Source organism: Nomascus leucogenys, chromosome 3 (assembly GCF_006542625.1).
Source record: "Nomascus leucogenys isolate Asia chromosome 3, Asia_NLE_v1, whole genome shotgun sequence".
Taxonomy (NCBI): domain Eukaryota; kingdom Metazoa; phylum Chordata; class Mammalia; order Primates; family Hylobatidae; genus Nomascus; species Nomascus leucogenys.
Genome location: NC_044383.1, coordinates 97,015,633 through 97,303,990, shown reverse-complemented (window position 1 = coordinate 97,303,990; position 288,358 = coordinate 97,015,633). Strand labels below are relative to the sequence as shown.

General features: G+C 41.1%; 2 protein-coding genes, 2 non-coding genes and 5 pseudogenes across 8 annotated transcripts in view; 2 read left to right on the top strand and 7 right to left on the bottom strand.

Moving 5' to 3' along the window:
* AMD1 (adenosylmethionine decarboxylase 1) overlaps positions 1–9,882 on the bottom strand; it is a 21,183-nt gene extending 11,301 nt beyond the window's left edge. The window contains exon 1 of the mRNA XM_003255565.3: positions 9,445–9,882. Within this exon, the coding sequence (XP_003255613.2) occupies positions 9,445–9,554 (110 nt within the window). The 5' untranslated portion in view covers positions 9,555–9,882. The remainder of the gene's footprint in view (positions 1–9,444) is intronic.
* Positions 9,883–19,888: 10,006 nt separating this feature from the next.
* LOC105739556 lies at positions 19,889–25,542 on the bottom strand (annotated as a pseudogene).
* Positions 25,543–25,769: 227 nt separating this feature from the next.
* Positions 25,770–26,669, bottom strand: LOC100581978 (annotated as a pseudogene).
* A 1,462-nt stretch (positions 26,670–28,131) lies between these two features.
* Positions 28,132–28,238, bottom strand: LOC115834517. Its single transcript, XR_004029464.1, has one exon. It is a non-coding gene; the product is annotated as a U6 spliceosomal RNA (small nuclear RNA).
* Positions 28,239–38,799: 10,561 nt separating this feature from the next.
* Positions 38,800–40,292, top strand: LOC100602000 (annotated as a pseudogene).
* Positions 40,293–45,763: 5,471 nt separating this feature from the next.
* On the bottom strand, positions 45,764–45,889 carry LOC115834571. Its single transcript, XR_004029511.1, has one exon. It is a non-coding gene; the product is annotated as a small nucleolar RNA SNORA40 (small nucleolar RNA).
* Positions 45,890–79,052: 33,163 nt separating this feature from the next.
* CDK19 (cyclin dependent kinase 19) lies at positions 79,053–281,646 on the top strand. Of its 5 annotated transcripts, XM_030809562.1 has the most exons (15): positions 101,245–101,542; positions 109,623–109,714; positions 121,314–121,375; positions 148,755–148,830; positions 217,367–217,477; positions 220,664–220,804; positions 251,874–251,931; positions 258,428–258,559; positions 264,640–264,783; positions 264,940–265,009; positions 268,218–268,290; positions 268,671–268,768; positions 269,413–269,491; positions 270,204–270,470; positions 276,934–281,646. In XM_030809562.1, the coding sequence occupies exons 4-15, from the start codon at positions 148,807–148,809 to the stop codon at positions 277,063–277,065; spliced, it is 1,329 nt and encodes a 442-aa protein (XP_030665422.1). In that variant the 5' UTR covers positions 101,245–101,542; positions 109,623–109,714; positions 121,314–121,375; positions 148,755–148,806; the 3' UTR covers positions 277,066–281,646. The 5 variants fall into 5 exon arrangements, with proteins under 5 accessions (XP_030665418.1, XP_030665421.1, XP_030665423.1 ...); XM_030809563.1 differs by lacking the exons at positions 101,245–101,542; positions 109,623–109,714 and adding an exon at positions 79,466–79,543; XM_030809560.1 differs by lacking the exons at positions 101,245–101,542; positions 109,623–109,714 and adding an exon at positions 115,759–115,827.
* On the bottom strand, positions 188,880–189,722 carry LOC115834444 (annotated as a pseudogene).
* Positions 243,543–244,340, bottom strand: LOC100581645 (annotated as a pseudogene).
* Positions 281,647–288,358: the final 6,712 nt, after the last annotated feature.

Below are 288,358 nucleotides of genomic sequence, written 5' to 3'. Positions count from 1 at the left end.
TCAGAGAGGCCAAGAAGGAAGGATCACGAGGCCAGAAGTTCAAGACCAGCCTGGGCAACATAGCAATAGCCAGTCTCTTAAAAAGAAAAAAGGCAGCTGGGAGTGGTGGTGCATGCCTGCAGTCCCAGCTACTCAGTAGGCTGATGTGGTAAGTTTGCTTGAGCCCAGGAGGTGGAGGGTGCAGTGAACCATGATCACACCACTACACTCCAGCCAGGGTAACAGAGCAAGACCCTCTCTTAAAACAAAAAGTATTCACCCTTACAACTTGTAGCACAGATACTTTAAAGTCTTGGTCCATGTCACCTTGAGGTTGGTGTCTGCTGTCTTTTCCTTTGAGATGTTAAGATTTTCCTGGTTTTGGGTATGTTGACTAATTTAGGATGGCATCCTGGATATTTTGACATGTTACATCATTCTAGGTCTTGATTTTTAAAAACTTTCAGCAGACAATCTCGTTTGGTTCAGGCTTCAAGGTTTTACTCAACGTTTGTAGGTTGTGTTATGGTTCCAATGTCAGGTTCGTTATGAACTCCTTTGCTATGCTATTTGCATCTGCCCCACTTATTTGCCACCCAATGGCCAGGCTGGCCCTGGAGAGGCAGTCTATTGTGTATTCTAGTTTTCAAAGCCTCTGATGTGCTGTTTAGGGTCAGATCCATGCAAAATGGCTAAGGAATGTTCATATAAAACTTTATAGGTTTACTTTCTTCAACTCTCCATAATCTCTCTGACAATGCCTGACTCACATACGGGATAGGGGACGGACTCTTCTTCATACACTATCTATAACAACAGGGCTTTGGCCGGGCACGGTGACTAATGCCTGTAATCCCAGCACTCTCGGAGGCGGGAGGATCACGAGGTCAGGAGATCAAGACCATCCTGGCTAACAAGGTGAAACCCCATCTCTACTAAAAATACATAAAAAAATTAGCCAGGCGTGGTGGCGGGCACCTGTAGTCCCAGCTACTCAGGAGGCTGAGGTGGGAGAATGGCATGAACCCAGGAGGCGGAGCTTGCAGTGAGCTGAGATCGTGCCACTGCACTCCAGCCCCGGCTACAGAGCAAGACTCCCTCTCAAAAACAAACAACAAACAAAAAACAATTCCCTTCTCTGGTTTTAGACATCTGCCTAACTACCACAGCTGCTAAAGGCCTACGAGGGGATTGGGGCAGAATAGAACAAAACAAAAGCAAAAAAGAGATTTCCTCCACTCTGATTCAAAGGGGCCTCTCTTTCTTTCTTTGCAGACCAGAACTAGACAGCCTTTCTTGGAACTATTTTTGCCTGCCCCTACTGTTCAGTTCTGGGTTTCTGGCAAGCCCAGGAGAAATCGGCGAGGAGATACCAGAGGGGAAAAAAAACAGGAAATTCACTGCTGGTTCAGTGGAATTTAAAGTTCTGGCTTTCTTCTCCATTTCACCTGCTAAAATTTACTTCTCAGAGTCCTTGGATAGCTGCTCAACAATGCATTCTGTCCAGAGTTTATTAATTGCATTTTAATAAGAGAAGACAGTGTAGCATGCTTCTTCTGTAACGGCAGAAAGAAATAACCTTTTGTTTTTTCAGCCAGTCTCACTGTCACCCAGGCTGGAGAACAATGGTACAATCACAGCTCACTGCAGCCTTGGCCTCCCATGCTCAAAGAGATCCTCCCACACCTCAGCCTCCCAAGTAGCTGGGACCACAGACATGTATCACTACACCTTACTAATATATTTTTAAATTTTTTGTAGAGATGAGGTCTCCCTATGTTGCCCAGGTTGGTCTCAAACTCCTGGGCTAATGAGATCCTCCCATCTCAGCCTCCCAAAGTGCTAGGATTATAGGCACGTGCCAACCCATTGGCTTCAGAATGCTCTTATACTCACTCATCATCAGTTAATAAAATTCTCCATCCAAACCTTTCCTCAACTAATAGTAATGCTCCAGTAATCAGAATTTTTCAATCATAGTATCAAAGAAAACAATTACTTTAACTAAACTGTCTATCAACCTAGTGATGATAAAGGCATTTACCAGAGCTGCTAGGCTCAAGAAAAATAAATCAGAGGGCAAGATAGATGAAAGAAAAAAGAAGTCAATACAATGCTATACATGTACATAAAAGAGGTGAAAAACTCTGCAACAGCTGAAAATTTCAGCACGAATTATTTCTATCACATTTCTGTGGGAAAAAATGGCCTGCTTTTGTAAATAAAGCTCTACTGGAACCTAGCCACACCCATTCATTTATACATTGACTACGGTTTTCTCCCTATAAGGGCAGAGCTGAGTAATTGCAACACAGACTGTCTGCCCTGCAAAATTTAAAATTTACTCTATAGTCCTTTACAGAAAGTTTGCTGACTCTTGTTTTGGAGGAAAGGTTTTCAGTGGTCTGCTTTCTGATCAAATTAATGATGGAAAAGACAAAGTGCTTTATACAGTCGACAGAGCCATTTTCTAAATCAGGTTGCAGTGAGCCAAGATCATGCCACTGCACTCCAGCCTGGGCGACAGAGTGAGATTGTGTGTCAAAAATAAAAAAGATAGTATTAAGCTAGAATGTTTTATCAGGCTCAGTAGTGATGGTGGTCTTGTCTCTGCTTCACTCCAAAGTACACCACACACTGAGACTTTGAAACACTAGTCTATTATAAACTATAAAACTGATCTATTTGGCAATCCTTGCTATTTAAAGAGTTCAATAAATCAAATTGATGGATATAAAGCAGAAGAGAGAAGCAAGATAGCAAGATGATTTTGGGATTTGATCACATTACAGATCACTAATACTGACCTAGTCATTAGAAATTATTATAAAGCTATTCAAGAACACAATTTTCGTGTTTTTGTTTTTTTTTTTGAGATGGAGTCTTGTTCTGTCACCTAGGCTGGAGTGCAGTGGTACGCTATCAGCTCACTGCAAACTCCGCCTCCCAGGTTCAAGCAAGTCTCCTGCCCCAGCCTCCCGAGTAGCTGGGATTACAGGCATCTGCCACCATGTCAGGCTAAATTTTTTTTTGTATTTTCAGTAGAGAAGGTGTTTCACCATGCTGGCCAGGCTGGTCTCGAACTCCTGACCTCAAGCAATCCACCCGCCTCAGCCTCCCAAAGTGCTGGAATTTGGGATTACAGGCATGCACCACCATGCCTGGCCCAAAGCACACAATTCTTAGGTGCTTATAAAGCACAAAGAAGTATGTAGATTTGAGTATTTCCTGATTTGAATTCCTTTTTCTCATCTTAAATGCCACCTCTTTGATCTAACTCAGTGGTTCTCAACTTGTAATAATTTTGCCACCCGGAAGACATGTGGCAACATTTGGAGACGTTTTTTATCACAACTCTGGTGGTGGTTGTGTTGCCAGCATGCAGTGGATAGAGAGGCCAGGGATGCTGCTACACACAGTATAATTAACAGGATAGTCATTGACAACAGTGAATTATCTGAACTGAAATGTCAAGAATGCTGAGGTTGAGATACCCTAATTTCACTTAAAGACTAGATACTAAAATATTAAATATAATCAGAGATCATGATAAATGATCCCAAAGAAATAGATGTTCTATATTAATAACAGCACACAAATTGTGTGTCTGAAAAACAACACTTTAGTGGCATGCCACATTTTATATTTAAAACATTTTCTTAGAGGCTGAGGTCTAATAAAAATAGAACTTAGGAATGTCTACAGGGACAAGATAATTATATTATAACAAGACTTCTCTATGTCGCCTGATTAAATGCATTTTGGGAGCCTGAGGCAGGCGGATCATTTGGGGTCTGGAGTTCAAGACCAGCCTGACCAACATAGCGAAACACCGTCTCTACTAAAAATACCAAAATTAGCCAGGTGTGGTGGCACAGGCCTGTAGTCCCAGCTACTCGGGAGGCTGAGGCAGAAGAATCACTTGAACTCAGGAGGCGGAGGCTGCAGCGCACCAAAAATCACACCACTGCACTCCAGCCTGTGAGACAGAGCAAGACAAGCGTGTCTCAAAAAAAGAAGTAAATGACTGAGCTCAAGTATCTTGAACAAGAGTCCCAAGACTACATAACAGGGAAAAACATCTCTTCCACAAATGGTGCTGGGAAAAATGGATGTCCACATGCAAACAAAATTAAGTTGGACTTTTACCTTACATCATAAACAAAATAAACTCAGAATGGATCAACGACCTAAACATTAACAGCGAATAAAACTCCTAGAAGAATACATAGGGTAAATGCTTCAGGGCATTACATTTGGCAATGATTTACTGGATATGACATACAATAAAATCAAAAACAGACAAATGGAACTTGAAAACCTAAAACGTAAACATTTCTATACATCAAAAGAAACGAGTGAAAAAACAACCTGCAGAATAAAATACTTTCAAGTCACCTCATAAGGGGTCAATATCCAAAGTAAAAGAAACACCTACACACAACTCAGCAAAAAAAGTGATTAAAAAATGGACAAAGGGACCAGGGGCGATGGCTCAATCACTTGAAGTCAGGAGTTCAAGACCAGGCTAGCCAACATGGCAAAACCCTGTCTTTTACTAAAAATACAAAAATTAGCCAGGCATGGTGGTGCATACCTGTAGTACCCACTATTAGGGAGGCTGAGGGAGGAGAATCACTTGAACCTGGGAGGCGAAGTTTGCAGTGAGCTGAGATGGCACCACTGCACTCCAGCCTGGGTGACTGAGACTGTCCAAAAAAAAAGACAAAGGACTTAAATATAGAAGGATCCCATTAGTGCAGGGTTATGCTCTAATCACCTGAAAACTGAATACATAGATCCTATTCCCATACCCAGTTAGGTCAGACACTTTCTGAGGATGATGCCTGCAAATTTTTATTTGAAAAGCTTCCAGGTCATTAGATTACTCATTACTTCCTAATGTAAAACCGGCTGGTTTCAAAGTTCATGTAATTTATCCAAAGCCACTGCAGCTTCTCAATTCTGCTCATACCTCATATTTTTAGGTCTGTTTTAGAGACTCTCATTACAGTACATTCATCAGGGTGCCTCTACCCCAGGTAGTAAGCAGTCTTTAGGTAAAAGGCATCCTAAAACCAGATCATTCTTGAGTAAAGCTAGACTGTCCAGAAGTTAGATTCTGAGGATGCCTTCCTGGGGCAGTGAATTCAGATACCCTGAGAAATAAGCCTCCTCCTTTTGTTCAAAGATAGGAACCTATTATATCACATTATTGTTTCTCTATCTCAAATTTTTACCCCGAATCGGGATATTCCTCTCAGTTTTCTGCTACTTTCAACATGTGCTTCTTAAAGATACATGGTTTGTAAACAACAGTTGAAATATTTTCGTTGTTGTTGAGACAGGGTTTCACTCTGTCACCAGATGGAGCGCACTGGTGCAATCTCATTTCGCTGCAGCCTCGATCCCCCAATGGCTCAAAAAAATCCTCCCACCTCAGCCTCCTGAGTGGCTGGGACTGCAGACATGCACCAGGATGGACCAGCACGCACAGATAATTTTTCAAATTTTTTTGTAGAGTCAGGATTTCACTATGTTGTCCAGACTGGGTTCTCAAACTTCTTGGCCTCTCAGAGTGCTGGGATTAGACATGAGCCACCAAGCCCAGCCATGACACCTTTTTGAAACTGCTGGGAGGAATGTAACGAGAAACTTAATTCTTTAGTAGGAAGCATTTCTACTCTGAAACATTACACTAAAAGGTTTTTTGGCAATGGGTTGTAAATTCCTTCAATGTAAATTATTGATATTGCAATAATGCTGCATAATGATGTAGTCAAATAAGTCATGGAGTTTGGGGAAAGTTAAGCTGAGGTATGACTATCTTTGCAACTGCCCCAGTCCTTTACTAAAAATTATGTTTTAGTTTATAAAATCTGAGTAAAGCACAGTAATAGGATTTCCAGTCCTGAAAAATCACTCTTTTCTCAGCAAAATTTTCTATTTTCTAACAGATTTCCTCCCTACTACTCTCACCCTCCCCAAAGCTGCCATTTCTTACAAAAGGTTTTTGTTTGTTACAGCACTTTGATCCAACAACTAAACCATTTTTTAAATGGTCACTGATTTTTATTCAACATCCCTAAAATCCGAAAAATCAGAGAAAACTGCAGGTTACCCCTAAGAAACTGCCTCTCCCTTAACTGTCCTTTATTCATCTGGATATAACCTGGACTGCTGCTTTTCTCCAACAGTATTGTTTAACCCAAGCTACATCATAAAAGATTTTTCTTTGTTAAATTTCTCAGTATTACATAATTTGTTCACTTATTAAGATAAATTATCTTCAACGGTCTACAAGAGGGAAGCAGTGTTTAATAAAAAGGTGTACATTCAGAAAGGATTCCAGCTTAACTTGGCATTAAAGCTTGGACTGATGAGCCAAGTTTGTTTAAAGTGAATTCTATTCCCTCACACCACACACAAAATCAATTCCAGATGGATTGCAGATCTAAATATGAAAGGTAAATATCGTGTAGAAGAAAAAAATATTTCAGAATTTGGGATGAGCAAACCGAGGGAAGTACGTTGTTTCCCAGAAGAATGTGTGAAAAAGGTTGGATATTTTCCCCCTTGAATTATATAGAACACTCCAGCGAAACCATCTGGGCCTAGATGATTGACTGATTCAAGTTATTTAGGTGTTCTAGGACTGTTTTAGGTTCTCTATTTCTTCTTGCGTTAGTTTTGGAAAGCTATTTTTCCAGGATTTTTTTCTCCCTAATATCCTTATCTTGTTATCCTCGTCTTTAGCATCAATACTAATGCTCTCTTTGGACATTTAGGTCTTTCACTCTCTTAATCGTTTCTATATCCCTATGTTTATTATGATTTATAAGCAGATTTGTTTATTTTAATTCAGTCTGTTCATCTTTTAACCTACTTTTAGTTTATTCACATCTTAATAGAGCCCAGGAGGTCAAGGCTGCAGTGAGCCATGATCGTGCCACTGCACTCCAGCCTGGGCTATAGAGGGATCCTGTCTCTAAAGTGTTAAAGATAACACTTTAAGTACTACATATAAAATATTAACCTATTTATTCTTCACAACTGCCATGAGCTATGTACCATTATTGTCTCCATTTTACAGATGAGGAAACAGCTCACACAGCTATTAAATGCTGTTTGAATTCAAATCTTGTTATTCCAGAGGCTACGCACTTAATCATGTCATTTGAGTAAAACATGTCATGCTTTATTCTTCTAGATGACCGATTATCCTTCCCTGGGGTCAGATCAGACTCCATCCATGATACTCTCTTTGCTAGGCTGTTGATTTTAGGTGACTCAGCGAAACACCTACTATTTCAGGCTTTTTTTTAACATCCTGGTAAATAACCTAACCACTTGAGTGGTCACTGAAAAATGTTCCAACGAAGGTTATCAGGGGACCTTAGTTAAATCAACAGATTTTTCAGTTCTTGCTTAACTTGCTTTATCTACAACAGTTACAATGTGGCAGTATACTACCAATAGTTGTTCAATGAATGTTACATGCCCACAAAATGGATGGCACTAAATCATCTATACAAGGGAATATTTTGTCCTTCAAAGTTTAACTTTGGCCATGATTTTAAGAGCCACACTGCAGCAGTAAAACAATTTGGGCTGATTAAAGTACAAAGTAAAAAGGGTTCTTAAACATTTAAAAAAAGCAGGCTGCTTTGTAAAAAGCCTCTTCCTCCTCTCTCCACTTTGACTCAGGAAGCTCTAAACAGCCAAACCGCCAAGAACTTGGGGAGAACAAAACCTTCTCCCCTTTATTAAGAACATGTACTGACTATTATTTAAGGGCTCAAATATTTAAAAGCCAAAGTGACAATTTCTGTTATTCGTTTTCTAGGACTGTTCTTACCCATTAGTTCTTCCTTGCCAAGATTTTCTAAGTTAATTATCCTGATCACAATCGTTTTACCAAACGCCTATCACAAATATCATCTTTCTCAACTGTAAAATGAAGGAAATACTAAGCTTCTCCATGACCAAAGTCCGCTTCCTATAATCTACACGTGAGCCTGGCACGTAGTAAGCGCTATAGACATTTTAGGTGTCACACGAAGCTTGAAAAAATGAGACGTGTGACATTTTAACTATCACTAGTATTTTTTTCTACAACGGAATCGTTCAAGATATACTGCTAGAAACTGGGTTTCCCATCGTGCCTTAAAGTCTCGGTAGCACGTGTCTGCCTGGATTCCCTTTTCCAGTTGCTTTTTGTCAAGGGACAGCTCCGAGAACAGCTAACATTCCTAAAACGCCCATTGGTCCACACCCTGGGGCCAGGCTCTGAGTCGGGCCCAGAAGCCCATTGGTCGCCGCCTCTCAATGAAGCTGGCCACGCCGGTTACTCGCTGCACCGCCACCCTAGCCGCACTTGTGCGCAGAGGAGCCGGGGATCCGGTGGCAGGGCCTAGGAAGGCCATGGGTGGCCACTGGTGCGACCGCCGCCAGGAACAAGGCCCAAGCATCCACGGGATCTCTGGGCTTTTATATAAGCATGGATTTCCACAGCAATACCAACTAAAACGCCTCTTTGGCGCGGTCAGCCCAAGTATCTCTCGCGTGACGGCCCGCAGTGGGAGTGGGCCCCAGATTCCTTTGCTCAAGCTTAAGGCATTATAGGCATTATGTCCTGGGGCAGGCGGGCCTCCCTCCCCCCGCACCTCTCCCGCCCCGCTCCGCCGGCTCCGTAGCAGGTTACACAACCCAAGGTCAAGAGATTGGGGAGCAGCCCTCGGCGGGCTCAGCGGCCGTGTCGAGGGCGGTCCCGGGGACTGCGCCGTCTGCCCAGCCGCCCCGAAAAGGCTCTGGCGCAGAGCACGTTAGGGCAGCGGTGGGGCCCCGCCACTGCGACACAACTGCTCCCGCCCAATCCCCGCCGCCCGAACGCCACATGCTGCCCCGCGGGTGGGAGGCCTGTTCGCCAGCCCCTCAAACAAGGCCGGGAGGGCCCCTCCTATCCGCGCCCGAGGCAAGAACGAGCGTAGCTCCCGCCCTCCATTCCCCGAAGCGGGCACGCCCGAATTAGCGCCTGACTAAGTCTGCCGAGCCACACCTGCCGGAGGCGACCCGCGCAGGCGCCCCCGACCCCCACCTGGGGCCCCTGCCGCCTACTACTACGGAGGGGAATGTCGGGAGGCGCGGGCCGCAAAACCACCCCGGGCCGCGCCGCCCGCCGCCCAGCGCGGGACGTTACCTGAGCACGCGGCCGCGCCGGCCTCCTCCCCTCCCCCAGGGCAGTGCCAGGCGCGGCAACCACAGCGGGAGAAGCCGGCTCCGGCCCGCGTGGACATGGCCGCTCTCCACCAAACCGCGCACCTTCCAAGGCCGCCGAAGCGACCCCCGGCCGCAGACCTGCCCCCACCTGAAAGCTGAGGGAACTCGGGCCCCACCCGTGGCTGGTGCCTCGGCGGCGGCGACAGCCCCCAGGCCCGGATGTCAGCGAGCGCCCCGGGGACCCACCTTGGGATAGTGCGAAGATCCCCAGATCCTTGGTTTGCGTCGGGCTGCTGCCGAGAGAACCACACCTCCAGCAGCTTCTCGGTCCCTTCGAAAAAATGTGCAGCTTCCATCACCGTGAGACTAGCGAACAACCAACAACCACAGAAAATCAACTAAATTAAACCTCTTCTCCCGCCGCTGCCGCCGCCGCTGCGGATTGTTCCAGCTGTGTTACTAAAGTTCAGGTTCCTTTTTTTTTTTTGCTATAATTTTATATTAACTTTTTTTAAAAAAAGGACTAATAAAATTTTCCCGGCTTTGTGTGAGCGAAAGTTGAACGTGAGTCTTTTGGAAATAGAAGCAGATACAGTTCAGTCTCTTGTATTCCGCTGCTTTCCCGTTAGAGAGAGTAGAGCGAGCGCTAGCTAATGTCGCCGGCCATACTGTGTAAGCGAGAGCGGTGCGTGAGCACTGCCCTTATATATCCCGGCTCCCGCAAAAGACCAGGAAGTGACGCATCGTCCCACCTCCACGGCCCATAGCTGCTGCCGCCTGTCAATCACTCGCGGCCGAGTGGCGGCTGGCTGGCCGAGGGCCTGGCGGAGAGCGCGGGGAGCTGCCCACTGCGCTGCGGCTCGGGCTCCGGCCGGCTCCTGAGTGGGAGTCGGTGGGGTGATGTCCAGCTGGGGACCAGAAACCTCGGATCGAATGCAGAGTGGGTGGGGAGAGCGGGAACGGAATGAGGAAAGGCTGTGCAGAGCTGTTTAGAAAAAAAAAAATGATTAGCAGAAAACATGGGTGGGTTCTTAGGGGTGTTGGCGGGGTTCAGCGGGGACGATGGCCACCGCTGGGTTGGCGTGGTGGTTTTGATCTTGTGCAGTTCACCGCGACTGCTGAGGTACTTGGCCATTCTTTAAAGTGTGTTTTCCCAAGGCGAACGCAGCCAGGCGTTAAAACTAAACATTTGTCCGTGACGCGCACGTTGCCAGGGGTCGAATTAGAAGGCGCTTTAATTCTGCTCACGCCTTGGCTGATGTGCGAATGAATGCAGTCCTCGGCTGGTTTATACAATAGCCAGAAGCATTGTCTTCCCATTTCAGAAGAGAAAAGCAACGTGGCGCCCAGCCTTGGAGGGCTCCTGCTCTACCCACCTCCCACCGTGTGGCTCGCCATGCCTCCGAATTGGCTGAGCACAGCAGCCTCCGGGAAGCACTGGCAACTCCGTTGCTCCATTAGCTCAACTGGTGGGAATTTATTCAGCAAAACTACTTCTAGAAACTGAATGTGTTAAATATAATCTGAACTTATTTGATCATGTTTTTCTTTGAATTTTATCAAGCTGATGTATTAATTGACGGAGGTTCTCCTTACCCCCCAAAATTTACAGTGCTGTTTTCCCATGTGCTTAAGAAGGATTTACCAGGAAATTAATAAAACAGGGATAACAGAGCTATCACTGGTGGTAACTTAAAGAACTATCAGTCTAATATTTTATAAATGTTAAATATAAAATAGTCGTCAAGCCATGGTCAAACAGTTTAACCTCAGACGGCAAAATTGTGGTAACAAAGTTATGACTTTTACTTGGAAATATGGGAGGAAAAAACCCAAGCTGACATAAAAATTGCTATTGTCACAAGACAAAAGGGCTTTTCGCTATCATCCTTAGAAAAAAACTTTCCCTAAAGTGAAATAAGATGTCAACATGAAAAATCTACTGAAAAAGACATGGTTTGGGTTTGCACTCTAGATACCCTGTAGAATAGCACTTGTCTTACAAGAACGTGGATTCACGTGTCTCCGTGAAACCTGTTGAAAGAAGCTATGTTGTGAGCTAGGTACGTATACTACTCTTGCCGTGTTTTGTTTGTTTGGGACAGAGTCTCGCTCTGTCGCCCAGGCTGGAGTTCAGTGCCGTGATCTTGGCTCACTGCAACCTCCGCCTCCTGGGTTCAAGCCATTCTCCTGCCTCAGCTTCCCGAGTAGCTGGGATTACAGGTGCATGCCACCACACCCGGCCAATTTTTGTATTTTAGTAGAGACGAGGTTTCACCATGTTTGCCAGGCTTGTCTCGAACTCCTGACCTCAGGTGATCTGCCCACCTCGGCCTCCCAAAGTGCTGGGAGGCCACCGCACCCAGCCCTCTTGCCATGTTTTATAAGCATCCAACTCAAACTGTGGATTGGGACAAAAGATAATAAATGTTGCTTATTTTATAATGAAAAAAGAATGTGGTTACTCTACTTGGAATAAAGATAAAAGAACCATTTCTGTGTTTTACAAGCTGTTCAATTATTTGATGGTTGCTTATTGAAGAATCTGCCTACTAAACCACCTCAAACACTAATTGTGGTATAAACATAATTTGGCTTATAATTGCTTATAATTAGTTGCTTCTCAACTACTATTATGCTTTTTTCCCAGTGCAATTTAAGTTAATATAAAAGTGCCAAGAATCTTGGCAAAGTAAATCCTTGTTAATTTAATATAGGATAATTTAAACAGAGTCTACCAACTGGATTGGTCCTTTGTAAAATATATCATTTTTCTTGTTATCTTGAAGCTCAAAATTCCTTGTATACTCTGGTTTCTCTTCAGATCATAGAAATAATAAAAATAAAAATCCCTTGTACTAAGTTGGTTAATCTTTGCTTATTTTCCTGAACTCAATATGTCCAAAATACATTTATCATTATTTCTAAAATGATTTCCCTTCTCAGCCCCATTTCTATCAAGAGTGACCATCTTTCCCCCAGATTTCCAGTTTTTTAAAAACGCCTCATTGGCTATAGCACTTTGCACATAAAACACTTAAAGGACTCCCATTCACTAGGCCTTCTTAAGATACCTCTGATTGTACTCCTTCCCTTTATTCTCTTTAGTAATCATTCCTATTAAGATCTTACTCAAATTTTAAAAAATCCTTACTTGACCCCACTTCTACCTTTAGCTATCACCGAATTTCTCTGCTTCCCTTAACAGCAAAACTCCCTAAAAGATGTAAAGGCATGTCTATACGTGTGGTCCCTACCTCCTCATCTCTCCTTCAATTCTCTAAATGGGTATTTATTCCTAGCACTTGACTGAAATGGCACCTCTCAAGGCCCACTTCTTGCCAAAGCCAGTGGTTGCCAAAGCCATTGAGACGAGTGAATGGTCTCAATCCCCATTTACTCAATCTTTCAATAGCTTCTGACACAATTAACTATGCCTTCCTTCTAGAAAAAAGTCTCCAGGCTTTCGTGACATCTCTTTTGGTTTTCCTTGGGAATTTTCTTCCCAATGCTGCAGTGGTCTTGGATATGCCTCTGCCCTCTTTTCTACATAAATTTTCTCCCTGGGTGACCTACCTCATCCAGTCCATGGCTTTATGACCTGCCCATAGTATTAATGACTTTCAAATTTATATCTCCAGCCCAGATATCTCCCTTGAATTTCAGACCTTTGAGACACTTGCCTACTTGAATGCCTAACAAGCATATAGAAGCTAACATTACAGAAAAGAGCTGTTCCTTTTCACAGCAAAATCTGCCTCCTCCCCACAAAAGCAAAACAAATTACAAAAACTCAGCTGTCCTCAACTCAAGCTTCCCGCTGACCTCTTTGTCTCCACTCTTATCTCTTCGTACCTCTTTGTGGTCCTCCCTTTACACAACAAATCACCTCGTTAAATAGCAGTTGCTTAAACTCAAAATCATCAATAATTCCACTCTTTCCTGCACTGTCCTACATCCAACTCATCATTAGCCTTGTTGATATTTCTAAAACATTTCAAGAATTTGTTCTATCTTCATTTCTACCACCACCCTAGTTCAGAGCACAAAATTAGCTCCCCTGAACTATTGCAGTAGCTTTCTAACTATAGTAGTGTTTGTCTTCACTTTGCCACCTCACTTGGTTTTAACACAGAGCAGCTAGAGTGATTTTTTTTGTTTTTATTTTTTTAAATGTCTCCATAGCCCAAGATGGAATGATGTTTTTAAAACATAAGCCCAATTATGACACTACAATTCTCCAAGGGTTTCCCATTACAATTAAAATCAAAATTTCTTACCCTGGCCTTCAAATCCTTATGTGATTTGGTCCTGAATTAATTATCCTCCAACCTCAACTCTACCATTCACTCTCTGTACTCCATCCATACTGACCTGTCTCCCTTTAGGTCATTTTCATTTATCTGAAATGCTCTGTCTCTCCCTCTTGGTATGGCTTGTTCGTTCTTGTCATTTAGATCTTAGCTTAAATGTTGCCTCTTCTGAGAAGTCACTAAGCTACTGTAGCAAAGAGATCCCCAAATACAATAACTCAAAGATTAAGGTTTATGTCTCTCTCACATAACAGTACAGAGGTAGGCAGGTAGGTAGTCTAGGGTGAGTAGGCAGCTCTGTTCCATGAGATCATTCAGGGAACCAGGTTCCTTCTAACCCATTTTGACCATAGAGTAAAATCTTTATTCTCATTGTTGAAGCTGGCTTAATTTGTCCACAGTCTAGCCTGGAAGAAGAGGAAAAAAAGAAAGGAACAAAAACCACTTTCCTTATAAAAACAAGATATGGAAACTTTTTTTGTTGTTTTTGTTTTGTTATTGTTTTTGTTTTGAGGCAGGGTCTCACTCTGTCACCCAGGCTGGGGTGCAGTGGCTCCATCTTGACTCACTGTAGCCTCAACTTCCCCGGGCTCAAGCGATCCTCCCACCTCAGCCTCCCATGTAGCTGGGACTACAGGCAAGTGCCACCATGCCTGGCTAATTTTTGTATTTTTAGTAGAGACCAGGTTTCACCATTTTCCCCAGGCTGGTCTTGAACTCCTGGACTGATGATCTGCCCACCTCAACCTCCCAGAGTGCTGGCATTACAAGCATGAGCCACCACACCTGGCCTTAGATTCAATTTAAAGTGACCAAGTAGTGTGCTGGAACTGGCTTCCTACTGTTTGTGAGAGCTAATCGTTACACTCTCAGAAATTTGGGGAGCCAGTTGACATCACAGTGGTGGTTTGAAATTAGCCATGTTGTGAGTATTTACATCAGTGAAATTGGCAAACTACAATCAGGGTTCTCCATACCCTCAGCTAGATGATTGTTAAACACTTACTGGTTGTTAAACGTTTACCAGCATGCCTCTGGTTTCACAAATCTGTCACATTGATGGTGTTGAAAACATGGTTTTCTTGGCCAGGCACAGTGGCTAATGCCTGTAATCCCATCGCTTTGGAAGGCTGAGGTGGGAGGATTGCTTTAAGCCCAGGAGTTCAAGACCAGCCTGGGTAACATAGCGAGACCCCCCATCTCTATTTAAAAAAGAAGAAAGAAAAAGAAAACATGATTTTCTCTGATGTCAATGCAAGTTTTACTGCCCAAAGCTGTTGTGGGACTTCAGAGATTATAAGTGAGAAAAGTGTTTTAGAAACTGTAGGCCAGGCGTGGTGGCTCACACCTGTAATCCCAGCACTTTGGGAGGCCAAGACTGGAGGATCACCTGAGGTCGGGAGTTCAAGACCAGCCTGACCAACAAGGAGAAACCCCGTCTCTACTAAAAATACAAAGTCAGCCGAGCGTGGTGGAGCATGCCTGTAATCCGAGCTACTCGGGAGGCTGAGGCAGGAGAATAGCTTGAACCCGGTAGGCGGAAGTTGGGGTGAGCTGAGATCGCACCATTGCACTCCAGCCTGGGCAACAAAAGTGAAACTCTGTGTCCAAAAAAGAAAAAAAAAATAGAAACTGTAAAACACCATGTAAAGATACAGTATTGTTACTGCAAAATACAGAAGAAATAGAAGCTAAAGTAATGAAGAAAGAAACAACACTGTAATGCCTCAGATTACATTGAATTACATTAATTTTTTTTTTTTTTCTGAGACCGACTTTCACTCTTATTGCCCAGGCTGGAGTGCAACGACGCAATCTGGCTCACCACAACCTCTGCCTCCCGGGTTCAAGCGATTCTGCTGCCTCAGCCTCCCGAGTAGCTGGGATTGCAGGCATACGCCACCACACCTGGCTAATTTTGTTTTTTTGTTTTTTTTTTTAGTAGAGTCAGGGTTTCTCTATGTTGGTCAGGCTGGTCTTGAACTCCTGACCTCAGGTGATCCACCCACCTTGGCCTCCCAAAGTGCTGGGATTACAGGTGTGAGCCACCGCGCCTGGCCTTGAATTACATTAATTTAAGTTTAACTGTGAAACAAAAGTGCCTATATATAATCTGTCCCAAAAGCTGTTTGTCTTCTTTGGTGTAACTAATATGGATAGAGGAGATATACCAGAAGTGAAAATATAATTTTATTTGATAAGACTCTCCTCAGTGTTCAGTATTGTATTTCAGTTTATCAGACATAGGTGAAAGACAAGTAACAGAAGAAAGTGAAACTAATAAGAGAGAATAGAAGGCTCAGAATATAACACATTTAGTGATAATGTTTCCCAGGATGAATTAAATATTTAACAGCAGATATAAGATTAAAAATAAGAAAAGACATCCGGGCCCGGTGGCTCACACCTGTAATCCCAGCACGTTTGGAGGCCAAGGCAGGCAGATCATGAGGTCAGGAGATCAAGACCACCCTAGCTAACACGGTGAAACCCTGTCTCTACTAAAAATACAAAAAATTAGCTGGGTGTGGTGGTGAGCGCCTGTAGACCCCGCTACTTGGGAGGCTGAGGCAGAAGAATGGCGTGAACCTGGGAGGCAAAACTTGCAGTGAGCCAAGATCGCACCACTGCACTCCAGCCTGGGTGACAGAGTGAGACTCTTTCTCAAAAAAAAAAAATAATAATAAAATAAATAAGAAAATACAGGCCAGGTGTGGTGGCTCACACCTGTAACCCCAGCAGTTTGGAAGGCCAAGGCAGGAGGGTCACTTGAGGCCCAGAGTTCAAGACCAGCCTGCTCAACATAGCCAGATCCATCTCTACAAACAATAAATAAATAAGAAAAGATGAACAATGAACTTAATGGAAATGGACAAGGCCATTTATAAGCAATGTGGTTGACCATTGTCCTAGCAAAATACGCCAATGTAATTTTCCATTAGTAATTACTCATTTTCATCAGTAATTAAATATTCAGTAAACAAAGAATTTGTAATGTGCTGTTTGCAGATTTTATGTGGTTCATGAACACTTTCATTATTTCAGTTTTAAAATATTTAACTAGACAGCCTCTATGAATGTTTTTAAATTTATTTTTTCTTTTGAAATTTTTTTAACTGTTTTTGAATTCTACTTTCATATTTACTTTTGTTTTGTTTTGTTTTGAGTCAGAGTCTCGCTCTGTCGCCCAGGCTGGAGTTCAGTAGCACGATCTTGGCTCACTGCAACCTCCATCTCCCTGGTTCAAGCGATTCTGGAGCTTCAGCTTCTGGAGTAGCTGGGACTGCAGGCACTTGCCAACATGCCTGGCTAATTTTTGTATTTTTAGTAGAGATGGGGTTTTGCCATGTTGACCAGGCTGGTATCTAACTCCTGACCTCAAGTGATCCCCCCTCTCACCCTCCCAAATTGCTGGGATTAGAGGCGTGAGCCACCACACCTTGCCTGTATTTACTACTTTTTATGTTATAATCTCAACTATATTCTGTTATTTAAATGATTAAAAAACGAATTGGGCTAGCACAGTGGCTCATGACTGTAGTCCCAGCTACTTGGGAAGCTGAGGCAGGAGGCTTGCTCGGAACCCAGGAATTTGAGGTTACAGTGAGCTATGATTGAGCCACTGTACTCCAGCCTAGGCAAGATAGCGAGACAGTCTCTTAAAAAAAAAAAAAAAAAGAAAAGAAAAAGTAACTGTTTAGAAAGTGTTGTTGGGCCAGGCACAGTGGCTCACGCCTGTAATCCCAGCACTTTGGGAGGCCGAGGCGGGCGGATCACGAGGTCAGGAGATCGAGACCATCGTGGCTAACATGGTGAAACCCCGTCTCTACTAAAAATACACAAAATTAGCCAAGCGTGGCGGTGGGCCCCTGTAGTCCCAGCTACTTGGGAGGCTGAGGCAGGAGAATGGCGTGAACCCAGGAAGTGGAGCTTGCAGTGAGCCGAGATTGTGCCACTGTACTCCAGCCTGGGCGACAGTGCGAGACTCCGTCTCAAAAAAAAAAAAAAAAAAAGAAAGTATTGTTGGAGCTCAGAAACTGATACCACCATATATGGCTTGATGAACTGAGGAAGTCTCAAAGTCTCTCTGACTTACACCCCTCCCTACCCCCACCCTCTGTAAAACAGGAGTTCCTTTATCTTCCTAAGATCCAGACCATCAAAAAAAATTGATTTTTTTCTCCTCCCTGGAAGACCAGGAATGTAACTACATCTGAACATAGCTTTTCACAGGATCATGTACAGTTTAATCTCTGTTCCCTAATCCATTCATTCTCCCTAGTAACAGAATTCTTTTCCCTACTTCCACAACCTGTTTTGCTAGCGTAATCTGTAAGCTTCTGAATCACAATAGGGGTGGGCAATGACTGTGATTTTCCTCTTGTACTCGTGTACTTGTTAAATAAATTTGTATGCCTATTATTCCATTAAACTGCCTCATGACAGTGATTTTCAGTGAACTTTCAGAGGGCCAAGTGGAAAGTCCTCTTTTGATCCCTACAGTGTATAAGATATGAATTAAAGTGAATGTTAAAAAACCTTTACATTTCCATTTTATATTACATTTCCATTATTTTATGGAAATTGTAAAATAATCAGGAAATTATTTTCAGATATTTCCAAAAGCTATATTTCCTGTAACCTTGATTATCTATTAAAACTTTAAAACAATCAAGAAATGAACTAAAATAAATAACAAAACTTAAAATTAAAATTATTTAGATAAGGCTAAGGTTTTTTCATTTAATTTTTTGAAAATTTAATGAAGGTCGGGCATGGTGGGTCACGCGTGTAATCCCAGCACTTTGGGAGGCCGGGGCAGGCAGATCACCTGAGGTCAGGAGTTCGAGACCAGCCTGGCCAACATGGTGAAACCTCATCTCTACTGAAAATTCAAAAATTAGCTGGGTGTGGTGGCAGTCACCTGTAATCCCAGCTACTCAGGAGGCTGAGGCAGGGGAATTGTTTGAACCCAGGAGGTAGAGGTTGCAGTGAGCTGAGATTGCACCACTGCACTCCAGCCTGGGCAACAGAGTGAGACTCCATCTCAAACAAAAAAAAAAAAAAAAAGAAAGAAAAAAAGAAAATTTAATGAAAGCTTATGAAACTTTTAATAAAATTAAACTATCTGCAATTTGGGCCCGGCTCAGTGGCTCACGCCTGTGATCCCAGCACTTTGGGAGGCTGAGGTGGATAGATCACCTGAGGTAAGGAGTTCAAGACCAGACTGGTCAACATGGTGAAACCCTGTGTCTGCTAAAAAATCCAAAAATTAGCCAGGCATGGTGGCACATGCCTATAATCGGAGCTACTCGGGAGGCTGAGGCAGGAGAATTGCTTGAACCTGGGAGGTGGAGGTTGCAGTGAGCCAAGATCACGCCACTGTGCTTCAGACTGGGTGACAGAGCGAGAAAACAAACAAACAAAAAAAACTATCTGCAATTCTAATATTCCATGTCCCTTTTGCTACAAATGTGAAGAATCAGTATCATACTTTGTTACATCTATACAAACACTTAAGAATAATATAAAATTGCTCAGTTTTGCAAAATGTTCCTCAGCTACCCATCTGAAATTTCATCCTAATTTGTGAGCACTCTGGTGTCCTAAGAAAAGCAAGAAAATGCTTGACAGTAGGAAAAGATATTCTATTAAGCCAAAAGCTATTGCATTCACACTGAGAGGAAGAACTTATTTGACAAGCTAATTATTTTGTATTTTATCTGTTTCTGCTGTTTGGAATCCTCCCCACATTCCGAAGCAAGGTCTTTCTCCTACTTCAACAGCTGCAGAAACCATAAAGCTTTATGGCATTTGTATTCGATTGCCTTTTGTTTTGTAGACATAGAGCAAGTGATGTGAAGTGTTTCCCTGGGGTCTAATAGGTGTTATTTCCAGGAGTGGATGTTCAAGTTTGTAAGTCATACAATGCCAGCCTGGATGCTGGATTCCAAGTAACAAAGGTACCTGTGTGTTATTTAATAAATGCATTTTGGCATTTATTTGTGACATGCAGGGTGAAGGGCAGGGGCCCCTCTTGCTGGGTCTAGGGGTGATGCTAGTCAGAGTTTACAAAATGAAGTCCCCAAAACTCCCAACACTTCCCTAGTCTTTCTAGGCCACTGGTAGACAAAGTTAGAAAATTAAGGGGTCCCATTAATCACTATCATTGGGGTCTGACCCCGTGATTGGGGTCCTCCCACCAATCACCATCTCAAAACATCTGTCAGATTGAAATTTAAAAGCCCATGTTTTCTGAGGACAAATATTTATACAAATTCAATTACTGAGTTTATCGCTCATAGTAAGAATTTTTTCTGTATAAAACATTTATAATTTATTGGTCTTTTGGGGGAATTAGATGCTTCACCACTGTATTACAACTGAGCCATTAATTTTGTAGCTTCATCAACATTAACTGGTTCACTTTAATGACACATTGAGGAATTAGTTCTTCCTGCAGAGATTTTTTTAAAAAGGGCTTTTTAGAAGTGTGCAGGTTCCTTTTGTATATTTACAAAAGCTTTATTTACTCTGTTAATTTTTTTGTCATTTATAATGTTTATCTTCTTAAAATTAGTGGTAACTCAGGCTGGGTGTGGTGGCTCATGCCTGTAATCCCAGCACTTTGGGAGGCCAAGGCGGGCGGATCACCTGAGATCAGGAGTTCAAGACCAGTCTGGCCCGTCTCTAATAAAAATACAAAATTAGCTGGGCATGGTGGCGCATGCCTGTAATCCCACCTACTTGGGAGGCTGAGGCAGGAGAATCGCTTGAACCCAGGAGGCAGAGGTTGCAGTGAGCAGAGATCACGCCATTGCACTCCAGCCTGGGCAACAAGAGTAAAACTCCGTCTCAGAAAAAAAGATTAGTGGTAACTGGTTTTGCTTTGTTTTTGGCCTTCATGTTTTTTTGGTTGGCTATGTGAAATACATTTCTAGACTTCTGCGCTCTTTATTTGTTCTTAGCTATTGTCTCTCACCAGGCCTTCAATGAACTTCTTAAGCTCCAGGTGATGCCATTTGTTTCATGGAAAGTTTTTAAGTCAAGTGTTATGGGAAATAAGTTCTTTAGAATACGTAATTTATAAATTCTTGAAGAAATCAGCCCTACACACCCTACCTTCTCAAAGTCTAATGTGTAATTATAGAAAGCAGAATCAGGCCGGGCGCGGTGGCTCACACCTGTAATCCCAGCACTTTGGAAGGCTGAGGCGGATAGATCACCTGAGGTCAGGAGTTCAAGACCAGCCTGGCCAATATGGTGAAACCCTGTCTCTACTAAAAATACAAAAATTAGCCAGGTGTGGTGGCAGGTGCCTGTGATCCCAGATACTCAGGAGGCTGAGACAGGAGAATTGCTTGAGCCCAGGAGGTGGAGGTCATAATGAGCAGAGATTGAGCCTCTTCACTCCAGCCTGGGCAACAGAGCAACACTCTGTCTAAAAAAAAAAAAGCAAGCAGAATCAGGTTTATGTTTCCCAGAGTTAGGAAGCTTCTACTTTGTAGAAGTGAAGTAGCCCTAAGTAAAAGACGTGTATCTGCAATCGAGACTCATTCCAACTTAAAAAAACGAACTTGGGGGCCAGGCATGGTGGCTCATGCCTGTAATCCCAGGACTTTGGGAGGCCGAGGCAGGCGGATCATGAGATCAGGAGATCGAGATCATCCTGGCTAACATAGTGAAACCCCGTCTCTACTAAAAATACAAAAAAATTAGCCGGGCGTGGTGGTGGGCGCCTGTAGTCCCAGCTAATCCGGAGGCTGAGGCAGGAGAATGGCATGAACCCCGGAGGCAGAGCTTGCAGTGAGCCGAGATGCACTCCAGGCTGGGCGACAGAGTGAGACTCTGTCTAAAAACAAACAAACAAAAACAAACAAACAAAAAACCGAACTCGGTTTTCCTATTGTGAGGACCACAAGTCCACAGGCCAAGAGTTTACAATCAGTTTGTAATGCTTCAAGCTTAAATACTAATTTCAAGTATCAGATATTTGAGGAGAGCCTTCAACATTAAAGCGAGAGAAAGATAAATCAAAGTAAATAGTCCGAGTGCAGTGGCTCACCCTGTAATCCCAGCAGTTTGGGAGGCCGAGGCAGGCAGATCACTTGAGGCCAGGTGTTCAAGACCAGGCTGGCCAACTTGGTGAAATCCCGCCATCTCTACTAAAAATACAAAAATTAGCCAGGCGTGGTGATGCGAGCTGGTAATCCCAGCTACTTGGGAGGCTAAGGCATAAGAATTGCTTGAACCCGGGAGGTAGAGGTTGCAGTGAGCTCAGATCTCAACACTGCACTCCAATCTGGGCAACAAAGCAAGACTCTGTCTCAAAAAAAAAAAGTAAAAAAGGCAAAAAAGGAAACCAGAGGAAACAGAAATAATGCAGGAAGTAGAAGGAAACTTCCAAGGATAAAAGACCATTATTATACCCCATACAAATAAGAGAAAGCACTCTATCCATTAAAAAAAACAAACAGAACAATCACACAAAACTAGAATACTATGAATAAGGAGAATTCAGAGAACAAAAAAGAATGCTAGGAAATTAAGGCTAGGATTGCTGAGATTTTTTAAAAATTGGAGACTGGGCAACATAATGAGACTCCATCTCTACAATATAATAAAAAAAATTAGCAAAGCATGGTGGCACCTGCCTGTAGTCCCAGATACTCCTGGGAGAATCACTTGAACCTGGGAGGTGGAGGTTGCAGTGAGCTGAGATCACGCCACTGCACTCCAGCCGGGGCAACAAAGCGAGACTCCATCTCAAAAAAAAAAAAAAAAGATTTTAAATCTTTAATAGGTCACAATCAAAGGACAAAGAATCAGAATGCATTGAACTTCTCAACAGCAACATTGGAAGATTAAAGACAATGGAGCAACACCTTTAACATTTTTTTTCTTTTTTTTTTTTTTTTTGAGACAGAATCTCGCTCTTTTGCCCAGGCTGGAGTGCAGTGGCGCTATCTCGGCTCACTGCAAGCTCTGCCTCCCGGGTTCACGCCATTTTCCTGCCTCAGCCTCCCAAGTAGCTGGGACTACAGGCGCCCGCCACTGCGCCCGGCTAATTTTTTATATTTTTTTAGTAGAGACAGGGTTTCACCTTGTTAGCCAGGATGGTCTCGATCTCCTGACCTCATGATCCGCCCACCTCGGCCTCCCAAAGTGCTGGGATTACAGGCATGAGCCACGGCCCCCAGCACACCTTTAACATTTTGAGTAAAAATTGTTACTTTATTTTTCATTTTGTTTTATTTTATTTAATCTTTTTTTTGTGTGTGTGATGGAGTCTTGCTCTGTTGCAAGAGCAAGAGGCTAGAGAGCAGTGGCGCGACCTTGGCTCACTGCAACCTCAGCCTCCCAGGTTCAAGCGATTCTCCTGCCTCAGCCTCCTGAGTAGCTGGGATCACCGGCTTGTACCACCACGCCTGGTTAATTTTTGTATTTTTAGTAAAGATGGGGTTTCACCATGTTGGCCAGCCTGGTCTCGACCTCCTCACCTCAGGTGATCCATCCACTTTGGCCTCCCAAAGTGCTGGGATTACAGGCATGAGCCACCACGCCCAGCCTATTTTATTGTATTTTATTTTATTATTTTATTTTTTGAGATGGAGTCTCACTCTGTTGCACAGGCTGGAGTGCAGCGGCATGATCTCGGCTCACTGCAACCTCTGCCTCCTGGGTTCAAGTGATCCTCCCACCTCAGCCTCCTGAGTAGCTGGGACCACAGGCACAAGCCACTACATGTGGCTAATTTTTTTTTTTTTTTGAGACGGAGTCTCGTTCTGTCGTGCAGGCTGGAGTGCAGTGGCGCGATCTTGGCTCACTGCAAGCTCCGTCTCCTGGATTCATGCCATTCTCCTGCCTCAGCCTCCCGAGTGCCCACCACTATGCCCGGCTAATTTTTTGTATTTTTAGTAGAGACAAGGTTTCACCGTGTTAGCCAGGATGGTCTCGATCTCCTGACCTCGTGATCCGCCCACCTCGGCCTCCCAAAGTGCTGGGATTACAGGCGTGAGCCAGCGCACCCAGCCCATCTAATTTTTGTGTTTTGTGTAGAGACTGGGTTTCACCATGTTGCATGAACTCCTGACCTCAAGTGATCCACCTGCCTTGACCTCCCAAAGTGCTGAGATTACAGGCCTGAGCCACTGTACCCAACCAGCCAATTAATAAAAGCAAGGGATCACCACAAATTTAAAAATCAGAAGTAAAATGTGATCGTTCTCTGTGTGTGTGTGTGTGTGTGTGTGTGTGTGTGTTTTATTTTGTTTTCTGAGACGGAGTCTCGCTCTGTCACCCAGGCTGGAGTGCAGTGGCACAATCTTGGCTCACTGCAACCTCCACCTCCCGTGTTCAAGGGATTCTACTACCTCAGCCTCCCAAATAGCTGGGACTTACGGGCACATGCCACCATGCCTGGCTCATTTTTGTATTTTTAGTAGAGACGGGGTTTCACCATGTTGGGCAGGTTGGTTGCAAACTCCTGACCTCAGGTGATCCTCCCACCTTGGCCTCCCAAAGTGCTAGGATTACAGGCGTGAGCCACCTTGCCCAGTGTGTGTGTGTGTTTAATCACATAGGATGGTATTATAATTAGGGCAATAGAATGAAAATATTAAAGAATTATTAACTTCTGTTTATGGCTTATTCTGCACTCTTCTTATCTGAGAAAGATAAAAACTGGAATAATTGGAGCAATAAACTATGAGTATAAATATATTATCTCTCAGGATATATATATATTTTTTTCTTCTTACCAACAGAGGTTTTACTGCGTTTGGTCCACAGTCATATTTCACATTATCTCATGGGGTAGCGCCCCTGGGTGGGGGTCCCTGTGCAGTACTCGGTGGGGCGTGTGGCCAGGGGAGACGGAACAGCATAGCTGGTCAGGCCCAGAAGGGGAGAAGGAGGGCTGGAGGCTTCTTAAAACCTACTGAGGGGTTGGCCGGGCGCGGTGGCTCAAGCCTGTAATCCCAGCACTTTGGGAGGCCAAGGCGGGCGGATCACGTGGTCAGGAGATCGAGACCACCCTGGCTAACACGGTGAAACCCCGTCTCTACTAAAAATACAAAAAAATTAGCCGGGCGTGGTGGCGGGCGCCTGTAGTCCCAGCTACTCGGGAGGCTGAGGCAGGAGAATGGCGTGAACCCGGGAGGTGGAGCTTGCGGTGAGCCAAGATCGTGCCACTGCACTCCAGCCTGGGCGACAGAGCGAGACCCCGTCTCAAAACAAAACAAAACAAAACAAAACCTACTGAGGGGCTGGGCGTGGTGGCTCACGCCTGTAATTCCAGCACTTGGGGAGGCCAAGGTGGGTGGATCACCTGAGGCCGGGAGTTTGAGACCAGCCTGGCCAACATGGTGAAACCCCATCTCTAATAAAAATACAAAAATTAGCCAGGCGTGGTGGAGCACCTATAGTCCCAGCTACCTGGGAGGCTGAAGCAGGAGAATCCCTTGAGCCAGGGAGGTGGAGGTGCAGTGAGCCAAGATTGCGCCACTGCACTCCAGCCTGGGCAACAACAACAACAACATCAACAACAACAAAACCTACTGAGGCCACAGTGGAGGGGGTGGTTAGCATGGAGAAGGAGTCAGGCTTAGCCCCAACAACGCAGAATTCCACTTCCTTCTATGGGCCTCACTTTCCCCACCGGGCCCCGCGGCAGGTCTGAGGGTCTGAGGTCTGTTGGTCTGAGGGTTCTAGGGAAATGTAGCTACTTGGGAGCCTGAGATATTTAGCATTGCGGCCAGGCCCCTTTCCCAGGGCACTCATTTCCCAGCACGCTCTCCACTGTCCCCGCCCCATTCCTCTGGAAAAAAAAAAAAAGTATTTTTCTTTTGTTAATACTTCCTGAAAGTTTTGCGGGTACAGAAACCACAAACTCATTGGCTGACAAAATGGGGAAGAGACAAGTCAACCGGAAACCTTCGGGGACTGGTTCCCTCCAAGCCCAGGTCTCTTCTCCCCAGCACAGCTCAGCCCACAGCCTGGACGTGCCAGCAGGGACCTTCACCCTACACATATGGGGATACAGCTTTGACCCCTTGCCCCACAGCCTGGTGGCTCAGTCCTGCGAAGGACCAAGGCAAGGGGGAAAAAAGACCTTCTCCTTGATCCCACACCACCACTCACAGACCCTGGGTTGATTGGCAGCACTGAACAGGTTAAGAAAAAAAAAAAGATGAAAACACAGAAAAAAACAAAAACTCAGACGGGGAGATGATGCGGGGAGAGAGCGTGCTGGGAGCCTCAGTAGCCAGCCTCCTCTTGGTAGTAAGGGGGATATTCAGGGACCGCCCTGCGCCCGAGGGAGCCCTGTCGGCCACTGTGCCTTCTGGGCAGAACTTGGGGTCATATATCTGCCGGTCCAGGCCAAAGATCTGGCCGATTTGCTTGGCGCCCTGCGTGTAGCCCACCTGCAGGGACATGGAGGAGTTGTCACACTTGTTGGTTCCCAGCTTGGTGTCAACCGGGTCCTGGGAGCCTTCATGCCCACCTGGCTGGCACACTTGTTTGTACCCATCTGAAGGCTGATGGTTAAGTGGTCCATGGGGGGCACGATGTGGTTCTTGGGGTTGTAGAGATGCCTCCCTGTGCTGTACCCAGTCATGTCCGACTGGCTGGTGCATTTGTTGGTGCCCATCTGCAGCCCGATGGTGCATTGGCCAGCCTTCATGGTGGCATCGTCGAAGTTCGGCTCCTGCTTCTCCGAGTACTTAAGGCCGATGTCCACCCTGCTCTGCAGCCCCTTAGTCTTGGCTTTCCTCACCAGGGCGAGAAGAGACACCTGCACCTGTGTCATGTTCCCACTGTCAAACAGGTCGTTGGCATCGAACAGGTCCACGGTGTTCATGCCGTAGCTGACCATGGCCTTGAGGAAATTGGAGAGGTTTTCTAGCTGGTGCCAGTTCTGCATGGAACGGTTGATCTTGGGACTGAGCCCGGCTATAGCTTGTTCATGAGTGTGCATAAGATAATCCCGTCCTTCAGGCCCTTCTGGAAGTTGGGGCCAATGGAGAGGCTGGTGAGTCCCTCAATCCAGCTGTGGAGCTCTGCCTCCTTCTGGGGGTCATATTTGCACATGAGCCGGTTCTTGACCTCGGCTGACAGCCCGTACGAGGGGTCCTTGTTGAACTGCGTGGAGCTCATGGCTGGTGGGCACGGCGGCGGGGTGGGATGCGACGGGAGAGGACCGCCCGGCAGGCGCGGGGCTGGGACTCGCTCCTCTCGGGATATTTTTATGTGGTCTGGGCATGGTGGCTCACAGTTGTAATCCCAGCACGTTGTGAGGCCAAGATGGGAGGATCACTTGAGTCCCAGAGTTTGAGACCAGCCTGGGCAACATAGCAAAACCATGTCTCTACCAAAAAGAAAAAAAAAAAGTTATTGGGGCCTGGTGGCAAGCGCCTGTAGTCCCAGCTACTTGGGAGGCTGAGGAGGAAGGACAGCTTGAGTTCAGAAGTTCTAGGCTATAGTAAGCTGTGATCAGTCTACTGCATTCCAGCCTGGGTGACAGAGAGAGACCCTGTTTCTAATTCAATCAATCAATCAATCTATAGTGATATATATATATATATATATATATATATGAAATTTTTTTTTTGAGTTTCACTCGTTGCCCAGGCTGGAGGGCAATGGCACAATCTCAGCTCTCCACAATCTCCACCTCCCCAGGTTCAAGTGATTCTCCTGCCTCAATCTCCCAAGTAGCTGGGATTATAGGCCTGCACCACCACACCCAGCTAATTTTGTATTTTTAGTAGAGACGGGGTTTCTTCATGTTGGTCAGGCTGGTCTAGAACTCCTGACCTCAGGTGATCCACCCCCTCTTGGCCTCCCAAAGTGTTGGGATTACAGGCATGAGACACTGTGCCTGGCTATAGTGATATTTTTATGTGAAGCTGAAGAACAAAAGCTATTCTGTTATCTGGACACAGGTTTTAGTTGGTTATTTATTTATTTTTTTGAGACAGTCTCTCTTTGTTGCCCAGGCTGAAGTGCAGTGGCAATGATCTGTGCTCACTACAACCTCCGCCTCCCGGGTTCAAGCAATTCTCCTGCCTCAGCCTCCCGAGTAGCTGGGATTACATGCGCCCGCCACTACACCCAGCTAATTTTTGTATTTTTAGTAGAGATGGGGTTTCACCATATTGGCCAGGCTGGTCTTGAACTCCTGACCTCAAGTGATCCACCTGCCTTGGCCTCCCAAAGTGCTAGGATTACAGGCGTGAGTCACTGTACCTGGCCAGACCACTCAAATTTTTAACAAACCAAGCTATATGTGCCACACACCAAAATCCTGCCTTTCTTGGAATAAGGAAAATAAGCTAATATGATCTGACCCTTCTTCCCTCCAGAGCCTGAATCTCTAACTTGAGAGATAAAGACTGAAAAAGTCCAATTTAGAAAGTCCATTTCAGCCTATTTGGTGTCTAGGAATTTGAGATACTAATTGTCTTATCCCTACCCACTTCCCCATCTCAGAAAATCTTCCCTGCCACAGAGTCCCTGGCAGGGGCAGCTATGCTACTTACCATTAGACCTTGCCTCCCTAGCCACAGCTGATTGGATCAGAGAAGCACACCTAATCCATTCAGATGCTTTTCCCCGCCTTAACATGGGATGTCTCGCAAATTTGGGTGTCATCCTTGCGTAGTGACTATGCTTATCTTCTCTGTATTGGTCCAGTTTTAGTATATGTGCTGCTTATACAAGCACCAATCCAATTCTTTTGCCTGCTAATTTGAACCCAGAGACTTCGACTTTGAGTAACGAGCTCAGTGGAGGACACCAGAGCTGGACAGTCAGGTAGTGTGAGGAGTGGCAGCCATTTGTTTTGGTGTATGCATGCTCATAAATGAGGAAATCCAGTCATCAGAGATGTGTGAACAGATACAGCAACTGTACAATTCCAGAGAAAGGTGGAGAGAGTAGTGGTCTGACAACTTTGACATCTGCGACTTCTACTTGGGATCTGTGATCCTCTCTGGATTTCTGATCATCCCCTTTTAATTAATTAATTTTTATTTATTTTTTGAGACAAGGTCTCGCTCTGTTGCCCAGGCTGGAGTGCAGTGGTGTAAGCATAGCTCAGTGCAACCTCAACCTCTCAGGCTCAATTGATCCTCCTACCGCAGCCTCTGGAGTAGCTGGGGCTACAGGCATGTGCCACCATGCTTGACTAATTTTTAATTATTTTTGGAGTTGGGGTCTTGCTATGTTGCCAGGGCTGGTCTCCAACTCCTGGACTCAAGTGATCCACCCTCCTTGGCCTCTCAAAGTGTTGGGATTACAGGCATGCATCACTGCACCTGGCTGATCATCCCCTTTTAAATTGGGTTAGGATACCTTTCTTTTACTTGTAACCAAAGAACACCTGATGGAACAGTTTTTAAAAGTCCATTTTTGTCACTCTACCTTTTCACACCTTTCTCTCAGCCTCCAGATCATACAGATTCCCTGTAATCTGTGTAAACTGGTCGGGAGCAGGGAAATAGGGAGAAGACATTTCCTTGAAATGCCCTAGACAAGAGACACTGGCATCCTTCTAGATGCAGGAATTCGGGGGTTCTTCAAGCCTCAGCCTGGCTTGCAGCAGTTTTGGCAGCCTTTGGAAGGCACCAGATGGTCAGCCATGTGATACATAATCTATGTGACTTATGCCATTTATTACTTTATAATTGTATCAAACTATAATTTGTAAGCAAATTTTGTTTAAAAGCTATTAACTAGGTTTTTCTGATTGTTTTGGTATACTTTTATAAAACAAGGCTATTAAATCCTGGTTGCAAGTTCCCAACCATCAATTTTTTGGTAGATTTAATATATAGTATATAGTTACAGAGTTTTAAGTACATGCGGAAATTTTCAGAATTTCTCATTTATTTCTTTGATCTCAAGGTTCTTAAAAAGCTGACAAAGGCCAGGCATGGTAACTCATGCTTGTAATCCTAGCACTTGGGGAGGCCAAGGCCAGAGGATCCAACGAGGCCAGGAGTTCAAGAACAGCCTGGACGATTCTCTCAAAAAAAAAAAAAAAAAAAAAAAAGAGAGAGAGAGAGAACTTTAAGCCATGCAATTAGAGAATGTGAAGATAATCTACCCAAGTAGATATTTACAAATAAACCTAACCTTCTCATTTTCCACATAACTAGTTTAGCATTATTTATTTGAAATCCACAATTATAGTTTTCAACTCTGCAAAATCTCATATATACTGTGCATTTAGCACTATGTAATAAGAAAGCAAAAAATCAGGATCCTTCAAATATTACATACATAAAATTTATGAAACTAGGAGTTTCTACATTTCAATATAAACTCAATTAATGAATTTTATTCCAGAGAATGTAAGAATTACAAACATTTGGCCGGGTGCGGTGGCTCACACCTGTAATCCCAGCACTTTGGGAGGCAGAGGCGGGTGGATCACCTGAGGTCAGGAGTTTGAGACCAGCCTGGCCAGCATAGTGAAACCCCGTCTCTACTAAAAATACAAAAATTAGCCGGGCTTGGTGGGGCAGGGGGGCACCTGTAATCCCAGCTACCTGGGAGGCTGAGGCAGGAGAATCACTTGGACCTGGGAGTCGGAGGTTGCAGTGAGCCAAGATCGCGCCATTGCACTCCAGCCTGGGTGACAGAGCAAGACTGTCTCAAAAAAAAAAAAAAAAAAAAAAGAATTACAAATATTTAAAAAGGATATTCTGTTGTCACCAGTGTAAAAGTGATACCTTTTTTTTAATGGGCACATATCAGGTAATTATGGGTACTTTGGTATCTGTTCATATTACAACAGGTATACTTTTTTTTTTTTTTGGAGGCAGAGTCTTGCTCTGTTACCCAGGCTGGAGTGCAATGGCATGATCTTGGCTCACTGCAACCTTTGCATCCCAGGTTCAAGTGATTCTCTTGCCTCAGCCTCCCAAGTAGCTGGGATTATAGGCGCCCACCACCACGCCTGGCTAAATTTTAATTTTTAGTAGAGATGGGGGTTTCACCATGTTGGCCAGGCTGGTCTCGAACTCCTGACCTCAGGTGATCCACCCACCTCAGCCTCCCAAAGTGCTGGGATTACAGATGTGAGCCACCGTGCCCAGCCACAACACATATACTTTTAAAGTAGCTTTTTAAAAATGACTTTATTCTGTGAAGTATGAAAAAAGAAAAAAAGAAAACATGAAGTTTAATTCAATTCTGACATCATAAAAACATGCATTTATTTATAAGTATTGGTTATACTGTTTACAATTATTAAATACTTATGAAAGAAAGGTAGATGAAAAATAAAAATAATCATTTTGGATGAAAGGAAATAAATTATTTCTGCCTTGAGTGGTTAAAAATTCAAGTATTGGGGGGCAAGCGGGGAGGGATAGCATTAGGAGATATACCTAATGTAAATGACGAGTTAATGGGTGCAGCACACCAACATGGCACATGTATACATATGTAACAAACCTGCACGTTGTGCACATGTACCCTAGAACTCAAAGTATAATAAATATATATGTATATAAAAAAATTCAAGTATTGACCAGGCATGGTGGCTCATGCCTGTAATCCCAGCACTTTGGGAGGCTGAGGCGGGTGGATCACCTGAGGTCAAGGGTTTGAGACCAGCCTGACCAGCATGGTGAAATCCCGTCTCTACTAAAAATACAAAAATTAGCCGGGTATGGTGGTGGGCTCTTGTAATGTCAGCTACTCCAGAGTCTGAGGCAAGAAAATCACTTGAACCCAGGAGGCGGAGGTTGCAGTGAGCCGAGATCACGCCATTGCACTTCAGCCTGGGCAACAAGAGCAAAACTCAGTCTCAAAAAAAAAAAACTAAGTATTTTACTATGAATTTAATTACATATGACTATTTAATTATTATAATTACTACTTTAATTGATTAACCAATAGATATTTTGTAGCTTAATTTTTTAAAGAAAGCAAATATGTGAACAAGGTTTTGCAGTAATTTTAGCTTAGCTTTGTCCATATAGGCTAGTGTTTATGTATTTGCTTTATCCTCTCAGAATTATAATTATACCAAGGTGTTACATAGAAAGGAGTGATTCTTGCTTCAACCTGGGAGACAGAGGTTGCAGTCAGCTGAGATCGCACCACTGCACTCCAGCCTTGGCAAAAGAGCGAGACTCTGACTCAAAAAAGAAAGAAAGGGCTGAGCTTGGTGGCTCACTCCTGTAATCCCAGCACTTTGGGAGGCCGAGGCTGGTGGATCACCTGAGGTCAGGAGTTCAAGACCAGCCTGGCCAACATGGTGAAACCCCATCTCTACAAAAATACAAAAATTAGCCGGGCATAATGGCGGGTGCCTATAATCCCAGCTACTTGGGAGGCTGAGGCAGGAGAATCGTTTGAACCCGGGAGGCAGAGGTTGCAGTGAGCCAAGATCGCACCACTGCACTCCAGCCTTGGTGACAGACTGAGACTCTGTCTCAAAAAAAAAAAAAAAAAAGAAAGAAAGAAAAGAAAGGAGTGATTCTTTTATCCTTTGTACTCATTTGTTTTCCTTTTCATGCACCTTGCTGCCCTACATAAAAGTTAGTTGTAACTCTTTTAAATTAAGATCTCCAGTGTGAAGTAGTGTATTGCTTAACTGGACAGGGCTGTAACCTGAAGTGTGAGAAGGGGAGTGTCCCCATTTCCCAATAGCAGGTCTTTAGCAATAAAGGTGTGGTACCACCAGTGCTAAAGAATACTATTCTAGTTAAACGTGTTTGTGTTCTGCATCTTCCATTGTGCAGTAACTCTATTATTTATAAATTCTAATCCTTTAGTAAAGAAAAAAAGTAAGAAAGAAAAACAAAAACCAAAAGCCATCTATAGGCTTTGAAAATTCCTGGACACAAAGCATCAGTCACTGGATTTTCCTTCACCCCTGCCAAGTTCCACAGTCTCAGAGCAGGCTTCCCAACAAGAGCTAGGAGAGCAGGGCAGGGAAATGTTGCTAAGTGACATGGGGTTTAGTCGTGCGATGGAGTATCAGAGGACACTTGACGTTAAGCCTTGTGCTACTTCATGGCCATTCCACAATATAATGGAAGAGCTGTAATATTATGTAGATAATGGAGGATTGTAGACAGAGTGGCAAAATAGAGAATTCCTAGCTTCAACTGTTAGTTCCAAAAGGTCAGGTAGTTTAAGAATGATGTGTTTAGGCTGGGTGCAGTGGCTCACACCTGTAAGCTCAGCACTTTGGGAGGCTGAGGCAAGAGGATCACTTGAGATGAGGAGTTCAAGACCAGCCTGGCCAACATGGTGAAACCCTATCTCTACTAAAAATACAAAAATGGCCGGGTGCGGTGGCTCACGCCTGTAATCCCAGCCCTTTAGGAGGCCGAGGCAGGCGGATCACGAGGTCAAGAGATCCAGACCATTCTGGTCAACATGGTGAAACCCTGTCTCTACTAAAAAATACAAAAATTAGCTGGGCATGGTGGCTTGTGCCTGTAGTCCCAGCTACTCAGGAGGCTGAGGCAGGAGAGTCGCTTGAACCCAGGAAGTGGAGGTTGCAGTGAGCTGAGATTGCGCTACTGCACTCCAGCCTGGGCAACAGAGCAAGATTCCGTCTCAAAAACAAAAACAAAAAACCCCCACAAACCCCAAAATTAGCTGAACGTGGTAGTGCATGCCTGTAGTCTCAGCTACTCAGGAGGCTGATGCAAGAGAATTGCTTGAACCCTAGAGGTGGAGGTTGCAGTGAGCTAAGATGACACCACTGCACTCCAGCCTGAGTGACAGAGTGAGACTCTGTCTCGAAAAAAAGAAAGAAAAGAAAAAATAGAAATGCTGTTGAATGCAGGCATACCTCAAATATATTGCAGAGTCAATTTCAGACCACTCCACAATAAAATGAAAATTGCAATAAAGTGAGTCACACACACTAAAAAAAAAAAAAAAAAAAAAAGTGCTTAATTAGCCAATGATGCAAATTCAAAAAAAAGGGAAAGATTGATATGGTTGCTTATCTCTCTAAATTTTTCATGTTAGTTCCTTCCGCACCCCAGAATAATCTTAGGTTTAGAACTAATTAATTAACTAATTAATTAATTAAAACTTTTGTTCATTCAAAAAAATATTCATTGAGTACCTATAAGGTAGAGTGTTAGGTCAAAGTATGAAAATTGACTCTTACACTGATATTGTGAGGTTTGCTAAGAAGTTTGTTGTAAAAATGAGAAAGTATGGAGACCAAAGACAGCAATTCTTTGTATTGATTATTGTTTTATTTTATTTCTAAGATACGGCAAGAGAATGAGCCTTTATTAGATATGACTATGGGTTCCAAAACTGATGTTTCCCAGTTGTTGAAGGAGGTGACCAGGAAGTCTTAACATGAATAGCTACATAATACTAAGAATTCATTATGGGCCAGGTGCAGTGGCTCATGCCTGTAATCCCAGCACTTTAAGAGGCTGAGACGGGTGGATCCTGAGGTCAGGAGTTCGAGAACAGCCTGGGCAACACAGTGAAACCCTGTATCTACTAAAATACAAAAAACTAGCCAGACTTGGCAGCTTGTGCCTGTAGTCCCAGCTACTTGGGGGACTGAGGCAGGAGAATTGCTTGAACCCAGGAGGCAGAGGTTGCAGTGAGCCAAGATCGTGCCACTGCACTCCAGCCTGGGCGACAGAGAGACTCTTTCTCCAAAAAAAAAAAAAAAAAAATTAGCCAGGCATGGAGGTGCATGCCTATAGTCAGTAGGGAGGATCGCCTGAGGCTGGGAGGTTGAGGACACAGTGAGCCATGTTCCCACAACTGCACTCCAGCCTGGGTAACAAAGAGAGACCCTATCTCAAAAAAAAAAAAAACACACACACACAAAAACTCGTTATGTTATAGAAGATTGCTAGAGTTCTGTTTTAAACCAAAGCTCTTGATTTTACTTTAAATAATTCAATTTATGCACATTTTAAAAAGCGTATTGTTAAAGTGAGCTGCACTTGTTACTTATTTTTTGCATATTCATTCACTATTCTGTGTCTAGGATATCCTTTATTTTTCTCCTGGCAAATAATGTGTCTAAGATAAATGAACAATGACATTTATAAAGCACTTAATTTATGCAAGCTGGGGTGATGTTAAACATTATGTGATTAGAACCAATTTTGAGGGCCAGGTGCAGTGGCTCACGCTTGTAATCCTAGCACTTTGGGAGGCCAACGTGGGCAAATCGCTTGAGGTCAGGAGTTTGAGACCAGCCTGACCAACATGGTGAAACCCTGACTCTATTAAAAATACAAAAATTAGCTGGATGTGGTGGCAGGTGCCTGTAATCCCAGCTACTGGGGTGGCTGAGACACAATAATCACTTGAACCTGGGAGGTGGAGGTTGCAGTGAGCCGAAATTGTACCACTGCACTCCAGCCTGAGTGACAGAGCGAGACTCTGTCTCAAACAAACAAACAAACCAAATCAGACTTCTAGCCAGGCACAGTGGCTCATGCCTGTAATCCCAACATTTTGGGAGGCCAAGGTGGAAGAATTGCTTGAGGCAGGAGTTTGAGACCAGCCTGGGCAACATAGTGAGACCCTGTCTCTACCAAAAAATTATAGAATTAGCCTGGCCTGGCGACATGCCCCCTGATCCCTATTACTCGGGAGGATGAGGCAGGAGAAGTTCGAGGCCTTTAGCATAGGAGTGCGAGGCTGCAGGGAGCTATGATCACACTACTGCACTCCAGCCTGGGCAACAGAGACTCTGTCTCATTAAAAAAAAAAAAAAATTAAAAGAATCAAACTTCTCTCTGTTGGATGAGGATACTGACCAGATTAAGGAAGGGTTACCCGCCTCCTCCTGATAGGGTATGAGAAGAGCTTAATTGATGCCTGTGTCAGTTTCCTCAGGCTGCTGTGACAAATTGCCACAAACTGAGTGGCTTAAAACAACAGGAACTGATTAGCTCACAGTCCCGGAGGCCAGAAGTCTGAAATCAAGATGTCTGGAGGGCCACGATCTCTCTGAAGCCCACAGGGGAGAATCCTTCTGTGCAGATTCCAAGTTCTGGTGTTGCCTGCAAGCCTTGGCAGTCCTTGCTTTACGGCAGCGTAACTCGAATCTCTGTCTCCACACGGCCATCTTCTCTCTGTATCTGTGTGAACAAACTTCCCTCTTCTTATTTCACTAGTCATATGACACTAGTCATAATAGATTTAGGGCCCACCCTAGTCCAGTATAACCTCATTTTAACTTGAGTACATCTGCAAATAGCCTATTTCCAAAAAGGTCACATTCACAGGTTCCAGGTAAACATAAATTTTACGGGAACAGCATTTAACCCAGTGCTGTGTCCAAACTTGTCACCGAATGAGGGGCCATCCTGAAAATGCCATTCAGTGGGAGTTGGAGGGCATCTTTGATACCCATGGACTTTCTTATTCATGTTTTTTTCTTTCATATCTAGGACTTTCTTATTCATGTTTTTTTCTTTCATATCTAGGACTTTCTTATTCATATTTTTTCTTTCTTTTTCAGTTTTTTGTTTTTTTCTGAGACAGAGTCTCACTCTGTCACCCAGGCTGGAGTGCAGTGATGCGATCTTAACTCACTGCAGCCTCCGCCTCCCGGGTTCAAGTGATTCTCGTGCCACAGCCTCCTGAGTAGCTGGGACTACAGGTGTGCACCACCACACTGAGCTAATTTTTGTATTTTTTATAGAGACGGGATTTTGCCATGTTTGGCCAGGCTGGTCTGAAACTCCTGGCCTCAAGTGATTTGCCCCCCTTGGTCTCCAAAAGTGCTGGGATTACAGGTGTGAGCTACTACACCCAGCCAATTTTTATCTTTTTTTTTTAAGACGGGGTTTGTCTGTGTTGCCCTGGTCTCTAACTCCTGGGGTCAAGCACTCCTCTTGCTTCAGCCTCCCAAAGTGCTAAGATTACAGGCATGAGTCACTGCACCTCGTCCTCATGTTTTCTTTCTGTAAAGGAGAGTCTAACTACAAGAATGTTACTGCCGGGTGTGGTGGCTCATGCCTACAATCCCAGAACTTTGGGAGGCTCAGGCAGGCGGATCACCTGAGGTCGGGAGTTCTAGAACAGCCTGACCAATATGGAGAAATCCCGTCTTTACTAAAATACAAAATTAGCTGGGTATGGTGGCACATGCCTGTAATTCCAGCTACTCCGGAGGCTGAGGTAGGAGAATTGATTGAACGGAGGTTCAATTGAAGGAATTGAAGGAAGCGGAGGTTGCAGTGAGCCGAGATCGTGCCACTGCACTCTAGCCTGGGCAACGAGAATGAAACTCCATCTCAAAAAAAAAAAAAAAAAATGTTACTAAGACACCCCCTCTCCATCTTTTAGTGGTATTACTCTACTCTGATAACAAAAATATATCACGGTAGACAAATTTCAGTCTTTAAAATTAGGCTAGTGTTTTCTGTCGACAGATTACAAGACTTTTCTGTTGTTTTTATTGTCTTTTTTTAGTAAATCCTGTGTGGGAAAATACTGATGTCTTCAAGTATATAATAAATACAATGTGCTACAAAACAAAAACAAAGTTGATTAGTCCCACTATCAAGCTGATGCTTATTTCACAGAGCTGGGACATTTTAATTTTCATTCAGAAAGGAGGTGTTTTTTTTTGGGTTGTTTTTTTTTTTTAAGATGGAGTCTCGTCCTGTTGCCCAGGATGGAATGCAGTGGCCTGATCTCAGCCAGGGTGGAGTAGTGTAGTGGCCCAATCTCGGCTGACTGCAACCTTACCTCTGAGGTTCAAGTAATTCTCCTGCCTCAGCCTCCCGAGTAGCTGGGACTACAGGCGCCTGCGACCATGCCGAGTTAATTTTTGTATTTTTAGTAGGGATGGGGTTTCACCATGTAGGCCAGGCTCGTCTTGAATTTCTGACCTCAAGTGATCCACCTGCCTCGTCCTCCCAAAGTGCTGGGATTTCAGGTGTAAGCCACCACGCCCAGCTAGAAATTTTGAAATGAAATATAAGATGATTAAAAAAAAGAGAGGCAGCCGGGTGCAGTGGCTCACTCCTGTAATCCCAGCACTTTGGGAGGCCAAGGCAGGCAGATCATCTGAGGTCGGGAGTTTGAGACCAGCCTGACCAACAAGGAGAAACCCCGTCTCTACTAAAAATACAAAATTAGGGCCGGGCATGGTGGCTCACACCTGTAATCCCAGCACCCTGGGAGGCAGAGGTGGGCGGATCCCCTGAGGTCAGGAGTTCGAGACCAGCCTGGCTAACATGGCGAAACCCCATCTCTGCTAAAAGTACAAAAATTACCCAGGTGTGGTGGTGGTGGAGGGGTGCCTGTAATCCCAGCTACTCAGGAGGCTGAGGCAGAGAGAATCACTTGAAGCTGGGAGGCAGAGGTTGCAGTGAGCCGAGATGGCACCACTGCACTCCAGCCTGGGCGACAGAGCAAGACCCCGTCTCAAAACACACACACACACACACACACACACACACACACACACACACACACCACACACACACAATTAGCCAGGTGTGGTGGTGCATGCCTGTAATCCCAGCTACTCGGGAGGCTGAGGCAGGAGGATCACTTGAATCCAGGAGGTGGAGGTTGCGGTGAGCCAAGATCACACTACCACACTCTACCTTGGGCAACAAGAGCAAAACCCCATCTCAAAAAAAAAAAAAAAAAAAGAGAGGTGGCCAGGTGTAGTGCCTCATTCCTGTAATCCAAGCACTTTGAGAGGCCAAGGCAGGAGGACTGCTTAAGCCCAGGAGTTCAAGACCAGCCTGGCCAACATGGTGAAACCTTGTCTCTACTAAAAAAAAAAAAAATCAGCAGGGCATGGTGATGCACGTCTGTAATCCCAGCTATTTAGGACACTGAGGCAGGAGAATTGCTTGAACCCCAGAGGCAGAGCTTGCCACTGTACTCCAGCCTGGGCAACAGAGTGGGACTCCATGTCAAAAAAAAAAAAAAAAAAAAGAACCAACTTTGGGCCAGGTGTGGTGGCTCACACCTGTTATCCCAGCACTTTGGGAGGCTGAGGTGGGCAGATCACTTGAGATCAGGAGTTTGAGACCAGCCTGGCCAACATGGTGAAACCCCATCCCTACTGAAAATACAAAAATTAGCTGGGCAAGGTGGCACATGCTTATAGTCCCAGCTACCCAGGAAGCCGAGGCAAGAGAATCACTTGAACCGGGAGGCAGAGGTTGCAGTGAGCCAAGATCGCACCATTGCACTCCAGCCTTGGCAACAGAGCAACAAGACTTCCTCTCAAAAGAAAAAAAAAAGAACCAACTTTCAAATAAGAAAAAAAAACCAGGCTGTGCTTCCTAGCTGCCGTGTGTCCTGCATGGTCAGGTGCTGTCATGAGATTTTGGACTCCCTGAAGGCCATCCCTAGATCTTGGGTTAAAAGTCTGTATTCTAGTCTGAACCGTAGGAAGAAAAAATAGTCGATATTTTCTTATGGGATGTAGAAGGCAGAAAATATTTTGACTTCCTGAGTTCGTACAGTGCTGTCAGCCAAGGGCATTGTCACCCCAAGATTGTGAATGCTCTAAAGAGTCATGTGGACAAACCTCTAGAGCTTTCTATAATAACATACTTGGCGAATACGAGGAGTATATTACTAAACTTTTCAACTACCACAGTTATTCCCATGAATACGAGAATGGAGGCTGCAGAGACTGCCTGTAATCTAGCTCGTAGGTGGGGCTATACTGTGAAGGACATTCAGAAATACAAGCAAAGGTTGTTTTTGCAGCTGGAAACTTTTGGGGTAGGACATTTTCTGCTAGGTCCAGTTCCACAGACCCGACCAGTTATGATGGTTTGGGGCCGTTTATGCTGGGATTTGACATCATTCCCTATAATGATCTGCCTGCACTGGAGCATGCTTTTCAGGATCCAAATGTGGCTGCGTTCATGGTGGAACCAATTTAGGGTGAAGCGAGTGTTGTTGTTCTGGATCCAGGTTACCTAATGGGAGTGCAAGAGCTCCACACCAGGCACCAGGTTCTGTTTATTGCTGATGAAATACAGACAAGATTAGCCAGAACTGGTAGACGGCTGGCTGTTGAATGTGAAAATGTCAGACCTGATATAGTCCTCCTCGGAAAGGCCCCTTCTGGGGGCTTATCCCCTATGTCTGCGGTGCTGTGTGATGATGACATAATGCTGACCATTAAGCCAGGGGAACATGGGTCCACATACGTTGGCAACCCATTAGGCTGCTGAGTGGCTATCACAGCCCTTGAAGTTTTAGACCTTGCTGAAAATGCAGAAAAAATGGGTATTGAGAAATGAACTCACAAAGCTAACTTCTGATGTTGTAACTGCCGTAAGAGGAAAAGGATTATTAAACGCTGCTGTTACTAAAGAAACCAAAGATTGTGATGCTTGGAAGGTGTGTCTACAACTTCAAGATAACGAACTTCTGGCCAAGCCAACCCATGGCAACATCATCAGGTTTGTGCCTCTGCTGGTCATCAAGGAGGATGAGATTCATGAGTCCAGTGAAATCATTAAGACCATCTTGTCTTTCTGAGGGTAGCAGTTGCCTTCAGTGGTGGCTGGGAGCCAGCTGGAGACAGGTGGTCCTGTAAAAGCTCTGCTCTTAATGCGGGCACATTCTATTCCCATGTGTCTTCAAATACTTTTTTTGGAATATAAATTTTTTTCAGTTGATACATAATAGAACAACATTTATGAACCTACTGTTTGCTTTGTAACAAAACTAAGAGAATGCAACAGCATCTATATTCAGTGAGTGTTCCGATATGTCTGTGTACTTTCTTTTTTTTTTGAGACAGAGTCTCTCTCTGTAGTCCAGGCTGGAGTGCAATGGTGTGATCTCGGCTCACTGCAACCTCTGCCTCCTGGGTTCAAGCAATTCTCCTGCCTCAGCCTCCCAAGTAGCTGGGATTACAGGCGCCTGCCTCTATGCCTGGCTAATTTTTTTGTATTTTTGGTAGAGACGGGGTTTTATCATGTTGGCCAGGCTGGTCTCGAACTCCTGACCTCAGGTGATCCACCCGCCTTGGCCTCCCAAAGTGCTGGGATTACAGGTGTGAGCCACTGTGCCAACTACATTACTTTTTAAGGACAAAATGAACGAATTAATATATCAGAACATAAAAGCAAGTTTGTTTCCTTGGTTTTAATCTATTTTTGACACCATAATGTGAAATTAAATTTCAGTCTACATTTTTGCTGTGGTTTGAATGTTTCCCCCAAGGTCACATGTTGGAAACTTGATGTCCCAATGCAGTGGTGTTGGGAGGTGCACCCTTACGCGAAGTATTTGGGTCATAAGGGCACAACCCTCATGAATAGATTAATGCCATTACAGTGGGAGTGGGTTCCTTATTTAAAAAAACAATTTTTGCCCTCCTCTCTCTCTCTCTCTCTCTCTCTGTCCCTGAGTGTGGAAAAACTCAAACTGTTTTTTCTGTCCTCTCACACCACAACTATCATCAACATGGAAGACTTTTGTGATCAAATGCATGGAGGTTTTTTCCCACGCACCAAGTAAGCAATCATTTTTGCAGCAGACACCATCTGGGTGTCCTCAAATTCAATTCTGACACTATCTACTTGGAGATAGTTGAGATCACACAGGTTGAGGGCTGAGTCCCCAAGACTTCCTCCACTTCAGACACCGGTCACTAGTCTGGGCCTCCAGAACTTCTGACTGACCAGCTCTGGGCTCTGACAACCCTCTCTTTGAGTATGATTAATTTGCTAGAATGGGTCTCAGAACTCAGGGAAACACTTATGTTTACCAGTTTATTATAAAGAACATTACAAAGAATACTGATGGAGAGACACATGGGTTGAGGAATGGGGGAAAGAACACAGAGCCTCTGTCCCCTCCCTGAGTGCACCACCTTCCAGGAACCTCCATGTGTTCAGCTTTCTGGAAGCTCCTTAAACCCTGTCTTCTTGGACCTTTATGGAAACTTCATTGGATAGGCATGATTGACCACCATTTGGAAATGTGATTGGACAAAAAGGGTATGATCTAACAGTAACAGACCGAGTAGAGAAACTCAGCAAGGCCTGCCTGTTCAGGCCTTGAGTCACAGGGACCCCAGATTCTTCTTGGGCTCCCTTGCAGCATTCCTTCTTCCGGGGTATGGGGCAGAACCGCTTCTGAATTGAGGGTATAATGACCTACAATCAGACCAGGTAGGTCTGGAATTTCTTTATGACCAGCTTCAAAACAGAAAGGCAAGAGAAGAGTCCTGCCTTGGGGAGAGAAAGCAGTAAATGAAAGGAGGGCAAGGGAAGGCTAGAGAGAGAGAGAGAGATTCTGTTTTCTGAGGCCCAAAGTGCCTCAACATTATAACAAGAGCTATGGGGGTTATGAGCCAGGAGCTTTGGACGCAAACCTATCTATTAATACATGTACATAATATCACACTCCCTCTCTTGCCCTTCCACTATGGAATGATGGAGCAAGAAACCCCTTGCCAAATGCCAACTCCTCAATCTTGTACTTCCCAGCCATCAGAGCTGTGGGCCAGTAAATTTATGTCCATGATGAGTTACCCAGTCTGTGGTATTATATTACAAGCAGCACAAAATGAACTATTAAACTGCCTTTCACGAATTTATTTTTCAAAGGGCAACGGGGAAGTTTTCTATTAGCCCCTATGCAAGTCTCTCTTGAAACCCTGGTAATAGCCTAGTTTACCTTGATATCAAGAAGGTTGAGAAAGCACCAAACTCCACATGTGGCATGTGCCCACGCTGACTTCCAGGGGTTCATGCTACAAGACCTAAAGTTCTTTTTTTTTTTCTTAAAGTTTTTTTTTTTTTTTTTAATCAGTGTTGACCAGGTTGGCCTCGAACGTGTAGCCTCGCCTCCCCAAGTGCCAGGGCAACCGGCCTGAGCCCCACAGCAGCTCCCAAACAAGACCTAAAGTTCTTAAGAGATTGTCTAAAACAAAAAGATGTCAGGAGGGCCGATGGTGGTTCCATGTGTGCTAAATGTGTCTATAACAGGATCAAGTTTGTTTTCCTTATCAAGGAGCAGAAAATCACGAAAGTGTTGAGAGCACAAGCACAGAATCAGAAAGCTAAATTTAAAAAGTGCAGTTTTTGAGTAATAAATCAAAAGGCTACAAAAAATTATCAAATTTGTTCTAGCATAGTGAGAGATAAATGAACAATACCCATTATTCTTTATACTCTTTGGTAATTAAAAAAGATTTCTCAGCCAGGCAAGGTGGCTAATGCCTGTAATCCCAGCACTTTGGGAGGCCGTGGCGGGCAGATCACCTGAGGTCGAGAGTTCAAGACCAGCCTGACCAACATGGAGAAACCCTGTCTCTACTAAAAATATAAAATTAGCTGGGCTTGGTGGTGCATGCCTGTAATCCCAGCCACTCGGGAGGCTGAGTCAGGAGAATCGCTTGAACCCAGGAGGTGGAGGTTGCCGTGGGTGGAGATTGTGCCAATGGACTCCAGCCTGGGTGACAAAGATTCCATATCAAAATGACAACAACAACAACAACAACAAAAACAAACAAAAAACCCCAAAAAAACCCCACAACTTTTCAAAAAAGTACTTATGGCTTGGCATGGTGGCTCACACCTGTAATCCCGATATTTTGGGGGGGCCAAGGTGGGGTGACTGCTTGCGCCCAAGACTTCGAGACCTGCCTGGGCAACACAATGAGACCCCTTCTTTATTAAAAAAGAAAAGAAAAGGCCGGGCGTGGTGGCTCATGCCTGTAATCTCAGCACTTTTGGAGGCCGAGGCAGATGGATCACTTGAGGTCAGGAGTTCAAGACCACTCTGGCCAACATGCTGAAACCTCGTCTCTACTAAAAAAATACAGAAATTAGCCGAGCATGGTGGCACATGCCTGTAGTCCCAGCTACTTGGGAAGCTGAGGCAGGAGAATTGTGTGAACCCGGGAGGTGGAGGTTGCAGTGAACCAAGATTGCACCACTGTACTCCAGCCTGGGCGACAGAGCTGGACTCCATCTCAAAAAATAAAATAAAATAACTTCTAAATATTATATAACCTTTTATTAGTTTAATGATCATATATTACCTCTGTATTTCAAAAATCATTTCTGAATATTTAAATAATTAATCTCAAATAGAACTAGAACCAAGATGCCTTCTTTTCAAGTAATCACCACGCTCAGTCCTCAGTCTAGGCTTCAATGAACTAATCAAGCAAATACTTAGAGCTACCTCCAGCTGCTCCGCTTTGAACATTAAACTCAGAATCTCTAGTCAAAGCCTTGTACTGGTAAAATTTGCCCAATTCTGTGTTACACTGCATATTCCTTTAACACTTCAATGCATTCCCACAAATTTCCTAGGTTCCTATTAATACCAACTTGCAAGATTTTGCAATTATTTTGGTATGTAAAGCCTTATCTACTTGGAACACATATTTTAATTTTCTCCCCAAGGCACTCTGGGAGTGAACTGGTTTATGGAGGCAGGCAGGGATGGTTGGGGTGGGTCTTCAGGAGAACAGGCATCCTCTTGCAAGGTTATTGCCTTTGGAAAGGTTTAAACAAGGGAAACCAGTTTCCTGAGACAGTGAAGGAGTTCTGTTTCCACTGGCAAGGGAAGGTCAGGGAATTTGGGGGTATAAGATTGCCAGCTTCGCCTGAGTTCACCCACATATTCCCAACGTCTAAGAGTTTACCTCCTTCCCAATACCCTCATCTTAACATGAAAGACTTGATAAAGTTGTATGTTGTGTTTTAATTCTATAATCTGCAAAATTAAATTTGGGGCTTTGTCTGCCAGGCAGTTGCAAGAAATCAGTTTTTTTTAGTTTAATTTTATTGTAAATTAATGATTTATGGTTGTATATATGAAGAGATCAGCTCTTTTAATGTTATTGTGGAACTTTTCTGGGTCTCTACTCTTTGAACTGAGAGTTCAACTCCCTGTCATTTTCTTCTTTTTTTTTTTTTTTTTTTTGACAGCGTTTTGCTCTGTCACCAGGCTAAAGTTCAGTCGCATGATCACAGCTCACTGCAGCCTCAATCTCCTAGGCTCAAGCGATTCCCCCCCACCTCAGTTTCCCAAGTAGTTGGGACTGCAGGTGCACCACCATGCCTGGCTAATATTTTAAATTTTTTGTAGAGATAGGGTCTTGCCATGTTGCTCAGGCTGGTCTTGAACTCACAGGCTCAAGCAATCTTCTTGCCTTGGCCTCCCAAAGTGCTAGGATTACAGGTGTTAGCCACTATGCTTGGCAACATTTTCTTATTCTTACTGAAATATTCTTCTATTCTCCAGTGCTCCTAGAAGAAATCATCTTGTCTTTTTGTTCGTTTTAGAAACAGTGTAAAGAGGTTTTATTTTTTTTTAAATTGTGTAAATGTAACATTAGGCTAAATTATTTAAAGTCAATAAATTTTTATTCAAGGAATTCCATGTTGTGATTTGTTCCACTGTCCATCAAGGTCACTTTAGATCCTCTAAAGAGCTGGAGTCAAAAGATTTATCTTCAAATTAGCCCCTTTTAATGAAACTAATGCTAATTTTAATCCAGTTGTCCTGTCAGTCCATAATCCTTTTATTTTGGCTTCTGTCATCTCCTTTTAATATGGATATACTGATGAAGACTTCAAAATTCACCAAGAATCTTTGGGATCTAATTTCTTCAACCAATTTAGGGTCCTTTTTACTGTAGGTGGTGGATCTGCCTAGTTTTCAATTTGACACCCTCTCTTAACATGAATGAGTTCAAATCATATTTATTCCTAAGCGATCTCACTCAAGAATAGTACAGATATGTGGAATACGCCAATACCTTTAACTCCAGACATCATGTTCTCAAGATAAGAGCCTTTAAAACAAAAAGCCATTGTCTATATCATGTCAACATGAAATTGGAATGCGAAATTAATACTGCTGAGGATTTCCCTCATATCCCACGCTGTTTATCTCTTCTACAGTCCTAGAATCAATCTTTTTTTATTAAGAGACAGGGTCTTTGTTACCCAGGCTGGAGTACAGTGGTGCCATCAAAGCTCAGTGCAGCCACCAACTCCTGGCTCAATCCTCTTGCCTTAGCCTCCCCTTCCTGAGTAGCTGCAACTATAGGTACATGCCCCAGCATCCAGCTAATTTTTAAATTTTTGTGGAGATGAGGTGTTTGTTAGTTTCTTGCTCAGGCTCATCTTGAACTCCTGGCTTCAAGCAGTACACCCACTTCGGTGTGGAGATTGCAGGCTTTAGCCGCTGTGCCTGGCCTGGAACCAACCTTTATGGCTATCAATACTCCATCAGTTAACTGTCTCAGGTATCATAATATCCCTTCTTATATGTATCGAAGTTCATACTGAACAATGAGTTCTGGGTTGGAAAAGAGGATTTATTTTTTGCACCTATCCAAGTCTTTGTCCACAAGTTAAACAAAAACATACGTAAGTGCAGTTTTGTTGTTGTTGTTGTTATTTTTTATTGACACGGAGTCTCGCTCTGTCACCCAAGCTGGAGTGCAGTGGTGCGATAGCTCACTGCAACCTCCGCCTCCTTTGTTCAACTGATTCTCCTGCCTCGGCCTTCCGAATAGCTGGGATTACAGGTGCTTGTCATCACACATGGCTAATTTTTGTATTTTTAGTTTCACCATGTTGACCAGGCTGGTCTCGAACCCCTGACCTCAAGTGATCCGCCTGCCTCAGCCTCCCAAAGTGCTGGGATTATAGGCATGCGCCACCGAGCCCAGCTGAAATCATCTTGTCTTTGGCTATCTTTATTATCACATTAGACAAGCTCTTGAATTCTCAAAGCCTTGCCCTTTCCAAGCTCTTCATTCCAAACAAACACAGCTCATATTTTCAGGAATCATAATGTCATCATCCCATGATGTAATAATGGTTAGTTGTGTTGACTTCACAAGGCTATAGTACCCAGTTAATCAAAAACTAATTTAGGTGTTGCTAGAAGGAAATTTTCTGGCCGGGTGTGGTGGCTCATGCTTGTAATCCCAGCACTTCGGGAGGCCAAGGCAGGCGGCTCACAAGGTCAGGAGTTTGAGGCAAGCCTGGCCAACGTGGTGAAACCCTGTCTCTACTAAAAAAATACAAAAATTAGCTGGGCATGGTGGTGTGCACCTGTAATCCCAGCTACTCAGGAGGCTAAGGCAGGAGAATTGCTTGAACCGGGTAGATGGAGGTTGCAGTGAGCCAAGATTGTGCCACTGCACTCCAGCCTGGGTGACAGAGCAAGACTCCATCTCAAAAAAAAAAAAAAAGGAAATTTGCAGAAGGAATTTTGTAGATAGGATAAGCATCTACAGTTGACTTTAAGTAAAGGAGATTATCATCCATTAATTATCTGGGTGGACCTTATTCAACCAGTTAAATGGCCTAAGAGCAAAATGGAAGTTTCCCTAAGAAAGAAGAAATTCTTTTTTTTTTTTTTTGAGACGGAGTCTCGCTCTGTCGCCCAGGCTGGAGTGCACTGGCGCTATCTCGGCTCACTGCAAGCTCCGCCTCCCGGGTTCACGCCATTCTCCTGCCTCAGCCTCCCGAGTAGCTGGGACTACAGGCGCCTGCCACCACGCCCGGGTAATTTTTTATCTTTTTAGTAGAGACGGGGTTTCACCGTGTTAGCCAGGATGGTCTCAATCTCCTGACCTGGTGATCCGCCTGCCTCGGCCTCCCAAAGTGCTGGGATTACAGGCATGAGCCACCGTACCTGGCCTTTAGAAAGAAGAAATTCTAACCTTGGGCTACAGTTTTAGCTTCTGCCTGCGTTTCCAGCCTAAGAGCCTGCCCAAGGTTTCAGACTGCTTAGCCAGCCCCCACAATTATGAAAGGTAACAAATAATTCCTTGCAATAAATTTATAAACTTACACACACACACCACACACACACACACCACACACACACACACCACACACACACACACCACACACACACACCACGCGCACACACACACACACACACACACACTACTAGTTCTTTTTCTGGTAGAATCCTAATTGATATGCATACCATGCATTCAGAGATAGCTACATAATTTGCTTGGTGCATTGCAAAGTGAAAATGTAAGGACCTTGTTCAAAAAGCAGAAAAAAAATGCAGTTAAGATACTAAAATATAAAGCATAGTTCTTTTTGAGACAGAGTCTTGCTCTGTTGCCCAGGCTGGAGTGCACTGGCATGATCTCAGCTCACTGCAACCTCTGCCTACTGAGTTCAAGCAATCCTCCTGCCTCAGCCTCTCAAGTAGCTGGGACTACAGGTGCACGCCATCACACCCGTCTAATTTTTGTATTTTTAGTAGGGACGAGGTTTCAACATGTTGGCCAGGCTGGTCTTGAACTCCTGACCTCATGATCCACCTGCCTCAGCCTCTCAAAGTGCTGGGATTACAGGTGTGAGCCACTGCGCCTGGCCAGTATTTTTCTTTAAAAATATTTTATTATTATTTATAAAATAAAAAATATTTTATTATTATTTATAAAATCAAAAATATTTATTATTTTTATTTATGTTGCCCAGGGTGGAGTGCAGTGGCGCAATTATGGCTCACTGCAGCCTCAACTTCTTGGGCTCAAGTGGTCCTCCCACCTCAAGCCTCCCGCCTCGTTGGGACTAAAGACAAACACCAGGACGCCTGGCTAATTTTTGTATTTTTTATAGAGGCTGGGTTTCACCATGCTGCCCAGGCTGGTCTCAAACTCTTGGGCTTACGAGATCCTCCTATGTTGGCCTCCCAAAATGCTGGGATTACAGGCATGAGCCACCACACCAAGACTTGAGATAATTTTTCTACTTGAGATAATTTTTCTAAAAAGATTTAACTGTATATTTACATCATTTTATGTAAGTCTGAATTTAATTGTAAATGTTAATTTATACAATGGCATTTAATGTTTCCTCTGATAGTTTCTCTAACTTGTAGATGTCAGTCATATAAGAAATTAAAAATGACTTAATGTATATAATTCAGGATACCTGTTTATGCGTTCTACTGTATATTCAATTAAAAGGAAAAAATTAATTTTAGATTTGTCTTCCTCATTAATATTTTTTTCACCTGAGTTCTGCATGAAAAGTGTTCTTTTCTGTTAAATGTGACAATCTTTAAATTCAGTTTTTGCTGTTGTTGTTGTTGTTTGAGACAGAGTCTTGCTCTGTCACCCAGGCTGGAGTGCAGTGGCGCGATCTCGGCTCACTGAAACCTCCGCCTCTTGGGCTCAAGTGATTCTCCTACCTCAGCCTCCCAAGTAGCTGGGATTACATTCGTGCGCCACCATGCTGGCTAATTTTTGTATTTTTAGTAGAGATGGGGTTTCACCATGTTGGCCAGGCTGGTCTCAAACTTCTGACCTTGTGATTCACCCGCCTTGGCCTCCCAAAGTGCTGGGATTACAGGCGTGAGCCACCACACCCGGCCTAAAATCTGTTTTTATTTGTATGCCTGTGAATATTTTCTTTGAAATGTTGCAGCAGGTTTCAAAACTGGTGTATTAGTCAAGGTTCTCTATAGGGACAGAACTGATAGGATAAATGTATATATGAATAGGAGTTTATTAAGGAGTATTGACTCACATGATCCCAAGGTGAAGTCCCACAGTAGGCTGTCTGTAAGCTGAGGAGCAAAGAAGCCCGTCCGAGTCCCAAAACCTGAAAAGTATGGAAGCCAACAGTGCAGCCTTCAGTCTCTGGCCTAAGGCCTGAGAACCCCTGGGAAATCGCTGGTATAAGTCCAAGCGCTTAAATAGAGAAAATTATTAGGAATTTCATGACCCAACAGCAGGATATTAAACTCAGTATGAGTCCCTTTTGAGACTAAAGCCTGGCCTGTAGGCCATGAAGCCAGCCCTGCATGAATTGCTAATATACTCATTTCACCATGTTTATGCTATGTTAGCTAAGCAACTCAATCTCCAAATTCCCTTTTTGATAGTCTGTTTACTATGTAATTGGGTCATGGGGCAGATCTCTCATGAATGGTCTAGCACCATTCCCTTAGTGATAGGCGAGTTCTGGTTGTTTAAATGTCTGTGGCACCAGGCCAGGTGTGGTGGCTCATGTCTGTAATCCCAGCACTTTGAGAAGCCAAGACAGGTGGGTCAGTTGGGGTCAGGAGTTCAAGACCAGCCTGGCCAACATGGTGAAACCCTGTCTCTACTAAAAATACAAAAATTAGCTGGGCATGGTGGCTCATACCTGTAATCCCAGCTACTTGGGAGGCTGAGGCAGGAGAATCTGTTGAACCCAGGAGGCAGAAGTTGCAGTGAGCTGAGATCATGCCATTGCACTCCAGCCTGGGTGACAGAGTGAGACACCATATCAAAAAAAAAAAAAAAAAAAGGCCTGTGTCACCTCCCTCCTCACTGTCTCGTGCTTGGGCTTTCTGTCTCTTTCTATCTCTCCATGTGATTTGCTGGCTTCCCATTTCACCTTCTGTGATGATTAGAAGCTTTCTGAAGCTCACCAGAAGCAGATGCAGGCACCACATTTCTTGTACTGTCTGCAGAAACTTGAGACAATTAAACATCTTTCCTTTATAAATTACCCAGCCTCAGGTATTTTTTTCTTTCTTTCTTTCTTTCCTTTTCTTTTCTTTTCTTTTCTTTTCTTTTCTTTTCTTTTCTTTCTTTCTTTTCTTCTTCTTTCTTTTCTTTCCTTCCTTCCTTCCTTCCTTCCTTCCTTCCTTCCTTCCTTCCTTCCTTCTTTCTTTCTTTCTTTCTTTCTTTCTTTCTTTCTTTCTTTTTTTTTTTTTTTTTTTTTTCTGAAATGCAGTTTTGCTCTTGTTGCCCAGGCTGGAGTGCAATGGCGTGATCTTGGCCCACTGCAACCTCTGCCTCCTGGGTTCAAGCGATTCTCCTGCCTCAGCCTCCTGAGTAGGTGGGATAACAGGCGCCTGCCACCACGCCCGGCTAATTTTTGTATTTTTAGTAGAGATGGGGTTTCGCCATGTTGGCCAGTCTGGTCTTCAACTCCTGACCTCAGGTGATCCACCCGCTTTGGCCTCCCAAAGTGCTGGGATTATAGGCATGAGCCGCTGCGCCTGACCTACGTATTTCTTTATAGCAATGCCAAAATGGCCTAACACAGTCAGTTGTGTGAAGATCGGGTTATCCAGGAAGTAGCTGTCAAGGAGTTAGGAGTAAAGTAGACTTTTTTGGTGACAATGCTTGTGAAAGATGAGTGGTGAAACAGGAGTAGACAGCGACAGCCTTCAGATTTTGTCATTCTCTGAGAAACGAAGTAGCTTTCTTTTCTTTTCTTTTTTTGAGACACAGTCTCACACAGTCACCCAGGCTGGTGCAATGGCGTGATCTCGGCTCACTGCAAGCTCTGCCTCCTGGGTTCACACCATTCTCCAGCCTCAGCCTCCGGAGTAGCTGGTACTACAGGCGCCTGCCACCACGCCCAGCTAATTTTTTGTGTTTTTAGTAGAGACGGGGTTTCACCGTGTTAGCCACAATGGTCTCGATCTCTTGACCTCGTGATCCGCCCGCCTCAGCCTCCCAAAGTGCTGGGATTACAGGCGTGAGCCACCGCGCCCGGCCCTGGAGAAGCCTTCATCTAGATATCATAAAAATACTAAACTTGGCCAGCCAAGGCGGCTCATGCCTGTAATCCCAGCACTTTAGGAGGCCGAGGCAGGAGGATCACCTGAGGTCAGGAGTTTGAGACCAGCCAGGCCAACATGACAAAACCCCGTCTCTGCTAAAAATACAAAAACTAGCCAGGCATCGTGGCACATGCCAGTAATCCCAGCTACTCAGTCTAAAAAAAAAGAGATTATAATTCTTTCTTTCTTTCTTTTTCTTTCTTTCTCTTTTTCTTTCTTTCTGTCTTCTCTCTCTCTTTCTGTTTCTTTCTCTTTCTCTCTTTTCTTTCTTTTCTTTCTTTCTTTCTTTCTTTCTTTCTTTCTTTCTTTCTTTCTTTCTTTCTTTCTTTCTTTCTTTCTTCTTTCTCTCTTTCTTTTCTTTCTTGAGACAGGGTCTCGCGATGTTGGCTAGACTGGTCTCAACCTCCTGGGCTCAAGTGATCCTCCCAACTTGGCCCCCTAAAGTGCTGGGATTACAGGCGTGAACCACTGCACCTGGGATTCTTGTATAGGTGGATTACTGCTTATAGGAGGCAGGATAATGAATCCTCAAAGATATCAATGACCTAATCTTCAGAATCTGTAAATGTTAGGTTACGCAGCTAAGGAGGATTTAGATTGCACATGGAACTAAGAATGCTAATCAGCTGATTTTAGGGAGATTATCCTAGATTATCTGGGAAGGCCCAATATAATCACAAAGGTCCTTAAAAGTGGAAGAGGGGCCAGGCTCAGTGGCTCACGCCTGTAATTGCAACACTTTGGGAGGCCGAGGCAGGCAGATCGCTTGAGCTCATGAGTTTGAGACCAGCATGACAATGTGGCAAGACTCCATCGCTACAAAAAAACTACAAAAATTAGCCAGGTGTGGTGGTGCTCGCCTGTAGTCTGCTACTCGGGAGGCTGAGGTGGAAGGATCCACCTGAGCCCAGTAGGTGGAGGCTACAGTGAGCCAAGATGGTGCCACTGCACTCCAGCCTGGGTAACAGTGAGACCCTGTCTCAAAATAAATGAATAAATAAATATATTAAACATATTTATTTTATATTCTGTATCTAAAATTCTAGTATCTGAAGTTTTTGAGGCTGCTTCCTACTCATAGTACTTTATTTTCTTGTGTGTTTTTTGACTTTTTTTTTTTTCAAGATGGAGTTTCACTCTTATTGCCCAGGCTGGAGTGCAGTGATCTCAGCTCACTGCAACCTCTGCCTCCTCAGTTCTAGTGATTCTCCTGCCTCAGCCTCCCATGTAGCTGGGATTATAGGCCTGCACCACTACGCCCAGCTAATTTTTTTGTATTTTTAGTACAGATGGGTTTCTCCATGTTGGCCAGGCTAGTCTCCAACTCCTGACCTCAGGGGATCCACCTGCCTCGGCCTTCCAAAGTGCTGCGATTTCAGGCGTGAGCCACAACGCCCCGGCCATTTTTCGACTTTTGACTAAAAGTGTATGGTTTTTAGACTTTTTCTTTTTTTTTTTGAGATGGAGTCTCGCTTTGTCACCCAGGCTGGAGTGCAGTGGCGCGATCTCGGCTCACTGCAACCTCTGACTCCCAGGTACAAGCGATTCTTTGCCTCAGCCTCCCGAGTAGCTGGGACTACAGGCACCCACCACCATGCCCGGCTAATTTTTGTATTTTTAGTAGAAAGAGATTTCACGATATTGGCCAGGCTGGTCTCGAATTCCTGACCTTGTGATCCACCCGCCTCGGCCTCCCAAAGTGCTGGGATTACAGGTGTGAACCACCACGCCCAGTGGTTTTTTGACTTTTGACTAAAAGTTTTGGTTCAATATCTGTGGGAATTGTTTGAGGTCTAGGTTGAAGGGTGTTCTTCCAGAGAGGATTTTCTTTTCCTTATACTAGCTGTCTAGGGCACTACCAACCTTAGACCAACTTAATTTTCATCATAAAGTGTTTGGGACCACATAGACATTAAAAACTATGATTGGGTCTGAGATTCTACTCTGCTATGGTTAGCCTGCCACAGTTGCTTGAATGTTGGCAGAAAACTACTATTACTACTACTACTACTGCTACTACTACTACTACTACTACTACTACTACTACTATGCTACTCTTTGGTCAGAGACAAAAGACAGTTTATTACTCAAAGCAACAGCAGAAGTCAGAGTGTCAGCATTTATGTTGGTTCTCCAAGTCCCAAACACAAAGTAGAGCAGGTGACATCTGCATATGCAGAAGGTTGTGATATAGGAAAGGATCCCCAAATTTAGGGAACAAAAATGTTTTATAATGGGCATTAAGCCTGCTGCCTTTTTCTCCCCAGCAGAGGTAGTCGTTATCCCTATCTTCCGATGCTGTAAGCATATCTGCCCCCTGTTCTGGAGGGATATACCATCTTTATCTTCCAAGCCTGCTTACTACACAACTTGGTAAAAAGATAGTGTGGAACAAAGGCAGTTAGTGCTGCTGCTCACCAGATGGGCAGAAATGTGAGAGACTCATGAACACTTGTCTCCTATCAATAGGTAGTTTGAGACTGGGCAATGAACCCAGGCTTGTATTTAAGCAAATGTTTTGCTGGGCTACGTGGCTCATGCGTATAATCCCAGCACTTTGGGAGGCTGAGGCGGGAGGATCACTTGAGGTTAGAATTTCGAGACCAGCCTGGCCAACATGGTGAAAACTCATCTCTACTACAAATGCAAAAATTAGCCAGGCGTGGTGGTGTGCACCTGTAGTCCCAGCCACCTGGGAGGCAGAGGCAGGAGAATTGCTCAATCCCAAGAGGCAGAGGTTGCAGTGAGTTGAGATCATGCCACTGCACTCCAGCCTGGGGAACAGAGTGAGTCTCCAACTAAAAAATAAATAAATAAATAAATAAAATAAAACAAATAAATGTTTTATGTATTCTATCCAGCATTTCAATATTCCTTTTTTTTTTAATGGGAGCATGGGAAGTTTATTCCTTGTATCTAACACACCTGAATAAAGGAGGGAAGCAATTTTGATCCCTCACACAGCTTGTCCCTGCTACTGTGTCTTGTCTCCATTGGCTGGAGCCAGACTGCACAATCTAAACTTAACCTGATTGGCTAGTAATTTAAAACTTTCTTAAATAGGTAGAGGCAATGGAGAACAAAGGAAAAGAGGAAGTTGCTTACGAAAAGATTTAGAAAAGTAATAAAAATTCCCAAATAAGGAAGGGGCATAGGCTGCGAGCTGGGACTTACCCGTGAGCACGCCCAGCACAAACATCTTGGTTAAAGTACAAGGACATTGAATGTACTTATTCCCTTATATCTAACAGCTACATAGGTTAGGGCTTAACAAAGAATTATTAGCACAAAGTAAGGAGGCTTGAAGGAAGTTAGTCTTTAAAAGAAACTATTATTGATAACACTTAAGATTTATTCTTTAGCAAGAAGGGAAACTTTGAAGAGGAACTTTTTACTTTCTACAATGGAGAAACCCCGTCTCTACTAAAAATACAAAATTAGCTGGGCATGGTGGCAGATGCCTGTAATCCCAGCTACTTGGGAGGCTGAGGCAGGAGAATCACTTTAATTCAGGAGGTGGAGGTTGTGGTGAGCTGAGATCGTGCCATTGCACTCCAGCCTGGGTAACGAGAGTGAAACTCCGTCTCAAAAAAAAAAAAAAAGTAGGATTCTTATTTCATAAGATTGTTAAGGGAATAAAAGGAAACATTATAAAAGAGTGCATATGACAGTGCCTGTGGTATAATGATATATAATAGATATTGGTTTTTATCCACAGTCCCTGATTCATAACTCCCATATTCCTTGTTATAGTTTTTGTTATAATGTTGAGTGTGTTGGGTAGGCCTCAGGGAATGGAATCTCTCTGCCCTCCTGCCCTCCTTTCACTTACCCCCTGAAGTGGGACTCTAATCTTCCCCCACCCACGCATCCTTTCTGACTGTGGGTCTTAAGACCCTCACCAGAGAGGGCCCTGCTCTATACCCTGGGAGAATGAATACTGACATCATGAAGTTTCCATAAAAACCAGAGAGGACTGGTTTCCTAGAGCTTCCCAGAGCTGAACTCCTGAATGTTCCTGAAGAGTGGTGGGCCCAGGGTGAGCATGGAAGCTCTGAGCCCCTTCCCCCACACCTCGCCCTATGCGTCTCTTCATCTGTATCTTTTGTAATATCCTATATTTTATAATAAACCGGTAAACGTAAGTAGTCTGTGAGCTGCTCCAGCAAATTAATTGAACCCAAAGAGGGAGTTGTTGGAACCCCAACTTGAAGCCAGTCGATCAGAAGTTCCAGAGGCCTGGACTTAGGACTGGTGTGTGAAGGGGGTGGTGGTTTTGGGGACTGAGCCCCCAACCTGTGGGATCTGACATTATCTCCAGGTAGACAGTGTCGGAATTGAATTGGAGGACACCCAACTGGTTAATAAAATTGCCAAGAAAAAAGCAAATGTAACTCTGGAACTATGAACAACTTAGAGAATCCTGAGAATGGCCAGATGTGGTGGCTCATACCTGTAATCCCAGCTACTCGGGAGGCTGAGGCAGGAGAATCACTTGAACCCACGAGGTGGAGGTTGCAGTGAGCTGAGATCGCACCATTGCACTTCAGACTGGGCAACAAGAGCGAAACTCCATCTCAAAAAAAAAAAAAAAAAAAAAGAGAGAGAATCCTGAGAACTTACTTCCTGTGTATAGCAGCCTTATATGGGGATGATATTAATCCCAAAGCAGGCACATTTTTAGGGAAATGTCTCAGTTAACTGAAAAACCTCATTTCCCAGCGATGTTGGCTAAGTACATTCTTTTCCAAACCTGACAGCCTCCTTGATAAAGAACAAAAGGTTGAACAGCCCTCAGCATTTATTCAGGTGGCTCACAATACCCTAAGCTCCAATTATAATTGTCTTTCTGCATTTCAGCCACTCTGGCAGCATGGCAGATTAGATACAAGGAATAAACTTCCCATGCCCCCAATAAAAAAAAGGAAAATTAAAATGCTGGATAGAATACATAAAACATTTGTTTATTTTATTTATTTATTTTTTTAGATGGAGACTCACTCTGTTCCCCAGGCTGGAGTGCAGTGGCATGATCTCGACTCACTGCAACCTCTGCTTCCTGGGATTGAGCGATTCTCCTGCCTCTGCCTCCCAGGTAGCTGGGACTACAGGTGCGCACCACCACGCCTGGCTAATTTTTGTATTTTTAGTAGAGACGGGTTTTCACCATGCTTAGTTTATGGGGAAAAGCACCTACACCTTTGGTCACAGAAACACGTGTTATTGTGGTATGAGAGTAAAGAAAAAACATGGATCGAAGGTTTTTCTTAAGCAGTGCCTATCACATAGTAGGTAGGCAATAAATGTTAGTTGACTTTCTTTTCCCTTTTCACATCTTGCCTAGACAGAATAACTTTTCTTCCTATCATTCGAGTGTGTAGAAAACAGTGTTTTATAAATCCATGAGAAATGTCAGATGTTAACATGGTTAACATTTGCACATGAATAGAAAAGATACAAATTATGTTTCCTTGAAGGATGAAATACAGTTTATAATACTAGAGATATACAAAAAAAGTTTAAATTAAAACAGAAGTTAGGGGTTGGGCGCGGTGGCTCATGCCTGTAATCCCAGCACTTTGGGAGGCTGAGGCTGGTGGATCATCTGAGGTCAAGAATTTGAGACCAGCCTGGCCAACATGGTGAAACCCCATCTCTACTAAAATACAAAATTATCTGGGCAAGGTGGCGAGCGCCTATAATCCCAGCTACTTGGGAGGCTGAGGCAGGAGAATCCCTTGAATCCAGGAGACGGAGGTTTTGCAGTTTCACTCAGGCTGGAGTGCAATGATGCGATCTCAGCTCACTGCAACCTCAGCCCTCCGGGTTTAAGCAATTCTCCTGCCTCAGCCTCTCGAGTTGCTGGGATTACAGGCACCTGCCGCCATGCCAGACCAATTTTCGTATTTTCAGTAGAGACAGGGTTTCACCATGTTGGCCAGGGTGGTCTGAAACTCCTGGCCTCAGGTGACCCACTCCCCTCGGCCTCCCAAAGTGCCAGGATTACAGGTGTGACCCACTGCTCCCTGCTGTAAAGTAGTTGTTAACATAATAAAAATACAACTTTTAAGAGGTCCCTGGTGCTTCATACTAGTAGACTTAATATAGATGGAAGACAGGCTGATTTGTTTTCTTCTTCTTTCATTACTAAAACCCAGAGTTTGATAAGCACTCTGGAAGTAGATTATCTCTAATTCTTAGAAAACTTCTGTTTTTTTTTTTTTTTTTTGGAGATGGAGTCTCACTCTGTTGCCCAAGCTGGAATGCAGTGGCACGATCTCAGCTCACTGCAACCCCTACCTCCTGGGTTCAAGCAATTCTCCTGCCTCAGCCTCCCGAGTAGCTGGGACTACATGCGTGTGCCACCACACTCGGCTAATTTTTGTACTTTTAGTAGAGGCAGGGTTTCACCATGTTGGCCAGGCTGGTCTCAAACTCCTGACCTCAGGTAATCCACCTGCCTCGGCCTCCCAAAGTGCTACGATTACAGGTGTTAGCCACTGTGCCTGGCCAGAAAACTTTTATGTATCAGAGGATTTTTTTTTTTTTTTTTTTTGAGACAGAGTCTCACTCTCGTTGCCCAGGTTTGGAGTGCAATGATACAATCTCTGCTCACTGCCACCTCTGCCTCCCAGGTTCAAGTGATTCTCCCGCCACCTCTGCCTCCCAGGTTCAAGTGATTCTCCTGCCTTAGCCTCCTGAGTAGCTGGGATTACTGGTGTGTGCCACCACACCTAGCCAATTTTGTAGTTTTAGTAGAGACAGGGCTTCACCTTGTTGGTCAGGCTGGTCTTGAACTCCTGACCTCAAGTGATCCACCCACTTCTACCTCCCAAAGTGCTGGGATTAGAGGTGTGAGCCACCGCCCCTGACCCAGAAGAATATATATGTATTTTTTTTTTTTCTCAGATGGAGTTTTGCTCTTGTCACCATGGCTGGAGTGCAATGGCACACTCTTGGCTCACTGCAACCTCCGCCTCCTGGGTTCAAGTGATTTTCCTGCCTCAGACTCCCGAATAGCTGGGATTACAGGTACCTGCCATCATGCTAGGCTAATTTTTGTATTTTTAATAGAGACAGGGTTTCACCATGTTGGCCAGGCTGGTCTTGAACTCCCGACCTTAGGTGATCCACCTGCCTCGGCCTCCCAAAGTGCTGAGATTACAGGTGTGAGCCACCGTGTCCGTCCAAGAATATTTTATGTATCAATTATGAACCTGGCAAAACTTCAGCCAGAATTATTGTAACCTGTATAGAAAGCATGTAGACGACTGAAAGAAAACATTTTTCCTTTTTTTTTTTTGAGACAATCTTGCTCTGTTTCTCGGACTGTAGCGCAGTGGTGGTATGATGCTACAGCTCACTGCAGCATCAAACTCCTGGGCTCAAGCAATCCTCTCACCTCAGCCTCTCAAGTAGTTAGGACTACAGGCACTTGCCACCACACCTGGCTAAATTTTTAGAAAAATTTTTGTAGAGACAAGGCCTCATTATGTTGCCCAGGTTGGTCTCGAACTCTTGACCTCCAGCCATCTTCCCTTCTCAGCCTCTCGAAACATTGGGATTACAGGTGTGAGTCAAGGTGCCTAGCCTGAAAACATTGTTTCATATCTATCAACAGAGATCAACTGTTCACCAGCCTATAAATAATCTCAACTTGCTATTCCCACTAGGTTCACTTCCAGTAAAATAAATAAATACATTAAAAAACAAAACAAACCAAACAACCTTGGTCAGAACAGAGAAAAATATAAAAAGATTTTCTTAACTAAAAACAAACAAAAAAAAACAAAAAAAAAAACAAAACTTAAGCCAATTGATGTCTCACTTATGTTTTATTAAGATTTTAGAAAGAAAATATTAGCATAGAAGTTTCCTGTGAATTTCCTAAGAGCTTGAAACAAAAATAAATGATCAGAAATGTTTGGGAAATATTCTAAATGAAAATATTTCGTCAAATGTTTTATATTCTAGTATTTAGTGACTCTGTTATCTATATACTGTTGTGTAATTTTTTTTAACTTCGCAATATAAATGAACATCTTTCTCCATCAATACAAACTAGATCTACAACATTCTGTAGTCCACTGAAAGGTTATATTATTATTTATTTACTTCTTTTTTTATGATAAAAACAGTCATAGCCAACATCATAAAATTTTTTAACACCTCCAAAGATGTGCATTGATTTTTTGTTGTTGTCGTTCATGTATCTTTGCACACTTGTCTAATTACTTTCTTAAGACTTCTCAAAAGTGGAACTGTTAGGTCTACTAAAAATACAAAAAATATTAGCCAGGTGTGGTGGTGTGCACCTGTAGTTCCAGCTACTCAGGAGGCTGAGGCAGAAGAATCGCTTGAACCCAGGGAGGCGGAGGTTGCAGTGAGCCGAGATCCCGCCACTGCACTCCAGCCTGGGTGACAGAGAGAAACTCTGTCTCAAGAAAAAAAAAATTAGCCAGGCATGGTGGCTTGCACCTGTAGTGCCAGCTACTTGGGAGGCTGAGGTGGGAGGATTGCTTGAGCCTGGGAATTTGAGGTTGCAGTCGGCTGTGATAATGCCATTCCACTCCATCCTGGGTGACAACATGTGACCCTGTCTAAAAAAAAAATTAAATTAAAAAAAGAATTGCAAATAAAACAGTTGATTTTCTCTTATCCACTCCATTTCCCCTATGGGAAAAGTGTTGTCAAAGCAAAGCCATTAGACATTTAGCAACAAGCTGAAAACAGGAGTGGTGTTGTAAGACAAGAAATGCTAAGGTTCCCAATGCAAACATTGGCTCCTCAGAGGAAAGTGAAAGATGGAATTGACAAGAGGCCTTAAGAATCAAAGAGGTTCAACCTTTGACTAATGACAGTCCTCAAGGCTGGGCGTGGTGGTTCATGCCTATAATCCCGGCACTTTGGAAGGTGAAAGTGGGAGGATTGCTTGAGCCCAAGAGTTAGAGACCAGTCTGGGCAACATAGTGAGACCCTGTGTCTATAAACAAAAAATAATAAAAATACTTTTTTTTTTTGAGACGGAGTCTTGCACTGTCGCCCATGTTGGAGTACAATGGCGTGATCTCCGCTCACTGCAATCTCTGCCTCCCGGGTTCAAGCCATTCTCCTGCCTCAGCCTCTTGAGTAGCTGGGATTACAGGCGCCTGCCACCATGCCCAGCTAATTTTTTGTATTTTTAGTAGAGATGGAGTTTCACTATGTTGGCCAGGCTGGTCTTGAACTCCTGACCTCATGATCTGCCTGCCTTGGCCTCCCAAAGTGTTGGGATTATAGGCGTGAACCACTGCGCCTGGCCATAAAAATACATTTCAAAAAATAAAAATGAGAGTCCTCAAAAGAGTTGCAAAATTGAGTGGTAAAGTAATGATCACGGAGAGAAAGAAAGTAAATATCAGAGAAAATAACAGAGCAAAACGAATTAAAAATACCCGCACCCAGACACATGCTTGTGAAACATTAAGTCTCCAAGATTAAAGAATCCTCAGCCTGGGCAACATAGTGAAATGCCATCTCTACAAAAAAATTAAAAATAAAAATCAGCCAGGCATGGTGGTATGTGCCTGTACTCCCAGCTACTGGGGAGGCTGAGGTGGGAGAATTGCTTGAGCCCAGGAGGTCAAGGCTGCAACGAACTACCATCAGGCATTGATGACGCAGAGCAGATGAGCCCCAAACTGGGGCTTAGCCTGGGAGAGTTCTTGTCTTTGCCCAGGAAAGAATTCGAGGGCAAGCTGGTGGTGTTAGACAGCAGCTTTTACTGAAGCAGCAGTGTATAGCAGCAGCAGAGGTACTGCTCCTTGCGGAACAGGGCTACCCCATAGACAGTGTGCCCAGAGTAGCAGCTCAGGGGCAGTTTTGCAGTCATATTTATACTCCCTTTTAATCACATGCAAATTAAGGCGCAGGTTATTTAGAAATTTTCAGAAAAGCAGTGGTAACTTCTGGGTATTGCCATGGCAATGGTAAACTGCCATTGTGCTGGTAGGCATGTCTTATGGAGGAATGCTTTTGGCACTTCTTCCCTGTTTCAGCCAGTCTTCCATCTGGTCTGGAGTTGAGTCCTGCCTCCGACCTGAGTGGCACTCCAGGTTGGGCAGCAAAGTGAGATCCTGACTCGAAACAAACAGAAAATAGATCCTGGCCGGGCACGGTGGCTCATGCCTGTAATCCCAGCACTTTGCAAGGCTGAGGTGGGCGGATCACGCGGTCAGGCCATCGAGACCATCCTAGCCAACATGGTGAAACCCTGTCTCTACTAAAAATACAAAAAAACTAGCTGGGTGCGGTGGCGTGCACCTGTAGTCCCAGCTACTCAGGAGGCTGAGGCAGGAGAATCACTTGAACCCAGGAGGTGGAGGTTGCAGTGAGTCAAGATCACGCCACTGCACTCCAGCCTGGTGACAGAGCCAGACTCTGTCTCAAAAACAAACAAACAAACAAAAAAAACAAAGATCCTTAACATTTCTATGGGAAAAATAGGACACTTAAAGTGAGTTTAAACAGACTTACAACACGTCTGAGCCACTGAATGTTAGAAAATACTGGATTAATGCCTTCAGGGTTCTGAGAAAAATTCATTTATTTTTAATTTTTAATTTTTTTTTTTTTTTGAGACAGGGTCTTACTCTGTCATGCAGGCTAGAGTGCAGTGGTGCAATCATGACCCACCATAGCCTCAACCTCCCAGGCTCAAGTGATTCTCCTGCCTCAGCCTCTCAAGTAGCTGGGACTACAGGCCCGCACCACCATGCCTGGTTAATTTTTTATTATTATTATTTTTTTTGAGACAGAGTCTCCCTCTGTCACCCAGGCTGGAGTGCAGTGGCACGATCTCGGCTCACGGCAAGCTCTGCCTCCCGGGTTCACGCCATTCTCCTGCCTCAGCCTCCCGAGTAGCTGGGACTACAGGCGCCTGCCACCGCGCCTGGCTAATTTTTTTGTATTTTTAGTAAAGACGTGTTAGCCAGGATGGTCTCGATCTCCTGACCTCGTGATCTGCCCGCCTCAGCCTCCCAAAGTGCTGGGATTACAGGCGTGACCCACCGCTCCTGGCCGATGCCCGGTTAATTTTTTTTTTTTGGTAGAGATAGAGTTTTGTCATGTTGCCCAGGCTGTTCTCCAAGTCCTGGACTCAAGGGATCTGCCTGCCTCAGCCTCCCAAAGTGTTGGGATTGCAGGTGTGAGCCACTGCACTCAGCCAAAAATTCATTTTTCACTTAGGATTCTATACTCAGGCCAGGCACAACTGTAAAGAGGTCAGTACAGGGGTCGTTTGTTTGAGATGGAGTTTTGTGCTTGTCGCCCAGGCTGGAGTGCAATGGTGTGATCTTGGCTCACTGCAACCTCCGCCTGTCAGGTTCAAATGATTCTCCTGCCTCAGCCTCCCAAGTAGCTGGGATTACAGGCACCTGCCACCATGCCCAGCTAATTTTTGTGTTTTTAGTAAAGACAGGGTTTCACCATGTTGGCCAGGGTGGTCTCAAACTCCTGACTTTGTTATCTGCACGCCTTGGCCTCCCAAAGTGCTGGGATTACAGGCGTGAACCACCGCGCCTGGCCAGCACAGGGCTTTAACAGCAGGAAGGGTGAAAGGCACCCAACCTAGTTGAGGGGAGGTAAGAGAAGACTTCCTGAAGGAGATGATCCTGAGCTCACCTTAGACCATGAGCAAACAGCTTGGTAAATCTCTTCAGTAAATTTCCCTGATCTAGATTAGACTGTGGTAAGATAAATTTTACCTCCAGATTCAAATTTGACTTCCACATTGCTCATAAACTTATGATGAAAGGCATAAGCATTTAAATATAGTCATACTTTTGCTTACTATTCCCATCACATATGCAGTGAACCTGACTTGCAAGATTTGCAGCTCAGTTCTCCTCATGACTAATCCGTTGATGCTAGGCACACCCACCTTTCCTTTTGACTTGGACAAACTGTTAAAACCATCACATTTTTCTTTTATTGCAGGTTTCTTTTTCTTTTTCTTTTCTTTTTTTTGTTTTTGAGACAGAGTTCCACTCTTGTCCCCCAGGCTGGAGTGCAATGGCGTGATCTTAGCTCACTGCAACCTCTGCCTCCGGGTTGAAGCAATTCTCTCCTGCCTCAGCCTCCCAAGTAGCTGGGACTACAGGTGCCCTCCCACCACGCCTGACTAATTTTTGTATTTTTAGTAGAGACGGGGTTTCACCATGTTGGCCAGGCTGGTCTTGAACTCCTGACCTCAGGTGATCCACCCACTTCAGCCTCCCAAAGTGCTGGGATTACAGGTGTGAGCCACCGCACCCAGTCTCTTGTAGTTAGACTCTCCTTTATAGAAAGAAAACATGAGGTCCCGGTGCAGTGGCTCATGCCTGTAATCTTAGCACTTTGGGAGGCTGAGGTGGGAGGATTGCTTGAGCCCAGGAGTTAGAGACAAGCTTGGGCAACACAGTGAAACCTACCTTAAAAAACAAACAAACAAAAAAACTGAAAAAAAAAGAAAGAAAAATATGAATAAGAAAGTCCTGTCCATGGATATCAAAGACCCCCTCCAATTCTCACTGAATGGCTTTTTCAGGATGGCTCCTCATTCAGTGACAGAGTCAAAGTTTGGACACAGCTCTGTGATAAATGCTGTTCCCGTAAAATTTATGTTTACCTGGAACCTGTGGATGTGACCTTATTTTGAAATAGGCTATTTGCAGACGTACTCAAGTTAAAATGAGGTTATGCTGGACTAGTGAGGGCCCTAAATCCATTATGACTAGTGTCTGTGGAATGAGAAGAGGGAAGTTTGGGCCTGGTGCAGTGGCTCACGCCTGTAATCCCAGTACTCTGGGAGGCTGAGTCAGGTGGATCATCTGAGGTCAGGAGTTCGAGACAAGCCTGGCCAACATAGTGAAACCCTGTCCCTACTAAGAATGCAAAAATTAGCCAGGCCTGGAGGCGGGCACCTGTAATCCCAGCTACACAGGAGGCTGAGGCAGGAGAATCGCTTGAACCTGGGAGGCGGGGGTTGCAGTGAGCCAGGATTGCACCACTGCACTCCAGCCTGGGCCAACAAGAGTGAAACTCTGTCTCATAAAAAAAAAAAAAGAAAAAAAAGAAAAGAAAAGGGAAGTTTGTTTACACAAATACAGAGGGAAGACAGTGGAGACAGAGATTCTAGTTATGCTGCCATAAAGCAAGGACTGCTGAGGCTTGCAGGCAACACCAGAACCTGGAATCTGCACAGAAGGATTCTCTCCCCTGTGGGCTTCAGAGAGATCATGGCCCTCCAGACATCTTGATTTCAGACTTCTGGCCTCCAGGACTGTAAGCTAATCAGTTCCTGTTGTTTAAAGCCACCCAGTTTGTGGCAATTTGTCACAGCAGTCTGAGGAAACTGATACAGGCATCAATCAAGCTCTTCTCATACCCTATCAGGAGGAGGCGGGCAACTCTTCCTTAGTCTGGGCTGCAACCTCATCCAACAGAGAGAAGTTTGATATATTTTTTTTTTTTTGAGACGGTGTCTCCCTCTGTTGCTCAGGCTGGAGTGCAGTGGCGCAATCTCAGCTCACAGCAACCTCCACCTCCCGGGTTCATGCGATTTTTTTTTTTTTTTTTTTTTAATGAGACAGGGTCTCTGTTGCCCAGGCTAGAGGGCGGTAGTGTGATCATAGCTCCCTGCAGCCTCGAACTCCTAGGCTAAAGTGATCCTCCTACCTCAGCCTCCTCAGTAAATAGGATCACAGGGCCATTCACCATGCCCGTCTAATTTTATAATTTTTTTGTAGAGACGGGGTCTTACTATGTTGCCCAGGCTGGTCTCAAACTCCTGTCTCAAGCAATTCTTCCACCTTAGTCTCCCGAAATGTTGGGATTACAGGTGTGAGCCACTGTGCCTGTCTAGATGTCTGATTTTTAATCCCACTGCCTCCCAATTCTACTCCTCAGCTGTCCTGACAGCAGCTCTGTACTAAGTAGACCAGAATCTGTTTTCTGAACACTCTTCAAGCCTAAATCATCCTTTTTAAAGGGAGTTTTGTTCTCAGACTTTTAATCAATGTTTAAGTAGTCTGAATATCACTCCTGGAAGAGTAACAGGTTTTTACTTGGCAGCAAATGCTCTGAAATCTGATTGACTAGATAACTGTTACTGGCAGACTAGAAAGTGCAAAGGCAAGGAAGCCCTCTTACACTTACTGAGGCAATGAACATGTCAATGGCAGTGGCAGTGGTACCTACACGTTCTCTGCATTTCCTAAGCCCCGTGACTCTTGCATACATGGAGAAGGGGTAAAAATGACTATCAATCAAATATGGAAAAAAGAAAGCAGAGGTGGTTTAACATATACAAAGTAAGATTTAAGACAAAGAGGATGGAATGTTTCAGTGGGATCATTTGATCTTGATAAATGGCAAAATCGATACAGTAGTCTCCTCTTATCCACAGGTTTGATTTCCATGGTTTCAATTAGTTACTAGTTACCCATAATACAGAATAAGATTTTAAGAGAAAGAGAGAGAGGAAGAGACAGAGGACCACATTCATATAATTTCTGTTATACGACACTGTGATAATTGTATTTTATTATCAGTTACTGTTGTTTATCTCTTAACTGTTCCTAATTTATCAATTAAACCTTATTATCATAGGTATGCATGTATGGGAAAAAGCAGTGTGTGTATACGTATTTGAAGTTCAGTACTATCTGGGCTTCAGGGGGTCTTGGTGTGTATCCCCCAAGGACAAGGGGGGACTACTGTACTGGGCATTGCAGTCTTTACCCTGTATAGTCTTACAGACCTGAGGTTAAATCCTATCACTGTCTAACTGTAAAACTACACAAATTATCCTCCTGGAGCCTCAGTTTTCATATAGGTAAAAAGGAGGTAAAACATACCTTCCTCATAGGGCAGCTATGAGGCTTATATTAGCTAACGTATGCCTAGGATTCAATAAAAGTTAGCTCTCATGTTCACTCTACTTACTTTCCAAGAAACATACCAAAGCCATCGTTTCTTTCCTCAAGCCCTTTGCCCTTACCTTCAGTGCTTTTTTTTGTTACCAACAACTTTATGCTCTTTTTAAAATTTAATTTAATTTCTATTTTTTTTGCCTTAAGCTACGATGTTTGAATGTTACCAAAAACTTTAAATCTATCATTTATTGAAGTGAATTTGGTTTCATTAAATAACTTTTTTAAAAACATACATTTTAAAAATTTCAATAGTTTTTAGGACACAAGTGGCTTTTGGTTACATTGGTGAATAGTATAGTGGAGATGTCTAAGATTTTAGTGCACTGGTCACCCAAGGAGTATGCATTGTACCCAATATGTCGTTTTTTATCTCTTCATCCTCTCTTATCCTCCCTTTTCTGAGTCTCCAGTGTCCATCATATCACTCTGTATGCCTTTGTGTACCCATAGCTTAGCCCTACTTTTAAGTGGGAACATACAGTAGTTTGGTTTTCCATTCCTGAGTTACTTCACTTAGAATAATGTCCTCCAGCCCCATTCAAGTTTCTGCAAAACACAGTATTTCATTCTTTTTTATGACTGAGTGGTATTCCATGGCGTATATATACCACCTTTTCCTTATCTATTCATTGGTTGGTTGATGGGCACTTAGGTTGGTTCCATATCTTTGCAATTGTGAATTGTGTTGTGATAGACATAGGCATGCAGGCGTCTTTTTGATATAATGACTTATTTTCCTTTGGGTAGATACTCAGTAGAGGAATTGTTGGATTGAATGGTACATCTACTTTTAGTTCTTTGAGAATTCTCCATACTGTTTTCCATAGAGGTTATACTAATTTAGATTCCCACCAGCAGTGTATAAGCATTCCCTTTTCACCACATCATTTTTGTTATCTTGATTCTTCTAATCTGTGAGCATGAGATGTATTTCCACTGGTTTGTGTCATCTATGATTTATTTCAGAAGTGTTTTGTAGTTCTGTTGTTGAGATCTCTCACTTCCTTGGTTAAATATATTCCTAGTTATTTTATTTTTTTCAGATATTGTAAAAGGGATTGAGTTCTTCTAGAAAAGAACTCAATAGGGAAAAGACACCCTATTAAATAGTTTAGTTTAGGCATTGAGTTCTTTTCTAAAACGCATCTCTAGCTCTCAAGGAACTAGACATACAAGAATAAACCAAACCCAAAGGTAACAGAAGAAAATTCTTTTTCTTGAGTTCTTGATTTGTTCTCAGCTTGATTATTGTTGCCATATAGCAGTGCTACTGATTTGTGTACACTTATTTTGTAGCCCGAGACTTCACTGAATTCATTTATCAAACTAGGAGTCTTTTGGAGTTTTCTAGGTATACAATCATATCAATAGCAAACAGAGATAGTCTGACTTTCTCTTTTCCAATTCAGATGCCTTTTATTTCTTTCTCTTGCCTGATGGATCTGGTTAGCACTTCCAGTACTATGTTGAGTAGAAGAAGTGAAAGTGGGCATTCTTGTTTTGTTCCAGCTCTCAGGGGAAATGCTTTCAACTCTTCCCCATTCAGTGTGATGTTGGCTGTGGGTTTATCATATATGGCTTTTATCATTTTGAGGTATGTTCCTTCTATGCCTAGTTTGTTGAGGGTTTTTATCATAAAGGGATGTTGGATTTTATAAAATGCTTCTTCTGCATCTATTGAGATAATTGTATGGTTTTTTTTTTTTGAGACAGAGTTTTGCTCTTGTTGCCCAGGCTGGAGTGCAATGGTGTGATCTCGGCTCACCACAACCTCCACCTTCTGGGTTCAAGTGATTTTCCTGCCTCAGCCTCCCGAGTACTGGGATTACAGGCATGTGCCACTACACCCAGCTAACTTTTGTATTTTTAGTAGAGATGGGGTTTCTCTATGTTGGTCAGGCTGGTCTTGAACTCCCGACCTCCAGGTGATCTGCCTGCCTTAGCCTCCCAAAATTCTGGGATTACAGGCGTGAGCCACTGTGCCCAGTCTGGTTTTTGTTTTTAATTCTGTTTATGTGGTGAATCACATCTGTTGACTCGTGTATATTGAACCATTCCTGCATCCCTGGGCTGAAACTCACTTGGTCATGGAGAATTATCTTTTTGATGTGCTATTAGATTTAGTTTGCTATATGTTGTTGAGGATTTTTGCATCTATGTTCATCAGGGATATTTGTCTACAGATTTCTTTTTTTTTTTTAATAGTATAAGATTGCTTTTTTTTTTAAATGTCCTTTCCTGGCTTTGGTATCAGAGTGATACTGGCTTCACAGAATGAGTTGGGGAAGATTCCTTCTTTCACAATCTTTTGGAATTGGTTCAGTAGGATTGGTACCAAGAATGTCTGCTAGAATTTGGCTGTGAATTTCTGGCCTGGGCTTTTTCTTTCTTGGCAATCTCACTGCTTGTTACTGGTCTGTCCAGGATTTCTATTTCTTTCTCATTCAAGCTAGGAGGGTTGTATATTTCCAGGAATTTATCTATTTCCTCTAGGTTTTCTAGTTTGTGTGCACAGAGTTGTTCATAGTAGTCTTAAATGATCTTTTGTATTTCTGTGATGTTGGTTGTAATGTCTCCATTTTCATTTCTAATTGAGCTTATTTGAATTTTCTATTTCCTGTTTTTTTTTTTTTCCGCCCAGGCTACAGTGTAGCGGCGTGATCTCAGCTCACTGCTACCTTGGTCTCCCAAAGTGCTGGGATTACAGGAGTGAGCCACTGTGCCAGGTCTTCTCTCTTATTTTCTTGGTTAATCTAGCTAATGGAATATTGATTTTTGTTTGTTTTCAAGGAATCACCTTTTTGTTTCATTGATCTTTTGTATTTTTCTTTCAATTTTATTTAGTTCTGCTCTGATCTTTGTTATTTCTTCTCTTCTGTTAGCTTTGGGTTTGGTTTATTCTTGTATCTCTATTTCCTGGAGGTATGATGTTAGGTTGTCAATTTGTGACCTTTCAGAATTTTTGATGTAGGCATTTAGCACTAAAAACTTCCCTCTCAGAACTGCTTTTGCTGTATCCCAAAGGTTTTGATATTTGATAACTTATGTCACTATTATTCATTTCAAATAATTTTATTTTATTTTGAGACAAGGTCTCATTCCATTGCCCACATCCACCTTTCCTTTTAACTTGAACAAACTGTTAAAAGCATTACATTTTTCTTTTATTGCAGATTTTCTTTTCTTTTCTTTTTTCTTCTTTTTTTTTTTTAGATGGAGTTTTGCTCTTGTCTCCCAGGCTGGAGTGCAATGTCATGATCTTGGCTCACTGCAACCTCCACCTCCTGGGTTCAAGTGATTCTCCTGCCTTAGTCTCCTGAGTAGCTGGGATTACAGGCACATGCCATAATGCCCAGCTGATTTTTTTATTTTATTTTTATGTTTTGAGAAGGAGTTTTGCTCTGCCGCCCAGGCTGGCGTGCAGTGGTGTGATCTTGGCTCACTTCATCCTCTGCTTCCCGGGTTCAAGTGATTCTACTGCCTTAGCCTCTTGAGTAGCTGGGATTACAGGCACACACCACCATGCCCAGGTAATTTTTGTATTTTTAGTAGAGACAGGGTTTCACCATGTTGGCCAGGTTGGTCTGGAACTCCTAACCTCAAGTGATCTGCCTGCCTTGGCCTCCCAAAGTGCTGGGATTACAGGTGTGAACTACTGTACCTGACCCAAGATAGACTTGAACCCCTGGCTTCAAGTGATCTCCTCACCTTGGCCTCCCAATGTGGCCCAGCCTCTGTCTCTTTTCTTAAGTGCAGTAGTAATTGTTCTATACAGCTGGGAGCTCCAGAGCTAAGTGCACATATATTTAGGACTGCAATATCATCTTGTTGGATTGATCTTTTTATCATTATATAATGACTTTCTTTGTCTTCTTCTTACTGTTATTGCTTTACAGTCTGTTTTATCTGATATAAGAACAGTTATTCTTCCTTGCTTCTGGTTTCCCTTTGTGTGGGATAACTTTTTCCATCCCTTTACCTTGAGTCTGTAAGAATCTTTATATACTTGGTGAGTCTCTTGAAGACAGCAGATATTTGGTCTGTGACTTTTTATCCACTCTGCCAATCTGTACCTTGTAAGGTTCTATTCTGGTGCATATCAACCTTTTGTTTCAAGACTTAGAACTCCTTTTAGCATTTCTTGTAGGGCTGGCCTGGCAGTGACAAACTCTCTTATCATTTGCTAGTCTGAAAAAGACTTTATTTCTCCTTCATTTATGAAACATAGTTCTGCTTTGGATACAAAATTCTTGACTGAGAGTTATTATGTTTAAGTAGGCTAAAGACAGGACCCCAATCTCTTCTGGCTTGTAAGGTTTCTGCTGAGAAGTCTGCCATTAGTTTGAAAGGTTTTCCTTTATAGGTTACCTGATGCTTTTGTCTCACTGCTCTTAGAAATCTCTCCTTCATACTGGCTTTAGATAGCTTGATGACAATATGCCTTGGTGATGTTGTTTTCTTTCAATTTGTGAAGAGTTTCTTTTTCCTATTAAAGATAAACAAAAAACAAAACTCCTAACCTCTCTTAACTGTGGTAGCTATCTTTCTCTTTCTTTTCTTAGCCAAGCTCCTATATTTCTTTTCTTCTCTTTCTTTCTTTTTTTTCATAAGACAGGGTCTCACTGTGTCACCCAGGCTGAAGTGCAGTAGTGCGATCACAGCTCACTGCAGCCTTGACTTTCTGGTCCCATGCACTCCTCCCACCTCAGTCTCCTGAGTAGCTGGGACCACTTTGCACACCATCATGCCTGGCTATTTTTGTAGAGATGGGATATCCATATATTGCCTTGGCTGGTCTTGAACTCCTGGGCTCAAGCAAGCCTCCCACCTCAGCCTCCAAAAGTGTTGGGATTACAGGCATGAGACATCACACCCAGCCCTACATTTTTTCCATGTAAATGTTATCTATTTGAAAAGGAAACATTTCATGGAACAAAATTCAAAAAGTCATACATACAGTAAAACTTCTACTGCCTACTCCTGATTCTCAAGTACACAGTTAACCTTTCCTGAGTAACCAGTTTCTTGTGGTCCTTTCAGGCTAAGTATCAAGGGAACCTGCTCCCAATATTTCAACATAGGTTCTTCCTGTTTTCCCTAAGTGTCGGCCAGTCTGAGAAATAAAGAGAAAGGGTACAAAGAGAGGAATTTTACAGCTGGGCAGCTGGGGGTGACATCACATATTGGTAGGTCCGTGATGCCCACCTGAGCCACAAAACCAGCAGGTTTTCATTAAGGACTTCAAAAGGGGAGGGGGCGTACGAACAGGGAGCAGGTTACAAAGATCACATGCTTCAAAAGGCAAAAAGCAGAACAAAGATCACATGCTTCTGAGGCCAATAAAGATCACAAGGCAAAGGGCAAAGCAGAGATCACAAGGCAAAGGGCAAAGTCAAAAACTCCTGATAAGGGTCGGTGTTCAGCTGTGCATGTATTGTCTTGATAAACATCTTAACAACAGAAAACAGGGTTCGAGAGCAGAGAACCGGTCTGATCTCAAATTTACCAGGGTGGGGTTTCTTCCCCATCTGAATAAGCCTGAGGCTACTGCAGGAGACCAGGGCATATTTCAGTCCTTAACCACCTAAGACAGATACTCCCAGAGCGGCCATTTATAGACCTTCCCCCAGGCACGCATTCCTTCCCCAGGGTATTAATTATTAATATTCCTTGCTAGGAAAAGAATTCAGTGATATCTTCCCTGCTTGCATGTCCATTTATAGGCTCTCTGCAAGAAGAAAAATATGGCTCTATTCTGCCCGACCCCGCAGGCAGTTAGACCTTATGGTTGTCTTCCCTTGTTCCCGAAAATTGCTGTTATTCTGTTCTTTTTCAAGGTGCACTGATTTCATATTGTTCAAACACACATTTTTTACAATCAATTTGTACAGTTAGGTACAATTATCACAGTGGTCCTGAGGTGACGTACATCCTCAGCTTACGAAGATAACAGGATTAAGAGATTAAAGATAGGCATAAGAAATTACAAAAGTATTAATTTCGGGAACTGATAAATGTCCATATTAAAATGAAATCTTCACAATTTATGTTTCTCTGCTGAGACTCCAGCCAGTCCCTCCGTTTGGGGTCCCTGACTTCCCACAACAACTAAGTATATGTGCATACAAACAAATGTGTACATTTTCTTTTTTAAAAAAGTTAGCGCTGGGTATGGTGGCTCATGCCTGTAATCCCAGCACTTTGGGAGGCTGAGGTGGGCACATCACGAGGTCAGGAGTTCGAGACCAGCCTAGCCAACATGGTGAAACACTGTCTCTACTAAAAATACAAAAATTAGCTGGGTGTGGTGGCGGGTGCCTGTAATCCCAGCTACTTGGGAGGCTGAGGCAGGAGAATCATTTGAACCCAGGAGACGAAGGTTGTAGTGAGCCAAGATTGCACCATTGCACTCCAGCCTGGGTGACAGTGCGAGACTATGTCTCAACAACAAAAAAAAGTTAGCATATCATAGACGCTCTACATATTCTTGCTTTTTTCACATAAAAATATATCTTGGAGGTCTTTTCATATCAATCAATAAATAATTTCTACACTGTTCATGTCTTCTGAAAAACAGATGCCAAGATGGGATTAGACATGCAAGAGATTTATTGGAGGAAATAATGGGGAGGGAGCTGGAGGAACTATTAGATTGTAATGCAGCCTTGACCCCTGTGAAGGAGAGAGGGAAGGTAGGGTTGGGTAGTCAGTGACTCAGACTGTAACACAATTCTAAGAAAGTTTCAGGGCCAGGTGTGGTGGCTCACACCTGTAATCCCAACACTTTGGGAGGCTGAGGTGGGCAGATCACTTGATCCCCAGAGTTTGAGACCAGTCTTGGCAAGACCCTGTCTCTACAAAAAAAAAAAAAAAAAAAAGAAGAAGAAAAAAAGAAAAAAGTTTCAGCCAGACCTATAAATATTAAAAATTAATTTTTTTTTTGAGATGGAGTTGTGCCCTGTCGCCCAGGCTGGAGTGTAGTGGTGCAATCTCAGCTCACTGCAACCTCTGCCTCCTGGGTTCAAGTGATTCTCCTGCCTCAGCCTCCCAAGTAGCTGGGATTACAGGTGCCCGCCACCACACTCGGCTAATTTTTGTTTTTAGTAGAGACAGGGTTTCACCATGTTGACCAGGGTGGTCTCTTGGCCAGGCTGGTCTTGAACTCTTGACCTAGTGATCCACCCGCCTCGGCCTCCCAAAGTGCTGGGATTACAGGCGTGAGCCACTGTGCCTGGCTTGTCTCAGTGTGTTTATATGTAAAATGGGAAAAATAGAACATGTTGGGTCTCAGAAAACAGAACTCCAAAATATGGCACTTTGGCATGTTGAACTAAAGAAGCAGCCTCCAGCTGCTGCCTCCACGCCACCACCATTTTTCAATCCTGTGTTCCTCCCAAAGCACAGGATGAGGCTATTCTCTGAAGTTCTCTTATCTACCTAGAAACTGAAACTGCCGTAGAAGAACACAACAACTTTTAATTCTCTCCCTGGAATTTCATTAACCAGCGAAGATTAAAACTCATATCACAAAGGAAGACACTGAAAATTAAACACCCCAGTAGAGACCAGATGAACTTTGTCCCACACTATGTTCTGTTGTCTGGTCCCATTTAGTTTCTTATTTGATTTATTTATTTTTGAGATGGAGTCTTGCTCTGTTGCCCAAGCTGGAGTGCTGTGGCACGATCTCAGGTAACTGTAACCTCTGCCTCCTGGGTTCAAGTGATTCTCCTGCCTCAGCCTCCCAAGTAGCTGGGATTATAGGCGCGCACCACCATGCCCTGCTAATTTTTGTATTTTTAGTAAAGATGGGGGTTTCACCATGTTGGCCAGGCTGGTCTCCAACTCTCGACTTCAAGTGATCTGCCCACCTTGGCCTCCCAAAGTTTTGGGATTACAGGTATGAGCCACCACGCTTGGCCCATTTAGTTTCTAATGAGAATCATTTACTAACCATTTTGTGAGCATTGGGCCCACTCATTTCCCCTGAAAACGATTTACTACCGGCCAGGTGTGGTAGCTCATGCCTGTAATCCCAGCACTTTGGGAGGCCAAGGCAGGCGGATCACCTGGAGGTCGGGAGTTGGAGACCAGCCTGACGAACATGGAGGAACCCCATCTCTACTAAAAATACAAAATTAGGACAGCATGCTAGTGCATACCTATAATCCTAGCTACTTGGGAGGCTGAGGCAGGAGAATCGCTTGAACCTGGGAGGTGGAGGTTGTGGTGAGCCAAGATCGCACCACTGCACTCCAGCCTGGGCAACAAGAGCAAGAGTCCATTTCAAAAAAAAAAAAAAAGAAAGAAAGAAAGAAAGAATTTGGGGTGAGTCCATAGAGTAAAGTGAAAGCAAGTTTACTGGAGAAGTAAACAAAAGAATGGCTACTTCATAGGCAGAGCAGAGGTATGGGCTGCTCCGCTGAGTATACTTATAGTTATTTCTTGATTACATGATAAACGAGGGGTATATTATTCACAAGTTTTTTGGGAAAGACATGCGGATTTCCCAGAAGTGAGGGCTTCTCCCCTTTTTAGACTCTATAGGGTAACTTCTCAAGTTGCTATGGCATTTGTAAACTGTCATGGCACTGGTAGGATGTCTACCATAATGCATGCTAATGCATTATAACTAACATATAATGGGCAACGAGGAGACCAGAGGTCAGTGAGTAGACCAGAGGTCACCATCCTGGTTTTGGTGGGTTTTGTCTAGCTTCTTTACTGCATCTTATCAGTGGAGTCTTTATGATCTGTATCTTGTGCAGGCTTCCTATTTCACCATGTGACTAAAAACACCTAGCTTCCTGGGAATGCAGCCCAGCAGGTCTCAGCCTTATTCTACCCTATTCAAGATGGAGTCACTGTGGTTCAAATGCCTGACAGTTATTTCTATCTTGATGCCCCCATACGCACTTCCAATTCGACATGCCCCAAGCAAGCTTATCTTTCTCTCAAAAATTGCCCCCATTCCTGTGTTTCCTAACTTTCTGAAATTTCTACCATATTGCTGAAGTCAAAATTCTCAAAGTTATCTTGGATTCTTCCCTCTCCTTTAGTCCCACATTTAATTAACTACTAAGTCTTGTTAAATTTTACTCCTAAATAATTATAGTATGTGCTTTTTTCTCATAGTGCTGCTCTTCCGTGGTTCAGATCCTTGTTTTTTGTTTGTTTGTTTGGAAACAGAGTTTCGATCTTGTTGCCCAGGCTGAAGTGCAATGGTGCAATCTCGGCTCACTGCAACCTCTGCCTCCCGGGTTCAAGTGATTCTCCAGCCTCAGCCTCCTGAGTAGCTGGGATTACATGCATGCGCCACCCACGCCTGGCTCATTTTGTATTTTTAGTAGAGACAGGGTTTCTCCATGTTGGTCAGGCTGGTCTCAAACTCCTGGACTCAGGTGATCTGCCCACCTCGGCCTCCCAAAGTGCCGGGATTACAGCCGTGAGCCACTGCATCTGGCCCAAATCCTTGTTTTTACCGTACTATGGCAATAACTTCTTTGCTAGTCTCACCTTCCTCCAATTGAACCTGAACACTTTTGTCAGAGAATTTGGTTAATACACAAGGCTGATTGTAGTTCTCCTTAGCTCAAAAGTCTGTAATAGCTTCCTATTGCCTACAGAATTGAGAAAAGAAAAAAACTTTCATTTGAGGAATGTGAGGCCTTTTAAATTATGAGGCACAGAGAGACATTAAAATAATACAGCAATTAGGCTCGCGCCTATAATCCCAACAATTTGGGAGGCCGAGGTGGGCGGATCACTTGATGCCAGGAGTTCAAGACCAGCTTGGCCAACATGGCAAAACCCTGTCTCTACTAAAAATACAATTAGTTGGGCTTGGTGGCACATGCCTGTAATCCCAGCTGCTCAGGAGGCTGAGACAGGAGAATCACTAGAACCCAGGAGGCAGAGGCTGCAGTGAGATGAGATCGCGCCACAGCATTCCAGCCTGGGTGACAGAGCAAGACTCTGTCTCAAAATAAATAAATAAATAAATAAAAAGATACTGGAATCAGGTGGTACTTTCCCCTTGAGCTATGTATTCATCTCCTGAAACTGCTTACTATTGCCACAAGTAGCTACAAATTAATCCAATAATGCTGCACCAGATGCTATAACCCACACCCTGTATCTTAACAATGTATAGATCATTCATTAATCAATGTTATTCCTGTAAACCAATGAGAATTCCTCACAAACAACTTTGAGCCCACTTCCTATCCCCCTTTTTTTGCCTTTAAAAATCTACTTGTAACTGCTCCTGATTGGAGTGTACATTCAGGGCAACTTGTGTCTATACTCCTGGGTTGCAATTCTAAAGCCTGGCTCAAATAAACTCTCTACTTGTATTAATTTTGCCCTAGCTTTTTCCTTTTAGGTTGACAGAATAATGAAACCTAAAACCTCTTCTTGACATAAATAGCTTTTCATAATTTGACCTCTGCTTATCTGTTTAGTATTTTCTTATCCATTATTTTTTCCTGCCTTAATCTGTAATATTCAAACTAGTTGCATTTCTCAGAATATATGATGTTCTCTCATGATTTATGTACATGCTGTTCTACCTGAAATAATTCCTTGTTTCCTGCTCTTCGACTTGTCCTTCAAGTAAAGTCCTACTCATGCTTTAAATTTTGGCCCTCACTCAGCAGATGGGGCTGGAATGAAAAAAAAAAAAATTTGGCTCAAACCTACCTACTTCATGAAGTCTACCCTGACTCACATAGAACCCCACCTATTCTACCAGTGCTCTTTTAAACCACAGTTTATTTTTAATTTGCTTGCATATTTGTTTTTTCAGGTTTAATTCCCCAATGGAAAAAGACCATTTTTTTCCCTGCTATCTCCAGCAGTTATTATAGTGCATGGCAACAAGAGCAACTGACATTTTTCTTGATTAAAGATACCATTTTTTTTTTGAGACGGAGTCTTGCTCTGTCGCCCAGGCTGGAGTGCAGTGGCATGGTCTCAGCTCACTGCAACTTCCGCCTTCCAGGTTCAAGGGATTCTCCTGCCTCAGCCTCCCGAATAACTGGGACTACAGACACATGCTACCACACCTGGCTAATTTTTGCATTTTTAATAAGAGACAGGGTTTCACTGTCTTGGCCAGGCTGGTCTCAGACTCCAGACCTCATGATCCACCCGCCTTGGCCTTCCAAAGTGCTGGGATAACAGGCGTGAGCCACTGCACCCAGCCTGAAGACACTCTTAAGGTCTAAGGATGTTTTCCAGGAGTGGGTGATGTAGCAAATAAGGTAAATCATTCCCCCTCCCACTAGTTTTCCAAGCTTCTTTCAAAACCTAGCAGGCAATTCACTATTCTTTCCTTATCTACCACTTTGGGTAGAATTCACAATTCCCTTCTTTGTCCTCCTAATGAATGTGTATGTCCTATCCTAGCACCAGTCATGTTTAAGTGTGTATCCCAAGCATTTGGGACATTAGGCTCACCATTACAGGGGAGGAAACCCTTCTAGGTTCTTCAGCTGGTCTATAAACTAAATTGATACCAGTCAGGTTAACAGGAGAAAAACAGTGTTAATTACGTATGTATGCACAAGAGTCCCACAAAATATGAGACTCAAAGAAGGGCCAGATGTTTGACACTTATATTACATCCTGACCTCAGAAAGGAAGTGGGGACCGGCATGGTGGCACGGACCTGTAATCCCAGCTACTCAGGAGTCTGAGGCAGGAGGATCCTTGAGCTCAGGAGTTGGACGCCAGCCTGGGCAACACAGCAAGGCCAATCTCTTCAAAATAAAAGTGGGGCTTGGGGCTTCCAGGGGTGGTGGAGACAAGTTAAGGGAGGATAAGAGGAGAAAATATAAGGTGAATAAAGGTTGACTTTTATGCAGATAAAAGCATCTCAGATGATACAAGTTGACTAGCAGCAGCTCTCTTTCTGGTACAGATTCCGTTAATTATGAAAATTTCCTTTAGAAATGTAAATTTCTCTTTACAAAGGAAGAGTTTTATCCTTTATTTTAGGCAGTAGTGGGATAAGTGAAGCAGTTTCCTGTGTTGGCTGGATCTTAATTTATTTTGCTAAAAGACATCAATATGCCAGAGTGGCGTATTTTGGGGTGGCATATTCTAGACTCCTTCAGTTATAATTTGGGGTAGTGTGTCCTGAGCCGCAAACAATGAAATCAATCAACGTTCACCCTAACTAAAGGGGCTTTCTTAAACATTCTAGGAGAACCTCACCATCATGCATAGACCATAAAAAATCCTTTACAATTCAACCCAAAGAATCGTAAATGCGGTTTCCTCCAGGCACTTTTAATTGTCCTTAGACAGATGGCCAAAGCCTGGTTATGGGAACCGCATATGCTAAGAGAAAGCTGACTAGAGCGCCAAGAAAATGATGATTGGCTGCCGGGGCTCAGAAGTTGCATGTTCCCCTCTGGCCAAGGCAGGCTCTAGGAAACTGCTGCAGGTTCAGTTTTTGAAATACGGTTTTTGCATCGTAAAGAAAAAAGATCAACCTATCAGGAAGAACCGAGCACATCCGATCACCAATCAAGAGCGGGAAAGAAGCCAAAGCCCGGGGATACCCATGCACCAACGAGGACGTCATTCTCCAGCCCCCGCCAATGAGCAGCGGGACGGGGGGCGGGGCAATAGGCGGACCCATTGCCCTAGAAAACAAACAAGCTGCGGTACAACTGTCCTCAGCAGCCCTCGCCTCCCAAGTCTCTGCAGCCAACCCCTCAGCAAGGTGCTGCTTTGATGCTTTCCATGCTGTCTGCGTGGGGCTAGTTACAGTGAAGTATCCCCTTCCCACTAGAGTAAGGCACTTCTTTCCAGTGCCTCCCCGAGAACCGCAGAAAGCACACTGGAACTTCGAGCTTCCTACCTTCACAGGAACCGGGAGCCGCGCGCTACCTGAGGGGGAGGGGCGGCCCTGGTACGCAGGCGCGCATGCTTTGTGGAGGCGAGGCTGTGGCGGCCCTAGGTAACCTGGGAGCTGTATTTCTTACTCCGGCAAAACCGCCCAGGCCGCTGAGGCCTTAGTGACTTCATTTCCCAGGAGCCTCCGCGACCATGGGGCGGGCCGGTGAGTTCGTTAATGAGCTCGAGGAAGCCACGGCGCGGCCCACCAGGTTCCAAAACAAGGAAATGAAGGGGGGAGGCGGGACTGGGGGTGCCAGCGGGAGCCGCCGCCGCCGTCACGGAGGAGGAGGAGGAAGAAGTGGAGGAGGTGGCTGCTGCGGCCGCCGAGGAGTCCCTTGCTGAAGGCGGACCGCGGAGCGGCTGGCGGCGCGCGCGGGCGCGCGCGCGCGAGAGAGGCGGCTGTTGGAGAAGTGGAGCGGCGGTCGCGGGGGGAGGAGGAGGAGGGACTGAGCGGCGGCGGCCCCCGCGTCCCGTGCCTCTATGGGGGAAGCAGACAATGGATTATGATTTCAAGGCGAAGCTGGCGGCGGAGCGGGAGCGGGTGGAGGATTTGTTTGAGTACGAAGGGTGCAAAGTGGGACGCGGCACCTACGGTCACGTCTACAAGGCGAGGCGGAAAGATGGGTAAGAGCAGGGGCGGGAGGAGTAGGCTCGCTTCGGTCCTCGCCCTGCCCGCGACCCGGCGGGATGGGTGGGTCGGATCCCAGTCGGGCCGTGCCCGGGGGGCGAGGCGGAGGGGGTCGCGGGGTTGCGTCCCTACACCGACTCCGAGGGGCGCCCGTTCCGCCCGCCTCCCCCCGCGCGGCCCCGTCGCGTCCCTCGAACTCCCGCGGCGCAGCCCGGTCCGAGGCGTCGGTGCCGTCCCAGAGGGGCCCCCTGCGAGTGCTCGGAGACGGCGAGGGGACTCGAGTTGGGACCGCGGTGGAGGAGGACTTTGTGGGGTCTGGTCTCTTGAGGGAACGCAGCGGGCAGGCAGAGCTCCGCTGCGGAGTTGCCGCTCCGGCCCTGGGTAGTGACGGTCGTTGTGGAACTTCCAATCGGCTGAGCGCCTCGCGGGGGCGGCGGTTTGAAACCTCGCCGGGGAGCCTGTCGGGCGAACGCGGCCTGGGGTCCTCGCCAGCCCCGCGGCTCTGACCCGCTGGGCACTGCCGCCCCCAGCAGCGATCTCCGCCCCTCGGGCTGGCCGGCCTGTTGGCCCCTCTATGCAGTCCTCCCATCCCTGTCGTTTGCCCGGCGTCCCGGATTTCTCATTCTCAAATTCTGAATTGCGTACCTTCCCCCTTCGAAGGAGACCTGATGGGCTAGCTGCGTTTCGCAAGCGGTAACTTAAGAGTTGGCTGAATTCTCTGCTACTCACCCTTTACCTCGCAGCCCCTTGGGTATCTTGGGTATTATGTTCTCCACTCCATCCTTTGCCAGATGACTGTGGGCTGGGGCTTATGGAGTACCTAGATTATCAAGAAGGGAATACGGAGTGACAGAGCTGGGCCTGAACCTTTGTTTTCCTAGGAATTGAGGGAGAACTGTAGGAACACCTTGGGAAGCCTTTACTGGTTGTCCTCTTAAGAAGAGCTGGATAATGTACTGAGAATGCCTATCCTTCCTTGGTCCTGGAGGGCAGACAGCAGCTACAGCAGGACTGGTGGAACCAGCTTCCTGGCAGGAATTACCCTCCCCCAAGGTTAGGGACCCAGGAAGATGCCCTGTCCAGCATAGACTTTAAAGAGAGTCAAACTTTACGGAAGAGGATTGTAACGGGACATTTCTGAATAAAGTGATGATCAGCCACAATGATATTAGTACAATTTGAAGTGCCGCTTATCTTTGTGCGCGCTGTTATAATTTGATATGGTTGGTATATGAACTCTAGGACTAAAGTAGGTTGTGTGCGTATGCACTAATTTCATAAAACAACTCTATGAAGTGTTTTGTCATAAGGTATCGTGAAGATTGCAAAGTACTCTCCAAGTGTAAAGGATTATTATTATTGCAGAGTTTTTTTCTCTCGTAATAACTGAACAGACCTTAAGGTACTCAGTTGTTTCTCATAATTCCTTTAATTACCAGGTGTCCTTGAATGCTTATCATGGAATGTGAGGTACTATAATTAACATTTTGGTTTTGGAATATCCACTCCACCTGTTATACTAGTGTTCACGTGGGAATTTTATCAGGTATATTTGGAGAAAGCACATCCAGTTTTCCTGTTTGGACGTTGTTAAATCTGAGGTGGATTTTTCCCATACTCCTCATGCTAACTTTGTAATACACTTTAGGTTTTAAAAAATGTATCTTAGAGTTTTTTTTTTGTTAAAATAGCTTTCTTTTATTAGGGAACTTTTGAGAAGTTAAAAATTCTGCTTCTGAATTGTATTTGAATAGTATGGGCTTACAACAAAAACCAGATAATTCCTGCTTCTATTCTTTTTGAATATTTTTCCCCTCTAATAAAGTACTTGATTCGAATACACTTCCTTTTTGAGTGAAATTTGTTAATTAGAATTAATAAAGCTTCTTTACTAGAGTAAGATTAGTTTGTGTGTCTTCAAAATATAATGCTCTTTTTTTCTAAAAAAAAAAAAAAAACTCTTAGGATCTGAAAGCATTAGTTTAAATCACTGTATTACGTATAAGAAAAACCGTAATAAAGGCTTTTTTCCTGGACGAAAGATCTGGTTGAGATTTGCAACTTTACAGTAAACACCTACGTCTCTTGTGGGTTGGTAGTGGGATTAGTTTTATGTTCATTGATACCAGCAATTTGAAAGAACATCTGTGTCCTTTGGGTTCATGTTAATTTTTTTTTTTTTTTTTTTTACTGTTTTAAACTGTGGGCAGATTTGCATAGTAAAGGATTTTACACTCTCATCATGGTAGATTACAGTTTAGCTCTTTCCAGATTTTATTTTGGTTAACTCAGAAAATGCATAATGCTATTTTAGGGAGCCAGAAATCACATAGGTTACATTAAAGAGAAATGATTCTGGTATATATAATGTAGTATATAACCAAACCATTGTTCAGGTCTTTAGAAGAAACATTGGAAGAAATAACTTAAAATATCATTAGAAAAGTTTTATACTACAGTTTGCAAAATCTTATTTCCCTCGAAGTATGAGCTCAGGCAATATTAATTGTATCACATAAATTTATAAGAAGCTGGAAATGCAAGACTTACATCTGAGTTTTTCACCTTTAATTAAAAATGTTCTCTGGGCCGGGTGCGGTGGCTCACGCCTGTAATCCCAGCACTTTGGGAGGCCGAGGTGGGTGGATCACGAGGTCAGGAGATCGAGACCATCCTGGTGAACATGGTGAAACCCCGTCTGTATTAAAAATACAAAAGAAATTAGCCGGGTGTGGTGGCGGGTGCCTGTAGTCCCAGCTATTCGGGAGGCTGAGGCAGGAGAATGGCGTGAACCAGGGAGGTGGATCTTGCAGTGAGCCGAGATCGCGCCACTGCACTCCAGCCAGGGCGACAGAGCGAGACTTCGTCTCAAAAAAAAAAAAAAAAAAGTTCTTTGTTCACCTTTTTGTTTTGCAGGAAGAGAGGCTTTTGACCTAACTCTCCTTTTTATTTAATATTTATACTTCTGAATATTTTTTGTAGAGACAGGGTCTTGCTGTGTTCCCAGAGCTAGTCTTGAACTCCTGGGCTCAAGTGATCCTCCTGTCTCAGCCTCCCAAAATGCTGGGATTACAAGTGTGAGCCACCATGCTGGACCTCCAACTCTCTTTTACTTAAAAAAAATCCGGTTTAAAAGTTGTTCTTTTTTTGTTTTTTTCGTTTTATAGAGACAGGATCTTGCTGTGTTGTTCAGGTTGGTCTTGAACTCCTGGCTTCCCAAAGTGCGGGCATTACAGGTTCATGCCACCACACCCAGCCAAATGTTATTCTTGAAGAGAAGCAAGTTCAGAATATTTCTGAACTTTTTAATACAAGCAAGAATTCATAAAATAAATTTTCTTCATTATTAAGAAGTCGCACATGACAATTTATGGTTACAAATTTCAAGACTGCATTTTTCCAGTTAGAAACATTTAAAAATTTGATCGATAAAGGAATATTGTTAAAAAGTTCTTTTGTTGGCCGGTGCCGTGGCTCACACCTTTAATCCCAGCACTTTGGGAAGCTGAGGCAGGTGGATCACCTGAGACCAGGAGACCAGCCTGGCCAACAAGACGAAACCCCATCTCTTCTAAAAATACAAAAATTAGCCGGGTGTGGTGCTGCGCGTGGCTGACGTCACTTACAGAGTTTGTTTTGTCAGGGTTTCAAATGAGTGGTTGATGACTGCATAACTTAATGTACGTCATGAAATTCTTCACAATAAGTACATGTAGATGCCTATAGCTAATAGGTACAATAGTATTTGCCTGTGTTTGATGGGTTTTTCACAATCGGTTTGTAGTTATTGTATTTGCATTTTTATTGGACACACAAGATTAAAGACTTGTCAGTATCATCAGAGGATTAGAACTTTCCAAAGTTTTAGATCATCTAGTTCAATTTCCTCTTTTTACAAAGGAGAAACCTAGAGCTTTGAGAGGTTAACTGTCATGCTCATAGTGTCACAGCAGAGATAGCCTGTAATCCACATCTGACTCAAGAGTTCTTGCATTTTCCTTCCTAATACCATGGGAGGAAAAACAAAAAAAGGCCATCTTACCTCCAGTCTTGATAACTTACTGTATAAACTTTTTTACATGCCAAAAGTGCATTTATACAAAAAATATATATATATGGAAAAGGGAAATTATCACATATACAGGACATTTACAAAGTGGGAGTGCAGGACTGTAGATTCTACTGCATGTAGCTGCTGCTTTTCTTTTCTTTTTTTTTTTTTTTTGAGATGGAGTTTGCTTTTGTTGCCCAGGCTGGAGTGCAATGGTGTGATTTCAGCTCACTGCAACCTCCGCCTCTTGGGTTCCAGCGATTCTCCTGCCTCAGCCTCCCGAGTAGCTGGGATTACAGGCATGCGCCACCACACTTGGCTAATTTTGTATTTTTAGTAGAGACAGGGTTTCTCCATGTTGCTTAGGCTGGTCTCGAGCTCCCGACCTCGGGTGATCCACCTGCCTTGGCCTCCCAAAGTGCTGGGATTATAGGTGTGAGCCACTGTACCCGGCCATGCTGCTGCTTTTCATCTGTTTTTTTCTTCGTCCTCACTGTCAACACTTTTGGCCATTATTTCTGATTTGGGTAGTAGCTGATTGGTCTCTCACTATAGTCCAAGACCCAAATTGCTGCTAGTGTCATTTTCCTATAAAATCAATCATGTCATATCTCTTTTTGGAAAACTATACATTTGCTATGGCTTATACTATCAGATCCAATCTCATCTCTTTCTCTCCTCTCCTTGCATGAATCATACTTAAGACTTAAATCAGATCCAATCTTAATTCCTTAGTTTGTCATGTAAAGACATTTGCATTCAGACCCTGAAGTCTGTAGTCTTTATACCTGCCACCATTTCTTTTTTCCAGTTGCATTTAAGCTATATACTTCTGTAGCATTGAACTCATATTTTCCGGTACTTAAGTCCTTTCATGTCTCATTTTCTTTGTTCTACATTCACTCTAGAATGGTGTTGCTGTGCCATTCTTCCCTCCCCCTTTTCCCTTACCCTTACAAACTTGTCAAACTGCTCATACTTCAATACCCAACTCAAATAGCTTTTCCTCCTTGAAGCCTTCTCTTAATCACTTGGTGTACTCCTCAGCTGTGTTTCTACTCCTTTGTTCTTACATATGTAAAGTCACTGTAAGTGATACTAATATGCCTCATAAATTACTAGCTGCAAAAGGATTATCATTCTATGTCCAGTGTCTTGTACAGAGTTGGTCATATAATACACAAAATTATATTCAATTAAAAATGCCTTTAATTGGTAAAGATGCTCCACTGATTTTAAAAGCAGACCAAATTCCTTTAAAAGCACAAGTTTATTAAAAAACAATGTTTTCAGTAATTGCTTTGAAAGCCTGAAATACAGTAATGTTACATGAAATAGGTGGTTAGATGTAAATATTTCTAATGTATTTTTTCTAAGAAATGTACTGCTTTTCCAAACAGTTGATAAATTTCTTTTTTCATTTTTTTCTCTTAAGACTGTCTCACTTTGTCACCAAGGCTGGAGTGCTGTCGTGCAGTCCTAGCTGACTGCAGCCTTGAACTCCTGGGCTCAAGTGATCCTCCTGCCTCAGCCTCCTGAGTAGCTAGGACCACAGATGCATGTGCTGGCTAATTTTCGTTGTTGTTTTGTAGAGATGAGGTTTCACTGTGTTCACAGTGTTGCCCAGGCTGGTCTCGAACTCCTGGGCTCCAGTGATCCTTCTGCTTCAGCCTCCCAAAGTGCTGGGATTACAGACATGAGTCACTGTGCCCGGCCCATTTCTTTTTCTTTTTTTTTGAGACGGAGTCTCGCCGTCTCCCAGGCTGGAGTGCAGCGGCGCGATCTCAGCTCACTGCAAGCTGCGCTTCCTTGGTTCATGCCATTCTCCTGCCTCAGCCTCCTGAGTAGCTGGGACTACAGGCGCCCACCACCATGCTCGGCTAATTTTTTTTTTTTTTTTTGTATTTTTAGTAGAGATGGGGTTTCACCGTGTTAGCCAGGATGGTCTAGATCTCCTGACCTCGTGATCCGCCTGCCTCGGCCTCCCAAAGTGCTGGGATTACAGGCGTGAGCCACCACGCCCGGCCCCATTTCTTTGAACAGATACTAGATATTGCTAAGGAAAATAGGCATATTTTTGAGAAATAAATATTTTCTCTTAGGCCAGCTCTTTTAGAATTGCTAGACTAGTAATCTGTCTTCTGTGCTTTTACTAGCTATTTTATAGAGATGCTTAGAAAATACCAATATTTAAATACATTTTAGGACATCTTTTGGTTTTATGGGTTTATGGTAAAAAATTAAGTATCTTTAACACTTACTAAATGAAGTAGACATCTGTTTTATGTTTAACTGGTTTGTCATTTTTGCAATGCAAGCCTTCAAGAACTTTTTGAGGCCTAAGGGAAATTAATGTTTTCTTTTTCATGAAATTTGATAATCTAGAGCAGTGATCAGCAAACTTTTTCTGGCAGATACTAAATATTTTGGGCCTTTTGGGCTATACTGTCTCTGTTGCAATTACTCAACTCTATTGTAGTGCCAAAGCATCCACAGATAATATGTAAACCAATATGGATAAGGATGGCTGTGTTCCAGTAGACCTTTATTTATACAAATAAGCGGTTGGCTGAATTTAGTCTGCAGGCTATAGTTTGCTGACTCCTGGTGTAGAGCAGTGATGTCCAACAGAACTTTCTGCAGTGATCTGAAAATGTTTTGCATCTGTGCTGTCCAGTATGCTAGCCACAAGCCACACATACGTATCGATTACTGGAATGTAGTTAGTGTGATTGAGAAACTAATTAGTAGCTATCACATTGGACTGTGTAGGTTTAGAGTCTTTGGATGAGTGGCTTAGCAACAAATAATTCTCTGATCCATCAAGTGACCTTTCAATAAAAATGTTTAAATCAGGGTGTGGATAAATAGGAAAACTGTTATGTCTTCTTTCAAGTTACAGGAGAAATATTAAGGCTGAAATAGCTTGATAAAGCAAAGCAATGCTTGTAGGACTATCAATGTATGAATGGAATCAAGGATATTTAACTACTTTTTCAAGGAAGTATTTTATGGCCGGATGAGGTGGGAGGATTGCTAGAGCCCAGGAGTTTGAGGCTATAGTGAGCTATGATGATGCCATTGCACTTCAGCATGGGCAACAGAACGAGACTCTCTTAAAAAAAAAAAGATATTATAAAAAAAAGTTTGTAAATAGTATATGTGCATAAAAATATACAATGTGGCTGGGCACGGTGGCTTATGCCTATAATCCCAGCTCTTTGGGGAGGCCGAGGTGGGCAGATCACTTGAGGCAAGGAGATCAAGGCCAGCCTTGCCGACAGCAAAAACTCCGTCTCTACTAAAAATACAAAAAATTAGCCGGGCGTGGTAGTACAAACCTGTAATTCCAGCTTCAGCTTCTTGGGAGGCTAAGACACAATAATTGCTTGAACCTGGGAGGTGGAAGCTGCAGTGAGCTAATATTGCACCACTGCACTCCAGCCTGGGTGACAGAGTGAGACTCTGTTTCAATAAAACAAAAATAACAAAAAACCACCAGTGTAACATAAGTCATCCCTTTCCCAGCCATTCTTTCCCTTTTTTAGGGGCAATCATTCTTGGTTGTCCTTTAAGAGGATTTTCTTTTGGGGTATGTGCATGTGTGTTAACTTAAAGATGTCATTAAATATGACATGCTAGTGTGCTGCACACTTCTCTATTTTTAGATCATAGCTCACTGCAGCTTTGGCTGCCTGGGCTCAAGCAATTCTGTCTCTTGGGCTCAAGCGATTGTTTCACCTCAGCCTCCTGAGTAACTGGGACTACAGATGTGGGCCATGCCCAGCTGTTTTTTGTTTTGTTTTGTTTTGTTTCTTTAAATTATTTGTAGAGATGAGGTCTTGCGATGTCTCTCAGTCTGGTCTTGAACTCCTGGCCTCAAGTAATCCTCCTACCTTGACCTCCCAAAGTGCTGGGGTTATAGGCATAAGCCATCATGCCTGGCCCTATTTTTATTTATTTAATTAATTTATTTATTGAGACGGAGTCTTGCTCTGTCACCCAGGCTGGAGTGCAGTGGGAAGATCTTGGCTCACTGCAGCCTCCACCTCCCAGATTCAAGCAATTTTCCTGCCTCAGCCTCCTGAGTAGCTGGGACTGCAGGCACTTACCACCATACCTGGCTAATTTTTTATATTTTTAGTAGAGGCAGTGTTCACCATGTTGGCCAGGCTGGTCTTGAACTCCTGACCTCAAGTGATCCATCTGCCTCAGCCTCCCAAAGTGCTGGGATTACAGGCGTGAGCCACCGTGCTTGGCCCATATTTTAAATCTTAAACATTGCTTAAACATTATGACATATCCATATACAGAGATGCCTTGTTTCTCTTAGTAGTTTTGTTGTATCTCATTGTATTGACTTACATCATTGGCTGTCTCCAGTCTTGCTAGTACTACCACTGAAGTGAATATCCTAGTAAGCACAGCCTTTTATACCTATTAATGTGTCTGTAAGTTAAATTCCTAGAAGCCGTTTACCTTTGGAAGTAATGGCTTGGAATGGTTTACTAATATGGTGATGTATAAGATAGAAATATCTGAAGACTGGAGATGGGGAGGTTGGCTAAGAATAAGGAAGTGAAATGTTAAAGACAATAATAATTTTTTTTTTTTTGAGATGGAGTTTCGCTCTTCTTGCCCAGGCTGGTGTGCGATGGCACGATCTTGGCTCACCACGACCTCTGCCTCCCGGGTTCAAGCGATTCTCCTGCCTCAGCCTCCCAAGTAGCTGGGATTACAGGAATGCGCCACCATGCCCAGCTAATTTTGTATTTTTTAGTAGAGATAGGGTTTCATCATGTTGGCCAGGCTGGTCTCGAACTCTTGACCTCAGGTGATCTGCCCACCTCGGCCTCCCAAAGTGCTGGGATTACAAGCGTGCGCCACTGCACCCAGCTGACAGTGATAATTAACACATAAAAATGAGCTATAAATCATTTGTTAAAGGAAGTACAAGTTACTTTCTTTTTTTTTTTTTGAGAAGTGTTATCCAGGCTGGGATGCAGTGGCACGATCTTGGCTCACTGTACCTCTGCCTCCTGGGTTTAAGCTACTTTCTTATGGCTACTGTTTTAGGAGCATGGAAAAGGTATGTCTCTGAGTTTTACATAGGAAGAGTAGATCCATGGAAAGGTTTTTAATGCAATCTATGTCAATGTTGATGAATTAGGTATTTTTATTTTTTAAAGTATATAAAATATAGTGTCCTGTGTTTTTGAACTTGATATGCTAGACAAATAAGTTCATATGTGGTGTTATAAATTGTGTACAGTTGACTGTTGAACAGCAGGAGTTTGAACCACGTGGGTCCACTTACACGTGGGTCCACTTACACGCAGATTTGTGAAACCTGCGTATATGAGGGCCAACTTTTTGTATAGGTGGGTTCTCCAGGGCCAACTGCAGGACCTGAGTATGTATAGATTTTGGTATATGCAGGGGTCCCGGAACCAACCCTTCAGGTATACTAAGGGACATCTATTTGTTTTGAAAAATTATTCTATAGTGCAGGGTTAGGTGACAATATAGAAGATTTTAAAGCAATATATTACAATTTGCAATTTTCTTGGTGGTAAACTATTAGAGTAAGAGTATTTGGATGTTTAAAAACTGATGTGTTTTTTTAAAGATCAACTCGTTATAATGTTGTGACTATATAATATTAGTGCTACTTTGGGATTCTAAAACAAAGGGACAAGATGAATAAATAGCATGACAATTTCTTTAAAACCAGATAGTATCTAGAAACATAAAGGAGTAGCAGACAAAGCTATTTAAAGATTTTTGTCCATTTATAAATAGCTGATAGTCCAACACTTCCTGTAATAGCTGTTTTGAATGTGCACTGTACAGGATGAAAGAGAGTCTCAAGAGAGAAGACAGGATGTAATTCAGGATACAAGTGTGCAGCAGTAGTTATTTATTGAGGATTTGAGTTCTTATCCAGGAGTGAGTGATCAAAGAGAAATAAAAACCTGTAAAGTCCTCAAATAACAGGTGTCTTTTTTTTTGTTTGTTTTTGAGACGAATTCTTGCTCTGTCGCCCAGGTTGGAGTGCAGTGGAGCGATCTCGGCTCACTGCAAGCTCTGCCTCCCGGGTTCACGGCATTCTACTGCCTCAGCCTCCCGAATAGCTGGGAGTACAGATGTACGCCGCCACGCCCAGCTAATTTTTTTGTATTTTTAGTAGAGACGGGGTTTCACCGTGTTAGCCAGGATGGTCTCATTCTGACCTCGTGATCTGCCCGCCTTGGCCTCCCAAAGTGCTGGGATTATAGGTGTGAGCCACCGCGCCCGGCAACAGGTCTTTATAAAATATCTTTAACTTGGCGGAGTGTGGTGGCTCACGCCTGTTATCCCAGCACTTTGGGAGGCCGAGGTGGGCGGATCACGAGGTCAGGAGTTCGAGACCAGCCTGGCCAATATGGTGAAACCCCATCTCTACTAAAAAATACAAAAATTAGCCAAGCATGGTGGCGCGCACCTGTAGTCCCAGCTACTCAGGGGTCTGAGGCAGGAGAATCGCTTGAACCCGGGAGGCAGAGGTTTCAGTGAGCCGAGATCGTGCCATTGCACTCCAGCCTGGGTGGAGTGCATCCAGAGCGAGACTCCATCTCAAAAAAAAAAAAAGAAAAAAAAAAACTTTAACTTGAACTATAATAAGTCTTGCTAAAGGAAAAATACACTCTTCTTATAGAGGCTTTAAACCTATTGTGTATTTTCTATTTAAAAACATTTTTTTCGGGGAAGGTTTGTGATGGATGATCTCAGTTATTACTAAGCTGAATGTGATTAGGGAATGGATTTATTTACCAAATAGGCCAGTTAACTTTGTTTTGTTCTGTAGTTATAGAATAAAACCTATTCATGGCAAAGTGTTTTGCTGATATTTGTAGATATTTAAATTTGGACAGAAAGGTAAGTCCATGGTTTCTGGAAAACTCCCTCCCTCCCTCCCTCCCTTTCTCTCTTCCTTTCTCTCTTTTCTCTTCTTTCTGTTCTGTATTTTCTTTCTTTCCTCTCTTTCTTTTCTTGAGACAGGGTTTTGCTCTTGTCACCCAGGCTGAAGTGAAAGTGGTGCAGTCACAGCTCACTGTAGCCTTGACTTCCTGTGCTCAAATGATCCTCCCATCTCAGCCTGTTGAGTAGCTGGGACTACAGGCACGTACCACCATGCCTGATTAATTCTTGCATTTCTTGTAGAGACAATGGATTTTTCCATGTTGCCCAGACTGGTCTCGAACTCCTGGGCTCAAGCTGTCTACCCGCTTTGGCCTCCCAAAGTGCTGGGATTACAGGTGTAAGCCACTGCACCCAACCTCAGTGTAGTTATTGTAATTGCATTTTAAGAGTGACTTAAACACTGAGTAAATCCTATTATTTTAGGATTTAGGTGCGAATTTAAAAAAGGACTTTTCTGTTTTCTGAAAGGTTTTATGTAATTTGATCTTGTCTTACTTACAAAACCAGAATTCTGTTAACTGATTTTTCAGCGATCTGTTGATCTTTGTTGTATATTTGTATCAGTGGAAATAATTTTCTGCTATTAAAATTATGAAATAATGGTTGCACATGGTAAAAAACTTAAACAGTATAGTTGTATATAAAATGAAAAGTAAAAGTCTAGACTGGACGCGGCAGCTCACACCTGTAATCCCAGCACTTTGGGAGGCCAAGGTGGGCGGATCACGAGGTCAGGAGATCAAGACCATCCTGGCTAACAGGGTGAAAACCCATCTCTACTAAAAATACGAAAAATTAGCCGGATGTGGTGGCAGGTGCCTGTAGTCCCAGCTACTCAGGAGGCTGAGGCAGGAGAATGGCGTGAACCCGGGAGGCGGAGGTTGCAGTGAGCCGAGATCGCGCCACTGCACTCCAGCCTGGGTGACAGAGCAAGACTCCGTCTCAAAAAAAAAAAAAAAAAAGTCAAAGTCTTCCTTCTTACTGTGTGCCGGAGACCATCCTTGTCACATCTCATAGGTAACCAGTGTTAACCATTTCTGTTTAAGTTTTGCTGTTGCTTACTGCTGCTTACCATTATAACTTTAAATAATATGCATATAATTCTGCTTCGTGATTTATCAACTTTAGGCAGTTTTTGTTAAGTTTCCATCAGAGAAGCTGAGCAATTTTGTGAAATCCTACTACCCACTTTTGTTTTCCCATCCTAACCTTCAAATTTATTACTTCTATTTTAATTTGTTTCTAGTAAATACTTTTATGGCTTTAAATTATAAACTTAAATTTCTTTTTCAGTATGTATCAATTTAGATATTATCTCTGATCTCAATGTGAATTTTTTTTCTTCTTTTAAATTTTAGATTTGGAGATACATGTGCAGGTTTGTTGCATGGGTATATTGCGTAATGCTGAGTTTGGGCTTCTATTGAACCCATCACCCAAATAGTGAACATAGTACCCAGTAAGTAGTTTTTCAACCCTTTCCCCTCTGTTTTCCCCTTTTGGAGTCCCCGGTGTCTATCGTTTCCATCTTTATGTCTGTGTGTACCCGTTGTTCAGCTCCCACTTATAAGTGAGGACATGTGGTATTTAATTTTCTGTTTTCTTACTTATTTCACTTAGGATAATGGCCTCAGCCCAACCCTTGTTGCTGCAAAGGATATTATTTCATTCTTTTTTATGGCTGCATAGTATTCCGTGGTGTATATATACCACATTTTCTTTTTAACTGTTGATAGACACCCAGGAGGATTCCATGACTTTTCTATTGTGAATAGTGTTATGATAAATATACGGGTACAGGTGTCTTTTTGGTGGAATGATTTCTTTTCCTCTGGGTAGATACCTAGTAATGGGATTGCTGGGTCAAATGGTAATTCTATTTTTGATTCTTTGAGGAATCTCCAAACTGCTTTCCATAGGGGCTAAACTAATTTATATTCCCACCAACTGTATATAAGCGTTCCCTTTTCTCCTCAACCTTGCCAACATCTCGTTTTTTTATTTTTGATAATAACCATTCTGACTGGTGTAAGATGGTATCTCACTGTGGTTTTAATTTGTGTTTCTCTGATAACTAGTGATGTTGAGCATTTTCTCCCATGTTTTTTCGCTACTTGTATGTCTTCTTTTGAGAAGTGTCCATTCATGTCCTTTGCCCACTTTTTAATAGGATTGTCTTTTTCTTATTTAAAAAAATTTAAAATAACTTTAAGGTTGGGCGTGGTGGCTTACGCCTGTAATCCCAGCACTTTGGGAGGCCAAGGCAGGTGGATCATGAGGTCAGGAGATTGAGACCATCCTAGCTAACACTGTGAAACCCTATCTCTACTAGAAATACAAAAAATTAGCCCGGCGCAGTGGCGGGCACCTGTAGTCCCAGCTACTCGGGAGGCTGAGGCAGGAGAATGGTGTGAATCCAGGAGGCGGAGCTTGCAGTGAGCCGAGATGACGCCACTGCACTCTAGCTTGGGCGACGGTGTGAAACCCTATCTCAAAAAAAAAAAAACAAAAAACAAAACTGCAATTTATTTTTTTGAGACAGAGTTTTGCTCTGTCACTGAGGCTGGAGTGCAGTAGCATGATCATGGCTCAGTGCAGTCTCAATCTCCTGGCCCTTAGCAATTCTCCCACCTCAGCCTCTTGAGTAGCTGGGACCACAGGCGTACACCATTAAGCCTGGCTACTTTTTAAATTTTTTGTGGAGACAGGGTCTCACTGTGTTGCCAAAGCTGATCTTGAACTCCTGGGCTCAAGCAATCCTCCCACCTTGGCCTCCCAAAGTGCTGCCGATTGCAGGTGTGAGCCAGCTCCTTCCCCCAGCCCCCGGCCAATATTGCATTCTTGGTTTGGTTCTCAGCTTGAATGTTATTGGTGTATAGAAATGTGATCGATTTTTGTATGTTGATTTTTTATCCTGAAACTGTACTGAAGTTGTTTATCAGGTCTTGGAGTCTTTCGAAGGAATCTTTAGGGTTTTCTAGGTACAGGATCATATTATCAGTAAATAGATAATTTGACTTCCTCTTTTCCTGTTTCTCTGTCTTGCCTGATTGCTCTGGCTAGGGCTTCCAATACTGTATTGAATAGGGGTGGTGAGAGTGGGCATCCTTGTCTTGTTTCAGTTCCTGGGGGAATGCATCCAACTTTTGCTCTTTCAGTATGATGTTGGCTGTGGGTTTGTCATAGATGGCTCTTATTATTTTGAGCTATGTTCCTTCAGTGCCTTGTTTGTTGAGCATTTTTGTCATGAAGGGAATGTTAGATTTGTCGCATGCTTTTTCTGTGCCAGTTGAGATGATCATATGGTTTTTGTTTATATTTCTGTTTATGTGGTGAATCACATTTCTTGATTTGTATGTGTTGAACCATCCTTGCATCCCAGGAATAAAGCCCACTTGATCATAGTGAATTATCTTTTCAATGTGCTGCTGGATTTGGTTTGTATTTTGTTGAGGATTTTTGCATCTATGTTCATCAGGGGTATTGGCCTGTAGTTTTCTTCGTTTGTCATTATCTTTGCCAGATTTTAGTATCAGGATGATACTGGTTTCGTAGAATAAATTAGGGAGGAATCCTCCCTCCTTGATTTTTTGGAATAGTTTCAGTAGTATTGGTACCAGCTCTTCTTTGTACGTCTGGCAGAATTCAACTGTGAATCCATCTGGTCCAGGGCTATTTTTGGTTGGTAGGCTTTTAATTACTGATTCCGTTTCATAACTTGATATTGGTCTGTTCAGGGTTTCAGTTTCTTCCTGGTTCAATCTTTAGAGATTGTGTCTTTCTAACATGAATGTTAAAGGAAGTAATACACCTTTCCCACTCTTTATTGCTACTTCCCAATTTTTAAAGTATAATGTTTGTAATAATGTTTGTAGTATTTTGGTGTATTCAATGCTCTTTTGTCCATGGGTTGATTCTAAAAAGTGAACACTTAAAGCATTCAACAGCATTAAAATACTATGATTTTAAAATTTATTTACTGCTGAGTAGATGAATATGTTGAGACTCATGGAGAAGGAAATGTAATCTTTAGTACAGTCAGCCCTCTCTATCTATGGGTTCTGCATCTGCAGATTCAATCAACCATGTGTTGAAAATACTCAAGGTCGGGTGCTGTGGCTCACACTTACAATTCCAGCACTTTGGGAGGTCTAGGCGGGTGGATTGCTTGAGCTCAGGAGTTCAAGGCCAGCCTAAGCAATATAGTGAGACTTTGTCTCTACAAAAAAGTAAACAAAAAAACTAGCTGGGTATAGTGGTGCATGCCTGTGGTCCTAGCTAACTTGGGGGCTGAGGTGGGAAGATCGCTTGAGCTGGGGAGGTTGAGGCTGCAGTGAGCCGAGATTGTGCCATTGCCATTCAGACTTGGCAACAGAGCGAGACCCTGTCTCCAAAAAAAAAATTAGAAAAAACTCCAAAACAATAAAAAATAATGCAAATAAACCCAGCATAACTATTTATAAAGTATTTACATTGTATTAAGTATTATAAGTAATTTAGGGATGATTTAAAGTATACAAGAGAATACATATAGGTTATATGCAAATACTGTGCTATTTTATATCAGGGACTTGAGCATTCTTGCATTTTGGTTTGGAAGGAACTGAAACCAACCACATGGTCCACATACTCCTCCCCACACCGTACTGAGGGATGACTGTATTAAATAAGTGCTGCTTGAAACAGTGTTCCAGGGTATTAAGGCCTAATTGTTGATGTTAATTTATTCTGCCTTTTCTTCAAGTCTTCTGGGTCATATTCAGCTAGTAGTTTTTCTTTGTATCCTATGTGTGGTTTTTCTTGGATTCTTTTTTTTGGTTGTTTTTAGATGAGGATGTCTTTTTTTTTTTATTTTTTTTTTAAAGACAGGGTTTTACTCTTAACACCCAGTTTGGAGTGCAGTGGCATGATCACAGCTCACTGCAACCTCGACCTCCTGGCTCAGGTGATCCTCCCACCTCAGCCTCCTGAGTAGCTAGGCTTACAGGCACCCACTACCATGCCTGGTTAATTTTTGTATTTTTTTGTAGAGACAGGGTTTTGCCATGTTGCCCAGGCTGGTCTTGAACTCTTGGGCTCAGGTGATCCGCCTGCCTCAGTCTCCCAAAGTACTAGGATTACAGGCGTGAGCCACCATGCCTGGCTGAGGATGTATTTTTAAGTAGCATTTTCATATAGGATGTGTAGATTTTCTGAGTTCTTGCATGTCTGATAATGTATTTTGTTCTCATACTTGATTGATAGTTTGGCTGAATTAATACTTAAATATTAAGAATATATATTTTTTCTCAGCATTCGAAACTATTGCTTCATGTCTTCTGGTATATCTTGTTGTTCCTGGGAAGTTTCTTTCTTTCTTTTTTTTTTTTTCTGGAGACAGAGTTTCACTCTTGTCGCCCAGGCTGGAGTGCAATGGCACAATCTTGGCTCACTGCAACCTCTGTCTCCTGGGTTCAAGGGATTCTCCTGCCTCAGCCTCCTGAGTAGCTGGGATTACAGGTGCCTGCCATCATGCCCAGCTAATTTTTGTATTTAAGTAGAGATGGGGTTTCACCACGTTGGCCAGGCTGGTCTCAAACTCCTGACCTCAGGTGATCCACCTGCCTTGGCCTCCTAAAGTGCTGGGATCACAGGCGGGAGCCATCATGCCTGGCTGGGAAGTTTCTTTTTTCAAACTTGTATTTTTCCTCTCTAGAATCTCTTAGGATTTTTTACTTTTTTTATTTTCCTGATTTTTCTTTAATACAGTTGCCATCTTACATAATGTACTATTAAGTGCCTTCTTAATAGCTTCTAATCTACCCTTCTGTTACACTGGTTGGCATCCTGGGATGGAACTATTGTTACCACTCATGTTTGTGGAGTACTGTTCTTCAGTACAGTACACCTGACTCATATGGTCAGGCCATATAATTCATGGGTAGTGGTATTAATTTCTATGACTGAATTAATGCACACATCCAAACCACATATATTTCTTTCTTTTTCTTTTTTTTTTTTTTTGAGACGGAGTCTTGCTCTGTCGCCCAGGCTAGAGTGCAGTGGTGCAATCTCAGCTCACTGCAACCTCCGCCTCCCAGGTTCAAGTGATTCTCCTGCCTCAGCCTCCCGACTAGCTGGGATTACAGGCATGCACTACCACGCCTGGCTAACTTTGTGTTTTTAGTAGAGATGGGGTTTCACCATGTTGGCCAGCCTGATCTCGAACTCCTGACCTCAGGTGATCCACCCGCCTTGGCCTCCCAAGGTGTTGGGATTACAGGTGTGCGCCACTGCGCCTGGCCTGTATATTTTTCAATTTAGAGTTCATACAAAGTCTGTTTCCTTTCTATAGTAGCTATTGCTCCAGATTGTGGTTTAAAAATCCAAGAAGTGGGAAGAATGTCTTTGTTTTCAATGCTGCTTTCTTCCTTTTTTCTTTTCTATCTTCCTTCCCTCCATTTTCTTTCTTCCGTTCATTTCCTTCTTTTTTTCTTTCTTAATAAGAGGTTAACAGAAATGGGCTATTAAGGAAATCAAAGTCTAGTAAATGTTCAAAACATGAGATCAGAGTAGTCACAAACTCTTCTTTGTAGTGATGTTAAATTACTGACAAATGTTTTTTGAAAACAGAAAAAGTCTTTTTTTTTCCATTTTTTTTTGAGACGAAGTCTCCCTCTGTCGCCTAGGCTGGAGTGCAGTGGCGCGATCTCGGTTCACTACAGCCTTTACCTTCCAGATTCAAGTGATTCTCGTGCCTCAGCCTCCTGAGTACCTGGGATTACAGGCATCTGCCACTGTGCCTGGCTAATTTTTGTATTTTTAGTAGAGACAGGGTTTCACTATCTTGGCCAGGCTGATCTTGAACTCCTGACCTCGTGATCCACCCAACTTGCCCTCCCAAAGTGGTGAGATTACAGGTGTGAGCCACCATGCCCAGCCAAAAATCCGATTTCTTATTTCAATTTATGTGTATTTTTTTCTTTTCTTTTTTTTTTTTTTGAGATGGAGTTTTGCTCTGTTGCCTCAGCTGGAGTGCAATGGCACAGTCTTGGCTCACTGCAACCTCTGCCTCCTCGGTTTAAGCAATTCTCATGCCTCAGTCTCCTGAGTAGCTGGGATTACAGGTGTGTGCCACCACGCCCGGCTAATTTTTTTGTATTTTTAGTAGAGACGGGATTTCACCGTGTTGACCAGGCTAGTCTCGAACTCCTGACCTCAAATGATCCACCCGCCTTGGCCTCCCAAAGTGCTGGGATTACAGGTGTGAGCCACTGCACCCGGCTATTTTTTTCTTTGCTCTTCTTTTTGTTTGTTTTGAGACATATTCTCACTCTGTTGCTCAGGCTGGAGAGCAGTGATGCAGCCTTGACCTCCCTGGGCTCAGGTGATCCTCCCACCTCAGCCTCCTGAGTAGCTAGGGCAACAGGCATGTGCCACTATGCCTGGCCGATTTTTGTGTTTTTCTGTAGAGATGTGGTTTTGCTACGTAGCCCAGGCTGATCTTGAACTATGGAGCTCAAGTAATCCACCTGCCTCAATCCCCCAAAAGTGCTGGGATTTTAGGCATGAGCCACCATGCCCAACCCTCTTCACTCTTTTTGATTTTATACTTTTTTCTTTAAATCTTTTTTGTAATTTAAAAATTATTTTTTATTTTATTTTATATTTATTGCTCTATCTATCTATCTATCTATCTATCTATCTATCTATCTATCATTTTTTGAGACGGAGTCTTACCCTGTCACCCAGGCTGGAGTGCAATGGCACGATGATCTCAGCTCACTGCAACCTCTGCCTCCTGGGTTCAAACGATTCTTTTGCCTCAGCCTCCCAAGTAGCTGGGATTACAGGCACCCACCACCACACCCAGCTAATTTTTGTATTTTTAGTAGGGGCGGAGTTTTACCATGTTGGTCAGGCTGGTCTCAAAACTCCTGACCTCGTGATTCTTCTGCCTCGGCCTCCCAAAGTGCTGGGATTACAGGCGTGAGCCACCGTGCCTGGCCATATATGTATATTTTTTCTCACAGCTGAGGCAAAGGTCAGTTTATGTGTATTTTATTTTTATTTATTTATTTATTTGAAATGGTCTCACTATATTGCTCAGGCTGGGGTGCAGTGGTACGGTCTCAGCTCACTGCAACCTCTGCCTCCTGGACTGAAGCCATCTTCTGATTTTAGCCTTCCGAGTAGCTGGAAGGTGCATGCCACCATGCCCAGCTAATTTTTGTAGTTTTTGTAGAGATGGGGGTCACACCATGTTGTGTTGGCTGGTCTCAAACTCCTGAGCTCAAACAGTCCACCCACCTCAGCCTCCCAAACTGCTAGGATTACAAGCATGTGCCACCACTCCCAGCCTGTATTTTTATTTATTTATTTATTTGTTTGTTTGTTTGTTTGACGGAATCTAACTCTGTCGCCAGGCGGGAGTGCAGTGGCACGATCTCAGCTCACTGCAGCCTCTGCCTCCTGGGTTCTAGCGATTCTCCTCCCTCAGCCTCCCAAGTAGCTGGGACTACAGGCACGCACCGCCATGCCCAGCTAATTTTTTGTATTTTTAGTAGAGACAGGGTTTCTCCATGCTGGCCAGGATGGTCTCGATCTCTTGACCTCATGATCCGCCCGCCTTGGCCTCCCAAAGTACTGGGATTACAGGCGTGAGCCACCGTGCCCGGCAGCCTGTATTTTATTTTTGAATAATTATATGTTGTTTGGACATAAGTAGTTACTAAATTACTTTACCTAATTATGTAATAAATGGAATCATTAGGTATTTCCTTTGACCTAAGTTCCTGTAAACAAATTACTAAGATACTAAGGGTTCTGTGAATGAGTTTGAGATCTTCCAACTGTAGATACGATCAGTGTTTATCTATATTATCAAATTTTTCTTTAAGAACTTGATTTTTAGTGGATGTTTATACTTTTATATGAATATGCAATGCTTTACTGAACTCTTTCTGCTTGTTGAACATTTAAGTTTTTCCTAATATCTTGATAATATATGTAATACTAATAGCTGTTGTTGTGTCTAAATCTTGGTCCTTATATCCAATTCTTTCCTTAAAATAACGTCTTATAAGTTAATTTGCTGTGTCAAAGGGTATTAGTTGTTTAAGGCTCTTAGTATATATAACCTAATTTTTTTCATATATAGTTTTCTCCACTACCACTAACAATATATAAAAAGTGCCCCTCATCTCAACCTCAGTGGCTGTGAATGTTCTTTATCACAATTTGACAGTTGAAATGGTTTCTGCTTTAGCGTGATAGTAATTAGAGCTGTTTCTCCATGATTTTCCTACATCTGAGCTAAAGATCTTACCAGCCTTACAATTTACATCTCTCTTAGCTCCTAGGACCTGTAGTTCATGGTCGAGGTACCACCCCTCTTCCAACCTCACTAGTCTTTACCCATTTTATAGTTGGTAAGTATTTTTGACTTATTAAAAAGCAGGAAGTTTATGCTGGGCATGGTGACTCACACTTGTAATCCCAGCACTTTGGGAGGCCAAGGTGTGTGGATTGCTTGAGCCCAGGAGTTCCAGACTAGCCTGTGCAACAAGGGGGAACCCTGTCTCTACAAAAAATACAAAAATTAGCCAGGCATGGTGACATGCACCTGTAGTCCTAGCTACTCAGGAGGGTGAGGTGGGAGAAACACCTGAGCCAGGGAAAGTTGAGGCTACAGTGAGCCGTGATCGCACTGCTGCACTCAAGCTTTGGCGACAGACTGAGACCCTGTCACAGAAACAAAACAAAACAAGACAGCAGCAAGTTTTCCTTGGAATATTTTATATTTATGTAATTTTGTCATCCACATTTTTCTACTTTTATGTTAAAGATATGTTCTACAATATAATTTACCAGGAAGTTTTCTAGTCATCTTAATTTCCTACTCTTAATTTTTATTGGAATAATGGGTGATTTTTTTTCACATATATATATTATTCTGAAAAGTAGTGAAGAATAAACAAAGTTTCACGTTTTGGTGTAGAAATTGTTAAAAGCATTTTAAAAAATATCAGGCCAGGCGTGGTGGCTCACCCCTGTAATCCCAGCACTTTGGGAGGCTGAGGTGGGTGGATCACGAGTTCAGGAGATCGAGACCATCCTGGCTAAGACGGTGAAACCCCATCTCTACTAAAAATACAAAAAAATTTAGCTGGGCGTGGTGGCGGGCGCCTGTAGTCCAGCTACTTGGGAGGCTGAGGCAGGAGAATCGCTTGAACCTGGGAGGCAGAGGTTGCAGTGAGCCAAGATTACGCTACTGCACTCCAGCCTGGTGACAGAGCGAGACCCCATCTCAAAAAAAAGAAAAAAAAGTTTCAAACTGCTGGAGAGAGGAGAGTGCAGATCTAGCTGTCATTTAACACTGGGAAGAACAGGCCAGGCGCGGTTGCTCACAGGTAATCCTAGCACTTTGGGAGGCCAAGGCGGGTGGATCACCTGAGGTCAGGAGTTCAAGACCAGCCTGACCAAATATGGTGAAACCCCATCTCCACTAAAAATACAAAAGTTAGCTGGGCGTGGTGGCGGACGCCCTTAGTCCCAGTTACTTGGGAGGCTGAGACAGGAGAATTGCTTGAACCCGGGAGGCAGAGGTTGCAGTGAGCTGAGATTGCGCCACTGCACTCCAGCCTGGGTGACAGAGCGAGACTCCATCTCAAAACAAACAAAAAAACTGGGAAGAACACAACTGTGGTGTTTATCGTGTGTGGATTTGTCATTCTGGCTTTGTGCAACAGAAAAATCAATATTGTACAAATAAGGTGTTTGTTTTCCTCTTGTAATGAAAGGTCCAGAGATGGGGCATGCTGGGCTGGTGCAGTTGTGCCAGGATATTAACAAGTATTCACCTCCTTTCTTCTGTTCTGTGGTTTTTGTACATGTGGTCCCAAATGATTGTTATGCCTCCAGGTATTTCTTTCACATTCTAGGCAGGAAGAAGGGGAAGAGGCAAAGGCTGAAAGGCAAAAGAGACTGTGCCAACCAAATGGTAAGCAATTGCTTTCTATGGATTAGAGGAACACAAGGGAAAACAGGTTGTGAATGGCTCTGGGGAAGCCAGTCAGTAATAAGTCTCTGCCACAGTGTGGAACAAAGGGTTCAGTGAAAGGTGGGAAAGAAATCTTTGAGTTAATGTTAAGCAGTTAAAACCCACATTCTTAATGATAAGTACAATTTATGAACTATAACTGTCTCCCACACTGTGTAAAGACTTTTCATAATCAACCAAAACACATTTTGTTGACTTTCATGTCCATATAAGTATAAAGACTTAACATTTAGGATAATTTTTTTTAAGCAAAGCCTTATAACACTAATGTTGTCCTTATCTTTTTAGATAAGTGATAGGAAAACACCACAGAGAAATTTGGTATTTATAATAGTGAAGAGAACAGAGTCATATTAGATTTTACCTTTGCTCTAGGCCGATTAGCCAAGGCTCCTTGTTTAGTTTACTGTCACAAAGACATTTTCTTTTTCAGCATTTGAATAAACAGTATTTTTTGGGGACTAAATGATTTGAATAATGTTTATTCCCTCTTAACAAACTACTTGTATTTTCCGTTCTCGGGGAAGGATTTTTGCTCCTGATTCCTAGTAAATATACATACAAAGGAAAAACAAACTGCAATATACCAAAATCTTTTGAAAACCTATTTCAAATCTCAGCTAATAAATACTGTCTAGCAGTGGGATCTTGGTAGTTAAATACTCTGTCTGTATCTCAGTTTCCCCATCTGCAAGATCTGTTGGATGACAAAGTACTCCTCACTGATTGTTGTGAGGAGTAATTGAATCAAAACGTATAAAAGTCTCCAGCAAAGCATTAGTTTATTTATTTGCTAAATCTATGTAGAGGGATTTCAATGATAAATTTCCCTGAAGGTTAAGTTGGTAAATAAAAAGGGTAGATATTGAGTAAAAATTATAGTCAGTTTTTTGAGAGTGGGGATTAATCTGGTTAGATTCAGCAGGAAGATAGAATTTTATCCACATCTATAATGAATTGTTATAAAAAAGTATTCACCATGAATGTCCATCCCTCGCCTGTCGCGGCGGGTGGATCACCTGAGGTCAGGAGTTCGAGACCAGCCTGGCAACATGGCGAAACCCCGTCTCTACTAAAAATACCAAAATTAGCCGGACATGGTGGCACACATCTGTAATCCCAGCTACTCGGGAGGCTGAGGCAAGAGAATCGCTTGAACCTGGGAGGCGGAGGTTGCAGTGAGCTGAGATTGCGCCACTGCAGTGAGCCGAGATTGTGCCCACTGCACTCCAGCCTGGGTGACAGAGCAAGACAACAACAACAAAAAGTTTATTATATTAGGAAAGGAAAATTGGTTTGATGATGGGCTCTTTTACTTCAGCCTTGAAAATAAAGAAAAAAGGTAAAGGAGACCTTATCTTTTCTCAAATTAAAAAAATAAAGGGTCAGGCGCGGTGGCTCACGCCTGTAATCTCAGCACTTTGGGAGGCCGAGGTGGGTGGATCATGAGGTCAAGAGATCGAGACCATCCTGGCCAACATGGTGAAACCCCGTCTCTACTAAACATACAAAAATTAGCTGGACACAGTGGCATGCGCCTATAGTCCCAGTCACTTGGGAGGGTGAGTCAGGAGAATTGCTTGAACCCGGGAGGCAGAGGTTGCAGTGAGCTGAGATCATGCCACTGCACTCCAGCCTGGCAACAGAGTGAGACTCTGTGTCAAAAAAAATATATATATATGTTTAAGAAAAAATTAGAAAACATGCTGGGTGGCTGGGCCTGGTGGCTCATGCCTGTAATCCCAGCACTTTGGGAGGTTGAGGTGGGAGGATTGCTTGAGGCCAGGAGTTCAAGATCAGCCTAGACAACATAGTGAGATCCTATCTCTAAAAATAATAATAGTAATTATTATTATTTAAAAAACCAAGCTGGGCAGAGTGTTTGTTCCTGTAGTCTCAGCTACTCAGAAGGCTGAGGCAGGAGGATCGCTTGAACCCAGGAGTTTGAATTCAGCCTGGGCGACATAGTGAGAACTTGTCTCTATAAAAAAAAGAAAAATTAGGAAACAAAGATAAGCAAAAAGAAGTAAAGTTATTCATAGATAACCATTATGAATGGTGTGGTATGTTTTTCTACACTTCTTTCTCAGGAAATACCTACTTTTCTCCAAAATGTGATCATATTCTACATACTTTTTAGTAGCCTGTATTTTACATTTTACAATATATAATGAATATTTTTCCATTTTGCTAAACCTTCTTTTCCAATAGTTGTGTTCTGTTCTTTTTTTCCTGAAGAAAATCTATACCACTTACATCTACAACCCTTCCGTCAATAATATCTTTAATTATATGCAGTTATTCTTATGGGTATGGGTAAAAATCTGCTTTCTGACCTTCTTTCCTCCCAAAATCACTGTTCTACATTTTTCTTTTCTTTTACTTTTAAAATTTAATTCTGTTTTTCTTTTTTTCCATGACAGATCAGAACCAGTGTTCTACATTTTTAATTAATTAATTAATTAATTTTTTTTTTTTTTTTTTTTTTTTTGTGACGGAGTCTCACTCTGTTGCCCAGGCTGGAGTGCAGTGGCACGATCTCGGCTCACTGCAACCTCCGCCTCCCAGGTTCACGCCATTCTCCTGCCTCAGCCTCCTGAGTAGCTGGAACTACAGGCGCCTGCTACTATGCCCCGCTAATTTTTTTGTATTTTTAGTAGAGACAGGGTTTCACCGTGTTAGCCAGGTTGGTCTTGAACTCCTGACATTGTGATCCACCCTCCTCGGCCTCCCAAAGTGTTGGGATTATAGGCGTAAGCCACCGCACCCGGCCCTTGTTCTACCTTTTTAATAACTATAGTCTATATACATGTACCTTTATTCGTTTAACCAGTTACTCTGTTGATTGACGCTTATTTATAACTTTTTATTATTATAAATAGCACTGTGATCAACAGATGTCCAGTTAAAATTTTGTTTTTCTGAGAGAGAGAACTTTCTAAAGTAGAAATATGTAGAGGGATAGGAAAGAGTATGTAAATCAAAATGTACTTTAATTTATCATGATAATTATTATGAAATTTCAAAGTGAATCTGTGGATCAATATTTCTTATTACTATATTGGTTTACATAAAGTAGGAGTTTTAAGGACTTATATAATTTATTTTTTATTTTATTTTATTATTTTTTGAGACAGAGTCTTGCTCTGTCACCCAGGCTAAAGCGTAATGGTGTGATCTTGGCTCACTGCAACCTCTGCCTCCCAGGTTCAAGTGATTCTCATGCCTCAGCCTCCCCAGTAGCTGGGATTACGGGCACCTGCCACCACGCTGGGCTAATTTTTCTATTTTTAGTAGAGACGGGTTTTCTCCATGTTGGCCAGGCTGGTCTTGAACTCCAGACCTCAAGTGATTTACCTGCCTCCGCCTCCCAAAGTGCGGAGATTACAGGCTTGAGCCACCATGCCCAGCCTAAGCACCTATATAATTAAAAACTTAAAAACCTCCTCTTAGATGTACTTATGGGTAGCAGTATAAATACAACATAAGCGTTTAGAGCTATGTGGAATCTTATCTGGTTCAAATTGTTTGCCTCAGAAGAAGTCCAGAAATATACAGTGCCTTCCTTAATATCACATAATATGTTTCAGCATCTGATATATTGGTGTTCAGTACATGAATAGCTATATATTGGTTTTTCTAACTCCTATCCCAACATTTAAGTCTGTAATGGGATTTATAAAGATAATGAGAACTACAGTTGCTCTTTGAACAAAATTTGAGCTGTGCAGGTCCACTTATACATGAACTTTTTCCAATAAGTATGTAGAAAAATTTTTTGGAGATTTGCAACAATTTGAATAAATTGGTAAATGAATTGCATTGCTTAGAAATATGGAAAAAATTAAATGTGTCATGAATGTATAAAATGTATGTAGATACTAGTCTATTTTATCATTTACTACCATAAAATAGACACAAATCTATTATAAAAAGTTAAAATTTGGCCAGGCATGGTGACTCATTCCTGTAATCCCAGCACTTTGGGAGGCCAAGGTGGAAGAATTCCTTAAGCTCAGGAGTTTGAGACCAGCCTGAGCAACATGGTTAGACCCTGTCTAAAAATAAAGTTAAAATTTGGCTGGTGTGGTGGCTCATGCCTGTAATCCCAGCACTTTGAGAGGCCGAGGCGGGTGGATCACAAGGTGAAGAGATCGAGACCATCCTGGCCAGCGTGCTGAAACCCCGTCTCTACTAAAAATAAATTAGCTGGGCGTGGTGGCACATGCCTGTAGTCCCAGCTACTTGGGAGGCTGAGGCAGGAGAATCTCTTGAACCCAGGAGGCAGAGGTTGCAGTGAGCCGAGATTGTGCCACTGCACTCCAGCCCGGTGACAGGGCAAGACTCCACCTCAAAAAAAAAGTTAAAATTTATCAAAACTTATGCACACAAACACTTAAAGACCACACATGATGCCATTTGCAGTCCAGAGAAATGTAAACAAATGTAAAGGTATAGTACTGAATCATAACTACATAAAATTCACTGTTGTACATACTGTACTACTTACTATAATAATTTCATAGCCACTTCTTGCTATTGCTGTGAGCTCAAGTGTTGCAGATAAACGCTTAAAATGCAATGTGATGCTAATCATCTCCACATAAGCAGTTTGTCTCTCTGGTAAGTTGGATATAGCAGTAAAAAGTGATCACTTGTGGTTCTTGTGTATTTTTCATCATGTTAAGTGGAATACTGTAAAGTTTGAATAATACCATGGCACCCATATGGAGTGCCATTAATCATGCCAGAAGTGCTCCCAAGAAGCAGAGAGAAGTCATGACATTAGAAAAAAAAAGTTCAATTCCTTGATATGTACTGTAGATTGAAGTCTGCAGCTGCAGTTGCTCACCATTTCAAGATAAATGAATACAGCATAAGGATTATAAAAAAAAAGAAAAAGAAATTTGTGAAGCCATTTCTCCAGCTATGCCAACAGGTGTAAAAACCTTGCACTTTTTGCTAAATAACTTTTTATCTTGTATTGAAAAGATACAGCTTCTCTGTGGGTGCAGGATTGCTATAAGAGAGGCATACCTATAGATTCTAATGTGATTTGAGAAAAAAAGAATTCATATGACATCTTATAGCAAAAGAAAGGTGAAGGATCTAAAGCTGGAGAATTTTATGGCAGCCAAGGATGGTTTGATAATTTTGGAAAGAGATGGCTTTAAAATTGTCAGGATAGGCTGGATGTGGTGGCTCATGCCTGTAATCCCAGCACTTAGGGAACCTGAGGCAGGAGGATCTCTTGAGACCAGGAGTTTGAGACCAACCTAGGCAACATAGTGAGACCCGATCTCTTAAAAAAAAAAAAAAAAAAAAATTAGCCAGGCATGGTGATGCAAACCTGTAGTCTTAGATACTTGAGAAGCTGATGCAGGAGGGTCACTTGATCCCAGAAGTTTGAGGTTATAGTGAGCCATAATCTTGCACCACTTCACTCCAGCCTGGGCAGCAGATCAAGAGCCTGTCTCAAAAACAAACAAACAAAAAACAAAAAACAGGCCGGGTGCAGTGGCTCACGCCTGTAATCTCAGCAATTTGGGAGGCCGAGGTGGGCAGATCACTTGAGGTCAGGAGTTCGAGACCAGCCAGACTAACATGATGAAACCCTGTCTCTACTAAAAATACAAAAATTAGCCGGGTATGGTGGCGCACAGCTGTAATCCCAGCTACTCAGGAGGCTGAGACAGGAGAATCATTTGAACCTAGGAGGCAGAAGTTGCAGTGAGCCGAAATCACGCCACTGCACTCCAGCCTGGGCAACAGAGCGAGACTAAGTCTCAAAATGAAACAACAACAACGAAACCCCCAAAACCCAGTCAAGATAACAGTAAATGCGGCAGATAAGTTCCCAGATGCCAATAAGAAAATAATTGAATTATGGAAGCTCAAAACAATAAATTCCTGCCAGGTGTCATGGCTCACGCCTGTAAATCCCAGCACTTTGGCAGGCCAGGGCAGGAGGATCACTTGAGCCCAGGAGTTCGAGACCAGCTTGGGCAACATAGACCCTGTCGCTACAAAAAAATAAAATAAAATATGGTGGCACGTTACCTAGAGTCTCAGCTACTTGTGAGGTTGAGGTTGGAGAATCCCTTAAGCCTAGGAGGTAGAGGCTACAGTGAGCTGTGATTGTTCCACTGCACTCTAGCCTGGGTGACAGAGTGAGACCTTGTTCCCAAAAAAAAAAAAAAAAAAAATCATTGAGGAGAAAGGATATCTGCCTGAATAGGTTTTTGTTTGTTTGTTTTTTTAGTCAGAGCCTTGCTCTGTCACCCAAGCTGGAATGCAGTGGCACAATCTCCACTCACTGCAAACTCTGCCTCCCAGGTTCAAACGATTCTCCTGCCTCAGCCTCCCAAGTAGCTGGGATTACAAGCATGCACCACCACACCCAGCTAATTTTTATATTTTTAGTAGAGACAGGGTTTCACCATGTTGGCCAAGGCTGGTCTCGAGCTCCTGACTTTAAGTGATCCGCCCGTCTGAACGTCCCAAAGTGATGGGATTACAGGTGTGAGCCACCGCGCCTGGCCCTGAATAGGTTTTTAATGTGGACAAAAGGGCCTTATTCTGGAAAAAATACCACAAGAAACATTTATTAGTAATGAAGCAAGCCCCAGGATTTAAGGCAAGAAGGGATAGAAGGATAGAATTCTACCATTGTGTGCAAATGCAGTTTGGGTTTATGATTAGGACTGCCCTTATCTATAAAGCTGCTAACCCCTGAGCCTTGGAAGGAAAAGATAAACACCAGCTGCCAGTCTTTTCATTTTACAAAAGAAAGTCTGGACAATGAGAACCCTTTTTCTTGATTGGTTCCATCAATGCTTTGTTCCCTAAGGAAGTACCTTGCCAATAAGGGACTGCCTTTAAAAGTTCTTTTGATATTAGACAATGCCGTGATCCCCCATAGCCCAATGAGTTCAACACTAAAGGTGTTGAAGTGATCTATTTGCCCCCAAACACATTTCTAATTTAGCCTGTAGATCAGTGGGTCATTAAGACCTTTAAGGCTCATTACACGCGGTACCCTATAGAAAGGATTGTCTACATTATGAAAGAGAAACCCAATAGGGAGAACATCATGAAAGTCTAGAGGGATTGCACCATTTAAGATGCTATTGTTACAGCCACAGAAGCCATCAAGCTCAAAACAATATATTCCTGCTGGAGAAAACAGTGCCCAGATGTTGTGCATGACTTCACAAGGTTTATGACAGAGCCAGTTAAGGAAATGATAAAGGAAATTGTGGGTATGGAAAAAAAGATGGGGGAGTGAAGGGTTTTAAAATACAGATCTGAGAGAATTAAAGACCTAATAGATGGCACACCAGAGGAATTAATAAATGACTTGATGGAGATGAGTGCTTCTGAACCAGTACCAGATGATGAGGAAAAAGACACACAAGAAGCAGTATCAGGAAACAAATTGATGTTAGACAAGCTGGCAAAATGGTTCTGATTAGGCTGCTTTGGACTTCTTTTACAACATCTCCTCTTCTGTGATACAGACACTGAAACTAAAGCAGATGGTGGAAGAAGGAATGGTACCATACCAAAACATTGCTAGAGAAATGAAAAAGCAAAAAAGTCAGGCAGAAATTATGATGTATTTCTTTTTTTTTTTTTTTTTTTTTTTTGAGATGGAGTTCCGCTCTTGTTGCTCGGGGTGGAGTGCAATGGCTTGATCTCGACTCATGACAATCTCTGCCTCCCTGGTTCAAGCGATTCTCCTGCCTCAGGCTCCCGAGTAGTTGGGATTACAGGCATGTGCCACCATGCCTGGTTGATTTTGTATTTTTAGTAGAGACGGGTTTTCTCTATGTTGGTCAGGCTGGTTGCCAACTCCCAACCTCAGGTGATCTGCCTGCCTCGGCCTCACAAAGTGGTGGGATTACAGGCATAAGCCACTGTGCCCGGCCTATGATGTATTTCTATAAAGTTACACTAAGTGTGGCTGCCTCTTCTGTCTCCCCTTCTACCTCCTCCACCTCTGCCATCCTTGAGACAGCAAGACCAACTCCCCTCTTTCTTCTCAGCCGACTCAATGTGAAGACAATGAGGATGAAGAACTTTATGATGATCCACTTCTACTAATGAATAGTAAATATATTTTGTCTTTCTTATGGTTTCCTTAGCATTTTCTTTTCTGTAGCTTACTTTATTGTAAGAATACAGTATATGATAAAAATAACATACAAAATATATGTTAATTGACTATGTTATCGGTGAGGTTTCCAGTCAATGGTAGGCTGTGAGTAGTTAAGTTTGTGGGAGTCAGAAGTTGTATGTGGGTTTTTGACTGTGTGTGGGGTAAGCGCCACTAAGCCCTGTGTTGTTCAAAGATCAACTGTTTACCTGTGGAGCAAGCAATGATCTCCAATGAAGGGAGACTGATGAAGGCAAATTGGTTATCAAAGATTGTCAGAATGTACTTTTCTATGAACATTCTAGGATATTGACTGATTGATGAATTAGTGCATTTTCCATTAGTTAAATGTTTGTTTAGGGCCTTCTAGCCAGGGGCTTTTTTTTTTTTTTTGACAATTCAGTGGTTTTTAGCATATGCACAGGATTGTATAATTATCACCATTATCTAATTTTAGAACATTTCATAACTACAAACATTCTGTACACATTAGCAGTCACTCCTCATTTCCTTGGTATCCTCTAATCAACTTTTTGTGGCTTGTCTATGGATTTGTCTATTCTGGACATTATGTAAAAATGAAATCACACTATATATGTTATTGTGTGTCTTGCTTCTTTTACTCAGCATAATCAAAGTTCACCCATATTGTAGCATGTATGGGTATATCATTCTTTCAAATGACTGTGTGGATATATCACGATGTATTTGTCCATTCATCAACTGATGAACATTTGATTGTTTCCACTTTTAGGCTATTATGATTAATGCTGCTATGAATATTTTTGTAGAAGTTTTTGTTGGGCCATATGTTTTCAGTTCTCTTGGGTATATATCTAGGCATGGAATTGCAGCATAATATTTTAGCTGTTATGATGTTTAACCTTTGGAAGAACTACCAGCCTCTTTCCCAAAGCAGCTGTACCATTTCACATTTCCACCTGAAATGTATGAGGGTTTCAGTTCTCTGCATTCTTGTCAGCATATGTCTATCTTTCTGATTTTAGTCATTGTTGTGGGTGTGAAGTGGTAGCTCACTGTGGTTTTGATTTGCAGTTCCCTAATAACTTATGATGTTGAGCATTTTTTCATGTGCTTAGCGACCATTGCATATATTCTTTGGAGAAATGCCTACTCAAATTCTTTGCTCATTTTAAAATTGGGTTGTATTTTTATTGTTGTAAGAGTTCTTTTTATATTAATACTGTGCTCTTATGTGATGTATAATTTGCAAATATTTCTTGTTTTTTTTGAGTTGCCTTTTCACTTTCTTTTTTTTCTTTTTCTTTTTTGAGACGAAGTCTTGCTCTGTCACTCAGGCTGGAATGCAGTGGTGTGATCTTGGTTCGGTGCAGCCTCTCCCTCCCCAGCTCAAGCAATTCTCCTGCCTCAGCCTCCCGAGTAGCTGATATTACAGGTGTGCACCATTATGCTGGCTAATTTTTGTATTTTTAGTAGAGACGGGGTTTCACCATGTTGGCCAGGCTGGTTTCGAACCCCTGACCTCAGGTGATCCACCCGCTTCGGCCTCCCAAAGTGCTGGGATAACAGGCGTGAGCCACCGTGCCCAGCCTGCCTTTTCAATTTCTTGATGATTCACTTCTTTGGTTTTGTGATTCATTTTGAATCACAAAAGTTTTTAATTTTGATGAAGTCCAATCCATCTTTTTTTTTTGTGCTTGTGCTAAGAAACCACTGCTTGATCCAAGGTTGCAAAGATTTACTCCTTTGTTTTCTTCTTAGAGTTTTGTGGTTTAAGCTCTTATATTTAGGTCTGGAAGTGCTTTTTTTTTTTTTTTTTTTTTTTTTTTTTTTTTTTTGAGACAGAATCTTGCTCTGTCACCCACGCTGGAGAGCAATGGTGTGATCTCGGCTCACTGCAACCTCCACTTCCTGGGTTCATGGGATTCTCCTGCCTCAGCCTTTGGAGAAGCTGGGATTATAGATGTGCACCACCACGCTCAGCTAACTTTTGTATTTTTAGTGGAGATGGAGTTTCATCATGTTGGCCAGGCTGGTCTCGAACTCCTGACCTCTAGTGATCTGCCTGCCTTGGCTTCCCAAAGTCCTGAAATTATAGGTGTGAGCCATAGCACCCAGCTCAGATATTCTTAGTGTTTTCAAATTTAACTTTATTGTGCTTTTATTTGATGTGGAAATTTGCAACACTTCAAGTAAAGCTATTACACTCCGAAAAGTTGTGCAGCAAATTTAACGAGGGTCCTTGCCCTATATTTGTCTGCTGTTCCTGCCCCTACCCAAAGTTAGTACTCTGCATTGTGCTGCCTCCTCCCATGTCATCTCTCAGGCTATGGATGCAAAGTGTCATTTTATCCTTTTAAAAACATCAGTTACCCTGACCAGAAGGAAAGAATTTAGTATGTTGGTATAATGGTGGGACTGTAGGCTGCAGACTACAGGAATAGTGTGCTGCAGGTGAGCAAGTGAAACTTCATTCTTAGATTAATAATTTATGATAGCTATTAGTGGGAGATAGATTGCTTATATGGAACAGACTCGAGATTATTGTTACATCTTTGTAGTGTATGCAGAGGAAGCAAAATGTATAAAATTGTGGAGGAAAGAACAACAGCAAGTCATTCAGGATGTCTAGAGCAAATACTCAGGATGGAGGTTGGAAATGCATTTGAGAGAGAGGGAGAGCGTGATCATGTGTGCCAAGCTAAAGAATTTGGTGTTTAACCTGATGGAGAAAGGGAGTAATAGATTCCAAGTGGAATAAATTATTTTAGTTCCCAAAATGGAAATAGTGATTTTTTTTTCTGATTGTAAAGGGAATACATGTTTGTCGTAACATGCAAACAAGTAATAAAAAAATAGGCAGTGAAAAGTCCCTGTAATCCCATTCACTAGAGATAACCACTGCTTAACAGTTTGCTGTATAGTTTTACAGAGGAGAATTTTGTGATCAGTTTTGCAGCAGTGTGGATGGTGGAAAGGACAAAAGTTGGATGACATTGGAAGTAGATAGCTGTTAGGTCCAAACAGAAATGATGAGGACCTGTTTCTTAGTGGTAACTGTGGGGGTAGAAAAGGTGCAGAACTGGGGAAAAGTCCAAGGGATTTATTTAGGAGCTAGGATTCAGTGACCAGTTTGGCAACTGGGTGAAGGACTGATAAGTGGCCAGGATGAGAGTTGATTGGATTTCCCAGAACCTGGGACCAAACTGTGGCATCATTTGAGCAGGCATAAAAGGGACAAATGGCAGTTGTTGCCAGCAGCATAATTTCAGAGTGGAAAGTCTGTCCTTTTGTTCTTATTTTCCTCCTGTGTTTCTGGGTTTATTTAGAAGGGGAGGGTACAAGTAAGAATTCAATTTTGTTTGGACAGATAAAAGCTGTTATATCATGCCCTTTTCTCTAACTAATTCTGTTTCTTTTATTAGTTGAGTATAGCAGGTTTCTTTGAGAAGTTGCTTCTGTTTTGGTGTGTAATTATAGCATTAGCTTTTAAACTTCACAAAGTTTATGTTGGAATCTTTACATTTTTATTCTGGGGAATTGGGATTGAGGTGGGGTGAGGGAGCCAGTTTGGCAAGTTATTGACAGATTCTTTGACTCTAAAGAGCTGATTGTATCTCTGAATAGGTTTTTTTTTTTTTTTCATTTGAGACAGGGTCTCACTTTGTCACCTAGGCAGTGACGTGATCTTGGCTCATCGCAGCTTCTACCTCCTGGGCTCAAGCAATCCTCCCACCTCAGCCTCCTGAGTAGGTGGGACTACTAGGATGTGGCAACACGCCTAGTTAATTTTTGTATTTTTTTGTAGAGATGGGGTTTCACAATGTTGCCCAGACTGGTCTTGAACTCCTGAGCTCAAGCCATCTGCCCGTGTTGGCCTCCCAAAGTGCTAGGATTAGAGGTGTGAGCCACTGCACCCAGCCCGAATCGGGTCTTGCTTTCACCAAGTTCTGCTGTGTTTCTTATTACTGGGACAGGCAACTGTCTGATATAGTTTGGATATTTGTCCCCTCCAAATCTCAGGTTGGAAATTGACCTCCAGTGTTGGAGGTGGGGCCAACTGGGAAGTGTTTGGGTCATGGGGGCAGATCCCTTATGACTGGCTTGGTGCTGTCCTTGGTAATGAGTGAATTCTTCCTCTATCAGTTCCCAGGGAGATCTGGTTGTTCAAAAAGAATCTGGGATATCCCTCCTCTCTCTCTTGCTCCCTCTGTTGCCATGTGACACACTGGCTCCCCTTCCCCTTGTGCCATGATTGAAAGCTTCCTGAGGTCCTCATCAGAAGCAGATGCTGGTGCCATGTTTCTTATATGGCCTGCAGAACCATGCGCCAAATAAAATTCTTTTCTTTTTAAATTAGCCAGTTTGAGGTATTCCTTTATAGCAATGCAAAATGGACTAATACACTAATATCTCACACATTTTCTTTCCTTACAACTTTTTGGATGGTTAATCAAGATAATGTGCATAAAGAACTACATAATGCTATGTAGTAGGCACTAAAATACACTGGCTTCTTCTATCTTACCTAAGAACAAACTTGAGATTATAAAAAAATGAAAAGTTAAAATCTCTTTCTTGCATGTTTCATTTTTCCTTTAAAAAATTTTAAAAGTATATCTAAATGCCACCTCCTCTCTGCTTTCTCATCTCTGGAAGATGGGAAATCTTCCAGAGATGAGAAATGCCCATGATACTCCTCCTTTGCACTCATACTACCTTGGAACATTCTTCTTTCAAGCAGCTCATCATTCAGTATTTTAATTGTGCAGTACAATGCCTGGCACATAATTGATCCTCAATAAATATTTGTTGTAGAGATGTCTTGAAATGAGATAAAATGTTCTCCATTGCCTTCTCTTGAACAGCTGAACAACCGTACTGAAAAAAATAGGTTTGTTTATCCACTCAGGAAGCTTGGTTTTTTTGGAAGAAAAATGGTATTTTGTAGTTAGGAAGTTTAAGTATTACCAACTGTCTTAAAATAAATTTAAATAAAAATAAAATAAAAAAAATTCTGATGTCTTCTGATATATACCTTGATAGGAGATTTTATTTGTGTTGTGATTTGAAATGAAGGCAACAGCGTGACTTTTTTTTTTTTTTTTTTTTTGAGACGGGGTGTCACTCTGTCACCAGGCTGGAGTGCAGTGGTGCGATCTCGGCTCACTGCAACCTCTGCCTCCCAGGTTCAAGTGATTCTCCTGCCTCAGTCTCCTGAGCAGCTAGGATTACAGGTGCATGCCACCATGCCCGGCTAATTTTTGTATTTTTTTTTTTTTTTTGAGATGGAGTCTCACTCTGTCGCCCAGGCTGGAGTGCAGTGGCGCCATCTCTACTCACTGCAACCTCCATCTCCTGGGTTCAAGTGATTCTCCTGTCTCAGCTTCCCAAGTAGCTGGGATTACAGACATGTGCCACCATACCCAGCTAATTTTTATATTTTTAGTAGAGACAGGGTTTTGCCATGTTGGCCAGGATGGTCTCGATCTCTTGACCTTGTGATCTGCCTGCCTTGGCCTCCTGAAGTGCTGGGATTACAGGTGTGAGCCATCGCGCCTGGCCTAATTTTTGTATTTTTGTAGAGACAGAGTTTCACCATGTTGGCCAAGCTGTTCTCAAACTCCTGACCTCAACTAATCCGCCCACCTCAGCCTCTCAAAGTGCTGGGATTACAGGTGTGAGCCACAGCGCCCAGCCTCCTTTAAGTGCTTGAGAATACGAGATTTTAAAAAATTTATTTATTTATTGTAGAGATGGGGTCTAACTGTTTTGCCCAGGGTGGCCTCAAACTCCTGAGTTCAAGTGATCCTCTTGCCTCAGCCTTCCAAAGTGCTGGGATTACAGGTGTGAGGCACCGTGCCCAGCCAAGGTTTTTGAAGTACTTAAGAATGACTATTTCTCTGAACTTCATTTACTCATCTAACATTTATTGAGTTCTTCTTTATGCCCTAGTCTAGACCTTGTGCTAAGGGCTATAGAAAGTCGAAGAGTTACAGATGGTTTCCTATCCTCAAGGCCTTTCACTTTAATGACAGAGGAAGACCAAAACATCTCCACATTACATTATAGTTTCATAGGAAAGGTAAGCACAAAGGAACATTGTCCATTCATATTTGGTGCGTGAGTTTGTTGTTTATGCCTGTGTATAGGGTGAGTGCAGCAGGAAAGCTTTTTGGAGGAGCTGAGACTTGAAGGATACATGGAGAAAGACTGGGGAAAGGCATTTATTCCCAGCAAAGTGTGTATACCTGTGCAAAGGCAGGGTGGTATTAGAAGTCTATAATTGGTTCTTTATGGCTGGAGGTAAGGCTGCAGATATAAGCAGAGGTCAAAGGAATCATGAAAGATAAGGAATCATGTGCCAAGATAAGGATTTTGATGATTGTGATTTGTATTTTAGAAAGATCACTGATACAGCAGTGTAAAGGTGGGTTTATTAGATTTAGGTTCACCTACAATACAAAACAGGTGGTCTCAACAAAATAGAGGTATATTTCTCACACTGAAGTCCAGTTTTGGCATGATGACTCTAGGATCATCAAAGACCTGAGTTCCTTCTGTCTGCTTGACTGTGCCTTGGCACAGCTTCCATTACCCTTATTGTCCAGAATGACTGCTGGAGTGCCATCCACCATATCTGAACTTCTAGCTAAGTTCCATTTAAGTAGCTGTCTTGGAAGTGTCTCATCCAATGACTTCCACTTCTAGCTTATTGACCAGTCATAGCAGCGAGGAAGGCTGGGAAATGTACACTTTTACCTGGATACATGCCACCCAGAATAAAACCATGGTCTGTTCCTAAGGAAGAAAGGGAGAATGGGTGTATACTAGGCAGCCAGTAGTGTTTGCCACAAAGAGGATGGATAATGGAGGTAGGGAGAACAATTTAGTACAATTTACCCAAGTAGTAATACGTGTGATTGCTTACACAAGACTAGTTTGGTTAATAATGCAAGAATTGAAACTCTGTAGTAACTCTGAGTAAAAGCCATTCTGCTGGGAAACCTAGAGGACTCCAGTGGTTATTTTGATAACATAACTGTTTTAGTGGGGCAAAAATTGTACTTTAATTATTTTAACCTTTGAATTAAAAGACTTCCAATTAAACTTTTAGTAAAATTAAATCAGTACTAAAGAGGATTAATGTTTTTAAGAAAGACTGATAGGAATTCCTTTTTAAAAAACGTGTATAGTATGATTTTTAAAAACTATGACGATATACATTAAACAGGGGTTTACAGTGGTTTTTTGGGAGATGAAATAATTTCATTTTTCTTCTTTGCAATTCCCTTTTTAGATTTTCTATACTTAGCACGTTACTTTTTTAAAAATTGTGATAAAATACACATAACAAGAAATTTACCATCTTAACTATTTTTAGGTATACAGTTCAGTGGCATTGAGTACATTCATATTGTTGTGCTACCATCACCACCATCCATCCACAGACCTCTTTCATCTTACAAATCTGAAACTCTGGACCTATTAAAGAATAAGTCCCCATTCTCCCCTTCCCCCAGCACATGGCAACCACATTCTGCTTTCTGTCTCTATGAATTTGACTACTGTACCTACCTCATGTACATGGGATCTATAGTGTTTGTCCTTTTGTGAGGGCTTATTTGACCTAGCATAATGCCTTCAAGCTTGTTGTAGCATGTGTCAGAATTTCCCTTCTTTTTATGGCTAATATTCTGTTAGATGTATATGCTACCAATTGTTTATCCACTCATCCATTAAGGGAAGCTTGGATTGTTTCCACATTTTGACTACTGTGAATAATGGTGCCACAAACATGGGTATAGAAGTATCTCCTTGAGTCCCTGCTTTTTGTTTTTTTGACTCCATACCCAGAAGTGGAACTGCTGGATCATATGGTAATTCTCTGTTTAATTTTTTTTGATGAGCCGCTATACTATTTTCCATAGCAACTGCATCATTTTATGCTCCTGCCAACAGTACACAAGGGTTCCAGTTTTTCTGTGTCCTCACCAACACTTGTTATTTTATTTTATTTTTTAGTTTTTCCTTTTTTAGTTTTTTGATAGTAGCCATCATAAGGTATGAGGTTGTATCTTATTGTATTGAGATTTTAAAGTTTACAAAATGTTTGAGTGAGTTATGTAATCAAATGACAGCAAGTTTAAAAAACTGAAATACTTAGTCTTGCTATTCTTACACCAATATTATTTGTTTTTTGGATATATTGATTTTAAATTTTAAGGCCTTTTGTTTTGAAAAAGTTCTAATTCTTCTTTTAGTTTCATATCAAACATTTCTCATTTTGTTACATATTTTATACAACATTTTAATTGGAATTTTCTGAGAAAATGTTGCATATGCTGAGGAATATATAGCATGATTGAATACTTGAGAACACGTATAATTGTTCGGCTTCTTACATATAGATAGATGCCGGTTTGTATGATTTTAATTTCATAGGCTGGATGATGTGGTGACGAAGAACATGTTTCTGGGAGTGGTCTGGGTTTGACTTGCCACTTCTGGCTGCATGCATTTGGGCAAGTTTCTTAAATTCCCTGTGTCTCATTTCTTCATCTTTAAAGTATAATAGTACCTATCTCAGAGTTTTGAAGACCAAATGAGTTAGTGCTTGTACAACTCTTAGAACTGTGCCTGGCACATCAAACATTCTTTGTAAGCCTTTGCTGCTATTATTGTTTTAATGGATGGGAATTTATCTCTTTAGTTTTCAGGATTATATGTAATGTTCAAGTAGTCACTGTGTTTCAACATAGTATGTCAAATGCACTTAACTTAGAATGTCACAAGCATTGCTTTAGAGGAGGGTGCAGTCTAGAAGGCTGTTTTGGGAATTAAGAGAAGATACAGCTGAGGCTGGGCATACTGCTAAATTAGTAATTTGATATAATTATCTCTTGGGGACTGTGCTCTTCTGGCTGCCATTTAGCTTTGACAACTAACTATTCTAGGCTCTTTTGGCCAGCTCAAACTTTTGATTGCTTCTTTGGGCTTCCTCACACAGCTCCCCAGATTATTTGGCTGGGCAAAGAACATTTTTCTCTGGTTCTTTTTTTTTTTTTTTTTTGAGACAGAGTTTCAGTCTTGTTGCCCAGGCTGGAGTGCAATGGCGCGATCTCGGCTCACTGCAACCTCCACCTCCCAGGTTCAAGCGATTCACCTGTCTCAGCCTCTTGAGCAGCTGGGATTACAGTTGCACGCCACCGTGGCCAGCTGATTTTTGTATTTTTAGTAGAGACGAGTTTTTGTCTTGTTGGCCAGGCTGCTCTTGAACTCCTGACCTCAGGTGATCCACCTGCCTCAGTCTCGCAAAGTGCTGAGATTACAGGCATGAGCCACTGCGCCCGGCTATTTTCTCTGGTTCTTAGTTAACAACTTTTGTTAAGTCGCTAATTTAAATAGAATGCACTGGCTTAAGTTTTTGCATAAAATAGCACTCTGTGATTTATAACATTTTTAAAAACCTTGTGTCACTGATATTCAGTATAAATCTGAGAGATGGTGAAGGTGTCCTCATTGAACAACTCTGGTTATACTGAGGGATTAAGTGCCTGATGTCACAAAGCAATTAAATGAGCTACCTTGGATTTGAACTCAAGTCACCTGGCTTCAGGGCCAGTGTTTTAAAATGCTGTTTTTTCCTTGACGTGTCATCAGGTTTTAAGACAATACTTTGTTCCTTCTTTCCTAATTATTTGATGATACTTTTAAAGATTTCTAAATATTCCATAAAGATAATATGCCTCTCTCTTTTAACTTTAACAGCTGATAAAATTTATCTGATTCATTTTTCTCATACATCAGCTATATTTTGTAGTCTTTTATCCCTATTACCAGAAAAGAATGAAATAAAATCTGAGATCAAATATTTTACCTGATTAAATCCTTAATTTTTTACATGAATGTTTTCTGAAAAGCCTTTCATGTTTCATGATTATTTTTATTTTGATATTGGAACAAGGTAGATTTCTCTCCCATACTGCCTGGCATATGTAGTACCTTGCTTATTTCAACATTACTGTCAGAATTAAATTAAATTTTGCCACTAGAATAGCTTTACAGTGCTACTTTCTCCTTTTTTCTTTTACGTTGTCCTCTTCTAGGTCTGTTTTTAATTGCTTTTCTCTGATATTCCCAATAATTTCTGGTTCTAAGAAGAGAATGTACCTTGAGCTGCAGGGTTTGCCATTCTTTATTTTGTGAAGTGTATTTTTCCACCTAATTTCTTTTATTTTTTCTTTTCTTTCTTTTTTTGAGATGGATTCTCGCCCTGTTGCCAGGCTGGAGTGCAGTGGCGCAATCTTGGTTCACTGCAACCTCCGCCTCCGGGGTTCAAGCAATTTTCCTGCCTCAGCCTCCCGAGTAGCTGGGACTACAGGCACGTGCCACGACACCCAGCTAATTTTTGTATTTTTAGTAGAGACGGGGTTTCACCATGTTGGCCAGGATGGTCTCGATCTCTTGACCTTGTGATCTGCCTGCCTCGGCCTCCCGAAGTGCTGGGATTACAGGTGTGAGCCACCGTGCCCAGCCTATTTTTTATTTCTTTTGAAATAGTGTCCTGCTCTGTCGCCCAGGCTGGAGTGTAGTGGTGTGATCAGGACTCAGTACAGCCCCAACCTCCTGGACTCAGGTGATCCTCCCACCTCAGCCTCCCAAGTAGCTGGGACTACAGGTGTGCACTGCCATGTCCAGCTAGTTTTTGTATTTTTAGTAGAGATGGGGTTTCTCCCTGTTGTCCATGCTGGTCTTGAACTCCTGAGCACAAGCAATCCACCAGCCTTGGCTTCCCAAAGTGATGGGATTACAGGCATAACCCACCGTGCCCAGCCTTTAATTTGTTTTATATTCTTTATATAATTGTCCCTTTATCTGTGGTTTTGCTTTCTGCTGTTTTAGTTACTGACTTGTGGTCTGAAAATATTAAATAGAAAATTCCAGAAATAAAGATTTCATGTTTCAAATTGTACCCATTTTGAGTAGTGTGATGAAATCTTATGCTGTCCAGCACTGTCTTCCTCTGTCCCTTTGGGGATATGAATCATCCCTTTGTCCAGTATATCCATGCTATAGACACTACCTGTCACTTAGTAGCCATTTTAGTTAACAGATTAAAAAACAGCGTGTATAGGGTGTCTGGTACTATCCCAGATTTCAGGCAGCTACTGGGGGTCTTGGAACGTATCCCCCATGGATAAGGGGGGGACTACTGTATATGTATTGGCTCTCTCACATAATTTAAAAAGTTGAATTGTTACTTTCAGTGTATATAAATTCAAACTTTATTACTGCATTAGTTTTTTCAGTAGTATAAATTTGTTCTTTTGGTAAGAATATAATTAGTTAAGGCTCAACTTTTGGTCTTTTCATACAATAAGCTGCATTATATATAATTAATTGTGAATGTTACCTATATATTGTTGATATGCTCATTGTCAAATCTGAAATCTGAGTTCCTTGGCAGATATGTAGACTTGTGATAGGCATTTGGCATTTTATGTTTTGGGCAGTGTAACTTTAAATCTACATAAACTTCTCTGCCTTTTGCCTCTGCTGTGTTCATAGATTCCAGGAGGGCTTCGTGTATGGACCTCAAGCGTTGGAGGTAGCAGACTTTTCAGCAGAAGGTAAAGCAGAGTATTGCCTTCTGGTGTCATTGTGTGTGTGTGCTGGGGTGGGTATGTGACAGGTGAGAGCTTTTCACAAGTGTAATCACTAAGTAATTTATAATGATGCATTAAATGATTCACTTTCATAAAATTTAAAACCAAGATAATACCTGTACAATTTTATTCAGTATTACTAAAATTCATTAAAAAAGTAAGATTTAGATAGAACTAAAGACTCTAAGTTTCACTTTCTTTGCCATTAAGAAATAGTAGGAGTGAGTAGGAAAACAGAGCATTAGTATAATGTATGCGATATACCATGTAATTTTCTCAGACCTAGCTTTACTCTGATTTCTTCTTGAGAACTTGTCCAAGTCATAATTCATATGCTGCTCCTTTTACTGAAACATTGCTTCACAATAGAGGGGCAGCCTAATCCATGACTCATGACTGGAAGATAGGCATTCTTGCTATAGGTCCCATTTGCCAGAAATGTTAGTTTCCAATATGCTAGTTACCTGTCTCTTGATAACTTGTTTTTTTTTTTTTTTTGAGACAGAGTCTCACTCTGTTGCCAGGCTGGAGTGCAATGGTGTGATCTTGGCTCACTGCAACGTCCACCTCCTGGGTTCAAGTGATTGTCCTGCCTCAGCCTCCCAAGTAGCTGGACCTACAGACATGCACCATCACGCCCAGCTAATTTTTGTATTTTTATTAGAGGTGGGGTTTCACCATGTTGGCCAGGATGGTCTTGATCTCTTGACCTCGTGATCTGCCCACCGTTAGTTCTCATCCCACACACTTGTAAAATACGTTTTTATAGAGACCTTTTTTTTTTTTTTTTTAAGAGATGGGGTTTCCCCATGTTGCCCAGGCTGGTCTTGAGCCCCTGGGCTCAAGCGATCTGCCCGCCTTAGCCTCCCAAAGTGCTAAGATTATAGGCATCAGCCACCATGCCCTGCTATGGAGACCTTTTTAATGAGTCTTTTTTTTTTTTTTTTTTTTTTTTTTTTTTGGGACAGGGACTCACTGGTTCCCAGCCTTGAGTGCAGTGGTGCCATCACAACTCATTGTGGCTTTGACCTCCCAGGCCTAAGCAATCCTCCCGCTTCAGCCTCCCAAGTAGCTGGGACCACAGGCTCACGCCACCACACCTGACTACTTTTTAAGTTATTTGTAGAGACAGGGTCTTGCTTTATTGCCCAGGCTGGTCTGGAACTTGTGGCCTCAAACAACCCTCCTACCTTGGCCCCCCAAAATGTTGGAATTACAAGTATAGCCACTGCCTGGTGGAGTCACTTTTTATGGTGTGACTAGATATCAGAAATTCTGACATATGTACTTTACCTGGGTAATGCTTTAAAAAAAAAAAAAAAAGAAAACATTTTGCTATTTATGTGCCAGATATTATAGATGTTACTTTCTGTGAACTTAACCGTTTATGAACTTTCTTCACATGATACTTGAAGAGTTTTTTTTTTTTTTTTTTTTTTTAGAAAGAGATCTATAGCAGCTAACAATGTACTCTTAGACATAAAGTTAGTAATGTGACTAGTTTTTAGATAGATTCTGAATGGGAATCAGAGGAATGGTTTTCTTATGGAGTTGTTTAGATATCAAGTAAGTGTGATATGGTTTGGCTCTGTGTCCCCACCCATATCTCCTCATCTTGAATTGTACTTCCATAATTCCCACATGTTGTGGGAGGGACTCGGTGGGAGATAATTTGAATTAAGGGGGCAGTTTCCCCCCTACTGCTCTCATGGTAGTGAATAAGTCTCATGAGATCTGATGGTTTTATCAGGGGTTTCCATTTTGGGATCCTTCTCATTTTCTCTTGCTGCCGCCATGTAAGTGTCTTTTGCCTCCCGCTCTAATACTGAGGCCTCCCCAGCCGTGTGGAACTGTAAGTCCAATTAAACCTCTTTTTCTTCCCAGTCTCAGGTATGTCTTTATCAACAGTGTGAAAACAGACTAATATAGTAAGTTGGTACCAGTAGAGTGGGGTGCTGCTTAAAAGATACCTGAAAATGTGGAAGTGACTTTGGCAGAGGTTGGAACAGTTTGAAGGGCTCAGAAGAAGATAGGAAAATGTGGCGAAGTTTGGAATTTCCTAGAGACTTGTTGAGTGGCTTTGCCCAAGATGCTGATAGCGATATGGACAAGGTCCAGGCTGAGGTGGTCTCAAATGGAGATGAGGAACTTGTTGGGAACTGGAGCGAAAGTGACTCTTGTTATGTTTTAGCAAAGAGACTGGTGGCATTTTGCCACTGCCCTAGAGATTTGTGGAACTTTGAACTTGAGAAAGATTATTTAGGGTATCAGGCGGAATAAATTTCTAAGCAGCAAAGCATTCGAGAGGTGACTCGGATGTTGTTAAAGGCATTCAGTTTTACAAGGGAAGCAGAGCATAAGAGGTTGGAAAATTTGCAGCCTGACAATGTTATGGAAAAGAAAAACCAGAAAATGGGAGCCAGCTATAAAAATGTGCATAAGTAACAAGGAGCAGAATGTTAATTCCCAAGACAATGAGGAAAATGTCTCCAGAGCATGTCAGAGATCTTCAAGGCAGCCTCTCCCATCACAGTCCTGGAGGCATAGGAGAAAATGGTTTCGTGGTCTGGGCCAGGGGTCCCTGTACCGTATGAAGTCTAGGGACTTGGTGCCCTGCATCCCAGTCACTCTAGCTGTGACTAAAAGTGGCCAAGGTGCAGTTCAGGCTGTTGCTTCAGAGGGTGGAAGCCCCAAGCCTTGGCAGGTTCCATGTGGTGTTGAGCCTGTGGGTGCACAGAAGTCAAGAACTGAGGTTTGGGAACCTCCGTCTAGATTTCAGAAGATGTATGGAAATGCTGGATGCCAAGGCAAAAGTTTGCTGCAGGGGCGAGGCCCTCATGGAGAACCTCTGTTAGGGAAGTGCAGAAGGGAAATGTGGGGTTGGAGCCCCCACACACAGCCCCTAGTGGGGCACCAGCTAGTGGAGCTGTGAGAAGACCTCCAGACCCCAGAATGGTAGATCCACTGACAGCTTGCACCATGCACCTGGAAAAGCTGCAGACACTCAACACCAGCCCGTGAAAGCAGCCAGGAGGGGGGCTATACCCTGCAAAGCCACAGGGTTCGAGCTGCCCAAGACCATGGGAATCCACTTCTCACATCAGTGTGACCTGGATGTGAGACCTCGAGTCAAAGGAGATCATTTTGGAGCTTTAAAATTTGACTGCTCTGCTGGATTTTGAATTTGCGTGGGCCCGTAACCCCTTTGTTTTGGCCAATTTCTCCCTTTGGAATGCCTGTATTTACCCAATTCCTGTACCCCATTGTATCTAGGAAGTGACTAGCTTGCTTTTGATTTTACAGGCTCATAGGTGGAAGGGACTTACCTTGTCTTGGATGAGACTTTGGACTGTGGACTTTTGGGTTAATGCTGAAATGAGTTAAGACTTTGGGGGACTGTTGGGAAGGCATGATTGGTTTTGAAATGTGAGGACATGAGATTTGGAGGGGTCAGGAGTGGAATGATATGGTTTGGCTCTGTGTCCCCATCCAAATCTCATCTTGAATTCTACAACCATAATTCCCACGTGTTGTGGGATGGAGCCAGTGGGAGACAATTTGAATCATGGGAGCAGTTTCCCCCATACTATTCTTGTGGTAGCGAATAAGTCTCATGAGATCTGATGGTTTTATCAGGGGTTTCTGCTTTTGCATCCTTCTCATTTTCTCTTGCTGCCGCCATGTAAGAAGTGCCTTTCGCCTCCCGCTATGATTCTGAGGCCTCCCCAGCCATGTGGAACTGTAAGTCCAATTAAACCTCTTTTTCTTCCCTATCTCGGGTATGTCTTTATCAGCAGCATGAAAATGGACTACTACAAAGTAGCTGCATGTTATATCTTATATTTAGGATATACACCTTATGTGAAGTTGGATAGTATGTATTTATGAAATCTCTACTGTGTTCCCAACACAGGAGCACACCATTTTACAATGAACCAAGTTTCACTATTCTTTCACTTCCTCCTATTCAGAGAAGCTATTTTTCTTAACTAGAAGAGATAGGTGAATTTCAGGCTGTTTATTGGGGTAAGCTACAATTTTACTTCCCAAACGCTTTTGCCTTTATTTTACTTTTTTCAGTGGCTATTTTGAGGATATTTTCTCTTTACCAATAATAGATTGGAAGCAATTTAAAGCCTTTCGTACATTTGCAGGCTAGTTGGCCATTTTCATCACTGTTGAATTATGCATTCTTATATTTGTTTAGCTAATCTGACTGTGGTGTATTTTGCTACCAGTTGAGAATCTCAATAGATTATCTGTATCAAGACATAGGAAGACTCCTCACCCAGCTCCCAACTCCACCTCAGTTTCTATGAGAAAGATGAGATTAAATGGATGGTTATGAAAATATTTTAAAAAATTGACTATTTTCTTGAGCAGTTTTAGGTTTACAGAAAACCTGGAGTAGAAAGTAAAGTTCCCATATACCACCCCCTGCTCCCCAGTTTTCCCTATTATTATTATTATTATTATTTTTTGAGATGGAGTCTCGCTGTCTCACCCAGGCTAGAGTGCAGTGGCGCCATCCCAGCTCACTGCAACCTCCAGCTCCTGGGTTCAAGCGATTCTCCTGCCTCAGCCTCTCTAGTAGCTGGGATTACAGGCATGTGCCACTATGCCTGGCTAATTTTTGTATTTTTAGTAGAGACAGGGTTTCACCATGGTGGCCAGGCTGGTCTCGAACTCCGGACCTCAGGTGATCCACCTGCGTCAGCCTCCGAAAGTGCTGAGATTACAGGTGTGAGCCACGTGCCTGGCCAATTTTCCCTATTATTAACATCTTGCTTTACTGAGACACATTTGTTACAATTGATAATTCAATACTGTTGCATTATTGTTAACTAAAGTTCATAGTTTACATTAGGGTTTTGGTTTTTTTTTTGAGACGGAGTCTCTCTGTCACACAGTCTGGAATGCAGTGGTACAATCTTGGCTTACTGCAACCTCTGCCTCCGGGGTTCAAGCAATTCTTCTGCCTTAGCCTCCCGAGTAGCTGAGACTACAGGTGCGTGCCACCATGCCAGGCTAATTTTTCTGTATTTTTAGTAGAGATGGGGTTTCGTCATGTTGGCCAGGCTGGTCTCAAACTCCTGACCTCAGGTGATCCACCTACCTTGGACCCCCAAAGTGCTGGGATTACAGGCTTGAGCCACCATGCCTGGCCTTCATTAGGGTTTGCTGTCTATACATTAGGTATATTCTATGGGTTTTGATAAATGTGTAATGATATGTATTTAACCATTACAGTATCATACGGAGTAGCTCACTGCCCTAAACATCACCTGTGCTACACCTTTTCATCCCTGGTTCCCTCCCTGCAAGCCTCTGACAACCACTGATCTTTTTCTGTCTCTACAGTTTTGCCTTTTCCAAAATGTCATGGAGTTGAGTATGTAGCTTTTTGAGGTTGGTTTCTTGTACTTTGTAATATGCATTGAAGATTCCTCCATGTCTTTTCATGGCTTGATAGCTCATTTCTTTTTAGTGCTGAATAATGTTCTATTTCTGGATGTATCAAGTTTATCCATTCACCTACTGAAGGATATCTTGGTTGCTTCCAGCTTTTGGCAATTATGAGTAAAGCTGCTATAAACATTTGTATGCAGGTTTTAGACATGTTTTCATCTTCTTTGGGTAAATACCAAGGAGTGCAACTGCTGGATCACGTGGCACGAGTATGTTTAGTTTTGTAAGAAACTGCCAAACTGTCTTCCAAAGTGGCTGTACTACTTTGCATTCCCACCAGCAATGAACGAGCATTCCTATTGCTCCACATCCTTGTCAGCATTTGATGTTGTCAGTGTTTTGGATTTTAGCCATGCTAATGGGTGTGCAGTGGTGTTGTTTTAATTTGCAACCTCTAATGACATGAGAGTTGAACATCTTTTCATGTGTCCTATTTCCCATCTGCATTTCTTCTTTGGTGAGGTGTCCTTTCAGATCTTTTGCTCATTTTTCAATTGAGTTGTTTCTTTTTCTTTTTCTTTTCTTTTCAGAGCTCCTCTCAAGAAAGGAGGGCTGTCTGTTTTCTTATTGTTGAGTTTTAAGAGTTCTTTGTTTATTTCTGATACCACTTCTTTATCAGATATTTGTTTTGCAATTATTTTTCTCCCAGTCAATGGCTTGTATTTTTACCTTCTTGAAAATATCTTTCACAAAGCAAAAGTTTTAATTTTACTCGTCTAACTTCCCAAATTTAAAAAATATTTTTAATTGATGTATAATGATTGTACATGTGATACTCCAGTACATGTATACAATGTGTAATGATCAAATCAGGATAATTAGCATATTCATTGCCTCAAACATTTATCATTTATTTGTGTTGGGAACATTCAAAATTCTCTTTTCTTGGCCGGGTGCTGTGACTCACACTAGTAATCCCAGCACTTTGGGAGGCTGAGGATCATGGATCACCTGAGGTCAGGAGTTCGAGACCAGCCTGGCCAACATGGTGAAACCCTATCTCTACTAAAAATACAAAGAATTAGCCAGGCATAGTGACGTATGCCTGTAGTCTCAGTTACTTGGGAGGCTAAAGCGAGATAATTGCTTGAACCTGGGAGGCAGAGGTTTTTGGCCAGGCTGGTCTCGAACTCCTGACCTCAGGTGATCTGCCCACCTCAGCCTCCCAAAGTGCTGGGTTTACAGGCTTGAGCCACTGTGCCTGGCCAATTATTCTTAACTATAGTCACTCAACTGTGCTATCGAACACCAGAATTTATTTCTCCTATCTGTGATTTTGTACCTATTAACCAACCTCTCTTTTTATCCCCATCCCCTGGCCTTTCCCAGCCTCTGGTAACCACTGTTCTACTTGGTACTTCCATGAGGTTAACTTTTTTTTTTCCTGTTTGTTTATTTATTTATTTATGAGGCAGAGTCTCACTCTGTCGCCCAGGCTGGAGTGCAGCGGCGCAATCTTGGCTCACTGCAACCTCCACCTTCTGGTTCAAATGATTCTCTTGTCTCAGCCTCCCGAGTAACTGGGACTAACACGCACTACAATGCCTGGCTTATTTTTGTATGTTTAGTAGAGACAAAGTTTCACCATGTTGGCCAGGCTGATGTCGAACTCATGACCTCGGTGATCTGCCCACCTCGGCCTCCCAAAGTGCTGTGATTACAGGTGTGAGCCACCATGCCCGGCCTTATTTGTTTATTTTCTTAGAGACAGGGTCTCACTATATTGCCCAGCCTGGTCTGGAACTCCTGGGCTCAAGCAGTCTTCCTGCCTCAGCCTCCCAAAGTGCTGGGGTTACAGGCATGAGCCAATTCACTCGGTAGGATCAACTTTTTGTACTCTTACACATAAGTGAAAACGTGGTATTTGTCTTTCTACACATTGCATATTTTACTTAAAATAATGCCCTGCAGGGTCAATGATGCTGCAAATGACAGGATTTCTTTTTTCTTTCTTTTTTTTTGAGACAGAGTCTCACTCTGTTGCCCAGGGTGGAGTGCAGTGGTGTGATCTGGGCTCACTGGAACCTCTGTCTCCCGGTTTCAAAGGATTCTCCTGCCTCAGCCTCCCGAGTAGCTTGGATAACAGGGGCCTGCCACCACACCCAGATAATTTCTTTTGTATTTTTAGTAGAGATGGGGTTTCACCACATTGGCCAGGGTGGTCCTGCACCCCGACGTCAAGTGATCCGTCTGCCTTGGCCTCCCAAAGTGCGGGGATTACAGGTGTGAGCCACCATGCCTGGCCTGCAAATGACAGGATTTCATTCATTTGTAGCTGAATAATTTTCCATTATATATATATATATATATGCCACATTTTCTTTATCCATTCATCTCTTGAAGGATGTTTAGGTTGATTCCTTATCTTCAGTATTGTGAATAGTGCTGCAATAAACATAGGAGTGCAGCTATCTCTTTGACATACTGATTCTCTTTCCTTTGGATATATACCAAGTAGTGGGATTGCTGGATCATATGGTATTTCTATTTTTAGTTTTTTGAGGAATGTTCATACTGTTTTCCATAATGGCTGTATTTACATTCTCACCAACAGTATGTAAGAGTTCCCCTTTCTCTGCCTCCTTGCCAACATTTGTTATTTTCTCTTTTTGATAATAGCCATTTTAAACTGATGTGAGATGATATATATCATTGGGGTTTTGCATTTCTCTGATAATGAGTGATGTTGAACATTTTTCATATACCTGTTCATCATTTGTGTATCTTTCCTTGAGAAATATCTATTCAGATCATTTACCTATTTTTTAATTGGATTTGGGTGTTAAATCATTCAGTTCTCCCCATGTTATATTTATATAATATTCCCTTCCCCTCCCCTCCTCGTCTTTTTTTTTTTTTTTTTTTGAGATGGAGTCTTGCTCTATCACCAGGCTGGAGTGCAGTAGTGAGATCTCGACTCACTGCAGGCTCCGCCTCCCGGGTTCAAGCGATTCTCCTGCCTCAGCCTCCCAAATAGCTGGGACTACAGGCATGTGCCACCACACCCAGCTAAGTTTTTGTATTTTTAGTAGAGACGGGGTTTCACCATGTTGTTGGGCAGGATGGTCTCAATCTCCTGACCTCGTGATCCACCCGCCTCAGCCTCCCAAAGTGCTGGAATTACAGGCATAAGCCACCGCATCTGACCTGTCCTCTTCTTTTTGTTGATATGGATTCTCACTCTGTCACCCAGGCTGGAGTGCAGTGGCGTGATCATAGCTAATTGCAGCCTCAACCTCCAGGGCTCAAGTGATCCTTCTACCTAAAATGTCAAAAATTTTTAATTTTTTGTAGAGACATGGTCCTGCTTGTTGCCTAGGCTGGTCTCAAACTCCTGGATTCAAGCAATTCTCCCACTTCAGCCTTCCAAAGTGTTGAGATTATAGGCGTGAGCCACCATGCCTGGCTCTTTTTATTTTCTTTAAAGTGTCTTTCACAGAGCCTTAAGTTTTTCATTTTAGTCAAGTCCCACTTCCCAAATTAAGAAAAAAAAAAGAATTGTGTTTTAGTATTGTAAACCCAAGGTCATCTAGGTTTTCTTCTATGTTATCCCCTAAAATTTTTGTTTATTTATTTATTTATTTATTTATTTATTTTTGAGATGGAGTTTTGCTCTGTTGCTCAGGCTGGTGTATGGCAGCACGATCTCGGCTCACTGCAACCTCTGACTCCTGAGTTCAAGCAATTCTCCTCCCTCAGCCTCCTGAGTAGCTGGGATTACAGGTGCCCGCCACCATGCCCAGCAAATTTTTGTATTTTTAGTAGAGATGAGGTTTTCCCATGTTGGCCAGGGTGGTCTGACCTCAGGTGATCCACCTGTCTCGGCTTCCCAAAGTGCTGGGATTGGAGGCGTGAGCCACCGCGTCCGGCCTTCTCTAAAAATTTTATAGTTTTCCATTTTATATTAAGTCAGCAGTCCATTTTGAGTTAATTTTTTTGCAGGGTGTAAGGTCTGTGTCTAGATTCTTTTTTTTAGCATATGCACATCCAGTTGTTCTAGCACTGTATGTTGAAACACCTTCTTTCTCCATTGCTGTTCCTTGTTCCTTTGTCAATGAACACGTGAGTATATTTGTGTGAGTCTATTTCTGAGCTCTCTATTCTGTTCCATTGATCTATTTGTCTTTTCTGTCACCAATATCACACTGTCTTGATTACTGTGGCTTTATAATAAGTCTTGAAGTTGGGTAGTATCAGTCTTCCAACTTTGTTCTTCTCCTTCAATATTGCATTGGTTATTCTGGGTCTTTTGTCTTTCCGCATGAGCTTTAGAATCAGTTTGTCAATGTCCACAAAACAATTGGCTGGGATTGTGTTTGGGATTATGTTGTATCTATAAAGTTAGAAAGAATTGAGCTCTTGACAATATTGAGTCTTCTTAGACTTATATGTGGAATATCTCTCCACTTATTTAGATCTTTTTTGATTTCTTTTATCACAGTTCTGTAGTTTAAGTTTTCCTTATATATTTTATACTTCTGTTAGATTTATACCTAATATTTCTTTTTTGGGTTGCTAATGTGAATGGTATTGTATTTGTAATTTCCAACTCCAATTTTTTATTGCTGGTATATAATAAAACAATTGACTTTTTATATTAATCTTATACCCTGCAATCTTGCTATAATTGTTTATTAGTTCCAGGAGTTCTTTTTTGTTGATTCTTTGGGATTTTCTTCGTAGACAGTTAGGTCGTCTGTGAACAAAGTTTTATTTTTTCCTTTCCAATCTGTATACCTCTTATTTCCTTTTCTTGTCTTATATTAGCTAAGACTTGCAGTCTGTTGATTAAGAGTGGTGAGAGCAGGCCGGGCGTGGTGGCTCATGCCAGTAATCCCAGCACTTTGGGAGTCCGAGGCGGGCGGATCACCTGAGGTTGGGAGTTTGAGACCAGCCTGACCAACATGGAGAAACCCCTTGTGTACTAAAAATACAAAATTAGCTGGGTGTGGTGGCTTATGCCTGTAATCCCAGCTACTTGGGAGGCTGAGGCAGGAGAATCACTTGAATTCTGGAGGTGGAGGTTGTGGTGAGCCGAGATTGCGCCATTGCACTCCAGCCTGGGCAACAAGAGCGAAACTCCATCTCAAAAAATAATAATAATAATAATAATAAGAGTGGTGAGAGCAGACATCTTTGCTTTGTTCCTGATTTTAGGGGGAACCTGTTTAGTTTCTCTCCACGAATTATAATAATCTCAATAGATTATTCTATTTGATAGTATAAAAATTGTCAAGTACTGCTTATATCAGATCATAGGAGGACTCCATTCTCCTCCCCTCCATTCCTTCGCTTTGCCTTAACTTTTATGAAAAAGATGGGATTAAATGGATGGTCATAAACGTATTTTAAATTATGGGATTCAGGCAGTTTTAATATATAATACCTTCTATTTTCTTTAGTTTCTCTATTCTGAACTTCTGGAGGGCAAAGACTATACCTCAGTATATTGTTGCAAGCCTTATAGTGCCCAATATATACTACAATGCCCTGTTGAATGTAAAACCTAATTCTAGACTCTTACTGTAAACCTCTATCTTATTTGAAAAGGCAGATAGCCAGTGAAGTCAGTCATCTAATCGGTTAATCAATTCATCAAATATTTGATTGTTAGCTCCAAGGTATTACATTGGCTACAAAGATACACATGATAATGGTACCTCCTCTCTGTAAACTTATTATTCATATAAGAAATGTTAATTTCAAGTGATGCGTTCCATTTTTACTGATATGTATTTGTCAAAAACTCATATTCCTGTATCTCTTCCCAAGTATTCTAATTGAAATGTCTATGTGTGAACTTCTTCCATGGTCCCTAAAAGGTTTACAGTTTTGTTGGAGGAACTGACATTAATGAGCCTATAATAGGTGCTGGACACTGTGCTAGGTGCTTTACGTATTCTCCTTTATCTCATTTATCTTCAAAGCTGTTGAATAAGGTAAATATTTTTAATTTACAGGTGCAAAAACTGATAATATGAGGGTATAAGTAACCTATTCGCTGTGTAACTTAGTGGGATAGATATATGAGGTATATGAGTCCATAGCTCAAGTTCTTTATGTCACACACTATGGAAAAGTTACCGTACAAAGTAGTATATGATGAATGCTACTTGTATAGTGCATACACATGCTTGGTGAATGCAGAGAAGAGAGCTTTGACCTCAGGCTAGAGTGTTCACAAAATTTCTGGAAAGCCTAATCTTGTCTGATAGGAAGAATAGGAGGAAAGAGAGATCAAGGAGATGAATCAGTGAGAAGAAGACAGAGGGCCAAAAACAGTGAATATTTTGTGATTGACAGCATACAAATTTCTACTGTAGCGATAAAATACACTAGAACAAATTTTTTCTTTCATTTTAAATAAGGACCCTTCTTCTCCATTTTTCTCTTAAACAAAATAATTTTTCCCTAATTTGCTTATGGGGTATCGGGTATGAGAAAGTAGATCACAGAACCTTTGCATAACTCCCGAGTTATCAGTCCCCAAATTCATCTTTTTCCATTGGATTAACACAGTCAGGGCAGCAGTAATTGAGGGAGCAAAAGCCTGGGGGGAAACTGGAAGATCAAAGGAATCCTAAGAAAAGGATTTTCCTAGTGTCAAATGTATTTTATTTATCCCTTCTCCATATCTCAGTTGGTTAAGTACCTCACAAATACCCATAAATATGTGAAAAGCTGTGGAGTTACAGAGGCTTGTAGGAGGCATCATTGCTTTCAATGAACTTAGTATTTAGTTGGAAAGACAAAAGTAAAGTAAAATAATTGGTAAACCACTGAGCATCCTTAAATGAAATTTAAATGAAAAACATTCTTAAATGTTTTTCAGGGTTCTGTCTTTTTTCCTAGTCTCACGACTTCAATTTCTAAATACTTTCACATCTCTACCTCTAGTCCACATCTCCTGTCTAAACTATACGTGTGTCCAGACGCCTTTTGGACGTCTTGGTTTAGACAATACCACAGTCTTCTCAACTTCAACTTATTTAAAACTTGCCCCATCTGCTCTTCTTAACTCAGTGAATGGTATCACCATCACCCATTGCCCGAGCTAGACACTGGGAATCAAGTTCTTGCAGTTCTTTCTCTTGTTTCTTCACCACATGTTCTGTTGACACTGTTTCCTAATTACCTGTAAGATCCATCCACTTCTTTTTATTCCCTCTGCTGCTATCCTAATTTAGACTATAGCCACCTCTCATTTAAATTATTGCAAAGGCCTCTTAACCAGTTGCCTGTGCTTATCTTCACACCTTCAGACTACAAAAAACACAGATTGTGTGCTGGGCAGGGTAGCATGTACCTGTGGTCCGTGCTACTCTGGAGGCTGAGGCAGGAGGATGACTTAAGCCAAGGCATTCGAGACCAGCCTGGGCAACAAAATGAGACCCCCCATATCAAAAAACAAACGAAAACACCAACCCAGATTGCTTAAAATCCTTACCTGTGTTCCTACTTGTTCTGCTTCATCTGGCCCTTCTTGCTTCTCCAGCTTTAACTTGCTTTCCCCTACTTGAAACCAGCCTTACTGAACTTCAGATGTATCGTGCTGTCTTGCCTGTGAGACTGGACAGGCATATTCCCCATCTGAAAAGGGAAATAATCACTATAGCGATTAAAGCATAGACTCTTTAGCCAGACTACTTAAGTGTGAATTCTGGATCTGCCACTTAATGAGCTTTGTGATATAGAGCGAGTTACTTAGTCTACCTGCTTTCAGTTTCCTCATCTGTATAATGGGGATGGTTAATAGTACCTGCTTCATAGCATGTTGTAGGGATTTTAAGAGTTTTGTATGCTTTGAGATGAGGTCTCACCCTGTCGCCCAGGCTGGAGTACAATGATGTGATCACAGCTTACTGCAGCCTTGACCTCTCAGTTCAAGCCGTTCTCCCACCTGAGCCTCCTGAGTCACTGGGACTACAGGCATGTGCCACCATGTCCAACTCATTTTTGTATTTTTTTGTAGTGACAGGGTCTCATTGTGTTGCCCAGGCTAGTCTTGAACTCTTGGGCTCAAGTAATCCTCCCGCCTCAGCCTCCCAAAGTTTTGGAATTAACAGGCATGAGCCACTGTGCCCAGCCTAAAAGAGTTAATATAGTTGAGGCTTTTTTTTTTTTTTTTTTTTTTTTTTTTTGAGACAGAGCCTTGCTCTGTGGCCCAGGCTGAAATGCAGTGGCACAATCTTGGCTCTTTGCAAACTCCATCTCTCAAGTTCAAGTGATTCTTGTGCCTCAGCCTCCTGAGTAGCTGGGACTATAGGCACGTGCCACCATGCCTGGCTAATTTTTATAGTTTTAGTAGAGATGGGGTTTCACTATGTTGGCCAGGCTGGTCTCGAACTCCTGACCTCAGGTGATCCACCTGCCTTGGACCATTCTGGCTAACATGGTGAAACCCCGTCTCTACTAAAAATACAAAAAAAAAAAAAAAAATTAGCCAGGCATGGTGGCGGGTGCATGTAGTCCCAGCTACTCAGGAGGCTGAGGCAGGAGAATGGCGTGAACCCAGGAGGCGGAGTTTGCAGTGAGCCGAGATGGCACCACTGCACTCCAGCCTGGGCAACAGAGCGAGACTCTGTCATAAAAAAAGTTTAATCAGCCAGGCATAGTAGCACATGCCTGCAGTCCCAGCTACTCAGGAGGCTGCAGCAGTAGGATCACTTGAGCCTGGGAGTTCGAAGCTGCAGTGAGCTATGATCAGACCATTGCACTCTAGCCCAGGAGTTCAAGGCCAACCTGGGCATTACAGTAAAACACATCTCTAAAAAATAAGAGATGGGGTCTTGCCACATTGCCCAGGCTGGTCTCAAAACTCCTGGCCTCAAGCAATTCTCCCACCTTGGCCTCCTAAAGTGCTGGGATTACAGATGTGAGCCACCACACTCGGCCTTCTCTTTAACTCTTTAACTGCTGCTTATTAGCTATTTCTCTCCAATTTTTTTATTAAGAAAAGTTTTGTAAAAGCAGAAAAGTTTACTTTAGAACAGTGAACACCTACATTCAGCTGCCTTGAATGCCTAGATTCAATTGTTACTATCTTTCTATAAGTGCTTTATCTCTCTCTGTGTATATATATGAATGGTTTTTGATGTGTTTGAACAATCTGAAATTAATTTGCTGTTGTGATTACATGTCACCCCCAAATACTTGAACCTATATCTCTTAAGAATAAGAACATTTGCTTGCATTACCATACCATTATCCTATATTTGACAGTTAATAAAAATTAAAAAATAAAATTAACCATGATACTATAATAATATTATGTAAATTCTGGTTCATAATTAAATTTCCCCAGGTATCCCACAAGTAAACTTTTATAGCTATTTTTATTTGAACCACAATTTAGTCAGGTATTTCATGCATAGTATTTGATTGTTATATGCTTTGAGTCTCTTTTAATCTAGGTTATCCTTTTTTATGGCTCTCCTTTTCTAAGGGGAGGGGAGTCAACCCAATTTTCTTAGAGTATCCCACATTCAGATTTGCTTCTATCGGGGAATTTTAATAGTTTCCCTTTCTTCAGCCTTTTGTAGGATGGTGTTTACTGAAGAAGGGCTCCTGTGGCATGGGTGCTGTGAATGGGTTGTGGGTCCTGTTAATTAATCCACTAAATTCTTTGGCAACCAGTGGGGTTTAGGGCAGTAGAAGCCCATGGGTCCGTTTCTCTCTGCCCATGTGTAGTTTTGTCTGTTTCTACCCTGGTGTCCAGGGTAGAAATAATAGCATTATGTGGGTGCCATCATGTGAAAGAGGTTTGGTTGCACTGACCACCATCTTTAGCCCTTTGGTTCTGTGTTCTTTCCCTTTGTGATCACAGTTACTCCTGTGGTTTTAACAGTCACCTCTATGGAGATGTTCTCTTTTCTGAACTCCAGTTCTGTTATTTTCTTTCATTCATATTCTACTCCCTCTTCAGTTGCTACTTCAAAATCAACATGTCCAAAATGAATTTATTCTCTACTTCCAAACTAGCCCATTGTCAGTATTATTTTTTCTTTTTTGTAAAGGGACTTAATTTCACTGAGACAACACTTTGACTAGAAACCTCAGTCACCTTCAGCTGTTCTTTTGGCTGTCTGCCCAAGAAACATATATATACACATATACACACACACACGTAAATATACACATACATATATACACAAACATGTGCACACATATGCATACATATTCATTAAATAGTTCTTGAATGCTTACAATGTGCCTAAATATATTTGGCCACAGTAGATAATTTTTTTTTTTTTTTAAGACAGGGTCTTGCCCAGACTGGAGTGCAGTGGCGCAATCTTGGCTCACTGCAACCTCCACTTTCCTGGCTCAAGTGATCTTCCAGCCTCAGCCTCCTGAGTAGCTGGGACCAAGGGGTGAGCCACCACACCCAGCTCATTTTTGTACCTTTTTTTTTTTTTTTGAGACAGAGTCTCACTCTGTCTCCCAGGCTGGAATACAATGGTGCAATGTCAGCTCATTGCAACCTCTGCCTCCCGAGTTCAAGTGATTCTCCAGCCTTAGCCTCCTGAGTAGCTGAGACTACAGACACGCACCACCATGCCCAGCTAATTTTTGTATTTTTAGTAGAGACAGGGTTTCACTATGTTGGCCAGGCTGGTCTTGAACCTCTAACCTCAGGCGATGTGCCTGCCTTAGCCTCCTAAATTGCTGGGATTACAGGCATGCGCCACACCCAGCCAATTTTGTATTTTTAGTAGAGACAGAGTCTCACCATGTGGCCCAGGCTGGTCTTGAACTCCTGATCTCAGTGATCTGCCTGCCTTGGTCTCCCAAAGTGTTGGGATCACAGGCATGAGCCACCACATCTGGCCATAATAGATTTTTTTTTTTCTCTGAAATGCCTCTTGAGTCCATTCCCTCCATTCTGACTACATTTACTCTAATTTTGGCCCTCATCCACCCTCCTCAAACTTCTACATTGATCCCCCTGCCTCTGGCTTTAAATCTTCTGATCCACCCTGCATGCTATCTACTTACTGAGAATACCTGTTTGATCATGTTTCTCTTGCTGGAAAACCTCTGACGGCTTTCCATAGTACAGGAAAAGTGCCAAGTTTTCAGCATACCATACAAAACTATGCTGATTCTGTCTGCTTTGCTCTTTTCTTGTGTTTTTTCACCTCTTGTATTCTAGCTGTATTTGTCTTTGGCTAATTGCTTGGATATAGCATGGATCTTAATCTTTGGACTTTGTCCACACATTTCTGTTGTCTATAAGGCCCTGTCCTTTCCTCCTTTGCTCAGTGAAATCCTGCTTATCTCTCGGGACCCACTCAAATGTTCCTTTGAAAATTATTTACCTGATAGCAGTCCCTGTCTATCCCTTCCACCACAACCAAGCCCTTCTGTTCACTCAGTATCTGATGTTCTTTGCATGTTTTTCTGTTACAGCATTTATTAGATTGTACCCTTTGCTCGTGTGTCTCTCTGTATAAAGACTCACAAGGGGCTAGGCATGGTGGCTCGCTCCTATAATCCCAGCACTTTGGGAGGTGAGGCAGGCGGGTCACCTGAGGTCAGCAGTTCGAGACCAGCCTGGCCAACATAGTGAAACCCCGTCTCTACTAAAAATACAAAAATTAGCTGAGCATGGTGGTGCATGCTTGTAGTTCCAGCTACTTAAGAGGCTGAGGCAGCAGAATAGCTTGAACCTGGGGGGTGGAGGTTGCAGTGAGTTGAGATTGTGCCACTGCACTCCAGCCTGGGCAACAAGAGCGAAATTCCATCTCAAAAAAAAAAAAAAAAAAAAAGATTCACAAGGGAAGGGATCAGCTCTTTCTGAAACTCCATCTCAAAAAAAAAAAAAAAAAAAAATTCACAAGGGAAGGGATCAACTCTTTCTTCCTCCTGTTCCTGGAACCTAGCACAGTGCTTGACACATATTATGTGCTTAGTAAAATATTTCTGAAATAAATGCCTCACATCACTTATTATATTACCTTCTGTAGCAAGTAAGTCTGACTTAAGATTCATGAATTCTCAAAGTAAGATAATGTTTTCTATAAAAAATTTAGTTTAGGCCAGGCAGGGTGGCTGACACCTGTAATCCCAGCACTTTGGGAAGCCAAGGTGGGCGCATCACGAGGTCAGGAGATCGAGACCATCCTGGCCAACATGGTGAAACCCTGTTTCTACTAAAAATGCAAAAAAATTAGCTGGGCATGGTTGCACGTACCTGTAATCCCAGCTACTTGGGAGGCTGAGGCACGAGAATCGCTTGAACCCAGGAGGCAGAGGTTGCATTGAGCTGAGATTGAGCCACTGCACTCCAGCCTGGTGACAGAGTGAGACTGTCTCAAAAAAAAAAAAAAAAAAATTAGTTTAACTAAATATTTGCTAATGATTGCAGTCTATTAATCATTAATGTTTTAAGCCTAAGCCTTAAAAGTAATGCCTGAAGTCTTAAGCATTACTGCAGATACATTTTTTAAAAATTCATTTTCCAGCAATAAGAATTTGCCATTTTTAGGCCAGGTGTGATGTCTCAGGCCTGTATCCCAACACTTTGTGAGGTGGAGATGGGAGGATTGCTTGAGCCCAGGAGTTTGAGATCAACCTGGGCAACATAGCGAGACCCTGTCTTACAAAATAAAAAATAATTAGCTGAGTGTGATGACGTGTTCTGAGCCTGGGAGGTTGAGGCTGCAGTGAGCCATGATTATACCACTGCACTCTGACTTGGGTGACAGAGCAAGACCCTGTCTAAAAAAAAAAAGAAAAAAAGAAAAGAATTTGCCAATTTTAGAAACAAATTCAGCATTAAATATTGATGATATGTAGTAATGCAACATTGAACTTGAGATTTTAGAAGTGCACTGACAGTTTAAGTAGTTGTTGACTAAAAAGTAAGAAGCTCGGGGAAGTATTATCAACATATCCTAATTAATAAGATTTGAAGCGTTAGTGGGCCACTGGTGAAGTATATTGATGTGCAAATTCAATTCAGTGAATTGTTGTTTTTCATTAAAACTCTCCAAGATATGGTTGTATACAAATGTCAACTAAATATGAACACCTTTAAAAAAAGAAATTATACAATTAATTCATCAATGAAAACATTATTCTAAGCCAAGCATTGTGTTTCACCCCTCTAATCCCAGCACTTTGGGAGGCCAAGGCAGGAGGATCTCTTGAGCCTAGGAGTTCGAGACCAGCCTGGGAAACATAGTGAGACCCCATCTCTACAAAAAATAAAAAAAAAAAAATCCAGGTGTGGTGGTGCACACCTATAGTCTCAGCTACTCTGAAGCTGAGGTGAGAGGATTGCTTGAGTCTGGGAGGTCGAGGCTGTAGTGAGCCATGATCGCGCCACTGCACTCCAATCTGGGTGACAGAGACCTTGTCTAAAAAAAAAGAAAAAATTATTTTAGTTGTTTTGAAAGTTTTTTTTTGGCCAAACTAATAGGGATTTCTAAAATTTTATAATTTTAGAGCTTTTAAAATACTAAGTATTTATCTGACTTGGAATTCTAAATGAAGGAAATAGTATATAATGAAGATCATTTTTAAGAGAAAGACAACTAGCTAGGTGTGGTGGCTCACGCCTGTAATCCTAGCACTTTGAGAGGCCAAGGTGGACGGGTTGCTTGAGCCCAGGAATTCGAGACAAGCTTGGGCAACATGGCACAACCCTGTCTCTACAAAAAGTACAAAAAATTAGCCTGGTGTGATGGAGCATGCCTGTAATTCCAGCTACTTGGGAGGCTGAGGTGGGAGGATCATCTGAGCCCGGGAGGTCGAGCCTGCAGTGAGTTGAGGTTGTACCACTGCTTTCCAGCCTGGGTGCCAGAGTGAAGCTCTGTCTAAACAAACAAACAAACAAAAAACCAAAAACAAAAAAACCCGAGATAACCAGTCAGTCAGTTTGTAAGAAAAAGGACTAGGCTAGGTCAGTGGCTCATACTTGTAATTCCAGTACTTTGGGAGGCCAGGCAGGAGGATTGCTTGAGGTCAAGAGTTTGGGACCAGCTTGGGCAACATAGTGAGACCCTGTCTCCATACATACACAAAAACAGGAGTAAATAAAGGTAGTCTTTCTAAGGAATGAAAGCAAAGACATAATCAAACTGTTGTCACATTTTCATGTTGCGAGGGAATTCTTAGGTTGAATAAAGAATAGTACTGTATTTTGGTGATGTTTAGAGATTGAATAGGTGAAATATTTGGTGAATGCAAGCATAATTTCTGAAGCACATTTTTGTCAGAAAAGAAAAGGAAAGCATAAAGAGGGTGCTAGTATTATCTGACATCATTCATTAATAAGAGGAAAACAAAATAATAGCAATACCTTATGTTGGAAGATTTTAAATGTTTCAGAATTACTTTAAAAGACTATTCAAACTAGAAAAATTCTTGATATTAAAGTGTTACGACATTGAACTATTTGTGAATGAAATGGAAAGATGTCTGGGATTTGTTTCAAAATAATTAAGAAAAGCGGAGGCGGTAGAAATAAGGCTGTCCACGAGTTGATAATTGTGTGATGGGTACATGCAGCATTACTGCCATTTATTTATTTATTTTTGAAAAATTTCATCATAAAAAATTTAAATATGTTATTATGTAATAAAGAATACTGTTTCCAAATAAGGGATCATTACTACTAGGCTGGCTGAATATTGGACTCATGATGATACTGAATAATTCAGAATGATACCCATATGAAACAAGATAATCTTTTTTTGTTGTTGTTATTTCAAATTTTTATTCCACATTGTGTTTTAAAATTATTTTTCCATGTTGTGGAAGCCTCCTAGTCGGTTAAGCCAAATCATCACATAATAAAGGAAAGGGATACAACATTGATTTATTTCATCATTCTTCTTGAAGAAAAAAATAGTTGGCTCAGATGTCATGTGATTTGAAGAATGTCTTTTTTTTTTTAATCTGACCAATGGATGCACATCACATAGTTTGAAGAATGTCTTATTAGTAACACCTAATTGTAAAAGCTGGTAATACTGTCTTATTTTAGATACTGTATTTCTGATGATTTCGTGATTTGAACTCGACTCATAAGGTTTAGAAAAAACAAACTTCATAGAATTGTTTGTCTTCTAAGGCAGTGGTCTCTAACCTTTTTGGGACCAGGGACAGGTTTCGTGGAAGACAGTTTTTCCACAGACCCAGCAGGGTGGGGATGGTTTCGGGATGATTCAAGTGCATTACATTTATTTTGCACTTTATTTGTGTTATTATTACACTGTAGTATATAACGAAATACAACTCACCATCATGTAGAATCAGCAGGAGTCCTGTGCTTGTTTTCCTGCAACTAGATGGTCCCATCTGGGGGTGATGGGAGACAGTGACAGAATATCAGGCATTAGATTCTCATAAGGAGCATGCAACCTATCTCTTGCACGTGCAGTTCTCAGTAGGTTTTGCACTCCTATGAGAATCTAATGCTGCCACTGATCTGATGGGAGGCGGAGCTCAGGTGGTAACGGGTGTGATGGAGAGTAGCTGTAAATACAGATGAAGCATTGCTTGCTCGCCCACCACTCACCTCCAGCTGTTCAGCTCTGTTCCTAACAGGCCACTAGCTGGTAGTGATCTGTGGGCCAAGTGTTGAGGACTCTGTTCTAAGAGATATGAAAGAGAAGTATTGGGCTGGGTGTGGTGGCTCATACGTGTAATCCCAGCACTTTGGGAGTTCGAGGTGGGTGGATCGCTTGAGGCCGGGAGTCGAGACCAGCTGGCCAACATAGTGAAACCCTGTCTCTACCAAAAATACAAAAATTAGCTGGGCGTGGTGGCATGTGCCTGTAATCCCAGCTACTCCAGAGGCTGAGGCAGGAGAATTGCTTGAACCAGGAAGTGGAGGTTGCAGTGAAGTCAAGATTGCACCACTGCACTCCAGCCTGGGTGACAGAGTGAGACTGTCTCAGAAAAGAAAAAGAGAAGTATCTTCAGAACTGTTTCCTTCCCTTCCTCCCTCCCTCCAGTTCTTTCCTGGGCACTCAAAAGTCTTCTTACCTGTGTGCTACTTCCTGTAGGCAATATCATCACGTCTATGGACTCAAACCTTTCAGTCTGAAACTCTGCTGTGGTAGACCCTTAGTAAATAAATATCTTCAGGACATCTCCTTTTTGAACTTCCGAGATATTTTCATTTTTGGTTGGGGTTTCTTTCTATGTAAAGGAATCATTTATAAGCTACAGAATCTTCTGAGATCTGATATGAACCTTGTTCTCAGTGGCATCATCCTTGCATCAGCCAAGCTCAAAACCTCAGACTCATCTTTGACTCTTCCTTCTTAATCTTTTCTGTTCATTTGGTCCCATCAATTCCTCCTTTAAAATGACTATCACAGGCGTCCCTTCTTTTCTCCTGTCTTACTACCCCTCTGTCATGAAGAATTGGAAGAGCTGGTCTTAGCTCTGCCTCTAGCTGCTGGCCTACTTTCTTCATCACTGAAGTGAACAGATGATACAGGATTGTCTTAGATCCCTTTCAGAGCTAACATTCTGTTCTACTCATCCAGGTTTTCACCTTCTCACACTTACATCGCAGTAACTTCCTAATTGTTTTTCATCCCTTTAATCTTAGTCCTCTCTAATAAGATTAACCTTCATATGTAATTTTCATTGCTTTTAGGATAAAATCTTAGGTTTCCAGGTCTTCATTTAGGTTATGTCATCATTTCTTTGGTTAATGGTGTGATCATTTGGCTGGGCGCAGTGGCTCACGCCTATAATCGCCACACTTTGGGAGGCCAAGGCGGGTGGATCACCAGGTCAGGAGTTCGAGACCAGCCTGGCCAAAATGGTGAAATCTCGTCTCTACTAAAAATACAAAAATTAGCTGGGTGTGGTGGCGGGCGCCTGTAGTCCCAGCTACTCGGGAGGCTGAGGCAGAAGAATTGCTTGAACCTGGGAGGCAGAGGTTGCAGTGAGCTGAGATCATGCCACTGCACTCCAGCCTGGGCAACAGAGCAAGACTCTGTCTCAAAAAAAAATAGTGTGGTCATTCATACAATGAGGCAAAGTGGAAACTTCATCCCTCTTCAGAGTCATCTTCTCCTTCACACAGAATCAAGTGGTTACTAAATTCTGTCAGTTCTGACTCAAATGTCTTTTGAACCTATTATTTCTTCTCCTCTGCTGCTGATCTAGTCCTTCATCTTCTCTTATCTGGACATTTGATGCACCCTACCAAATGTTTGCTCTGCCACCTGTTTTTATCTGTAGTTACCACTGTTATTTTTCTGAGCAAAGATCTGTTAATGTACCTTCTCTGTTCCAAAAACCTTTGACTCTACACTGTTAACATATCAAGTACAAGCTTCTTTGTAGATCACTTGGTCTCTTTCTTTACTTTTCTAACCTCATCTCTTGCCCTAGTCATAACGCACCTAGCTTTCTATTTATACTGGATACCAGCTGTTTCTTGAATATGCTTCTGTTGTTTTTCTTATGCCATACTTCTACCTGGAATTCTCTAACCTCTATCCCTCCTCTACCTGGGGAACTCCTCCCTCAGGCATGGGTTATGGAGTTACCTTCCTTAAAGCTCTGAATGAATTATTGGTTGCATTCTCTCTGCACTTACTGTGCATATCTTTTGTGGGTGTGGAGCACATCAGGGTTACTTTTATTATTTTCTGGTCACCCAGAATCTCTTTCCATGTGGATTGTGAACTTCCTGATACCTGTCTCTAATTTGTTCATCCCAAGAGTTTGGCAGTATTGGGATACATAATATAAACTCAGTAGTTGTTAGTTGATATAAAATAATAAGGCTTTTCTGTTTTTATCAGAAACAAAGAAAAATGATTTTTATTCTGTTATTTTGAATACTTTAAAATTTTCCTTCAGTCTTGCCTGATTCTGGTTTTTCTTATCTTTCTTTAAAAGATGCTTCTTCTAAATTTTTTGTCTACTGTAGGTCTTTGGGATCAGCATGGCCCGGGGCTGGTCTGGACATCCAGCAGTGTTATTGATAGGAGTCAAAGAGCCTTGGGCCAGTCCAATTGTGACTACAACAAATGGAACTTTGGTTAAACTCTGCATTTTTGCATGTAGGCTACTGAATTGTGCTTTACCTTGCTACAGTTGAGTGGGGACTGGTCACCAAGTTTGGATGTTATTGAAAGGTGTAAAACTATCTTTTTCATTAAAACAGGTCCTAATATTTCATTTAAGAGATATTCCTGTTGGGCTTGCTTCCCTAGACTTGAGAAATTCTTCCCTGTATTACATTTGAATTCCACCACTGAGCTTGATTTTCTGTATGGGAGTAAGCTTTCATTTTAAGGTAATGATTTCTATTTTTTGCACAGATGTGTGCTTTTTATATTTTCTACTCTCTATAGAATTGTTTGCATCAAGAATTTTCCAGAGCCAGGAGGGCGCAGTGGTGCAGGCCTGTAATCCTAGAACTTTGGGAGGCTGAGGTGGGCGGATCACTTGAGTTCAGGAGTTCGAGACCAGCCTGGCCAATATGGCAAAACCCCGTCTTTACAAAAAGTACAAAAATTACCTGGGCATGTGGTGTGTGCCTGCAGTCCCAGCTACTTGGGAGGGTGAAGTGGGAGGATCACCTGAGCCCATGAAGTCGACACTGCAGTGAGCCCAGATCATGCTACTGTACTTCAGCCTGGGGGACACAGTTGTCTCAAAAAAAAAAAAAAAAAAAAAAAAAAAAAAAAAAAAAAAAAAAAAGGAACGTGGTGTCTTAGATGGAAGACCTAATAGAATCGGTCTCTGTCAAATTTATTTGTTCTATTTTGTTACATAATGTTCACATCAAACAATTGTTTTTCATTGTGACTGCTGAGAGTGAAGTTTTCATGGTGTTGCTACACGTTATAGACATACAGAAGAAACATCTTGATATTTAAAAATTCTATATAGCATTTATCCATGTTTATAATACAAATACATGTATTTTTAATTCTTCTGGATGCATTTAGTAAATTCCTCTGATTAATTTCGATATGCAGTTGCTCTAATCATACTATCTAATATACACGAAAATGTAGAAAACAGTTTCTCTGCAAGGCTTTGGAATTGCTTTGTCTATGTTATTTAGAAATAAAAGTAATTTGGAAATGAAATAGTTTTAAGGAGGAACTAAGCTGCCTCTAAAAGCCGGATTATCATAGTAGTGTAGGCTAGGCAGGTTCACCTGCTTTTCAGCCTTGTCATGTAAAAGAAAAAATTGTTCTTTTATGATATTTAATATTACATGTGCCTGAAACATCTAAGCTGTGAGGTATGAATTCCTCTACTTGGAGGAACTCCTGGAGAGGGGCATCCAGTGGAACTCCTGGAGAGGGAATGAGAGCAATAAAGCTTCCCTGTCTCATGTGCCTAATCATTGAAATATTTCTGGATGTTGTGTTAAAGGATGCATGTTTCGTCTTCAGACTAAGCTGTTGGCATATGCCCAAAGATTGGCATTCACGTAGTACAGTGCCAAGGAGTCCCATATGCCCTCTGGGACCTTGCAACTTCTTCATATGGTGAACCTTAGAGATGCTGCATCATCACTTACCATCTGACAGTTAGTTTACAAAGAGAAATAGTAATGATGTATGTACTTCCTTTCATTCTCAATTTAAATGTTGCAAATAAATCTTAAAATTGCAAATTTTTTAGTATTTTATTTTAACAGATGGAAGTTATATTTAAACTTATTAAGTGAAATAATTACTGGGTTTGTTCCTTGTTCCTGTCCACATAATTTAGAGTAAAAGGCCTATGCTCAGTCTCTTCTGTTCAAGCTTTCAAATTCCTTTGACAGCCTGGATGTGAAATTCAAAAGCCATTAATTTGATGTGTTAATTTTGCACTTTTTGACTTACTGCAAAGATCTTATAGTTTCCATAGCAACTATAACCTATCCAGATTGTGTAATATTCTTTACAGTATTAAAAATAAAACTATGCAATTACATGAGCTTCTGGACTACTTTGTCTAGGGGAACTGAGGATTGAAATGTTTCTGTTGAAAAAATTATAGTTTCATGTGAAAAATTTTTCAGAAAGCTTTTATAATTTTGTTTCAAGAATACATCAAACTTACATATTTAGCAATAGATACCTGATAGATAATTATTAAATGAATAAAATTTACATTGTAAGCATTGTGTTGAGCTTCTCAGGCACATGTGCTCTCACTCATGTACCCACAAATACATTTAAGGCACAGGAGGGACACTTGGCTTTGATTACATTCAATCACCTGCAGTTTGTGCTTCTTAGTGGCTTCTGAGTGGTCTGAAAAAGTCTAGTTTTATGTCTGGGCAAAAAACAGGATGGAGAAAAAGGAAAAAATGATCATTTAAACTTTCCTTATTTTTGACTTTGCTCTTTAAAACATGCCTGAGCTATCACTTTGAAAATACTAAAGATTGTTTTAGTAGGTATTCTCAGAGTATCAATTTATTTTGGCTTTTTAAAGGCAATATAATATTAGCACTAAAGTTAGTTGACATAACTTCCTATATCTTAACGTAACTGTTGTTAATTTTTTGTATTGCCTTCAACATATTTGTAGATGTATATTTTTATATAGTATAATTTGTGTATTTTCTCAGTAGTATATGGTAAATATTTCCACGTTTCTAATGACCTTCTAGCCATCATTTAAAAAATTGCATCATAGTCCATCTTGTTGCCATACCTAGTATGTTTTGTTTGTCAAAATACTGTTTAATTATTTCCTGAATGCTATCTGTTGGAAGAAAAATGGATATAATTTTCAAACTTATTGTGAGGGAAAGTAACCATAACTCAATTATTTGCTTATAGATGATTGTGAAAATCTTCAAAAGGGATGTAAAATGGTGTTTTAAAATGTGGATTTTGAATAACATCCTAAACTGCTCTATCTGCAGGTAAACACAGAATAGGGAAAATGAGGAATAGCTAAGACAGATGTGGCACTGCTTTGGCGCTATATTTGACAAAAACATCATGACATAGCGATACTTTGCTGAGGCTCTAATACGATCAAAAGACAAAACTTGGAAGGCATGGATTTAACTTCTCTTATAAGAACAACTCACAATATGAACTACAGTTATGACATTCAGCTGAGACCTTTGTGTGGCTGGTTCTGGTATCAGCACCCTTGAGAATGCTTACTGTACTTACTGTATTGTACTAGCTGCTTATCTCATACTATTAATATTTTAACAGAATGTTTCACTAGTTTTTGAACTGCTGTATTCTCTTGGTTAAGCAACTTAGTAACTATTGGGATTTCCCAGGATTCCTAATACTATGTCCATTGTTTGAAAAATCCACTTTAACTACTGGGTTTCTCCTAGTGTTCCTGAGAATGACATGTTGGTGGCTAGAGCTTTGAAATCTTTGAAAGGCTTTTGATTGAGGTCCTCGGGCTTTTGAATGTCCCCATCCTGGGTGAGATACAGTGTGTTTCAGTGGGTTATCATTCCTATAAAGCTTCTTATACTATGAAATTACTTTAAATGAATCTGGGAGTTAATGTCTGTCAGTTTTTTATAGCGAATGTCTATAACAGAAGGCTTTTGTAGACTCCAGATAATTAAGACAGGAGTGGAATTATCTTGCAATATGTTTGAGTTTATATTTATGCTTGTTTACTCTTTGAAACTGGTGCTGTGTTTAGTATCCTGTTCTGTTTCAATTTTGAATTTTGTGTTTTGGCTCTGTCTGATGTTTTCATTGTGACATGAATTTCTTTTGGTATTTCATATTTCTGTAGTTGAAATATTATCAAAAATAATAAGCAATGCATGGTATAATGAGAGTGTTTACGTATCACTGAGAAATTAAGTGCATTTCCATTGTTTTTGTAGTTATAATTTTGAATCTGAAAGTGATATATGGAAAAATAATGTTTTTTTGTTTATGTGCAGAAAAGATGAAAAGGAATATGCATTGAAGCAAATCGAAGGCACAGGAATATCCATGTCGGCTTGTAGAGAGATTGCAGTAAGTGGATACAAATACAGTTATTTATTTTATTATTGATATTGGGTGATGATTTATTTTAATATAAAAGTTTCATTAATATATATAATGAATGTTTATTTTACATATGTTAGTTTAAGAATATTTTATGTAGAATGAGAAAATCTGCATAAACTTTTTATTTTATTTTTAAATTTTGAGACAAGATCTCATTTTGTTGCCCAGGCTGGAGTGCCCAGGCTGGATCACAGCTCACTGCAGCCTGGACCTCCTAGGCTCAAGCGATCTTCCTGCCTTAGCCTCTCGAGTAGCTGGGACTACAGGCGTGTACCACCACACCTGGCTAATTTTTAAATTTTTTTGTAGAGAAGAGGTCTCCTTATGTTGCCTAGGTTGGTCTCAAACTTCTGGGCTCAAATGATCCTCTCTCCTTGGCCTCCCAAAGTGCTGGAATTAAAGGTGTGAGCCACCACGTGTAGCCCATAAACTTTTTAGTTACTTGAAAGTCATCTTTGAATATCCTCTTAATGATATTTAAGATTTGTGATCTCAGAAATACTGAACAAAATAATTTATTAAAATTGTGATGGAATTTTATTTTAATTAGTAATTTAATGTCTATTTTTCTGTAGCTTTAGGACTGATAAGGTCTTTATAGAGAAAGGGGTCATACTATTAAATCTTATTCATTTTAAATACTATTTCTGAAATATATAATATAGTAAGATTTTATTAGTCACCAGAAAATAAGACCATTATAATAATAGGATAATCCCTTAAAGAAAATAGTTCCCTGTTTTGGTCTTTATGTATCATACTAGTACATTTAAGAAATGATTGTTCACAAGAATACTAAACATTTAATGAGTGTGTACTAGATACCAGGCTTACTAAGTGCTTTCAAGTATTAATTCACTTAATTTTCACAACAATCTGTGAAATAAAATTGTAATATCCCCATTTTACAGATCGGAAAACAGAGGCAAAACTAATTATAGCTCAGAAGGCTTACTATTATATTACCTTATTTTAGTTCTTCAGTAAAGATTGCTGATTAGGGCTTTACTATAATATCACATCTATTAGAGATGTTTGTGTCTAAATTGTTAGATATTTATTTAAATAATTGTTACTTAATAATTGTTAAATAATTATATTGTCCATATCCATTAGGGATTTCTGTCTCTAATTTAATAACTATTACATATATTGCCCACAGTTCCATGTTTCTGCTTCACCTGCATGGAAACACTCCTTCATCACTTTTAGTCATAAAAAGTGTGGTGCAAAGAACATATGGGGTGGGAAATTTCTAGACCTGGATGTCTGTCTGCCTTAGTAGCTAAATAGTGATGAGTTCCAGTTTCATCTGTTAAATAAGGGAACTATTAGGTCTCTTCTAATCATACCTTCTTTAATTCTAGAATGGAAGCCTCTCCCTGGACTGTGCGTACTTTGAGGGGCAGACCTTGTCTTTTTATCTCTAGTTCCTACCATAGTGTCTGACACAGCAAGTGTGCCATAAATGTTTCTTGAATAAATAAACAAATGAACAGAATAAAAACTTCTACCAGTGGTCCATGATTCTAAGTCTGTGTTACTTTTATTTTTAAATTTTTTTTTAGAGACAAGGTCTTGCTCTGCCACCCAGGCTGGAGTGCAGTGGCTTAATCATAGCTCACTGTAACCTTGAACCCCTGGCCTCAAGCAATCCTGCCTTGGCCTCCCAAAGTGCTGGGATTGCAGGCATGAGCCACCATGCTTGGACCTATGTTTGCTTTAGTATGCAAATTATTTGAAAAAATTCTAATTTGGTGATTTTCCATTGATTATAAAGTGGTATTTGTGGCTGGGCACGGTGGCTCACACTTATAATCCCAGCACTTTGGGAGGCTGAGGGGGGTGGATCACCTGAGGTCAGGAGTTTGAGACCAGCCTGACCAATATGGCAAAATCCCATCTCTACTGAAAATACAAAAATTAGCCGGGTGTGGTGGCATGCGCCTGTAGTCCCAGTTACTCGGGAGGCTGAGACAGGAGAATTGCTTGAACCTAGGAGGTTCAGTGAGCTGAGATTGTGCCACTGCACTCTAGCCTGGGTGAAAGAGTGAGACTCTGTCTCAAAAAAAAAAAAAAAAAATTGGGGGAGGTATTTGTAATGTTTTACCAGATAAGCATTTGGTAAGTGATTTGTCACATTTTAAAATCATTACATGTTATTATATCAACCAATATAAATATTATTGGTGGGCTATTTTTCTATGTTAGAGTACCATAATTTAGCACAGCATTTTCACCCCTGCCTTCCATGAATTAATTGGGTAAATAGCTGAAATGTTAGGTATTGATTAATAGGAAATGATAACCCAATTATAAATGTCCTTTTTGAAACAGAGACTTCTAGGTGCCAAGGAATCCATGGGCATGTGTGTCTTTATATAAATTTGGAATGTGATGGAGAAACTTAACTCTTGAAATCTGTTATAGCCTTCATTCTTTTTTTTTTTGTAGGAGACAGAATCTCGCTCTGTCACCCAGGCTGGGTTGCAGTAGTGCAATCTTGGCTCAGTGCAATTTCTGCCTTCTGGGTTCAAATGATTCTCCTGCCTCAGCCTCCCAAATAACTGGGATTACAGGTGTGCACCACCATGCCCAGCTCATGTTTTGTATTTTAGTAGAGACAGGGTTTCACCAAGTTGGCCAGGCTGGTCTTGAACACCTGACCTCAAGTGATCCACCCACCACAACCTCCCAAAGTGCTGTAGTTACAGGCATGAGTCACCACTCTCAGCCATAGCCTTCATATTCTTATTGAGAGTTTGCCTAATAGAACTTTAGAAAGTGTGCAGTTTCTAGATTGAATAGCATTTTATCAGTACCCTAAATACTTAACCCCAACATGATAGGGATTTTCACACAAGTTTACCATGGATGGTATTGCACAGTGACTGTGCACATATGTCTTATACATTAAGCCCACTAACACAATTTTATAATTATGGTTTTATTGGAACCAGATCCTAATATTTCAATGTAAGTTCTTTCTATTTTCCGTTAAGTGTCGGCCGGTCTGAGAAATAAAGAGAAAGAGTACAAAGAGAGGAATTTTACAGCTGGGCCTCCAGGGGTCACATCACATATCAGTAGGTCTGTGATGTCCCCTGAGCCACAAAACCAGCAAGTTTTTATTAGGGATTTTAAAAGGGGAGGGTGTGTACGAACAGGGAGTGGGTCACAAAGATCACATGCTTCAAAGGGCAATAAAGATCACAAGGCAAGGGCAAAATTGGAATTACTGATGATGGTCTATGTCCCACTGTGCGTGTATTGTCTTGACAAACATCTCAGCAGAAAACAGGATTCGAGAGCAGAGATCCGGTCTAACCAAAATTTACTGGGCTGTAATTTCCCAATCCTAGTAAGCCTGAGGGTACTGCAGGAGACCAGGGTGTATTTCATTCCTTATGTATTTCATTCCTCTCAACCACATAAGACAGACACTCCCAGAGTGGCCGTTTATAGACCTCCCCCAAGGAATGCATTCTTTCTCCAGGGTATTCCTTGCTGGGAAAAGAATTCAGCGATATCTGTCCTACTTGCATGTCCGTTTATAGGCTCTCTGCAAGAAGAGAAATATGGCTCTATTCTGCCCGACCCTGCAGGCAGTCAGACCTTATGGTTATCTTCCCTTGTTCCCTGAAAATCGCTGTTATTCTGTTCTTTTTCACGGTGCACTGATTTCATATTGTTCAAACACACGTTTTACAATATCTATTTGTACAATAGTGGTCCTGAGGTGATGTACATTCTCGGCTTATGAAGATAACAGGATTAAGAGATTAAAGTACAGACAGGCGTAAGAAATTATAAGAGTATTATTTGGGAACTGATAAATGTCCATGAAATCTTCACAATTTATCTTCAGAGATTGCAGTAAAGACAGGCATAATAAACTATAAAAGTATTAATTTTGGGAACTGATACATGTCCATGAAATCTTCACAATTTATGTTCTTCTGCTGCGGCTCCAGCAGGTCCCTCCTTTTGGGGTCCCTGACTTCCCGCAACATTGTTTTATGTATTTGTCCTTTACATCATATTGAAGAAAAGAGTTACAGACAAAAATATATTTATGCTTTCTTTTCTCTTTACCTATGTCATTATTTTTACTGGTGTTCTTAATTTTTTGTGTGGATTTGAGCTACTGTATAGAGTCCTTTCATTTTAGCTGAAAGCCTCCTGTTAGTATTTTTTGTTTATCAGGTATACTAGCAATGAATTCTTTCAGTTTTTGTATCTGGGAATGTTGTAATTCTTTTTCTGTCTTACCCAGCTCTTCTTGAGTTTTGCAATATTAGTGTTGTTGGATGTAGAATTCTTGGTTGATAGTCTTTTTCTTTCACACTTTGACTGTGTCATCTCTGCATTCTGGCCTCCTTGGTTTCTGATGAGAAATCAATTGCTAATCTTGAGAATCCCTTGTATATGAAGAGGGTTTTTTTTTTTTTTTTCCCTCTTGTTGATTTCAAGATTCTGTTTTTGTCTTTGGCTTTGACACTTTGACTATGATGTGTCTTGGTGCGGCTCTCTGAGTTATCTTACTTGGAGTTTGTTGAGCTCCTTGGATGTGTAGATTAATGTTTTTCATCAAATTTGAGAAGTTTTCAGCCATCATTTCTTTTTCTTAAAAATTTATTTTATTTTATTTTGTTTGAGACAGGATCTCACTCTGTTGCCCAGGCTGGAGTGCAGTGGCATAATCATGCTCACTGCAGCCTTGACCTGCTGGGCTTAAGCAATCTTACCACCTCAGCCACCCAAGTAGCTGGGACTACAGGTATGCACCACCATGCTCAGCTAATTTTTTTTTTTTTTAATTTTTTGTAAAGATGAGGTCTCACTACGTTGTCCAGGCTGGTCTCAAACTCTTAAGCTCAAGTGATCCTCCTGCCTCATCCTCTGAAAGTGCTAGGATTATGTGTGTGAGCCACTGCACCCCACCACAGTCATCATTTCTTCACATAATCTTTCTTTCCTTTCCTTTCTCTCTTCTCTTATTGCAGCTCTCCTTATACATATGTTTATAGGCTTCATGGTTTCCCATGGATCTCTCCAAGGTTCTGTTCATTTATCATCATTCTTTGTGTTGGTCAGACTGGATACTCTTAATTGTCTGTCTTTAAGTTTGCTGATTCTTTCTTCTGCTGTTGAGGCCCCTCTGGTGAAATTTTCATTTTAGTTATTATTTGTTTAGTTTTCCTGGTGGTGGAAGGACAGAGTCTGTAAGGGAATTGAGAGTCAGAGAGGTTAAGAGGGACTAATAGATTGGGGAGAATGGAGGCAACACCATAAAGAGTAGATAGGGCTTGTTCTCTGTCGTCTTCCTTCTGCATACCATTATATTACCTAACGCCTAGTATTTTGTAGTTCATATAGGCACACATAGCTAAGAGGGTTTTAAGGTGGAAATAATTAGGAATGAACATTTCACTCATTACTTTAAAACTTGGGACTATGATTGCAGAATAACTGTTGAGGATATAGTTGGATGCTGGGAAAATAAGTTAAAGAGCTTGTAATCATGGAATAAACTTGGAAGAAGTACAAGTTTACAGAAAGGAAAAAAGTTTAAGAATGAAATGTGTTATTATCTCAAGTCTCACTAAAAAAGAATGTCATGTCACGTTTTCATTTCATTTGAACCTTATTGACCAAAGGCTGATTGTAACCTCATACCTTTCTACAGTGCTTTACACTTTACATTATGCCACAACAGGAAGTAATTCTGGGTGATTAAAATACCAGGATCATGTGAACATCAGCATTTTTAGCCTGGGATTACAGGGAAGCTCTAATATAAAGTCTATTACATTTGTGGCCTCTGTGATCTTAAGGTTGGTATGTTGAAAACGTGGTAAATGCTATTAATTCAACCATTAATTTGTTTTGCAATTATGAGATTAAAATATGTTTGTCGTAAAATTAGCAGACAGTATTAGAAAAAGGCTGGTAAAAGTACCTGTTATGCCAACACTCAAAAGTAATCATTTTTTTTTTTTGTATATTCTTCTAGACTTTTTTCTTTGCAAAAATACAGAGAATTTTTACCCCCACAAGAGCAGAGAGTCCATTAATTTTCATGAAATATAATTTAATCTGGAATAATACAAATGTAAATTTCAAATTTATTAATCATTCTAGTTTTGTAGGTTATAAAGATTATAAGATTATTGCCCTTGAGTCTAGGTGTGGTGGCCCCCACCTGTAATCCCAGCACTTTGGGAGGCTGAGGTGGGATGATTGCTTGAGGCCAAGAGTTTGAGATCAGCCTGGACAATATTGTGAGACCCTGTCTCTATAATAATAATAATAATAATAATAGTAATAATTAGCTGGACATAGTGGCACTCACCTATAGTCCTAGCTACCTGGGAGGCTGAGGTGGGAGGATTGCTTGAGTCCAGGAGTTAGAGGTTACAGTGAGTTACGATTGCACACTACACTCCAGCCTGGGTGACAGAGTGAGACCCCCATCTCAAAAAAAAATGTATATATATAAAATACAATAAAATATTATTACTCCTGAGTACTTCTAACAACATCGAGATATTTCTAAATGAAGTGAAGAGCGGCTGAAGGGAAAATTAGGGGGAAGTAGGGTGAAGGGCTTAGGTTGAGGAGGTGTCTTAGTCTGTTTGGGCTGTCATAACAAAATACCGTAGACTTGGTGGCTTATAGACACCTATTTCTAACAATTCTGGAGGCTGGGAAGTCCAGGATCAAGGCCCATTCAGTGTCTGGCCCATTCAGTGTCTGGTAAGGGTCCGCTTCCTGGTTCACAGATGGACGGCCGTCTTCTCCCTATGTCTCCACATGGTGGAAAGGCAACCATTTCTCTCAGCTCTCTTACATAAGGGAACTAATTCCATTCATGAGGGCTCTGTCCTCGTGACCTAGTCACCCCCCAGAGGCCTCATGTCCTAATATCATCACTTTGGTTGGGGGTTAGGATTTCAACATATGAATTTGGGAGGGCAAGGGGCATAAACATTCAGTTTATTGAGGAGGGAAGAGAAATAGGGAAATACTGACTTCTTGCAGACAGCTGCCTCCCTCAGCTCTGGCTTGGGTTGCTGATTAACTCTACTCCCTCATTCACCTCTGCTCAGTTCTTTTCTCAGTGTATATATCCATCAGTATCCCAGCATTGATGTTTCTGTGGTGAGAGGCAGGATCAGCTGAAAGGGGCTGTCACCTGCAGTTCTTCCACGCAGTGCCCAGCAGGCAGGGTGGAGTGGAGCAGCACTTTTCCTTCTTTCTTTCTTTTCCTCTCTTGCCACCATGGTGGTGTAGCAGGCTGCTTTGTAAACTTCAGTGGAATCCTTGGAACTTTCCTCTTGGCATAAAGGAATAAACCTTTGCTTTTTTAAATTTATGAAGTGGAATTGATAGAATGTATGTTTGCTGAGGATTCCTCTGAGAAAAACACTAAAATGTCTATGAGCCAAGGCTCTAATTCTTTTTAATTTAATTTCTACCAAGCTTAAAATTATTTTGTTAAATTTTATGTATTGCAAGTTGAGAAATATCTATTTGGTTTTATTAAGATTATTTAATTACATCATCTCAGTTGTTTTTATGTTTTGTTTGCTTGTTTGTTTATTTTTGAGACAGAGTCTCGCTCTGTCACCTAGGCTGGAGTGCAGTGGTGCGATCTTGGCTCACTGCAACCTCCGCCTCCCAGGTTCAAGTGATTTTCCTGCCTCAGCCTCCTGAGTAGTTGGGATTACAAGCATGTGCCACCATGCCTGGCTAATTTTTTTTTTTTTGTATTTTTAGCAGAGATGGGGTTTCATCATGTTGGCCAGGCTGGTCTTGAACTCCTGACCTCAAGTGATCTGGTTACCTTGGCCTTCCAAAGTGCTGTGATTACAGACATGAGCCACCACACCTGGCTTGTTTTTATGTTTTATACTGAGTGCAAGTTTCTTTTTCTTTTTAAATATGTGTGCAACTTTATGAAAGTATAGATTAGTGGAAATAGATGTGTGAATCAAGTATTTTACCTTTTCTGTGAAAGGGACAAAATCAAAGTTCAGTATTGAGATTTTTGTAAAAAACACTCAAAGTAGAAAAAGAATTTTTTTTTTCAGACTTTTAACATGATGTTCTGTAACAGTTATTTTCTTTAAAAGTTTGGTATGGTGTTAAGAGAATAGAACTAAGTAAATTATATGTGAAATTTCCCTTGAGCAATATCTGTTCTTTGGTGTGATCCATGTGTTTTCCTTAAAAACAAACAAAAATTTTACTTTTGGAGTTGAAGACTCAGCATGGATATTTCCTTATGAAAAATGTGGGTTTTTTTCCCTGCAATGTATGGTGATAGTTAGTATTTTTCTCAAATATATATTTAGCTTCCTTGGCAAAATAAAGACTTTCTGCCAACGCCTATACTTAAAAATGAAATCTTGTAAGAGTTTGGGATTGGAGTTTGCTATTATTTTAGGAGGATTCTGGGAAACTAATACAAGGTCAGTGCCTAGGGAGGAACTACACTGTAGCATTTTTTATTTCCTTTTAAGACCTGAAAAGGTACAAGGAGCCAGCCAGCAAATAGAACCTCCAGTCCTATCGTGTATCTGTCTGTCGTCTGCTCTACTATGCCTGTTAAGTCATGAGACTCTTGGAAGATTGTGTATGTGTGTGTGTATGTATACACCTATTGGACTATTTTTCAAGCTACTGTGTTTCCTATGAGAAGACTAAGTGACACTTCTTTGTATTGTCAGAAGGTGATTTAAACACCCATTATTGCCAGTAATAGAAAAGAGGTGGGCCATACAGGTTTCTGGGGTTTTGTTCCTTCTCACTTTTGTGTTACTTTTGTGAGAAGGAACAGTTTGAAAAAAGATACCAGCTTTGCTCATCAGTTTCTGATGTGTGTGCGTATTTGTGTGTGTGTTATGGTAAGGGAAGGTGGGATGGTGTGGTAACACAAGTCATAGATGTAGCTGAAAACTTTTCCATTTCTGCCACCCTAGGGGAATAGACTAGTTAGCTGTTAGCACAACCTTTAGGCTCTTGTGGTAGCTGCAAATGCTTTCCTTTGAAGAATTGGTAGGTTATGATGGAAAAGTTGGCTTTCTGCTGTGTCAGTATCCCTCCCTACTGAGTACATCAGTAGAGTTATTTTAGTTCTCCTAAAAATATAAAAATTATCAATTTAATATTCTTGCTCTAAGCAGTTAGATTTAATTGGCTATTAATTCCCTATTTTTAGTGTTTATTTTTCTCTTGAATAATGTTGAAGCAAAGTTGTGCTAGTGATATAAATGCAGAGTGAAAGACTGAAAATAAATCTGATACTGGTATGTGAGGGGCTTGGCTCAGAGTCTGAATATAAATGTGCAGTAAATGGTGCTGGTTTTTGTTGTTGGTATTATTATTGGTAGTAACTTTTTCCTATTTAAACTCTAAGCAAAGAAAATAGCTTAACTTGTTTTCACTGTGGTCAAAGTAAGTTATTCTTAAGACCATAGATTTCATTTTAGAATGTGTTCTTATAGAAGAGACCAAACTATAAAATTTAACATAAACTTAGTAATTCTAGATTAAAAATAGGAGATTGAAGTGATAAAACTAAAAAAATATATATTTTTAAATATGCCTTTGGCTTCAGATTGTAATGTGGGAAAGAACTTGAACTTTGGATTCAGATAGACTTGGGGTTGTGTCTGGATTCCACTATTATCCCGTACATCTTTGGCAAGTTACTATTAGTACCTGGACCCATTTGCTAGGTAGCAATAGAGATGAAGATTTATGTATTTATTTATTTTGAGATGGAGTTTCGCTCTTGTTGCCCAGGCTGGAGTGCAATGGCATGATCTCAGCTCACTGCAACCTCCGCTTCCTGGATTCAAGTGATTCTCCTGTCTCAGCCTCCTGAGTAGCTGGCATTACAGGCATGCGCCAGCACACCCAGCTAATTTTGTGTTTTTAGTAGAGACAGGGTTTCTCCATGTTGGTCAGGCTGGTCTCAAACACCCAACTTCAGGTGATCCACCTGCCTAGGCCTCCCAAAGTGCTGGGATCACAGGCGTGAACTACCACGCCTGGCTGAGATGAAGATTTTAAAGGGGAATCAGGTATGTTTTGATTTGCTAGTAAGGCTGGCACTGCTGAGGGAGTAGGCCGTGTAGCAGTTCACAGGTTCCTCAGATTCTCAGAATCTCTTTCCTTGCTAAACTTTCCGGTCATTCTCAGCTCCACCCTATAACTGCAGTATCAACTGAATCTCATGAAATGTTTTGGCGAAGCACTTCTTTCCAAAGATGTTCAAAAATCTTCTGAGTTACCAGGAGGAAGTGGTTGCCTGTGAGGGCAGTCTTACTCTTGCATATATTTTAGTGATATATACTATATATAAATTCTTGGATTACAATATAGATGAGTTCTACTTTTATTCTAGTTTGTTCTTCAGGCTACTTATTCTGCTTAATTTGGGTTTGGAATTAAATATCTCAGTCTGTGCAACCTGTTTTTTAGTTTCTCGATTTAAAAGAATTATTAATCCCATAAGCAGCTGTCAATAGAATTTATCTAATTCCTGTGAATCTTAGTTTCTTCATGCCTAAAATGGGGGATTTTTGGCATAGATTCACTATGACTTCATGAAATTTAGCTCAGAGTTTGTATCTGATATATTCACTATTGAATCCTTGGAATCTGTCTATACAGTGCTTGGAACAAAGTGGGCTGTTAATAAATCGTTAAATAAATGCAAGAATTTACTTGAAATTGTTATTTTAACAATATTAGTAAAATTATAAGGGAGTGGCATTTGTTCTGATAAAGTTTTTTTTTTGTAGTAGATTTTAAACTTTGTGTTCAGGCATATTCTTATTTAAAATATAAAATTAAAATTTGTGTGCTGGGCGTGGTGGCTGATGCCTGTAAACCCAGCACTTTGGGAGGCTGAGGTGAGAGGATCACTTGAGCTCAGGAGTTTGAGACCAGCCTGGGCAAAATAGCAAGACCCAGTCTCATAAAAAAAAAAAAAAAAAAAATTAAAAATTAAATTTTGTGGACTATTTATTATTTAAAATTTTTGATCCATTCTGATTTTCCTTTCCATAACCATGTATGATTTAATGAATAAGGGGTAGAAAATAATCATTTGAATATACATTACTTGAATAGGAATTTGAGGCCATTACTATTCAAGTAATTATTTGAATAATATTTACTATTGTACCAATTACTATTCAAGTAATTTAATTTTGCATTTAATATTTGAGTATCTATTATAATCTAGGCATTGTGCTAAATGCTGAGGATATAGTAGCAAATACAGTTTTTCCCTTTCCCTCAAGAAGTTTATAGTTTTGGAGGAGACGGACAAGAAAGCCATTTTCAACACTGTATAATCAGTACTGTGACAAAGTTAAGCACGGTGTGCCAGAGGAGCATCCAGCTCATATTTGGCAGTCTGGGAAGACTCTTTGGGGATTTTGTGGTAGCATAAATTTGAAAACCTAATAGGAGCTAGCCAGGTGGAGGAGAAGGGAGAATGTAGAAGGACATTTGGTCTGAAACAGCATGGAGGAAAGCCCAGGCATGAGAGAGAGAGAGAGAGAGAGAGAGAGAGAGTAGTGCTCACCCTCTTAGTTTTATGAATAGTATTTGAGGAGTTGACTGCTTTAATTCCTTCAAGCCTACCAAATTGTAGTTATTAAAACAGCAGTGTGTAAATTTTTGTTGTGTTCCGCAAGTAAAATTTTGGGGCTTAACTGCTGCAACTAGGGTTACCCTCACTAATGTGTGGAGAATAGAGGTACTGTTAAAAGTTGATGAAATGGCTGGGCGTGGTGGCTCACGCCTGTAATCCCAGCACTTTGGGAGGCTGAGGTGGGTGGATCACTTGAGCTCAGGAGTTGGAGACCAGCCTGGGCAACATGGCGAAACCCCATCTCTACTAAAAATACAAAAATTAGCCTGATGTGGTAGCGGGTGCCTGTAATCCCAGCTACTTGGGAGGCTGAGGCACGAGAATTGCTTGAACCTGAGAGGTGGAAGTTGCAGTGAGCCCCTGTCCTCCAGCCTGGGTGACAGAGGGAGACTGTCTCAAAACAAACAAACAAACAAACAAAAAACAAAAAAACCAAAGTTGATGAAACAAAAACTTATATGAATAATAATTTTTAAAGTAAACAGTAGATGAACTAAAAATGATCAAAAAGAGAGGAATGATGGAAATAGGTAAATGAGCTACAGTTTCAACCATTATATCAGAAAATCAATAATGCTTAAAGTTGGTGAGTCAAGAATAGTGGTATAAACACTTGAAGATAGAAAATAGTCAAACAAAAACCAGAAAAAGTTAATAGTTGCATATGGGAAAGGTGAAGTATGGGTCAGAGGATTATTTATTTGATTATAATCTCTGCTACGTTTTTTGTGTTTTAGTGATATATATAAAATATATTAAAATAATTTAATAATTAAACTGAACTAGATTTTAAAAATATACTATACCTCCACCAGAATGGCTAAAATGAAGAAGACTGATAATACCATTGTTAATGAAGTTATGGAGTAACTGGTACTGATGGAAGCATGAAACGGTATAGCCGCTTGGGCAAAAAGTTTGCAGTTTCTGATGAATTCATACATATACCTATTGCATGATCCAGCAATTCCATTTTTAAGTAATTTGTACCCAAGAGAAATTAATGCACATGACTACAAAAAACTTGTACAAGGATGTTCATAACAGCTTTATTCATAATAGCCCCAAACAAGGGAAAATCCAAATGTTCAGCCATAGGAGAGTGGATCAATAATTTATGGTGTATTCATAGACTGCATTACTATTAAACTCTAAAAAAGAAAATCGATGTACTTAATAACATGGATGAATCTCAGAAACATTAATTTAAATAAAAGAAGCCAGACACAAAATAACACATATGGGTATGGTTTTATTTATATGACATTTAAGAGCAGACAGAAATACCTATTGTGATAGAAATCAGAATAGTGGTTGCCTTGGGTGGGGAGGAGGGTTGAGTGGAAAGGAGTTCACAGAAACCTTACAGGGTAACGGAAATGTTGTATGTCTTCTGTTGCCCAGGCTGGAGTGCAGTGGCGCCATCTCAGCTCACTGCAACCTCCACCTTCCTGGATTCAAGCGATTCTCCTTCCTTAGCCTCCCAAGTAGCTGGGATTACAGGCATGCACCACCACGCCTGGCTAATTTTTGTGTTTTTGATAGAAATGGGGTTTCACCATGTTGCCCATGCTGGTCTCAAACTTCTGACCTCAAGTGATCCGCCTGCCTCAGCCCTCCACAAAGTGCTGGGATTATAGGCGTGAGCCACCCTTCCTGGCCAAAATGTTGTATATCTTGGTTGGTGGTTACACAGGTGTTTATGTCTGTCAAAATTCAAGCTGGTCACTTAAGACTTGTGCATTTTGCTGTATGTAAATTATGCCACAATAAAATACTAGTAATATAAAAAATACAAAATAAAGACTAGAGAGATTGGTTCTTTAAAGGAATGGGAAAAGTCTAATATGGTTGCAAGGAAGAGTTGAGGGTAGAAAGGTTAAAATGTTAGGATGGGGCCATCTTGAATGACTTTTTTTCTTGCTTTGTTGCCCACGCTGGAGTGTAGTGGTGTAATCTCTGCTCACTGCAACCTCCGCCTCCCAGATTTAAGCGTTTCTTGTGTCTCCCGGGTTTAAGCGATTCTTGTGCTTCTTGTGCCTCAGCTTCCTGAGTAGCTGGGACTACAGGCATGCACCACCATACCCAGCTAAATTTTCTTTGGTATTTTTAGTAGAGACAGGGTTTTGCTCCATGACGGCCAGGCTGGTCTCAAATTCCTGACCTCAAGTGATCCACCTGCCTCCATCTCCGAAAGTGCTGGGATTACAGGCATGAGCTACCGTGCCCCGCCCTACCTTGAATGACTTTGTAAAAACGGAGGAATTGGAGAGAAGTATTTGAGATTTAAGAGAGATTTAGGAAACAAAACTTTTAGTGATGATTTCTCTGTTAGCTAGATGGTGCAGTTTACTGAGCAAAAGAGCCAAGGTGGGTGGGATGGGGAGGGTTGGGTAAAAATGGTGACCTGAATTTCACAGATCTGATTACTTAGCTTTGGGAAAGATATAGAAGATTATATAATAGTAATATTACAACTAGAAATATAATAGTACTATCACCTTTCAAGGCGTTATTGTGTAAATTATTGCGTGTCCCCTTCTGTTCCAGCCATTCATTATCCCTTCTCATTTGTCTTTATGAAGAGATACATGATTTGCCATTCATAGTCTATACAAAATACAACTATTGAACATTGGATAGTCTATGCAAATAGGATAGAAAAATAGTTGAATGGTTTTATTCAAGAGAATGACTGTCGGTATAAGTCTCCATATTTAATTTTAATGGCTAGTCGTGTAGTATTGAAATAGCCAGTTAGACTCTTTCAAGAGAGAGACTGGAAAAGACCCAGTGCTAGTATATTTTTCTTTTCTAAAAATTGAGATACAATTCACATACCACAAAATCAGTCCTTTTAAGTTATATAATCCATTCATTTTTAGTGTTTTCACACATCGTGCAACTCTCACCACTGTCTCATTCTAGAACATTTTCATCATCCCACAAAGAAACTGTACCCAGTAGTGGTCATTTCCCATTACCCCTTCCCCTCCCCAACTCAGCCCTTGGCAACCACTAATCTAAATCTACTTTCTGCCTCTATGGATTTGCCTATCCAGTATTCTTTTTCAATTAGCCTGTCTCCAGCATCATCACAGCCAGTGATCCCACACTGAAGGTTGTGAAGATTGTTTCTCCTTGAGTCATTCTATAATCCAGTGATTTTCAGATTTTATGGCCCTACGTATCCTCTCTCTCTCTCTCTCTCTCTCTCTCTCTCTCTCTCGTTTGAGATGGAGTTTTGCTTTTGTTGCCCAAGCTGGAGTGCAATGGTACTATCTCAGCTCACTGCAACCTCTGCCTCCCAGGTTCAAATGATTCTCCTGCCTCAGCCTCCCAAGTAGCTGGGATTACAGGCATGCGCCACCACGCCCGGCTAATTTTTGTCTTTTTAGTAGAGATGGGGTATCACCATGTTGGCCAGGCTGTCCTCGAACTCATGACCTCAGGTGATAGTTCTGCCTCGGCCTCCCAAAGTGCTGGGATTACAGGCCTGAGCCACTGTGCCCAGCCGATACTCTAAATTTCTAATGAGCTCTTAGGTAATGCTGATGCTCCTGGTCCAAAGGTGACACTTTGACTACTGAGGTTCAAAGATGCCTCGGAAGCAGAAGAAATCTAATTACAAACATACATGACTTGTTGAATAGCAGCTGGTACTAATCTAGAGAAAATTATTCCAATCTGTTGAGTTTGTTTAATAGTGTTTCTTTGTTAATTGCCTTTCAAAGTGGTTGCTTCTCCCCTACGTCGTAACTATGTACATGTTATGGGACAGTTTATGGGCTTATTTGTATCCATAATTAGGTTAGTGAAATCAAATAGTAAAGAAAGCTGAGTTAGAACTTGTTCCACAAGTATAACTTTATTGTTTAAACTTCTTCTGATATTCAGCTCTAATTCCTTTTTGAAAGAAACTTTTCTACAGATTTTGTGTTAGATTACTGGTAGTCTCAAATGAGTTCTCTAACCATCCAATTCTGCATGGCTTCCTTGCGTTGTCTTTGGGTTGATTAGGATTGCCAGGAAGTAACATAGCCACTATAGTTACTTCCTTTTTCAAGTCATTCAAGTTAAGCTTAATGTAGAAAAACTTTGTGAGATTTCATTAAAATTCTTCCCTACTCTCCAATTAGAGTATAAGAAATCCAATCAAGATAGGCTCTGGATTTGGCTGTTAGTACTCCAATGAAGGCAGAAATGGGGACATAGTAAACCACAGCAAGGCTTATTTTATACCAGTACAGAGCCTTGCTTATAACAGTGGAGGTATGTAGCTATTTAGTCTTGGGCCACCTATTGCTCTCAGTCTGAGACCCAGTTATACAACCCGGTTGTATAACTCAATGGATTAATATTGCCAAATTAAATAAAATTGAATTGGGTACAGTATTGTGCCCCTGTAGTCCTGGCTACTTGGGAGGCTAAGGCAGGAGGATTGCTTGAGCCCAGGAGTTTGAGGCTGCAGTGTGCCACATTTGTGCTTATGAATAGACACTGCACTCCAGCCTGGGCAACATAGCAAGACCTAGTCTCAAAAAATAAAAATAAAGACTAGGCGCGGTGGCTCATGCCTGTAATCCCAGCACTTTGGGAGGCAGGTGAATCACTTGAGATCAGGCATTCAAGCCAGTCTGGCCAATATAGTGAAACCCCATCTCTACTAAAAAAATAAAAAAATAAAAAAAATTAGCCAGGCCTGGTGGCATGTGCCTGTAGTCCCAGCTACTTGGGAGGCTGAGGCATGAGACTCGCTTCAATCCAGGAGGCAGAGGTTGCAGTGAGCTGAGATTGCGCCACTGCACTACAGCCTGGGTGGCAGAGCAATACTCTGTCTCAAAAATAAATAAATAAATAAATAAACAACAAAATAACATAAAATAAACTCTAATTTTTCCACTGTTCTTTATCTTAGTATAAAAGTGTCTTAATATTTATCATAGTATAAGTACACAGTTTTTTTCAGTAACCTCTTGTCCAATAGAAGGTAGACATTTTAAATAATCAACACATATTTATTTAGTTCTACAAGCAATGGTTTGAGGGAGCAAATTCAATTAACAGTAAAAAGCGTGGGTTTAGTGCCTGACAGATTTAGGTTCCTGTCCTAGCTCTTTTACTTACTAGGTCTGTGATCTTGTATAAATTACTAATCTCTTTTCACCTGTAAAAATAGGGAGAATAATAATTATCTGTGGAAAGCACTTAACATAATGCCTGGCATAAAGGGTTCATTAAATATTAGAGTCTATTAGTATTAATCATTCAGTAGGTATACATTGCCTATTCTATGTGCTAGGGAACTGTAAGTCTTTCAGAAGAGATTGTTAATGAGCAAACATTCACACGAATATTTACACAAGATGATAAGAGCTAAGGAAAAGCTAGAGTCATGGCAGGATAACAAGAGAAAGATTATCTAACTTTAGGGCATCAAGGAGGATTTCCCCAAGAAAGTAACATTTGTGCAGAGATTTGAGGGATGAGTGGGAGCTAATTAGGCAGAGTAGAGGGATCATTGTGTATAAGCATGAAGCAGCATGCCACATTTGAGAGTACAGGAGATGCTGGTGTGCCTGGAGTGATAAGTGAGGATGAAAGTGACCTGAGAGTGGAAGACCCCCTAACAGGGCCAGGTCACATGCAGCTCTGTGGGCTGTATTAATGGTCTTGGGTTTTAGCAGGGAAATGACAGTCAAATTAGTTTTTTTTTTACCACTCTGAGTATGGTATCAATAGATGAGAGTAAAAATGGAGGAGAAGATGTAGGGAGAGTAGTTAGAAAACCATTACAGCAATCAGACTAGGGAAGATAGACAGAAGTGGAAAAAAACTTAGAGATTTTTCCTGAGGGCAGATGGATAGAAATTGATGAACTGGATATAGGCCGCAAGGGAGAGAGGTGGCAAAGATTTCCATTTTTTCTGGCTTTGGCAGCTAATTTGACTTCTAATAGATAGCATGTGCTCTTTCTCTCTGTGTCTCTCTCTCTCTGTTTTTTTTTGTTTTTGTTTTTGTTTTTGTTTTTTTTTTGAGATGGAGTCTTGCTCTGTCACCCAGGCTGGAGTGCAATGGCACAATCTCAGCTCACTGCAACCTCCGCTTCCCAGGTTCAAGCAATTCTGCTGCCTTAGCCTCCTGAGTAGCTAGGATCACAGGCGCATGCCACCATGCCCGGCTAATTTTTGTATTTTTAGTAGAGACAGGGTTTCACCATGTTGCTCAGGCTGGTCTTGAACTCCTGACCTCGTGATCCCCCACTTTGGCCTCCCAAAGTGCTGGAATTACAGGTGTGAGCCACCGCGCCTGGCCTTTCTCATTTTTTTTTTTTTTGAGACAGGGTCTTGCTCAGTTGCCCAGGCTGCAGTGCAGTGGCAGGATAATAGCTCACTTGCAGCCTCGATTTTCTGGCCTCCAATGATCCTCTTCAGTTTCCTGAGTAGCTGGGCTGGGACAATAGGGATTTGCCACTATGCCTGGCTAATTTTCTTTCTTTTTTTTTTTTTTTTTTTTTTTTTTTAGTAGAGATGAGGTCTTGGTATGTTGCCCAGGTTGGTCTCAAACTTCCGGGCTCAAGCAGTCTGCCCGCCTTGGCCTTCCAAAGTGCTGGGATTACAGGTGTTAGTTTTTGCACCTGGCCCAGTTGCTCTTCTTGAGAGAGGAATTCTAGAAGAGAACTAAGATGGAGAGGGCAGACAGAGATTTTCTTTTAAAAAAGACATCTTGAGTTTGAGATTCCATTGAAACATTTAAGAGGAGGAAGAGACATTTATGATCTCAATAATGAAGAGGATTATACAAGAGCAATATATGACATGGTTCTTTCCATCATGAACCTTATATGCTGGTCCGGAAGATAAGACACATTTTTGAATATAATTAATACTACAAGACTGTGATTGAAGGCATTCTGAAAGAGTAGGTACAGTAAGTGGAGTGAGGCCACTTTGGACATGGTGATCTTAAAGTTTCAAACATAAGGAAATACTTAAGATGGGCTTTAAAGGATTAGTAGTGTGGGAGGGAGGGAAAAGCACTCTAACAGTAAATGGAAAAATAGGTAGTTAGTGAAAGGGGTATGGTGAGGGTCTGGGTGGTTAGTTACTAGTTATAGAGCAATTTAGTATTCATCACAGCTCAACCAAGAATCTTTTGTATGTAATAATTTGACTTTTATAATGTGTTTTCATATATCTCATGAGAAATGGTCTTATATAACCTAATTCTGTCTTATGTCTCTGTCTTTCCTACTTGTTGAAAAGTTCATATTATTGAAACCCAGTATTCTATTGTTGACCTATAATAGAACTATAAATATTGTTCTCTGACAGAATGTTATGAAGATGTGCCACTGAATAATAGTTGTTCTTTCCAGCTTGATTATCTTAGGGGAAAAATGGCATGTGATTTAATTTATAAGAGAGTACCTTGTAGACTTTATGGGATTATGAAAATGCAAAGTATTGTTATTAATCCTTCCATATATTCCATGTTACTCTTCAGAACTTAGAAGTAAATATTTTTTGCTCTGTAGCAAAATGACTGCAATCAGTGGACTTTTTTCCAGCACCTTTGTAAAGTCTGGAGTCTAAAAAGCCCAGCTCTCTGTAGGCCAGGTTCATTTTTGGAAGTGTGTAGTGATCTTTCTTTCCCACTCAGTTGTGGTTTTGTTTGCTATTAACAAAAATACAGTTTTTTATTAACAGATAAAATAAGTCCAAATCACTAGTTCAAAATATTTTTCTAAATTAATTAAGATTTAAGATCCCTCCCCACCCTATTCACTTAGGTATCTATAACTGGGGTCATTTTCTAAATGGAACCTTTTCAGGCATTACTTGTATATCAATTATCACTTAATAATTCCCCCATTTTCCTTAGGCTTGAGTTGAAAGAACACTTATATTTGATTCAGATGGCTTTCTAGGACTATGAATAGAGATAGTGTTTCAGAGTTTCAACACACATCAGAGTCCTTTCCTTTCTGATTTCTTGGGACAAGGACCTGGTAAAATCTGTTTATTCTTACTCAAAATGCTTGCATTAATTTACCTTTGCTAATTATCTCCTAAAGTATTCCCTAATACTTTCCTTCCCAAGTACAGAAAAAGTATGTGAAATGTTTTTGCTGCGTGATTATAACATGATTATAACACTTGCATCATGAAATACTAGGATTATCTTTTTTTCCCAATCAGATAAGAGTAGTTTCTCTTCATTTTTCTTTACCTTATTGTTCTTTGAAGCTACTGGTGTTTTAAAAATGGTATTAAAATGTTGTTCCCATAGCAACACCCTACTAGTTTCTTATGGAAAACATGGCATGTTTTACAAGTTGGATTGAAAAAAAAAGAAATGCTTTCTGAAAGAGTTTATTTATAAAATCAAGCCAATAGAACATAACTGTTTATTTTAGAAGCATTGTTAAGCAGAATGTAACAAAGGATTTTACACTTTGATGTAAATAAAGCACGCTTCCTATCTTGCTTATGTGAAAGTTTATCTTTGAATTTGTATTAAGTCAACATTTCCCCTCTCATAATTAGACTTCAACAATTTAAATAAAAAACTTAAGTACTGCCAAATTTTAGTGAAATAATTTCTAGGTTCTATTTAAAGGTGCTTATTATCTGTACCCAGAAGCTGATTGGCTGCTTATGAGACTGTTAGTGCAATGCCCATACTACCCTTGTGATGATTTCTCAGCCAAGTAGGCTGCACGAGTGATGATGGATTTTGTTCAGGATCTGTTTCTCTCTCTCTCTCCCTCTGCACCGCCCCCCGCTACTGATTTTGTAAAATCAATGCTAAGATATTTTAAAACTTTCTGCATTTAAATTGTATAAATTATGTTACCCATTTTATGCTGTTTCTTACTATCTGTGTTTAGTAATATTCAGTTTCATTTCAACATTTGAGTCACTATTTTTCTGAGAGGGTTTAGGGAAGATATTATATTTATAATTAAAATTATTAATCCCATGTTTTCCTCTTCTATTTGTTTAGTTCTCTCTCGCTAAATTTAGTTTAATTTCTATTACCTCAGTCTTTTGGGATTTTTTAACATACAAAAGCATTATCTATTCCATATTCTAGTTTGGCTACCATTCTCTGTCCTTTGTTGCTGTGGTTTTTGAAAGCTACAGAGCCATAAGATATCCTTTGAAACTAATATAAATTATATTTTATGGAGATTAGATTTAATGTACTTTAATTATTTGCTCATTCAACAAATTCCAGATGCTGGAGATATAATAGTGAAAAATGCATACACTAATAATCCTATACTATTGGAGCTCACATAGTAGGTATCAGTTGGAGACACTTTGATTTTGCTCACTTGGCTATATTCATTTCTGTATTCATAGCGCCATTTTGAAAGACTCCAGTAGCTGGTACCCTTCCCATATCTGTATAATTTAGAATTCTAAGTAATTTTGTATATTTCATTTTCCACCTAGGTGTTTATGTATTAATACTTCTGATATTGCACTGTAGTTTTAGACATACTTAATTCTGGCACAGAAACAATAAAAAAAAGATCTTATCTAGCTATCTAATAAATTTAGAAGAGATCTTTTATGTAATAGTTGAAGATTCACCGTACTTGATTGCCAAGTCTTCTATGTTTTTTCTTTCAAAAAGCTTTTCAACTTTAGCTTTTTCATTTTTACTTTTAGTGTGCCTTTATTATCTTGTTGTGCCTCAACTTTAGTGTCTGTTCTCCTTGCCTCTCTGCCAGCCTATCCTAAACAAAGCCACTGGACTGATATCAAATTTTAGATACAGTTGTGTCACTATTCCGCTCCAGAACCTTTCCAGGTAGACCCAGAACCATACAGTAAAATTTGGGGAGGAAGATTGGACAGTCCACCTTGGTGTCCCTAAGGATGAGCAGGGCAGTGTGGTCAGTCATACTCCCTTACCACATTATGTACTTGTTTTGTTGGTATTTTTTTTTTTTTTTTTAAGGTGGAGTTTCACTCTTGTTGCTTAGGCTGCAGTGCAATGGCATGATCTCAGCTCACTGCAACCTCTGCCTCCCGGGTTCAAGCGATTCTCCTGTCTCAGCCTCCCAAGTAGCTGGGACTACAGGTGTGCACCACCACACCCTGCTAAGTTTTGTACTTTCAGTAGAGACAGGGTTTCACCATGTTGGCCAGACTGGTCTCGAACTCCTGACCTCAGGTAATCTGCCTGCGTTGGCCTCCCAAAGTGTTGGGATTACAGGCATGAGCCAGCCACCCTTGCCTGACCCAAATGAAACGCTGATGTATCTTAGTGAAGCTAGCTTCTCTTTTTTGTCGTTTAAGAGCATGCTAATGCCATCAAATAATTAGTTTTGTGAACACATTTTGGAAACTGGAAAGACCATTGAGACATAAAACGGTGAAAAGTGGCTTGCAAGCAAAACTGATTGAGTACCTGACAACACATCTGGTTTTGCCACTTTGGGGAAGGGAGAAGCTCCACGAGCCGCTATGAATCATTGCTTTTACATTGGCATCAAAGACTCTGCCAAAGATCGTGAAAGAAGTCTTGTCTAAGGTGTCTAAAGTCACATTTTAACCTAGTCAGGGCTTTGAATCACTGCCTTGTCAAGAACTTCTCTTGAGAAATAGGAGAGGATTATGAGGTATTTTCTATTGCAGAGAAGTTCATTGATTCTGTAAAGAACAAGTATCAAAGCACTGGGAATTCTGGTTCTCTTTGCTGCTACATAACTTCATGAATCAGGGTTTTCAGAACACTTGGGGCAATCAATTGGATTGTTAAACCTACTGCCATGGCAGAGCGCAGTGGCTCGTGCCTGTTATCCCAGCATTTTGGGAGGCCAAGGGGGGGGAGGATCACAAGGTCAGGAGTTCAAGACCAACCTGACCAACATGGTGAAACCCCGTCTCTACTAAAAATACAAAAATTAGCTGGGCGTGGTGGCGCATGCCTGTAATCCCAGCTACTTAGGAGGCTGAGGCGGGAGAATCGCTTGAACTGGGGAGGCGGAGGTTGCGGTGAGCCCAGATTGCGCCACTGCACCCCAGCCTGTGTGACAGTGAGACTCTGTCTCAAAACAAAACAAAAAAACCATACGCTTACTATTCTAACTCTTTATTTAAGAGAAACAGTAGCAGCTTTCTAATTGAAATAGGTTTTTGTGGAATCTGTTTTTATTTTCCTTTAACTTTATTATCTTTTCTAGTCTAAGCATCTTTTTTACATTGGGAGAGTTTCATCTGTTTACATGGATGTATTTATTCATATGTTTAGATTTATTTATTAATTTTTTGAGTTGGGGTCTCACCCTGTCACCCAGGCTGGAGTGCAGTGGTAAGATCATGGCTTACTGCAGCTTCCATCTCCCATGCGAAAGTGCTCCCCTCACCTCAGCTTCCCACGTGGCTGGGACTGCAGGCATAGGCACAGTGGGACCCTGTCTCTACCAAAAATTTAAAAATTAGCCACCATGCCTGGTTGTTTTTAAAATTTTTTATAGAGACAGGGTCCCACTGTGTTGCCCAGGCTGGTCTCAAACTCCTGGGCTCAAGTGATCTTCCTACCTCAGCCTCCCAAAGCGTTAGGATTATAGGCATGGGCTACCATACCTGGCCTAGAATTATTTCTGCTATCTTTTCGTGGTGTTTTTTGTCTCATGCTTTCCCCCCACCTTCTTTTCTGACTTGTGTAATATTAATTGAATTTTTCTTATTTCTTTTTTCTCCCTGAACTAATGATTTGAAAATGACTTATACTCTTTCTAATTTAGTAGTTACGCTTGCATTTTTACATACATATTTGATTTAAATATTTGAGTCCTCCCAGCTTCTGCCAGAGTAGTACAAGGACTTTAGAACTCTTTACCTCAGATCTTTCCCTCCTGCTATTTCTTTCTATTATTTTAGCTCTACCTTGTTTTCACTTAACTGCTCCACACTCTACCCCAACTTTATATGTTTTAGTTCCTTTACAGTCAGGGCTTATTTGGATTGACGTATATGATTTTGCTTTTTTGCATATGCTCCTTATTTTGGTATATCTTTTAGTGATTCTTTCAGCAACTATCTGTGAATGGCAAATTTTTTCACTTGTTGCCCGAAAGTGTCTTTATTTTGCCCTCATTTTAAAAAATATAATTTAGCTTGATAAAGAACTAGAAGGTTTTTTTTTTTTTTTGGACTTTGAAGATTTCTCCATGGTTCTCTGGCTTTGGTTATTGCTGATATGATGTCACCCATCAGTGTAATAGTCTTGCCTTTCTAGGTAAATTTTTCTCTCTGTGTGTGATTTTAAGGTTTTCTCTTTGCTTTTGTTCTACACACTGTACACAATTCCAGGACATACAACAAGCTTCCTTACTGCCTCCCCAGGCCAGGCCAGTTGATAGTGTTTTCCTAGTCTTGTTCACTGACACAGTAGCTCTTCCTAGGGCTCTGGACTCTGCAGGAGACTAATTCCACACCTCAAATATATACACCTAAGGCGTCGTCATCTGTTTTTGAGTGGCGGTTTAGACCCCCAGCTTCTAGGGCCTATATCCAAATTTCAAATCCTCCTGGGCTTTATACATCAGCCCGTTGCATTCTTTTGGCTTTCATTTGTTCCTGGCACCTGGTGTCTTAGTCCATTTGGGCTGCTCCAACAAAACACTTTGGACTGGGTAACTTATAGGCAACAGAAATTTGGGGTCAAGATCAAGGTGCCGGCAGATTGGGTGTCTGGTGAGGGCTTGCTCTCTGCATCATAAATGGAGCCTTCTCATGGTGGCCTCACGTGGCAGAAGGGACAAACAGGCTCCTTTAGGCCTCCTTTACAAAGGCACTAATCTCTGTAATCCCAGCACTTTGGGAGGCAGATCACCTAAGGTCGGGAGTTTGAGACCAGCGTGACCAAAATGGAGAAACCCCATCTCTACTAAAAATGCAAAATTAGCCAGGCATGGTGGTACATGCCTGTAATCCCAGCTACTTGGGAGGCTGAGGCAGGAGAATTGCTTGAACCCGGGAGGCAGAGGTTGTGGTGAGCCAAGATCGTGCCCTTGCATTCCAGCCTGGGTAACGCGCAAAACTCCACCTCAAAACAAAACAAAACAAAACAAAAAAACAAAGGCATTGATCTCATTCATGAGGTTAGTCTTAATCACCCCCAAAAGGCCCCACTTCTTAGTAAAACCATAGCACCCAGGAATTTTCCTTTTTGACTTTTCACATGTACCGTTTAAAATGTGTTTAATGAGGGAAATAAAGAAAATGAGACAGTCTTGAAAAGATGAGTCATAATGGAATTAGAGACCTTTGAAACATGGAGAATTTATTTCTCTATCTCATGAGATTTCTAGAGCGTTAGTATAAATGTATATACTACAAATGTATGTACTACCTGTCAGTTGAAATGTATAATATGTCCACAGCTCTAAGGGCTTATTGACTGATTGTCTGCTTTATTCCATGAAAAGATTTAAAGTGGTATTTTGAGATATATATATCAAAATATATCAATGTATATACAGGGGCCCAAGTATATCATTCATAAGGGATATATACATATGTATCTATATATGTGATATAGATACGTATGTATCTATATATGTGATATAGATACATACGTATCTATATATGTGATATATAGATACATGTGTATCTATATATGTGATATATAGATACATATCATATAAGCACTCCTGTATAAAAAAATAAAGCAAGCCACAAAACTCATACGTTCTATTTATTCATTTATTTATTATTTATTTTTGAGATAGAGTCTTGCTCTGTTGCCCAGGCTGAAGTGCAGTGGCATGATCTCAGCCCCAACCTCTGCCTTCCGGATTCCAGCGATTCTCCTGCCTCAGCCTCCAGAGTAGCTGGGACTACAGGCACATGCCACCATGCCCAGCTAATTTTTGTATTTTTAGTAGAGACGAGGTTTCACTGTGTTGGCTAGGGTGGTCTCGAACTCCTGACCTTGTGATCCGTCCACCTCAGCCTCCCAAAGTGCTGGGATTGCAGGCGTGAGCCACTGCGCCCGGCCACATTCTATTAAAAGTATCAATCACTGGACCACTGGATCACTGGACCAATATATGTATTTATCGATATATCGATATACAAAGAAGAATATATAGAGAGTAGAGATACACATACATCTCTTTCTCTCTTTCTCTTTGTTCTCTATATATCTATATCTATATATCCCTTATGAAATTACCTAAGCACTGTTTCATGTTTAACTTGAGGAATTTTTCAAAGCCTGAGACTATTCTAGACATGTTCAGATAATGTTTGAATATTCTAGAAAGATTATTTAATACTTCTATAATCTTTCTGTAGAAAGATTTTGCCATGATCTAAGACAGTGGTTTTCAAAGTGTGGTTCTCTAGTCCCCAGCACCAGCATCACCTGGAATCATACAGTGTATACTGTTCCTAAGTCATTCGTTAGGTTTTTTTTTCTTTGTTACGATTTTTCAAGTAAAGTTTGATAAAATATTTGAACTCATAGGTGGTCCAGTGATTAATACTTTTAATAAATAGAAAGTATGAGTTTTGTGGCTTGCTTTTTTTTATATAGGAGTGCTTATTAATTCTACAGTGTAATATCATGCTACATACTCTAATAAAAATTATGTATGTGTTTGTATATTTATGTTTTCCTTATACTTGAGCATCCTTCATTTTTAAAAGAACATTTTTTAAAGTTAAATGTTAGGTATGGAATTAAAGAAATACGTTATATCTTTAAATTAGTTACCTTATTTTAAAAATAATCTGCCTACCCTAAGCTCAGAAGAGAAATTATAATATTAGTTATGTGATTCCTCTTAATGAGCCTCATGGATTTAAAACATAATTAGCATTGTTACACTTTCTTCCAGACAGAAAATGCGTGCTTTCTTTAGTAAATGTAGTATGCTTTTGTTCATGAAGAATGCCATTAAGTAGTGCCATACTATTTTAGGGTGCTTATAAAAGAAGGATGTTCTGTTGTTTTCTGTCTGTTACTTAAATCATATAAAAATGTTTTGAAATGCAAACTGCTTGATGTTTTAGGATTCAGAGACTTTGATGATCATTTACAAAAAGTTTCTGCCGAAGATGGCAGGGTGTGATGTCTCACGCCTGTAATCCCAGCACTTTGGGAGGCCGAGGCAGGTGGGTCATGTGAGGTCAGGAGTTTGAGACCAGCCTGGCCAACATGGCAAAACCCCATCCCTACTGAAAATACAAAAATTAGCCAGGTGTGTGGCACATGCCTGTATCTCAGCTACTCGGGGGGCTGAGGCAGAAGAATCGCTTGAAGCTGGGAGGCGGAGGTTGCAGTGGGCCAAGATTGCCCCACAGCACTACAGCCTGGGCAACAGAGTGACTAGTCTCAAAAAAAAAAAGTTTCTGCCAAAGAACTGAATACACAAAATGAATGACAGAGTAGTTAGTACCATTGTAAAGACAGTCAAGACTCATTTTCTGTCTGATTCTTAAGTATTTAAACAAAGACCCATATAGCACCTTGAATATAGGAGTGTTCAGAAAATGTTGGTTGAGTTTAAATGACCAAGTTATTTTTGACTCTATTAGTCTATCAGCATAATGTTGTCTTTTCCACTTAATGATTGAGCTACTTCTAGATATGTTAGGTATCATGAGCTGGTCCTCAGTGTCCTAGACAGCATTATAAGATGTAAATTCAGAGGAGGTTGAGGAAATGTTAAACGTTAGCAAAATATGGCTAAAACCAGTCTACAGACTTGAAGAATTCAAGAAAAGGTGATTGCCTAATAGATTTAGAAATGAATATTCACAAAAAAGAAACCCCATTAAAAACCAGACAAGGGACTTGAAAAGACATTTTTCGGCCGGGCATGGTGGCTCACGCCTGTAATTCCAGCACTTTGGGAGGCCAAGGCAGGCAGACAACCTGAGGTCAGGAGTTCAAGACCAGCCTGGACAACATGGTAAAACCCCGTTTCTACTAAAAATACAGAAATTAGCCGGGTGTGGTGGCGCACGCCTGTAATCCCAGCTACTTGGGAGGCTGAGGCAGGAGAATTGCTTGCACCTGAGAGGCAGAGGTTGCAGTGAGCCGAGATCGTGCCACTGTGCTCTAGCCTGGGCGACAGAGTGAGACTCCATCTCAAAAAATTAAAAAAAAAAAAGACATTTTTCCAAAGAAGATGTATGAATCACCTTTAAGCACATGAAAAGATGCTCAACATCATTAATTATTAGGAAAAGAAATGCAAATCAAAGCCACAAGATACTACTTCATACCCATTAGAATGGTAATAATAATAACAAAAGGGAAATAACAACTATTGGTGAGGTTTTAGAGACATTGGACCCCTCATCCATTGCTGTTGGGAATGTAAAATGGTACAGCTACTGTAGAAAACATTTTGGTGGTTCCTCAAAAAGTTACCATATGACCCAGCAGTTCCACGTCTAGGTGTATACCCAAGAGAATTGAAAATAGATGTTGAAACAAAAACTTGTATGTGGATATTTATAGCAGCATTATTCACAATAACAAAAATTAGAAATAACTCTCGTATCCATCAGCTGATGAATGGATAAACAAAATGTGCTATATCCATATAAGGGAATATTATTCAGCCATACTGGCCACACATGGATGAACCTCAAGAACATTATGTGAAGTGAAAGAACCCAGACACCAAAAGCTATATATTGTATAGTTTCATTTATGTGAAATGTCCAGAATAAGCAAATGCATAGACATAGCAGATTATTGGTTGCCAGGGGCTGGGATGAAGGGAGAATGGGGAGTTGTTGCTTAATGGATATGCTGTTTCTTTTTGGGGGTGATAAAAATGTTCTGGAATTATATAATTGTGATTGTTACACAACATTGGGAATATACTGGAAGTCACTGAATTCCATACTTTAAAATGGTGAAGTTTATGTTATTTGAAATTTTACCTCAATAAAAAGAAAGAATACTCAGTAAGGTTTTCTTTAAAACAAATTTTTTTAAGTTTAAAACATTTTAAAATTTTTTGTAGAGATTGGGGTCTTGCCATGTTGCCCAGGATGGTCTTGAACTCCTACCCTCAAGCAATCCTCCTGCCTCAACCTCCCAAATGCTAGGATTATAGGCCTGAGTGCCCAGCCTATAATTCTTTTCTTAGTAAAATATTACCAAAGTAAAAAATTTAAAACTAAAGGGAATTTTATTTCAATATTGTTGTTTTGTGCTTAGAAAAATTACAAAATGTTATGTTTGGTGAAAATATATAGAAGTCAGCCTGGGCAACATAGCTAGACCCCATCTGTACAAAAAATGAAAAAATTAGCCGGGTGTGGTAGTAGTCCTAGCTACTCAGGAGGCTGAGACAAGAGGATCACTTGAGCCCAGGAATTTTTTTTTTTTTTTCATGACGGAGTCTTGCTCTGTCGCCCAGGCTGGAGTGCAGTGGCGCGATCTCAGCTCACTGCAAGCTCCGCCTCCCAGGTTCATGCCATTGTCCTGCCTCAGCCTCCACAGGCATGCAGCATCATACCCAGCTAGGAGTTTTGCTAGTTACAAAGAACCCTAGGATAAATCACCACAAGGTAGTCTCATGGAGGGTATTTTATTGTGCCTAGTATGTTGCTTTTTTTTTTTTTTTTTTTGAGATGGGATCTCACTCTGTCACCAGGCTGGAGTGCAGTGGCACGATCTTGGCTCACTGCAACCTCCAACTCCCTGGTTCAAGCGAGTCTCCTGTGTCAGCCTCCCAAGTAGCTGGGATTACAGGCATGCGCCACCACACCCAGCTAATTTTTGTATTTTTAGTAGAGAAGGGGTTTCACCATTTTGGCCAAGATGGTCTCAATCTCCTGACCTCATGATCTGCCCGCCTCAGCCTCCCAAAGTGCTGGGATTACAGGTGCGAGCCACCACACCTGGCCTTATGTTGTTTTTTTAACTGTGATGAGCAGTATATCTCAAACTGTTTACACTTTCCCTGCCATCTTATTCTGAATCTACTTAACTTCTTACTGTTAGTTGTCACACATGCCTTTCTGACCTGAAACTTTATTCTGTTCTATTGGCACTAATTTTTGACTCCCTTTAGCTAACCTACTCCTTTAATGACATGGTTTCTAGCCACTGTGGATAAACATCCTGTTTATCCTGCTTCCCCACACTCCTGCTGGCTTCCCTAGATCTTTTTACGTTTCAGCAACTCTGCTTCCTCTGCCTTAGCAAGGAAACCTGGGCGGCAAGAACCCCAAAGACAAGAGTGAAGTGGGATGGGGAATGAGAATGAGATCTAATAAGGCAAAGGCCCAGTCTTCTTTTGTGAAATCCGCTAGAAGAGAAATTGTCCATAGCAGTTAGTATTATAGTTCCACAGAAGTCTGCTTTTTCTAAAGATCAAACATTATTTAATGCTGATTCAGTATGTTTATCTAGTAAATTGATGTTTCTATCCAACATAGAACATACAGACTATCTTGAGGGTAGTGTTTCTTTTCCAAATTATGTTCCATAGAGTATTAGTACCTGGAAATGTGAAAAGAAGCTCTGCTTTGGAAGAGAGGAGAAGATTCTATGCTCAAATATATTTAGCAAAGGTTGCTTACCTGTTCTTGGAGGTCCATAACACCTTAGCCTGTTAAGTGGTGTATTACTTACTCAGTCAAGAGACCTGTTAGAGTCAGCATTTCCCAAACTTATTTGAACTCAGAACTTTCTTTACGGGGGCAGTAGCCTGTCTGTTAATGGCCTACATAACATCATTTGGGGAGACACTGTCCTAGAGCGTTGTAAATTCGTGTCACTGCAGTTAAAAAAAAAAAAGTAGCCAATCTTACTAGCTAGTACCAAAAACTACCTGAAGTTCATTGCAATTTATTTATTTATTTTTTGAGACAGAGTCTTGCAGTGTTGCCCAGGCTGGAGTGCAGTGGCGCAACCTCTGCTCACTACAACCTCCGCCCCCGCAGCCTGGGTTCAGGCAGTTCTCTTGCCTCAGCCTCCCAAGTAGCTGGGACTGCAGGTGCCCGCCACCATGCCTGGCTAATTTTTGTATTTTTAGTAGAAACAGGGTTTTGCCATGTTGGCCAGGCTGGTCTCAAACTCCTGACCTCAGGTGATCCGCCCGCCTTGGCCTCCCAAAGTGCTGGGATTACAGGCGTGAGCCACTGTGCCCAACCCATTGTAATCCATTTAATATTCATGTTATATATATTTAGTTCATATATAAATTCTCCATCAAGGTAGACCTGATATTTTCCTTTTACTTACAAGTGTCATGTTGTCTTCCAGTGATTTTTTTTTCTTTTTGCTACATAAAAATATTTCTTAAGGTTTGAATAAAGCACTAGGACATTCCTGGTTTTAATTGATACGTAAATTTGTTTACCTCTTTTAAAACTGTTGTATATAAGAGTACATTCGTTGATCCTGGTATAAAATGTAAGACTTAAATAATTCAAATACCCTTTTGAAATCCAAATAATGTCTTCATTTACTAAGGATATTGTCAAGGCAAGCTCTTAAGAAAGTAATTAGCTTTAAATGTTGAAGGTATAATTAATAAATAAGCACAATTTATTTCTTTGTTAACCCCTCTCTACAGAAAATAGCTGACATTCAGTGTCTAGCCATTCTTAACATAGAAATATGTAGACATTAATATTTTATATCACAATATATTCCTAAGAAACCTATTGTAGGTTTCATTCCTCTTTTCATTAGGTTTTATTAGTGTAGGATTTTGGCTTTTTCATGTACTTGAATGTTTTTTTCTCTATAAAATAACTCATTTGTTACATTGCTTTTCTTGCTTTTGAGAACTTTATAGTTTTTAATGGATGTCTCTAATATTCATAAATGATTATAAGCTCTTATTATAGACGATATGAGATTAGATCAGTTGCGGCTAACCCCTCTGCCCCTTTTGTTGTTTTTTACATGCAATACATGAATCTAATGCAGAAATGAAGTCTGTAGCCTTGTAGATTAGATTCCCCTTGTATCTTGTACGGGAGGGAGGATATGGTCCGAATGTTTGTGTCCCTCCAAAATTCATATGTTGATATCTTAGCCTTCAAGGTGATGATATTAGGAGGTGAAGCCTTTGGGAGGTGATTAAGTCACTACAGCTCCACACTCATGAATGAGATTGGTGCCCTTATAAACAGGACCACAGAAAGACCCCTTTCCCATTCCACCACGTGAGGTTACAGTGAGAAGATGGCGGTCTCTGAGGAAGTGGCCCTCACCAGACAGCAAATCTCCTGGTGCCTTGATCTTGGACTTCCTGATCTACAGAAATGTGAGAAATAAATTTCTTTTGTTTATAAGCCAACCCTTCTATGGCAATTTGCCATAGCAGCCCAAACAGACTGAGACAAAGAGTATTATTATATTTCCATTTAGGCTTGGTATGTCTTTTGACTGATGATCCCAGGTTCTTTCATAGTTGTTTCTATGTGTTTGGCTGCTGATCCTTTAGACAAGTCAGCCAATTCTGGCAGTGACAGAACATAATGGTTTCAGAGCCTCTCCCACATAAGACAAAAATGACTCCCTGGTGAGTTGCTGAAGAGCCAGAGCAGATCTTCTCTCACGTGAGTCTTGACACTTCGACAAATCATTAAGTGAAGGCTCATATAACAAAACTGTGTTTGGTTGAGTTGGCTTCAAGATTAGTTTGTAAATGACTACTTTTCTATTGCTTTTACTTTTTCTAGTCATAAGCCACCTTTCTTCTTAAATGGTGTTTAGTACTTTGCATTGTTGTGTGTGATCTACCAGTTATATACCATACTTTCAACTCTGTATATATTTTGTTGACTGAAAATAGGGAGTTTGAGTATGAAATTATAATTGATACTATAATCTTTTTTGTGATGATAAATTTCTAAAGTCAAACCTATTAGCTTGGGAAAATAATACATAGTGATATTTGGATGTGTCACTAACACATAGATGATTTGTGCATAAGAAGTTTTATTTTAATTTTATTAGGTTAGATTCTACCCTTGTATATATATTTCGATGGTGTGTAAACATTTCAAGAATACTACAGCTTCTTAAAGTAGGGTTTCTAGCATGATTGTGAATTAGAATTACATTAGAATTTCTATTTTTTAGTCTTTGTTCATTCCATAATTACATGTGGGTTGTTATTTATTATCTTGCAAATGTAATTGGAAAATACATTTTTCCTTTCTACCTCAAAGAAATTGCATTTCCATGACTAAAGATCCTGTATAAAGTCTATTTGCTATTTACATAATAAATTTGTAACAGTCTGCTATTTCTTGCTTATTACATTGTGACCCTTAACTAAGGCAAACCTTTTCTTTTTTTTTTTTTTAATTATATTTTAAGTTCTGGGGTACATGTGTAGAATGTGCAGGTTTGTTACATAGGTATACATGTGCCATAGTGGTTTGCTGCACCCATCAACTCGTCATCTACATTAGGTATTTCTCCTAATGCCATCCCTCCCCCAGCCCCCCATCCCTCGACAGATGTTATTTCTGAGGCTTCTGTTCTGTTCCATTCATCTGTATATCACACTCTGTTGAATAGGAGTGATGAGAGAGGGCATCCTTGCCTTGTGCCGGTTTTCATAGGGAATGCTTCCAGTTTTTGCCCATTCAGTATGATATTGGCTGTGGGTTTGTTATAAATAGCTCTTATTATTTTGAGATACCATCAATACCTATTATTTTGAGGTTCCATCAATACCTAGTTTATTGAGAGTTTTTAGTATGAAGGCCTTTTCTGCGTCTATTGAGATAATCATGTGGTTTTTGTCATCGGTTCTGTTTTATGTGATAGATTACGTTTATTGATTTGTGTATGTCGAACCAGCCTTGCGTCCCAGGGATGAAGCCGACTTGATCATGGTGGATAAGCTTTTTGATGTGCTGCTGGATTTGGTTAGGCAAACCTTTTCTAGGTGCTTATTTCTTAAGCAGATTTCAAATGGAAAAGTAAAGAGAGCCAGTTGAGATATCAAGTTGTTATTTAAAACCATTTGAAATGCCTATAAGCTTTAAAAGCTTTTACTTCTTAGTCCAAGGTGGTGAGTCATCTTTCACCCTCTTACCAGTTTTTTGTTGAAACACCCAAATGGTAGAATGCAGAAGAATTTACATCACCCTTGCAAAATTAAAAAAAGTTTTCACTCACAGTGTCATGTTGAAGAGCTTTGGTACAAAACAGTAAAGTATCCAGGTATCCAAAGGATACAGGTATCCAGGTATCCAAAGATGTGTTTTAATGCCTGTTCTGCCATTTATTGGCTGTGTACTTAGCCTTTCAGCCCTCTCAGTTTTTTTGTTTTGTTTTGTTTGTTTTTGAGACAGAGTCTCCCTCTGTCACTCAGGCTGGAGTGCAGTGGTAAGATCTTGGCTCACTGTAACCTCTGCCTTCCGGGTTCCAGTGATTCTCTTGCCTCAACCTCCCAGGTAGCTGAGATTACAGGCATGTGCGACTATGCCTGGCTAATTTTTGTATTTTTAGTAGAGACAGGGTTTCACTATCGTCTCTACTAAAAGATTGTCATTGTTTGGCCAGGCTGGTCTCGAACTCCTGACCTCAGGTGATCCGCCCGCTTCGGCCTCCCAAAGTGCTAGGATTACAGGTGTGAGCCACCGCCCCCTGCTGCCTTCTCAGTTTTTTTTTTTTTTTTTTTTTTTAACTGTAAAAGAGAGACGTAAAAATAATGTCTGCCATCTTCCACTTTGCCAAAATGACAAAGGGAAAGAGGAGTAGCACTGCTATATTTTCTTTAAAAGTATAGCCTTTTAGAAAACGTGGAGTTATTCCTTTGGCCACATACATGTGAATCTACAAGAAAGGTGATATTGTAGACATCAAGGGTATGGGTACTGTTCCAAAATTTCAAACAGGAGTGTCCCACAATGTTACTCTGGCAAAACTGGAAGAGTCTATCAACAGTGTTACCCAGCGGGCCGGGTGTGGTGGCTCACGCTTGTAATCCCAGCACTTTGGGAGGCCGAGGCAGGCAGATCACAAGGTCAGGAGATCGAGACCATCCTGGCTAACATGGTGAAATCCCTTCTCTACTAAAAATAGAAAAATTAGCTGGGCGTGGTGGCGGGCGCCTGTAATCCCAGCTATTTAGAAGGCTGAGGCAGGAGAATGGCATGAACCCGGGAGGCGGAGCTTGCAGTGAGCTGAGATCACGCCACTGCACTCCAGCATGGGTGACAGAGCCAGACTTCGTCTCAAAAAAAAAAAACAGTGTTACCCAGCATGCTGTTGACATTGTTGTAAACAACAGGTTGGCTGGGCATGCACGGTGGCTCACGCCTGTAATCCTAGCACTTTGAGAGGCTGAGGCAGGTGGATCACCTGAGGTCAGAAGTTTGAGAGCAGCCTGGCCAACATGGTGAAACCCTGTTTATCCTAAAAATACAAAAATTAGCTGGGTGTGGTGGCGGGCGCCTGTAATCCCAGCTACTCGGGACGCTGACATGGAAGAATCACATCAACCCAGGAGGCAGAGGTTGCAGTGAGCAGAGATCACGCCATTGCACTCCAGCCTGGGCGACAGCGAGACTCCGTCTCAAAAACAAACAAAAAAGAAAAGAAAACAGGTTAAGGTCCAGATTCTTTTTATTATTATTATTTTTATTTTTTATTATACTTTAAGTTCTGGGATACATGTGCAGAACGTGCAGGTTGTTACATAGGTATACATGTGCCATGGTGGTTTGCTGCACCCATCAACCCGTCATCTACATTTGGTATTTCTCCTAATGCTATCCCTACTCCCTACCCCCGACAGGCCCCAGTGTATGATGTTCCCCTCCCTGTGGCCATATGTTCTCATTGTTCAACTCCCACTTATGAGTGGGAATATGTGGCATTTGGTTTCTGTTCCTGTGTTAATTTGCTGAGATATTTCTCTTAATACTGAAATTGTTATCTGTTTCTGCTTCTGGGAGGAAGGTAATCTTGGTTTTCATAACAATATCCTCTCCTGAGAGAAGGAGGCTTCGCTTCTGTGAACATAGCTTCGGAGTCTGTGTAATCCTGTGCCTTAAATATCTCTTTTTCAGACCCTTATAATGCTTTTATTTTCCGAAAGAGCTCTCTACTAAATGCCCTTCCCATTTGCTCCCTTAATGCTTCTGGGCAGTCTCTTCTCTATGTTAATGACTCCCAAGTTCTTTACCTGCAGTTTAGCGCTCTCTCCTGAGCTTCAGATCCAGATAACAAGAATCACTAACTGTATGCCCTATGAACATCTTGAGCTCATCACATCTGATACTAAAATCTACATTTCTGGCCAGGCGCAGTGGCTGACGCCTGTAATCCCAGCACTTACGGAGGCCGAGGCAGGTGGATCACCTGAGGTTGGGAGTTGAGACCAGCCTGACCAACATGGAGAAACCCCGTCTCTACTAAAAATACAAAATTAGCCGGGCATGGTGGCGCATGCCTGTAATCCCAGGTATTCAGGAGGCTGAGGCAGGAGAATTGCTTGAACCTGGTAGGCAGAGGCTGCGGTGAGCTGAGATTGTGCCATTGCTCCAGCCTGGGTGACAAGAGTGAAACTCCATCTCCAAAAGAAAAAAAAAATCTACATTTCTTCACACCTTAAACCTGTAATGCTTTTCCTTATCTCTAAATTGTACCACCATCTTTTTAGCTGCTTGTACCATCCTGGGTCATTTTCCCTCAGCCTGTCAATTACTAAATCCTATTCACTCTTTCTTGCCCTCTTTTTATCTAACCCCTCCTTTCTATTTTTATTGCCATTGCCCATGCCAGGTCCTATTCTCCCTCCCTCCATCTCCCTCTCATTGCTTCCAGAATTAGCCTTGGCCTATGATCCCACAGTCCTGGGGCACGTGTAGATTACCTGAATCTATTTAGTTGTAGAACACATGCCCTGAACAACTTTTGACTTCTGGGTTATATGAGAACTTAAAAAGATAACTAAAAAGATTTGTTGATATTGACTGCATTCATAACATGGAATGACTTTACCAAATAGTTAATATAAGTGTATGTAAAAATAGGATATGTATAAAAAAGATAAATAATACAAGAGATCATTTGCTGACTTCCAAATGAGTGGTATAGATAATCCCCATAGGGATTTGGAAGAGTGAGAGATCATTAAGAGTAATGGATTTAATGAATGGAAAGGAACGAAGGAAGTAAAAAGCAGACAAGGGTTGGTGGGGAGGAGGGGTGGAGAGTTGGATAAAAGGGAGAAAAAGATAATGTAAGGTAAGTAAGTAAAGATACATGACATTGGGGTTCATGAAATTAAAAAAAGATAGGGCTTCCCAGGGCTGCTCTGACTGCATAATACACAGTACATGGTTTGGTTGCCATGTTAATGAAAATAAAGTCTTTTGATTTCATACTCCCCTAGTCCTTTAATTTTACTTAATTATTGACTGAACTATGTTCCCAATCCTGGCTAGTCATTTTGGAGTTCTGTCTTCACCAAACAGGAGATTGGGCAATAGACTGTGTTTGTAATCAGAACGAACACATCCTTTGACACCAAAAACAACTTAAAATGCATGCCCTGATTATCGTTGTATGTATATTTGAACTATGTGGTCTTCTGTCAATATTCTGGAATTTTCACATAGCCTAGCATTTTAAAAATTTATTATTTTGGTGACCTCTTCATAGGTAAACACTCTAATTTCAATCTTATCTATTCCAAAGACATGAATGTGTATAATTTATAATGTGGGACTATTCTAAATATATGTATATAGGTTCATTTTTAATTTTTATTTTTTAGAAACAGGGTCTTGTTCTGTCACTGAGGCTAGAGTGCAGTGGTGTGATCACAGCTCACTGCAGCCTTGAACTTCTGGGTTCAAGCAATCCTCCCACTTCAGCCCCCCGAGTTGCTGGGACTATAGGTGCATGCCACCATACCTGGCTAACTTAAAAATTTTTTGTAGAGACAAGGTCTCCCTGTGTTGCCGAGGCTGGTTTTTAATGCCTGGGCTCAAGTAGTCCTCCTGCTTTGGCCTCGTAAGGTGCCGGGACTAGATGTGTGAACCACTGTGCCTGGCAGGTTCATTTTTCCAATTTCATTCAAATCAGTGTATGTTGTATAACTGTCCGTTTAGAGTTTTGTCTCTGAATTTTCAGAAATTATGTATTTTCTCCATTATCATTTCAATTAATAGTATTTTTTGAAATTGGTCATACTAAGAATTGACATATAAAAACTCCATTTAACATAAAATGATTCTTGGTTTTGAAATATTAATTATAACATAATTAATGTATTTCCCTAAGCACCCTATTCAAAGTACTACTAACATAATATCTTAGAGCAGTGGTTTTCAAACTTTGAGTCAGCTTGCCTGTTCTTGGTCTGGCTCTTTCTTGTTCATAATCTAAGATGTGCACTGGTGTTTTCAATTATTTTCTATTTTAGTCCAGTTCAGTTTATTTCACTTGCCGGGGGTATGGTGGGAGAAATGCTGGTTTCAACTGAATAGACGGATTTCATGATTCACTAATGGGTCATAAGCTGCAGTTTGAAAAACAATACCTTAGAGTAGACTTTTACAAAAAATAATTTGAAAAATACAGAGCAACATAAAGTAGCAAACCAAATTTGATTCACCAGTTAACTCCTGTTGACATTTCAGAAAGAGAAATATATGCATAATAAGAATTCAAACAATATCACGATTGCTATTTGTTATATTAAAGTAATACAGAAAGATACAAAATGAAAAATGTTAAACCTTTGTCATCTTTAACACCTGGTCATTCTGCACAAAAGTAGCTAGTAAAAATGGCTTCTTATAATGACGTTTTTTGTGCATGTACCACTACATATGTATCTTTTAAAAATACCAGAGAGATATTTATATTCTTTTCCATCTTTATCACTTATGTCTTAGTGATCTTTCCATATCGACAATACACATCTTATTTTTTTAACCCCCAAGTCAAAGGTCATTTTTTAAATTTATTTTTATTTTTGGTCAGAGTCTTTCTCTGTCTCCTAGGCTAAAGTGCAGTGATGCGATCACGGCTCACAGCAGCCTCAAACTCCTGGGCCCAAGCAATCTTCCCATTTTAGCCTCTCAAGTTAACTAGGACTACAGGTACATGCCAACACACTTGGCTAATATTTTTAATTTTAATTTCTGTTTTTGTAGAGATGGGGTTTTACTATGTTGCCCAGGCTGCAGTGCAGTGGCACAGTCACAACTCACTGTAGCCTTAACCACCCAGGCTCAAGCAATTGTCCAGCCTCAGCCTCCTGAGTAGCTAAGACTACAGATGTGAGCCACCATGCCCAGCTAATTAATTTTTTATATTTTGTAGAGATGAGGTCTCACTATGTTGTCCAGTCTGGTCTCAAAATCCTGGGCTCAAGCAATCCTCCTGCCTTTGCCTCCCAAAGTGCTGGAATTACAGGCATGAGCCACCTGGCCTCTTACTTATTTTTATTTTTATTTTTTTGAGACAAAATCTTGCTCAGTCACCCAGGCTGGCGTATAGTAGAACGATCTTGGCTCACTGCAACCTCCACCTCCCAGGTTCAAGTGATCCTTCTGCCTCAGCCTCCCGAGTAGCTGGGACTACAGGTGTGCGCCACCACGCCTGGCTAATTTTTGTATTTTTAGTAGAGATGGGGTTTCACCGTGTTAGCCAAGCTGGTCTTGAACTCCTGACCCTGTGATCCACCTGCCCCGGCCTCCCAAAGTGCTGGGATTACAGACGTGAGCCACCATGCCTGGCCCATCCACCTGGCCTCTTATTGCATTCTTTTAAATGGCTATATAATATTCCATTGTAGGGATGGACTTTAATTTCTTCAACCAGTTCCTTATTGATGCTGTCTAGATGCTATTAAGCTTTAAAATTTTTCCCAATCTGATCAGTGAAAAATATGTCTCCATTGCTTCAATTTGCATTCTTAAGTTGAGATAGTCATAGTGTTAGATAATTTTTGACTATTTTAATTTATATTTATTTTTGTGAAATGTCTGTTCATATTCTCTGCCCATTGGACTCTGAAGGGTTTTCCATTTTTCTTTTTTTTTTTTTGCGACAGAGTCTCGCTCTGTTGCCCAGGCTGGAGTGCAGTGGTGCAGTCTCGGCTCACTGCAGCCTCTGCTTCCCGGGTTCATGCCATTCTCCTGCCTCAGTTTCCCAAGTAGCTATAACTACTGGTGCCCACCACCATGCTCGGCTAATTTTTTTTTTTGTATTTTTTGTATTTTTAGTAGAGATGGGGTTTCACCATGTTAGCCAGGATGGTCTCAATCTCCTGACCTCGTGATCCGCCCACTTTGGCCTCCCAAAGTGCTGGGATTACAGGTGTGAGCCACCATGCCTGGCTCCATTTTTCTTTTTCATTTTTTTTTAACAACTGGTAATTAATTTATTAAAATAGTTGACTTAAACATCTGCATTGGTGACTTCAGAATCAATTCCTGGCGCAATACTGATGGAAATAATCTGCTTGACAGTCTTGGAAGGACTGTGCAAGTCAATGAGTCACTTTTGGATTCTCATCTGGAAACCATCCCAGTGCCTTAGAACTTTCACCACAAGGAGTTTTTCTTGTAGTGATTTTGAGAGTCTTGGTAGGCATACAGACTGGTCCTTTTACTTTGAGATTTTTAAACTTTTTGCCTGTGATCAAGTCAGCACACACCTTCTCCAGGAGTTTTATTCTAATTCCATGAACCACCACCCCTGGCTCCACAGCTGTTTTTCTGGTATCTTTAACGGCCATGGATGTGGCACAGCTTCCTTACTGACCTGTTCCTCAGTGAGAGTGAACAGCATTGAGTCATGAGCAGGAGTGGCAGACCAGAGCTCCCCAGCACCTATGACCACATCTTTCTCAAAAAAAGCTGAATTTTATAAGCTCTATAAGCTAGCAGTCCCCAACCTTTTTGGCACCAGGGACTGGTTTTGTGGAGACAATTTTTTCACATACCAGGGTTCGGGGGATGCTTTCTGGATGATTCAAGCACATTACATTTATTATGCACTTTATTTCTATTATTACTACATTGTAATATATAATGAAATAATTATACATCTCACCATAGTGTATAATCAGTGGGAACCCTGAACTTGTTTTCCTGCGACGAGATGATTCTATCTGGGGGTACTGGGAGACAGTGACAGATCATCAAGCATTAGATTCTCATAAGGAGTGCGCAACCCACATCCCTTGCACATGCAGTTCATAATGGGGTTCGTGGTCCTATGAGAATCTAATGCTACTGCTTATCTGACAGGAGATAGAGCTCAGGTGGTAATGTGAGCAATGGGGAGCAGCTGTAAATACAGATGAAGCTTCGCTTACTTACCTGCTGCCCACCTCCTGCTGTGTGGCTTGTTCCTAACAGGCCATGAGCCAGTATGGGTCCATGGCCCAGGGGTTGGGGACCCCTGCTGTAAGTCAAGCAAATTAGCCCTTTACTTTCTTATGACTTGATGATTTCCAAACATTTTGTTAGCTTTTTGACTTTGTTCAGGATGTATTTTCTGTACGAGATAGTTCTATAGTCAAATTTATTGACCCTTTTCTTGTGTATTATATTTTTAATATTTTAAAAATTTGAATAGCTTGTGGGGTACAAGTAGTTTTTGGTTACATGGATGAATTATATAGTGGTGAATTTTGAGATTTTTAGTGCACCTCGTACCCGAGTAGTGTACATTATAACCAATATATAGTTTTTTTTAATCTCCTCCCACCCTCCCTTCTTCTGAATCTCCAATATCCATTATACCACTTTGAATACTTTTGTGTATCCATAGCTTAGCTCCCACCATGTGGTATTTGGTTTTCCATTCCTGAGTTATTTCACTTAAAATAATGGCCTCCAGCTTCATCCATGCTTTTTTTTTTTGAGATGAAGTCTTACTCTCTTGCCCAGGCTGGAATTAAGTGGTGTGATCTTGGCTCACTGCAACCTCTGCCTCCTGCAGTCAAGCATTTCTCCTGCCTTGGCCTCCCATGTAGCTAGGATTACAGACATGCACCACCACAACCAGCTAACTTTTGTATTTTTAGTAGAGACGGGGTTTCACCATGTTGCCGAGGCTGGTCTTGAACTCCTGACCTCAGGTGATCTACCTGCCTTGGCCTCCCAGAGTGCTGGGATTACAGGCGTGAGCCACCGCACCCAGCCCCAAGTTTCTGAAAAGACATTATTTCATTCTTTTTTATGACTGAGTAGTATTTCATGGTGTATATATACCACTTTTTTTTTTTTCTTTTTTGAGACAGGGTCTCACTTTGTCACCCAGGCTGGAGTGCAGTGGCATGAACATGGCTCACTGCAGCCTCAACCTCCTGGGCCCAAGCAATCCTCCCACCTCAACCCCCTAACATACAGGTATGTGCCACTATGCCTGGCTAATTTTTTGTAGAGATGGGGTTTTATCATCTTGCCCAGGCCAGTCCTGAGCTCCAGAAATCTGCCCACCTTGGCTTCCCAAAGTGCTGGGATTTCAGGTGTGAGCCACTGCACCTGGCTGTCTACCACATTTTCTTTATCCACTCATTGGTTAATGAGCACTTAGGTTGGTTCCATATCTTTGCAATTGTGGATTGTGCTGTGATAAACATATGTATGCAGCTGCCTTTGATATAATGACTTGTTTTTCTTTGGGTAGACACCTGGTAGTGGGATTGCTGGATTGAATGGTGGATCTATGCTTAGTTCTTTAAGAATTTTCCATACCGTTTTCCATAGAGGTTGTACTCATTTACATTCCAACCAGCAGTGTTAAGTATTCCCTTTTCACCATATCCACACCAACATCTATTGTTTTTCGGCTTTCTTAATGGCCATTCTTGCAGAAGTAAGGTGGTATCTCATTGTGGTTTTCATTTTCATTTCCCTGATGATTAGTGATGTTGAGCATTTTTTTCATATATTTGTTGGCCATTTGTATATCTTCTTTTGAGAAATGTCATTTGCCCACTCTTTGAAGGAATTATTATTTTTTTTCTTGCTGATTTGTTTGAGCTCCTTGTAGATTCTGGATATTAGTCCTTTGTTGGATGCATAGCTTGCAAATATTTTCTCCCATTCTGTGGGTTGTTTACTCATGATTATTTCTTTTGCTGTGCAGGAACTTGTTAATTAGGTCCCATTTGTTTATTTTTGCTTTTTTTACATTTGCTTTTGGGCGTTTAGTCATAAATTCTTTGCCTATTCCAATGTCCAGAAGGGTTTTTTTAAGGTTATCTTCTATAATTTTTATGGTTTCATGCCTTAGAGTTAAGTCTTTGATCCATCTTCAGTTGATTTCTGTATAAGGTGAGAGATGGGGATCCAGTTTCATCTTCTGCCTGTGGCTTGTGAATTATCCCAGCACTTCTTGTTGAATAGAGTGTCCTTTCCCCACTTTATGTTTTTGTTTGCTTTGTCGAAGATCAGTTGACTGTAAGTATTTGGCTTTATTTCTGGGTTCTCTGTTCTGTTCTGTTGGTCTGTGTGCCTATTTTTATGCCAGTACCATGCTGTTCTGGTAACTATAGCCTTGTAGTATAGTTTGAAATTGGGTAATGTGATGCCTCCAGCTTTGTTCTTTTTGCCTAGTCTTGTTTTGGCTATGTGGGCTCTTTTTTCATTCTATATTAATTTTAGGATTGCTTTTTTTTTTAGTTCTGTGAAGAATGATGGTGGTATTTTCATGGGAATTGCATTGAATTTATGGATTGCTTTTGGCAATATGGTCATCTACACAATATTGATTCTACCCACCCATAAGCATGGGATGTGTTTCCATTTGTTCATGTCATCTATGACATCTTTCAGCAGTGTTTTGTAGTTTTCCTTGTGGAGGTCTTTCACCTCCTTGGTTAGGTATATTTCTCCCTTGGTTAGCTGTATTCGTAAGTATTTTTATTTTATTTTTTTGCAGCTGTTATAAAAGGGGTTGAGTTCTTGCTTTCATTCTCAGCTTGGTCACTGTTGGTGCATAGCAGTGCTACTAATTTGTGTACATTGATCTTGTAATTTGAAACTTTATTGAATTTATTTTTTATTTTTATTTATATTTATTTAATTTATTTATTTTGAGACAGAGTTTCACTCTTGTTGCCCAGGCTGGAGTGCAATGGCGCAATCTCGGCCCACTGCAACCTCCGCCTCCTGGGTTCAAGCAATTCTCCTGCCTCAGCCTCCAGAGTAGCTGGGATTATAGGCGCCCACCACCATGCCCAGCTTATTGTTTGTATTTTTTTTTTCGAGATGGAGTCTTGCTCTGTTGCCCAGGCTGGAGTGCAGTGGCGTGATCTCAGTTCACTGCAACCTCCACCTCCTGGAGTCAAGCAATTCTCCTGCCTCAGCCTCTCGAGTAGCTGGGATTACAGGTGCTCACCACCACACCTGGCTAATTTTTGTATTTTTAGAAGAGATGGGGTTTTGCCATGTTGGCCAGGCTGGTCTCGAACTCCTGGCCTCAAGTGATCCACCCCGCCACGGCCTCCCAAAGTGCTGGGATTACAGGCATGAGCCACTGCGCCCGACAATTTTTTGTGTCTTTAGTAGAGGTGAGGTTTTGCCATGTTGGCCAGGCTGGTCTCGAACTCCTGGCCTCAGGTGATCCGCCTGCCTCAGCTTCCCGAAGTGCTGGGATTACAGACATGAGCCACTGCACCCGGCCTAGTGAATTTATTTATCAGATCTGGGAGCTTTTTGGATGCATCTTTAGGGTTTTCTAGGTATACAATCATATCATCAGCAAGCAGCGACACTTTGACCTCCTCTTTACCAATGTGGATGCCCTTTATTTCTTTCTCATGTCTGATTGCTCTGGCTAGGACTTCCAGTACTGTGTTGAATAGAAGTGGGGAAAGTGGGCATCCTTGTCTTGTTCCAGTTTTCAGCAGAAATGCTTTCAACTTTTCCTCATTCAGTATAATGTTGGCTGTGGGTTTGTCATAGATGCCTTTCATTACCTTAAGCTATGTTCCTTCTATGCTGATTTTGTTGGTGGTTTTAATCCTAAAGGGATACTGGATTTTTTCAAATGCTTTTTCTGCATCTATTGACATGATCATATCATTTTTAACTATGATTATGTGATGTATCACATTTATTGACTTGCTTATGTTAAACCATCCCTGTATCACTGTTACGAACCCACTTGATCATGGTTTATTATCTTTTTGATATGCTGTTAGATTTGGTTAGCTAGTATTTTGTTGAGGATGTTTGCATTTATGTTCATCAGGAATATTGGTCTGTAGTTTTCTTTTTTCAATATATCGTTTCTTGGTTTTGATATTAGGGTGATATTGGCTTCATAGAATGATTTAGGGATGATTTCCTCTTTGTCTATCTTTTGGAATAGTTTCAGTAAGATTGGTACCAATTCTTCTTTGAATGTCTGATAGAATTCAGCTGTGAATCCATCTGGTCCTGGACTTTTTTTGTTGGTAGTTTTTTTTTTAATTACTATTTTAATCTCGGTACTTGTTATTGGTCTGTTCAGAGTTTCTGTTTCTTCCCAATTTAATCTAGGAGGGTTGTATATTTTTAGGAATTTACCCATCTCCTCTAGGTTTTCTACTTTGTGCGCATAAAGGTGTTCATAGTAGCCTTGAATAATCTTTTGTATTTCTGTGGTATTGGTTGTAGTATCTCCAGTTTCATTTCTAATTGAGCTTATTTCGATCTTCTCTCTTCTTTTCTTGGTTAATCTTGCTAATGGCCTATCAATTTTGTTTATCTTTTCAAATAACCAGTTATTTGTTTCATTGATCTATTGTATTTTTTTGTTTCAATTTTATTTAGTTCTGTTCTAATCTTTATTTGTTTTCTTCTGCTAACTTTGGGTTTAGTTTGTTCTTGTTTCTCTAGCTCCTTGAGGTGTGACTTTAGGTTGTCAGTTTGTGATTTTTCAGACATTTTTAGGCATTTAATCCTATGAACTTCCCTTTTAGCAGTGCTTTTTCTGTATCCCAGAGGTTTTGCTAGGTTGTGTCACTATTATCACTCAGTTGAAAGAATTTTTAAATTTTCATCTTGATTTCATTGTTGACCCAAAGGTCATTCAGGAGCAGATTATTTAATTTCCATGTATTTGTATAGTTTTGAGGCTTCCTTTTGGAGTTAATTTCCAATTTCCTTTTCCTTTCCTTTCCTTTTTCCTCTCCCTTTTCCCCTTTCCCCTTTCCTCTTTCCTTTCCTTTCCGTTCCTTTCTTCTGTCTTGTCCTACTCTGTCACTCAGACTGGAGTGCAGTGGTGCCATCTCAGTTCACTGCAACCTCTGCGTCCTGGGTTAAAGCAATTCTTCTGCCTCAGCCTCCTGAGTAGCTGAGATTATAGGCATCTGCCACCATGCCTGGCTAATTTTTCTATTTTTAGTAGAGATGGGGTTTTGCCATGTTGGCCAGGCTAGTCTCGAACTCCTGACCTCAGGTGATCTGCCTGCCTCGGCCTCCCAAAGTGCTGGGATTACAGCCATAAGCCACCATGCCCGGCCAATTTCCAATTTTATTTTACTGTGTTCTGAGAGAGTGCTTGATATAATTTCGATTTCCTTAAATTTACTGACACTTTTTTTGTGGCCTATCATATGGTCTGTCTTGGAGAATGTTCCATGTGCTAATGAAAAGAATGTATTCTCCGCAGTTGTTGGGTAGAATGTTCTGTAAATATCTGTTAATTCCATTTGTTTTAGGGTATAGTTTAAGTCCCTTGTTTCTTTGTTGACTTTCTGTCTTGACTTGTCTAGTGCTGTCAGTGGAGTATTGAGGTCCCCCACTATTATTGTGTTGCCATCTATCTCATTTCTTAGGTCTGGTAGTAATTTTATAAATTTGGGAGCTCCAGTGTTAGGTGCATGTATCTTTAGGATTGTGATACTTTTCTGTTGGACCGATCCTTTTATCATTATATAATGTCCCTCTTTGTCTTTAAATTTAAACTGTTGTTGCTTTAAAGTCTGTGTTGTCTGATATAAGAATAGCTATTCCTGCTGGCTTCTAGTTTCCTTTTGCATGGAAACATAGTTTCCTTTTGCATATCTTTTTCTACCACTTTACTTTAAGCTTATGTGAGGCCTTATGTGTTAGGTGAGTCTCTTGAAGACAGCAGATACTTGGTTGGTGGATTTTTATGCATTCTGTCATCCTGTATCTTTTAAGTGGAGCATTTCAGCCATTTACATTCAACATTAGTATGGAGATGTGAGTTACTGTTCTATTCATCATGCTAGTTGTTGCCTGAACGCCTTTTTTTTTTTTCATTGTGTTATTGTTTTATAGGCCCTGTGAGATTTATGCTATAAGGAGGTTCTATTTTGGTGTATTTTGAGGTTTTTGTTTCAAGATTTAGAACTCCTGTTAGCATTTATTGTAGTGCTTGCTTGGTAGTGGCGAATTCACTCAGCAATTCCTTGTTTGAAAAATACTTTATCTCCCCTTCATTTATGGATAAATATTCAGGTTTCTCAGGCTATGCGTAGGGCCGTTGAGCTCCCAAGCATTTATGTCTTTTGTCTTCAGCTACTTGGGCAGGTAGAGAAAAACCATCAGGTGGGGGCAGGGTTAGGTGGGTCTGAGCTCAGGGCAGGGCTTGCTGTGGCCTGTATGGGGGATGGGGTGGTTCTCAAGCCAATGGGATTATGTTCTAAGGGGAATTGTGGCTGCCTCTGTTGTGTCATTCAGGTCACCAGGGAAGTAGGGGAAAGCCAGCAATGACAGGCTTCACCTAGCTCCCACACAGCCAGCAAGGCCAACCTCATTCCTGTTGTGCCCCACTAACAGCACCAAGTTTATATCCAGGCAGCCAGCCTACAGGGCTGCACTCTCGCCCCAGGGCATAACTCCACTGAGAAAGCAAGCAGGGCTTTCCCGCCTTGCCCCTTCCCACCTGCTGGAGACCGGGAGTGCCTGCAGGGCTCTTCCCACTGCTTCTTCTACTTTTATATTTTGCTTAGCTCACTACATCCATTTTGGCTCTAGGTAAAGCTAAATCCTTCTCCCATGATCTGGATTTTCAGGTTCCCCAGTGGAGATACGTGTTCGGAGGCAGACTTTTCCCTGTCTCACACTTTGGGAACTGCAGTGGCCAGCTGCTTCTTTCAAAGGGTCTGTGAATTCTTTCAGTTTTCCTGGTACGCTCCTGCAGTGAGTGGTTCTTGGAGCAAAAGTTCACAGTGTGAGTCCTCCACACGCTGTTCTGTCTGTCCAAGTGGGAGTTCCACATTAGTCCTGTCTCCTATCCGTCAGATTTTAATGCTTGTGCTCACTTTTGCTTTACATTTGCGTGGAATATCTTTTCTCACCCCCTTACCTTGGGTTTATTATTATTATTATTTTTTGAGATGGAGTCTCGCTTTGGTGCCCAGGCTGGAGTGCAGTGGCGTGATCCTGGCTCATTGCAACCTCCACCTCCTGGGTTCAAGTGATTCTCCTGCCTCAGCCTCCGAAGTAGCTGGGATTACAGGTGCCCGCCAACATGTCTGGCTAATGTTTGTATTTTTAGTAGAGACAGGGTTTTGCCATGTTGGCCAGGCTGGTCTCAAACTCTTGACCTCAGGTGATCCACCTGAGGTCTCTCAAAGTGCTGGGATTACAGGCGTGAGCCACTGCGCCCAGTCTCATGTTAACTTTAGAGAGCCTGTTGACTGACTATATGCCTTTATGATGACCTTTTTGCAATGAATTTTTCAGGAGTTCTTTGTGCTTCTTGTATTTGTATATCTAAATCTCTAGCCAAAGGCCAGGAAGTTTTCCTCAATTATTCCCTCAAATAAGTTTTCCAAACTTTTTATTGTCTCTTCTCCCTCAGGAACACCAGTTATTTTTAGCTTTGCCTATTTTACATAATCTCATATTTCTTGGAGACTTTGTTCATTTTTCAAATTCTTTTTTTTTTTCTTTCGTGATTGGGTTAGTTCAAAAGCTTGAGCTCTTGACCTTGTGATCTGCCCGCCTCGGCCTCCCGAAGTGCTGGGATTACAGACGTGAGCCACCGTGCCCAGTCAGTGTGTCTTTCATTTCCAGAAGTTCTGATTGATTTTTCTTTCTTTTTTTTTAAAATAGAGATGGGGGGCCGGGCGCAGTGGCTCATGCCTGTAATCTCAGCATTTTGGGAGGCTGAGGCGGGCGGATCACAAGGTCAGGAGTTCAAGACCAGCCTGACCAATGTGGTGAAACCCCGTCTCTACTAAAAATACAAAAATAAGCCCGGCATGGTGGCATGTGCCTGTAACACCAGCTACTCAGGAGGCTGAGGCAGGAGAATCACTTGAACTCAGGAGGCGGAAGTTGCAGTGAGCTAAGATCATGCCATTGTATTGCAACCTGGGCGACAGAGCGAGACTCCATCTCAAAATAAAAAGAAAAAATAATAGTAATAAAATAAAATAGAGATGAGGTTTTCCTATGTTGCCCAGGTGGGTCTTAAACTCCTGAGCTCAGGTGAACCGCCTGCCTTGACCTCCCAAAGTTCTGGGATTACGTGTGTAAGCCACTGTACCTGGCCTAGGTTTTCTTTCTTTTTTTTGAGGCGGAGTCTTGCACCGTCGCCCGGGCTGGGGTGCAATGGCATGATCTCAGCTCACTGCAACCTCCGCCTCCCGGGTTCAAGCAATTCTCTTGCCTCAGCCTCCCGAGTAGCTGGAATTACAGGTGCCTGCCACCACACCCGGCTAATTTTTTTGTATTTTTAGTAGAGACGGGGTTTCACTATGCCGGCCAGGCTGGTCTTGAACTCCTGACTTCATGATCTGCCCGCCTTGGCCTCCCAAAGTGCTGGGATTACAGGTGTGAGCTACCCCGTCTGGCCTCGGGTTTTCTTTAAGATGCCTATCTCTTAGAAAATTTTTCATTCGTATCCTGGATTTTTTAAAAAAAATTTCTTTATGTTGGTTTTCACATTTCTCTGGAATCTCCTTGAGTGGCTTAATAATTAACCTTTTGGATTCTTTATCTGATATTTCGAATATTTCATTTTGGTTTGGATCCATTGCTGGAGGGCTAGTGTAATCTTTAGTGGATGTTGTTGAGCTCTGTTTTATCATATTACCAGAATTATTTTTCTGGTTCCTTCTCATTTGGGTAAACTATCTTTCCTACTTATTCTTGAATTTTTTTTTATTTGACTTTTTATAAAATTTCTTTTTCCCTTCCTTAAGGATGTGACTTTAATGTTTATAGTTTATTGTAGCCAAATTTGGCTTTTGGTATTTTCAGGGGTGATGACTCTATATGAGTTCCTTCGTCATAGAGAGTCTTTGATGACTGTCTCAGATGCTGGTTGTAGTAGCAATGTGCTCAGTGTGTGAGCAAATTCATTGTCTCCTATAGGGTTGGAATGGCAGAGGTCTCTTGAAGCTTATCTCATTCCTTTGTGGTGTGGACTTATTTATTTTTTCCCCAGTATTTTATTTACTAGGGTGACTATTTTAAGCTTCAGGCCAGTAGGGGAGGTGTCCTTGGGTAGAAACCCACTGTGGCTAAAGCAGTTGGGTAAATGCAATAGCCAATGGTGGGCAGAAGTCACAGCCTTGACAGAGGTGGCTGGGGAAGCTCTCAGTGGAATGCACTGAGGTCTTATCGGGGGAAAGGTGGGAGCCATCTCAGCTCCCTTGCCAGGTCAGCAGGGAAGCTATCTATCTCCTAGACCCACTTCTGACCCAGTAGTCGAGCTATTTATCAGATGCTTCATCTGCAGGAATGTTGATGTTCTGAGTAGAGAGGAGTTGTGACTCTACCTCTTATGCAAGCCTGAACCTGGCGGATACTCCTCCTGTGGGGATGCAGTCACTGTGAAGTGTTCCAGAAAGGCTGTCTATAGGTGCACACATACTGAGCTCCTGTGGGAGAAGCCCTGTCTGCAGTGGTGAACGAGGGGGAAAATAAGTCCCCTTCTCCAAGACCCTTCATGAGCACCAGTGCTGCCTGACTGTTGGGGTAGAGCTGCAGACTTTCCCCACTGAGCCCAGCACTGCAACTATGCCTCTGCTGAAAGAAATTTACCACTAGTGGAAAGATCTGGGACTGAAAGCCTGCTGTCCCAATTATTTTGTCCCACGGGATGTTCCTTTGATATGGTGCACTTCCCCTTCCCCTAGGAGTAGGAGTCCCTGAGAGCCAGATTACTGTGAATGCTGTTGCTCCTCTGGGTCTAGCTGCCCAGTGGGGCTGCCACACTCCAGACTGGTGCTGCAGAATGTCTGCAAAGAATCCAGTGATGTGACCTGTCCTCAAATCTTTCAGCAGTGGGTACCAGCACCAAGTCTGATGGGGGTGGCTGGGGAGTGACGCAGACTCTGAGATTCCTTAGATATAGATAGCCTTAGTATGTTGGCTTTCTCAAATGCCGATTGTAACAGTAATGAACCTGTCATGTGGGCAGATTCAGGACCTCCTGGTTAGGCAGAATGGTACAGGCAGTGGTGATACACAAGTTTTTTCCTTCCTGGCCACAATGTCAATGTTATTCTACCTGGAGATGCTTTAATGGACTGTGTTGATTGGCCTCTAGCCAGGAAGTGACGCTTGCAAGAGAGCACCAGCTGTGGTAGTAGTGGTGGGATTTTTACTTGCCTTGTGTTACCCAGGGGAGGTACTCTGGTTTCTCGGGTGATGGGTGGGGCCAAAAAGCTCCCAAATTTTTTGTCTTTTGTGTTAAGCTACCAGGGTGGGTGGAGGGGCAAAGCCAGGTGGGGGCTCAGTCAGGTAGGTCCGTGCTCTGATTCCCTGCATGCAGGGAAAGCAGCGGCCTCTGTGGGAGTCAGGAGGTGGTTCTCTGGCCTCTGGGGTAATGTTCCAGAGAGGAACATAGCTGCCTCTGCTGCACAGAAGAGTTCATGCAGGGAGTGGGGAGTAGTATGCGGCAGTAAGCCCCACCCAGTTCCCATGCACTTGGCAAGGCAGATCTGACACCCACCGTATTCTGCTAGCAGCAATGAGCTAAGTTCAGGCTGTGTATGCTCAGAACTCAAAACTGCCCCAGGGTATAAGCCTTCCACCTGGAGATAGCAACTGCCCCTCCCAGTCTGCTGGCAAAGCCAGGGCACCCAGCTCCTGCACTCATGGCTGCAGCACACTTCCCATTCGTCGCCTAGTTCTGGCCAAGGGAGTTTGTCCCCACTTGAGGTTATATTGTGAAATTCAGTTGAGGGCTTCTTTCAACCTGCAGCCACTGCCTGAGTTAGCTGGCCGACTTCCACGAGGTCCCCTGTGAGGTAGACTGGCTTCCCTCAGTCTGCATTGGAGAATGCATGCAAGGCTCTTCCCACTGCTGCTCCTACCTTTCTATTCCTCACCACTCCCTAAATCAGCTCCTGTGCTGGGTGGGGTTAAGGCCCTTCTCTGTGGCCTGGATTTCCAGGTTCCCTGGTGGGGGATGTATATCTTGGAGGCAGTCTCTCCCCTTCTCACACTCAGGAGACTTACAGTTTTTTGCCTGGTTCACAGTGTAGGCTGCAGCCTGCCACTTCTTTCAAAGGGTCTGTGGATTTTTTCAGGTTTCCTAAGTTCCTGTTTTGCTTCTCAGAAAAAAAGTTTCCAGAGTGAGTCTCTACACACTATTTTGTCTTTCCTAGTGGGAGAGGTATGCTAACACTGCCTCCAATCTGCCATCTTGGAAAAAAAACTTCCCTGCATTTTATATATATATATATATGGTTTTTTTCTTTTTTTGGACATGGAGTCTTGCTCTGTTGCCCAGGTTGGAGTACAGTGGCACGACTCCGGCTCCCAGGTTCAGGTGATTCACGCCCAGCTAATTTTTGTATTTTTAGTAGAGATGAGGTTTCGCCATGTTAGCCAGGCTGGTCTCGGACTCCTGACCTCAAGTGATCTGCCCACCTCGGCCTCCCAAAGTGCTGGGATTACAGGCATGAGCCACTGCGCCTGGCCTTCCCTGTATTTTATTTAAAAGAACCTTTCCCCATTGTGGGTGTTTGTTTGGAGTGTATCGAAGTTATGTGACCAGAACTTACGTTGGAGAACATTTCAAAGAGGAGAGTCTATGTCAGATTTGACCCCTCCCCCCAAAAAATATGTATATAATTTATTTTCAAGCAGCTTTGAATAGACAGTAAATATCAAAGCTTAGAAATTCAAGGAAAGCTTACTTTCAGATTAGTGTTGTCCTTATGTGCACTGCAAAACACAAAATTATCAAAAGTTATGGTGTTGTTACTTACTCTTCATTATTATAATTTAGTGATTTCTAGGTTCTTTTTCTAGTCATTGTTTAACATTTTCGTAAAAGCCACACATGTAATAATGTAGCTCTTTTAAAAAATTAAAGTTATCACTCTTAGTGGAAATACTATTTTTAGGATTTATCGATTAAAATTAGTAAATGCTTAGTATAAAAGAAATCATTTATTTCATTGTGGAAACTCATCTCCCTCTGTGTTTTCTCGTAACACGTACCTAGTTTTCTTAGCAGAGTGGGAAGGAAGTGGCATTTTTGTTTAATGGAAACAATACAGTAACTATTTCCTGGACTGTATTTGGGTCAGATCATTTAGTTGCTTTCCTTACTACTACTGTTAAAATTCCTGTGAGGTCTTCAGGAACTACAAATGGATAATTTGTCTGAGCCTTGACTTCACTGTGTTTATCTTTCTCTAGAAGCATAGTGATCTAAAATACATTGAATCATTGGTACTGGTAATTTAGCCATTAATAATTAAAACCCTTGGCTGTAATTTGTTAAAGTTAGTACCATTTATTGTGTCTGGGGTGGGGTGTCTGACCACTGATAATGCCCAATGTCCTGAAAAGTGGAACTTCCAACATGTGTTAGGTAAGTTCCATCAGAAAGCTGACCTCCTCCTCTTCTTTCAGATCCTCAGCCAGTGCCATGTAGGAGGTAGAGAAAGGTATGAATTCTAGGGGGCTTTACCTGATAGCTTGTTTAGTTAAAGCAGAAAATGCAAACTATATATTTTATTTTTAATTAATTAATTAATTTTAAATGTAGATATGAGGTCTCACCATGTTGCCCAGGCTGGTCTTGAATGCCTGGGCTCGAGCAATCCTCCTGCCTTGGCCTCCCAAAGTGCTGGGATTACAGGCACGAGCCACCGCGCCTGGCCGAAACTATGTATTTTAGAAGTGTAAGTTACAAAGATTTGAGTTAGGTGTAAAACCAAATAGCCCGAGTTTGCACTGACGTAAAACTAAGGTTTACTATGGCCACATAGGATAAAATTACACTTTATTATGCTTAATTAATCAAATGTCAATTTCAGATTATTTTTCAAACCTATGATTATTTCCTTGAGAAATCTATTTAATTTTTTTTGAATATTTTTGTAGGTGCTTAATAATGGCAGTTTTGAAAATAATATTTTCTCAATATGGAATAAATTTCATTTAACCAACATGTTTGAAAACCAATTCATGTACTGTTACTTACATTTACTCATCCAAAATTTGTTGAGTGTCTACTTTGTGTTAGGTCCTGTGCTAGTTGATTTTATTAATATTCATATGGAAAGATAAGAGATACACCCTATCACGTAGTGATGGAAATCTGCCGTAGCAAATTTAGAATAAAGTAGGGATTTTATCTGATATTTGCACCCAGAAGATGAATAGTGAAGGGGTTCTTTTAGTGTCTGTGTATTCATGATCTAATGAAAATACCTGCCAGCACACATTTTTGCTGATTAATGTTCAAATTCTCAATTTCCTCTTCTTTCCAATAAGGCACACTTCCTAAGGAGCACCTTTTCTGACTTTCGTGACTAGGTTAGGTTTCCTACATGTGCACTCTGTATTTTTCCTTAATAGCCTCACCATAATTGTAGTTTAAAAATTGTCCGTCTTGTCTCCTCTTCAGTTCCTTTTAGGCTGTAAAGTCCCCAAGGCTCTCAGTGCCTCAAATATGCTTGGCACTCAAATGTTTTCTAATGGTAGATTTTTAGACTTTTTTTTCCCATTGCTATCTGCTGGGTATTTTCCATCATGCTTCTGCCTCATTCCCATCTCCCAGGGCAAGGCTTCATGGGAGGTAATGGGCAGAATCTGTGCAGTGACGACTTAGAAGCCAATTCATGATGACTGCATATGGAGCATCCTGAAGGTAAAGGCCATACATATGCCAATTATGATACTCTCTTTTGCAGGGGAAAGGAAACTTGGATCTTAGTCACCTGCCATATTTTTGGTTAAAATCTTTACAGTATAGTTTTAGCTTGAGCCTCAGGCCCTCCAAAATAAATTATTTACAGGAAAAATAGTTTTAACCATTGGGGTGAATAGCTTTGAATGTTCTATTTAGGAGTTTTAACTTTGAAGCCATCTAAAATTTCGAAGTAGGAGAGTTAACAATTTATCAGACTTTTTATCTTAGGAAGATATTCTGATGTCAATGCATAGAGTGTATTAGAAGAGGTAGGAGATGGATTATCACTTAGCCAACATTTGTTGAAAATCCACATGTGTTTGGCTTGTGCAAGACAATGGAAATGTATAGATGGAAGACATAGTCCCTGTATCTTACAATCAGTTAGGGGGAGACAATTATACTATGTCATAACTTTATTTAATTAGCAGTGTGTTAAGGGTAATTCAGTATGGATGGGAACATAGAAGAGACACTTCAGAAGAAGAGTTTCAGGGAAGGCCTCTTAGAAGAAGTGACAAATGAGTTCTTTCTAAAAAGTAAGTAGGCATTTATCAGGCAAAGAAGATAGGAAATGTTTTTCTGTACTTTTCTAGGCAGAGAGAAGAGCAGCTGTGTATATACTAGTTAAGGGTTTATTTTAATTATCAAGGTGAGAATTAATGAATGATATTTAAGAAGCAGAGTATATAGCACTTGGTGAGTGAACACTGGTTATAAGGTTTTCTTTTCTTTTTTTTTTGAGACAGAGTTTCGCTGTGTCACCCAGGCTGGAATGCAGTGGCACAATCTCGTCTCACTGCAACCTCTGCCTCCCAGGTTCAAGTGATTCTCCTGCCTCAGCCTCTTGGGTAGCTGGAACTACAGGCACAAGCCACCATGCCTGGTAATTTTTGTATTTTTAGTAGAGATGGGGTTTCGCCATGTTGGCCAGCCTGGTCTCTAACTCCTGACCTCAGGTGATCCACCTGCCTCAGCCTCCCAAAGTGCTAGGATTACAGGTGTGAGCCACCGTGCCCAACTGATGATAAGATTTTCAGCCTGCCTTGATGATTGGGAAATGTTGGCATCATTGCAAGTATAGTGAACACACTAGGAGGTAAAGTTGGGCAAGTGATACTCAGTTTTGGATCTGTGGATTTTGAGTTACAGTGGGATGTTCTCTTGGTTGTATTGTATTATGCATCTTGGGAAATTGATGTCAGTTTAGAAGTGACATTAGGGCTAGAGATTGAGATTTGGGATTCTCCATAGAAGGAGCAGCGAAAGCTCAGGTCCATGTGTAAGATGTTAAGAAAAACTGTGGAATGGAGAAGGACAAGAAAACTAGGGGCAGAATTTGGAGAATAAGTCGATACTTTTTTCTTTTAAGCTGGAATCTAAATAAGGAATTTTAGGTTAGTTTCACCCATGTCCCCCACCCCCTATTCCCCACCCCGCTGCCCCACCATTCTATTTCAAGGAGAGAAAAGCATAAATCAGAAGGACATAAACATTTGTTAGTAGTTGATTGTTGAAATCCCAAGGGACTGAAAGACTGCCTAGGGTCTTGTAGCAATGCAAAATCAACAACAACAAAAAAATAAATAAAGAAGACTACATAGAGTCAAATGCAAATTTCATTTTGTTTAATTGTCAAGGTAGGAAGGTTTTTGACAAGGAGGGTTGCAAGCAAAAGTTTACTTAATGAATCAGTAAATGAGTTAGAATGCCCCTCAGAATTCCAGGTAATTAAGATTTTACTTTTAGTTTGTATCTGTTTCATTTTTCATATTTAAATTGTGTATATTCAGAGTGCCCTTGATTTATAAGAAGTATATCCAGTTTTCTCATGTGGAAGATGTTAATAAAAGATTAAGGCTGGGCATGGTGGCTCATGCCTGTATTCTCAGCACTTTGGGAGGCTGAGGCGGGTGGATCACCTGAGGTCAGGAATTTGAGACTAGCCTGGCCAACATGGTGAAACCCTACTAAAAAAAAAAAAAATAATATATATATATATATATATATATATATAAATAATCAGCTAGACATGGTGGCATGTGTCTGATCCCAGCTACTCAGGAGGCTGAGGCAGGAGAATTGCTTTAACCCAGGAAGTGGAGGTTGCAGTGAGCTGAGATCATGCCACTGTACTCCAGCCTGGCAACAGAGTGAGACTCTGTCTCCAAAAAAAAAAAAAAAAAAAAAAAAAAGTTAAATACTTACACACTAAAAGGGAATAGGTATGCTCTCATAGTCAAGGAGATGTGAATTTCTTATTTATCACAAAGCTTACTTGGTTTCAAATATCTCTCTTAGACCAAGTACATGCAGAGAGAAAATGAAACCAGATTGTTGAAAAATGGGAAGGGAAATAACTTTCATATAGCCATTTTATTATTATGGAAACTACTAAGTGGGTGTTTCATGGACTTTGGCAAGGAAATGCTGTGGCATTTTCCAACTCAGCCTCACTCTCTAAGTATCTCTGATGTCAAAGCTAACCGGAGTGGTTAGCATTGAAATTTTCACTTAAGTACAACAACGACAACAGCCACTGTTTATCAAGAACAATGCCAGCCATTTTACATAGATTATCTGATTTACTCTTCATAACATTCTTGCAAATAGTGGTGGTTGAAAATGATAATAAAAGCTATAATATGTCAAATGCTTAATTCATTCCAAGCATCGTGCTATGCACTTTTTTTTTTTTTTTTTGGAGACAGAGTCTTGCTCTGTTGCCCAGGCTGGAGTGCAGTGGCACCATCTTGACTCACTGCAACCTCCGCCTCCTGGGTTCAAGCGATTCTCCTGCCTCAGCCTCCCGAGTAGCTGGGACTACAGGCACCCACCACCATGCCTGGCTAATTTTTGTATTTTTAGTAGAGATTGGGTTTCACCATATTGGCCAGGCTGGTCTCGAACTCCTGACCTCAGGTGATCCACCCGCCTCGGCCTCCCAGAGTGCCAGGATTAGAGGCGTGAGTCACCGTGCCTGGCCCATTGTGCTATGTATTTAATCTATTTATATTAATTTATTCTTTGTGGAAACTGTGTTTATGTTTGTAAGTAGACATTCTATGAGATTCAGAAGAGTTAAACAACTTGCCTTATGTCTTAACTGCTACTACTAAGACAGGATTCAAACTCAGCCTCTGATTCTAAAACCTGTATTTTTTGCATTTTACTTACTGCCTCACTGTCATTTCAGCTGGGTGGCAATGGGGAACATTGACCTCCCTGGAGCTTACAACTGGTAACCAAGAAGTGTCACTAAAGTAAAATGAAGCAGAAAATTTAGGGCCATCTTGAACCAGAGCTGTGTTAGTCTGTACAGACCCCTTTTCAGAGTATGAGTGCCACCTGCTGGAAGGTTATGATGAACCTGATGTGTTTATAAAGAGCAGCTTCCAAAAGGCCTGTCATAGGTGTGAAAGTGTCAACTTTCAAATACTAATTCTTAAATTACAGTTTTAGGAGTACTGGAACATTTTGGAATTAGGCAAATCTCCTATTTGCCATAAAACACACTACTTCATTTACCTTCAGTTCTTTGGGAAGGGGAAAGAGGTGTTAAGACATTTTAAAAAATGATACTCAGTGCTTTCTAAAATAAAGTCGGTGATACTGTTCTCACCAAGGGGAAAGATTGATGGTCAAATGAATCACACTGTTACTTAAAAGAGATCAAACAAGAATAGAAAATTGGATTTGAGATAAGTGAGTTATTGAAGTATAAGAGGACCTTTCCATTCAGAATACCCTTGAAAAAGGAGTCAGGGACCCATGGGGGCATCATAGACTTGGAGAACAGAAAGTGAAAAGGGAAGAAAGATGTATAGATAAAAATACGAATGGATTCTGGAATTTTTAGTCTAGTACAGACTCTCTAAATTGAGTCAGGATCTAGAGAAAGTTTAGAGTTCTAACTGTAGATTATTTTACGTTTAGGACAGTGAAAAGTGGACGTTTTAAAAATAGCTACTTACATGCTTTGAAAGGGGCTCAGATAAAATATTGGCATGTTCATTGAACATTAGGCTCCGGTGGGATCATGTTACTATGCTGTGAGTATGTGGCATGGAAGATGCTATCATGTAGTGTGAGACACAGGAAAATCATGGTCTACTTAATTGCTGTTTAAGTATAATTACACATATTTGTAGTTGTATGATGTCATGTTGAACAAATATTTGTTAGATAAGAGATTAAAGTCTGTTGGTAAAATCTGATTTTGCCAAGAGATGGGGAAAGTACAAGTATGGCCATCTCCCTCTTTCACTGTGTCTCTTCTCAGATAACCACATAAAAAGAAGCTGAGGTAGTATGATAGTGTCTCATTTTGGTAGGTGGATTTCTGGAAAGTTCTGTCTTTTGGTGTGTGTATGTATTTGTTTTTAAATTATAAGAGTAATGCTCATTGAAGAAAACTTGTAAAATAGAAAAAATAGAAATATAAATTATGCATAATCTCACACCCAGAAATAACTATTGTTAATGTTTTGGCATATTTCTGTTTCTTTTTTGTTTTTTTGAGACAGAATCTCACTCTGGCGCCCAGGCTGAAGTGCAGTGGTGCGATCTCGGCTCACTGCAACCTCTGCCTCCCAGGTTCAAGCAATTCCCCTGCCTTAGTCCCTCGAGTAGCTGGGACTACAGGTGTGCGGTACCACACTCGGCTGATTTTTGTATTTTTAGTAGAGATGCGGTTTCATCATGTTGGCCAGGCCGGTCTTGAACTCCTGACCTCAAGACATCAAGTGATCTGCCTGCTTTGGCCTCCCAAAGTGCTGGGATTACAGGTGTGAGCCACACGCCCAGCCTATTTTCTGTTATTTATATATCTTCATATTTTATTTCATATTTATTTATTTATTTGTTTGTTTGTTTGTTTGTTTATTTTGAGACAGAGTGTCACTCTGTTGCCCAGGCTGGAGTGCAGTAGGACGATCTCTGCTCACTGCAACCTCTGCTTCCCAGATTCAAGCGATTCTCCTGCCTCAGCCTCCTGAGTAGATGGGATTCCTGGCATGTACCACCACACCTGGCTAATTTTTGTATTTTTAGTAGAGACGGGATTTTGCCATGTTGTCCAGGCTGGCCTCGAACTCCTGGTTTCAAGTGATCTGTCCACCTCGGCCTCCCAAAGTGCTGGGATTACAGGTGTGAGCTACTGCACCCAGCCTGTGGTCCTTTTACATTTTATCACAACGTTATAGTCTTTCCTTGAGTAATTAAAATATTTTAGTATATATATTTGAGGCTACAATATGTGGCTATTTACCATAATTTACTTGTCAGTTTTCTTATTATTGAACATTTAGGTTGTTTACTGTTGTTCATGTGTTACTTTCAGTAAACAGCAGTAGAAAAGTTAACTTCTTTGTTTTTTTCAGTAAATAGAGGTAGTGAATACACTGTTGTGTGATGTTTATCTAGAGCCTAGCATTTTCTTAGTAAACTGGCCTTGGACATAACTACTAATAAGGTTAATGTCTGCTTCACTTGTGTTCCCCTGTGTCCCCGGTTCCTTTGTGTTATTTTCTTTTTTTTATTATTATTATACTTTAAGTTCTAGGGTACATGTGCACAATGTGCAGGTTTGTTAAATATGTATCCATATGCCATGTTGGTGTGCTGCACCCATTAACTCGTCATTTAGCATTAGGTATATCTCCTAATGCTGTCCCTCCCCCCTCCCCCCACCCCACAACAGTCCCCCGAGTGTGATGTTGCCTTCCTGTGTCCATGTGTTCTCATTGTTCAATTCCCACCTATGAGTGAGAACATGCGGTGTTTGGTTTTTTGTCCTTGCGATGTGTTATTTTCTTTAGGATTTTGTAGCACTTATTGTGCTCACAGCCCTTTCAGGAAACACCCTCATAGCACTCCTTTGCTCTTCGAATTATACACCAGGTTAAAGATCCCATCCTGAGATATTCAGAGCTGTGTTCCTGCTCTTTACCTCAAGCCAGGACTCTTATTCTTCTGGTAGAGTAGGTGCTAAAGAAGTCTTCCTTTTTAAGCCTAAAGTAAATGGAGCTTGTGGAGGGTTAGCGTCCCTGGAATAATTATTTTAGATATTGTCTATTCAATTTGTTGAAAACAAAATCATTTAAAACACCTTTTTAAAAAGAATAACTCATGAAAGGGTAGCAAAGTTTTATTAGGTTACAGGTCGTTACTAGTTATTTTGTGAATAAGAACCAGTTAAGTTCAGTAGATTTAATTTATTTGACAAATATTTATTGAATGTTTATTATGTGCTAGGTACCATTTTATGCATTGGAGATATAAAATCAACAAAAACCTTTGCCTTCATGGAGCTTATATGTTAGTGGAGAGAGACAGACAATAAATAACATACAAACAGTTTCATGTCCATTTAATAGCTTCATGTCAAACAGTAAACAGCTTCTTGTCAGTTCAAGTGACATATTTCTGTACAATGAGTATTAAATGATTGTTTTCAAAAAAGGTAAAATTATGACTGTGATACAGGTATAAGATGACCACATTTTAATGATTTTTATTTAACTTTCTTTTTAAAATTTTTTTTAAATTTTTTTAGAGACAGAGTTTCGCTCTTGTTGCCCAGGCTGGAGTGCAATGGTGGGATCTTGGCTCACTGCAACCTCCACCTCCTGGGTTCAAGTGGTTCTCCTGCCTCGGCCTCCTGCATAGCTGGGATTATAGGCACCCACCACCATGCCTGGCTAGTTTTTGTATTTTTAGTAGAGATGGTGTTTCACCATGTTGGCCAGTCTGGTCTCAAACTCCTGACCTCAGGTGATCTGCCCTCCTTGGCCTCCCAAAGTGCTGGGATTATAGGCATGAGCCACTGTACCTGGCCCTCTTTTTTTTTTTTTTAAAGAGACAGGGTCTCACTCTGTCACCCAGGCTGGAGGGCAGTGGTACGATCATAACTCACTGCAGCCTTGAACTCGTGGGCTCAAGCGGTCCTCGCACCTCAGCCTCCCTAGTAGCTGGGACTACAGGCCTGCACCACCATGCCTGGATAATTTAATTTAATTTATTTTTTTGTAGAGACAGGGCTCTTGCTGTGTGACCAGACTAGTCTCAAACTCCTGGCCTTAAGTCATCCTCCTGCTTTGACCTCCCAAAATGCTGGAATTACAAGTGTGAGCCACTACATCCAGCTTATTTAACTTTTTGAATGAAGGAACCAAGCTGATATTATAGCCCATTCAAAGGAGAAACTTTAAAACGGATACATGTACAGATCAGGAATATTGAAATGGATATGCAAATTGAGGCAAAACCAGATTCTTCCACTATTGGGGAGGGAAGTCAGTGAACCTCTACTGGACAGCACAGAATTTGTATGCTTATAGTTGAGAATTATTCTGCATCATTATCAGTTATGTGTAATGTACAGAGTTGTAAAATAGCTTCTATGGAATCAGAATCAGGTAACTGAAAGGATGTGCCCCTAACAATGCAGTTTTTTCTATTGAATTACAAATAATTTTTCTACCTGAGTTACTAGAAAGCTTTTGATTTTCTACACTTTCTTTAGAATTGTAGATAAGGGATATAGAGTTATGGTATGTTTGAAAGTGTTAGTACTTGCAGAAAGGTAAAGTGCAGAATGGTGGTTACGATTTTAAATAGAAAGGCTAGGGAAGACTCACTGAGGAGGAGATATTTGGGAAAAGAGTTAAAGTAGATGAGGTTTTTGCCCGAGTAACTGCAATGATGGAGTTGCTATTAACTGAGGCCGGGGAAGAGCAGTGGGAATAGAGGGTACTGGAGGTACTGGAATAGAGGGTAGTGGAGGTAGAGAGTGCGACCTCAGTTTTGGCCTTTAGACATTCAGATGGAGCTCTTGAGGCAGCTGGATACACATAGCTGGAGTTCAGGGGAGATGGGTGGACTAGAGGTAAACATTTGGAAGTTAATGCATATGGGTGACATTGAAAGCCCGCGGACTAGATGAGATCACTTAAAGAGCTCTTTCAGTGTGTCAGGCATTGTGCTAGTCCCTAGGAATATAGAAATAAATTTTAAAATGTCTTTCTGGGCTAGTGTGGTGGCTCACACCTGGAATCCTAACATGTTGGGAGGCCAAGGCAGGAGGATCACTTGAAGCCAGAAGCTCAAGACTAGCCTGGACAACAAAGTGATACCCCATTTCTACAAAAAAAATAAAAAAATTAGCTGGGCATAGTGGCTCACACCTGTAGTCTCAGCTACTGAGGCTAAGGCAGGAGGATGGCTTGAGCCCAGGAGTTTGAGGCTGCAGTGAGCTATGATCGTGCCACTGTGCTCCAGCCTAGGAGACAAAGTGAGATCTTGTCTGAAAATAAATAAGTTAGTAAGTAAAAAGTGTCTTTGTCTTCAAGAACCTTATGGTCTAATGCAGGAGGAGGGCAGGGAAGAGACGCAAACAGTTTAAACATTATAAGATACTCTAATATAATTCAGTGAGGCCAAATCTAAGAGTCATCAAATATGTACAGAAGGTAATCAAAGGGTGGTACCTTTTCTAACAGCTGGCTTCTCCACTGACCCATTCACCCTACCATGTTGCCAGTGATACTAGAGAACCTCAATGGTGACACTTCTTCTTCTTTTTTCTTTTTTTAATATTGAGATGGAATCTGTCTCTGCTGCCCAGGCTGGAGTGCAGTGACGCGATCTCGGCTCACTGCAAGCTCCGCCTCCCAGGTTCAAGTGATTCTCCTGCCTCAGCCTCCTGAGTAGCTGGGATTACAGGCATGCGCCACCACACCTGGCTGGTTTTGTATTTTTAGTAGAGACGGGGTTTCTCCACGTTAGTCAGGCTGGTCTCGAACTCCTGACCTCAGGTGATTCACCCGCATCGGCCTCTCAAAGTGCTGGGATTACAGGCGTGAGCCACTCTACCTGGCCATTTAGCATAATTCTTAAGGGTCCTAGGATTTTCAGAATGGTAAATGAGCATTGGCTTCAACTTCAAATCACCAGTTGCGTTAAACCCTAGTAAGATAGTCAGCCTGTCATTTGAAGCTTTGAAACCAGGCGTTGACTTCTCTCTAGCTATGAAAGTCCTACATGGCATCTGTTTCCAACAGAATTCTCTTTTGTCTACTTTGAGCATCTGTTTTTTGTAGCCATCTTCATCAATGATCTTAGCTAGATCTTTTGGATAACTTGCTGTATCACCTTGCACTTTTATGTTATAGAGGTGACTTCTTTCCTTAAGCCTCATGAACCAACCTCTGTTAGCTTCAACCTTTTCTTCTGCAGCTTCCCCACCTCTCTCAGCCTTCACAGATTGAAGAGAATTAGGGCCTTGTTCTGGATTAGGCTTTGTCTTTTTTTTTTTTTTTGAGACAGAGTCTCGCTCTGTCGCCCGGGCTGGAGTACATTGGCGTAATCTCGGCTCACTGCAACCTCCGCCTCCTGGGTTCAAGTGATTCTCCTGCCTCAGCCTCTCGAGTAGCTGGCATTACAGGTACCTGCCACTATGCCCAGCTAATTTTTTGTATTTTTAGTAGAGACAGGGTTTCACCATGTTGGTTGGGCTGGTCTTGAACTCCTGACCTTGTGATTCACCTACTTCAGCCTCCCAAAGTGCTGGGATTACAGGCGTGAGCCACCACGCCCAGCCAGCTTTGTCTTAAGGTAATGTTGCAGCTAGTTTAATCTTCTATCCAGATCACTAAAACTTTCTCCCTATCCACAATAAGGCTGTTTTGCTTTCTTATCTTTGTGTGTTTTAATTTCCTTCAAGAACTTTTTCTTTGCATTCACAACTTGGCTAACTGGTGCAAGAGGCCTAGCTTTCAGCCTGTTTTAACTTTCAGTGTGCCTTCCTCAGTAAGCTCAATCATTCTAGCTTTTGATTTAAAGCAAGAGATATGTGAGATTCTTCCTTTCACTTGAACAGTTAGAGGCCATTGTAGTTTTATTAGTTGGCCTGATTTCGGTATTACTGTTTCTGAGACAATAGAGAGGCCCAAAGAGAGGGAGAAAGATGGGGGAACAGCTGGTGGGTGAGGCAATCAGAACACACACAACATTTATAGATTAAGTTTGCCATCTTATGTGGGTGCAATTTGTGATGCTTCAAAACAATTACAATAGTAACATCAAAGATCACTGATCACAGATCACTGTAACAGATATAATACTGAAAAAGTTTTTTTTTTTTTGAGACAGAATCTCGCTCTGTCACCCAGGCTGGAGTGCAGTGGCGCGATCTCGGCTCACTGCAAGCTCTGCCTCCCGGGTTCACGCCATTCTCCTGCCTCAGCCTCTCCGAGTAGCTGGGACTACAGGCGTCCGCCACCACGCCCGGCTAATTTTTTGTATTTTTTAGTAGAGACGGGTTTTCACCGTGGTCTCGATCTCCTGACCTCGTGATCTGCCCGCCTCGGCCTCCCAAAGTGCTGAGATTACAAGCGTGAGCCACCGCGCCCGGCCCGAAAAAGTTTTAAATGTTGTAAGAATTACCAAATGTGACACAGAGACATTAAGTGAGCTTCATGCTGTTGGAAAAATGGTGCCAGTAGACTTGGTTGATGCAGGGTTGCCACAAACCTTCTACTTGGGAGAAACACAGTATCTGTGAAGCAACAAAGTAACTATCTGTATGACATATGGAAAGGAGACCTAGGCCAGGCACAGTGGTTTACACCTGTAATCCCAGCACTTTGGGAGGCTGAAGTGGGAGGATTGCTTAAGGCCAGGAGTTTGAGACTAGCCTGGACAACATAGTGAGACTCTATCTCTACAAAAAAAGTTTTTTTTTACAAAAATGACCTATATGGTGGTTCCTCAAAAAATTAAACATAGAATTACCATAGGATCTAGCAATTTCACTTCTGGGTATATATACAAAAGAATTGGAAGTGGGGATTTAAATAGTTATTTATACACCAATATTTAGGGAACATTATTCATAATAACCAAAAGGTAGAAACACCCTAAATGTCTGTTGAGGGGCAAATGGACAAACGGAATGTGGTCTATACATACAATGTAATAGTATTCAGCTTTAAATAGGAATGAAATTCTCACACACAACACAAATGAATCTTGAAGACATTATATTATGTGAAAAAAAGGCAGACACAAATGGGCAGACACTGTATTGTTCCACTTATATGAACTACATACAGAGAACAGTCAAATTCATAGAGACATAAATTAGATAATGGTTATCAGGAGCTGGGGGTAGGGGGCAACCTGGAGATACTGTTTAATGGTATAGATTTTCATTTTGGGATGAAAAAGTTCTGGAAATACACAGTGATGATGGTTGTACTTAATCCCACTGAACTAGTATAAGTAGTGGGATTAAGTAAATATACTAAGTATATCTAGTATACTTAAAAATGGTTGAAATGGTAAATTTTACATTATGTATATATTTTACCACGTTAAAAAAGTTGATCTAGAAATACCATGCTACTGTAAAAAAGAGCAAGAAAGATTATTTTTATTTTTTTCTTTTAAAAAATTTTCCTTTTATGCCAAATCACTTCTCACCTGAAGTGATTAATATTGATATTGTCCTAATATTAAGAGATTTCCAAGATAGAGTAAGGGTAAAAAAACAAAGTGCAGAGCAGTGTGTATATTATGCTATCTTTTGTGTGAACAATGGAGGATAAAATAGATATTCATATTTGTTTTTATTTGCATTAAGAAACATTGCAAGGAAAACAAGCAATTAATAAAAGTTGTTACCTCCAGGGAAGCAAGAGGAGTGGTAGTGAGGCATTTCAATATATATCCTTGTATATCCTTTGATTTTTGAACCATATGAATGTATTATCTAGTCAAAACAATTTTTTTAACAGAGGACTTAAAATGAATTTATTCTAGTGGGATCAACAATTGGAAGTCACAGAGAATGTAGTTTTTTAGAAGTGTTGATTAAATATTGCTACTGTGACAACCACTTTCCCAGACAAGCGAGGTCCAGGAATCAGGGATCTGTGCCAATGTTGGGTGTTTCAAGAGCCTGGTTTAGATACAGAAGTGGAGTTTTACTTTCCCATCTACTTCAGGCTGCAAAGAGAACATATTTTGCGTAGGTAATGAAGGCAAACTCTCTACATTCATCAATATCAAGGAGTCGGAAAGAAGGAGACAGTCATTGTGCCCGGGGTGAAGTCTCTTACCAGAGTCTAAGTGCTTCAAGGCTGGCCATGGCAATGGGGTCATTAAAAACAGGGTTTGCCAGAGCCAGAGACCCTGAAGTGTTCAAAATGGCAAACTCTCTAGATTTTGGGAGGCCAAGGTGGGCAGATCACTTGAGGTCAGCAGTTTGAGACCAGCCTGGCCAACACGGTAAAACCCCATCTCTACTAAAAATACAAAAATTAGCCAGGCGTGGTGGTGCACACCTGTAATCCCAGCTACTCAGGAGGTTGAGGCAGGAGAATCGCTTGAACCTTGGAGGAGGAGGTTGCAGTGAGCTGAGATTGTGCCATTGCATTCCAGCCTGGGCAACAGAGCAAGACTCCATCTAAAAAAAAAAGTTACTAAAGTTATTAGAATGGGTAAGCAGTTTATTTTTTTCTGCCTCATTGATCTATTTATGTGTCTGTCTTCCTTACCACATTGTGGGAATTGAAGACATGAACTTTAGCTGTAGTGGAAAAAGCATGGACTTTGCAATCAGGCGGATCTATTTAAGTCCAAACCCCTTCTCTTTCTAGCTATTTGACTTTGGTTAAGTTATTTTTATCACACTGAGCTTTGGGTTCTGTGTGCATCATAAAATTGTTCTAAAGATTAAGTGAGAGAAAAACATTTGTATATAATCATCTTGCACATATAAAATATTCAAGGGAAGTTTTGTCTTTCCCTTTTTGCATCTTTCACAGAGCTTTACATTTAAAAGGTATTCAAAATATTTATTAAATTGAATATGTTTCTCTTTACCTATGAAATCTGAACCCTGGTTAAGGACAGCCTGAAGCAGGCATATTTCTAAGGCTTTTACCTTGAGCAATAATGTCATTGTTGCTAAATATTTTATCAAGCAGCTGTCTGTTATGCGCAAAGTGCTGTTTCTGCTTGCTGCTCTGGTCTACCTTTCCTACATATCGTCAGAGCCCAGCTTAAAGCTTTTAATTTGTGAAGTCCTATTTCTTTTTTTCTGTTTACAGGACCTGTTCTCAACTTCAGTTTTTATAAGTGGGCATGACAGTCATTCCCTTATACTCACTACTCTTCAAAAAAAACCCTCAACCACACACTCTAGGGATGGATAAGTACAGGGATTGTTAAATATCTTTCCTTGTTTTGTTGCATTATTTCTTGAGCACCAATACAGTGCTAGGGTAGATATAAGCAGTATTAATATACATGATTCCTGCCTCCCAAGGAACAGTTTCTTTAGTAAAAAAGATATGCATGTACAAAAATGTAATTAATTATTTAATGATATGATATTAACTTTTGTTTACTGTTTTACATTTTACCATTTAAAATCCTATTTTTAAAAACACATTCCTGCTTGCAGTCTCTGACAAGAAAGAAAGTAAAACAAAGCAAAACAAAACCAAACAAAACAAATATACCTAAGCACATAGAAAAAGGATTGGAAAGATATGCACCAAGATGTTAACAGAGCTTATCTCTGAATAGAGGTATTTTGGGTGGTATTTTTTTCTTTCATTTTGCTTACCTGGATTCTCTAGATTTTCAGAAATTTCGTTTTGAAGTTATAAGACATTCATCATTTCCCCCTCCTTGCTAACACAACAGTGACCCCTCTCTTTCTTTTGCATTCAGCTTTTGCGAGAATTGAAGCACCCTAATGTGATCGCATTGCAGAAGGTGTTCCTTTCTCACAGTGACAGGAAGGTATGGCTGCTGTTTGATTATGCAGAGCATGACTTGTGGGTAAGTATAATCTCACTGTATTTCTAGGATTATTTTATATAGGTATGGAGCATATTTATATAAAATACATATTGTTAATTGTATTTTTACATTTAACAGAAAGGAAAGCTTGCTCTGTTAGCCATATTTCAAAGTCAATATAAACATAAATGTTGATTTTGAAGAATTTAAGCAATAAACTAACATTTTACTGAGAAGATAGTATTTGTAATATTTAGAAATTTTACTTTAGAAAGATTTTAATGAATGGGAGACTATACTTTTTTGGGTGGGGGGCGAGGGGGGGAAGGGAGTTTTGCTCTCGTTGCCCAGGCTGGAGTGCAATAGCACAATCTTGGCTCACCACAACCTCTGCCTCCCAGGTTCAAGCGATTCTCCTGCCTCAGCCTCTTGAGTAGCTGGGATTATAGACATGCACCACCATGCCCGGCTAATTTTGTATTTTTAGTAGAGATGGAGTTTCTCCATGTTGGTCAGGCTGGTCTCGAACTCCCAACCTCAGGTAATCCACTCACCTCAGCCTCCCAAAGTGCTGGGATTACAGGCGTGAGCCACCACGCCCGGCGGGAGACTATACTTCTATGAAAGTAATTAATGGCAATTTACTAATACGTGTAGTGAAGATTACTTTAAGGATGTTTTATCAACATATGAAAGAAGCAAAAAATTCTAATTCCTGTCTTTTCAAATTAGGAATCAGAACATTTAAACACTTTATCTGAGGAACTGCTACAAGTAACAAACTTCAAATGTGGCAATAAATTCAAATTATGGATAATTAATTTAGCACCACTATGCCTGGCTAATTTTTCAAAAATGTTTTATAGAAACAACGTCTTGCCATCTTGCACAAGCTGGTCTTGAAATCCTGGGCTCAAGTGATTTTCCTACTTTGGCCTCTCAAAGTGTTGAGATTACAGGCATGAGCCATTGCACCCAGCCTTTTTTGTTTGTTTGTTTGTTTGTTTGAGACAGGGTCTCACTCTATCACCCAGGCTGGAGTGCAATGGCACAGTTATGGTTCACTGCAGCTTTGACCTCCCGGGCTCAAGCGATCCTCCTGCCTCAGCCTCCCAAGTAGCTAGGACCACAGGTGCATGACCACACCTGACTAATAAATTTTGATTTAATATAATGTGGTTTGTCATCTATATAAGTTATAAATCTGTTGAGGAATAAGTTTAACAGACTCAGGTCTTAAAGAAACTTTCAGAGTGTATGCTATTATAGCAGATATGGACAAGAATTTCCAGTGTTTTTTTTTTTTTTTTTTCAATTCGTTTCATGGATATTCACAGACATTGTATTTTCCCCATTTTTCTATATTCCCCTATGTGTCAACCAAGGCTTACTTGATAGTGTATGTACTTTACTTTGAACATCAGTGAGGTGATGAAAGAAGATGATGTAGTACATTGGAATAGTCAGGTCCTGTAGAACTGTACTGTCTAATACCATATTTCAAAATAAATATAATCATAAATGTTGATTTTAAGGAATTTAAGCAATAAACTGACATTTTACTGAGAAGATAGTATTTGTAATATTTAGAATTCACTTCAGAAGTATCTGAACTGCACACATTGATTTTACCTGTTTGTTTTTTTTTTTTGAGACGGAGTTTCGCTTTTATTGTCCAGGCTGGAGTGCACTGATGCAGTCTCAGCTCACTGCAGCCTCCACCTCCTGGTTTCAAGCGATTCTCGTGCCTCAGCCTCCTGTGTAGCTGGGATTACAGGCATACGCCACTACGCCCAGCTAATTTTGTGTTTTTAGTAGAGACGGAGTTTCACCATGTTGGTCAGGCTGGTCTTGAGCTCCTGACCCCAGGTGATCCACCTGCCTAGGCCTCCCGAAGTGCTGGGATTACAGGTGTGAGCCACCACACCCAGCCTCTTTTTTAATGTAGCTGTTAAAAAGTGGAAAGTTATACATGTGGCTCCCGTATATTTCTACTGGAAATCACTGCTATAGTATAAACTCTTATTTTCTGTTATTTCTTAAAATCAAATCAATGTTATTACTGAACAGTTTATAAAAATAAGAAAGCTGTATAAATAGCTTAATGATTTTACATACCATTTGGTCATCTTAAAGTTACTGGAGCACTATTGACAGTTTCATCAGTATTGTTTGCATAGGATTTTGATGGTCCTCAGTGTCCATTTTATGTTTTGGACAGAGGCAGGGGTGGGGTGGGGATGGAGGTGGAGGTGGGAGCACTGCTCGGGCAGGTAGCATTTTTTCCCTTTCAGTACAATGTTTTTATAACCCACAATATAACATGTGGATATAAAAATTTGAATATGGGGCCAGGTGTGGTGGCTCACGCCTGTAATCCCAGCACTTTGGGAGGCTGAGGTGGGCGGATCACGAGGTCAGGAGATTGAGACCATCCTGGCTAACATGGTGAAACCCCGTCTCTACTAAAAATACAAAAAATTAGCCAGGCGTGGTGGCGGGCGCCTGTAGTCCAGCTACTCGGGAGGCTAAGGCAGGAGAATGGAGTGAACCCGGGAGGTGGAGCTTGCAGTGAGCCAAGATCACGCCACTGCACTCCAGCCTGGGCGACAGAGCGAGACTCCGTCTCAAAAAAAAAAAAAAAAAAAAAAAAAAAATTGAATATGATGACCCAGTTGTATTTATTTCAGTGGGATTGAATTTCCTATTTTTTCTCTCTCCTTTTTAGCAATTTCATATTTAACATTAACTCCCAGGAATGTATTCTAATTTATTCTGTGCCAAACAAAGATGAAACTTTTCCAATAATTCAAATATACACCTGATCAGTGATGTTACCCAAGTGTACTAAGTGCTAACTTTTTATAGAAAGTGAAGATTTACAATCTTTCTTTTTTTAATCTTTTATTCTTTCAGTAGAGAATATAATACTCTTCTTAGGCAGCTGTTTCAATATCAGTCCTTTTTACCTTTTGGTCCTATTTAATGAAAATCTTAATGGTTTCAGTAAAGTTAGTCATTATAACCCCTCATCAACATGGTCACATTCACCCTCAAAATAAATTCAGTTTTGGTTGAACTTATTATTCAGATTATTTTTCTTTATGTCATTATTAGCCTTTAATAAGTAATTCTAAAATATAGAGCATTTATTACAACATTGATTGTGTTTTATTGGCATAGATATTAGCAAAGACGATATTATTATGTTTTTTTAATTTTTAGCATATTATTAAGTTTCACCGTGCATCAAAAGCAAATAAAAAGCCCATGCAGTTGCCAAGATCTATGGTTAAATCCTTACTTTACCAGATTCTTGATGGTATCCATTACCTCCATGCAAATTGGGTGCTTCACAGAGACTTGGTAAGTATTTTTCTTTTAAATTCATCAATATGTTTTTCCCTCCTCTTTTAAAAAATATATTTTCTTCTTGGTACCATTATAATAAAACATTAATTATAGAAAAACTTGAAAATATACATAAGCAAAAAAGAAGATAAAAATCACCCATAAACCTATAATCAAAAGGTTAACATTATTTAACATTTGGTGTATATCATTCCATTATATTTATGCATAGCTGTAAAATATCAGTGTGACTTTGAACAAATGATTACTGTACAATTTTAATGGAGTAGTCACATGTGAAACATGCACATTTCAATCCAATTTGTTCTTCATATTATTGCTCATCATTAGTAAAAACGTAATTAATACTGAGTTCTCATTTTTCTTTCCCTTAAGATCTAAACTGAAATAATGACATTGCATCTAGTAAAAAGAATGTTATCAATATTAATAAATGAATAAATAAATCTAACAGGTGGTATATACTTATTAGGCAAATTAGCTGCAATTTAGTGTTTGATTTTACATTTTTATTCAGTATACATGTAACCATCATTTACTGATATCAAATTATATTGCTAGATATTCATCTTTACATTGTTGTTATTTTAGTTTCTGTCGATGCAAGTTTCTTTTGTTTGTTCTTAAGAAGATATGGTTATGGAATAGCTGTAATCCTCATTTTCTCCTCAGTTTATCATTGGAGGTTTTATTTTGCCCCCACAAAGTGATTTCATGATCTTTTGTTTCTTAGGCTTTTGAGAATTCTCGGGATGTGGTAGGGATACATCTAGGTAAATTCCATTTTATAAACCGATGAGCAGTGTTTATTGACGAAAGGATCTAGTTAGTATCCCTTGGGACCTTGTCAGTCAGGGCTACTCATCTGACTTGACCATTCTTGCTGTGACATTTTATAAATTGGGGTTAAATGATAGTGACCACAAAAGATGCATTTACCATATTAATGGAAGCATTTCTCCTTATAATTTTTTTTTTTTTGAGACAGAGTCTGTCTCTGTCGCCCAGGCTGAAGTGCAGTGGCGCCATCTCGGCTCACTGCAACCTCCGCCTCCTGAGTTCAAGCAATTCTCTGCCTCAGCCTCCCGATTAACTGGGATTACAGGCACCCACCACTATGCCAGGCTAATTTTTTTTTTTTTTTTTGTATTTTTTAGTAGAGACGGGGTTTCACCACCTTGGCCAGGCTGGTCTTGAACTCCTGACCTCATGATCCATCCTCCTTGGCCTCCCAAAGTGCTGGGATTACAGGCATGAGCCACCGTGCCCAGCCTCTCCTTATAATTTTTAACTGTAAGATTGTTTGAGGCTTCCACATGTCCACTTTACCATTAGCTATGAATCAGCATGTTTTAAAATGATTATTGGGCTGGGTGTGGTGGCTCATGCCTGTAGTGCCAGCACTTTGGAAGGCCGAGATGGGTGGATCACTTGAGCTCAAGACTTCAAGACCGGCCGGGGCAACATGGCAAAACCCCATCTCTAACAAAAAATACAAAAATTAGCTGGGCATGGTGCGCTCCTGTGGTCCTCACTATTTGGAAGGCTGAGGTGGGAGGATGGCTTGAGCCTGGGAGGTGGAGGTTGCAGTGAGCTGAGATCACTGCAAACTCTGCCTGGGCAACTGAGCCAGACCCTATCTCAAAACAAACAAACAAAAAGATTATTGGGTACATGATGTTGTTCTAGATCATGAGAAGAACTCCTTCATAAATGGGCTTTTAGATTTTAATCTGCTGTGCACTTAATGAAATTTATGCAGGTTATATTTTTGAGGTTATGTTCATGTCTGAATCATTGATCAGAATCTTTTATTGAAGATTAATTTATCTGAGCTCCTCTCTCTTTTTCATAAAATTCTATATTTTGTTCTAAACAGCATAGCTTAACATATTTTATTCATGATATTGTCACCTGAATGTCCACTGATACCAAAATTTAGTATGCCCAGGACTCAGTGTCCTCCCATTCGGATTTGCTGCTGCTTTAGTGTCCTCTCTTTTGGTTATGGCACCACCCTCTTCCTAGCCTAGAAACTTATTTTACCTTTTGCAGACCCTTCTTTGCACTCCACATCCAGAACTTGTCAAGTTCTTTCAGTGTCGCCTCTAAAATATGCCTCGCATTCATCTGTTTTTATCTCTAGTCCTCATTCCTAGTTCAGGCTTTTATTACCTCTTTCTTGCATTGTGATACTAGCCTCTATACTTGTCTGTTGTCAACAATCTCTTTCCCTTCCAATCCACTTTGGACCTTCTGACTATACACAGCTCTTGCTCAAGAACTTTGAAATAGTTCCTTATTGCTTACAGACTAAAACTCTACTTCCTTATTTGGCTTTCAGAGTTTTACCAATTATAGCTTTAACTGCCTTTAAAATTTTTCTCTATTCCTGTCATCTTTCATGTATACTTTACTACTGAACTATTGAGTGTTCCCTGTCTCCTCCTGGGATTTCCTGCTTCAATGGCCTTTATTTCCCCTATCTTAAAACTCCTTATCCCTGTCTCAACATATTCAAATACTATCTGTCTTTCAGGGCCCAACACAAATGTTAATTAAAACTTACCCTCATATCCATGTCTACTTGGAACCAATCTCTTCTTGTTGTTGGTTCCTGTTGTACTGCATCTTTACTTCTCTTACGGCATTTATCTATTAGTATTATAGCAGTTTTAGAGATCTCTTAGAACATCTCATAGCCTGTGAACTTCTTGAGAGAGCAAGGTCTATGTCTGACTCTTTTTATACACTACTGCCCCTGTACACAATAGGTGTTGAGGAAGTATTTCCTCAGTGAATGAGTATCAGAGAGAATGGTACTGACATTTTGGGGATCAGGCATTTGAATACACTATCCTCAATGAAGATTTTTCGTTTTCTTGTATGTGTAAAGCACAGAAGGATGGGAACAACACAAATATGACCATGTCAAAAGACCTTCTTCTTAAGGAGCCTTGAAGAAATATGACATACACACAAACAGTTGTAAGATAGATGAGAGAGAATGTGATTGTAGCTACATGAGAAGTACAGATTAAATCTATGCAAGGCCAGAAGAGCTTCTGAGTGGGGGATAAGGGTAAGTTTCAAAGAGCAGGTTGCATTTGAGCTGCACTTTGAAGGATGACTAGAATTTAAGGAGACTTGGGTGATGAGGGTAACCTAAGGGGGTTTTGGATGTAAAACTTCTGAGGTAAAGAAGCACTTGGATTATCTCAGAAAGGATGTGCAGTTCTGGTTGGCTCAAATATGGAGAAGCTGAATTGCAGTAGTGTGAGGTTGTGCTCAGAAGATATGGGTTGGAGCCTGCTAGAGTTAGAGAGTTTTCGGGGTCTTTTTGTTTGTTTAAGTACTGACAGTTTGTGAGCAACAGAATGATTTTTTTCTCCCACTAGAAAAGCCACCACTGATTATTATTACCTCATCAATGGCATGAACACAATGTTGAAAATGCATTCTGAATATGGTTCTTACATAGTATAGCACTGGTTTATATTTTACCCACACATTTACTGAATGCCTCCAACTCCTCAACTTAGTAACTCTAATAAGATTTGAAATTTTGAACTGACTGGGCATGGTGGCTCATGCTTGTAGTTTCAGCACTTTCGGAGGCCAAGGCAGGAGGATCGCTTGAGCCCAGGAGTTCAAGAGTAGCCTGAGCAACATAGACCCTATCTCTACAAAAAATAAAAAATTAACTGGGTGTGGCAGTGCATGCCTGTAGTTTCAGCTACTGAGGAGGCTAAAGTGGGAGGACTGCTTTAGCCCAGGAGATCAAAGCTGCAGTGAGCCGTGATTGTGTCACTGCACTCCACTCCAGCCTTGGGCAACAAATCGAGACCCTGTCTGAAGAAAAAGAAAAAGAAACTTTGAACCAACAGGAATCTAATCTGTGATAGCCTCTTCAATTCATGATTCACTAATCTTGAGTCCTGATATCTGTGCCATATTGTCATGGTTTTGCCAAAGTACTTTCAGGAATAGATTTAAACTGTATGCTTGCTTTATAAATACATTCTGTAGTAGATACAGAAATATAAAGTATATGAAATATGAATATGGTCTTAAAAAGAGGATGATGGAGGCCGGGTGCGGTGGCTCAAGCCTGTAATCCCAGCACTTTGGGAGGCCGAGGCAGGCAGATCACGAGGTCAGGAGATCGAGACCGTCCTGGCTAACATGGTGAAACCCCGTCTCTACTAAAAAAAATACAAAAAAAAATTAGCCGGGTGTGTTGGTGGGCGCCTGTAGTCCCAGCTACTCGGGAGGCTGAGGCAGGAGAATGGCGTGAACCCAGGAGGCGGAGCTTGCAGTGAGCCGAGATCACGCCACTGCATTCCAGGATGGACGAATGGGCGACAGAGAAAGACTCCGTCTGAAAAAAAAAAAAAAAAAAAAAAAAAAAAAAAAAAAAAAGAGGATGATGGAGCCATTTGAAAAATTATGTTTTGTGAGCTTAAGAGTTGCTGTTGTAGTCAGTGACTAGTTTTGTTTTTCTTAATGCTTCATTTTCTATTGCTGTAAGAAATTTGGCTTCACACTATTTGTTAGTCACAACTGAGTACTCACCATCTCTAAATTTTATTTGATGTGAGAAACCTGGAAAATCCATACAATTAAATGTGTTAGAGTAAATATAAATTTACAGTATAATATAAAAAATTTAAAGTAAATAAAAGCCAGTGTTTTGGACATCACACACAGAGGCATTACATCATCATAAAGATTGGTGTCTTTCATTATGATTGATTTTATATCTGAATCAGTATTTTAATTATGTCATTCGAATCCTAGAATTTAATACAGAAATAGAGAATATAAATAAAATCACCAAAAATTACTTAAAATGAGGAATTGCTTTAAAAGGAAGGGAGAAAAAGAGCTAAATATGTTCATCTTGGCTGAGAGACAGTGAAGTAGAGGCATAAGTCTATAAATATTTGGAACTTGTAAACACCAAGGGAGAAAAGATGTATTTTAATTTTATAGCAGGATATAGCTAAGAGTAAGAAAGTGAAATATAGGATGACTCTTTTTATGGGATTACTATTTTGGTAGATTGGAAGAATGCCAAGATATAGTTTTATCTCTTTTTCAAAATTATGAGCTTCTTGAGAGCAAGGTTCATATCTCACTAATTTTTGTAGTCCCAGCATTGGCATATTGTTTGTGCTCATAAGTTATTTGAATTGAATTTCAGCAAGGCATCTGGCAATTTCACATTATTCTTTGGCAATGATAGAGAAATGCTGGCTAAATGATAATATTATTAAGTGGATTTATGACTCCTTCATTTTAGAATCTTGCTACTAGATAGTGATATAAATTGAACTATCAGTTAGACTATTTCTTTTTCATTATCATATCCCAGAACCTAGTACACAATAAGCATGAAGTCTTTATTGAATGAAGGATTTGAATGAATGCTTTAGGGTCCCAACCCTAGGTCTGTCTTTTGAAAAATATGTGTGGAGGCCAGGTGCGGTGGCTCACGCATGTAATCCCAGCACTTTAGGAGGCCTAGGCGGGCGGATCAGCTGAGGGCAGGAGTTTGAGACCAGCCTGGCCAATGTGGTGAAACCCCGTCTCTACTAAAAATACAAAAATTAGCTGGGTGTGGTGGCACATGCCTGTAATCCCAGCTACTCGGGAGGCTGAGGCAGGAGAATCTCTTGAACCCGGGAGGCAGAGACTGTGGTGAGCCGAGATCATGCGACTGCACTCCAGCCTGGGCAATAGAGCAAGACTCAGTCCCCAAAAAATAAAAAATAAAAATAAATAAAAAAATATATGTGGAGTTTCTATCCCAAAGCTCTTTTCACATTAGTGGGTGAATTTGCAGTCTTTTGAAGTCTATGGGCACAAATAAGTATATGGTCTGCAAACATGGTACAGTATATCAAAATTTTGTGAGATCCAGTTGAGAGAGAAAATAATTTTGTATCCAGGAATCTTTTGGCTTTTGTTGTTAATTAACAGCTACTAAAATGTCTACTAGCTGTTACTTCTGTCACAGAACTAAAAACTTACTCTATTAGAGGTCTATCAGAATGAAGTAACAAAAAACCTTGCAAATACTTTGAGTCAGATGTGATTTCATTTGATTAAAGGAAATGATGCAAACTGGGTAGGGTGGCACATACCTGTAGTCCCAGCTACTCCAAAGGCTGAAGTGGGAAGATTGCTTGAGGCCAGTGGTACAAGGCTGTAGTGCGCTGTTTGTATCTGTGAATAGCCACTATACTCCTGCCTGGCAACATAGTGAGACCCCATCTCTAAATAAATAAATAAAATAAAATAAAAAGAAATATTGCAATAGATATTCTAGCTGCAAAGTACAGATATTCCCCAATTTTTCATAGAGTTACATCTCAATAGACCCATCATAAGTTGAAAATATTATAAGGCAAAAGTATGTTTTTAACTTATAATATCTTCAACATACAGTGGGCTTATCCAGAAGTAACCTCTTTGTAAGTTAAGGAGCTTACTGAATGTGTATTGCTTTTGCACCATCCTAAAGTTGAAAGATCAATACATTGATCCATTGTAAGTTGGGAACCATCTATATATTATATGACTTTGGATATTTTTTCATACTAATTGACAACAAATTATAGTTTTGGTTTGTTGATTTTGCTTTCTTGTGACACTTGTGTATTCAGGCAGACTACTTACTGGATTTTCGACAGCATTCTAGGTTATGACATGTTGGCTATGTATATTTTAATTCTGTATCAATTATCTGTTGTGGTGTAACAGATTAACCCCAAACTTAGTGGCTTAAACAGCATTTATTATTTCACAGCTTCTGTGGGTCAGGAATCCCTGTGTGGCTTACCTGGGTCCTTTGTTTCAAGGTCTTTTAAGAAGAGGTAGTGATCTCAAAGCTTGACTGGAAAGAATCCCTTTCCTAGCTTGCTCATTTGGTTGTTGGCAGGATTCATTTCCTTGTGAGCTGATGGGTGGAAACCTTCATCTATCAGCTCATGAGGTGAAGTTCCTTGCCATATGAGCTTCTTCATAGAGCATCTCACAAGATGGCAGTTTTGCTCACCAGAGTGAGCAAGCAAGAAGGCAAGAGAGAGAGTATTAATAAGATGAAAGTCAATCTTCTGTAATCTAATTATGGAAGTGACATCCCATTACTTTTGTTGTATTCTCTTCACTAGAAGCAAGTTATTAGGTATAGTCCACACTCAAGGAGAGGAGTTTACACAATAGTGTGTATACTAGGAGGTGGGAAAGATTGGAAACTATGTCTGAAGGTACCTATTGATAGGGACAGGAGGCAAGGAAATTCTGGGCAGAAGAGGGTGGGTCCCTGGTGAAGTTCCCACCCTCAAGCCTAAAGGCCTGATACTGTGGCTCAAAGTGAGAACTTACATCCCTGTTTTCCCACTGGAATTTTGCCTTTTCCAAAACCACCCATGGCTTGCCCTGCTCCCCATCCTGTGCCCATAAAAACCTCAGACTCAGCTGGCAGAGAGGAGGAGAAGCAGCTGGAGGTCGGAGACTGGTTGGATGTTGGAGAGAAGCAGCTTGACTTCAGAAGGACAGCTTGATGATGTAGCTTTGGAGAAGAGTCTAGTTGGAGATGGCTGGACTTCAGGGGAAGATTACCTTCCTGCTCCATCCCCTTTTAGCTCCCCTTCCTGCTGAGAGCCACTTTTATCAGCAATCAAATCCCCTGCATTTACCATCTTCAGTTTGCCCAGGTGACCTCATTCCTCCTGCATGCTGTACAAGAACTTGGGTGCCATGAGTGCAGGTGCAAAAGGCTGTCACACCAACCCTTCACTGAACTGTTAACACTTAAGCTATCTACAGATGGCAAAGCTAAAAGGGCACTGTACCATTCCTTCTGTGGCTTAAGGGGTCATGGGCACACCCCTTAGACACTGCCATGGGCCCCGCACAGAGTTTTGCTCCTGCTGGCACCCAAAAGCACTTGCCCCGGCTCCTGTACCCACTCAGCCTGCATGCTCCCCCTCCTGAGAGTGGGTCGAGTGAGTGGAGTTTGCCACTGCTGGCACTCGTGCACTCCAGTTCCAGCCTGCAAAGGGGTCAGGGAAATATCCTGTTTCACTATCAGAGTTGAGGAAGCTTTTAAATGATATTTGGGGCTAGCTGTGATGGCACATGCCTGCAGTCCCAGCTACTCAAGAGGATAAGGTGGGAAGATACCTTGAGCCCAGGAGTTCCAGTCCAACTTGAGTAACATAGACCCTGTCTCTAAAAAACAAAACAGAACAAAAATTAAATGATACCTGGATCCTGTTATTGTCATTTTTTATTTAGTGGAAATGCAATGAAGAAAATGCAAAAAGTCCCCACCTTTCTTATATAATTTTTTCATGTGTAAAAGTTACATGGATGATATGATCTAGCAGCAGTTCTGGTTGGAAAGAACTAAAAAATAGTTACAATGCACTAGTTATCTCTTCTCTTTTAGAAACATTGTTCAGTGATTTTCAGAATTCAAAATATGTTTCCTAATTTTCCCCTCCTCTCTTCTCCCCTCCTCTTCTTCCCCTCCCTGCTGTCGAATGACAGGTTTAATCCACTTAAGTTCAGAGGATGTGTTCAATTGAGGTCCAGAATTTATCACTTTGAACATACCTAGACATTTCCATCTTTTTATGCAGTCTGAGGCCTGTGCTTATCACTAGTATTAGTACTTTCTTATTTCTATATTCTACTCTTTTGTGTAAAGCAGAGGCAAAAATGCGAAGAAAATTTTAAATAATGGCAAAACATTGTTTCCAAGGCTAGTATTTCTGCTGAATTGTGACAGCTAGCCAAGAGGCATTGAAAGGACATCATGCAGAAACATGAAAAAGACCTTTAGCTAAAGAAAGTGAAGATATCTCTGTATGAAACTCTAATACTGTGTATGCAAAAGTCAAAGACCACCTTCTCTTTTCACTCAGCTGTAAGAAAAATCCTGCAGTGTTCATCTTTCTGAACATTTGATTACAATAAGTGCTCAGAAATCTCTGCATGCAGCATAGCTTCTCTTCATAAATTGTCTGACAGGGAGATACAGCAGGTCTTTAATTTTGTCTCTGCTAAATAGGGCCTGATAAGGCAAAACCCTTAAAATCTTACTGTAACCATCATGCCAGCATTTTGTAGGCATTTAATATTGTTCTCTAGAGTTTTAGCCTTACTTAGTCCTTAAGATACAGAAACTTTGAGAACCTACACTTTAAAAAATTATTTCTAAGATTTTGATCCTTAAGCCTCAGTTTACTCATCTGTAAAATGGGGAATACTGAGAAGTAATTTATATGGTTGTTGACCCTCAGTTCCACCAAAGTTCCTGAATGTAGCTCCAGAGTTCCTGAAATGTCCTCATTTCTTTTCTGCAGAAGCTTCTGTACATTCTTTCTTGATCCTGCCAGTAATCCAGAGATGCCCTTTCTTTAACCTCTTTTTTCCCCCAGAGTGCCTGTCGTCTCATACTCTTCCTAGCCTCTTCAGCTTTACAAAGCAGAGATCTAGTGTAAATATGTGAAATATGCCTCCTGGTGTTAAAACAAAAAAAGTAGGCTGTGTTTTATCCTGTTTATAGTTAAATATTACAAATATTTTTGCCAAGTCTTCATATTTAAAATATGGAAGTTTTTAAAAAGCTTGATTAAACGAGATCACAATTAGCAACTGCTTCAAATGTACTTTTCATTCTTCCTTCTTGAATGAGATATTACTAAGAGAGGCTTTGGAGGTAGCAATTCCATGCTAGTCAAATGACTTAATTATTTGTTATTTTTATTTGGTTTATCAGTTAACATTCTACTTAAAGAGGATTATGACAAGAAGTAGTATTTCTTTTAATATGACTTAATCATTCTAATTTCTTTTAAAGTGCAGAGTTAGCAATCAAAAAGCAAAGTATGGCCTGGATATCTTCTGACCTGCTATTTTAGGTGATTTTGGACAATTGCAAATCTTGTCATGCTGAAGAATCATACTAGTGTTCCTGCCAGTGACCTCTGGTTCCTAACAAGTTCCTTAAAGCTGAGTCCTTGATAGTCTATGGCTTAACTGTTCATGTCTGCAGTCTGGAGGCCTTTGATGGTAGTGATGCCATCCCTGCTCCTGTCTTGCCGCCTCTACACAGGCCTTGTGAAGATCAGACACAATGTTTCTTACAGTGCTCTGGATACGGTGACACACACCTTACGTATGTAAGAAGGTAATATTGATGTGTTTTCTAGACATGGGCTATGATTTTTCTTTTTGGCATGACAGTTTTTTTTATCATCTGGGTTCATAGCCCTGTAGCTGGAGCTTTCAACAGAGTCCTGCACATCTATCTGTCAGTTTGAATTAATGCTCCACCAGTTATTCCATAGTTAGAGGGTACACACCAAGAATCCCACTTCCAAGAGGGCCAGCTTGCAAGGAGCCATGGTTTGACTCACAGTGACATACAAAGTCTCTTAAGGTTTAACTCAGGGACAGGGCTCATTTGATAATCACTGACTTAAGCATAAAGTTTTAGTGGCCTGTGCCGACAAACACATGTATTAAGAAGACTATTTACCAAACTAACTTCAAGGTCACTAAGAGGGTCTAATTAAGATACATCCCACATTGATAGCAATGGCAGGAACTAGTTGAGAACCAAAGGCTACAGACAGAGCCCCAGTACTTTGAGGCCTTTGGCTATTACTGAAGAATCAATTTAGGCATGCTATTTTATTAAATTAATTTTATTGAGGTGAAAGTTATATGCAGTAAGGTATACCCATTTTAATTACAAATTGATGAGTTTTGATAAATGTATACCTGGGTAATTAACACCACAGGTATTCTATTAGACTAGCAACATAGATACCTTTTAAGAATAGGGGAATCTTGCATGCAAGGACTGATGATTGATTTTACCAAGAGATTACATATGATAGTTATTTTGTGGGATCATATTCTCAACTAAGCACTCATCTGGTAGAAGTCTTTTATAGGGAGGGCCATAATCAGTTAAGTACTGTTCATTTTCCCAGGGCGCTGTGGCTCTCAAAACTCTGGCTTGGAGTGCATCTCTGAGAGAAATGGGTTTTCATCTGGACCTGCTACTCTCCGCACAGAGTGAACTTGGTCAAGTTGTAGGTCTTTCTCTTCTCTGGGCCTCTCTTTCTTCATCAGTAAAACAAGAGGGCTCAGTCTGAGAATTTCTATCTCTGACGTTCTTAATTTCTCATGATAATAAGACCAAATTTTGATTTGGATGTGGGTATTCCAAACATAAATAGAAAGCTACTCTCTACCAGTGTTGCTTCTCTAAGGATGAATTGTACTCATTAATGAACAGGAATAAATCCAAATACCTTTGTAGCATTATTCCTGCCATGGATGTTAATGTGGAATATATCTTGATTATACTCACATAATGACCTTTAAGTTAGTTAGGTAAATAGCCTTCTACATACATGTATTTGTTTTGCATTGAACTTTTTATAATGGTTGCTTTTTATTGGCTCTTGTTAGAGAAAAGAAAACCTTATCTCTGTTGTTCAGGCCAGTAACTACTCCTAAAAGACAAAGAAACACATTGTTAACTGTTGGCAGTGCTGGGTTGGCAAGCATTGTTTACTGTGAATACTGAAGTTTGATTAACATAGGTGTTATATTACAGATACTGTTAAACCAGTTTAAGCTAAAATGAAATTAATCGTAGCATTTAATATTATAGGTTTCTCCTCATTTACAGATAGCCTACATAACAGTTGTAAATACATAATTTCAAACTGGAAAGGCATTTTCATTAGAAATAACATTTTAAACAGTAGTTAGAGTCTCTGAATAGAAAGACCTATTTAGCCTACAGTGTACCTAAAGTTATGACACTAATTTAATAATGGAACCTAATTGTCATTTTTAGCTATTTATTTATAACTGGATTTTTGTGGGGGGAAGTACTGGTTTACAGATAAAATACAGATTATTTGCATTACAAACATATTTGGCTTCTTAATATGTACCAGATAGTATGCTGGGTACTGGGAATACAGAGTTAATAAATACAATCCCTTCCCCCAACGAGTACATGGTGGGGAAGAGCCAACAAACATAATCATAAAGCAACAAGGTTTACAAAAGAAACTATGAGGTACATTCAAGGATCAGCTAAGCATAAGGTACTAAGTACCTTGGACAATTCATACTGAGCTGAATAGGAAAGGATTCATAGAAATTGGTAAGATGAAGAGAGGTGGGTAGGGGGAGCATTCCAGGTAGAGGAGTATGAATAAGGGCATAGAGAAGAAAGTACAAGCACTTTATATTACTGGGACAAGGTAAGAAGTAGTAAAAGAAGAGGCAGGAGAAAGAGGACCAGATTATGGTGGATCTTAGTTGTCCCGTTTAGAAGTGTGGATTTTTCCTGTGTCCAGTTTCCTGAGCTGGTCAGCTTTTTGTTAAAGAAAGACCACTCAGACAGGGCTGTGGAGAGTTGGTTTGAGGACATAGGGATAGTAGCCTTATCAGGTGGTTGAAGTCAGCTGGTGGAGAAATAAGGAAGGCCTGAACTATGACAGAGGTGATCCGAATTGAGAGGAGGGGAGATAGTTGACAAAAATGTAGGATGTAAGTAGTCAGATCTGAGGATTGGTTAGATTTGAGGGAGAAAGGAGAGCGTCAATGCAAGTTCAGACTTCTGCTTTTGTTGACTTTGTGACTGAGAAAGGATTAACCAAAAAAAGAGGAGTTTTGACAGGGAAAAGTAAAAATTTAGTTTGGACAAGTTGAGTTTGAGGTGACTGTGGTGATGGCCACAGTCAACATATCTCTGAGATATATGGAAAGTTAGAGACCTAGAGGTATAGATTTGGGGGCCATTAGCATATAGAAGATTTTTATTTTTATTTATTTATTTATTTTTGAGATGGAGTCTTGCTCTGTTGCCCAGGCTAGAGGCGTGATCTCGGCTCACCACAACCTCTGCCTCCTGGGTTCCAGCAATTCTCCTGCCTCAGCCTCCCAAGTAGCTAGGACTACAGGTGCGTGCCACCATGCCCAACTGATTTTTGTATTTTTAGTAGAGACAGGGTTTCACTGTGTTGGCCAAGCTGGTCTCGAACTCCTGACCTTGTGATCCACCCACCTCAGCCTCCCAAAGTGCTGGGATTACAGGCATGAGCTACTGTGCCCGGCCTATCGAGGATTTTTGAAACCCCAGAATAAAGTAAAATAATAACTTTTAAACACCCTTATTCAGAAGTGAGCTTGGCATGTTTTGGGGTATTTATTCTAGTTTCCTTCTTTTTTATTTTGAGACAGTTTTGTTCTTATTGCCCAGGCTAGAATGCAATGGCATGATCTTGGCTCACCATAACCTCCACCTCCCGGGTTCAAGTGATTCTCCTGCCTTAGCCTCCCGAGTAGCTGGGATTACAGGCATGTGCCACCATGCACGGCTAATTTTTTGTATTTTTAGTAGAGGTGGGTTTTCTCCGTGTTGGTCAAGCTGGTCTTGAACTCCTGACCTCAGGTGATCTGCCCGCCTTGGCCTCCCAAAGTTCTGGGATTACAGGCATGAGCCATTGCACGCAGTCATCTTCTTTTCAAATTGGGAACTTGCCTCTCAGAGGACACTCGTACCTTACCCCATAGCTGGATGGATTATGAGTACAAACCACTGGCAATTTAGCTCATTCACTTATTTGTTTACTCATTCAACAAATATGTATTAAACACAGTATGTACCTAGTTCTCAGCAGACATATAAGGTTGTGACAGAATGACTCTCCCTGCCCTCTAGGAAGTTGGAACCACAATGATCAGATTCTCCATATTTTAAATCATCTACTGTCTAATCAGTGAAGTTGTTTTAAGGGGTAAGCAGTTATGATAGACTAATGCTATTAGCAAATAACTGTTTGCTGAAGAAAAAAAATAAGAAAAAGGCATAGATTTTACTCTTAGGTAGTTCTTTGCCCTATTTGTTACAGTGCAGAATCTTATTTGTTCAGGGTAAACAATGAAGAACAGTGTAAAGAAAGGAGCATGAACTGAGAGTTTTTTCCTGGGAATGTACGTTTGTATCAAATGTGAGGAAAGTTGTGTCACCACTAACAATATGTAAATAAAAGTATAGTTGTAGCCGTTAATATCAAGCCTGCACTGTTCATTGTTTCAGAAACTACTCCGATTGATATTCTGATTGTCTCTGTTCCTATTATTCAGGATTGTAGACAATTGTGTTTGTCTTTTTCTCTCTTTATTGGTACTGATAACAGTCATATTATGAGTTTCATATTTTTGTCCCAAATGTCTTGGGGTGGGAGAAAGCAAATGTAGTAGAAAGATTATGTATCTTTAGGCTGTGCTACTCATAATGTGCCAATTAACTGAAATATATTTAACTCTGTGAAAAAATTGATTCTATAGAAGGAAAAAGCAAATCTGGAGTACATGTAAAGTGTTATGAATATACATTCAAGCATTAAGTAAATTCTGCTAAAATGCAGATATTTCAGGAGTAGCTTCTGAGTAATCATATTACTTACCACATTATTTCCCTGAATTTTGCCTTTAAAATACAATTTAACTAAAATGAACCCTGGGCATTGGTTTATCTATCTGATTTTATTGCTGATAACTTAAATGTGAGGCATCCAACTCTTGCCATTTCTGCTGTTTCTATGGTAACCAAAGTGTGCAAACCCAGCAGTATCACTTTCTTTCACAGCTGGCATTTTGTGTTCACAGTAAGAAGAGGAGTTTTAGTAAAGCATAGTCTGTGTTAATTGGGTTGTAACTAGGTCAGAAGAATTTTGGTATCCTTTCTTCATCCTTTTAGGTTTTTTATGTGGGTGAAGGTGTGTATGCATGAACTGTAGTTTTCTTTCTTTTTTTTTTTAAAAAGCATATACTTTCACTAAAATTAATCACCGTTAAAGTTAGTCTTTTGAAAATTAAGCATAACATCTGCAAACACAACTTAGTATAGAATCTTGAGGATTGGATGGAGTTGCCCAGAGACTTGACCCATAGCCTTGTATACCCTTGAATATTTCCATTAAGAAAGATGAAATGATGGATGTGAAATGCTTTGAAAAATTCAACACACTTTGATGATGATTATATTGTTCATTTTGTTATCATTCATATTTTGAAACATCAAGTATCTTGAGACCTTAACATTTATTTACTTGTTCTAAAGAGAACAGGCAATCCCAGTAAAGAAATGCATACTTAAAAATGACTTTCCTCTGCAATTCCAGGTCTTAACTTGACTACAGGAGCCCTTCTCTGTGGTTACTGCCCAAGCTCTAGGTTCTGTTCTCAAACTGTGCAAAAGAGCTCATAAGCTACTACTCCCCTAAAGGATGTCACTGCCTGTGCCCTCATCTCAGACTTTACATGGAGAGTCCACACTTAGAGCTTCCATAGGCTTCCAGTATGTTAAATCAAAAGTATTCTCTACTAACTTCAATACTAGAAAAGAGATACTCCTCTTTTCTCTCTGTGTCTTCATTCCATTGTGTTGCTCATATTCTGTTTCGACATAGTGTGACTGCAAGAACTTCTATCAAGAGACAGCTGAGTGATCTAAAACCACCTTCCTGTACTACTTGCATTCAGCAGCTTATAATCTATGTTCATTTCTTACATGAAGCAATTTTTGTTCTCAGATCTCATACTTCGTAGTGTTTTTATCTTACTATCTTTATTTTTAAAGGGTTTAAGCTCAAACTTAAGGAATGAAAAATAATTAAAAAAGCTTATTTGATAATTTTACAATTAAAAAAATTGTTATGTCCCTAGAGATCCCATTCTCACTAAGGCTTTCAAAAGTGTACTCTAAAATCTGCCATTACCTTTTCCCCATTCATTTGGATCTTATTTACTGTGTCTGGCTTCTGTAAATGCACAGAAATTATTTTTTCGGAATCACCTATGACCCAATTGTCCATTCCAAAAGCCGCCTCAGCTTTCATTATGTTGCACCTGATGGCTACTTTCATTATGTTCACCTGATGGCTACTTTTTAGGTTCTCTTAGCTTCGAGAACCCTGTGCTATCTAGGTTTTCTTACCTTTGTTTTCTTTTTTAGCTTAATTATTTATTTATTTTTTACTTTCTTGGTTTTCTTACCTTTGATGTTCCTTCACAGCATCTTTCTCTTTTTTTTGTTGTTGTTGTTTGGTTGGTTGGTTGGTTTTTTGAGACAGGATCTTGCTCTGTTGCCCAGGCTGGAGTGCAATGGCATGATCTCAGCTCACTGCAACCTCCACGTCCTGGGTTCAAGTGATTCTCCCTTCACAGAATCTTTCATTGACTCTTGTTCCTCCAACCTCCCTTTATTCTCCTTTGCTTGCTTGCTTTATTTATTTATTTATTTATTATTTCTTTCTTAGACTGAAGAAGCTAAGAAATGCTAAATAAACTAAAACTGTAGTTAAAAATCTTTCTGAGAAAACATCAACCCCAGATGATCTTAGAGGCAGGTTCTCAAAATTTTCAACTGATTGTTTTGATATTATTCAAACATTGTCAAATAATAGAGAAAAAGGGAATGTTCCAAACATATTCTAGAAAGCCAGTATAATCTTGATAGCAAAACCAGACAAAGCATGAAAAATAAAAATTTCAGGTCAACCTCACCTAAGTATAGTTGTAAAAATAGTAAACAACATACTAGTAAACCAAATCCAGGAATACAAATGTATTTTTTTTTAGAGATGGGGTTTTCGCCATGTTGCCCAGGCTGATTTCAAACTCCTGAGCGCAAGCAATCTGCCCTTCTCGGCCTCCCAAAGTACTGGGATTACAGAGTTGTGCCATCGTGCCCAGCCTATTTTTTATTATATGTTTTAAAATGCCATTTCTCTAATTATAAGCAATACCAAAATAGACAAAATCAAACATTATAGAAATATATAGTGTACTAGAAGTGATAGTCTCCTCAAATACTCTGCCATCAGAAATTGGGCAGGAGGAAGATAGACAGACAGATACATAGATAGGTGATAGACGGATAGATAGATAGTAGATCTATTTCAACTATTTAAAAATTATGGATAAGACAGAAGATAATATAACAAGTGATGATAATTCTAGTCATGTAAAAATAGCAAAGACTTGGAACCAACCCAAATGTCCAACAACGATAGACTGGATTAAGAAAATGTGGCACATATACACCATGGAATACTATGCAGCCATAAAAAATGATGAGTTCATGTCCTTTGTAGGGACATAGATGAAACTGGAAAACATCATTCTCAGTAAACTATCGCAAGGACAAAAAACCAAACACCGCATGTTCTCACTCATAGGTGGGAATTGAACAATGGGAACTCATGGACACAGGAAGGGGAACATCACACTCTGGGGACTGTTGTGGGGTTGGGGGAGGGGGGAGGGACAGCATTAGGAGATATACCTAATGCTAAATGACGAGTTAATGGGTGCAGGAAATCAACATGGCACATGGATACATATGTAACAAACCTGCACATTGTGCACATGTACCCTAAAACCTAAAGTATAATAAAAAAAATAATAATCATCACAGGTAAAATGGTCAATAAGATTAGACCTACAGTAATCAGGCTTTAAGAGCAACATGAGTGCAGGGAATATGATTAAGAGTGAAATCAGCCAAGAAGTAAAAACAAGCAGTGTGCAGACTCTTCGATTCATGATATTCAAGTAATGCAGAGGCTTGCAGATGGCCACATAGCGGTCATAGGACATGGCAGCCAGAAGGTAAAACTGTGTGACTCCCAAGAGAATGAAAAAAAATAACTGAACTATGCAATTATTAAAGGAAATGGTTTTATCTCCTGAAATAATGTTACCCAGAAACTTGGGTATACTGACGGTTGTGAATGAAATTTCTAATATGGAGAAATTTCTGAGGAAGAAATACATGGGGGTCTGCAGGTGGGAATCCAGCAGGGTGAGGGTGATAATGGTCAGGTTCCCAGTGATGCTGAGCATATAGGTGATGAGCAGGAAGACAAAGATTACAACCTGAAACTTTGGGTCATCTGTCAATCCCAGAAGAATAAACTCTGTTATTTCTATAAAAAAAAAACAAACAAACCCAAAGTCTCTCCAAGTTATGTGATTCTGTATAATTGACAACCCCCTTCCCAACCCTTTCCCTGACCTCTTGATTTCTGGTCCTTACTCTCCTGTTCTTACGTTGACCTCTTTGCTCTTTCTCTCATTAGCCAGTCTGCTAGCTCACCCAGGTTTTTCCTAACCACTCTAAACACCATGACCTTGACCTTGCCCTTGCCCTCCTGTAAACCTTGTAGCAGTAGCAGTCCTCCCCAACTGCCAAAGCACAGGCCAGAAGGTGCTCAAGAACCTGCCCAATTCTGGTACTAAAATGACTTGGATGAAAACAGAACCATTTGAAACAGCAAGCAAGTCCTTCCTTGGGTTTCCTCTCTTTATAATTACCATCGCTGTATCACTCTATTTTTCCTGACCCATCCTATTCTCCTTAGTCTTGTCTCCAGGTATCATCCCCCCTTTTGCTTTGGGCCTTCCAGCTTGCTCCTCCCTCTGCCAGGACTGCCCTTCCCTTAGACACCCAGCTGACTCAGGTGTTATCCCAAATGTTATCTTCTCAAAGAGGCTTTCTCTGAAGAATCTAAAATAATGCTTAAATAATGCTGACAATTACACCCTCCCAACCCACTCCCAACAATGCCTGTCCCCATGCCTTGCTTTATTTTTTGTCTTTGTTATTATACGATACATATACAAGAATATTTGGAATATTTATGGATGTTACAAAGCATAAAAATACAGTGAACTGTTGAGAGCCTGTCACTTTACCCAGTCAGTGGAAGATTACCAGTAGCATGCATAAGAGAACCTGTCACTTTACCCAGTAAGTGGAAGATTACCAGTAGCATGCATAAGAGAACCTGTCACTTTACCCAGTAAGTAGAAGATTACCAGTAGCATGCTTATGTTTATGTTTCCCCCATTCTATCCTCCTGGCTCCTCCCAAGAGGTAACATATATCCTGGATTTTGAATCTATTACTTTCTTCTACTTAAAGAATTTATCACATTTTTATAAATGTCTAAACAGTATATTCTTTAGCATTGTCTGGTTTTAAGCTTTATGAAATGGCATCCTGTTCTATATAGTCTTAAATCTTGCTTTTTTTTCACCCAACATAATGCTTCTAAGATTTGAACATGGTTTTACATTTATTTGTAATTCAGTGATTCTTTTACTGCTGTTCTAAAATTCATTGTGTGACTCTACCACAATTTTTTAAAAAAATTGTAATCTGGCATTTTTAAAAATGGAGTTACTGATTCAAAGCCTATATACAGTTGTTCCTTTTGCAACGTCATGCCAAATTGTTTTCCAAAGAAGTTGTACCAACAACTATTCTGCCACCAGCTATGTACTGGAATTCTGACTGACCTACTTCCTATTCAGTATTTCTAAATTTTGAACCCATCTAATAGGTATAAAATGGTATGTTATTGTGAACTTAATTTATATTTCCCTCATTATTGATGAGGTTGAACTTTTTTTATATGTGTATTGGTTAAACCTGTCTGTACTTTAGTTAAATGCCTGTTCAGACATTTTGCCCATTTTTCTATTTTGTTGTTTTCCATATTGACTTGTAGGAGTTCTTTATTTTGGATACTAAATCTTTGTTGCCTATATGTGTTGCATATATTTCTGCCAGTTTGTGCTTTTTCATTTATTTTCTTTATCTTTTGATAATTGGAAGTTATTTTAATACAGCCAAATTTATCAAGCTTTTTCTTTTATTATTAGGGTTTTTTTATATCTTGTTTAAGAAAATCTTCCCTAACTTAGGGTCAAAAAGATGTTTTATATTTTTTTCCAAAAGTTTTAAAGTTTTGCTTTTTCACATTTACTTTTTTAATCTGCCTAAAATTGATGTGTTTATGGTATGAGGTGAAGATTCATTTAATTGATTTTTTCCACATTTAGATAACTTGTTGTACCAACACCATTTATTGAACAGATCCTCCTTTCTTTACTGATCTCAGGTTTCCTTTCTCTCAGTATCATGATTCCATTGAGGGTCTCTGCTCTATCCCACTGATCAATTTGTTCCATAGGAACAAAATCCCTGATGGGATTTTGATGGAAATTACTGTAAATGGAATTTATAGATAAGTATGGGGAGAATTGATTTTTTTTTACTGTATCGAATCTTCTTATCTATATATATGGGTTAATTTATTTAAGACTTTCAAAATGTCATTTAAGATAAGGTTTTGGCCAGGCACACTGGCCCATGCCTGTAATCCCAGCACTTTGGGAGGCCGAGCGGATCACGAGGCCAGGAGTTCGAGACCAGCCTGACCAACATGGTGAAACCCCGTCTCCACTAAAAATACAAAAAATTAGCCGGGCATGGCGGCGGGCGCCTGTAGTCCCAGCTACAGGTGAAGCAGGAGAATGGTGTGAACTCGGGAGGTGGAGCTTGCAGTGAGCCGAGATCACGCCACTGCATTCTAGCCTGGGTGACAGAGCAAGACTTCGTCTCAAAGCAAAACAAAACAAAAAAACAAAAATTAGCCAGGTGTGCTGGCACACGCCTGTAATCCCAGCTACTCAGGAGGCTGAGGCAGGAGAATCGCTTGAACCTGGAAGGCAGAGGTTGTAGTCAGCCAAGATCATGCCACTGCACTCCAGCCTGGATGACAGAGCGAGACTCCTCAAAAACAAAAACAAACAACAAAAAAAAGATAAGGTTTCATGGTGTTCTGCATACCAATCTTGTACATTCTTTGATATATTTATTCTTAGGCATTGTATGGTTTTTCTTGCTATAGAAGTGTTACCTTTGAAAAATTATATTTCCTAGCTCTTTTTTTCCTGGTATATAGAAATACAATTGACTCTTTCATATTATTCAGTTAGCCAGACATCTTGCTAAGCTCTATTACTATTGCCAACAATTTGTCTGTAAATACTTTGGTTTTCTATGTAGATAATTATAGCATCTGCAAATAACAATCCTTTTGTTTCTGCCCTTCAATCTATATACCTTTAATTATTGTTTTATAGTACCAGGTTTATATTACAATGTTGATTTTAGAAGTGGTGGTAGTAGGCATCCTTATATTATTTCTGATTTTAAAGGAAATACTTCTAATGTTTCCTTCTTAGTTTTTAGTGTGTGCCTGTTGTCAGGTTAAAGTAGATTTTTTCTAGCCTAACTTGCTGAAAATTTTTATCATGAATGGGTGTTAAATTCTATCAGCTGTTTTTTTCACCAGCATCTATCAAGATGATTTTATAATTTTCTTCTTTAGTCTGTTCATATGGTGATAAACTTCCATAGATTTTCTCATATTAAGCCATCTGGATGGATTTGGTTTACTAATATTTTGTTTAATATTTTTACAACTATATTCATGAGTAAGGTTGGCCTGAAGTTTCTTTTTCATTCTTTGGTTTTGCTACCAACATTATATTGACCTTCTAGAATATGTTTGGAGCATTTAATCTTTTTCTATTATTTGACAGTGTTTGAATCATATTGAAACAATCTGTTGAAAAGTTTGAGAACTCGCCTCTAAGATCATCTGTGGTTGGTGTTTTCTCAGAAAGATTTTTAACTACAGTTTTAGTTTATTTAGCATTTCTTAGTTTCTTCAGTTTTTCTAATTCATTGTGAATCAATTTGTAGGTTACATTTTTGACTTTACATTTTCAAATTAATAGATATGAAGTTATTCATGGGATTTTTAAATTTTTCTATCCTCTACTGGATCTAATGTAGTTTATTTGCACTTTCTCCCTTCTTGCTCCAGTCGTCCCAAAGGCTTCATAATTCCCTCTGGTTCATGGATTTCTACCCTTTATCTTCCCTCCCCCCCACCCCCCTTCACAATTCCTTTGTAGTTCTAAAACACCAGAGGAAGGAGGGGCTTGGGTTTCGCTGGTTCTGCTTAAAAACATCATGGCTTTCTGTTCCATTGTTGGGGGATTTTGGTGAAGTCCCTGGTCTCTTGCTGCGTAGACGAGGCTGGGGTGCAAGGAGAGAGACACCGTCGCATGCTTCGAGGTTACTGGCCGGCCAGACCCGAGTTGGATGGTGCGCTACCTCGTACCACCACCAGGAGGCGGTTGTTCCCTCTGGCTTTTCCTTTGGGGGTGTTAGAGGAGAATGCAGGGGTCGGGAGGCAAGAGGGTGTAGACAGCGCAGAAATAGTGTGGGGTCGTGGTGGGTGAAGCAAGATCGCGAAGGCCTGGGACCATAGGCGGAGACCCTCCTCTGTCTCTGTGGGGAGTCCTTGCGGCCACGAGGCTTTCAGGATCCTGGGTTCCCTCCACGAAAGAATGGAGGCGGGCGGTCACGCGGCCCGAGGCAACAGTTACAGTGGTGGGAGATTTTCCTTCTCTCACCTGCCGGGGAGCCCCTTCCTCCCACTTGGGAGGACCAGGAAACACTACTGCCTTCCAAGGTTTGCCCGCCACGCCACGATGAGTCAGACGCCAGAACTCAACCGTGCGCAGTGGAACAGGGGAGGCAGCCGAGGTGGGTTAACTGCATCGATAGGGACGGCTCTGAGCCCCTCTCCCTAAGCCCCCAAATGAACGAGATTCCAGAAATTCCCAGAGGGACATATAGCAAAGCCAAAGGGAAAAGGGAGTAGTAAAACTAACTTTGTCTTTTCCGAATCCCCCCTCCCCGCCCCCTCCGCCGTTGGCCCGGTTGACCCCCTGCAGGTGGCCGTACTCAGCACGACTTAAGCACCTGTTGCAGGTGGAGGCGCACGTCGGTTTCCCAGGGCACCACGCTGGCAGAGAACGAGCTGGGCTCTGCCTTCTGGGCCTCAGGGATGAGGCGGTGCATGGGGTAGCTGCGGCGAGGGAAGGCCACGTCGCCGCCCGCCAGCAGCCCCATGGGGCAGAAGTTGTTGGTGCCGTCGCCCACATGGAAGAGGCACTCGAAGCGCACGCTGTTGTGGGCCCGTTCGCGCAGGTAGTCGCTGAGCACCTTGTGCTCGCACGTGTTGGCAGGGCAGCGCACGCAACTACGTGTGTGGAACGGCCACAGAGCCAGCAGGCCCTGCGCGTCGGACCCCGACGAGTTGCTGAGGATGCAGAGGAACAGGCTGTGGTGGCCGGTGGCGCGCTGCGTGCTCTCCATGCCAAAGGCATTAGGATCAGAGATGAGAATCACCTCGAAGCAGGTGCCTTGCTTAGCCACAAACTGCAGCAGGTCGCCCATACCTGGCAACAAAGGGATAGCTTCGTAGATGGCACGCAGGTCCCGCGACCGCACACCCTGCTTGCCCGGGTACTTAAAGACGCGCTGCATGTACTCGTTGTAGAAGCCCTCGCGGTCGGTGGCTCGCAGGCTCTCCTGCAGCTGCTGGCCCGGCACAGTTCGCACGATTGAGTCGCCGCTGTTTTCGTCCACGATAGTCTCGTGGAAATTGAAGGTCAGGAGGAAGCGCGGCACGCCGTGTGCGGCCATCCCGCCGTCCCTAGATAGGCACCAGAGGCCAAAAACTGGAAAACAGCCGCTCATTGTCCATGCATCACCGTGGACACCACCTGTAGGGACTCTGTTGGCCTCCAGCCGTCGTCAAGAGTTCGGAAATTGGAGGGGACAAAGTGTGTTATCCACCCCTGGATTTCTGGGCTCCGGCTCATGAGTCCCTCTAGTCCTGAGGGACCAAGGATGATGTGCATCTGAACGGTCCCCTCCACTTGCCTCCCCCATCCTACCCTTTTTCTTTCTACTTCTGCTTTCTTTTGGCTTATTCTGTTGAACTTTTTCTCTATTTTTTAAACTTCTTGAGCACGTAACTCATTATTCTCAGCCTTTCTCTCTTACTAACATAAATATTTAAGGCTATACATTTTCCTTATAAGTACTGTATTAGACGCCTTCCACAAAGTTTTGGTAGGTAGTATTTTCATTATTTCAATTCTGAGTATTTTAAACTTTTTATGGTTTCTCCTTTTACTCTGAGTAATTTAGAAATATTTAAAAATTTTCAAATATATAGAGTTTTAATTATATTGTGGTTAGAGAACATAGTCTGTTTGATAAAAAATTTCTTGAGACCTGCTAGTATATGATTAGTATTTGTAAATGTTCCATGTATGCTTGAGAAAAATGTATACTTTCTAATTACTGGATAGAAAGTTGTATATATGCTCTCTAGATCATCCTAGTTAATTGTATCTTTTGATTAGTCTATATTTTACTAATCTTTCGTCTGTTTGACATATGAATAATTGAGGAAAGTATGTTATCATACTTTTTACTTTTTATCATACTTTTTACTCCCCGAAGTTATATTAATTTTGCTTCACATATATATTTTTTAAGTACATAACAGGTTTAGGATTATTGCCTCTTCCTGGTGAATTGAACTTTGCATCATTATATAGTGATCATCTCTAGCCCTAATTTTTTTTGAAATTTTTTAATTTTTGCAGGCACATAGTAGGTTTCTACCCTTTATCTCCCCCCCCCCCGCCGCCTCCCCTCTCCCTGGCCCCCTTCACCTCCTCTGTAGTTCTAAAACACCAGAGGAAGGAGGGGCTTGGGTTTCGCTGATTCTGCTTAAAAACATCATGGCTTTCTGTTCCATGATCGGGGGCAAGAAGTGTGCCGAGGTCTCAGCCCAAGAGGGACTGGGTGTATAGTAGATGTGTATATTTATGGGTTACATGAGATATTTTGATAAAGGCATGCAATGTGTAATAATCACAAGAGGGTAAATGGGGTATCCATCACCTCAAGCATTTATCCTTTGTGTTACAAACAATCCAATTATACTCTTTTAGTTATTTTTAAAAGTACAATTAAATTAGTATTGACTATAGTCACCCTGTTGTGCTATCAAATACTACTTCTTATTTATTCTTTCTATTTTTTGTGCCCATTACAGCCCCACTTCCTCCTCCCTCCTGCCCCTAACTACCCTTCTCAGCCTCTGGTAACCATATTTCTACTCTCTATCTCCATAAAGTCAATTTTTTAAATTTTTGGTTTTTTTTTTGAGATGAAGTCTCGCTCTGTCGCCCAGGCTGGAGTGCAGTGGCCTCATCTCAGCTCACTGCAACCTCCACCTCCGGGGTTAAAGCAATTCTCCTGCCTCAGCCTCCCGAATAGCTGGGACTACAGGCATGGGCCATCATGCCCGGCTAATTTTTGTATTTTCAGTAGAGACAGAGTTTCACTGTGTTGGCCAGGCTGGTCTCAAACTCCTGACCTTGTGATCCGCCCGCCTTGGCCTCCCAAAGTGCTAGGATTACAGGTATGAGCCACTGTGCCTGGCCAATTGTTTTAATTTTAAAAAGTTTAAATTTTAATTAATTAAATTAATTAACTTAATTTTTAATTAATTCAATTACAATTTTAAATTTTAATAGTGAGATGGGGTCTCACTATGTTGCCCAGGCTGATCTGGAAATCCTGGGTTCAGGTGATCCTCCTGCCTCAGCTTTGCAAAGTGCTGGGATCACTGTCCTGTCTTGGCTTTGCCTATAGAATAAATTCCAGTTTCTTTAATGTGGTATTTTATTCCCAAGATAGTTTTCCAGTTGCATTTCTACACCAAACATTCACTGCTCTTGTCACATCAAAATATGTATAAACTCTCAACATGCCATGTCTGTGTTTTTATGTGACTATGTCCTTACCTGTAGGGTTCCATGAGCCTGAAAATGTTGTTGTTGTTTATGCTTATCAAAATCTTAGTTATCCTTAGCTATAACCCCAAAATCTTAGTATCCCTTTTTTATTTATTGAGCCACTTCGCCCAGCCAATTGTTTTAAGTTTTAGCTCCCACAAATAAGTGAGAACATATGAAGTTTGTCTTTCTATGCCTGGTTTATTTAATTTAATGTGATGATCTCCAGTTCTATCCTAATAATGTTTTTGTCTTAAAAGCTATTTTGTCTGATGTTACCATAGTTGACCCAGCTTTTCTTTGGCAGTTTGCCTAATATATCTTTTAATATCCTTTTACTTTCAGCTTTTATGGTTCTTACCTTTAGGTGGACCTCTTTTAAATAGCATGGATTTTGTTTTTAATCCACTATGGAAATACCTGTGTCTTTTAGCTGGAAAATGTATTGTTTTACTGGTCAGGCCTAAGTTGGTAAGTGTTTCCTCCAGAAGGTGTTTGCTTTGGCTTCTACTGGTAGCATCTAGGTTTCCTTTAGTGCCCTTGAAGGTCTTGGTGATTGTGGGGTGGCAGGCTCAGCTTCCTTACCTTGCTGGTGGCCCAAGGCTCAGTGTCCTTGCTGAAGTGCATTATTGGCAGCTGCTCTCAGGCCTACCTTGCCTTTCCCTAACTCTCCAGCCACAAGGATACCTTATTTGGAGTGAGGGTAAAGTTTGTCATCTCTTGTGCAATCTGGGGTGCTTCAAGGAATATTTCCTTTCTTTTTCCTTTTTCTCTCCTTTCCCTCTCCTCTGCTGTCTCTCTCCCTCTTCCCCCTTTCCTTCTCCCTTCTTCTTCTCTACCCTCCTTTCCCCTTCCTGACTCCTCCCCTCCCTTCCCCTCCTATCAAAGACAGGGTTTCTCCCAGCCTGACCTTGAACTCCTGGGCTCAGGCAATCCTCCCACCTCAGCCTCTGGAGTAACTGGTATTACAGGTGTGGACCACTGTGCCTGGTTTGTTTCTTATAGAGCATATAGCTGTTCTGTTAAGGGGAAGGTCCCTCAGAGCACCTAGTCAGCCATGATAGCAGATTTGACAATCTTTTGTATTCTCTTTTTGTTTTCTTTTCCATGGTACTTATCAGTATATGATATGTTGTGTACTTATTTATTTATTGCCTTTCTTTTCTCACTAGACTGTAAGCTCCATAAGGGCAAGGATTTTTCCTGTTTTTGTTTTCTGCTGCTTCTATAGCATCTGAATCACTGCCTGTTACTTAGTTTGTGATCAAACAATATTTGTTGAATGAATGAGGGTTGAGAAGATTGTGTGAAAAGGCAATGCCAAGTCTTGAACTCTTTTTTTTTTTTTTGAGACAGAGTCTCACTCTGTCGCCTAGGCTGGAGTGCAGTCGCGCAATCTCAGCTCACTGCAACCTCCGCTTTCCGGGTTCAAGCAATTCTCCTGCCTCAGCCTCCTGAGTAGCTGAGATTACAGGCGCACACCACCACGCCCAGCTAATTTTTGTATTTTCAGTAGAGACGGGGTTTCACCATGTTGGTCAGGCTGGTCTCGAACTCCTTACCTCGTGTTCCGCCCACCTCAGCCTCCCGAAGTGCTGGGATTACAGGCGTGAGTCACCACGCCCGGCCAACTCTTGAACTTTTACCTTGAAATGCTTTTGTACCTCTATGGCCATTTTCACAAGTTAGGGTGCCCTTACTTTTCCCTAGACCATTTTACCCCACTTCCAGCTGGTCTCTCTGTCTCTATTTTGTGGTCCATCCATCCTTTCCAATCCATCCTTCATATGGCTGCCAGACTTTCTTCCTAAATATAGATATGATTATCTCACTGTCCTGTCTTGGCTTGGCTATAGAATAAATTCCAATTTTTTTTTTTTTTTTTGAGACGGAGTTTTGCTCTTGTTGCCCAGGCTGGAGTGCAATGGTGTGATCTTGACTCACTGCAACCTCTGCCTCCTGGGTTCAAGCAATTCTCCTGCCTTAGCCTCCCAAGTAGCTGGGATTACAGGCATGCACCACCATGCCCGGCTAAATTTTTTTGTATTTTTAGTAGAGATGGGGTTTCACCATGTTGTTCAGGCTGGTCTCACACTCCTGATCTCAAGTGATCCACCCGCCTCAGCCTCCCAAAGTGCTGGGATTACAAGCGTGAGCCACCAAGCCCGGCCTCCAGTTTCCTTAATCTGCTATTTTATTCCCAATGTTGTTTTCCAGTTGCATTTCTACACCAAACATTCACTGCTCTTGTCACATCAAAATATGTCTAGGCTCTCAATATGCCATGTCTGTGTTTTTATGTCCTTACCTGTAGGGTTCCATGAGCCTGAAAACTCTTTAGTTTTGTTGTTTATGCTTATCCAAATCTTAGTTATCCTCACTTAAAGTCATCCAGAGTCATCTTCCTAAAGACTATTCTGATGTTCAATGAAAAGAAACATTCATTCCATGCAATTTTTCTTTCTATATTGGTAATTTTCATAATCTGCCCTCTGCCTTGTTTTCTTTCTTTCTTTCTTCCTTTCCTCTTTTCCTCCTTTCCTCTCCTTTCTTTTTTTTTTTTTTTTTTTTTTTTTTGATAGAGTCTCACTCTGTTGCCCAGGCTAGAGTACAGTGGCACGATCTCAGCTCACTGCAACATCCACCTCCCGGGTTCAAGCGATTCTCCTGCCTCAGCCTCCCAAGTAGCTGGGACTACAGGTGCACACCACCATGCCTGGCTAATTTTTGTATTTTTAGTAGAGACGGGGTTTCACCATGTTGACCAGGCCGGTCTTGAGCTCCTGACCTCAGGTGATCCACGTGCCTCAGCCTTCCAAAGTGCCTGGGATTACAGGTGTCAGCCACTGTACCCGGCCTCTTCCTTGTGTTCTTAAAAGCTGTCTGTCTTCTCCTCCTGGATTTAAGCTCCTTAAAGTCAAGATCTTCATGTTTTATTTCCTGTTGTTTCCTAAAGGCCTGAAGTACAACACTTTATGTGTAACGGACCTTTGATAAATAGTTTTTTCTTTCTAGTATGGTGAACCAATCTCATCTCATGTTTTCAGGTATCACACTCTGGTGATAATAACTTTCAAATCCAAATCTTCCTCTTCTCACTCCTCTTGCTAGTATGACTTAGGCATCTCACATTTCTCAAACTTTTTCATTTTATTTATTATTTTTTGAGACGGGGTCTCACTCTGTTGCCCAGGCTTGAGTGCAGTGGCACACTCACAGCTCACTGTAGCCTCGACCTCCTGGGCTCAAGCAGTCCTCTCACCTCAGCCTCCCAAGTAGCTGGGACCACAGGCATGTGCCACCATGCCTGTATAATTTTTTTTAATTTATTTTTTATAGAGACAGGATCTCTCCATGTTGCTTAGGCTGGTCTCAAACTCCTGGGCTTAAACGATCCTCCTGCTTCGACTTCCCAAAGTGCTGGGATTACAGGTTTGAGCCACCGTGCCTAACCATTTTTCAAACTCAATATGTTGTCACCTTCTTTTCATTGTTCCTTATTTTTAAACCATTACCTCTTATAACTTTTCTGTGTCCATAAAAGGCACCATTCTTCTTCCAGTCACATAAATTTAAAACCTTGGTAAAATCTTTACCACCCTTTTTCTTAATCTTTTAACTTAAGCCAGTCACAAAGTCCTGTTAATTTTCTCCTCTAAAATGCTTCTCAGCTCCATACCTCCCTCGCCATTTCTGCTGACAAGACATTGGACAGAGCTCTTACCACCTCACACCCAATTCCACTCCCTCATCCTCTCCTGTAAACTCACTGACTGTAATATAACGGTCCGATTACTTCACTTGGCATTTAAGACTATCCAGGGTCTAGGTTCATCCTACTGCCCTCAACATGAGCCCTTTTCAGAATTTATTTATTTATTTTTTGTGACAGGGTCTTGCTCTGTCACCCAGCCTGGAGTGCAGTGGCGTAATCATGGCTCATGGTAGTACCCTGGTAGCCTCAATCTCCTGGACTCAACCAGTCCTTCCGCCTCAGCCTCCTGAGTAGCGGGGACTCCAGGTACATGCCACCACACTAGGCTATTTTAAAAAATTATTTGTAGAAACAGAATCTTACTATTTTGTGTTTTGCCCAGGCTGGCCTTGAACTGCTAGACTCAGGTGATTCTCCTGCCTCGGTCTCCCAAAGTCCTGGGATAACAGGTGTGAGCCACTGCACCTGGCCCAAGTCAGACTTCTGTGTCTTATGCATACCTGGTCATATCCTTTTTCCACTTCCTGTGGTGTCCTTGCCCTTCCTCTGCTCTGCCATGATGGTTCCCGTTCATTTTCATATCCGTCTAATGGACACCATTCCCACTTCCATCCCCAGTGAGCATTTCCCTTAATAATGGAATCTTTAATTCATCACTTCCTCCTTTGAATTAGTTTTTTAAGTGCTTTTTGTTTTCACTGAAACATTTTTAACAATCAACAAATTGAAAGGGATCTTTAAAGTAATCCAGTTTAATCTTGAACCCAAGACCTCAGTCTTCTCTGTAACTCATACATAGCACTGGCTTCTAATATTATACAATCCTTCTTAGTTTTCTTTCTACTTATGTAGTAAGCATCTGGAGGTTAGGAACTTGGTTTTTACTGTGCTTTTGTTTTCCCTCTTGAAGATTGGCATGGTTCTTTATCCTTAGAAGATATTAAAAATACATTCGTTGATTGAATAAATGAATCCAGTAAGTTAATAACATATACATTTGCCTTCAAAGACTTTACAAAGGAGACTCACTCTCTCCCCCTTCCAAAGCCTATCTCAACAGTTTCTCTGTTTCCAAGTGTCTCTGCAGATAAGGGTGGCTGAAAATATGGTAGACACATTTGCAGCCTCCTCTTTTCTTTTTATAGTTCTGTATTAGCCTTGGTTTTTATTTTCCTACATCTTGAAATTATATTTGGAATTTCTTACTTTTGCATGTATGATAGCTGATGCATGAATTTTAATAGAGTTGTTGAATGCTGATCATGTTTTTGTATGGTAGTTTAGAAATATTTAGGAAGGAATATTCCATTCAACTTATTCACATGAAGGCGATTATGTTGTGGTTTGAAATTTTATATAAAATTTTTCAACCACATAAGCTCTGTGCAGGTTTAAAAATTATTATTAGTTTTTTCTATGGGATGAATCTATTTAGAAATGATAGCTTTAATTGCTTTGTAATTATTTGTATGATATAATTTTGAAAATAAGGTGTGTTTCCATAGCACGGATGTTTATATAAAGTTATTGTGACTTCAGTTATGTCAAATGCTTTAATTATGTAGTGGGTGCTTAATATTTGATTTACTTTTGATGCAAATACGGAAATGATTTTTTATATGATAAGAACTTTTCTCCATTTTAGAGCATGTCAAAAGAATAAACATGGTAATTTGAATGCTCTATTTTTATTTCTAGAAACCAGCAAATATCCTAGTAATGGGAGAAGGTCCTGAGAGGGGGAGAGTCAAAATAGGTAGGTAATTATTCCTAAAGTAATTTATTTAAAAATTGAAGTTAACTGCAAAGATGGTTTCCCTTTTTAATGCCCTTATTTAGGTAGTTAATTTTAAAATTACTTTCTCATTATTTTTAGAAAAGATATTGGAAAATGTAGATAGATAGTCTACAAAACTCCTAGGCTTTTTCCCAAAATAAGATTCTTTAGTTCTAAGTTGAGGCATCACTGGAAATTGACAAGCAAGTTCACAAAAGCATTCATTCCCATACAGTAACCCAAGCATATGTTTATGTCACCACCACTGTCCTGCACAGCCACCTTAAATATAATCCTCTAAATCTCACTTTTGTTTCAGGTTTACCAAATATTCTCTTCCTGAATATTTTCCTCCCAACCCTGAGCGAATACATTTAAACCTTCACAGGTTCTCTCTGCATCACCACAACTGGCCTGCATGTCTGGCGCCAAGTACTAACATATCTTTTCCAAATGGATATATATGTTTACAGACTCTCTTAGCTGCCTCTCTTAGATTGAGGCACTGGCAGGATTCTTATTTGTATATTAAGATTTCCTTTATAATCCTGAATGTTCTAAAAAAGAAATCAGCATCATTTATACCTATTACATATTTGGGGAGAAAATGGGCTAAGAAATGCTTTATTCTAATTTCATTTTTTGAGACGGAGTCTCGCTCTGTTGCGCAGGCTGGAGTGCAATGGCGCGATCTTGGGTCACTGCAACCTCCGCCTCCTGGGTTCAAGCAGTTCTCCCTGCCTCAGTCTCCCAAGTAGCTGGGACTGCAGGCTCCCGCCACCATGCCTGGCTAATTTTTTTGTGTATTTAGTAGAGATGGGGTTTCACCATGTTGGCCAGGCTGGTCTCGAACTCCTGACCTCAGGTGATCTGCCTGCCTTGGCTTCCCAAAGTGCTGGGATTACAGGCATGAGCCACCATGCTAGGCCTATTCTGGTTTCTTTTACTAGAAATTATATTTATTGAAAGTTGAATGCTTTTTAGAAATATGTTAAAATAAAATGTGTTAATCAGCCTGGTTTCTTTGCTATTAGAATATACCATGCTAAAGGTGATGCAAAATTGTGCTCACTTGACCCACTACAAATTCATGCTGCCCTATTTCAAGCCCACCCTGCTGTTTAGTTTTCTACTTCTTCAGTTAACTCCCTAGCCCAGTTGCTAAAGAAGCTGTTCTAAACCAACTTCCTTTTCTTTAAACACCTCTATCCTAAGTTTGCTGAGATTATCAGATTCATTCAAAAGTTTGTTGATGTTAATTAAGTAGCTGGTAGCTTTTCTTCTCTTCCCTCCCCCACTTCCACCATAATTTCTCACTTGTCTCTATTTTTATTTTACTCTTGCACTCCTTTTCTTAGAGGCATTTATTGAGTTCCTACTTTTTGCCAGATACAGGCGAAAGGGAGATAAAGGATGGTCCCTTCTGTGAGAGACAGTAAAATGAACAGTTTACTATGCATTGCAATATGTACTTTCATGTTACCGCATTTATTTTACACAACCACCCTCTGAAAATAAGGAAGACAAGATTTAGAGAGGTTGTAGCTTCCTCAGCCTGTCAAAGCTAGAACTTGAATTCCAAGTCCTGAGGCTCTTTCCCTACAAACATCCCTGCCTAGTGATATCAGAGCTGTCTGGTGTGACCTCACTGACCTCTACTCTTTGGCTGTACAGCCCTGCCCTTGAGAAAGCCTCTGTGAAAGAGAGACTTTCCTAAGTCCTATCTACTAGTGCCCTTCCTAGCTTCTACATGTCTTCCTACCTCATAGTACAATATTGCCATTTCCCCTTCTCAAGTTTCTCTTTTTCACCTTTAAACCTCCATCGTCCTTTTCCCAATTTAAAATAAATCTTATATCCATCTTGTTTTTCTTTAGCACTTGTTCTGTTCATTTCCCTTTTTGTTCCTCTACTTTTAGAATGCATGATCTTCACTCTTTGGTTCCACTTACTCTAATTTGTTATAACCTGGCCTCTAATTCCATCCCTCTATCAAAAGTCCTCTCTAAAAGGACACCTGTGACCTCTACCTTACCAAATCCAGCGGCCCGTATAAATCACCTTTCTCCTTTACTGCAGTAAACCATTTGTTCTTCTGACAGTCTGGCTTTGAGGGTGTCTTCTCCATTGGTCTATATGATATACCATAATTCCATTTTTCTGCCTCCCACTTTTGCTGTGACTTTGCCTTCTATTCATTCTTGCCTATTACTCCTACTAACCTATTGTTTCAAGGCACTGGCTTAGGACATGGCTTCCCTCTAAAATTACTTCTTTAGGAAATTGATAGGTTGTGGTCTCAGGATCATGGATTTATGAAAATGATTCTAAGATCTTGATGCCAGAGTCTAATCTCTCACCCTAGCCGAAGTCTTTATTTCTATTTGGATATCTTGTGGTAACTTATCCTTCATTGTCCCAAACCAAATTCGTCATCATCTTATATTCCCCTTGTTTGTACCATTTGTCACATTTCTCCCAGTCACCCAAATCTAATTTGTTCTTTTAGTACTCCTTAGCAAAATTCTGTATTCTGGCCAGGCCAGTTAGTTACCTTACTATTAAGAGTTTTAAGATTGTAATTCTGCCAAGATTAGGGATAAAACTAGGGTTAAAAGTAAGTAATAATTAATGATAAAGATCTAATGGACAATCAAGATAGTTTATTAAATGATTTTAAATTTTGTTTTAGTAGCCACTATTGTTTTTAAACATTAGTAATACTGATGCCTATGCCTAATGCTTTGATACAGTGTTCTTTTTTGCTTAAAAGAAAAGGATAGTTGGGCTGGGCACAGTGGCTCATGCCTGTAATCACAGCACTTTGGGAGGCCAAGGCAGGCAGATCATGATGTCAAGAGATCGAGACCATCTGGCCAACATGGTGAAACCCCGTCTCTGCTAAAAATACAAAAATTAGCTGGGCGTGGTGGCACGTGCCTGTAATCCCAGCTACTCAGGAGGCTGAGGCAGGAGAAGCGCTTGAACCTGGGAGGCGGAGGTTGCAGTGAGCCAAGATAGTGCCACTGCACTCCAGCCTGGGCGACAGAGCAAGACTCCATATGGGGGGCGGTGGGGAAAGGGGAGTGGGTAAGAAAAGGATACTTAGATGGAAAACACATTTTGCCCTTTGCTGTATCTGAGCCTTCCCATTCTCAGCAACCTAAAAGCTTCCCAGGCTTTACCTAAAATGCTTATTGCCTTCCTCTTTTGCTATTCAAAATAATTCATCCTTCAGGATCCAGCCCAAGTCCCACTTTCAATTTAGTCCGCTTTTACAAATGTTTATTATACATTGTTCCAGATAACATAATAAAGGAGAAATAGACCTTCCCCCAGGGGGCTTAGCATCTAGTAGAAACCGGTAACAACTTCCTTTATTCTCACAATACTTACCACTTTTTTGCTTCTACTCTATATATTTTGTCATCTCACCTTCATGTAAGCTCCTTAGTGGTAGACCTTGTTTGTTGCTGCTTTTCATCATTTGATACTAATTAGCACTCACACCAGAATTTTACTACCCTTATCTGTGAACTGGAACAATTTCATCCATGTGTAATTTTAGAAAGTCAACTGTTATAGTAATCTTTAGGCTAATTACCATTTGTCTAAATTAGTAATTATTTGAAAAGTAGTTTGAAACTCTTTTAAAGTTCATAAAATAGATGGGAATTGTTTTTAAAAGTATGTATTTTTTCCTTCTGGCCTTGATTGCATCTGCGAGTGAATAGATGAGGTTTAGGTAAAACTGAGGAGGTAGAGAATAAGGGGGGAAATACTGGCTTTAGCTAACTTCACTTTCGAATGTTTTTCAATGGATGAAACAGCATTCCATCATGTTACTTTGTCATCAACAACAATTGGCATCTATTAAATATATAAAACAGTGCCTTGAATATTGTGTAATATTGTAGAATAATAGGTGTAATATTGGTAGAATGAACTTGAATATTTTTGTTTGCTATAGGGATATGTAGTTTAAAAAGAGTAGGTATCAGCACAGGCTTCCTTTGGATAGCTTTAGTTTTTAAGAGCTGGATACTCCAAAGCATTCTCAAAAAAGTCTTACAAATTATTCAAAATCCAATGAAACAAAATCACTACAGGCCGGGCTCAGTGTCTCATGCCTGTAATCCCAGCCCTTTGGGAGGCTGAGGCAGGCAGATCACTTGAGGTCAGGAGTTCATGACCAGCCTGGCCAAAATGGTGAAACCCCATCTCTACTAAAAATACAAAAATTAGCCAGGCATGGTGGTGGCACGCCTGTAATCCATCTACTCGAGAGGCTGAGGCAGGAGAATCGCTTGAACCTAGAAGGTAGAGGTTGCAGTGAGCCGAGACGGCGCCACAGCACTCCAGCCTGGGCAACAGAGCGAGACTCCATCTCAAAACAAAAACACAACAAGACAAAAACCCAAAATTTCTATAAATTAAAAAGATTTTTTGCCTATTCTGCTTATGTAAATGTAAATTAAAATTTTAATATATGTTATACCGTAGCACATTAGTTTTAGATTAAATGACATTCTGTGGTTGAAAGTTTTATGTGCATTAATGCATTTTATAGTACATTGGGGCCCCTTATACAATCAAAATTTGTTATGTATATTATGTATTCAAATTATAGAGGCTTATTCTTGTGACTTTGCCTTTGTGACTTGCAATTGTCATATGTATAATTTGTTGGATGTCAGATTTAGTAGTTAAGGAGGTAACTCATAAATTATAACATGGTTTTTGTTTGAGTACTGGCATCTTTATTTACTATCCCTGTGACCATAGGCAAGTCATTTAACTGCTTTGGGCCTTAGATTCTTCATCTCTGAAATAGGGAGCAAAATACTGATTAAACCAGTGTTCTTAATGAGGATTCAATGAGGTGAAATATGATGTATATGAAAGCCATTTGTAAAGTGTAAATGACTTTGTAGGTAAAAGGTGTTTGTTATTTATGATATCTTAAGAAAATTAGTTTCCAGGATCTTATTGCAGTAGTAATTTTTTTTTTACTACTTTTATATACCCCCAATATTTCAATTGATTAGCTTTGGTTTAGACCTTTGTTAAATGCTGAATTACAACAAATTATCTTTTATATGTTCTGTGTATGCTCTTGAAAACATACATGTGATGTGCTGATTACCACTCAGCAACTGGCTAAGTGGCTCTCTGGAGCAAAAAATGTCCCAATTTGTAGCATTTGCTGTTTTCCATGTTGTAGATACTCCTACCATAGCCAATTCCAAATCACCAGTATGCTGTCATTGAATGCAGAATTGGGAAAAATATGTATATATCAGCTCTTGTGAGTTTGTTGGATCTGGCTGCTGCACACACTGAACTAAGACATAGTCAGGTTTTGTTTGTTTGTTTGTTTGTTAGTTTGTTTTGAGACAGGGTCTTGCTCTGTCTCTTGTTTGTTTGTTTTGAGACAGAGTCTTGCTCTGTCACCCAGGCTGGAGTGCAGTGGCATGAGCTCGGCTCACTGCAACCTCTGCCTCCTGGGTTCAAGTGATTCTCCTGCCTCAGCCTCCCTAGTGGCTGGGACTACGGGTGCGTGCCACCACGCCCAGCTAATTTTTGTATTTTTAGTAGAGGCTGGGTTTCACCATGCTGGCCAGGATGGTCTTGATCTCTTGACCTCATGATCCGCCCGCCTCAGCCTCCCAAAGTGTTGGAATTACAGGCGTGAGCCACCACGCCTGGCCATAGTCAGTTTTTAAATGTATAAGCATACAGAAGTCATCATTAATCAGGGAGACTTTTGAACTATTTTAGATTTCAAAAACACTTGTAACTGTCTCTGAAAGCCAGGAATCTGAAGTCAGACCTGGATTCTAATTCTGCCTCTGCACTTACTAGCTGTGTGACCTTAGGCAAATCAGAATATCTTTTTTGGGGGACAGGGGATGGAGTCTCCCTGTGTCGCCCAGGCTGGAGTACAGTGGTATGATCTTGGCTCACTGCAGCCTCCGCCACCCAGGTTCAAGCGATTCTCCTGCCTCAGCCTCCCGAGTAGCTGGGATTACAGGCGTGCACCACCATGCCCAGCTAATTTTTGTATTTTTAGTAGAGATGGTGTTTCACCATGTTGTGCAGGCTGGTCTCTAACTCCTGACATTAGGTGATCTGCCCACTTCGGCCTCCCAAAGTGCTGGGATTATAGGTGTGAACCACCCCACCAGCCCAGAATATCTTTAAGCTTCAATTTCTTCATCAGTAAAACAGGCACAATAATAGTATGTACTTCTGATGGTAGATAATAAAGGTAAATGAAGTTAATTCCTTTCTGGTACTTGGTGTAGACCTCTGGTTAAAAAGGGAGGAAAAGGATTACTTTATAAGGTCAGCAGCTATTGTCAACCTTGCATGGTTCTAATAGCATGTCAAACTGAATTTTACACTTGATCTTAGCCAAAAGGATGAGAAACAATCAAACTGAATTTTATGTTAATTTATTTTATTTTTTTAGCTGACATGGGTTTTGCCAGATTATTCAATTCTCCTCTAAAGCCACTAGCAGATTTGGATCCAGTAGTTGTGACATTTTGGTATCGGGCTCCAGAACTTTTGCTTGGTGCAAGGCATTATACAAAGGCCATCGGTAAGTTGGTCTAAAATGATTTATTATCTTGTCATCTAACGATCATAAATATAAAATGGTATAATAATAAAGCTACTTGATAAAAACCATTTTATACATTTTTGTAGAAGTCCTATTGTCTTCTATATTCCTAGATTTCTGGTAGATTTAGATTCTTAATTGTATAGGAGAATATGATTATTTTAAAAGAAGAAAACTTTTTTTTTCAGAGAATAGAGGTATCAGTATCTGATCCTGTTGAGTTGTTACGGAAACAATAACATGCACATTTTATTTTGTACTTAGTAGCTGTTGATCAGAAGAACTGGAGAGAAGTTTAGAATTGTTTTCTTCACAAAATGAAAAACAAAAACAGGAGTAGTGCAGTATTGGAAAGAACCCCTTCTATTTGGGGAAAAGTTAGTCACATTGTTTCCTAAGCAAGAAGCAATATAACTAATCTTTCTCTCTTGCCATTACAGTTATGAGAATGGCAGTTTCTCCATTAAGGTAGGAAATAGAGTCTGGGTAGATTAGCTGTGCTTAGCATCTTGCCATCTCATCAAGTTAAAAAAACTGAGTAAGAAAATCTGTTATAAACACACTCTCTGTAAGATTTAAAGTCTGCCTCAGAACAGTGGCTTCAGAGATTTGCTACCTGGTGACTGCAGTATCCTCAGACGGCCCAGCTGTGAATGGAGGGAGTCAGTAGGAGCTGGCCCTCCTCAAACCTAGCGATTTCTTTAAAGGAAGGAAAAGGAGAGAGTAGGGGAGAGTACATTGTAGCTGTTAGAAGGGCTAGTTCTACAAGGTATCCAAATTTCTTAAGTATATTTCTTTAAATTTTCCTTTTATTGAATTTTCTGTTTACTGGCATTAGTCTCATATCAGTTTTGGCTACCTTTAGCTGCTTTTGTTGAATTCTATTTAATAAAGGCACTGCAAGTATAAAATTATTAAAAATAGACAAGCACAATCCTTTCTTTGCTAACCAAGCTTTATGAAAAACCTGGTGACACCCAAAGAGCTACAAAGGAAACTCTCACATTTGGAAAGATTAGACTAATAATTAGCCCTACTCATGGGTTAAAAAAGAACACAAAAATTAAAATATAGTAAGTCCTCATTCACCAAGACGTCTGATTTCTGCAAAACTCAGACACCAGAACACATTTAGATTTTGTCCAGGGACGGAGACTCTAGCACAGTGTTGGAATATTGTAAATTATTGATAAATACTGCTGAATAGTTTTGTTAAATTAGTGAAAAAGCCTCTGAGTAGACTGGTATGTGTTTGACAGTAGAGGAATGTGAGAGTAACATAAAACCCTTACCTGTGCCACTGGGCCTCTGGTAAGGCAGCAGATCAGAGGCTACCAAGGCCAGGCTGTCATCAGTGGACAGTGGCAGCCGTCTGCAAAAGGTGAGGAAAGAACTACAGACAGCAAATGGAAGGGATGGAGTGGCCCTGCGAGTGAGGAGCTAAAATCAGATCCTGCCTGTGTACATTCCAACCAGTGACTTTTACTATGGAGCTGTATTTTTGAGACTTTTAGAATCATCAGTTTGTTTTTTCTGTCATTTAGGGCTCTCCTTACCCACTATTGAAAACAGTCAAATCCTTTAGACAACCTCAGAAGGAACCAGAGGATAGGAAGAGACTGAAAGTAAGCCAGGGAAGGGAAGAGTGTTAGTTGAAAGTAACAGGTGATGCCTTAGAACAGGTTAATGACAGATAACCCAGGGCATGAGGAAGGGAGAAGAGGATGCAATCTCCATAGAAATCCATATACCTTAGACTTAATCCAAACACTAGGACAGTCTTTATCTAGAAGGGAGATTTCCTTTAGGAGAAGGCACATTCAGTCAAAACCTTCTGTTAAGCTAAATGACTCCCCACCAATGTCTGTCCCACTCTCAGAGAATCTAACACAGCAGGTCCATGCCCTTAGGTAGGTGATTCTGTTGTGCAGGACCCATATACTTTGAGAGCCCACACTTTGAGAAGCACAGTTTTATGAATATTTTCTGATTTACTTTTCTCTCGTTGAAAATAGATGCTTTTTTTTAAATAAATGTAATCGGATATGAATTGAAAACCAATTATACTTCTTATTTCCTCAGGGTAAGGAAAAATGAAATTGAATTTTAACCAGCTTGCAACTTACTTGCTTGGTAAATGAAATTTACCGCTTAAAGATAAAAACATAATCACTAATTTCTAATTTTAGTCAATTCCCAATTATCCATTCTGGATAGAAGGTAGGAGAAAGTTAAGACAGAAAGAAAGAATAATCCCCAAATCAGTTATCTTAGGGCTTCAAATCGGTTAATAGCAGACATTTATAAGTACATACTTACTCACTTTTTCGTACTCTTCTCCATGCATGGTCCATGTTAGAAATGAGTACTTAGGGCCGGGCAAGATGCCTCATGCCTGTAATCCCAGCACTTTGGGAGGCCGAGGCAGGTGGATCACTTGAGGTCAGGAGTTCAAGACCAGCCTGGCCAACATGGTGAATCCCCATCTCTACCAAAAATACAAAAATTAGCCAGGCATGGTGGTGTGTGCCTGTAATTCCAGCTACCCAGGAGGCTGAGGTGAGAGAACCACTTGAACCCGGGAGGCAGAGGTTGCAGTGAGCCGATACCGCACCATTGCCTTCCAGCCTGGGCAACAGGGCAAGACTCTGTGGAAAAAAAGAAATGAGTAATTTGATTCAGAGCATAGAAAAAAGAGAGTTTGATTATTTGATATCAGTGGAGGTTTGTGGAGTGACAGTTGGGGAGGGGAGTGGCAGTGATGGTGACCAGCAATGTTGGGGCGGCTGTGTTTATGGATGTGTCAGGAGAACAAGTCATTGACAGAGGAAAGAAACCTGAGAAGTAGCTACAGATAGTGCAGGAGCCAGATGGCCTTTTGAAATTATAGGCTAATATGAGGCAGAAAACCTTTGAATTTACTGCCACCTGCTATCTGAGGTTTCTTATCTTAGCAGTTCACTGGGAACTCAAGACCCTGGCTCTTGTCCTTTGAATGGAAGACAAACCAGGAATTGGCGTGACCAGGCACATGCAGTAGTAGTCCTGGTAGACTGCATAGTAGAGGCGGTAATGAGGAAGAGAGATGGGACCATCAGAGGCAGCCATATCGGGGGAAGAGTGACAACCAATATGACATGGGAGAGAGAAAAGAATTCAGAAATGGACACTGAGCAGTATTATTACTCTACTCTGTAGTGATGGATGTTCATAATGATGATGACCTTGCTGCATCATTAAGGAGGATTACATTTTTTATAGCCTCTTATGGTGGCAGGCAATGGTGTAATTAAAAAATGGTTGTTGAAGGAATATGTTTCCATTATCCAGAAGGCTAAATTATGTGGAAGGAAACTGTACCTGAATGTGGTCAAATAAGTAAGGCATTACTGTATGGATTTTTCCATTTGGCAATTTGTTTTAGGAGAGAGCATTCTGATATGTCTTCTAGCTAATTGTTATACAGTAGTCCCCACTTATCTGCTGGGAATATGTTCCAAGACCCCCCAGGGGATGCCAGAAACTGCAGATAGCACCGAACCCTGTATATACTATTTTTTTTTTATCTGATAACCCAGATGACCACTAAGTGACTAACCAGCGGGTAGTGAGTATACAGTGTGGCTGAACAGAGGGATGATTCACATCCCAGGAAGATGGAGAGCATAGCATGAGATTTCATCACACTACTCAGAATGGTACACAATTTAAAACTTATAAATTGTTTATTTCTGGAATTTTCCATTTAATATTTTCAAACTGCAGTGGTTGACTGCAGGTAACTGAAACTGGAGGGCAAAAACTTAGATGAGGAAGGAATAGTGTAATTAACCTTTTTCCTTGTTTAGCTTATCACAGAATGTGATTCACATATTTAATAGGCTGCTAAACACAGTACTTTTTTATGCTATACCATAGTTTTTTGTTTGTTTTTTTCCGAGATGGTGTTTCACTCTGTTGCCCAGGCTGGAGTACAGTGGTGTGATCTTGGCTCACTGCAACCTCTGCCCCCTGGGTTCAAGCGATTTTCTTGCTTCAGCCTCCTGAGTAGCTGGGACTACAGGTGTACGCCACTACATCTGGCTAATTTTTCTATTTTTAGTAGAGATGGGGTTTCATCATGTTGGCCAGGATGGCCTTGAGCTCCTGGCCTCAAGCGATCCACCTGCCTTGGCCTCCCAAAATGCTGGGATTACAGGTGTGAGCCACTGTGCCCGGCCTGTACTATAGTTTTTGAATTTTTATCATGTATGTATGTATGTATGTATGTATGTATGTATGTATGTATGTATGTATTTGAGACAGAGTTTCTCTCTTGTTGCCCACGCTGGAGTACAGTGGCACAATCTTGGCTCACTGAACCTTTCACCTCCCAGGTTCAAGCAATTCTCCTTCCTTAGCCTTCCAAGTAGCTGGGATTACAGGCATGTGCCACCACGCCCAGCTAATTTTGTATTTTTAGTAGAGGCAGGGTTTTACCATGTTGGTCAGAACTCCTGACCTCAGGTGATCAGCCCGCCTCAGCCTCCCAAAGTTCTGGGATTACAGGTGTGAGCCACCATGCACAGACTATCTTTAATTTTTTAAATATTTACTAAATGGCATTTAAGTGGGCAAGTGTGAATATGCATCTCACAAAAGTTAATTCACTTACACATTTGGCAAAGCATTGTGAATATAATATTGTAGTCTCAGAATATAAGCTACAGTCTTTCAGTGTGTAAATTTTAATAGAATAATCTATGACTGGTGATTTTAGATAGTTAACAAAACTTCTAAAGATGCCTAACTTTATCCTGGGGGGTGGGTAGCATATAAGTGAATATATTTAAATAAGATCTATGTCTGCTGGTGTCATGCAGTGCTATATATAGTATTATTTATGAGCTTCTAGAGCAATTTATTGAAAAAGCTGAAGCTAGTAGTCTTTGAGACAAAAGATTTTTCCCCCAATTCTTTTTATTTTGTTTTATTTTTTGAGACAGAGGCTCGCTCTGTTGCCCAGGCTGTAGTGCAGTGGCGCAATCTCAGCTCACTGCAACCTCTGCCCCCTTGATTCAGGCGATTCTTCTGCATTGCCTCCTCGGTAGCTGGGACTACAGGTGTGTGCCACCACACCTGGCTAATTTTTTGTATTTTTAGTAGAGATAGGGTTTCACCATGTTGGTCAGGATGGTCTCGAACTTCTGACCTCAAGTGATCCGTCCACCTCGGCCTCCCAAAGTGCTGGGAATACAGGCATAAGCCACCGCACCCAGCCTCCCCAATTCTTTTATATGGTCTATACTGTCTGTCTAGACTCAAAACTTATAAATTCTACTCTATCATTATACATTGGATGGCTGTAAAAGAATTACATCACCATGTCTGATGATGATATTGTTTCAGTATATCAGATCTGTGTATTATGCCTGGTATTAGATTATCAATTGAATACTTTAATGATTAAATTATTAACAGTGGTTAGACATGGTGAGACCTTGTCTCTACAGAACACTTTTTAAAAAAATTAGCCAGGTACAGTAGCACACACCCATAGTCTGAACTACTCTGGAGGCTGAGGCAGGAGGATTGCTTGAGCCCAGCAGGTGAAGGCTTCAGGGAGCCATGGTTACACCACTGTACTCCAGCCTGGGTGACAGAGACCCCAAAAACAACAACAAAAAAAGTGGTTAGAAAGACCTTTGCCTAAATCTAAAGAATTTGTTGCTTGCTAAATTGACTTTCCCCATTTATTGTCATCAGAAAATTTACAAGTAAATGTTTTTTATTACTTGGCTTTCGATTTGTTACATGATGATATAACTATTTCATGTCATATATATATATATATATATATATACACACACACACACACATACACACATATATATACATACCTATATATACACACATACCCACACATGTCAAAATACAAAGTACAATAATGTTTTCTTAATGCACTTATTGTACTTTGTATATTGATTTGCTGAAAAGTATTTTTATAAGTAGGCTGGGATTATATCTAGGAATTATAACCAAGGAAATATATACAAAACCTTGTGTTTCTTCCTTCCCAGATATATGGGCAATAGGTTGTATATTTGCTGAATTGTTGACTTCGGAACCTATTTTTCACTGTCGTCAGGAAGATATAAAAACAAGCAATCCCTTTCATCATGATCAACTGGATCGGATATTTAGTGTCATGGGGTTTCCTGCAGGTAATTTATTTTCCTTTTTAAAGTCATATTTTGAGTCATATTTCAAAATCATTTCTTCTCAAAAGCATATTTTAATGTATATTTATAAACTAACATAATTAGGAGACTTTAAATTAACACATTATTTTCTATAACAATATTTAATTTTTTTGTAAGATAAAGACTGGGAAGATATTAGAAAGATGCCAGAATATCCCACACTTCAAAAAGACTTTAGAAGAACAACGTAAGTAATTCCACACGGTCTTAGTCTTTTTGTGCTGCTATAAAAAAATACCTTAGACTGGGTAATTTATAAACAACAGGAATTTGTTTTCTCCCAGTCCTTGAGGCTGGGAAGTCCAAGTTCAAGGCACTGGCATGTTTGGAATCCCATGAAGGTTGCTTTCTGCTTCCAGGGTGGCGCCTTGTTGCTGTGTCCTCACATGGGTAGAAGGGCAAAAAGGGGGCAGATACTGTGTGATGCCTCTTTTACAAGGCATTAATCCCACTCCTGAAAGCAAAGCCCTCAATTCTGGAAGGCCTTATCTTCTAATACTGTTGCATTGAGAATTAAGTTTCAACATGAATTTTGGAGGGGACATAAACATTCAAACCATAGTGCACATTAATTATAGGTAGTAATTTCAATGAGAATAGTTAAATTAATCTTTTTAAAAAACAGATGTAGATTGTTATTTAAACTAGAAACTGAGATTTTAGCATATTAATTATGCCTGTGATTTAAATAAGATATTCCAGATACTGTTAACATATATAGTTCAGGTTTAGGCTGCAGTATTAAAAACTTTTAACAATTTAAGGGTTAATAGGTAGTTTATATCTGCTATGTTTTAGCATGAATAAAGTTCTCAGTTCTAGGCCACAGTAGTGGTTTTATCTTTATCTGAGTAATGACTGGTGACTGACATGCTGGACTAGGAAACCTGGAAGGCTGGCAGAAGGAAGAACACGTGGCCTGGAATATGAGTAAAACAAACTGATGAAGGCATTTACTTTGAGCAGAAATGAGATTAAGGGTGATGGCATGTGAGGTATTTGTTATAAATATGCACACCTACCAAAAATTGTGGAAGAGCTTCTCTATGGGCAGCTTACCAGGAAAATTTCAGGACAGGATGGCTTATAGGAACAAAAGCAGACATCATAAAGAGAAATAGAGAATGGCATTGATCATTTCTGACCCCTTTTTTCTCACAGTCCTTGGTGGGGTCCTTTGCCTGTACCCATCTCCTAAGGACAGTGCTGGTATCAATGTTCTATCCTGGGCTCTTTTCTCACTCTAGATATTTTCCCAGTCAGATTCTATGATTTTGATGGCCACAATTTACCATCAATTATGTGAATAACTCCCAATATGTATGTTACTCAGTTCACTTTTCCAAGTTTCAAAATCATTTATCTAATTGCCTTATGGAATCCCAACCTGAATGTTCTATAAATTCTTTAAACATTCAAAACCAAACTAGTTATTTTCATTTAACATTTTATTGTACCCTTGTTGGCAAGGGTACAATAAAATGGGCATGCTGGCCAGGCACAGTGGCTCACTCATGCCTGTAATCCCCACACTTCGGGAGGCTGAGGTGGGAAGATCTCTTGAGCCCAGGAGTTTGAGACTAGCCTGGGCAACATAATTAGACCCTATCTCTATTTTTATTAAAAAAAAATTATTACTCATATGCTACTGGTGAGGATGAGTACTTCTCAAACTTCAGTGTACCTACAAATCACCTGGAGACCTTGTTAAAAATGTAGATTCTGAGTCAGAATCCGGGGTGAGGACTGAGAACCTTCATTTCTAATGCAGGCTCTCAGGTGATACTCAGGTTGCTGGTAAAAGCTACATTTGTGTAGCAAGATTCTAGAGCACCTAAAAAAGGCTTTAAAATATGCATGCCCTTTGACCTGATAATTCCTGGAATTTATCCTGTGGAAGTAATCAGAGCTGCCACAAATAGATGAGTACTTATTATATACCAGGGTGGTGCTAAACCCTTTACCTGCATTTTTTCATATGATCTTCCTAGCAAATCTATAGGGTAGGCATAATTATAATTTCCACTTTTCAGATTCAGAACCTAAGGCTTTCTTAGAGGTTAACTAACTTGCCCAAGATCACACAATTGGTGAATGACTGAATCAGGGTCTAGTAGGGGTCTCTGAGTCTCACCTGCTAGGCAGTATCGGCTTCCTGCCATGCACATCAGATTTAGCTACAAGGACTTGTATGCCACAGCTATTATGAAACAGGTAATACCCGTACCAGTAGGAGATAGGCAGCCACTCAAAATAATAAGTTTGAAGAGTATTTGACAAGAGAAAATGTTTATGGAACAATATTAAATAAAAAGCCAAGACAATTTTTTAGTAGGATTCCAATTTTATAAAAACAAAGCAAAAATTCCTGTGTTTATACCATATATGTATATGCCACACACACACAAAACACCAAAGGGACATTATAAAAATTTTGCCAGTGGTTTTTTTGTCACTGAGTGGCTTGATTGTGAGTGATTTTAATTTTCTTCCTTATACTTTCTATATTCTGTAATTCTTTTTATCATGAACATATATTACCTATTTTTAGACCTTTTAATTTGAAATATTTCATATGTAGGAAAGAATATATAATGAAAAAATATCTAGTATATTTAGAATAATAAAATGAATACCCCTTTGCTCACCTCTGAACCTAAGAATTAGAACATCATTAAGATTACTAAAGTACCCTGTATGCCCCGCCTCCCTATCCACATCCCTCCCAGAGGGTAGACTCTGAGTGTTCTGCATTTGGGTTTATCATCCCCACAGTTTTTATTATAGTTCCAGTCCACATGTTTATGTATCTCTAAAAGTTATTGTTTGGTTTATTGTCTTTCAACTTTTTATAAATGGTAGCATATTATGTATTTTCTTCTGCAACTTGCTTTTTCTCCTCACTCAACCTTGCATATTCATTTTTACTGTTGTATAACATTCCATTCTGTGAATGTATAAAAATGTACCCATTTTTCAGTTGATGGACATTTGGATTGTCTATATATATATATATATATATGCCATTACTAAAAGGCTGCTAAGAACATTTTTATCCCTGTATCCTGATATACATGTACAAAAGCATCTCTTTGACTCAGGTATGTGCCTAGAAATGGAGTTGCTAGGTCATAGGCTATACACATTTTCAACACTAATGGTTAATGCATAACTGTTTTCCAAAGGGATTGTAACAGTATAAACTCTCATGTTGTGTGTGACAGTTGCTATTTCTTCACACATTTGCTAATATTTGGTAATGGATTCCTTCTTATTCAGAAAAATCAATGGCTTAAACACATACCTTATAGGAAAGCCAATCTTGGAGCTTATCATTAAAAAATATCAATTGGATGAGTGTTCCCAGTGATGTGTGACTGTGCGTGTCCTTGCAGGTATGCCAACAGTAGCCTCATAAAGTACATGGAGAAACACAAGGTCAAGCCTGACAGCAAAGTGTTCCTCTTGGTAGGTGCTTCTCTCCCAGACTGAAATCTGATTCTCAGCACAAAATCTTGCCTTCTATTTACTCAGCTATTCCTCCTCTTTAGAAACAAAAGAAATTAGTGGATGCTGGGGTAAAATTAAGTATTTTTTTTTGTTGAGATGTCACCCTTGTCTTTCAGCCTTCACTTTAAATGATTTATCAGCAGAAAGTGAACTTTATAAGGGCTTTAATGCTGATGATTTCTGCCAATTTCACATAAAAGTATGTAGTATGCATAATCTGCAGTGAGCGATACCAAATGTATTTTATATTAATCCTATTACACAGTAATACAAAAGACAAGGTGTTGACTTGTAAATAACCTTTTCATGTGCTGTACATTTCCCGTGTGTCACTCTAGCTTCAGAAACTCCTGACCATGGATCCAACCAAGAGAATTACCTCGGAGCAAGCTCTGCAGGATCCCTATTTTCAGGAAGACCCTTTGCCAACATTAGAGTATGTATCCCGTCTTTTCTGTGTCCTTTGCTCCAGGCTGAGGAGGCCGCATGGTGGTTGAAAGCAAGGGAAGCACTTGCCACTGAAGTATTTAACTTTTTCAGTGATACCACCTAAAGACTGCTCAAGGGCAAGCTTCCACATTTTGAAACAGGCAAAGCTGTAGAGAGGGATGAATGAAAACAAGTATTTTAGGAACGACCAATTGTCAGTTTTACAGATGAAAACTAAAGCTGAGAACAGATAAGACCTTTAGAGACCAATTGGCCAGATCAGAAATTCAGCCAAACCAGTAGGCAACAGAAGTTAATCTGTCTTCCAGAGCATGTCCACTGCACTACAAAACCCCTTTACTCCTTCATCCTTCTTACCCCCAAGTATAGACTTTGTGTTTTCATCTATAAGAGGTGCAGTTTTTCTTGTTAAGGCAAATACAAATTAAGTTATTTTTGGTGCTAATGAAGTTAGTATAGAGAAATTTCTATGTCCTATATGTCAACTAGCAGCAGTCAAGATTTGAACACTAGCCGCAGATGAGGAGTAGGAAATAAGTGAAGAAAAACAAATTGGAATTTTAAATTAACAAGGTAATGATATTACAGATTTTAGATCATGATATATTTTTTCTTTTTAATGATTTTTAGTGTATTTGCCGGCTGCCAGATTCCATACCCCAAACGAGAATTCCTTAATGAAGATGATCCTGAAGAAAAAGGTGACAAGGTATAAACTGCATGGTATACTTTCACTTCCAAAGAGCAAGGGAGGCAAAAAGATAGTTTAGGTATCGTTCCATAATTCCCATACATTTAACCACCTTTTCTAATATTTAAATTTGAATGTATCTTATTTTCTGTGGAAGTTTGGGGATTGTAAAGGTACCTTGAAGTTTGAAGTATGACCAGCTCACAGGTACCTGAGCTTCCGGTGTGTGTCACAGCCAGTTCTACTCCCAGATTCCCACTTCTTGGTCTTTCTGTTTGTTTGGTGTCACTAACACCCCTTTATGCAGCTGGCTTTTGCTAGCATTACTCTGTTCTTTCCTCTTAACTGGATATATTGGCTCACTCTCCAGACTGCTCTGCCTTTCCAGAATCATGATTGAAAAGATTTCTTATAGCTGTTTTAATGAGCTATAAGAAATGTATTTCTGATGTGCCTGTGGCCTTCAGTGAGATGTCTGTGACTGATTTGGAGGATCACTGTGCAATCTAAATGAACTTCAGGGAAAGAGTCCTGTTTGGGGCTCGGCGCCTTGCCCTTTGGGAACACTGTGTTCCCTGGCTGCTCCATTCTCCAGTCCTCCCCATCACTCTAGTGTCCCACATAGATTGCTCCCCCAGGTTGGTCAGCAGCCACATGTGCATATCAAATAATTAAAGAAAGCTCCTGTTAATTTGGTTTCATACCAAGCTTGCTTTTTTCCCCTTAAAAGAATCAGCAACAGCAGCAGAACCAACATCAGCAGCCCACAGCCCCTCCACAGCAGGCAGCAGCCCCTCCACAGGCGCCCCCGCCACAGCAGAACAGCACCCAGACCAACGGGACCGCAGGTGGGGCTGGGGCCGGGGTCGGGGGCACTGGAGCAGGGTTGCAGCACAGCCAGGACTCCAGCCTGAACCAGGTGCCTCCAAACAAGAAGCCACGGCTAGGGCCTTCAGGCGCAAACTCAGGCGGACCTGTGATGCCCTCGGATTATCAGGTACTCCCTGAACGTTTAATGTTCATATGCTTTATGAAGTGGGGAAAAGATTTATCCTAGATCCTTTTAGAGTTAAGTAACACTTAACTCTTACATTTGACTCTGCAATCCTATTTCTAGGGCATTCTATGAAGAGGAAGATTTTCATCATATTTCATGTAATTTTAAGATATCTCATATTCTGACTTGTTTATCCTGACACCCTGAGGAGAGGAAGGTAGGGAGGCCAGTGCCCCCATCCTTAAAGAAAATTTCATCATTTTACCCTTACAGCTGCCTTAGCAGTTTTGGTGTATCAGAAAAAGATACGTAGATACGCAGTTGAAAAGGGAAGGGGAGTGGTGTCTTACTTTAGACAAAATTAATTGCATTTTTTAGAAAGATATGCTCTTTCTGGGAGGAAGTAGCTACATAGATAAAGAAGAGAAGGGGGCTAAGTCTGAGGCTTCTCCGAAATAATTGTTAAGTCTCATTAGAAATAATTTTGAGACTAGAAAATACTTTTTGTTATTCAGATAAAAAGAGAACACCAATTGCAGTACTAATTCAGGAAATTAAAGGAGCTAAGTCTAAGGATTGGTATTTGGAGAGAGAGGTAAAAATACCCATTGTGATAACCATAGGAAATTTTGAAAAAAAAATTTTTTTCAAGGTAGTAACAAGTTAAGAGAACATCTAGGAAGAAGGGAAAACAAGTTTTTTGTTTGTTTGTTTGTTTTTTTGTTTGTTTTGTTTTAAGTTTAGAGCCACAGTCCCTCCGAGAACTCTTGCAGATCAGTGCATAGGATAAAGATAATAGAAAACAAAACCTCTGGCAAGGGAACCATAAACTCACTGATAAGGAACTGCAATAAAGGGAAACTTTAACAAGAAAGACATAACAAGTAGCTGCATAAACTGCCTTCACATTTTGAATAGCTCAACAAACTAATGTGTTTCCACACAACTACTTCTCTGAAAAACTTCTCTTCAGAATATCCCTGCAAGCAGAAGAGTACACAATACTTCCACTTGGTTCCAATTAAACAAATTGAGGCTTCAGTTTGATCTACTAAAAACAGCTTGCTAGCTGGGTAGTAGCACGAGCATATTTGAATTTTGTTATAAAATCTGTTCCCCACCCCAGTTATATGAACAACAAATGCTTACTATATACTGGTTCATCTTTGTGTGTCTGATTGAATTATATTAACCTGTGTTAAAAAATAATAATAATTTGCCTAAACACTTGTTAAAGTTGGTAAGGCAGACTTTATTCAAGGCGGGGCCATGGCAGTGCATAAAGGGACCACTGCAACAGGGGCTGGCAGTTGGGGAGGAAGACTGGACTCAATTCAGACTCCCATATGACAAGTGAAGAGGTGTAGCCAAAGAGCAGGGTGGGGATCAGTGGATGGAAAGTTACCAAGAGGAAACATCCAGGATAAAGGGTTTCTGGCTAAACTGACTGCATAGTATTAGGCGGAAGGGAGGCCTGGGTAATAAGCTCTTAAAGGTGGGGGATTTTTGCCAAGCCAACTTAGCAAGATTCTTGCTCTAACAGGATTCTCCAAGGACAGAGGAAAGCCCAAGGTCAGGCCTAGTCAAGCAGAAGACTCACATAGCTCCCTCCAACACGACCCTGTAAAACTTCCCTCCAGCCTCTTTGCAGAAAGCCCCTCCTCTACTGTGCTGCCCCAGGCAATAGCATGTTTTCATACCTTCTGTAATAAACCTGCCTTTCTTTACCCAGAACCATCTTGGTTAAAACCTTGACCGCCCGAGAGGAGCCTGACTGCAGTTTTTGTCAAAGGAAAGAGTCTTTGTCACCCAATTATAGTCGATTATAGGCGGATTACTGTATTTCTTTTTTTTTTCCCAAATTCAAAAATTCTTTGAAATGCTATTCTATGTCCATTATTGTTCTGTTGACTTAAAAATAAACCTTTCATAGCCGAGTCCTGATGTCTGTGGAAAAAAATAATAAACCTTCCAACATATCTATTAAATGAATAGATACAGCTATTTAGTTGGAGAGACTGGCATGAGGGGCAATCAGGTGTCCCATTACACAGAATTTGCAACTCATACACCATCTAGGGGCCAAGGGAAAAACTTTCCTTTCACCCTCTGAAAGTTTGCTGAAAAATCAACTCACAAAAGGCAGGTTAATTGGAGAAAATGTCATGGGTGCGACTAGCTAGGGCCAGTGTCTCAGGCAGTCAAGGTTTTTACTAAGACAGTTCTGGGTAAAGAAAGGCAGATTTATTACAGAATGTATGAAAACATGTTGTTGCAACAGACAGTACAGCAGAGGAGGGGCTGTCTGCAAAGAGCAGGGGCTGGAAGGAAGTTTTACAAGGTCTTGCGGGAGGGAGCTATGTGCCAAATGAGGTCATTGTGCCCACCAGTTGTTTGTGACTAGCAGCGTCTCAGAGCAATTGTTCATTGTTTTTCCCCACCTGGAGCCCCTTCCTCCTTGTTGCTTACTTATCAGGACAGAAAGGCATACAAATTTGATACCACTGGGCTGAGGGAGGTCCCGAAATGCTGGTGGGACCTCGACCCCACCCTGTGTGCAGGCTCCTAACACCATCGGGAGAAGGAATTAAAGGATGAGTCAAAAATAGCAAAAGTATGGAGAATTATTGCAGAGGGAAAAGTACACAACTCAAGAAAGGGGAATGTGGGTATATGCAAGAGAGAATCTGGCTGGGGACGGTGGCTCATGCCTGTAATCCCAACACTTTGGGAGGCTGAGGCGGGTGGATCACCTGAGGTCAGGAGTTCAAGACCATCCTGGCCAACATGGCAAAACCTCGTCTCTACTAAAAATATCAAAATTAGCCGGTTGTGCTGGTGCAAGCCTGTAATCCCAGCTACTTGGGAGGCTGAGGCAGGATAATTGCTTGAACCTGGGAGGCAGAGGTGCAGTGAGCCGAGATCGCACCACTGCACTCCAGCCTGGATGACAGAGTGAGACTCCATCTGAAAAATAATAAATGAATAGAGAGTCATGCAGTCTGGTTTGGGTTTCTATCTTTATGGGTTTCTTTAACCAAAGGGTGGAATATTCATGAAAATTCCTGGAAAAAGGTGGAGATTTCTTGGAGCTGTGGTGCCACCCATTTTTATGCCAAATACGGATGTTCTTGGAACTGTCATGGTGCTGGTGAGTGTGTGATTTAATATGTTAATGAGCATATAATGATGTCCTAGGTTTTTAAGCAGAAATTCAAAATGTGTTTCATGCAGTCTTTTTTTTTTTTTTGAGACAGAGTCTCACTCTGTCACCCAGGCTGTAGTGCAGTGACGTGATCTTGGCTCACTGCAACCTCTCCCTCCCGGGTTCAAGTGATTCTCATGCCTCAGCCTCCCAAGTAGCTGAGACTGCAGGCATGTACCACCACTCTCGGCTAATTTGTGTGTGTGTGTGTGTGTGTGTGTGTGTGTGTGTGTGTGTGTGTATAAATCTATTTATTTTTATTTTTATTTTTTTTAAGTAAAGACAGGGTTTCGCCATGTTGGTCAGGCTGGTCTCAAACTCCTGACCTCAAGTCATCCACCTTCCTTGGCCTCCTAAAGTGTTGGGACTACAGGCGTGAGCCACTGTGCCCAGCCAGAAATTGTCCATTTTTATGGTTTAGGGTCAGCAAAGTGTGGACAGCCATGTAGAAACATGATTGGACAGAAAGGGTATGATCTGATGCTAATAGACTGAGGGAGAAACCTAGCACGGCCTGTCTAGGTTCCTGTTGGCCTCTCTGAGCACGCATTCCTGCCTCTGGGTGTGGGGCAGGACCCCCTCTGGGACAGGAGTCTCATGACCCACAGTCAGGGTATGCCAGATCATTTCTTTATGGCCAGTTTTTACACAGAAAGGTGGGGGGAAGTTAGAGTAATATTTTTAGGTTTCACAGCTGGTGTTGGGGAAGTGGGGTTCTGGTTTCTATGGCTTGCTTTAGGGAAGGGGAATTCTAGTTTCTGTGGCTGGCTCTGGGGAGAATGGGACTGTGAGACAAGAGGGCACGATAAGGTGAGAGAAAAAGTTTTGCTCCTGAGGCCTTCATTTTGGAGTATTGTTTTCTGCGCCCCAACAGTTCCATTAGTAGAGTTTCAAGGCTTTTGGCCTGCGTCATCAATATATTGTACAAAAGCAAGTACAATTAGCACTTTGAAAAGCGGGACACTGGCTTATTTTCTGTCTAAAAACCCCTTGTCATTAAAAAAGCGATGTCACAGCACATTAGATTCTTACATGTTTACATTATATTTTGTGGCAAAATTGCCCCAAATAACGTATGAGTTGAAGGAAAATTTTTCATAATAAACTTCAAAATAAAACACGTAATTAAAATTTGGAATTTTTAAAGACTTCTGTAACCAATATAACTATTCAGTTGTGTAACTTAGGAAGGAGCAAAACTGAGTTTTGTTTTGTTTTGTTTTGTTTTGTTTTGTTTTTGAGATGGAGTCTCCCTCTGTCGCCCAGGCTATAGTGCAGTGGTGCCAATCTTGACTCACTACAACTTCCGCCTCCTGGGTTCAATCGATTCTCCTGCCTCAGCCTTCTGAGTAGCTGGAACTACAGGGGCCCACCACCATGCCTGGCTAATTTTTGTATTTTTAGTAGAGATGGGGTTTCACAATGTTGGCCAGACTGGTCTTGAACTCCTGACCTCAGGTGATCTACCCAGCTCAGCCTCCCAAAGTGCTGGGATTACAGGTGTGAGCCACTGTGCCCAGCCACAACTGAGTTGTTTTTAACCAAAACTACCTTAGTGCCCTGTTATCTTGGACCAGATATTCCAAGTCCAGTTTGGCAGCCTTTGAGCCCTGAGCAGGAGGACCTTGCTGATCTGTTCTTTCCTAAACCCCCCAGTGCCACCTCAAGATCATTTACATTTTTAACTCAAAGTGTAACCACCCGACAGGTTCTTCTTGCCTGCTGCCCAGATAGAGCCAATTTATCAAGACAGGAATTTCAATAGAGAAAGAGTTTAATACACATAGGGCCAGCTAAATGGGACATCAGAGTTTTATTATCAGCCTTCTCAAAAATTTGGAGGCTAGGATTTTTCAAAGATACTTTGGTGGGCAGGGGTCTAGGGAATGACTACTGCTGCTTGGTTGGGGATGCAATCAAAGGGATGTGAAAAATGGTGTTCCTGTGCTGAGTCCACTTCTGGGTGGGGGCCACGGGACTGGTTGAGTCGTGAGTCTCAGTCTGGGTGGAGTCATCCGAAATGTAAAAGTCTGAAAAGCCTTCTGAAAAGGTTAACAATAGTGATGTTATTTACAGGAGTAATTGGGGAGTAGCCAATTGACCTCCAGAACAATGACTGGTAATTGTTTAACTGCACCTACATCTTAGCAGAATTCAGGCCTCTCTCCTAATCCTAAACTTGTGGCCTTTTAGTAGTTTTATAAAGGCAATTTAGTTTTGGGATAGGCTATTGTCATTTAAACTATAAACTAAATTTCTCCCAAAGTTAGCTTGGCCCATGCCCAGGAATGACCAAGAACAGTTTGTAGGTTAAAGGCAAGATGGAGTGGGTTAGATCAGATCTCTTTCACTGTCATAATTTTTTCGCTGTTTAATTTTTGCTAAGGAAGTTTCAAAAGTAATAGCTTTATTACATATATTCTTTCCCACTTTGCTTACAAGAAAAACCAGCCTTCTGAATACAGCCAAAGATACTACTTCCAGCTATGCTTATCTCTTACATGCTGTTCTTATTCTATAGATAATTTTTCCTTTTACACATTTTTTTTTTTTTTGGTATTTGCGTTAGGTACTATGAAGATGAAGGTTTCATTTAATGTAATAAAAATACATTGAATTGAAATGCATTTTTTGTCTTCTCTTGAGGACAATCATATGTGAAAATTGCTTTATTCTCAATGTTACTTGAAGTTTATAAAACCCACATGTTGCTGCCACACCCCACCTAATCTCGCCTTACTTTGTCTTGTAGGTAGAACTCCTGATACCCCTAGCTTCTACCTCTGAAAATGCTTTGCTCTAAAATAATGATTTCTTAATCACAGCTTTGTTATTTATAATGGGAAAAAAAATAGCATGTCAGTATACATTATGAATACTATTGATTTCAGTATGCCAAATTGATTATTCTTGTTTGCACGTCTCATTTATGCAAAGGATTAAGTTACACCCCAGAATTGGAATAAAGAGAAATGGGTCTGCTGAAATTTCCCCCTTTCCTTTCTTTCCAGTGTAGCTTATCTCCCACAGAAATCTAGCCAAATTTCATGCCTGCCAGAATGTGTGGTTACAGTGGTGGCAGGCTGTGATTTCAAATAAGCAAAATGTGTTAACAACTTAAGTTAGCTGTCAGCTATGTGGGTCTGAACCAGGAGCCTAATGATGAAAACGGCTTATATCTCTATCCTACTGTGATGAGCATCTTGAGTCATCCTCTTCCTCCATCAGTAATTCCCTTTTCCTGTTTCCTTCTCCTAGCACTCCAGTTCTCGCCTGAATTACCAAAGCAGTGTTCAGGGATCCTCTCAGTCCCAGAGCACACTTGGCTACTCTTCTTCGTCTCAGCAGAGCTCACAGTACCACTCATCTCACCAGGCCCACCGGTACTGACCAGCTCCCGTTGGGCCAGGCCAGCCCAGCCCAGAGCACAGGCTCCAGCAATATGTCTGCATTGAAAAGAACCAAAAAAATGCAAACTATGATGCCATTTAAAACTCATACACGTGGGAGGAAAACCTTATATACTGAGCATTTTGCAGGACTGATATCTCTTCTTTATTGATTTAAAGAAGATTCTTGTGAAGTTTCCCCAGCACCCCTTCCCTGCATGTGTTCCATTGTGACTTCTCTGATAAAGCGTCTGATCTAATCCCAGCACTTCTATAACCTTCAGCATTTTTTTGAAGGATTTCCTGGTGCACCTTTCTCATGCTGTAGCAATCACTATGGTTTATCTTTTCAAAGCTCTTTTAATAGGATTTTAATGTTTTAGAAACAGGATTCCAGTGGTGTATAGTTTTATACTTCATGAACTGATTTAGCAACACAGGTAAAAATGTACCTTTTAAAGCACTACGTTTTCACAGACAATAACTGTTCTGCTCATGGAAGTCTTAAACAGAAACTGTTACTGTCCCAAAGTACTTTACTATTATGTTCTTATTTATCTAGTTTCAGGGAAGGTCTAATAAAAAGACAAGCGGTGGGACAGAGGGAACCTACAACCAAAAACTGCCTAGATCTTTGCAGTTCCTGTGCTTTATGCAGTTCCTGTGCTTTATGAAGAACTGAAGTATGTGGTAATTTTTATATAATCATTCATATGGAACTGAGTTCCCAGCATCATCTTATTCTGAATAGCATTCAGTAATTAAGAATTATAATTTTAACCTTCATGTAGCTAAGTCTACCTTAAAAAGGGTTTCAAGAGCTTTGATGAAATACAGTCTCGATGGCCCACACCAAAACGCTGAAGAGAGTAACAACTGCACTAGGATTTCTTTAAGGAGTAATTTTGATCAGAAGACGTGTTAGTTCCCTTTGAAGAAAAAGTTTTTAGTGTGTATTGTACATAAAGTCGGCTTCTCTAAAGAACCATTGGTTTCTTCACATCTGGGTCTGTGTGAGTAACTTTCTTGCATAATCAAGGTTACTCAAGTAGAAGCCTACAAATCTGCTTTTCAAATAAAGAGCAGTGTTCTCCATTTGTATTTGTATTAGATATAGAGTGACTATTTTTAAAGCATGTTAAAAATTTAGGTTTTATTCATGTTTAAAGTATGTATTATGTATGCATAATTTTGCTGTTGTTACTGAAACTTAATTCTATCAAGAATCTTTTTCATTGCACTGAATGATTTCTTTTGCCCCTAGGAGAAAACTTAATAATTGTGCCTAAAAACTATGGGCAGATAGTATAAGACTATACTAGACAAAGTGAATATTTGCATTTCCATTATCTATGAATTAGTGGCTGAGTTCTTTCTTAGCTGCTTTAAGGAGCCCCTCACTCCCCAGAGTCAAAAGGAAATGTAAAAACTTAGAGCTCCCATTGTAATGTAAGGGGCGAGAAATTTGTGTTCTTCTGAATGCTACTAGCAGCACCAGCCTTGTTTTAAATGTTTTCTTGAGCTAGAAGAAATAGCTGATTATTGTATATGCAAATTACGTGCATTTTTAAAAACTATTCTTTCTGAACTTATCTACCTGGTTATGATACTCTGGGTCCATACACAAGTAAAATAAGATTAGACAGAAGCCAGTATACATTTTGCACTATTGATGTGATACTGTAGCCAGCCAGGACCTTACTGATCTCAGCATAATAATGCTCACTAATAATGAAGTCTGCATAGTGACACTCATCAAGACTGAAGATGAAGCAGGTTACATGCTCCATTGGAAGGAGTTTCTGACAGACTCCTGCTGTTTTACCCCTTCCATTTTTTAAAATAAGAAATTAGCAGCCCTCTGCATAATGTAGCTGCCTATATGCAGTTTTATCCTGTGCCCTAAAGCCTCACTGTCCAGAGCTGTTGGTCATCAGATGCTCATTGCACCCTCCCTGTGTGCCCGGTGCCCTGCTGGGTAGAGAACACAGAGGACAGGGCATACTTCTTGTCCTTAAGGAGCTTGTGATCTGTGACGGTAAGCCCTCCTGGGATGTCTGTGCCATGTGATTGACTTATAAGTGAAACTGTCTTATAATATGAAGGTCTTTTTGTTTACTTCTAAACCCACTTGGGTAGTTACTATCCCCAAATCTGTTCTGTAAATAATATTATGGAAGGGTTTCTATGTCAGTCTACCTTAGAGAAAGCCAGTGATTCAATATCACAAAAGGCATCGATGTATCTTTGAAATGTTCACAGCAGCCTTTTAACAACAACTGGGTGGTCCTTGTAGGCAGAACATACTCTCCTAAGTGGTTGTAGGAAATTGCAAGGAAAATAGAAGCTCTGTTCCTGTTCTCAAGGAGATTACCTTTAATAAAAGAAGACAAACCCAAATAGATATGTAAACCAAAATACTATGCCCCTTAATACTTTATAAGCAGCATTGTTAAATAGTTCTTATGCTTATACATTCACAGAACTACCCTGCTTTCCTTGTATATAATTACTTTTGCTGGCAGAACTGAAATACAAACCGTAAGGGGATTTCGTCAGTTGCTCCCCGTATACAATATCCTCCAGGACATAGCCAGAAATCTCCATTCTACACGTGACTGGGTTCCTATCCCCGCACTGGTACTGGCTCTTTTCTCCTCTTTCCTTGCCTCAGGGTTAGTGTTACCCACTGATTCCCTTTACCCTTAGTAATAATTTTGGATCATTTTCTTTCTCTTTAAAGGGGAACAAAGCCTTTTTTTTTTTTTTTTTGAGATGGAGTGTTGCTCTGTCACCCAAGCTGGAGTGCAGTGGCACGATCTTGGCTCACTCCAACCTCCACCTTTCAGGTTCAAGTGATTCTTCTGCCTCAGTCTCCTGAGTAGCTTGGACTACAGGCACGCACTACCACGTCTGGCTAATTTTTGTATTTTTAGTAGAGATGGAGTTTCACCCTATTGGTCAGGCTGGTCTTGAACTCCTCACCTCAGGTGATCTGCCTGCCTCGGCCTCCCGAAGTGCTGGGATTACAGGTGTGAGCCACCACACCCGGTTGGGAACAAACGCTTTTTAACATATGTAAGGGCCCTCAAACCGTGGGACCTCTAAGGAGACCTGTGAAGCTTTTTGAGGGCAAACTTTACCTTCGTGGTCCCCAAATGACTGCATTTCTCTTTGAAATTTATTAGATACTGTTATGTCCCCCAAGGGTACAGGAGGGGCATCCCTCAGCCTATGGGAACACCCAAACTAGGAGGGGTTGTTGACAGGAAGGAATGAATCCAAGTGAAGGCTTTCTGCTCTTCGTGTTACAAACCAGTTTCAGAGTTAGCTTTCTGGGGAGGTGTGTGTTTGTGAAAGGAATTCAAGTGTTGCAGGACAGATGAGCTCCAGATAAGGTAGCTTTGGCAACAGGGCTGATACTATGAGGCTGAAACAATCCTTGTGATGAAGTAGATCATGCAGTGACATACAAAGACCAAGGATTATGTATATTTTTATATCTCTGTGGTTTTGAAACTTTAGTACTTAGAATTTTGGCCTTCTGCACTACTCTCTTGCTCTTACGAACATAATGGACTCTTAAGAATGGAAAGGGATGACATTTACCTATGTGTGCTGCCTCATTCCTGGTGAAGCAACTGCTACTTGTTCGCTGTGCCTCTAAAATGATGCTCTTTTCTCTGATAAAGGTAAAAGAAAAGAAAAAAAATAGTTGGAGAAATAGGACATGCAACTTGATGTGCTTTTGAGTAAATTTATGCAGCAGAAACTATACAATAAAGGAAGAATTCTATGGAAATTACAAATCCAAAACTCTATGATGATGTCTTCCTAGGGAGCAGAGAAAGGCAGTGAAATGGCAGTTAGGCCAACAGAGGCTTAAAGGATTCAAGTACAAGTAATATTTTATATAAAACATAGCAATTTAGGTCCCCATAATCCTCAAAAATAGTCACAAATATAACAAAGTTTGTTGTTTTAGGGTTTTTAAAAAATGTGTTGTACCTAAGGCCATACTTACTCTTCTATGCTATCACTGCAAAGGGGTGATATGTATGTATTATATGAAAAAAAAAACCCTTAATGCACTGTTATCTCCTAAATATTTAGTAAATTAATACTATTTAATTTTTTTAAAGATTTGTCTGCGTAGACACTAAAAGTATTACACAAAATCTGGACTGAAGGTGTCCTTTTTAACAACAATTTAAAGTACTTTTTATATATGTTATGTAGTATATCCTTTCTAAACTGCCTAGTTTGTATATTCCTATAATTCCTATTTGTGAAGTGTACCTGTTCTTGTCTCTTTTTTCAGTCATTTTCTGCACGCATCCCCCTTTATATGGTTATAGAGATGACTGTAGCTTTTCGTGCTCCACTGCGAGGTTTGTGCTCAGAGCCGCTGCGCCCCAGCGAGGCCTGCTCCATGGAGTGCAGGACGAGCTACTGCTTTGGAGCGAGGGTTTCCTGCTTTTGAGTTGACCTGACTTCCTTCTCGAAATGACTGTTAAAACTAAAATAAATTACATTGCATTTATTTTATATTCTTGGTTGAAATAAAATTTAATTGACTTTGCTTCTGTGTGGATTTTTTAAGTGTAAAAAAATCTTGTAATAAGGTTTAGTGGCTGGACACAGTGGCTCATGCCTGTAATCTCAGCACATTGGGAGGCTGAGGTAGAAGGATTGCTTGAGGCCAGGAGTTTGAGACCTGACTGGACAACATAGTGAGACCCCATCTAGTGTTAAAATTTTATCTGTGTGCGTAGAAGCTTTTGTAATTACACTTGTCCTGCAGAGATACAGAATCTTTCTGTGAGTTCTAATATGTTATTTTGTTCAGGATGCTATGATGTCATAATACTGCAAAGCAAGCAAGGCTTGCAAATACCTCATAAGTAAAATTGCAGGTTTTTATACATCTTTAGGAGAAACATCTTTTTTTAAAAATGTAAATGAGAATTAGAAAAAGACTAATAAGCATTTTGTGGATGGGGTTGGATTGGGAGTTTCTTGTTTTATAAGAGCACTCTGTGGTACCTGGCTGCTCCTTCTATAATTTGTTTGATGAATCTTCTATGGTTGTTACTCCAATATCCAAAGGCATCACAGAGTGAACTGAACAATGTTTAAGTGGCATAAATACAGAGCTTTCATTTCTATTTAAAATAATCACATCCCACTTGGCTGCTTCTCTTTTTGGCACAGATTTCATATTCAGTGCTGTGCTATTTGTAGGATAGATCTTCTCCTGGAAAACTGTTCTTTGGCCTCAGCTGCCTTTCTCACCAGCCATCTGGGTAAGACAAAGCAGATGACTGGACAAACCCTTTACCACTCCTGGGAGAACTGGAAAGGTGATATCCATCACCTTAGCAGACTGTAAATTCTTGGGAACAGGGCTTGAGTTTTATTCCCCTCTTGCCCAGCAGCTGTCAAGATGCCCAACACAGAGCAAATGCTTAATATGGTAAGTCATAGCATCACTTGTACACTTGCATAGAATTCCTGGGTCATGTAATGTTTGTATATGGATAAGGATGAACATAATTTTGTTCCGTGAATAATAAAAATACTAGAAACGGGCATCACTTTTTTTTTTCTTTTGGATAGATGGGATCTGTGTTGTCCAGGCTGAAGTGCAGTGGCTATTCACAGGTGTGATCATAACACTTTGTGGCCTCAAACTCCTGGCCTTGCTGTATCCTCCTTCCTCAGCCTTCCAGGCACAGGCCACTATGCCTGGCTTGCTTGCTTTTTTTTTTTTTTTTTTTTTTTAAGACAGGGTCTTTTGTTCTGTCACCCAGGCTGGAGTGCAGTGGCCTGATCATAGCTCATTGCGGCCTCAACCTTCTGGGCTCAAGCAATCCTCTCACCTAAGCCCCGCTAGTAGCTGGGACCCAGGAGTATGCCACGACACCTGGTTATTTTTTAAAATTTTTTATAGAGATGGAGTCTCTATAAAAAGTGTTAGGATATAGGTGTGAGCCACTGCACTCGGCCTGGTTCACTTTCTTAAAATAGGTTTATTTCTATGTTGGGCTGCAGAGTCATAATAAAATTCACCCCAAAGGGACAAACAATTCAAATTGCATTTGAATAAAAAAAGGAAGGCCAGGTGTTGTGACTCACACTATTTGTAATCCCAACACTTTGGGAGGCCGAGGTGGGAGGATCACTTGGACCCAGGAGTTTGAGCTCAGCCTGGGCAACATTGTGAGATCCCATCTCTGCAAAAAATAAAAAAAATTAGCCAGGCATGGTGACATATACCTGTAGTCCCAGCTACTTGGGAGGCTAGGGTGAGAGAGTCACTTGAGTCTGGGAGGTTGAGGCTGCAATGAGCTGTAATCGCATTACTGTACTCCAGCCTGGGCAACAAAATGAAGCCCTGTCTTAAAAAAAAAAAACAACAACAAACAAACAAAAAAGATAAATTAGCCATACTTGCCAATCTTATTTAGTAGCCATCTTTTTTTTTTTTTTTTTTTTTTTTTGAGACAGAGTCTCCCTCTGTGGCCTAGGCTGGAGTGCAGTGGTGCAATCTCGGCTCACTGCAACCTCTGCCTCCCGGGTTCAAGCAATTCTGCTTCAACCTCTTGAGTAGCTGGGACTACAGGCATGTACCACCAAGCCCGGCTAATTTTTTTGTATTTTAGTAGAGACAGGGTTTCACCACGTTGCCCCCAGGGTGGTCTCCAACTCCTGAGCTCAGGCAATCTGCCCACCTCGGCCTCTCAAAGTGCTAGGATTACAGGTCTGAGCCACTGCACTCAGCCAGAAGCCTTCTTTTGGCTACCTAGAAGTAGGCATTTTAAAGCCTTGTATAGCATCATTTTATCTAGTAGGCAGTAGGAAACCAGCTTGGACAAGCAACATACAAACCTAAAAGGAAATTTTGTTTATATCTAAATGAGAGAATATAGTATCGGGGAAAGAAATGAAAATGTTGACTTAAAACGTCAAAATGTATCTCTTCAGCACATTCTTTGCTGCACAAGCTTTTTCAAAAAGTGCTGCTGAGTTCGCACAATGATGCTGCTGTGGACTGAATGTTTGTGTTTTCTCCAAATTCACACGAAGCCCTAACCCCCCATGCGTCTATACTTGGAGATAGGGCCTTTACAGAGGTAAGTAAGGTTAATAAGGGTAGGGCCCTGAGGGAGCCTGTTCCCTCTCCCCTCCTCCCTCGGGGACACAATAAAAAGGTGGGCATCTTCAGGCCAGGAAGACAGCCCTCACCAGAAGCGGATTCTGCCAGACCAAATCTTGGAAGTTTCCAGCCTTCAGAACTGTGAGAAAGAAAATTTCTGTTGTTTAAGCCACCCAGTCTATAGTATTCTGGTCATGGCAGCCCGAGCTGGCTGATGTGGATGCTCATCTTACCTTTTAGCTGGCAAAACCAGTTACCCTTGTGATATGGTTTGGCTCTGTGTCCCCACCCAAATCTCATGTTGAATTGCAATCCCCAGTGTTAAGGGACGGACCTGGTGGGAGGTGATTGGACTGCTGTTCTCGTGATAGTGAGTTCTCACGAGATTTGTTCATTTGAAACTCTGTAGCACTTCCCCCTTCGATCTCTTCCTCCTGCTCCAGCCATGTAGGGCGCGTTTGCTTCCCCTTCACCTTCCACTGTGATTGTATTTCCTGAGGCATCTCCAGAAACAGAAGTCTGTACAGCATGAAAAACCATGAGCTGATTAAACCTCTTTTCTTTATAAATTACCGTGTCTCAGGTATGTATGGCAGTGTGAGAATGGAGTAATACACTTGCTCGGTCTCTGACTTCTCTCCCTCCTCTGTAGAGGTCAGTTGTCCCTGGACTGGTAAGACAGTCCTTACCTTCTGTTTCCTGTCTTTTCCAACATGGTTTTTGCTGACTTAATTTTAACTGAATTCTGAACCCCTCTTTCCTACCAATCTGGTGTGAATTTAAAGGGCCTCCAAGAGTCTCCTGCCCAAAGATTATCCTCACATTTGAACAGGTACATGCACCTACCACACACACCTGGAGATTATTCTTCTATCTTCCTAAAAATTACTAATGTTCCCGGGAAGAACAACTGTAAATGTGTCCCCATCACCCCCTGTTCAGATCGTCATTCCATAAATACCTACTGTGAACCGGGCACTATGCTGGAAAATTGGAGACGCCAACATGGCCAATGTGTGTAAGACATTCCCAGCCCTGTAACTAGAGTTGAAGAATGGCAAAGACCTAAGGCAGGTCACGAGACAACAAGACAGTGTGATAAGGACTAAACAAGAGGGCATGGAGGAGTGGGACGGCTGCCTGGGGCGTCACAGTATGTGTCAAAGACAGATGTTTGACAGAGTGAACCAGAGGGTAACGACTCCAGGCAAAGAAAGCATGAACGAGTGAGGTGTATGTGAGAACAGCAAGAACTTGATGGGGTGTGTGTGTGTGTGTGTGTGTGTGTGTGTGTGTATGTGTGTGTGTGTGTCTGGATGGGGGAGAGAAGAAAGGCTGGAGATGAATCTGGGAAGACCACATGAATTTCATATTTGCATCTTAGGAAGATCTCTTTCATGGTGGTGAGGAGGATGGGCTGAATAGGTCCAACTCACAGCATATCAGAAAGCAGACTGGAGACTAGGCAGACAAGCTTCAAACATTTCAGACTTGTACCTTCCTCCAGCCTTGTCCTCTGCATTTATTCTCTTACATGAATTCTCTGGTCCTGGGAAAATCCTCTTTAAAAAAAAGATCTGGGTCCATAGGCTGGCTCACACCTGCAATCCCAGTGCTTTGAGAGGCCAAGGCAGGAGGATTGCTTGAGGCCAGAGTTCTAGACTGCAGTGAGCTATGATCGCACCACTGCACTTCAGCCTGGGTGACAGAGCGAGATTCAGTCTCGAATGAATGAATGAATGAATGAATGAATGAATGAAAGATCTGGGTCCTCCAAGCAAATACTATCCTATACTGAGCTTTCCTCTTTGGTTGCAAGATTAACCTACATTAATTAAAACTTGTAGGCCTTAAGTTATAAACAAGATGGTGCCAGATTTCACTGAATTCAGCTGCAGATGCCGTGTTTGGGTTGTAAACGTCTGATTAAATTTTTCTTTTTTCTTTATTGATATATTTTATAAGCAGTAAAATGCACAGATCTTAAGTGTACAGTTCAAAGAATTTTGATGAATGTGCACACCCATATAACCAAAATCCAAATCAAGAAATAGAATCTTTTCATTACCATCCCCTCAAATTCCTTCATTCCCGTTTGTAGTTAATACCCCCTCACCCACAGAGGCAACCACTGTTCTGATGTCTACCATCATATTTTAATTTTGCCTTTTTAGAATTTCATACGAATGGAATCATATAGTTTGTACTCATTTTGTCTAGGTTCTTTTGTACAAAATATTGTTTTTAACAGTTATCTATGTTGAGTATATTAGTGATTTGTTTCTTTTTATTGCTGTATAATATTCCATTACATAAATATACCACAATTTGTTTAGTCATTTATCTGTTACTGGACATTTGGGTTGTCTCCAGTTTGGGGCTATTATGAATAAAGCTGCTGTGAACATTATTTGTATAAATTTTGTGGACAAATGTTTCCATTTCTCTTGGGTATACTTAGAATTGTTGAGTTATAGGATAGTTGTATATTTCATCTTTAAAAAATGTCTAGCATTTTCCAATATTATTATTGTATCCTTTAATACTCTACGAGCAATGCATAAGAATTTCAATTGTTTTACATTTTCAATAACATTAATGTCAATTTTTTTAATTTCAGCAATTCAAATGGATCTGTAATGGTATGTCATTATAGCTTTAATTTACATTTCCCACCTAACTAATGAGGTTGAGCACTTTTCCGTGTGCTTTTTGGCCATTTGTATTATCTTTTCTTTTCTGTAGTGTCTAAGACTTTTTCCACTTTTAAAAGTTTTATTATTGATTTGTAAGCATTCTTTATATGTTTTGAATATAAGGCCTATGTCAGATACATACAACATAAAATTTTTTTATTGTTTTAATAATGTCAATTTTAACATCAAAATGTTAATTTTGATGAGGAAGAGTTCATCCCTTTTTTCTGTGTGTGTGTGTGTGTGTGTGTGTGTGTGTGTATTTTGAGAAACCCTTGACTATCATATGAAGATACCTTTACTTTATTCTAGATTTATGGTTTTAGCATTTATGTTTAGGTCTCAGATCCATTTCAAAATAATTTTTGTGTAATATGTGAGGTGGAGGTCAGGGATCATTTTTTTCGTATGAATACTCAGTTATCCAGCTACTATTTGATAAAAAGACGTTCCTTTCTGCATTAGTCCATTTTTGCATTACTATAAAGGAAAACCTGAGACTGGGTAATTTATAAAGAAAAGAGTTTTAATCGGCTCATGGCTCTGCAGGCCATACAAGCATGGCACCAACATCTGCTCGGCTTCTGGTGAGGGCCTCAGGAAGCTTACAGTCATGGCGGAAGGCAAAGTAGGAGCAGGCACATTACATGGAGAGAGTGGGAGCAGGAGAGAAAGGAGGGAGATCCAAGGCTTTTAAACAACCAGGTCTCACGTGAACTCACTTAACACCATGGGGATGGTGCTAAATCATTCATGAGGGATTGGTCCCCATGATCCAATCTCCTCCCACCAGGTCCCACCTCCAACACTGGGAATCACATTTCAACATGAGATTTGGAGGAGACAAATATCCAAACTATGTCATTTTGCCTCACTGAATTGCATTTGTGTCTTTGTTGAAAAATCCGTTGACTGTATGTGTGTGAATCTATTTGCAGACTTCTTATTCTGGTTCCATTTAAGTGTTGTCTATCCTAAGCCACTATTATTATTATTATTATTGAGACAAGCTCTCACTCTGTTGCCCAGGCTGGAGTGCAGTGGCGTGGTCACAGCTCACTGCAGCCTCAACTTCCCAGGCTCAAGTGATCCTCTCACCTCAGCCTCCAAAGTAGCTGTGACTACAGGCATGTGCCACCACATCCAGCTAATTTTATTTTATTTTTTGTAGAGATGAAGTCTTGCCATGTTCCTCAGCCTGATTTGAAACTCCTGGGCTCAAGTGAACCTTCTGCCTCGGCCTCCCAAACTGTTGGAATTACAACCATGAGCCACCAAGTCTGGCCTCACTATTTTAAGTATTGGAATTTTAAAATAAGTCTTAAAACAAGATAGGGTAAGCTTTATAACTTTGTTCTTATTTGCAGGATTATTTTGGTTACTCTAGATTCTACACATTTCCATATACATTTTAAAATCAGCTTGTCAATTTCTACAAA

Excerpts from the sequence above, each read along its gene's own strand:
- CDK19 (XM_030809558.1), top strand. The coding sequence starts at position 79,416 with ATGGATTATGATTTCAAGGCGAAGCTGGCGGCGGAGCGGGAGCGGGTG. Across the intron at positions 220,805-251,873 it reads GGGTGCTTCACAGAGACTTG|AAACCAGCAAATATCCTAGT; the intron begins GTAAGTATTTTT and ends TTTTATTTCTAG. Across the intron at positions 270,471-276,933 it reads TGATGCCCTCGGATTATCAG|CACTCCAGTTCTCGCCTGAA; the intron begins GTACTCCCTGAA and ends TCCTTCTCCTAG.